Raw genomic sequence first — 202,105 nt, 5'->3', positions numbered from 1 at the left:
ACAAATACTCAGATGTTGTTGATATATTTAGTACATCAATTTCAATATATAAGCATACCCTATTGAAGTTTTTTTTTTCATCGAGTAGTGGAATATTTTAATAAAGGTATTTAATTTGATTTGACTAACATATAATAATTTTGTCAACTGAAACAGAAAAAATATTTTGGATTTTTTATATGTTGTGCCTGCATTCTGTGTAGATCAAGTTGAGTGATATTTTGACTTTATATTTATTTTTCTGCAATTGTATTAATAGTCGTTTCCTGCACTATTTTCATGTATAATTTCGTAAATATTTTTTATATATATATGTATGTAAAAGCCTTAACCGCTTCTGTGCCAAGAGCGAGTTAACTCGCATTCTTGGCCTGCTGTGCACAGCTACACTTCTACCTACTGGCATTTAAAAGGTTAATAGGCGTGAAATAAATAAATAAATATGCCCATAGATGGCAATACGATGCATATTTACAGAATATGCATCGAATATGAATATGCAACGCCTGTCGTCCATAGCCGTCCATACTCCCGGAAAGGTTAATCGTCCAGCTACTCTGAAAGATTGCTAGGACCAATTCCTAATTGGTGGTTGCATCTTGAGTGGCTCCGCTCTTTCCAGAGCCGGCACTGTGCAGTCACAATCGGAGAAATCCGCTCTGGGCGCTGAGGAGCCAAGGCGCTAATAATACCATGCCCCTAGTACAGCGCCGCTTGACTCTTCCCTCAGAGCAATGGATGCGTATGATGCAGCTGCCACTTTAAACCACGCATCCTCAATTAATACACTACACTAATTTGTAATTTTTTCAACTGTTATATTTATGAAAGTATTATTATTTTATGTACTTGTTGTAATATGGCGGATTGGTTTTTGCATCATCCACCCAGTCCTGTTGGTATATTATAATTTATAATAAATATTAAACACACAGTGCTGAGTCGTAGCGCTGATTTCCCTAGAGCAGTATATGTATCGAAAATATGTTAATAAGTATCGGAGAACACTGAAGAATTTAAGATTAGGAGATTTTTGTTGCTGACAAACATTTTTTACTTAACTGATGTTCGGGATGTAGAGGAGCTATTCTGTGTGGCTGAGGACAGAAGATTGAGTAGAAAAGATTGGTAGGTTGGTTGCCAAAAACATCTCGAAGAATGGGGCACCACGAAGGAGGTTTATGTGAGTTACATTATCAATTTGAAGAGCTGCCATTAAAAATATTTATAAAACTGAGACACTAGGCAGTACAAGGAAGACATCCATAAGCCTGCAGGGTGGTAGAGGGTTGAGAGACCTATACATTACCTAAAGATGAAAACTGGAAGTGCATTAGAAAATCAGTATTGGAGGATTTTATTTTTTACATGATAATACATTACAAAATGATTAAAAATTTATAATGTATTATTCCCAGTGAGTTTACAAAACTCATTTCGGGAAAGACAACATTAGATTAACGACAAGACAACATAAATACATTAAAATAAATAAACTCAGAAGTTATTTTGGAGTTCCAAAGAAAGAATGTGTCAGACATTAATAAAACTGCTGAGGTAATACCTTTTAAGAGCTTTTGCCAATATTTTTTTGTTTGTTGCCAGAAGTTTTAGATTACTAGGTAACATTACCAATTCACAGAAATAGTCAGGAATGTACAGGAAACGCCCATGAAATATTATATTTACTATTTACTAGCTGATGTGTACCCAGCGTTGCTCGGAGATTTTTCTCTCCTTTCTGTAAATATAATATGCATGTATTATACGTATACCTTCTGGAAGCAATTCTCTAAATGATAATGAAAACCCTATCAAAATCCGTTGCATAGTTTAGAAGAACTAAGTGCTCAAACAGACAAATGCGGATAGCGACTTTATTTTATACTATTTGGAGATTAATTTTCAGGAAATCAACAGTTTACATTTTATCAATTGGTACATGCTTGGTATATAGAATAAATAAAAACATTTGTGGATTTCCTACTTGTGGTTTTACCTCTAATAAGACAACATATGAAAAAATACTAAAACTAAAAATCGCTCATGACAAGTAAGAAAAACCTCTATTTTATGGAGCTTATTCTGGTGGTAATTGAAGATGTCATATTAGGACGAAATATTATATTATTAAAATAAAATATAACATTTAAAGTTCAATTTAGAATTAAATGAAACAACATTGCAAACAGTATGGAAGATTTACAATCTCTCGTGTCTAGGATGAATGAAGTGTGTATGAAGAATGTGTTAATGATGAATGTAAGTAAGTCTAATGTCAAGGTGTTTGAAAGAGAGAGTACGAAAACAGTGTGCAGTATAGTTGTGAATGAGGAATACTTGGAGCAGGTGGATGAGTTTGTGTATATAAAGCAGGGTACTCACCTAGAGTGTAGCATGTAATGTATCTGATACTGTATCAATCTGCAAGTGGGTACGGCTCGTCCACGGTAACCGCGTATCCAGCTACGACCTCCCGGATCCGCCTTTAGTGCTCGCTATGGTGCTCGCAGTGAAACAGGGTCACTGCGAGCACACTGCGCTCCACCCGCGAGCGGCTCGCAGTAGACTCGTGCCTACGTACTCACTTGATACAGTATCAGATACGTTACAGGTTACACGGTAGGTGAGTACCCTGCTTAATAGGTAACTCCATTAATGGAGGACTGAACGCAGTTGGCGCTAACAAAAAATTGTCCAAATAATTGAAGTTAGCAGTCCACAATGGAGTGCTGGTACCTACCTTGATGTATGGAAGTGAGGCATGGAACTGGCAGAGAAAGGATGAAAGTAGATTGAATGCTGTTGAAATGAGATCCCTGAGACGTATGTGTGGTAAAACCATGAATGATCGTGTGAGAAATGTGGAGATTCGCAAAGAGTGCAAGGCTGATGTAAGCATAGTGAGTAAGATTAAGAAAGCGACGTTTAGATGGTTTAGGCATGTAGAGCGAATGACGGAAGAAAAACGTGTATGGAGAATATATGATGCAAATGCGAATCGTAGCAAAAGTCGGGGACTTTCGAGGAAGACATGGCACGATCAAGTGAATCAGATACTCGAGTCGGGCCATGTCAAGAGTCAGAATAATAGAAGAGTATGTATGAGACGATGTAATAATGTGAATGAGGCAAGAAGTGTGTGCCAAGACCGAGTTGTTTGGCGGTCTGTCCTCTCTGCCTACCCCTGTGGAAACGGTGTGATGGTTAGTTAGTTAGTTACAACAACAAAATCACTCATGACAGCTAATATATGAAAGAGTAACAGTATAACTTCGGTCCTTTGCCTTTTTACCTAATAACATTAAAAAAAATAAAAATTATGAATTTTCACACAGGCAGCGTCCTTAATAAACTTGAAATAAATTCTGTAAATATTTCTTGCTTGCGTGCGAAATAATAGAACCCAGATCCTTCCGACTCCAAATTACCATTACGTTCCAAAGGACTTCATCTGCTTTATTGAGATTTTTTAAATAAACAAAAAGTTTTCACCGTGAGACTACGACATTTGTCTTAGTATTGTACATTGGCAACGTCTTGAATTATGTCCAGATCCAAAGTGGTAGATACTTTTAGTATCGACATGGTGAAAGACCACTATTCAGATTCGAAACGTCGCTTCAAACGACTTTAGCTGTGTTTGGTGACCAGATTTGAATAGTCAATTACATCCCAGTCTTCCTCATTTCCTTCCCCGCCCAAAACCTTCAGCCTCACTACATATCCCAATTGGGAATGACATAGGCTCACTGGCTCTGGTTAGCAGTTATCTGTTGTGGCAAGGGAGAGGCTTAAAGTGACCTGCATTCAGCAGTGGAGCCAGATTAGCTGATAAAATGACTTGCTGATAGGAACTGCTGTTGTAATTGTCCTGACACATACCTCACTATTATGTCCAGAACAATTTCCTCACAATAATAAAGTTGAAGGTGAAGCCTTCAACCAATTGTGAATAGAGATTGGATTATGATATTTATGTTTATTCACAATTCAAGGTTTTCTTTGCTAGAACCAGACCTCTACTGCAGAATAGTAGAAGAATCAAAAAGGAATTTAAGGAAAATCTCTAAAGTTTAAACAGATCTGATGAACAAATTAAAAAATTGACGCTGCTAAACATACATAATAAACAAATTTACCATTTTACTTTTATTCGCCTTCATTAGAATTTCATCAAAGCTTAATATTTTAAAAGTTGAGTATGGAATACGAAACTCCCAGATATTATAATTATTAGAAAATTTAAATTGTTCGTAAAATAGGTGTTCATACAACATGGAACTTTCGACCCACAAAATATCTCTCTCACACTTACAAAGCTCGGTCGGTCCCACGCACACTGGCGCATGTTTATGACTGAGTTCAGAAGCGGATTCAGGGAATGTTTTGTTCTGATTCTAATTTTATTAATTTTTGTGCGGCTCTGAAATAATCATTTAAACTACGTGTTGTGTTTGTAGCATGCCCAGGAAAGAATTTCAAACATTACGTAATTAATCTTGACTATGAAGAAAAATGCTTCTTTATGTGTTCCGGAAAAACTCAAACGGTGACTTAAAAATCTGGCTTTTAAATAGGCAAAGATTTTTCATTCTAGGTGCAACTTTTTTAAGCTTGTGGTGTAATTTTCACCATGATTCTTGAATCTTGAGGTTAAACGCGACGATCTTTATATTCTACGTATTTAATTAACGCCATTTATGAGCACGTATAAAAGATGGCGATTTCAGTTTGGCCGTGCGCCGGACGGATTTCCTGAAAATCTTCATACAAAAAATCGAATTTTCGAGAAAAAATATAAAATCGTTTTCAGCTACAACAACATCAATAATGATTTTTTTAATAATATTAGCACTGTAGTTCATTCAAAATTTACGAGCCGCCACTGTTCAGAACTGGTCTTCAAACATGGCTAAAGCCATTTCAAGAAACGTTCCGAGACGTTGTATCTCCTCATTTATATTTAGCAACAAGTATTTTGTTTTACTCAGTTCTAACATTTAAATCGTTCAATTCGATCTCTCTAATAATATGGTTTTCCTTTCGCAGAAAAAATGTAAATAGGTATCCTGTGTCCATATTTTATATTATACAGTCTGCTTGAATAATTGATAGAAGATAATTCCCGCGGTTAACGGGCTCGACCTTCGTGGAACCTTCTCAGATCTTTTTTAAGTAGAACTCGTTAAATATCGCCAAATCCACTTATTCCTGGATCCATCCCTTTACGTATACGTTCACAGTGTGTCTGTGTGGATTCGCGCGCCTGTGTTGGTGGCCCCGACATAGAACAGAGTATTCTTTCGGTACGAGATTATACCTAACAGGAAAATTTCCCAACCCAACCTACCATGACGTTCTTTATCGTCTCTAAGATAAGACTTTCGCAGTGCGTTGTACATTAAAATATTTATTTAAATTGCATTAAAAAGTTACCTTTATCATTAAAACTATTAGATATATCTTTTTTATACCTTTATAAGAAGAATTTAGCTTGTTTGGTGGTGTTTTTCTATGTTTTGAGCAGTCTTTACGTATGATTTAACGCCAGTATAACGTTGGTCTGCTGGGTTGGAATTATAGCCTGGTTTTATATACCCGTGGTATACGAAACGTGGTATGCGCTGCGCTGTTTTAATTCATTTTGTGCAAGTGCGTCACAAAGCATGGGTATTTTGTGGAAAATATGTGTTTTTACTGAAAAATATTTCCAATTATTTACATTTCGTTAAATATAGTTTTATGCAACACGTAAAATTATTCGGGGTAATTTCATTATGTTATCTTTTTTAATTATTCAATAAACTAATTAAATGCTTACCTTGTGTTTTAGTTTAGATTTGTATTCATTGTTTTTAGAAAAGTATTATCTATTATGGCGTATATTTATAATATAAAACGTTGGACCGTTAACTGTAAAAAATAGATATTATACTTAAGAAGAGTTAGCAGTACTGCACGTTACCAGTTTTGCGAAGTTATTCAAACGATGTCTTCAAAAGTAACAAAATCGCACATGAGTAAGGTGGGTGGGATTTAGAATCGATTGTATTTCAAGTATTTTTGGAATTCTGCTAGTGAACTCTAGAAGTCTATTCAAGATATGGAGAAAACATAATTACGCAAACAGTAATTAACTTGTCGTAACGCCATTCTCCATGGGTATGCAGAAAATTTGGAACACCACACGCTCCTCTTCGGACTCCTAACAAACTATACTTGCTTTAACCACACTCATAAGTCTTCTCTTAATACTGAGCATAATCAGTTGATTACTAGTTACCCGTCACGCAATCACGTCTCAAGTATTTAGATTACTTGATCACATCATATCTTCACGGAACTTCCAGACTTATTCAATAGTTTTCGCTCATCGTTGCCTTCATTGTTGATAACTTAATTACTAAATATGTTATTTCATCCCTGTCGTATTTTCTGAATGCATTCTCTAAATATTTAATTTAATATTTTGTAAACACTGGAAGAGATACTACAGGGAGAAGCTTCACCTCATGGTAATAATCAAAATATTTCGATGATTTGTACAGCGCCGTTATTTTTTTAAATCAATTCAAGGGCGCTGTACAATTACAGTTCCGCTATGTTTTTTTATGGGCTGCAGTCTGTAGAGTTAAGATTGTACTTATTTGGGTACTGGAAGACTAATTTTGAATAAATATTGATAAAAGCGTAAATAACCGTTTTTGTAAAAAAAAAACCGTATCACAGTTTTATTTATTTTGAACTTCGATCACACATTTCTGGTACTGACTTATATTTACAATATTTTACTTGTAAAGTATCTAACTACGACATTCTATCCACAGGTATATCAAGCGATCAGCCATATTTGTTTGCAAATCATCAATTCTTCTTCTTCGAATGATTGAAGAGAATTATTCTGAGAGATCTAAGAGTGATCGCAGACTTGCTTTTGGGAATCTAGAAAAGGGGACATATTTCTACGACGTGTTCTGTAATTTGTTTGTGTCCACGTACACCATTCGAAGTACTTTAGACCCCATTTGGGCATCACATAAACACAGCGACTCGATCATCAATTATTTAATTATGTTGAAAATATTTCCGTTCGCAACAAGCATACCATATATTATTCCTCGGCGAATAGAACAGAGAGCGATTTGAGTGCACAGTCCGTTCGCCAGTCCCCCCTCCCCATCAAGCTGTATGGTTTCCCCTCTCCCCTCGTGAATAATGCCTCCCTTCCCCCCGCCCCATCGCCTAGCCTCCTACATTCGAAGTCCCCTTTCGAACTGTTTTTATGTAGCCGCCCCCCCTCCCCCCGCAACCCGCCCCCTTGCCCGCTCATGGCTCCATAACCCCTGTCATACTCATTCGACGGTGAGCGGTTGCCACAGCGGGGAGATGGTTCTCAAACTTTTTAAACGCCATTCCCTCAATTAATGAATTATTAATTAAATATTTTCAGGAACCTACACAAAAATAATTTGTCCAACTAAGGTTAAAGCAACACAATTTTTTAGGTAACTCTGAAGAAGAGAATTGATATATTACAGATGTACTGTATGTAACTACAGAGTAATAATTACAGGGTGTAACAGTACGTACCTGAAAAACGTGGGTTGTCATTTTGCTGTTCGACGATATATTTTTTTCAATTGAAAAAAAGAATTTTTTCTTTAAATTAAAAAAAAAAATCCATCATACATTGCCACTGGGTCATTCGGTACAGCACCGTAACAGACGAGACAGAGCGCGAATCCGTGATCCGTTGGGATTTGTAGTAGTGTGATGAGTGGCAAAAGTGTGTCATCGGAAAGCAAAATGAAATCAAAAAATTTCAGTCCAAATATGCTCGGGAATCGCTGGTTAAAATCCTTCGGGTATGTGCTGATAAACCCTGATACATGCAGTCGCCGTGCTGTACTATAGATATTGTGATTACCGGAGCAAATATTTTTCTACATAAATAACTTAGAGTGAGGTTGAGGAGATAATTTCCAATTATTATTAAAAAAACGGAATTCAATACTACGTTTGGGCGAAAGCACTATGAAACTTTAAGACGCGTAAGTAATTAGATCAAATTATGGAAAAATTGAAATCTTTATAGTGGCATATGTATTCACACGGTGTTAAGGTTAAACGCAACGCTCGTTGTATTCTACGTGTTCATAGATGGCGTTAATTAATTAATTTTGTTTAAATACGCTTTTGCAAGGTATTGCTTTACAGTATTAAGACAAATTATTTGTTTGCGCCCTCATATACGCAATATGAATATGAATAAATAGTTTTGTCCATATAAAAACTCAATTCTATCGAAAAAGGCATACAAATACAATATTGGATTGAATCATCGGTAAAATATTGTATTTGTGTGCCTTTCTAGAAAGAATTAAGTCTTTAAACGAACAAAACTATTGATTCATATTCATATTGCGTATATACGGGCGCAAACAAATGATTTGTCTTAATATTGTAAAGCAATACCTTGCAAAAGCGTATTTAAACAAAATTAATTAATTAACGCCATCTGTGAACACGTAGAATACAACGAGCGTTGCGTTTAACCTTAATAAACATACCAGTGATTGCTGATATTGTTTTGGGGTAAAATACAAAAGTGAAATATTGATTTCCGGTAATATTTTTAATGTGTTTGTTCAGCTTTAAACAAAAAATCAGTGGGTATTGGACAGTTAGGGTCGGGATAAAGGTTGGTCGGTTACTGGGTTGATCGACCAGTGAAGACTTGTGGAAGAATTTTTCATTTTTTACTCCAAATAATGCAGGAATCAATGGTCAAAGTAAGTCGAATGCATCTCTTAACATCCTGTGTATTCTTTTATTAACTCCACACACGAGGCACCCAGGATATTTATTTCCTTCAGGGCCTGGGTCACCTTTGGAAATGCTTTGTGGAGGGTCTTTTTAATGGAAGGAAGGACTGAACATGGGTCTTGAAGATGTCTATGGGCCTTGAAGAGACCTATGGGTATTAAAGAGGTTAATAAATTAACAAACATGTTCTTTTTTTTAAGAAAATGTCAGCAAAGTAAGGCATAGTATGGCATGGAAAATTTTTGTTTTGGAGTACCTACACGTTTTGACACTCATAAAAATCATCAAAATGACACTCATATAAATTTATCAAAATTATGTTTTTCGCATTAATATATTATTTTCTGTTGACAATTTCGTTCGTTTGCATTGATAGTATCGAGAACACAACTAAAATGCTTTTCTTAAAGAACTGTGCATGAGTCATTAGACAACTTATAGTTTGCCGATACTTCAATTTTTCTTCTTATTATATAAACTAGCTGACATATACCCGGCGTTGCTGGGAGTTATCCTTAGGAGATAGACATATACCGAAGCTGACTTTTCTGTAGGCCTTTTTAAGATATGCAATTCCGTACTACATTATTTTGATGTATCTCATAAGGTTTAGCCAGCATTAGCAATGGAAGCGCCCGGAAATATTTTTTTACGAGTTGATATCAAAATATAGACTTTTCTCTACTTTCTACAAATGTTATATTTATATATAAATAAACCCTCCGGAAGAAATACTCGAAATAATAGTGAAAACCCTATCAAAATCCGTTGCGTAGTTTAGAAGAACTAAGCGCACAAACAGACAGACGCGGAGAGCGACTTTATTTTATACTATTTAGTAATATATTTAACAAGTACGAATTTCATTATAGTTAAAATATTCAGAATCTAGAGTAGACCCCCGCGCCAAACTTTGAGCTTCTCGTACAGAACTGTTTCGTAAGCTGCGCGCGCAGTGAGCGGCCATCGGCGCAACACTAGCGGGACCAAAATAACAGAGAGATACGTCGCTACTTCGCAATCGATATTTTAATCGATTCAATATTATTCAATAAATATGTTCCGCAAAAACAAGTCCTTTTCACTGGACTACACGGTGGTAAAAAGTGTTATTTTTTACCTCATTTTTCGGAATTTATTTACCAGAGAGTATAAGAGTTGTGCCGACTACTTCTCAATCCAAAGTTTTATAACTTGAATATTATTGATCTGTTTTTAATTTATTTGATGATTTAAAAGATTAATTATTGGGATTCTATAAACAAATAATTCTTTTAGTTAATTATTAACTAAAAGGTCAACTAGAAGACTTTACTGTGATTAAAATATTGCAATTATCTGATGATTTCAGTTTTATTTCATTAAATTAACTGAGTAAAAGTGGGGCATTTAAATAGTTTCTTATTAAATAACCAGTAAAATGATTTTTTATCCTCAAAATAAGTAACCATAATGTCAATATAGTTTTTCAAACTTATTTAATGTTAGGTTAACAGTTAAAATTATCAGATTTAAATTATGAGACATAGACACTGGGTTTGTAAATCGTGCAAAAAAACTCTTTTTTGAGTTTCACGGATACAAAATAAGGAAGTTAAGATTTGAACAAAAAAGTTCGTACAAAAAATATCGATAGTGCGTATACTGCACATCCCTAGTGTTTTGCTCACGCTCGCGGCTTGGCACAGTAGAGTCACATCGCAGAAGGACGTTTCTGTTTAAATATCAGCTTTTATCGTTAAATAAATATATTAATATTTACGTAGAAAAGCAGACTCTGTCCAGCGACCGTTTTATCGCAAAATACGTTATATATGTCGATAACTTCTGACACTCTTCGAGCAATTTCTGAATCGACTGAATTCCACGAGAATTCGAATGAATATGAATATTTTTGAAAATATTATATGGAATTTATTGCCCAGTGTTGCCCGCTCAACAAAAATAACATTGGCACATACATTTTTTTCGGTAGGAACTTCCCCGGAAGCGTGAGGGTGAAAAAATACAGCATTATATTTTGAGCGTGTGATTACCTCCACGCCCCTTTTCTGGAAAAGTATAATATTTGTTGGTGTCTTTTGATTAATTAACTAAAGAACGCAATGCTTAATTTAATTTTGCTCATAAATAGTAGGTACATTATTTACATGAGTATGAATCACAGTTCGAATTTGAATATTTTACCAACTGGAACGCAAAGCGTACCAACTGCTGGCAGTGGATTCATAAAATTTTCGTACAACTGAGTTCAGATCTATTTTGTTATTTTTACATCGCTGAATCAATTCAAAAACCGGAGCGGCGTTACGGTTTCATCCGGTAGAATCCTAGCATTATTAAGTATGCAGGCATGAAGTGAAATGACACTAAACTGCGCTATATAAATGCTGTGTTTATGGTTTATCAGCAGGTAAATGAATATGGAGAGGTCTATTCTATCTGCCTTCAAGTTGAAAGTTCATTTTGAGACCGAAGTTACTTTGAGGTCTATTGGTATCAGACGACCTCTGTAGCGTAAGGGTCAAGATTTTAAAGCAAGTGGTTACGGGTTCGAATATTGGCGGCGTGCAAAAAAGAACTTTATTCCTATTTTTCTTAGATTTTATGAGCTCTATTTGTGCAGTTTTTAAAACTGACATAACTACTTATTAATAAATTAAAAATTAAATGCAATTTTAAAAACATTTTTGTTCTGTTTATTAAATGAAAAATGAAAAATACTAATTTGAGTTGTGATTCTGTCTGTAACTTCGGGTCAAATAACCCTGGAAATTGGATTGCGATTAGATTATTCGTATCATTTTGAAAATTAGAACTGAATGTGGGAACAATTCCACATTAAAGTTTTTTTTATTTTAATTATTATTAACATTTTTTTAATTTGTTACCTCGCTGAACTGAAAAGTCATTTTCGTATAAATATTCAAAAATAAAACTTCGTATTTTATTTCTATCAGAAAGATAAGAAAACTGAAAAAGTAATTTTACAAACTGCATAATTTTTTTGGTTACATTTTATTGTTGGGAAATCAGTCAAGTATATGTATAAAAAATAAGAAAAAATCTGTTCGTGTGAAACCGATTACATATTAAATGTTCATGGTAAGAACTAGATATTAGATAAATAGATATTTAGTGTAAATTTCGTCGATATTGCACCGGGCAATGCCGGGCACCAACGACCCGTAGTGTATTAAATATTTAAAAAATATCACCTCTACTTGGCTATAGGGGAAGCTGGGAATTAGAAGCGCACTCAGCCAAGTCGATATTAGCCGTGACGTAGAACACTCGAACGTTTACTACTTGTTGTCTTGGTGGTGACATGCTTCTGGATGTCTTGGATTGGCTGGTGGTTCCAAGTCTTGCTTCTATTGCGATGAATTGTTAGATTGCTTGGTAGTTCCTACTAAGTATATTTTAAATACAAAATATTTTGTTTTAATGTCTCTTTATCGATCTTATCTTAACTCTGGGTAAGTGGTTCTTACTAAGACTTGCTTTTATACATTAGCTCCACATATGAGACCCTGAAGATAAAAAATCCTTCAGAACCAATGTCATCTTTGGGGATCCTGAGTGGAGGATCTTTTTAGGGAAAGGAAGGAGAGGAAAGTTCTGGGAAGGAAAAGGTATGAGGTATGGGTAGGGATCTGGGGGTCAAAGTGTCCAGGAGTGACAGGTGCATGAATCCAGCCCTCCCACTGCATTGCGATGCGATGAGTCGAGAGATTAAGGCTGGAGAAGTCAAAAGGTCTCCCTCAACCAGTCTCTCCCGATCCGGCCCGACAAATGGCAGGGGTGTTGGTTATCCAATAAATGGTTCCCCATACCCGCCTCCCAAATTGAGAACTTGCTTCTGTTACCTTGGATTGTTGGTTGCTTGGTGGTTCTTAGTTATTACTTAAGTCTTGCTTCCGTTGACTTGAACTGTTGGATTATTTGGTGGTTCTTATTAAGTCTTGCTACCTTTGCCTTGGATTGTTGGATTGCTTGATGGTTCTTACTAAGTTTTACTTCTGTTGCCTTGGATTGTTGGAATGCTTTGTGGTTATTACTAATTATTTGTTTCTGTTGCCCGATATGTTGAATTGCTTGGTGATTTGGCTTACTATCTTGCGTTACCTTGGATTGTTGGATGGCTTGTTGGTTCTTGAAGTGATTTTCTCACGAAAACGGAGCTATACAAATAATCCAATCATCATTATTATTCTTACGAAATCTTGTCTCTGTTATCTTTGATTCTTTTTGGTTATTAAGTCTCACTTCGGTTGCCTTGGAGAATTGGATTGCATTATGATTTCTATTCAATCTTGCCTCTGTTGCCTTTAATTGTTGTATTGCTTGGTACTTCTTACTAAACCTTTATTCTCTTGCCTTAGGTTATTAGATTAGATGGAGGTTCTTATAAAGTCTTGCCACCATTGCCTTAGAATATTGAATTGTCTTGGTCTTGCTTCTGTTGCCCTGGACTGTTGGATGGCTTTGTGGTTTTTACTAAGCCTTTTTTCTGTTGCCTGAGTTGTTGGATTGTTTGGTGATTTTTAGAAGGTCTTCTTTGCGTCTGTTGCCTTTTTGGCTTGTTGGTTTTTACTAATTCTGGCCTCTGATGTCTTGAGTTGTTGGATTATTTGGTTATTACTTAGCAGCCTCTCGAATAGCGGAAGTTATCGAAGATCAATACCGATTGCGCCAATAACCTTTTTGTCTCGTGTGTGTATTTATAATGCATTCCAAATGATTTACGAAAATACAAGCGGGCCGCGGAATGCACATATCACAATCATCTTGAATTCATTGTATTTATATAAAAGTTTATAATGCAGGAAATTATAATTACGGGGCAGAAAAAGTGATGTCAGAAAGCAAACCTCGAATATGACTAAGGCTGTAGTTATACTCGTATCCAGCGGATCCGCAACTTTTATCAATCCGGAGCCTAGGAATGTTTTGCAGAACTGGCTAAGTTTTGTCGGAGGGACTGTTGAAAATCCACGGAGAACCGAAAATCGGGCTTTTTTGTTTGCTGAAATTATACAACTTAGATAAAATATTTTTTCTTACAGTTTAGTTTACAGAAATCTTACAGTGTCTTACCCTTTCATAGCAATAATCGAATACCCACTTTTCAGGCGGTGTACCTACTAAGTTTGTAGGTATATTTGTCATAACACATCCAGTCTTATTCCAGGGGCGTGCAGTTTGCAGTCAATAGTAGCTGAAATAAAAACCAAAAAAATAAAAGGTAGGTACTGGAAAAAATTCGTTATTTTTATTTAGGTACTTTTCCATTGAAAAATATTTAAGGTAAACAGTTTTTTGTCTAATGCAAGTTCAGTGACGTCATATGGCCGTTTCGCGCGAACCGTTTTATTACCGATTTTTTGGGGTGTAGGAACTTTTGAATTTATTGGATAAAATTTATTTTTTTAATATTATTTATTGGTAAACCAAACGAATTTTGTTGTTATTATAATGAAGAGAGATTGTATTTTATTTGTAAGTAAATGATTTAGACAATGTCCACTGCTACATTTACTGTTATTAAAAAAAACGACGTATGCGTCGTTGGTATTTTCTTAAATAAAGTACCTACACCAAGATTTTATGCGAGGTATCCGGAAACTTGTAGTAAAAGCTGGAAATTAGTGAATCTTTTGTGGTAGGTATACCTTTTTTTATTTGAACTTTCGTTTTCGCGTAAAATATCCCTTTCAAAGGGGTTAGTATCAGCTGTCTTTTAAAATGCGTCGAACCGTAGTGAAATAGTTTTATTAGACCTATAGTTTCCAAAAAAATGGCAAACGTTTTAAAAAATCTCAACGCTCAGATCGTAAAAAAAGTTTACGTTATGTAGATTCATCAGTTTCCCGCTTGTAGTGCAGTTTCCGGACACAGTGTATAAAATGCATATTGTTCTATAATCGGTTTAAATAATACATTGAAAAGAGGAAAGACTTCAAAGCATAGCACTTTTGTCGGGAAGTTGATAGTTCATTTGGCTTAGCAAAAAAATTACGTTGACATGAATTTAATATCTTTTAATTTTTTTTTGTTATTAGTTGCAATTACAAACTTTGTACATGATGTAGGTATAAAGTACAATATAAGTATAAATTCAATTTTTTTTCGAAGTCCCCCTCACTAGGGTTTCCCGTTCTGAGGCGGCCTATAGTTTTTAAACTTTTGTATTTAGTTTCAAGTTGTCTTTATATCGTCTTCATAATGTTTGTAAGTTGAATATCACTTTGTTCTCTCAGCCATATTTTTATTTTGCTTTAAATATATTCAATTCCGTTATTTTTTCTTTGATTAAACTATTTATTTTGCAAACTATGAAATACATATTTAAAAACAAAAATAAATTCGAAATAAATGAAAACAGAACCAACATTAGAAATAATAATGTATTTTATACTCCCCAAACGAACACAAAACAAATGCAAACACACTGCAGTTTCATTGGACCTCGTACTTTCAATCTTTTACCGAAAAATATTCAAGTGATAACTAAACTTCCTTAATATTTAAAAGAATTAAAATTATGGCTTTTCGATACAGCAGTTGAAACTTTTTTTATTTAATTTGTTTTAATCAATTTATGTTTCTCATAAAATATTCACCATATATTACACTAAACACTTATAACTTCACTATACACTATTATAAACACTTTTTATACAAAACGCTAATACAAAATGTAATCTTGTTTTTATTTTATATACCCACAATTTGTTTATTTCTAGGTACAATAAAATAATAACTTAAATATATTACCCACGCACAGGCTGCGCCTTAGTGGGTTCCCATTATTCTTATTGATTTATATAATATTGTATGTAATTAATGTAAAAATTGGGAAAAATAAAGGAAATAAAAAAAATAAAAATAAATTGGTAGACTAATGTATAATTTCGTAGCAAATAATTTAATATTTCTCTGTCCAAAATATGTATTCAAACTGGGAGTAACCAGTATATTTTGGCTTATTGCTCTGGTTTAGTCTTGAATTTAGATTTTTTTTCAAATTTTAAATACTTTACATATTTTTTAATAAAATTTTTGTACGTTGTAGACTTGGAAGTTTTTTAATTTTCTTCTGTCGTAATTCTAACCGGAAATTTTTGAATTGTCTTTAGTACTGCTTGGTCTCGTGGACTTGAATTATGCACAAAAACATTAATATGTAGACGAAATAATAAGAAAATATTCCTAATTTCCATAGATGTGGGGACTTGTTTATATTTTTTAGTCAACAGTTCAGTGATTGCAAGTTTGTCTGAATTTCAACGCCTATCTTATGAACCTGCTCGAATAGTATTACCGTACGCTCATTGCATGTTACTCTTGTGCAAGTGTGACTGGCTTCCATCATAATATGATAATAAAATTCATACTTGCGCAAACCGTGTGCGCAAAACGACCTCGCATTGTATTTTGTGAGATAACCACCGCCACTGCGCTGTGGGGAAACTGACGCATACACTAGCGACCCTAGCGGCTCTCCGAGAATCATTATATTTCATTAAACGAATAAAAATAATATCTGCGAATGTTTCCTTGCAACTTTGCAGCGGAAAGCGAGTGGTGTGCGTCTCCACTAATCTTATTCTGATCCTTATAATATGGTAGGTACTTATTATTATTATTTTCTATTCTTTTTCAAAGCTTATTTTGAACCTATCGGTAATCGGTAGAGTTACAAAAGAGATGCCACCATAATCTTTAAAGCAGACACAATTTCAAAGCAACACAAACTCACTAGGAATTCTGATCTAAAATTCGACTTCACAATCGGAACACAGGCGCAGCATAAAAAAGTACATTTTCTTTATTACAATTTCAAAAATTGAGTGAAATTAAGCGTTCATTGTTATTATTTGTATGTTAAGACAATTTTTTTTCTTGCACAGGAAAATGTTATCAAATCAAAATCAAGCCCAAATCAAGCAATATACATAACATGTCATTTAACCAGTGATTCCTGACAATATTTGGAGTAAAAAATGCAAATGAAATGTGTCTCTGGTGACTATTTTGACAGTTTTTTTTTTCAAAATGTTTATATTTTTTCAATTTTTTTTTCAAATAATGTTAGGGTTATCTGGTTAGAAGTCAAGTACGTTTATTGTGTTTTTTTTTTCTTTATTTGAAATGACCTACTTTGTAGGTAGTTTTGTAAAATAAAGTGGATTTATGTAAAAAAAATTATATACTTTGCAGTAACAAAGTATCGCAGTTTTCACCCACGGCACGTCATGATTTTTCACGGGTAACGAGGATTCAACTATTATTTATATAAAACTGAAATAGTTTGCTATATTATAAACTATTTCCGTATTCATTACGGCAGTAGAACCTCTCCGTTGAGTGTGGTAAACGGGTTCGGCTTGCTCATAAGCCTAGAATCTCGTCAATAATATTATTTGAATGTTGGCTCCGCTCAGAGAGAAGAAAAGTACCTACGCCGCCGCACAGCTCTGCGTCATATTCGTGGAAAACGGTAAATGACGCCATCTGCCTTTATCTGGTGAACAACCAACAACTCTGAACGTAAAGGAAAAGCAAATAATTATTCAACCCGGAGTTGTTACTTTCTGACTCCTTGGATTCTGCCATTGTATTTTTTAAATGAAAAAGTTTAGTATAACTAACAAGAATAAATAGTTAGATAGGTAAGTGAAAATAATATAATTCACTTGTTACCTCGTTAAAACAATCCGTTATTTTTGCATTCCATTTTTTACCTTTTGATGACAACGCGTGAAGATAATATTTTTAAAACACACGAAAGTGAGCTCTGGCGTAATGAAATTTTAAAATATTATCTACCTGGAATTCAAGGTCAACGCAACTATCTTCTGCTTGTAGCGCAATTTCCATCGTGAGCTATGGAGTTTTAAATGTCTATGAAAATAAGACAAGACGACTTATTTGTTCACAGCTGTTCGAAACGAACATAGAGTATCGTAATTTGTACTTATTCTTACTTAGTAATAGTAATAATGGTTTTTTTTACTAGAGATAATAAAAAAAAACTTAAATAAAAAAAGCATTTTTCAAGCATTTTGATTTCATGTTACAAAAAATATTATATACGAATGTGGGTTAGTACCTATTTTATAATAATCTATAAATACATCCGTTATAACTGGTTTTTAATGTACGACGAGAGACCGTGTGTGATAAATGAGTTGAACAATATTGTTTTATTGAAATCAGAAGTTAAGTTTTGCATAGAAAAAGACTCGCATCAAAGAAAAGCCGCAAAGAAAAGTTCCGGTTGGCGGGAACTTGGCGGGGAATAATGTTCCAATACAAAATTATCTTCTGTATTCTATGGCTCCAATCGCTCCAATACTCATCGAACGATATCTGTGGCGTATGTCGCTATCTATCGGCGGGAAACTTAACAACTTCCATTGCATCTGTCACAGGGTGATATCGCAAGAAGGAGGCCAAAGCTGTGTTCAGACGAATACTTTTAAAACGAAAGTTTATTTTTTTATTATTTTTGACATAATTTAACCATCGAATTGACCTTGCTATTTAGGTGCAATCGGCTATTACGTTGACAGCTTAAATCCATGACAATTTATCTCCACTTTTAGGCGGAATGGGTTATTTTTTCAATTTAGGTAACTAGAATCTACCAAGAACAATCCAATTTGCGTGTGTAAAAATATGGCATTTCGAACACCACCATTTCAAAGCAGCATAAAGTTAATTGATATTACCTACGAAAGGTGAGTTCTGAAGTCATGGAATTTGCAAAATCTCCTTTGTCTGTAATGCTTATTGAAGTATGTTTAATTAAGTAAAAAATAAATCAAGATTTATTATTATTTTTTGGTAAACTAATGTTTAAGACAAGATTTTTTATGCATAGCACAAAGGGTAACAATTATTTTTATAAGCAATAATTATTAGCCTGAAACACTCATCCACATTGAAAAATCTCCTTATAAAAGATACATGACGCCAACGGGACTTGAACCCGTGTCCTTTCGATTTCCGGTCGACAGCTCTGACCACTGAGCTAAGCTATGACAGATCTGACCACTGAGCCATAGCTCAGTGGTCAGACCTGTCGACCGGAAATCGAAAGGACACGGGTTCAAGTCCCGTTGGCGTCATGTATCTTTTATCAGGAGATTTTTCAATGTGGATGAGTGTTTCAGGCTAATAATTATTGCTTATAAAAATAATTACAAGATTTATTGTTTCAATATTTGCTTGCAGGTTTTTAAAATCAATAATTATTAATGAAAAAAATGAAAATTACACATATTTAGTACAATGATCAGAATGACAAAAATAAACTTTAAATTTTTCACATATTTTATTTCACGGTATTCAAAAATTGTGAAAATAACCCAATAATCAATCAAATGGTCAAAATAAAGTTTCTAAAATTAATCGTGACTATAATTGCGTATTCTGGCCAAACCATCAACGTTATTTAAGTATTTATTAGCTAACTAGCTAGTTATTAACTTAATCTTTGGGAGCGGGCCAAGTGCGTTGTGCGGTCCGTCTGGAAGCAACTTTTGAGGTTCGTCGTCAAGTTTTCCAGAACGACCAAAAAGGTGTAAAGTAAAATTAATTTAACTCCAAGAAAGATTTAACAGAATATTGACATATTATATCATTTATAAAAAAAACATTGATTACAGAAAAAATAACTAGCCATAACCACTTTTCTACCACAATTTTGCAGCTTGATCCAACCTTTTATGAAAAAATAATAATTTTTTCTTTATTCTAAAAGAACTGTGCACATGGAAGCCAGCCCAGCTAACATTGTTTTCCAGTGCTTGTGCCGAATCGTTTTGTCTAGGTGGCAACTAAATCCTCTGGAGGTGAAAGTAATCTAGAATGCAACGTAAATCAGCTTTAAGTCATAATTATGATGTTTTATTTGTTGAACCTTCGACTTCTAAGTATAATATTACTTTTTTATTTGATGTTTGATCATCTTGGCACTTCATCCTATCAAAAATCTATAAAACATAGGCTTCGTGTATACTTACCTGAGGTGGAAAAAACGTCGAACTGACGGAATGTGTCACTATATGATTACGAGTTGGTCTTATCAAAACCTTGTGTGACAACCTATCGGAAAGATAACAGTTGCGCAAAACATCAATGTTCATTTTCTGAAACAAGTGATAAATAATAATGATCCTTACATGCGTTACAACAATATTTATTCCCTTGGAACTGGCAAATTTGGAAAGGGAGTAACATCGAGCAGACAAAACAAAATGGCAGTCGCACTTACTTATAGTATTACCGTAATATATTACTTGTAATTTTAAATCATCAATGTAGGGGTTTCGAGAATTAAAAATAATTAGGGTAAAAAACGGGAAGTTTAAATATAACATAAGCCTTAAAAATAATTATAACTTAACCCTCCACTACGGAGGTGTTTTCCTGATACTTTTATCAGTTATTTTTGTGGCGTGCGTGATCTATGAGTAAAAGGGAGAGACACAGCCCACTTGAAATATATTTTTATGATTACGTATAAAATAATATTTCGTAAATATGTAATTATGAAATGGGTAATCAATAAATTAGTAGTTAAAACTTTTGTTTTGGGAATAAATAAAATGATATTTAAAATAAACTTGGTGTTGTCTAGGATGTTTTTAAAGATTCGTGAAGCTAGGTAACGTAAGTTGTCATCTTGGGTACGGAAAGGTTATGCCATCATCGCCGCCATATTGGAATTCATATCCGTCAGCCGTGGCCGTGTGAACTGTGAACGCGGCGCTAGGATTCCAGTTCCAATCCAGCCAGGCCTGGCCGGTTCTTAGCTCAGCAGCAGTCAGAAGAACTAAGAAAATAATGTTCCCGCTTCCTACTCGCGCGCGTCGTTAAATTATTATAGCCGCGATACTGCTAGAGGCTGGTTCTCTAGTAAAAACTAAAAACTCACCGTCAATAATACATACTAGTCCCACTGGTGGCTGTGAGGAGCACTTTTGAGGATAAACTGCAAAGTGCAAACCTCTCACTCGGCGTTACGTCATCCAAGACCTTAGGTTTTTTTCTCCCGCCGGTAGTTGGGCGGTAGGTGATAGGAAAGCACCTAGGTACCTACTGGAGTATATTTTAATTCTCATAATACGTATCTAGTACCTTCCTTTTGGATAGAGTTAGTTGGTGATAGCTGATAGGTAAGCACCAACTGGAGTATATTTGAATTATTTTCGTATCTAGTACAACATTTTGGATAGAGTTGGAGTTAGGTGTTAGCAGATAGGTAAGCACCTACTATAATACATTTTAATTCACTTATCCTGTACATTCCTTTTTATTTGGATAGAGTTGGAGTTAGGTTGCAGCTGATAGGTAAGCTCCTATTGGAGTAAATTTGAATTATTTTCACATCTAGTTGAATTGGAGTTAGGTGGTAGGAAATAAGCAAGCATTTACTAGAAAATATTTTAGTTTAAATAGAAACGTATCTATGATGATCGATACGGCTGCGCCACTTTCTTCATACATAACTTACATTTGGATTTTTGGTCAAAATAGTAAGGCGAAACTAAATAATAATTTTATTAATCAAAAGGTATAGCAAATATCTAGTACGGATGCTGCAATTTTAATAATTTTTTTGTTACTTAATGGTCATTATTTATAAACAAATAAACTTTCCCAACCTACTAATAAAAAAACGCAATAAATTCAAATATGATTTAAGATTTTCACGGCTAAAAGTATTTTTGTTATTTGTTTTTGGGGTGTTATGCCGTGTTGCGCTAACTCGTTCTTTAGCCAACGTTTCGGACAGCATTGCAGTGTCCATCATCAGGGCAGATGTGTCAATGCTGTCCGAAACGTTGGCTAAAGAAGGAGTTAGCGCAACACGGCATAACACCCCAAAAACAAATAACGTAATTAATTCGTTTATTGTGTCGAAATTTAAACGCATGTTCGCAAATTTGTGTTGTAACGTAAATTGGTCGTTTGAAAATTAAATTTAAACCCATCAAAATAGGTTTTTAATCATTAATATTTTTTATTTTAAATTTCATTATATTTGCGCAGTAATTAATGTTTTTAGTAATTAACTTTAAGTGACAAATAATTGCCGAACTTGGCTGTTAAAATTTTTTTTTTGCCCATATTTTATAATTTGAAAGACAAACAAATAAAGCAGCATATATCCATACTAGATTTTTGCTACACCCTTCATAAAAATTTAAATAATGTATAATAAAAACACATAAATTTGTTTTTGACCACGATAGTTTTATTTTCACTCTACCGGTTTCGGAAGATCCCTTCCTTCGTCAGGAGAATATTTCTCCTGACGAAGGAAGGGATCTTCCGAAACCGGTAGAGTGAAAATAAAACTATCGTGGTCAAAAACAAATTTATGTGTTTTATTTCTCCTGACGAAGGAAGGGATCTTCCGAAACCGGTAGAGTGAAAATAAAACTATCGTGGTCAAAAACAAATTTATGTGTTTTTATTATAAATTATGATGAGCCACAAAGTGATGTTTGGTTTGGTTGGGTATTGGTTGGGTAGTTTGGTTGGGTATTTTGGGCTCAAATCCAAATTAAAGTTATTTATTTATTTATTATTATTATAAACGCTCTGTTGGGCTTTTACATACTTAACATGATATACTACATGATACAGAGACACAGGAGTTTTTTTTAATGTTTAGATAAATAAATTTAAATACAAATCTTTAACAAATTAACTCATCACATGGCTATGACATTGTAACTAACAAAGAACTTAACCACTCGGGCTTTTGCTGTTTCCGTAGTTTGTGTGCCTTAGGAATTGTATGAGAATTTTGTATGAAAAAAAACATGCTACCGTTCCCCTTGGGTAGACGTAACATTCGTTATAATCTACGCGTTTATATATGGCGTTAATTTAATTATTTTATGAAAATATACGTTTGGCAAGTTATGTATGCTTTAAATTATTAAGACTAATTATTTGTTTGCGCCCGTACATAAGCAATATGAATGTGAATACATAATTTTGTCCTTAAAAAAATTCGATTCTTTCAAGAAAGACATACAAATACAATATTGCATTGACAAAAATATTTATTCATATTCGTATTGCGTAATAAATAATTCGTCTTAATATTTTAACGCATAACTTGCAGAAGTGTATTTTCATAAAATAATTAAATTAACGCCATCTATGAACGCGTAGATTATGACGTACGTTTTTGCGTAGGATCAGATCCCAGTGACATGCATTTAGGCTGAATGAGGTTTTCAATTTCCTTGGAATGTGTTTTTATTGAAATGTAATCGATGACCGAGTGAATGAATATATTTTTTTAGAAACTAAACACATACTGTTTTTCGATTTCATTTCAAAAGGCTAACATTGAAAAAGGTATAATAACAATAAAACTTTGTGACATAATATGTTATTGTCATTTTTATGTACAAAATGTACGAATTGTCTTGGTATCTATTTAGGTACTTATGTGCTAAGTGGAGAATTGAAGAATTAAAAAAAAGATGGAAAAATTATTATTTTCCTTAACTTTTTATTTATGTAACTTATAAACTAATACACTTTCGTTAACTACACCGTCCGCAGGCTACTGCAATACTTCATGGATCTGCGTTTTTATTATGAAATTCAGTAAAAGCATTAAAATATTCCATCATTTGCAGTGGCGTTATAACTGTCTGTGTCGGACCCGATCTTACTTCTATTTAACCTAAAAAAAATATCACTTTAATATAGTAATTTTTTCAATTGCCACTGTCCCGAGTTGCCCGGTTACTCCTGGCAATTTGTCGCTACGCCACTGTCAGCGAGTTGGATGATTCTCCTAAAGCAGGGCTGAACAATTTTAGGTACAATAAGAGTCACACCCAAATACAGTACAATTAAAATTAGTAAAGTATTTATTTTCAAAATAGCCGTTGTACTTGTCGGCTGAGCGAAATTGTGATGATGTCGTTAGTGCTTACATAAATTAAATTTATTTTTTGGAAATAAGTTTGGTCAAAATCGATGTCTTTCGTTGCCATCATACTAAATTTGAAAGCGATTTGTCTTTCAATGCAATCACCTGTAATCGAGTTTTGTAATTTTTTGGTAAAAGTGCTCTCATAAATAATATATTTACTACCGAGCAAGGATGTCATATTCAATACAAAAAAAAACGGATTCTGCCATTGAGGGGGTGAACAAAAATCATTTAGGCGTACACCAAAAAATTGAAGGTCCTGACTTGAGTTGACATGTCTGGCCATTCTGGACATTGGTGAATGGTATCCATAATTTGTGGAGTGTTGATTGAGGAAAAGTAAATCATTATTTCTGAGTCTACGTGAAGGGATATTGAAATGGATAAATTGCACCAAAATGGGTGAGTCAATCATACTATTAAAAAAATTACTGTTAAATTGAATGACATCACATTTAAAATATACAAATGAACAGCTATTTAATATACGAAATAAATTAATATTGTTTTAATACAGGTATTAATAAAAAAATGATATGATTATTTATGATAATGATTTACTATATGTAATATAGTAAAAAAACTTTGTTTTTACGGGTTGTTTTTTTTGTTGTGAAATCAATTTCTGAACTCATAATTCATTTAATTGCCGACAACTAGTAGCGAAGTCCTGTTTTAACTCGAACTACTCGACCATTTTTGCATTTCGTCTTTCAGTAAATTTATTTGTTACGTTCCGGTTCCGGATAGAGAGTAGCCGTTTTAACGCATTGTGCGCTACAGTAGCTGATATACACGATAAAAAAAAATCGTTTCTCTGCATAAAAGTAGGTATTTTGAGAAAACTGAGACGGCACATTTCACAAAAGTATTATTTTGCAAAAAACAAGTAAGTTATTACGAAGAAAATTTAGAGTTAGCACACGACGGGTAGTGCCTAGTGGTTCATATTCTTTTTTTCAAATGTGAAATGATTTTGTTTATAATTAAGTAGGTAAGTATGTACAAGTCTCAAGTTAAATATCTTGTGAATTTATTTATCTATTCTTGAATACACATTTTACAAATGATTATATTGTAGTACAGAGAAAAAAGGTATAAAAAATAAAGAACATAGATTGATATAGGTAAAACTGTGTGTGGGTGATATTGTATGTTACGTGAACACCTCACTAGGAGAACCTGTGGTGAGGTGTTAACGTGTTTGTGATTAAGTGTGACAGTTTGTAGTAGAAAGTTAATTTTTTTTTCCACAGACATATATTGAAACATGAAAACACACATTTATAAGTGAGTGTATGTATTTTTGGATAATTCTTGAAGAACGTGTATAATATTTAATTTTACTTATTATATTTTGGTTATGTTTGGTTTGGAGTTATAATCTTTTGAATAAAGTGAATATCTTGATTTTTTATCCAGGCTACGATATGTTTTTTGAGAAAGTTCGTAGATGTATTTGTAGTCATTAATTGTTTTAAAGTAATGGGCATACTGTTAAAAAGTTTGGTTGCGTAGTATTGAAAGTGTCTTTGCCCGTGTGTGGTGTGTGTTATCGGAATGTTCAGTGTTTTATTTGTTGATGACCTGGTTTTTATTATGGCTAATACAGAGAAAATTTTGATTTTAATTTAAAATAAGAATAAAATAGACTTATTTTTTCGACGCGAGGTCTACTAACTGTTCACAGACTAATTTTAAGATGATGCACGTACTTTTGTTAGCTGTTGTGACGGGTGATAATGTATTTAAAGATTTTTGTGTTGGTTAAACAAAATGTTCCTTCATACGTCTTTATTGTCAACATAAAATCGTGACACTGGCCGGGTTGTTCAGCCCTGCTCTGAAGTATCGATTATTTCAGTTGGTAGAATTGGTAGTCTAGGCCCAAGGCTGTTGTTTCATTAGACTGCAGACTGGACACTAACCAAGTGTGAGTGTTGGCTGCAGATTTGGCTGCAGGTCGAGTGGGCGGATCTCTTGGAGGAATATAATATTAGTGTGTACGTGAAACGCGTAGAGGCTGAAGAGATTGCCGACATGAGTGTATGGCGCACGCCGCACAGTGGTCAATGACATTTTTTTAACTGGAAATTCTTAATAGTCTTTTTATTTATTTATTTAATATTATTATAATTACTATTAATCGATAATAACACAATACAAAGCACATAATAATAAATAAATAATACGAACTGAAAAACTTTAGAAATGAACGAGGAAAACAGTATGTAGCTACAAACGAGCTACACCTCAATAAATCAATTACTGATTGCACAACAACTTTATTTTAATTAAATGTGTATTAAGTGTTATTATGTAAGGTTGGTATTAGTTTCTAGCCTTACTAGGCAAATTTCCTGTTCTGAGGAACCAAATGCTCGTGAAAAACGCTAGTGATCTTTGCTATTTAAAATGTATTTATTAAAACTATTTTTGAAAAAAATATTTTTTTTTTGACCTAATCATATTTTTTAAATTTATTTTCTCAATAAAAATATTTTATTTTATTTTAAGTGTCCAGAGGGCTTTTACATACATTAGTCCAAAGTCATGGTTTTTGAAACAGAGAGTAGGTATGAAAACAGAGTGCAATATTGTTATGAATGAAGAATACTTGGAGCAAGTGGATGAGTTTGTGTATTTGGGAAGTATGGAAAACTGACAAAGATATTTAAAGAAGGGTAATAATAATAATAACATGGAATTTATATAGCGCAGTTTAGTGTCATTTCACTTCAAGTGCGCTTAACTACTCGTATAACAAACTTTAAAAAAATGGTATTTCAGTATTAGTGGTTCTTAAAATTATTCCTACTGTGTGCCTTACCCAATAAAGATCTAATATTATAACACTAAATACGCTGTTTATACAAAGTGATGAAAAACTTAGAATAACAATAACAGCAGGACAGGACAAAACACGAATATTAAAACTAAAACATAATATAAAACAGGAGGCAGTTTGTGCTCAGAAATGAGAATTAAGACAACCGAAACCAAACAATTACCGGAAGTTTTAAAATATGGCTTATTATAAAATATTGAAAAGAAGTTAAAATTTATAAATGGTAAGATTTTTTAAATAATTTTGTTTTTAAAGCCCGTTTAAATTCAGCCAAATTTTGGAGATTAGTAAGAACTGAGGGAAGTCTATTCCAGATGAGAGGGCCTGTTACACTAAAAGAACGATCATAGTAAATGCAGGTAACTCCATTAATGGAGTACTGAACGTGGTTGGCGCTAGCAAAAAAATGTCAAAAGAAGCGAAGCTAGCAGTCCACAACGGAGTGCTGATACCTACCCTAGTAGTGAGGCATGGAACTGACAGAGGAAGGATGAAAGTAGACTGAATGCCGTAGAAATGAGATCTTTAAGTAAGTTAAGTAATGATGGTAAGTAATAAGTAAGTAATGAGTAAGGAGAATATATTATGCAAATGTGACTGACAGAAGAAGTCGGGGACGTCCGAGGAAGAGATGGCACGATCAAGTAAATCAGATACTTGAGTCGGACCATGTCAAGAATCAGAATAAAAAGAGTATGTATAAGACGATGTGTGAATGTGAATGTGAATGAGGCAAGGAGTGTGTTCAAAGACCGAGTTGTTTGGCGGTCCGTCCTCTCTGCCTACCCCTGCGGAAAACGTTAGTTAGTTATTTGTGTAATGAAAATAGTAATAAAAATGCATAATAGTTAATAAAACACAGGTAACAGAAAAGTAACATAAAAATATAAAAAAACTGCCAATTTCCCCCAAATCAATGATAATATTAATAAAAATTGCTGTTAATAATAATTTATAAGCTAGGTAGAAAATCGTATGCACATACAACATTTGAAGTTTGCCAGTTCAAATTACTGTCAAATATATCCTTATCTTTAAAATATTTGTTACATAGACTGTGTACAGTAACGTCGTACTGGATACATTAGATTGGAATAACATAAGAAAAGTGAATATCACAAATATGAAACAATATCTTCTATAAGAACAAAAGTCAACAAAAACCACCCAGAACATAATAGTACATAAGAATATACAATATTTTTTAAAAACTGGAATACAAAATCGCAGTTTTTCTATACAAATGACATTTTTTCATAATATAGATGTTGTATTATAAACAAATAAAAAAATTTTAATCGTGTTTGAATGAGTTTTAATTTTATTATTATTGTAGAAAGCAATCACTTTGTGGTTTGACATATTTAATAAAATAAAATACTTTTTGTTTTAAAACCACGAGTTTTTAATAATTTTTAGAACCGACCGGTTTCGCTTTACTCAAGCATCGTAAGGGTACAAATTGTTACAATAATTGGCTAACGGTGAAACAGATGTTGACCTTGAACACGATGATATTTGTACACAAAATAGTAAACCCGCTACCCAAATATTTTTCAAATAAAATTGTATACAACAAGGACATACACAAACATAAAACAAGGACGTGCAATTAAATCAGGCAACCAAAAAAGGACAAGGCAAATACTCAGAATAGTATTCTATATAAAGGGATGAAATACTATAATGCGCTGCCGGAAAACCTAAAGTCTGCCCCAATTGGAAACTTCAAGATGTTGTGTAGGAGCCACATCAAGCAAGAAAAAATATAGTATATTTATATGTAACAAATTAATAAGTAATTTGTAAACTTAAAGGTACAAATTACTAAAATAAAATCAATAAACACAAAATTTTTATTTTATTTTATTGTCCACACCTTCAGCATTTTTTATATTGAACAGTTTTCAAAATATGTATTTTATTTTACACAGACTTTCAAAACTATCTTACCGACTGTTGTTATATTTTTTTATATATTAAGGCGATGCTCTATATCGTGTGATATTTTAAATTGAACCGCTATCAATAACAACCCTTTCGAAGATGGCGATAAGGTTTAAATTCCCACTTAACACCATCCGCCTGTTTTGATTTATGCAAGAAAAAAACATGGCCAAAAGTGCCTTTTATTTTATTTTGTGGATGTTCAGGCATAAATATTTAAATTTTTTCTGATCATTTTATAAAAAACTTAATTTGCCACACTATACAATAAAATCATAACCGAAAATGGGTTCTTAAGTAGCAGATTTTGATCTTTAAAGAAGTTTTCTTAGGCCTTATAAATTATTTTTTTCTGGGCTTATAAAAAGACTTAAAAAAATAATCGATTATTTCAAAGGCCAAGATGTATTCTACTCGCAGTATTTAATTAAAGCATCTGAAACATTTCTAGGCGACCAAATTTTCAAACCAAAAACACATGATTTTACATTACTACATATGGCATCGCCTTAACTATGTGCTTTTAAATGCAAATTGTAACAATGGATTCATTATTTCTTCCAAAAGTTGAACTTTTAACTATCTTGATCACTGTGCGCTGATTCTGCGACCTTCCACAATCATAGGACAAATCTTTTTTTAAATTTTATGTTTACGTTTTTTATAGTAAAAATAACAATAACGTTAAAAATAGCGGGTATTATAAGTTTGTAGAATTTGTGAAGCTGGAAGTATTTATAAAATTCTTATGTTTAATCAACCGAAATTCTTATGTTTAATTTATAGTTTTAATACTTTTACTTTCCACGTTTTTTACTTGGTAATTTAAAAAATCTTTTTTTTTCACAATTTATTGCTACATTTAATATTACACTAAGTGATAAGCATGGTAATTATAATTTGGGAGAAGGGTATGGGTACCGCCGCCCTGGGAACCATTTAATGGATATCCAACACCCCTGCCATAGGTCACTCCAAGTGGTTCGCTACGTTTGGTGTCTTAGCATAAGTGTTCGGGTTCATGGGGTGAGGTTTGTATAGGTATTGGCGGCGGATGCGTTTACCCACCGGGCCGGATCGGGAGAGACTTGTTGAGGGAGACCTTTGACCTCTCCAGCCGGACTCTCTCTCGACCCATCGCCTTGCACCGCAGTGGGAGGGATGGCTTCATACGTCCGGCACCCATCCCTCATACCTTTTCCATCCCAGAACTTTCTCTCCTTCCTTTCTCAAAAAAGATTTTAATTCAGAAGGTTCAATCCCCGTCGGCGGCATTTATTTTTACTCTGGAGATATTTTCAATTTGTATGGATATTTCATGCTATATATTAATTATAGCTTATAAGAATTTGTGATTCTTATAACTTCATTGTGAAATTGATTTACAGGGTCTTATTATCGTTTTTCTTCTTTGTCTTAGTCTGTTTCATATTTTTATTGAGGGCTGTTGATATAAGATATTATCTTCTTCGGTGATTAAATAAGTAGGTACCTACCTACTAGTCTAATAGCTAACGAACTACTAGGAACCGATGGGGAAAATTAGCGGAAAAACAACCAATTCGTGCTTCTCTATGATAACATTGTTTTGAAATCACTGCAAGAGTAATATAATAGTTGGCATAGGCTGCTCTCAAAAATATTAGGATCTGGTTTCTGGTGTGCCAACACTTTTTTTAATAAATAAATACTAACAAGTCAACCTACCTGGTATGCATGCTAGTTAGTACCTAGCGGTGTAAAGCTATGTTCAAGAAATCGCAAAGTTGAAAACATTTCTGAATTCACCGTCGAAATCTAGAATCTATCAAACCGGTTTGTGTTATACCATTTTAATTTTAACTAACTGAAGAAGATGGTGTCAAGTGATGTAGTGGCCACCTATTTATATCTCAACTTTCAACTCAAATACCCAATCTTAAATCTTTGACTGTACGTTTTTCCGCAGGATAGAATGCCAAAGATTATTATTTTCACCCTAAACTCTAATTAAAATTTCATAAGTATTTTTTTACCATATTAAATTCTAGCAATTTTAAAGATTTAAAAAAAATCACAATGGGATAAATACATTTTTAAAGTTATTTATTTCCCTTGGGTAGGAAACTTTACCTACTTTGCTTTGATATTACATTTATCGCAAGCACTAAAATAGGGTTTTCCAATAAGAGGTGTTATTTTGATATTCAATCGTAAAAGATCAATGGTTTCGTTGCTTGTGTGGCATGTAGCGCCGTCTTGTCGAAATTAAACGTTGTCCAGATTAATGCCATCCAATTCCGGCCATAAAAATCATTAATAATCTCTCGATAGCGCAATCCATTCACCGGAACTGTTGCTCCAGCCTCATTTTCGAAAAAGTAAGGTCCAATGACTCCGCCGGACCATAATCCGCACCAAACAGTCACACGTTGAGGATCGAGAGACTTTTCAACAATAACTCTTGGGTTTTCCGAGCTCCAGATGCGACAATTTCGCTTGTTGACGAAGCCACCGAGGTGGAAATGGGCCTCATCACTTAAGATGATTTGCATTTGATTCTCTCAAGTGAATTTTAAAAATTTCAATGCGTTGTTGAAGCGTGTATCGTTCCATTTTTATTAATAACGTAGTTTCTATTTGTCAAATGTCAAAAAATGACAACTTCAAAAGTAACATCTACCGAAATAGCGGGCTATTCAAAATAACATCTCTTATTGGAAAAACCTGTACCTAATGCTAGTATCACACGAGCAAACTGTCATAATATCAGTTGTAATTTGGTAAATTACAAAAGGAAAACATTACAGGAGACAGTAAAAAGAATATGTAAAAATTCGTAAAATGAATTAAATATCTTAAGATTTATATGAAAGTAGTTTTAGTATGAAAAATTTGAGAATCGAGTAATTCCATCTACGGTTTTCTCGAAATTTTCATAAATAAAAATTGCATAAATTTAATTTTTAGTATTAAAAATGCCAGGAAATCAGGAAAAATTACTTTGCCATGTACCATTGGACTATTTTATCAGAAAAGTTCCCAGCTTGAAAGGTTTAACTAAAACGCAGTCGATATATTACGTGGGCTTGGTCTATTTCACTACATCGCTCGCCCGAAATATATAGGGTTTTCCAAGAAGAGGTGTTATTTTGATATTCAAAGAAAAATGCCATTTTTTAATATAAATGATCGAATGTTAATTTCATTATAAAGAGGAAGGTATGCCGTTAATAGTGAAAAATAACATCAGTCAAATGACCACCACGACCACGCGTACAGGACCATATCCTTTTCATGAAATTTTCCATAACCAAATCGCAAAGTGGCTGCCTTATGTCCTCGATAGCCTCACGAGGTCTTGAATCGACGCTGGGCTGTTGGCATAGACCTTCTCTTTCACGTGGCCCCAAAGGAAGAAGTCGCAAGCTGTTAAATCACAAGATCTCGGTGGCCAATTGTGATCACCTCTTCGAGAGATAACACGGTCCGGAAACTTTTCCCGTAAAGATCAATGGTTTCGTTGCTTGTGTGGCACGTAGCGCCGTCTTGTTGAATGTAAACGTTGTCCAGATCAATACCATACAATTCCGGCCATAAAAAATCATTAATTCCTTAATTAATATTTGGCGCTCGTGTTAGACTAGTTAGATTCCTATTTTGATTTTTGTGTTGAACATTGTGAAAAGTCTTATATTATGATATTTCAATACATCTGCTTTGGTGATAGGCACAAAATATCTCTCCGAAACGTTCGGAGAGGAAAAGGAGGAGGAGCGCAACACGTACAGGATCCCAAAAAAAACTTTTATTACAGCTTGACAGTAATAACTAAATAGATATTGGGGATGCCAGTGCAAAAAATAAATCCCTAAATGTGGATTCGGCAATCGGCTATGACAATCACAATGAAAAGAATAAAATGGTTATTTTTTTTTATAAAAATTTATATTATATTTGCAACACCATTAAAAATATAAATAAAATAACATAGTGACTAAACAAAAGTAAAAAATATACATAGGTTATTTATTTTCATATTCTGCAAATCCGAGTACGCACCATGACCTGATGGCGACTCACCCAGTACTAGTGGAATCATCAGGGATAATGCATACGAGGAATATAATTTATAATTATTGAAGACAATACTTGCGACTCTCAAACTATTACACCAACAAACTTTTTGGTTTTTACTTTTTTTAATAGTAAATTTATTTTCTTATCACTTTAATCTATGAAGAGGGAGATGTAATGTATCTATGTATATATTTATATAATATTTTATAAATTGTATGTCAACAGAATATTTTCCAATTATAAAAAAATATATACCTATTATTATATTCTAGTTTTGTGGAGGGGAGGTGTGGGGAGGGGAGGTGCGGAATATAAACTTTCCGGAAGAAATTCTCCAACAATTTTTTTCGACATTTGACTATTTTTTTAATAATTAATATTTTAATAGGAATAGACGTTAATTTAATTAGATTTATTCCCATTATAATTAACAAAAAACGATTAAAATCACAATTTGAAGTTTTACTCATTAAGTTGCTGCAGAAAAAATATTTATAAATATTTATGGGTGTGGTCACACAACCCCATACAACTGCCACAGTTATATACGGTGTCCGTAAATTCGTAGTATAAGCGGGATACTGTCGAATCTTCATAACGTTTGGAGTTTCTCTCGTTGCTCTCGTTTTCGAGCAAATCGAGTTGGACTTTTTTAATCGCTCGGTAAGGGATTAATACCAGCTGTTTACTGCCTTAAATGCGTAGTCCCTGTTTCAAAGGTTTTTAAAAATCATTTAGTTGCCAAAAATGGAAAAAAAATTAAATAGTATTTTTGGGTGCTTTTTATGACGTTAAGTTTCTGGACACGGATAAATATATTACCCGTCCGCGACGATTGCATGGGATTGTATGGCGAGCGATGTGGTGAGATATGCCACGCCCACGTATTATATTCTTCGTGTGTCACAATCTTTATTTATTTATTAATCTTGAGTTAGCTCATATCGTCATGTGTGTTAATAATTTTAGAAACATATTTATATAAAAATTAACATTACTTGGCAAACATACTATATCTTTAAATATTTTTAATTTATTAAACATGATGAAAAATTTATTAAACATCAATATTTGAGGTGGGCATTGAAATGAATATCAATAATCAAATGGATTTTGTTGCAAAGTTGGACAGCCTAGTACATCAGAGATTGCTGGGTGTTTGATTTCTTCCTTGTGGGCAATCTATATTTCTTTGCAATTCTCGTCCTGTGTCCGTGTATCTCGTGATTGTATTTTTTTTTTCATTTCCTTAGACATCGTCGTTATATTTATCTTATTAATGCATTCAAATATGTAGCTTCACTGTTATAAAATTTAGCTCCTTTAACACGTCTCTTATCCGTAAGGCGAATCTTAATGCCAAATCACTATTTCGATTAATCTTCATAACGAATTGGTGTACATTATGAATACCAAAAAATATGTTTTAGATAAATTGAAGGTTTTCCTATCGTTTTGCTTGAGTAGAATACAAATAAAATAAAAATTACTCAATACAAAATATAAACGTAAACTTCTAAAAAATATTTTTTTCAATAGAAATGTATGAACGCATAAAAGAAACAACTTTAAAAAATTATATTATTATAGCTAAGATTATCTGTGACAGTTTCACTTGATTAACTTTTTTGCTTTCTTATAAAATTATTTACAAAATAAATAAAAACCAGTTTTGTGCTTGAAATCGAACGTTTCTAAACTCCGTTTGTCAAGCGATCTTAATGCCTATTACCTACGATATAAGGTATACCAAGAATATACACATGTTGGCTTGTAGCTTCCTCTTAAATCTCATTGCTTTAATTTGCAGTATGTATTTGCATTTTCTTAATTTTCTCTTCATTGCGGAGAAAAATAATACATGAACAATAATTCAAGTGTGGTGCAATGATTGTATTATGTATAATTTCTTACATATTTCTATATTTACTATGTTTCTTTTTCTGCGAAAAATTTTTAAATTTTTTTTGAGAAGTTCAGCTTTGAATTATATGATACCTACATATTTAGAGTCACGTGGGGTAACCGTACGCGGAGTGTAAGTGTTCGCAGTGATGTTTCCGACAAGATTGTGCCTGTTAAGCGCCCGCGCGTTCCTTAATTCATTAGCGTTCTGGATCGCTCTGAAGCGGAACATGTTTACAGTGGATGTTGATTTGTCAATAAAAACTGGTAGGTTAATTACTTTTTTTCGTGCTTTTCTTAAATTTTTCATCTCCGTTACCGATGTGTGCAATTGTGTAACCAGCTGTGTCAGAGCGACGTGATCTATGATAATTTTTAGTGAAATATTGTTAGTTAGACGGGTGCAAAGTGATAATTCTAATAAAGATAACCACTAATCTGATTTTTAAAGTTTATTGAATTTTGGTGTGATGGGGTAAGTGTGCTGGGGTAAGCGTTCGCAGTTGGATGAGTGCGAACACTTACCCCGATAGATAAAATTGATTTTATAGCATAATATTTCAATACTCGTTATATTTTTACAGTGAAATATGCCGCGTGTGTACGTGAGAAAGCACCCAGAGAGGTCAGTTTGCACTCAAGAGCAGATTAAAACTGCAAAAAGGCTTATGAAAGAGGGGAAGAGTCAGCGGGCTGCTGCAGATATTGTTGGGATCAGTGAAGCCGCTCTGCATAAACGCCTAAAACTAAAATTAAAAGCAACTTCAATGGAAAGATATCGTCCAACACTTACACCAGATAAAGAGGTAGATTTTTAGATAAATATGTACTCAATTTATCGTGCAGATGTCATTTTTTTGTGAAACTATTGATCTGATAATTATTCATTTATTTTCAGGCCGAAATCGTTGATCATTGTAAAAAAACTGACGAAATTTTCTACGGCCTGACTATGCAGACAATGAGAAAAATTGTTTACGAGTATGCTGAAATCAACAAGATCGAGAACAGATTTGACAACATTACAAAAACGGCTGGCAAGGATTGGGTGTATGGATTTCTAAAACGTAACCCTGTTTTAGCTTTAAGACAGACTACTCCCACAAGTATTGCGGGAGCTATTGGGTTTATCGTTGTTCAAGTTCGGCGGTTTTACGCAAACTAAAAAATGCTTGCAAGTCTGAAATAATTACCTCGAGTCCTTATAAAAAGAAACTTCAGCAGAAGCAGAGAGATGCAGATGCAAAAATTGTCCGAAAACCATTATTTAAAACCATGGAAATCGGACGACCACCTCTTTTCAAGAAAGTCACACCACAAAGCGTAAGGCGGGAGATTCCAGCGTGCATAACTGTTTAAAGAGAGCACAAAAACAGGCTTCTAAGGACTATTTTTGCCCACAATGCAAGGAGAAATATCGAGATCCACCAACAGAAGATTGGATAGAATGTATTGTGTGTAAAGCATGGTGGCATGAGAACTGCACAGACTACGATAAGGGGCAATTTAAGTGTGATAATTGCAATGGGGGGTAACTCTTCGCGGTGCGAACACTTACCCTACGGTATGCGTATACTTACCCCGCACACGGGGTAAGTGTACGCAAACGACATGCATGTAAACTTTTTTATATAACTGTTTGATTTATGGACCATATGAGGTTTTTATGGTTGTTTGAGATGCCTTAATAATCGATCATATTAATAAACAAAAAAAATGAGTAAAATACCTAAAGCTTTTTAATGCAAAAATCCCAATGTAAAAATTGCGCACGGTTACCCCACGTGACTCTAATAATAAACTAATGATACCTAGATGATTAATAATAAATTAATGATACTTAGATGATTAATAATTCATTAATGATAATAATGATACCTAGATATTTAATATTAATTAATGATAATAATGACACCTAGATGTTTAATAATAAATTAATGATACCTAGATGTTTAATAATAAATTAATGATAATAATGACACCTAGATGTTTAATAATAAATTAATGATAATAATGACACCTAGATGTTTAATAATAAATTAATGATAATAATGACACCTAGATGTTTAATAATACATTAATGATAATAATGACACCTAGATGTTTAATAATAAATTAATGATAATAATGACACCTAGATGTTTAATAATAAATTAATGATAATAATGACACCTAGATGTTTAGTAATAAATTAATGATAATAATGACACCTAGATGTTTAGTAATAAATTAATGATAATAATGACACCTAGATGTTTTATAATAAAGCAATGATACCTAGATGTATAATAATAAATTAATGATAATAATGATACCCAGATATTTAATAATAAATTAATGATAATAATGATACCTAGATATTTAATAATAAATTAATGATATCTAGATGTTTAATAATAAATTAATGATAACTAGATATTAAATTTATTTCGCCTTTTTTATGATTTCTCCATTAATATAAACATTTTATCTTATTAATATTTAGTTTTAATTTATTTAGTTAGTGCCATTTTGACACAGCTATGGCTACAATCCGAATTCTTACTAGTCATTTCACATCTATCTATCTATAAAAATAAAAATATAATTGTTCGTTTGTTCAAAATCTTAAATCTCTGAAAGTTCTACACCAATTGCTTTGAATTATTGACACAACGTTGCGTTCGAATACGCGTGTGTCTTTTATACCTATAATATATAAATGTCACATGTGACAGGTATAAACATACTTTTTTTTAAAACAGTGCCATTTGGGACATGGACGCCTGGACGTAAAAGCAATACGTGCTATTTTTTCTCGATCTTCACAGACAGACTGAACCACAGCAATATGTGGCGGGGTAAAGTTGGTTATGATAATAAAAAAATATATATATAACTACAAGTTTGAAGAAACCATAGGGTAATTTTAAGGTTAAGTGCAATGCGAATTATAAGTGGCCCGCGTGAACCATTTTCAAAAAACCCGGAAATCCGCCAATTTGAAAAAGTGTCGTGGGCCCGCGGTAAAACAAACAATGCAGCTTGCGCGCGGTCACCGGTTAGCGGTTATCGCTATTTAGGCTACTCAGAACGAGAATCAGCGACGAAAAAATCTAACCTGCTAAACTTACTTTTTAAACAAAAATACACCGGTTTTTGATATAGCTTGTAGCCACCCCCCCCCCCCCCCCCCATGGAATTCAAATATTTTGTGAGCACTTATTTGAAACAATCCCCCCCCGCCCCCAATGGATTTCAAATATTTTGTGGGGAGCACAAATTTTGAATTATTTTTGTGGGGAATTATGTTTTATAGAAATTCTCTAACAACCCCCCCCATGGAAATAGGAACCGTCAGGTATTCAGTGGCCCGCCAGTGATTCAAAATCGTCAATTTCGCCCAACTGTTAAAAAGGTTGGGCAGCCTTGATCTACGTGTTCGGAAGGCGTTAATTGAATTATTTTAAAAAAATACACTTTTTGAAAATTATTCTTTAAAATATTAATAAGAATTGTTTGTTTGCGCCCTTACATACAATGTATGAATAAGAATAAATAATTTGGTCCCTATAAAAACTCAATTCTTCCAGGAAAGACATACAAATACAATATTGTATAGATGATTTTTTTATTTTATTTTTTTTATTTCCTTTATTTATTTTGTAAATAATTTTATAAGAAAGCAAAAAAGTTAATCAAGTGAAACTGTCACAGATAATCTTAGCTATAATAATGTATTTTTTAAGTTGTTTCTTTTATGTGTTCATACATTTCTATTGAAAAAATATTTTTTAGTAGTTTACGTTTATATTTTTTATTGAGTAATTAATTTTTTTATTTGTATTCTACTCAAGCGAAACGATAGTAAAACCTTCAATTTATCTAAAGCGTATTTTTGGTATTCATAATGTTCACCAATTCGTTATAAAGATTAATCAAAATAGTGATTTGGCATTAAGCTTCTCCTTAAAGAGCATTTTTGATAGGTCTTTTCAAAAACAAAAAAATAAAGTATCGGAACTAAAAAAATGCATTGATGTAATATCTTACTTACCCTTATTAACCCAATTTATAAAAAAAAAAAATTGTATACCTATCGTTCACCCGTGAAAAATCACGGGATATTAGATTTGTTATGTTTAAAAATAAAATATTGCAATTTAATATTTAAAAAATTTGTTATGGCTGAAAATCCAACCCTGACAACTATGGTGACCATATTGTACTATGTAGGAACGGCGGCATAAATTCATAATATCATTATATATTATGTATGTACTGAAAATATAAAAATTACGTATTTTTGAATTTTAGAAGTGCGTAAGTACATCACATCACCATGTTTTTTTGCATGAAATCAAAACAGGCGGCCGATGTTGCGGGAATTAATTTTTTTTTCGCCTTTTGCGTAAAGATTAGTTCCTCTTCTAGCCGCTTGCGTTTTGTCTATCAAGTTTTACTGTGCCATTCAAATCATGTGTGAAAATAATACGCCAATGGTGAAAATTGAACTTTGACATAAAGATTTGAAAATCTTGCGGGAATAGGTAGGTAAGGTACCTAATCAAAACACCGTTTTATGTACTGAGAGTACCGAAAACCTGTTTTAACTCGACCGTTTTGAATTTCGTCTGTCTGTAATTTGTTTTGTACGTTTCGTTTCCGTACCAAGATGGTGGCCATTTTTAATGGTCCAGTGAATCTTTTTTCAATTGCGAAATATGCCTACCAATACCTGCCTACCTACTTGTACCTATTTAAAAATCTCATGATTTTCTAGGAAATTTTTGTTTTGATTTAAATAAAAGAACATCAACTACTAACATAGTTATTTTGTTGTTATTGCTTAGTTCAATAACAACAAAATAACTGAAAAGAATTGGCATTGAAAACAGTGACATTTCTTTGGACAAATTGTATAGTTCCTTATTTGATATTTAACAAATGTTACTTAAAATATAAGGTTTATAATTAAGTAAACTGGTATTTCAGTACCTACTTACAAATCTCATGATTTCATAGGAAATTTTGGTTTTGATTTAAATAAAAGAACAGTAGAAACATATTTATGGAAACGAGGTCTACTACTGTTATTTATAGTTATTTTGTTGTTATTGCTTAGATTTATTATTAAGTAAAATTAAAATTTCAAGTGTTCGAAATGCGCGATCTTCCGGCAGAAGTTGAAACCTCCCGCTTGATGTCATCTGACAGAAGAGTTAATTCCGGCAGTAAAGGCGCCCTTTTCAAATATCTCCCATATCGACATAGCAATATCGGCGGCCGCACTGCGCAGTACGATTTGCGCACGCCCGACGAGGCGCTTTTTTCAAAATGTGGCCGCGGGTTATCTCGCCGATAAGAAATAATTGACGAGACAACAATGTCAGAATCACATTTGTGAACCCAGCTAATCGAATGTGCTGAGACATTATGGTATTCTGATGTGAGGATTTATCAATTAATATTACTTTATTGGATTGTTATAATATTCTGATGAAATTTAATTTTAGGCCGGACTGGGTACAGGGATGTTTTTCATCCAACGCAGGTGGGCATCGGTGAATTGCTATCGAAGCTCTGTGTATTGCGCCTAGATTACACAATACATAGGCTAGAATCTGGTAACAATAGTAAAAAAGCCAACCCATTCAATACTTTTTAAATATTGTTTTCATGCTATGATTTGTTTTTTTTGTTTTTTTCATTTTTACTGTCCTTGCAAATGGCGCCGTGAATCCCGAGCTGAAAATCCGAAGCCAGCCGAACTTTCCCGAGCAAACCGGTCCCGAATGGGCGATACCTTCTCGGCTCCGAATGGTCGTATCTTCCATACATTGGGAACGTACCGCAGTTTAGTATGGCAATCGCATTCAAGTCTATAGGACGTGTGACGCTCGGCAGTGTACGTAACAAATTTGACAGTTCGCGTGTGTCAATTATTGTGCTTCAGTCATGCTTTTATTTAGGAAGGATGCTTCCTCATGGTGATTACTGATAACAATGTGGGGTGATATACAGGTAAGCCATTCCCTTCAGCTCCTGTCGATTACCTGTTCATTTCTCCGTTTATTTCGAGTTTCTGCGAATCTGATGATATCACTGAATATTTTCCTTGAGTCAGAAATGGCTGGTGAATATCCCGAATGCATTTATAGTAAACGGAAGTATCACCAGTGCTTGAATTATATGTTATATCAATAGAAAGTAACCATAATGTAAATGTACAATGAAGTTAGTGTCATATTTTTGTAAATTTCAAAACACTCATCTGACCAACTTAAAAGTGTACTTTTTCTGTACAAAACTTATCGACGTAATTTTTATTTTTTTTCGTAAAAAGTGAAAATGATATTATTTTACGTGAACATCTTTAAACTGACATTTGAAAGCATGTACGTCTAGGTTATCGCATTTTAAAATTTGCTCATTTTTCTATGCGTTAAATATTTAGCACAAAAAAAAAATACAAATCGAAAATTTTGTGTGGAGTAAAATTTTGCGATATATGAAAATAAGAGAGATTTTTCATGTAGCTTTATTTCAGAGGAAGTCATATATATATATAATAAGTAATAATTAATGAGCTTTTCTTTGTTTCCCACAAATATTACGAATTTATCGAAATATTTATATTTTAAATCATTCTTAACGCATGTGAATTAGTTTTCTAAAATGGCATCATCTTATCAATTATTTGAATTTGTAGCGCGAAGTTTTACTTCATAGAAAAAGTAAACGAGTTAAAAGTTTATCCATAGATTATATCCCGCCCCGCGTAAACAATAGTCGATCCAATCAATTCGATTCCGTTCGAAATTTGACAGAAGAAAAGTGTTGCCATGTAGGTGCTTTTTCCGTGGCTTATTTCCCGCTGATATCAGCGATCTGTCAAACGGCCGGCCATGTGATTGGCGGAAGAAGTACCTAATGTCGCACATGATGTTTTGTTTTCTTCTATCGAGTTTTAAATTCTAGCGGGTTTCGCTGTCGCCCCTCTCCCCGCCCGCCCGCTTCTCTCCGGCGTATTATTTCGCCTAGAATAGTTTATTCGACGACATCGGAGTATTGTGGGCGCTCGCTCTTGCCTTGCGCTACACAGCTGCCTGTAGCATGGGATTGTACGAGGAACTAATGTTCGCAGTGCGTCGACGATCATACATTTAATTTTTTTGTAATTTAAAATCATCTAAAATGAAGGCACCTTAGAGCTCCATTGTAACCTCCTCATCTTTCCCATAAATGACATAAACTGAAAAGATGATACAACGGAACTCTCATCGGTAGAATCACAAAATTGTTCTTTGAAGGTTATTATTTATTATATATTTTCTTGTTTTTGCGCTTAGAACGGAACCTTTTTAAATTTGGAAAACTCCACAAAATCGTGGTAGTTTTCAATGTTTGTAATTAAATTATATATTATATTAATTTATTAATTATTACATTTCGTAAAGTAGGTAACTAATTTTGTAGCCCAAGGCATCGTGGTTGAATAATTATTTCGTTGTGTACATTCTATGTATGTATTTTTGTCATTTTGAAAGAATATGATTAAATTCAGGACCTGACGCACGTACAAGGCGATACCGTGGTGGTAGAACCGTCATGGCTGTGGAGGGGGACGGCGCCAACTCACATTTGCCGTGTCTGTAAACGTACGGCCCCATCCATGACGTACGTCCCCCTTCCACGGCATCCGATAAAGCGCGTGCAACAGAGAAAGCTATATAAAAAGCTGTGTGTTACCCCTCCGTGCGAAGTTTGGAAACTCCTTTATTTAATCGAACAAAGACGTACGCCCGTAGTTGCGTCTCCCTCATACATATAGGAAATGCGAAAGAGGCGAGATGGCAGTATTTTTGTTATAGCGCGAGCGATTGGAAACCTGCCAGTCAGCTAGCTTGGTGCTGGTTTTATGTTCCTGCGATATTATATTTATGTTTAGAGATACGAATTTTTGTTGAGGTCCACTATGAGGTAAAAGCCTCGCCGTTTCCATGACAACTTACCAAGCTTCGGGGGCGTTCCCGAGCGTTTCAACTATTTTTCCGGCAGTCTCCCGCGCAATTGAAAGGTGGGAGGTCGTTGGAGCGCCATATCAGATGATTCATATTGTTTACCCTTCACGATGTCTCTACTCCAAAAAAATAGAACATATTATGTACCTACATACTTTCAAATATTATGCAATGCACACAACATACCATAAACCTCCATTGCTTTATCTAAATTACGAGAAACTACCCAGATGAAAGCTAATTTTCTTTTGAACTTGAATTGTATCACCGTAAAATAATAATCACATTTTGCCTCAGTAGGCACTGTAATCCTACGTTAAATTGTTACATTTTTTTGGTCTCCAGCGAATAGGTAGGCACCCACCTGATTCAAACCATTCTATGAAAATAAATTAAAAACTCCTAAAAGTTCACTCGTTCATGATATGACCAGTCTCGTAACGTAGGTACTATTTTCAAACTGAAACACACACCAATATTTTTCATGGCTTTTCTATGAAATTCTAAACATTATTTTGATTTGTGAGTATTAGTACTAATTTAATGATAGTTGCAATAGTGCCCGATCAAAAACTAAATAATCCTTCCCGAGGTACAAGGGTTTCCGAGGGGATTTGAAATTTCTAATAATCCCTTTGTTAGTTGACCCTTGACTTGTTCAGTTCTCAATCCGAGGACCCGAGCACCCTCTTCATCCCGAGTAGTTTCGATCGAAGCCTTCGGCGGAATTCCCAAAAATTCTCTTAATTGGGGAAGAGAAGAGGGAACGAGGAAGGATGGGTACGTACCTGGCTATTCAGATCTGGTCAACAAGCACAGCTAGAGCTGTGTCAAGCAACGTTTGAATTATCTACAACTATTTTGATTTATTAAATTGTATAAATAATAGTCCACAAAACCTTATAAAAATAATTATCTTGAGAAAATTTAATAAAAAATTATTTGCACCAAACTATGATTTCTTGATTAGTACCTATACAAAGTATCAAGTATCTATATGATGTACTAAATGTATTGTAATTTTTAATATATTTTGTATCCTGATTGGTGTTCAAATAAATAAATAATTTTTTAATATTTAAAGTTAGTTATTTTTATTTATTAAAAAAATAATAATAGTCTAAATTCTAGCATCCATCACTTCACGTTGCTGTTTTGCACCACATCGGGAATCGAACCCACAGCATTCTGAATAAATTTAAGACACGTACCACTAAGCCAGTGGGGCCACATCGTTCCTTGGCCGATATCCAATACCTCCGGAACCACATTGAGCAGTATTTACCGCTACATCGCCGCCCGAAATAAAATCTATGTCGTTTCTCTACCTGAACACACTACCTACCTGCTTCTAATTGAACCGAATTCTGCGTTTTCCTTTCTATGGCAAGCCCTTTTGAGGGCCCCCTTTATTTAAATATGGTTATTATTTAAACGTTACACACAAATGACACTATTTAAAACCATAGAAAATTGCTTATCCGCCTTTCGCTCCTATTTTTCTATTGTCTATGAGCTGCCCATTTCCCAACATTAGCTAGTATACAGTTTGACAATAAAATGTAGAAATTTTATTAATAGTTTTCTAAAATTTTTCATTCCTATAGCAACACAGCTGTACATTGCGTTAATTATGTGATGTTGTGCATGATTAAAATTTGACAGTTTGACATGTATGATGGTATATGACAGAAAAAATGGCATAACTCAATTTGTTTTAACGAATTGCATGGCTAGATTATTCTAGATAGTTTTTTTTTAATTGATTTAACATCTAATAAATTGCTTTTTTGACTTGTACATTAAAAATTAGCCGAAAATACTTTTCCATATAATTAAATTCATTATAAAATTTTGAAAAATATCATTTTCTGATATTAAATTACCTTCAAATATGATGTAGAATCATCTCTTATCCGGAAGTACCAAATCCTTATGTTACGTACATTTTCCTTTGAACCATATTGGTGTCGCCATTTAAATCTGTACCTACCATAGCATAAATATATCTTCTTATTCTACGTCTCATATAGATAATTATTAGTGTAGGTACTTCAAATTATTAAAATAATCTTTTCAATTCCAGACAAGCGATAGTGTACTATGTAATATATTTTACCGGGCGATTATTTTTATTCCATATTCATTTCAAATGTTTTTGATTCTATTGAAACAATATTTCTCAGTTTTCATCGTGGCAAAACGGCAAGCCAAGTTACATCCTGTGATTTTTCAGACTTATCAACTAGTTACTGTGATTAGAAAATATAATAAAATCTTTGTACATGAATCATGGATTAAATTCCATCGCTTTAAGTTCTACAATCAAATCACTTTAAGAACTTCAACGACTTTCCTTGGACATATTATTATGAACCCTCATCCCCAGCTAGAAGTCGAGCTTCCCCTATCCTCTAGTATGGTGGGATTCATGCTATATTCGGAGGGGACCAGCATTAGAATGGTGCAGTGTGTTATAGTACGGTAGTACAGTGTGTCAAGAAATAGTAGATAAAAATCATTGAGATATTTTAATTATTTTTTATTTACACACGGTATCATTGTTTACATTTAATTATTAACCTCACTGGGACTAGCCTGTGATGAGGTTAATAATTTTATAAACTAATAAAAATATTACAAAGTAATATACATATATATATATATATATATTGAAAGAACAAGATTGTTGCATGAATGTTTCATTCGAATAATTGGTACATACTAAGCTAAAGGGACCTATTTCAATAATGTAGTAAACAAGTGAAAAAACATATTTTACTATTCATTTAAAAGAAATGAAAAATAGAAAAAATTGCAATGCGATGAATTTACGACAAGGATGAGAAAAAAAATATTCAAAATATTTTAACATAACTACCACAAAAAACTTTCTAAGCGCATTTATAAACATTGTGTTTTGCAGCTGAACTAACATCTTGTGATGTCATGACTGACTGCCATGATTCCTCCTTTAATTTTACCTTGATTGTTATCTATGACGGTTTTTTTTTTAATTTTTTCACTGTCATTGGCTACTTTCTTTCATAAATATCATAAATATCTATCTATCGCACCATGATCTATTATATTAGTAGTGACCTGTGGTTCAAATTTTAAACAGTTTGAAATGGGAGTAACTCTTGTAGGTTTTAAATTATAGACTACGAAATTTATCATAATAATAACTTTTAAAAAGCCAGAATGTGACACCAAGGGCTATCTACCACCTTTTTTTTACATGAATGGTCACAATTTTTTACACGAGTAATGAACAATGTTTGCAAATGATTTAAAATTGCATCAAAAAATATTAAATAATAATTTTAAATTATCGGAAATAATATTTTGACTTCAATTTTGTTATTAATGTTTGTTTTAAACGTCCAATTTGTTATATTAAAAATGTCGATGTCATTTGTATATTCATTTGCTAAACTATATTGCTATCTTGTTAGCACTCTGTTAAATGTTCCTTATAATAATTAATACAACCTTGTGATTTAGTAATATTTAATCATTTTTACTAAACACAAATAAATATTTTTTGTCTAAAAAATACAATGTGGAAGAAGCGCACAATTTTAGCTTTTTGTCATTTTTTCCGTCAAGTCAACCTGTCAGATTCGGAATTCAAACATAACCAATATTTTAATCCTACATAGTTTTTATTTTCAAATCGATGTTGCCAGGTAAATAAAAAAAATTGCTTACATTTTATTAAATTTCTATGTTATGTTGACAGTCTGTACGGCATAGTATGGTGGGATTCATGCTATATTCGAAGGGGACCGGCATTAGAGTGTGGTACAGTAACTGTCGTGGTCGTGGGGCTAGGATATACTTGGTCGATGGTTGGACCCCTATCCGTAATTCCTGCAGTAGGTATATCGACTTCCCTTCCGCCAAGCATAACGCCCTCCGTGGCTCCAGCGCTCGCGATGGTCGCTGGGGCCAGCTGTAAATTGTGTAGAATTTATTTATAATAAAAAATTATAACTTTTCCGCAACAATCGAGATTATTTATTCAATTGACAACAGGCTAAGATTGATACACTTTACGGCGATGCACTACGTCGTGTGATATTTTAAATTGAGCCGCTATCAATAAAAACCCTTACGTAAATGGCGATAAGGTTTAAATTCCCGCTTAACACCATCCGCCTGTTTTGATTTATGCAAGAAAAAAACATGGCCAAAAAGTGCCTTTTATTTTATTTTGTGGATGTTCAGGCATAAATATTTTAATTTTTTCGATCATTTTATAAATAACTTAATTTTCCACAGTATACAATAAAATTATAACCGAAACTGGGCTCGTAAGTAGGAGATTTTGAACTTTAAATCAGTTTTCATAGGCCTTATACATAATTTTTTACTGGGCTTATAAAGATACTTATTTAAAAAATAATCGATTATTTCAAAGGCCAAAATGGATTCTACTCGCAGTATTTAAAAAGCATCTGAAACATTTCTAGGCGATTTTGGCGGAGATTTTGCATTACTACGTATGGAATTGAAACAAGTGAAAAATAGTACCTGATAGATTTTGATCCATGGTAATTCCATCCGTTTTATTAATTGCAATACATCAAATAAATTCGTGAAAAAAGTATTATTATCTTTTGGTTCATTTTATCAAAAGTAAAAAATAGGAAGGTTACTAACTTCTGAATCAATCATGTTTCGGTGATATTAACAGTATTGATGTACAAGTATATTATTATCTCCTGATGCAATGTTTATACATTCAATGGATTATGCGTATAATATTATAAAGCTACAATTTAATAATTACATACATTTATATATTTGTGGATTAATCCATTAGTGAGTTATTAATTGTCCTTCTGTTTCCATATAATTAATATCATCATTTTATCTGCGCCCTTAAAATCTGTTCTCCTGTCCATGATTCAAAAAATGCCGTAATAATTTCCCTTTGCTTACGAGTGCCACATTTTCAAAATTAGAACCGATGTTTAGTGTCAATAAAATGATTAAAATTCTAAATAGAATATTTTTAAATCCATAGAAGCCATAAGGTTTACCTTCCTAGAAAATATTTTACAATGAGATTATTTTTATTCTTTCTTTGCTCCTAAGAACAATTTTTCTCAGTTTTCGTTTTGCAAGTCAAGTTAGGTCCATTATTCATTCGAATTTAACAGATTGCAACAGGTGCCATGCATTTTTGTAGGTTTTATTTGTAATTATTCGTTGTTATTGTTTTTGATAGACCTAAGAACTTGGCTAAAATGTTGTTCATTCTATCATGCAGTATTAATTTCTTTATAAAGTTGCCTGCCTTGAAAACGGCAAGAAAACAAAATGAAGGTCACATTTTTTCACTCTCCATAAAGTCTATGTCTTATTTTTCAGTTCTTTTCGAATGAACTTAAGATTTTTTGGTAGGCTACGTCAATAATTTCAATTAATTCATAAAAATGCATCACTTACTAGGGCAAACCCGGAAAAAAATCACGGGACAATATGATTGTAGGATTTATGAAGGCGAAAGTGTCAGCATCATTGCCTTTCAAAAGCAAATATTATATTTTTTGTTGACAAATTAGAGAGACGTCAGAAATTTACCCTTCGTATGAACACCTTTAGTAAAATTGTGTAAAATAACGATATCTGTTAAAAATTAAACAAAATAAATAGACATTTCAAATGTAGAATTAATTTATCGTTTGTCTGATATGATTTATACATTTCAGTTCAGTTCCAATTTTAAAAATTTAAAGTAAATTTAATGTGAATATATTACATTACGCATGTATTACATATATCACGCACATCATCACAGACAAACGAAAATAGTAAGATTGATTTAAATTCATTATGAAGTGCAACGCATTATCTTGGTAATGCAGCATCCAAATTATTCGTTTTACATTCGGCTTCAGATTTCTTATTTATCTTAGAGAAGACGTGTTGAATTCCAAAACAAACCTTATCGATACGACACAGTTCTCATTTATCATGAAAATTTTGGCTTTCCGAGATGTGTTTTTCTAATGTAATTAATTAAAGGTGATTGTAATTGTAGGGTAGTTAGTGTTGATTATTTAGTCGGCTGCAGTATCGACATTATTGTTGGTAAATAAAATATTGATAAGAGATTTCATATCACTCGCCACATATTCCGTTGCTTCGTGGGCGGCTGCCGCATACGAGTTATGACAAATGTGTAGAAAAAACATGGAGGGTGTTGCAATTGTTTAAATGGTTCAAAGATTAAAAAAATATATCTTTTAAAAAGCTCTATTGTAAGGCTGAATATACAGGGTTTTCCAATAAGAGGTGTTATTTTAAATAGCGCACTATTTCGGTAGATGTTACTTTTGAAGCTGTCATTGTTTGACATTTGACAAGTAGAAACTACGCCATTAATACAAATGGAACGATACACGCTTCAACAACGCGTTGAAATTATTAAAATTCACTTAAGTGAATCAAATGCAAATCATCTTGAGTGATGAGGCCCATTTCCACCTCGGTGGCTTCGTCAACAAGCAAAATTGTCGCATCTGGGGCTCGGAACACCCAAGAGTTATTGTTGAAAATCCTCTCGATCCTCAACGTGTGACTGTTTGGTGCGGTTTATGGTCCGGCGGAGTCATTTGACCTTACTTTTTAGAAAATGAGGCTGGAGCAACAGTTACGGTGAATGGATTGCGCTATCGAGAGATGATTAATAATTTTTTATGACCGGAATTGGATGGTATTGAGCTGGACAACGTTTACTTTCAACAAGACGGCGCTACGTGCCACACAAGCAACGTAACCATTTATCTTTTACGATTGAATATCAAAATAACACCTCTTATTAAAAACCCTGTATTATTTTGCACACTATGTTCACATGGTGTAGAATTGGTTGTTCTTTCCGACAGGAGATGATTATAAATCTAGATCATAATATATGATAATTTCATTTTTTTGTTTTTTTGAAAAGTATATAATACCAAAGATGCCATTTATTAGATGTTGAATTAAAGAGAAAAAAACAGGCGCGCGCTCGTTGAAGAATTTGACTTAGATAATAATTTGCTATTTTTACTGTCAAATTCGGTAGTCAATCATAACCTCACATCTAAATATACTGAAACATTTTCCAACATCGTTTCTCAATGTTGCCATAGTAATGAAAAAAATAATTCAACTTTAATTTCTACGTTTTGACTTACTGTACATTTTGTACCCGATGGCAGTTGAATGCCTCGGCCCGGGTTCCAGACCCGCCCATGGTGATACTGACATTATTGTTACGGCCATGGAGAGATTGGGGAAACGGACGATGACTGGGCTGGTGACGCCGCCATCTTGGTTAGGTAGTTGGCTGTTAGCTGCTGGCTGACGGTGAGTCACAACTTGCGAGAAGCGACAGATTGCTAAATGGCTGCTTTAGTTGGTGGTGACTTAAGTGTCCATATTGGTCTTGGTTCGAAAATTCTCCCAGTTTATGATTCTATAATTGTTGAAGACAGGAAAGCACAATAGAATACAGCGTACATTGAAATTCAAAGATGGCGGCCGGTCAACTTTTAAAATTACTATTAAAATTTGTTTGTTATTATGCTTCTACACAGAAAAGCCGACCGAATTCAAATTGTCAATATAAATTTTAGGTATTTAGGGAATATAAATAAAAATCTAAAATCAAAGCATGAAAATTGATGGGATAAGGTATTTTTTTATGGTCGTTACCGTTGAGAGAAAATTCGGTTGAATCTTGTTATTTTTACGTTATTTTGGCTGCTAGTGTGAATGGAATTTATTGAGTGAGGGGATAACTAGACTTAATACAGACTGGGAGAATTTACCTATAATATGATGCTCTCTAAAATTTCAATTATAAATTACGGTATTTAACTAAGACCTGAAAAAACCTTCTCTCAAGACATGTAAAATGTAGAGTTGGATTCAACGATACTATTATTCTTTTGAAAGCTGATGGCAGTGATGGCATCTGTCGACGATGTATTATCTTCTACAAGTGCATTATCCTGTTCCGAATATCTTGTGTCACGCAGGAACGCGTTCTCTTTAGATATTTCATCATTTTTATTTCAGAATTCATAATATTCCGTGGCAAGTGCTCATTCCGTGGAGTATTTTCTATGTTGCCAATCTAGAGGAGCCATTGTTCTATGAACAGACCAGTCCTTGGTTCAATTCTTTATTACTATTACCCAGCCAAAATACTACCAATACTAACTCAAATAAATGAACACTTAATCACTAACTAACCATAACGCCGTTTCCCCGCAGTGTTAGGCAGAAAGGATTGACCACCAAACAACTCGGTATCGGCACATTCTTTGCTTTATTCACATTCGTACATCGTCTTACACACACCATTCTGCTTTCTGACTCTTGACATGGCCTGACGCAAGTATTTGGTTCACTCCAGTCATGTCTTTTTTGGGCGTCCCCGACCTGTTTTACCATTTACATTTGCGCGATATATTCTCCTTTGTTCGTTCATCCGTTTTACGTCTAAACTCCCAAACCATCAAAGCGTCCCTTTCATAATCTCACTCATTACGCTTACGAGTACACCAGCCTTGCATTCTCCACTGCGAATCTTCACATTTTTCACACGGTCATATACGGTTTAACCACTGACGCCTCAACTTTTCGCATAACCTTGATGTATCCAACGTCAGGGCAGATGTGCCGACGAATTGTGCAAGGTGATACCTACCCCCGTAAATATCTGTAAAATAATGTGACAAAATATGTTTCAACGACCTCAAAATCGGGAGAAAAGTTTAAAAATGGCTTATTTTCTCTTTGCCTTTAGTTTATTGGTTTTAAAAATAACGCAAATAGTCGTTTATTGTTAGTAAAAACTCAAAGAAAACCCCAGTAAGAACGTGGTTGGCATTTAAATATAATGTTTTCTAGTGTTTCTAGGTAGATAGATACTTGATAATACAGCGCCAAGTAATTGTTGTTCTGTAATCGCAGGTATCGGGTAGGTACTGTCCGCGCAGCGTCGCGTAGCTGTCAATCGGGAAATCGACGCTTCGATGATTTTTCTTCTGCCAACACTGTCGTGGTTTGTTTGGCGGGAACTAGCAGTTTCAGTTGGTAGTTTCCCTGCACCGCCTGCAGTCGCATCCCTTTGCGGCGCGGGGCGGACGTCTCGGATTGCTCCCCATTTTTATTCTGACAGTTATGCGCGGCAATATTCTTTGCCGCCCCTCCGCTGTTTACGACGACGTTCTAGTATCTCGCACAGCTAGGTTGCTAGCTCGGAGCCATTCCAGTCCCCCCCTCTCCCGCTCTTTATCGCTTCGCCGAACGGTTTATCTTTCTCTGTAGTTGCGAAAAACAAAAACCCCGCCGCGCTTACGTGCGGGCGCCGCCGATAATTCTGAATTCAAACACGGTGAAGAAATAGAATTCGAATATATGAAATGTTTCTTTGTTCTCTCAGATGGCGTTACTGTCGCGCGGGGTTTGTTTGTAAGCGGAGATCAGAACCTTTTAATTTCCTCCCCATATCTAGTGCTAGAACCTCTGCGCGCAAGAGCGAAACAATTATTGTAATAATATCAAGTAGAAGGCTGTTATAAAAAGGAAAAATACCGAACAGCGCTCGCTCGTTCATAAAGTTCACAATGGAATGCAGAATGTAACGATTGAAATCCGGTGCCGGCGGTACGGCGCATTTTCCCTTGCAGCTCGGCGGCTCCGAGCGCGAGCGCCTGCGAGAACGGCGTAAACATTCCACCCTGCGGCAAGCGACCTTTATCCTTACGGAGCCGGTCTTGCCAGGCGAATATGGCCTCTGCCGACGGACTTCTAGATAAGAGAAAGGCCAGCTAACGCGCTACTCACCGCGGTATGGCAACGAAAGGTAGACCCGAGCGCCAACAGCCAGAAAATACGTCATCGGACTTGTTTATTATGGAAAATAACTAAACAACCGTGTTGTTCAGACGTACGCATTGACTGTGAATTCCTTGAAAGTAACAACATATTATTATTATATGTACCTTATTCAGAATTATGTTTAAAATTATTAAAATAATTTATAAACGGCTGTTTCGCCTTGCGTAGTAACTGAAAAACGTATTTCAGAAAATTTATCTTTTGTGTGGAAAATATGTTTTGTCTTAAACCATAAAATCTCTCGAACGGGGAGCTCTGGCGTCATGAAATTTGCAGTTTTATCTTTGTGATATTTTTAGACCAACGCAATAATTTTTAGCCTGTAATGTCATTTATATCATGAGCTATGGAACTTTTAAAAAATGAAAAAGACTAAATTTAAAAGACTGCGAAAATAATACATGATGTCGTAATATTTTTAGTCCCATTATTTTCAACTCGAAAATAGAATATGTAGAAATCGCTGTGCGAAACCGGGTAATGAAGTGTATCCAGTATCTAGAAGCGTTTAAAAATTTCTAACAAATAAAATAATAATTTTATTATTTGTTATTTTATTGCGGGCCAAAAATGAAATGTTCTACGTTACATTTTATAAAAAAAATGTACCTATTTCTTGATAGCAGAATACCACGGTTGGTATACCATGAACACGTGTGCCGCACCGTTGGAAAGAAGGCCAAGCAACCTATCGGGGTAGGCGGAGAGGGGCAAGTGGTGGGCAGGGGGACGAGGGAGACAGTCGGGTGGGGGGAGGCCGCTGTCTGCCTGTCTCTACCCAACTCACAGCCAACACACACTGGTGCGGATTGTACATACAGGGTTGCGTAAACCGAGGGGAATATAATATATTTAATTAAATTAATTAATTTAATACATTCGTAATGACGGTTTTTTTATAAAAGGCACTTTAAAAGAAGATTCACATTGGGGTAACCCATAGACATTCAAATTGATAGACCAGCCACAGGGAAAGGTTAAAAAAACCATGCTGGGCGTCTCCCTTTCTGTAATTTGTCAATAAATTAATCTGACAGTATACAGGCAACTCGCATCGTAATATTACAATTTATTTATCCAGAATAAACTCTGCTTACGAAATACTGATCCTTTTTGGCGCGCAAATTGATGGCTGTGTAAAAAACTTAGCTACAAATCCCAAATCAGGAACACAAAAGTTCGAGCTTTTTTCCAAAATTTTAACACTATTTGGTTAGACACTTCTCTCAGAAAAGTCCCTCAATGGACTGTGCTGCAAACCGTTGCTTTACTTCAGCGAACCTTACTTTCTGCGCAGGGACTGGTTATTTCACTGTGTTACTGGTTTACTGTGCTCTGCAGCGGTCAGCTTTCGACTGATGTCGCAGTTTATTGAAAGCATTCTCAAACCGTTTTGGTGCCAAAAATATGGTCACGTGATTTGCCTCCAGCTTGTCGAAATGAAACACAGATTTCGTTTTAAGGCAATTCTGTCAATTTTTTTGTCTATGGGCTAACCGAATAAAACAGAAAGTGTCAATACAAAACATGGTAAAAGATTACGTCAATTGTGCTGTTTTGCTAATTTTCTTCAATGTTCTGTTTTTTATGGAACCGTAGAGCGGTTGAGCAAAGAATGGAGTATAATGAGTGTACACGATACGATGGTGAATTGTGAGGAAGATATGAAACGATCAAGTTAAGCAACTTTACAACTGGTAATATCAAGAGTCAGAATAACGGAAGAGTGTGCACGAGACGATGAATAAATGTGAGTGAAGCAATGAGTGTGTTACAAGACAGTGTTGCGCAGTGGTCTAACATATCTGCCTACTCAATAATAGTATTTAGATGATTTATATAGCGCCGTTTTTGTGCAAAATCATCTCAAGGGCGCTGTACAAATACACTTTTACAATGATCAACTAAATATGGAGATAATATACAGTACCATACTTAATCCTGATACTCATTGGAACCAGGCAGGTAGAACCTTTGTGAAGTATAAAATAAATAACTACGTTTTCAACTACCGATAGCTTGATGTTTGAAGTTCATAAGTTGTGCTTTTTCAGGGATCAGGCCTTAAAGTTTAGATTAAACTCCCTGGTATTAAAAAAAAATGTTGCGCTTAGAAAACTGCAGTCTCGAAATATACCCTTTACATTACTAGTTCCAAGACTGAAATGTGATAAAACGAAAACGTTTAATTATTAATTTAATTGTTTGTTTTTATTATTATTTATTGGGACATCCCTGACTGACGCGTTTCGTTGCCGCCGTACTGAGTAGGTACTTCCAACACAAGGAAAATAAACCCATACACCAGCGCGCCCCGCCGTCTGTATACTGTTGCCAACCTAACCGACTCACACCACCAGTTCCCAGTGTTACCAACACAGCGAGACTGGAAATAATCTATAGGCGGGTGGGTACCTACCGCGCGCCGTATTCTGTACAGTCGCTACCATAGATATAATATTATATTATAGACTACTAGTTATACGGGGTAGGTAGAGTGCCTACCTACGTAATATAATATTGTATACGCTATACCGCCTGTGTACGTTCTCCTTTATATAAGTTGATGAAGGAACGAAGGTAGCTGCTGTAATATTATAGCAACATGTACGAGGTGGGATATAGGCTTTATAATACTTAGGTAGGTACTACACCATAGATATATCGCGTAGGTATAAGTTAGTAAGTGCGTGGAAGTAGGTAGGTACCTAGTAGATAATATATATTATCTAGAAGCTGGAGAACTGGGTAGATACTTAGCGGATGAAATCTCTGCCTCGGATAAATATTATTAGGTAGACAGGTTCTTGTGTATTTTGAAAACAAAAAAAACAGTATTGAATCACGAACCCTCAAAGCAGAAAGTTTTGTGAAAATAATGTTTTAGGATGCGAACTTTGCACAAACAAACAAAATTATTATATTTTATAAAGGGATATGAAAACATAATACGGGATTAGCACAGAGTTTGAGCAAAATACAAAAATCGTAGTGGTTTTTGTTTTAGATTTTTGTATTTTTTTAATCCCAGACAGTGGACAAATATTATTCGAATGCGAATGATACACGTAGGTAGGCACCTATTTCATTCATACGTACCCAAATATCACCCCCACGAGGCCGTGGAATGTTTACCTAACGTTCCGAGAAACGTCAAAACACCGGGCGCGGGTACCTAAACACCTACCGTATTCGGTAGGTACCTGGGCACCATAAACAGGTACCCTATGTCATTACGTCGTGAAAAACTTCAGCAGCCATAAAGACGCAAGATGGAAAACGGAGACGTTACGCGTCGGCTCTCGCCGGCCGACTGTCTACCGGCTGACGGGTGTCGCGATAACGCGGCCAGTGCATATCACCCCGACAATAAAAACAATTTGAATGGGGTAACTAGTACCTACCCGGCTAGGAAGACGTTATACGTTTCCCGGAGTGTAACAACTCGCCCCCCCCTTTTGCGTTCTCCCTTTCGAGAGAGCGGGAAAGAACCAAGTCTAGTTTAGCAGTTTTTCTTTCAAAAGTTGCTATGGAGAGCGCTTTCTTTTGTTTCTCTCCCGTCGCTGCGGGAGAAAGAGTTGCTCCCGCGTTGCGTAATGCTGATTTCGTACTTATTTTATTTTGTTCGATGCCTACGTAAAGCTGCGGACGAAGGTCGAAGGAAGTTGTCCAAGGAATGTTGAACTTTTTTTTAAATGTATTTGTTTTGAAAAAAAAACATGATGAAATGATTACGTATTTTTGACGTGGTCTTTTCTTTCTTCTTGTTCAAAATACTAGGTACTTACCTAACTTTTATTACTTAACATCCGGATTTTCGTAATAAAGGGGTTAATTAAATTAAGGTAGGATTGGAAAAGTTTATGCATTGTCATCGTTAAAATCAACACCTTTTGTAATATACAGGGTTTCCGGGGGTAGAGTGCGCTAACTTCGGGAGGTGATTCTACATGATGGTAGAAGTAAAAAAAAAGGTTATTAACTTTTTTTTATATTCCATCTTCATTTTCCCAAACATAAATATTTTGTTCACAGAGGAATATTTATTTTCCCATACAAATATTCTTCTTTTTTACCTAAAAACTACATTAAAACATTCGAATTGTGTTAGTGTACTTTACCCCCGAACATCCTGTATATCTTCTTTTTTTAGTGAGGTGGGTAAAAATAAGTGCATAAGTACATACCTATTTTAGATTATTTAGAATGTTCTTGAACTATTTTAGTATTATTTAAGGTGTATCTCTCTTTTTCTGTGACAACGTTTATAATGCATTAGTGACAATCAAATATTGAACCGTTTGTACTAACAATTCTTGGAAAATTTTTATAGCGCCAGTTATATGAGAAATCACCCCCAAAAGACATAAAATATACTATTCTTTATATGTATAGGTTTTGGTTATTTGTGGTTAGATTGATCTGCCCCACGTTGGGCGCCACTTTATAATATCTATTTCCAGTGGTAAGGTTAACTTAGTCTCTATACAAACATTATACGTCGGTATAGGTATTAGCTATTTACGGGTTAGGTTGATCTGTCCCACGGTGGGCGCCACTTTATAATATCTAGTTCCCGTGGTAAGGTTAACCTAGTCTCTATACAAATGCAAGATATAGGTTAAGTGCGGTTGCAACAGGCTGCTTTTATTAGGTATTCGCGCCGAATTATGTGCAAGGGATCTGGCGGCCTTGCCTCCCACCCTCTGAACCTTCCCCCTACTACTCTCCAACACGCCACACCACACCACATTATGTATTCCCATACTTCCTGGATGATAACAGACATGAACGGTCCTACTGTAGTTTGAACCTACTTCACACTTCGACTCGTTCACGATTAGTTTCGATTCTGAGGCCCGCAGCCTATGTGCAGATGCGGCGATCATTTGGTGAGCGAGCCATAATTACTACACTCAAAATACATGTAGTTAAGATAAACAAATAGGACACGATGAAATTTCTTTTCTTGACAGTTTACCCAACAATTCTAAGGGCGGGTTGTTTCGGAGAATTTGAACAATTCATCAAATTTCAACGTTCATTTTCGGGTGAAAGACTTATTCAAATTCTGTTATTATATCATTGTAGGCTAGTTGCTTGACAAATCTGAAATAAAAACAGAACTTGAAAAAATCTTTCACAGAACTAGAAAATGAACGTTGAAATTTGATGAATTGTTCAATTTCTCCGAAATAACCCGTCCTAAATATTTTCACAAGTTAACAATTTGCGAGATCTTTATGTGAGTAAAAAGTTGAATAATTACACTGATTTTATGATGCCACTTTTTTATGCATAGTAGGTATATCGTAATCTTAAAGATCATTATTGAACTCTTCGTGTGCCGACGGTAAATTTTCATTGTTCACCAGCTGATTCTATTTTCGCAATAACTTAAAATAAATAAATTGTACCGTCTTACCAGGTAATGATTTTTTATGTTTTTAAAAATAGTATATAATCTTCCAAAACTAGTTTCCCTAGAATACTAATAATAATAGACAGATTCCGAAAAATTATTAAAAAACGTAGTCTGAGTTGATTTCTTCGATTTTGTATTTTGTATTTACCTAAAAAATATTTTTTTATTTTTCTTTCTTACATTGATATATTATATTTTTATTTTATATTTTACATGTACCTATCTGGATTTTATTGTTTATTACTGCTAAATTGTATTTTCCTAAAAAAAATATTTTCTTTCTTACATTTATATGTTATATTTTAATTTTATTTTTATATTTTACATGTACCTACCTGGAATTATGTACACTCAACCTGCCAATTTGACTGTCCTAAAACGGGAAACTTCCTAGTTGGACAGTCAAAGCTTCCTTTTATATTTGTATATCTTGTATGTAATAAATGTAAAAATAAATAAAAAAAATAAAAAAATAAAATAATAAATCATTTCTGTCGGCAACGGCGTCGCACAAGAGGTTAAACATGGAATGGTGTTATTTTAAATCAGAGATGTTATAAACCACAACTAATTTAAAACAATTTACTATAATTGCTCTCTTGGAAATTTGGTCATTTGTGATTATACTTACTACAACTGTCATATTTACTACAAGTTGCAGCGAAAAACTAAAGATTTATTTTATTAAAAATATATAAGCCCACGGGCCACAGGTTGTCCATAACTGCTCTAGTACGTCGAACGGGACTTGGCTCGAAACCCAAGTAGTTTCTACGTGCATGCCTTCTCACTTCTCTCCAACATACAAGACCAAATAATAATAATAATGAATCTCGCACTTGATAGTACGTCTTATACATAAATTTCAGGCGAAACAGCTGTCTAGCTTGCAATTTTTTATAACCTTTTTTTTTTCGGATACAATTTTTCGACTTTGAAATCTATGTGACTGGTACTTGCTCAGTTCGGAAGAGTATTTGTTGTGCTTGGCTTACCCACATAATAAAAACTTAGGATTATGTGTATTGGTGCATATTTTTAAAATATATGCAACTTATAATATAATATTTGCAACTTGTTTTGTGCTCATAGCTTTACAATACCCGCACATTCGCATTGATACACGGAGAAAAATGAGTATTGCTGATTTATAGAAATCCTGTTAAAAAGATGATAAGCAGGTCATTTCCCAATAAACTATTGGTACTTTCATAATATACCGGGACACGTGTTCATGGAGCTGCGTTTATTATGTTATTATATAATGACGAAATGCGAAAATATTTGAATTTTCATTAACACGTGTTCCGACATCGCCATGTTTGTTTCGTGTTTTTTTTAAGACAAATATTCCCAGGTTACGAATAACCTGACAATATTTGAAAATCTCCTACTACCACTATAGTAAGCGGAAATGTTGCTTGTGTTGTGATGGAGGACTTAGCCAGCCGAAAAATTGAACACACTGAACACATGCCTGGGTATCACCCAAACGCGATATCAACTCAGCCACCGATCGGTCAAACGTGTTTTACCGATAGCTTATTAGTATTTTATTTTATTTATTTATTTAATACATGTTACATTGTTTTGAAATTTACATAAAGTAGATATAATGAATCACCATACTAGGCGGCTGCCTGTTTCATGGTGACCAATTGAGTGTAATTAATTTGTATGAAATATGAAATCTAGTGTAAACATATGAAATTAGTAACTATAGATGAAGCTAAAATTTTGGAAAAATTGTAATAAAAAGTAGAAGATAGAAATTAGAAAGGAGAAAGAAGTAAATTAGCATTAGATTGTAAAAATGTACATAATTATATATATAATTTTTAATATGTGTGCATGCAAGCACACATGTGTATATAGCAGCAGACATACCTATATACATATAACAACACATGTATACATACACCCATATGACGCATCCTCACGCATATAAACAATATATACACCTCTATCTGAGTACTTGGAATAGGCTACTAACACTATAACAATCACACATCAAAGTAAATCTGTCAATTTATTCGTTAAAGGCCTGCAGTCCCGATTTTAACAGGAATACGAATAATTTGAAGAGATTTTTAATAAATTAACAATATTTTATATCAGAAAGTTTTCTCCGTGTATATTGTCTCAATATGACACTTGACATGGCCCGACTCAATAATTTTGGTTCAATTGATCGTATCATGTCTTCCTAGGGCAACTTCCTTTACCATTATTATCTGGCGTCTAGTTACTAAGTAGTAGCAGTTCACAGTGTAAATACAAGTTAGTATCCAAGTTGCGTGCTTCTCTCTTCGTTTTTTCTCTGATATTTCTTTTTACTCTCGATATAACCTTGTGCAGAAAAATAACTTTCCTATGGGGAGAGTCTAGTATTGCACGAATTGAGGCCGCAGAAGAAAAGCAGCGAGAAAATGAAGAGCTGTTACACACATATTATTGAATACATAATATGTATTACAATAACAACCACACTAGTGATGGGCATGATCGAAATACATATCTCTTTTCGAAACATAAAATATATATGAATCAAATGATGGCAGTAGTAATATTCTTTAATTATTGTATTGCACGAATTGAGGCCGCAGAAGAAAAGCAGCGAGAAAATGAAGAGCTGTTACATACATATATGTATTACAATTACAACCACACTAGTGATGGGCATGATCGAAATACATATCTCTTTTCGAAACATAATATATGTATATAGGAATCAAATGATGGCAGTAGTAATATTCTTGAATTATTGAAGACAATATTAGCGATTTTTAAAAGAACATTTGAAAAAGAAAAATCAGAAAAAGAAGTCCTAGATGCGACCGTTTCTTTGTCTGATTTTTCTGTTTTAAAATTTCATTTAAGAATCGCCAAATAGTTTTCAATAATTAAATATTACAATTTGGGGTTTTATTTATTATGTTTTGTTATTTAATAAATCGGTATGTTATTATGTTATTTAATAAATAGTAGGTTCTATACATAGACATATGAATATTAGTAGACCTGCCCTAAGTGATTAAAAGCGTATTATCCCCACTCCCCATACCGGTTCCATTGGAGCCGGCTGGGCTCGCGTATGGCCTCAAGTGAAATTTGAAAACGTGACGTCATCATTCTTGTGCGAACTATGGTCGAGGCATCATCGGTTCATTTTATGAAATAACACGGCAAAATGTTGACTTGTACTATGAAAACTTTTAAAAATAGATGTGAAAAAGAGAATAAACCCAATTGTCGTATTACATTCCATATATAAGCATTATTTTACTTTATTTTAAGCATATTCACATCGTATAATATGAATCAGTTGTTACTATCACATCGAGAAACGTCTGGACGCGAAACACAAAGCTGGTTGGTTGCTGGGAAGTAAATTATGAACATTTATAAAAGTGTCTTAACTAAATACTTAAACGAAATATTCGACTCTGAAAATAGAACCGAATTTTTTTGCCGAATTTGGACTTCGCAAATTTGTTCATAACGTGGCGAGTAATTTGCGCTCCCATGTAAAAATGTCTATTCATTCAAAAGCAGATTTTACTTTTAAGAAGTAAATGGTGATATTATAATGCGAGATGCCTATTTACTGTCACATTGATTTATTGGCGAATCACAGTCAGCTTCACTCCCTTCGTTCTTCAACAGTTGATTTTACCCCTCACCATTATCTTCTCGTCTATTAATTCCTATGTCTGTGGTTCTACAATATTTATTGAACATTCCGATTTAACAACGATTTAAAATATGCCATTTTCGATTTGCCGCCAAAACGACATGTTCGTTTTTATTCGTGAATATTGCGGCGATGACGACATGCCATCTTTCCAGCCAGTGTCGTTTTCTACGTCATAATGACCTCATAGCCATTCAAACCGTTTCGGAATGTGCAGTTTTAGATAGTTTTTGAAGTCAGTAATTATTATGAATTAAAATATTAAAATTACACATTTTTAGTACAAAGATCAGAATCAGAAAAAGAAACTTTAAATCTTCCACACATTTTGAACAGTATTTATAGTTGGTGAAAATACTCCACAGTCTGGTTGGGACTATAATGTTCCTGCCCTAGAAAGTTACAAACGGTACCTATACCTATACCTACACTTTAAACGGTACCTAGAATCATGTAACCTAAAAGTGTTCCTCCGTGCGTGGCGTACGGGTTAGGAATGTCTTTTGTTCGGTGCATTTGAGCCAAGTTCGTGATGTGATGAGATCTCCCCACGCGGCACGTGACACCGCCACCCCCTGGACGGGTGACGTCACGCCGTCGCTTTCAACGGCGCATTATCTGGCGGGCAGGTCCGTTCTCCATACGTCCATATCCCATACGTCTCACATCTCCCGGCAAGCGCAAGCAACCTGTTCGCCTATTCGCGGTCCCGTTCCGCCTTAAAGTGGGAAAAGCTCCTTAGTGGGAACTTAGCACTTGCTCGCTCGCACGAGGCAGGGTCAAACTATACTGCGTTTTAAACCCCCCATTTCTCGACGTATTATAACAAACTTCCCTTAAACAATTTTAAAGCTCTTAAAAAATATATGTTATTTTTTAAGATCATCTTTACCCAGTTGCCGAGTTGAAACATTATTTACATAAAAACCGCACGATAAAAAAGTTGCAAAATATTCTACGAAAATTATTACAAACACAACATGTAAGAAAAAAATTCTAATTGTCAAAATCAATGCTACTTAACTTGGATGTTGAGAGATTTTTTGGTCCATTTTAAATAAGTCGTATTTTATTAAATAACAGTCGCTTACGCCTATTGTATATATTGTGTTATTATTTTTTTAATATTAGCGCGCTCTCTCTATAATTACACATCTCCCTTTCAAACCATCTGCAGTAATCTTCTTCTTCTTTATGAACGCTTATAACTGATCCTTAATTGATTATCATGATACGGACAAAAGCCTAGTTTGATGGTCGATAGACATCAAGTAATTCTACAACATGTAAAAAGTACAACAAAGCAAACATTTTAAAAAGCTTACATCCTCTTGCATCAAGGCGGATTACTTGTCAAAATATACACTAGGCACGTCAATTTGTATAAAACGAAAAATTACCATTTGTGAAATCCTTCGTTCCTGAATTTTCCATTCGAGAAGTACAAAAAAGTACTGCAGTATTTAAATAAGTTTAAAATAACTGTTTTTTACGTTGATAAATGTTGATTTTGTGAATAGAAAACAATGATGGTATTTGTTACGAGTATAATAATAATTATAGTTTATTTGTTAGTTCTTTCTTTGTCTGCCTGCAAATTATTTTAAAAAATTATGTTTCCAACTAATGAAAAATTTATAAAATAGATCAAATGGTCATATTGGAAAATACATGGGTAGGTACCTACTCTTTTGGGTATTTTTTTATTGATGTATTAGTCAACAGATTACACTCACGAAACAAAAGAAAAATAATGTGGTTTGTTTTCAAAATCAGTTATGTACATGTAATTAAAAATATTACTAATTATAAAGCAAGAATAATGTACATAATAAATAAATAAATGATTGAAAAATGAAAAATTGACTGAGGAGGTATTGATAGCTTATCCATAGAATAACGATATATTCAATTTACGAATTATTTATTTACAAAGTCAGTATTATTATTCGGAAAGGAAGAGGATTAATCTAATCTTAGTTTTATCATTTAGGTACTTTAAGCGATTACTCAGTTATAATTCCACATTTAAATGTGCTTTATTTGAAAATCGTAATATACTCGTACATACAAAAGAATCGATTTCACAAATAACCATAAAAGAGTGGTCTTTTAATGCTAACCGGCAATATTTCATGAAAACGAAAACTACCCCAACGTGATATAATATTTAGTTCGGCCCTGCTTGTACAAGTAAGCAAGCACTCCATGCAGAGTACTTGCTTGGAGCTTTCTTACACCGGCTGTAAACAAGGCGGTATAATTGGTCTGGTAGGTCAGCCACCACGTGGCCGGCGCGTCGCAGATTTACGGCCGCTGTCACTTTTCGCGTGACAGATCGGCCGCGCGAAACGCGCGCGCTTTTCCCAAAATGGACTACTTCCTTTTTTGAAATATTACCCCGGACAAGGTCGCGCTTCGCTCGGAATGCGAGCGGAACTGCCTGGAATCAAAACATCGATGGTTTATGATGGGATTTCATTCATTCGTTCGAGTTTTATTCGACCTATTTCTACTTCGTACTATTGCATTTTATTTTTACAATCTACCGATGTAATTTGAATTGCATTTTCTCGATTCATTTGCATACATCGCGCATAACAATAATTACAAAAATCAAAATGTGTTCGCGACCAAAAAAAAAAAAATTAAGGTTTTTAAATATCAAATATATATTTTAGTATAATCAATAGAGAATTTACGATATTCTAGGAAAATAATTAAATATTATTCTACTTAAAAAAAAGTGTTTTGTTTGCAAGTTGTTGACTTGCTTTGTGCTCGTAACTTTCACATTGCTGACATATTTAAATCCTGTTAAAAAGGGTGACAGCAAGCCATTTCCTAATAAACTATTAGTACTTGTTTGATATTTTGGAACACGTGTTGATGCAGCTGCATTTATCCTGTTATTAAATAATGACGAGATGCAAAAATATATAACGCCATAACAGATTCGTGTTTTACTGATAGTTTATTAGAAAATCCGTCAATTCATTCCTTAAAGGACTGCTGTCCCGAGCGGGAATACGAATAATTTTACTTAAGAGATTTTTAATGAATTAGCAATATTTTATATCAGTTTTCTTCGTGTATGTGCGTAGCCAATCAGTCGTTAGGTTACGTTTGGTCAAACATGTTTCACATGTTATCATCCTAATATTGGAATAATCTAGTCTCTTCGCTCAAACAATGAGGTTTCTTGCATAACTTTCCATAAGTTTCCAATTTAAAAACGAAAAAAAAATGTTTTAAAAACTCAATAATTTTTAACAGTCGAACAACAAAAAACGTGACGTCTTTGATTCCTCTTCTGGCCGCCTACAAAGTTATGTGTGTCAAGTGTGCTATTTGATTTATTGACAGGGACCGGAAGTCGGCGCCCGCCCTTTGGCGCGAGGATGCAGCTTTGGGCGGGAAACGCTCCCGGCACATCCGGCTTGACAAAATCGCGCGGGAATTTATTTCAATTGACTCAATCGGCTTTGGAAAACCTATTTTACTGTGAATGCGTTTAAGCGTATATTATTACATATATTTTCAGTTAAAACTTTATTGCCAGCAAAAACCATTACAATTAACTAACTCCTTCCCTGATTGGGACGCCATTGCGTAGAGTTTGACAACTTTGGTGACGTCATCTGGAGGAAAATCATATTCGCAGCATCCGTTATAAGCGTTCAAAATTAAGCAGAATATTACTAAAGAATAGTTTGGAATGTAAGATATGCAAATACGAATGATAGAGGGTGCCCGCTAATATTCAAAATGATTATAATAAGCGTAAGTGACTGTTGTGAAAAAATGTATCAAATGAACGAATCACTAAAAGAATTGAACGACAGTAACGAAAAGGAATGAATCACTATAACAATTGAGCGACAATAACGAAAAGTGAACGAATCACTAAAAAAATGAGCGAAAATAACTAAAAGGAATGAATGTCTAAAAAAATTAAACGACAATAACGAAAAGTGAATGAATCACTAAATTGAGCGAAAATAACAAAAGTAAATGAATCGTTAAAACAATTGAGCATCAGTAACGAAAAGTAAACGAATCACTAAAACATTTGAACGACTATATCAAAAAGCGAAAGAATCACTAAAACGATTGATTGACAATATCGAAAAGTGAAAGAATCACTAAAACGATTGATCGAGAATATCAAAAACTGAAAGAATCACTAAAACGATTGATTGACAATATCGAAAAGTGAAAGAATCACTAAAACGATTGATCGACAATATCAAAAACTGAAAGAATCACTAAAACGATTGATTGAAAATATCGAAAAGTGAAAGAATCACTAAAACGATTGAGTGACAATATAAACCTGAAAGAATCACTAAAACGATTGATCGACAATATCAAAAACTGAAAAAATCACTAAAACGATTGAGCGACAGTATCAAAAAGCGAATCATTCACTAAATTGAGCGAAAATAACGATAAGAAAATGAATCGTTAAAATAATTGAGCGACAATATCAAACAGTGAATGAATCACCAAAACAATTGAACGACAATAACGAAAAGAGAATGAATCACTAAATTGAGCGAAAATAACGATAAGTAAATGAATCGTTAAAATAATTGAGCGACAATATCAAACAGTGAATGAATCACCAAAACAATTGAACGACAATAACGAAAAGAGAATGAATCACTAAATTGAGCGAAAATAACGATAAGTAAATGAATCGTTAAAATAATTGAGCGACAATATCAAACAATGAATGAATCACCAAAACAATTGAACGACAATAACGAAAAGAGAATGAATCACTAAATTGAGCGAAAATAACGATAAGTAAATGAATCGTTAAAATAATTGAGCGACAATATCAAACAATGAATGAATCACCAAAACAATTGAACGACAATAACGAAAAGAGAATGAATCACTAAATTGAGCGAAAATAACGATAAGTAAATGAATCGTTAAAATAATTGAGCGACAATATCAAACAATGAATGAATCACCAAAACAATTGAACGACAATAACGAAAAGAGAATGAATCACTAAATTGAGCGAAAATAACGATAAGTAAATGAATCGTTAAAATAATTGAGCGACAATATCAAACAATGAATGAATCACCAAAACAATTGAACGACAATAACGAAAAGAGAATGAATCACTAAATTGAGCGAAAATAACGATAAGTAAATGAATCGTTTAAATAATTGAGAAAAATTGTGAGACAATAACGAAAAGTGAACGAATCACAGACACAATTGAACTACAAAAAATCAGTAATTGTTAGCGATGTTCAATTGTTTGTGCATTTTTTTTAAATTGTAAGCAACAGAAGTATTGTAGGACGCATGCGTCGGTATATATCGTCGGTGATATTAATTCGAGCACAAATATTTATTTTTATTACGTGTCTGAATTTATTGGCTGCGGCCGTTCATTCAATCCCGCGCGGGCAGGGGGTGACAACCAGTGAAGGATGATATATTTTTTTTCCTTTAAGTAGAAATTTTTAACTTTAAGAGTACAAGTCTTTCAAAAACGAACTTGACTGATTATTTTATAATTTTCGCTTATTCAACTTGTAAACAGTGGGTAGAAAAGTTGCTTAAAATGGCTTTAGCCACGTTTGGTAACCAGATCTGAATTGCCAGATACTACCCCAACTTCCTCTTCCCCATCTCCTTCCCTTCCCCAAAACCTTCAGCCTCACAACATTGGAACTCTTGTGCGTTATTTATATTTAAAAATGTGTGGAGCCGTGAATATTGTGTTGTTATCACAGACCCGTAAAAATCACGGGATATTATTATTCTTATTTTTAAAATAACAATCATTAAAATCATTTTCTGTTGAAATAATGTATTTAATTTAAGATAAGAAACTTTTTCAAATTAGTACGTGCGAAATGGTATTAAATTAGTACGTGTGATAAGTTACTAAATTAGTATGTTTGATAAGGTACTAAATTGGACAATATAATTTCACATAATATAATATTTGTGAATTTTGATTGTTGTTGAATTATTTTTTTACGAATTATTTAAATCCTATAGGGGTAGTTATCGATATTATCGTAGAATCTTCTCTTCCATGGAAAATTTATTTGGAAGTAATATTTCTAGCTAAAGTCGAATTATTAAAAATGTAGTTAATATGCATTAATTTGTTAAACGTCCTCAAATGGTTAAGGTTTGGTTAAATAACATTAATTTTTCAACTTGAAAAATGAATACACTTAATTAAATATATATTTTTAATGCGTTTTGGTTAGCGACTACTGCCCTGTCAAATATAACGCAGGACCATTCAAATCGCAAGACGGAGGGTAATTGGCCGTTGATTCGCTAATTGCCGATCCACAGTACTCGGTACAGTACAGACTATACACTGTATAGATATAGTCTGTCCGTGGTTCCCCGCCCTTCACCTCCCCTCGCCCCGTGCGGTGTTCCCCCGATCGGCGGTGATTACTCAGGTCCATGCGGAGGGATTCTATACCATTGGAGGTAGCTTGTTATTGTTTAGTTTACTCTAGATTCCCAAGCCTTTTTTACAGTCAATTACATTACAATTTAATATTGTTTTTAAAGTTATTCCTGTCTTCATAATGCTAGTTTCCAAAAATCTTATTTCTTATTGAAAATTTATAAAGAAATTTATGTGTAACTAACTACAGGGGTAAAACCGACTCTTGCTTGGCGTCTTTTTCCGCCCGGTCGCCAAAACTCTGTGCGGTATAATTGCTTCTATTCTCACTAAAATGGCAATGGGTCTTTTCTAATGGATTATGATGTTTTTTATTTAAATTTGAATTATATTTTCTTGTCTATATTTTAATAAAAATAAAATAATTATTTTATTATTAAAAATATATGGACTTGTTTACCTTTCATTTTTACTTCCTGCAATAAAAATGAATTTCGACATTGCGACGGCTATATATTAATATATTTTTTAATTAAATATGTAGGTACTTATTTTAAAAAAAAATTACGTTATTAGCGTTATTTACGAAGACAAAAAAGGCATTTACATTTTTACTCCAAAACAGCTCAGAAGCCTTGCATCTACGCTTACCTACGCCTTGTAATCTTTATAATACGAAAATCAGTTTTTAATATTAATTACTTTGTCAACTACTTGAATGCTGCAGAATATTAGAAGCTATAGTAACATCCTTTCCATCTTAGGTCCCAGCGGGCAGGTAGGTACTAGGTACATGCTACGTGATGTGTAACCAGCTAGGCACACCTACCTAAGCAAGTACCCACCTTTTACGTGCGGCACGTATTCGAGGTCGATACTAAAGTTAGCGATTGTCGTGACAATTTCGCACACTAGATAGGTACCTCACCAATCAAAACTGCCACACAAACTACTTGTCATAATCTGTGCAGTTGATTGACATACTGGCTACGTTCTGACGTATTTTACGTCATGACGTCACGGTACCGATGTATCAGTAAGTGTTGGGGTTATTTAACGACGTATTTTTAAAGTTATTAGTCATTGAGTTGCGGCGACGGTGGGCGGTTGCTTTCACGTATAATTACAGAAATAAATTAGCTCAAGTATTGTGTAATCAATTTGTCACTTTTTATTCACAGTAATTATTATTGATGGGAGTGATGTACTCGTATTGCAACTGAAATGCAATCAATATTTCGATGTTGTTTTCTTATAAATTCTTTTTAAAGAATGCAACAGATAAATATGTAGACGAATCTAATTAGTGTGGGACCTATTCAATCTTTTTTTTTAAATTTATACCACGCAATAATCTAAAACTCCGGTGCTGGTGGGATTATGGCCTCATTGTTATTAGTGGATTGTGCATGGCCACAGTCTGGGAATTCTTATTATCATATAAATCGTATTTTTGATTATAACCAAAGTTAGTTTTTTTTTACAGATGTCTGTGTGCTTCCTATAGTACATATATTTAATGGTATTTATATATTATCCTCAATACTTCTAATATCCTCCAATTATAATGAAAAACAAAAATCCACTTCGCAGGTTTTTGAACTCGTGACCTCTGGACTCGTAGCCAAGGGTCTGAGCCCTCTTCCTAAATATTTACAAGCATAGCTTGCGAACCCAACCTAACCTATCAAAAAAATAGCGGCAAATCGTGCATTAAGCTCCGAAATATATTAGTAAAAGTGCGTCCTAATTGCTTCTTTGTCTCAATATTACTGCCAGATTCCTAATGGCGGGAGCTTTTCCAAATTGCGAACTGGCGACAAAGCTGAACCTTTCCGACTCCGTCCACAGCGCCCCTCTCCACCCCGGGCCACCGCCCCCCTCACCCTGGGGCCCAGGCAGGCCCTACCGCCCCCGGCCTGGCCCCCCGGGCCCTACCTTATTTAAGGGCCCCATACTTTCTCCAAACCTCCGCCCCCGCCGTATAATGAACGCAGCAAAAGCTCGCGCGCTTTCCTCCGAGCTTGCCTAACTTCAGATTGATCCCTACCATACAACACAAAAGAAAAGCGGCAAGCAAAATAAATACCCCTAGTAAAAAACATTTTAAAATACATACAAATTCAACAAATAATTTCTCCCTTTTTGATGAGGTACCTTTATACTTAGATTTGCTTAGCTGTGATTTCGCTTGATTGGGGACCGAGCTTTAAAATAGAAGTTGAAACATTAATTTAAGGAGTTGTTCGTTGGGGTGGTTGAGGGTTGTTCCGTAGAGAAGGGAGGGGTTTCCGTCCCCTTGATATCGAGTGGTCCCCCCCTCCCACCGCCCACCAACAAACATAACCTATATTTTTGACAGGACAGAATGTTTATCAAGTTGGTGTTTTTAACGCATGGTACATGCCCGCTAATCGAACTCCTTTTATTATTCATTACGTGGGTCCGAACACTTTTACCATTACGTAAACTAAATCTTAAATCAAATGTCAATAATAAAACAAATATTGATATACTTTTTAGTTGAACAATGGAAGCGCTCAAAGTTTGTTTAAACTTTAAACCTTCAACTTTGCGGGATAGCAATATCAAAAGAATTGCGAACTGAAGCTATGAAGCAAAAATATGTGCAAAATCTATCGAACCGTGAGCTCTGGTATCATTAAATTTAAAAAAAATTTCCTATCGGAATTTCTAATCCAATTAAACTATTTGCAGCTCGCAAACGTCTTTTCGATTATGAGCTTTGAAATAACGACGTTTCCTTTTATTTTTTTTTTTGGAAAGATTGTCATTTCAAACTTTTTTCATTTTTCATTTTTTATTCAGAAATTGTCTTTATTAGATTAAATGCAGTTTAAAAATACAAAAAAATAGCTGTGTACCTATTTATCACCATGATTTTATCATATTATTATGTTGATATATTTTCTAAGAATATATTATTTCTATCTGCCGAGTAATATAATCTGCAAAGAAAGAATAAAATCTTGGAAGTAGTTTTGTCTCTCTTCAATCCGTCTCACTAAATCTTATCAAAGGGATTCACTTTTCCTACATATTTGTAAAACAAAACTTGGTCGAGCGAGATATTCGACAAATAGACTGAAAAAAGCAGAATGATAAAAATCTCTCTTATACATTATTTGTAAAAAAAATTTCTGGGAAATATAATAATCATTTAAACGGGGTTTCCATAGTTCTACCCGGGCAGTTGACACTAACTATTGAGAAAAATAATAATATTGATTAAAAATTAATCGTATTTGCCATAAGATGATAACTAATGCATGATTATTAATTATTTTTCATGGTTCATTAACTGTGGGTTAATAGCTTTTTTGTGTGGGGCGGTGCTGTAAAAATTAGCCATTTATTATTAGTACCTACTTATTTATGTTTAATAATTAATATATTTTTAGCATTTTATTCTATTTTATTTTTCCCCAATAAAATGCTGGCAATCTTATCAAGAAGTTACTATAATTAATATCTTATCTTGTAGCTACGCGATAAAGTCATTCTCCGTTCAGGAAGAATTGTTATAAATTATACGAATTCATTTACGTATGAAGGTATTCCATTCAAATAAATATCTATAATCTAAACAATAGCATTATTTAATTTGAAAATAGTTTTAAAACGTCTCCAATATCAACTTATTTAATTTAAAATTGCTTGAGTTAGATAGGTACCTTTCTAGGTAGCTACTACTGTGTTTTAAAATAATTACGTAGGCTTACGAATATTAGTGGTAAGGTCCGCAACATCACATCTCGGCGGACAGAATTGAAATGATTGCGCGGGCGTTCGAACAAAGGAGCGCCAGGATATTCGAATTTGGAACGTAAACAAAGGGAGGAGCGGGCGCCGCCCTGCGGACTTTCCCCGAACTGGCGGCGCCCGGGGGTGGCGGCGAAACGGCGAACTACGAACTGAACTACGGCCTAAGGGCTACGAGCTACGAGCTACGAACGCTAGAAGGTTTTTCGCCAAATAACCGTTATTCATTCATGAGCTCTGATACTTATGTGTCAGTTTTGTATGGCTCGCAACTTTTTTAACGTTATTTCTGAGATCACTTAAAATTCGCGCTAAATCATGTTGCTTTCAATAACTTACCTCTTCAGGCATTTATTAAATATAATAATAACATTATTTTTCCGATCCAAACAGTTACGTAAATAAGTTTTTGTTGTTTTAAAGTTTTATAATATGTATTAGCAGGCCTTTAAACATTAGCAGGCACCTACCTACAAAATAAATAATGTTTTTGAACCTAGGTAAAAAAAACCTAGATACTTGCCTGTCGTTCCTTTGCCATTTTTTCATATTACCCAAACTGTCTTAAGTGACTATTTTAAAATATTTGAAAATCGGCTCGATCGTATATTTTGTACATTTAATACACCGTTATAGATTACACCGAGTGAATTTTCCTAAATGTGATTTTGGTGCTGTACGCATCGTGGCTTGACCTATTTCAGCGTATCGCTCGCCACACGCTACCAATGGCAAAGTATGGCGAATGATATGCTGAAATAAGACAAGCCAAGAAAATATAGCGTGGTCTTTCATATGCTTAATCCTCTCAAAGAAATAATGCTTTATTTCAGCTTGCTTTGAACTTATATTCACGCGCTTACTTATTATATAGAGATGGTATTGTGACGTCAGAGCTAGTAGTCCTTGGGAGCAGTTAGAAGGGACAAGGGACACCCACCTACGCGAAGATCCCCAGCAAAGTGATCCTGCCAACATGGCGGGCTACCCTCTTCCCTTCGCCCTCCACCCTATTCCTTGCCCCCGCCCCCGCTCTGCTCGCTGCCCCCGGAGGGTAGGCGGCAGAAAGAGACGAAGCAACGATGATGACTAATGCGCAAAAACAAATCCAATTCCGTAAATGGCGTACGCTAGGATAAAGTAGGTACCTACGTATAAATTATCAAAGTATATTCGCCGGTGTACGCTAGACTGTGTAGCAACACGATTCTGATACGTATTCGATGTAACCTACCTGACAATATATGATTATTATTTTTTCTTACCTTTCACATTTATATAATTTTAACAACAGCATAAATATCATTTCTTAAATATCTGCAACTATACGGCAGGATGAAGGTTCAGTATATTGTCTTTAGCAGGTGTGTGTTTTTTTTTAAATAAATAACTCTACTGCTATTAATTAGAATATAACAATTTATAACAACAATCCTGACAATTTATTTACTAAAAAAAAATTTCTCCGATGCATGCAATATTATTACTTATTTTAAAGATTGATACTTACTAGAAAATATATCGTATTTTAAATTACACAAAGTACGTCGCTTTTTGTGGGTCAAAAAGCGACGTAAACAAACAAAGCCACCCGGCTTTGTTTTTTTTTAGAAATCAACTATTTAATTCCGAGATTGATGAAATTTTTTCACACTTGACTTACAAAACAAGGGAAAGGTGACTGTCTGCACTAGATTTTTAAAATCCCCACCACATCCACTTTTCCCGCCCCTTAAAGCAGAATTTAGATCCTTTTTGATGAAAGAAGACGAAATTTACTCTCTACATTTGATTTTGAAAAACTCTGCGAAAAGACCGGGCAAAGCTGGGGATTTCATCTAGTAAAGGGTCTGCCATCTAACGTTTTTTTTTTTCAAGTAGTGCTTATTTCGTGAATGGTAACACTTAGCTCATGTCTGATTTGACAGATAATTAGTGTTATCCTTCCGCTGAACGAATATGGTTGTGTATACGCTTGAACAACGCTGGGAAATATTGCGACATTACTTTGAAAATCATGGTAATGTTGCAGAATGTGTGCGAAAATTGCGTACGGATTTTGGAAGAAGAGAAGCACCGTCAGCTCCGTATGTTCGTTATCTTGTGAAAAAAATTAAAGAAACTGGCATCCTCATCGATAAACCAAAGCGTGAAAAGCCAAAAACAGTGCGTACACCCAAGAATATTGCTGGTGTGGCAGAAAGTGTGCGTGAAGCGCCATCAACATCAATTCACCGTCGTTCTCAACAACTGAACGAATTTTTGTTCACAAAAATTGAAGAGGAGGATATTGGAAACATTTGGTTTCAACAGGACGGCGCTACGTGCCACACAGCCGAAGCTACACTAGATGTTTTATAGCATTTTCAAAAAAAATAAGTTATTTGACGGACCCTTTATTATATAAAGAACAGTAGGTGCTTTGTTTTTATTCGAATTCACAGTTTTATCCCGAGATTGATGAAATTTTGCACACTTGACCTGCAAAACAATAGGAGGGTGACTGTCTAAACGAGATGTAGAAAAACACGGTTTAAGCAAAATTTTGATACAACTTCAATTATAAAATTATTATCTCCATCGGATTTATAAAAAAACTCTGTGTTAATCTCGGGCAACGCCGGACTGCTAATTTTTAAATAAAAATATAATAATTTGAACTCTTTAAAATAATTCCATACAATATAATCATGTTGGTATGATTAATCCATTATAATTTGATCTGTCGAAATTTGTCCATGAATAGCCTCCCAGTGAGCATCAAAGTAGAGTATACCTAGTACCTACCCAACTCTGCGTATGTATAAGGTATAAGTTGTATAGTTGTATAGGTGTATAGTGTATTCGGTTTTCCTATATAATAATATGGCGGGGGTTCGCTTTCCTTCGTGTAGAATGGTTCGCTCGTTTCAGTGTGGCAGCTCTGCAGTGCTGTTGGTTCTATGTGGCGGGCGGAGGGTGGGGGGGAGAGGCTAGGGGTGGAGGGAGGGAAAATTGCTTTGTTCATAACAGGGCCTGAATTCGTCTCCAGTAGCGCCAGGGTAAAACCACCTAATTATAAGTCAAAGAAAACTCATCCGGTGTTGTGTCAAATGTATTTCAATCCAGTTATGTTCAGATTAGGTGGAATTTTCGATAAGTTTTCGTTGTTGTCTTCCATAAAATTTTATTAATAAATTTATGGAAAATATATTATTGTTCTGATGTAATTTTTATTGTTAATTTCATCCATCTCTTTGTGAGTGATGTCATTATGAAACATGTCTCTCGCACTAACCGCGTTATAATTAAAGCGACATAATTATTTGATATTGCAGTGCGCAGTGTAAAATGACACGGACCGCTTTTATGATCAAAGCTTCGGAGTTTTCGTACATATTTGGAATTTCCCTTTACAGTGGAGTTTTACAAATGAAGCTACGGTGTCGGGTGAAGCGGTCTGCTAACAACGGCCCTGGCGCCGGGCGGGGGCGGGGGCGGGGGCGGTGTTGGGCGGGCGGCGGGTCGGTGAGGGCGGGGGCGGCTCGGGTTGGGGCGGCCGCCATTGCGGCGGCGTCGCCATGGTAACATGTCGCGCGGCCCGGCCGCCCCACCCCCCTCCCGCTCACCGACCCCGCGCTGTGCTCCTGTGAATTAGAGACGTCCTTTGCTGTTTGCTGGAGCGTTTCAAATGAAGAAATTCTTCCCAGCGTCCTTTTTGAACTGGCGTATAATGAAAACTTTCTCGGAATTACTGCCAAACCGTATTTAAAATAAAATATTTCCGTTTCGTACTCCTGACGCTTGGCCCCGTTATATATTTTGTTCGGAGCGCCAGTCAACATTTCAATTAATTTATAAATTCTTCCGAGGGTCCTTTCTGAGCCGCCTTGTCCCTCTACAGAACTTCTAAACAGGTCTGCGCCAACTCGAAATCCTTTAACGGTTCTGCCTTTCAGTCTGTTGGCATCTGATGTCAATAGATGCTTTGAATTTCGTGTTTTGATGTAAAGAGCAAAGGAAGGTCTAATTTTCACTGACTACGAGTCTCTCATTACCCTTTTACAATTCCTTCATTTCTCATTTGAATTGAAAGATTGGCCTCCGACATTTTGGCACAGTTTTTTTAGTAACAATATTAATGAAAAGCCAGATCAATGTAGTATGTAACCAACTAGCAACTAGAGGTGCACATGGAGACATTCACCAAAGCCATGTCCGGCCGGTACGAGGTACGAAGTCGCCTGAGAATAGAGGAAGGCGCTGGCAGTTAGTACTGGCAGAGCCACTGCGATCACGGCTCCACCGCCCGTACCATACCAAGCCGGGATTGCGTGCAAAACGCGAAAAGTAATTTTCTACAAATCTATTCTTAACTTCATTTCCAGCTTTCTCCTTCCCTGTAAAAAAGGAAACGAATGACTGAAGAAATAATGTACGAATTCAACGTTATGCTGTTATTCTATATTGTGCTAAAGCAGATATGGTTCCATGCTAACTCAACACAGTGACTATTCAACACACTTTTAAAAAGTGATATAAAGTCATTAAAAAAGACGAAAAATTTTTTTTTAACCTAACCTAAACTAACCTACTTAACCCAGTTAATAAAAATTTTGTTTCATCACTTTCCATCACTTTATATAACTTTTTAAAGATGTGACGAATTATCATTTTGATGATTTATCCGGTCACCATCAGATGTACTACGATAAAATAAATGCTATGCCAACTCAATAAGCTGAGTTTGTGGCAACGTTTAGCCTGTAAGGTGACCGGATAACTCATCAATATGACAATTCAACACACCTATAAATAGTGCTATAAAGTTATGAAAAGTGATGAAACAAAAACTAGGTTAAATAGGTTGCATATGTAACTATTTAACCTACTTTTTGTTACATGCACTTTAATACCTTAATATTTATTTATTAGTTAAAGAATAAAATGGTAAAAAGTAGGTACAATTCGTGGCTATCCTACGAAAAGCTACAACGATTTTAGGCTTACTTAAACAAATTTATCGGCAACACAAAACAATATTTATTATAAAGGTTTTAAAATGTTCAATGAACTCCATTTAAATGAAGTGAAGCTTAAAGTCTAATTAATAAAGGAAATAGAATTTTATTATAGTAGTCTTAGAATAGTTATACACAAGATATAAAATATTAAAATTTATAACTAAATAAAATATACAACTAATAAATTAATTTAAAAAAAATTCTACTATTGGGTATTTGATTCTGCGACACATAGCTTTTATAACAAATATATCATCGAAAAAGAAGATAATACTAATAAGTCTCAACGAAACATGAAACAGAACAAGTTACAGAAAAATCAAAAGATAACGGTCACAACTAGGAATCGAACCCAGGATATCTTGTCATACCGGGACAGGCGTCTTATATTTAAAATTCAGAATTAATAATATCACCTTCCAATTAATTTTTCTAATATTTTTAGCATCTACCTTTTTAAATGGAAACAAATTTTGTAATAAAATTGGTTTTTTAACCTAGCTAGTGTTTCGGATAAACATACCCGATTTTTTTATTATAAATAAATATCACGATTAAATAATATCATCTCCAATAGCGTGTGTTCCCAATTATGTCATCTGCGTTAATCTCAAGTGACTGCATATTATCTGCATGTACATGATATAAATAAATAATAATACAATATGCACATTTTAACGCAGCATAACTTTTATTAATTAATTGCATTGTACATATAGTTTTGTATTAGTGAACGGCGAACCGGTGGATGCAATCTATTAGACATAAGTTGTTATAATACAGGGTTTTCCAATAAGAGGTGTTATTTTCATAATCAATCGTAAAAGATCAATGGTTTTGTTGCTTGTGTGGCACGTAGCGCCGTTTCATTGAAAGTAAACGTTGTCCAGATCAATACCATCTAATTCCGGCCATAAAAAATCATTAATCATCTCTCGATAGAGCAATCCATTCAGCGTAACTGTTGCTCCAGCCTCATTTTCGAAAAAGTAAGGTCCAATGACTCCGCCGGACCATAAACTGCATCAAACAGTCACACGTTGAGGATAGAGAAGCTTTTCAACAATAACTCTTAGGTTTTCCGAGCCCGAGATGCAACAATTTTGCTTGTTCACGAAGCCACCGAGGTGGAAATGGGCCTCATCACTCAAGATGATTTGAATTTGATTCACTCAAGTGAATTTTAATAATTTCAATGCGTTGTTGAAGCGTGTATCGTTCCATTTTTATTAATGGCGTAGTTTCTACTTGTCAAATGTCAAAAAATGACAGCTCCAAAAGTAACATCTACCGAAATAGCGGGCTATTCAAAATAACACATCGTATTGGAAAACCCTGTAGTTTGTGTAGTCTATAGTTAGTGATAATATAAAGTATTAAGGAAATATATTGAGGTTATTTTTCACTTGAAAGGCTCTACACAAATCATCCAAGTACCTATTATTATTATTATAAATACAGATGTACGAATTACATTTGAAAATCATTTATTTCATTTAATTGCACACACTAGAAAACTTACTGATATGAAATATTGTTAATTTATTAAACTGACTAGAGACTTTTTCAGTCAAACAAACTATCAGTTAAGCTCGAATATGTTATACTCATTTTTCTCCATGCAGCCCTGAATTTAAAACGTTCATTCAACTTTATTATATAATAAATTAACCAACTTCTTTAATTTGTATGTTCCCATCTTTCAAATATTATTGGCAACAAATCAAGAACAGGTTAATTATTCAACAATAATTATTATTCAACATTATTTATCTGAGTCATGTTTGTTGTCATTTCGTATCGTGGATTAGCATTCACGATTCTTGATAAGATCATTGATCTCAATACAATCAATCAACTAATTTGTTTCCCAGTAATAATATTGGAAATTTATGTTAATTTACTAAGCGAACTATTATAAACTAATTGGGTTAAGTCTAGGTGAAGGATGGGTAAAACTGAATAACTTGTTGGAACAGTGGTTTTAGGATGCCTCTGCAATCATTGTGGGCGTAGTTTAGTGTTAGGGGTCTGAAGTAAAAAAAAAGTTATTTTATCAGGATTGCCATGAAAGGGAAAACCTGGAAATTCATATGAAATTTGAATGAAGATGGATTAAAAATATACATATTTTGTAATTCTCGTTAGGTATTCGGTGTCCGTATATGCCTACGTATAATTATTTTTAACAGAAAAAGTACATTCATTATTACGACAGTGAAATGTTGTAAGTTTTGTGATTTCCAAGTTTTCCAATTCAAACTACGTTTATTACCTAATTTCTCTTTTTTTATCAAACTACCTTTAATACCTAAATCCTCTATTCTCTCAAACTACGTTTAGTACCTAATTTCTCTTTTTTTATCAAACTTCGTTTAATACCTAATTCCTCTATTCTCTCCAAGTACGTTAAGTACCTAATTTCTCTATTCTCTCAAACTACGTTTAATACCTACTTTTTCTTTTTCTTAATCTTCGTTTAGTACCTAATTTCTCTATTCTCTAAAAATACGTTTAAAATACCAAATTTCTCTATCCTCTCAAACTATGTTTAGTACCTAATTTCTCTATTCTCTCAAACTATGTTTAGTACCTGATTTCTCTATTCTCTCAAACTACGTTTGGTACCTAATTTTTCTATTCTCTCAAACTACGTTTAGTACCTGATTTCTCTATTCTCTCAACCTACGTTTAATACCTAATTTCTCTATTTTCTTAAACTACGTTTAGTACCTAATTTCTCTATTCTCTCAAACTACGTTTAATACGTAATTACTCTTTTTTCTTAAACTAGGTTTAGTACCTAATTTCTCAATTCTCTCAAACTACGTTTAATACCTAATTTCTATTTTTTCTCAAACTACGTTTAGTACACAATTTCTCATTTTCCTTTCATTTCTAAGTTTCATCTCAATTCGTAGAACAATTTTAAAAAGAGTTATATTTGTATGTGACTAAAATACAATTTTTGTAGGTTATGAACCCACCAGATAAAATTTCAATTTTTTTTTTGAATACTTAGAATTAATTTTCAGCAATTTCTGTTTTCTGTGGCCACCCTGATCTTGAGTCTAGTCCAAATAAACACTGACGATGAAGAGAATAAATAGTTTGCTGGTGAAATTTGGGGCTTAGTTTTGTTGGTGCATTCCTGTGAGGCAAGAGACTCGGGCCAGGGCCTCTGGTTGTGTCTGGTATGTCTGCCGGTTATTATTATTGGAGGCGCGGGGTATTTTTGACCCGACTGGGACTCTGGTCTCGTGACGTCAATCCGGGCAGAGGGCCGCCACACCATTGGCGCACGTACCGAGTATTCATTTTATTGTAATGGTGTCGTAACAACCATGTTATTAGCTTTTTATTGATAGCAAAGAATGCAAATATATCACGTTAAGAAGAACATTAGAAGTGCCTTTCACACAAATATGAATGAAAGCAAATTTCGCCACTGACATATCATTTTCCATGCATTCTTTCTCCCATTTGAATTTCATAATTATGGTGAAACATTGTTTTGTATTGGAAACTTAAGAGGAAGCTACGAGCCAAAAATGTGTACATTCTTGGTAAACCTTATATTGTGGGTAATAGGCATTAAAATCGCTTGACAAACGGATTCTAGAAACGTTCAATTTCACAAAACTGGTTTTTATTTGTTTTGTAAATAATTTTATAAGAAAGCAAAAAAAATATTGTGAAACTGTCACAGATAATCTTATAAAGTTGTTTCTTTTACGCGTTCATACATTTCTATTGAAAAAATATTTTATTTAGTAGTATACATTTATATTTTTCATTGAGTAATTTATTTTTTTATTTGTATTCTACTCAAACGAAACGATAGGAAAACTTTTAATTTATCTAAAGCTTATTTTTTGGTATTAATAATGTACACCAATTCGTTATAAAGATTAATCAAAATAGTGATTTAGCATTAAGCTTCGCTTTAAGGCCCGACTGGCCCATTGATGTATTATATTTAGATGAGACGTGAAGCAAAGAAATAGGTTCCGCTTTTCTACCTCCAACTGACCTCCAACTCTTCCAAGTTTCGAAGAGATATTAGTAGGCAGTGTAGTTCTATGGATTGGCCAGACTTTTGGATCACGAAGCATGTCAACATGGCATGTCTTCGGTCTGCTAATATCCGCTAAGTTTGTCACGGGGACACCAACAGCTTTCAATATATTAATGAGAGAAAAATCGTCAATCCTTTTTTCAGTTGATTGATTTTCCGTACTAATTATATATTTCTTTCTTTCCAGGTAATTCTTCTAAAATTCTTCCGTTGGCCGCTACTGCCTCCGTGTTTGTCTGCCAGGGAGCTTGCTGGCTGACGGGCGGCAGGGCCGGGTCGGTTAGGGCGGGCCGCACAGGGCCGGGCCGGGCAGCTCTGAGGGCGTCGCGACGCCCCGCGCACGCACGCGCCTCCCCCTCCTACCGCCCGGCGCACACTGACGCGAAGCGACGCACGAACTGAGAATATACACGTATATTTGAGTATACTCCACGTACGTGTTCAAATAGCATCCAGCATTGGTGGGAAAAATACTAGATGAGATGTACACGGGGAAGTTAAAATGTATTAAATACTGATTATTTTTTAAATGTAGTTTTGTACAGTCAATCAATTTAGCGATTTTATAGATACTGTCCATGTTAAAGCAACAGTTTGATGTTAAGGCGATGCTTTACGTCGTGTAATATTTTAAATTGAGCCGCTATCAATAACAACCCTTACGTAGATGGCGATAAGGTTTAAATTCCCGCTTAACACCATCCGCCTGTTTTGATTTATGCAAGAAAAAAACATGGCCAAAAAGTGCCTTTTATTTTATTTTGTGGATGTTCAGGCATAAATATTTAATTTTTTTTCGATCATTTTATAAATAACTTAATTTGCCACATTATACAATAAAATCACAACCGAAAATGGGTTCGTAAGTAGGAGATTTTGAACTTTAAAGCATTTTCATAGGCCTTTACATTATTTTTATCTGGGCTTATAAAAAGACTTATCTTAAAAATACTCGATTATTTCAAAGTCCAAGATGTATTCTACTCGCAGTACTTAATTAAAGCATCTGAAACATTTCTAGGCGACCAAATTTTCAAACCAAAAACACATGATTTTGCATTACTACGTATGGCATCGCCTTTAAGTGTCAGTCACAGGCAAACCGCGTTTAGTGATTTGCCATGTCAAATAATGTTGATAATATATTATATAATGGTGTTCTCAATTATCTTAACCGCAATCAATTATAATAATAATCATAGCAATTAATTTATTTATTTATTTATTGGACAATTTGTATAGCGCCGCTTTTGTAAGATATCACCTCAGGGGCGCTTTACAGTTGATTACAAAAAAATATTACAAAAATAATTTAAGTTAAGTAAAATAAGGACAGGAACAGGTGACACGAACACTAGATTTTACTAATATACTGCATTAAATTGGAGCGTTTTGTAAATTTTATAAATATACTGAAAATTTAAAACGTATTCAGGTTTAGTCTAAAAGGACCAATCTTGTTTATTCTCGATCTGTGTTGTGTACTGTCTGCTCTACGCATTTACCACCATCGCAACTAGCTGCGAGTTCCACATCTGAATCGCGCACCTATGTACATTTGCGTAAGGCATAATATGCAATGCCGATCCCATGCGTCAACGTTGTGTGTTGTTCATACTTTCGAGCAGTCAATGTACAATGTAGTTATGATATAAATATATGCGAGTAGGCATCGTACTGTACTACAGCTGTGAAGTACTTAGCCGAAAATCGAACTAGGTTATTCGTGACCCCGCGGGCTCGGCTGTTCCGACGCTGTCGAGGTAAATAACATAGTAGCGAGCCATCATGAGGCAGAGCACATAGCGTAGAACCCACTGTGAGGCATAGCGCATAGTTTGGTTTTAGGCAAACTATGTCAATATTTTAGTGAATTATTGATAATTTCGTGATAGAAGTGGATTTGTCACGTAAAGCACGTTATATGTACCTACATTACGAGGCTCTGAATAGATAATTCATAGAAGTGTGATATGTACCATTTTAAAATAGATCTTTCGACTTCTACGCCCCAACCAGGCCAATGAGACCAAGAATGAATTTCGGTATCGGAAAATGTTTGATCAATTTCATCAGAATTAAGGAAAAATTGGTTCTAGTTCGGGCACATGGACACGCCCAAAATAAACGTTCTATTGATCTACCTCTTCAGTACTACGAAGTTACTGAAATTCTGAAAAATAATGACAAAACTAAGAATGAAATTCCCAAGAGCAAGCACCAAGGCAGTTTGGAGAATATAATAGATAAGGAAGTGTTTAGCTTTTCAGTTCTGGTTACTAAACAAAGCTAAATCCATTTCAAGCTACGTTTTGATTGAAAAGTTGTTTGATGAAAGATAGTCGACTTCCAATGTCACCACTTTGAATTGAAATGTCGTTTTTGAATTGAATATTAAATACTAGATCTGAATATCAAGATACGAACTTCCTACATAAATCTGTTCCTTTCTCCATTCTCTAATTCTTCTACCCACAGCAAAAAAACATATTAAGATTAATCGGTCGAAAAAATCGCACTTAAATAAAATAATCCATGGATGAGCGCCATCGTGTTAGCGCGTCGATAATCGGTCATAAATAAGCCCGATTACAAACGCATTAACAGAAGTATTAATGATAATTATCAATTATTACCACGCGCTTAATAATAGTGTTCCCAAGATCGATCAATTATGATCGACGATCGCGATTTGCGAGGGCAAGTTCACGATGTTATTAATTCGACAACCTGTTCGCGAATTTAATCACCTGACAACTACAGACTGCCGATAAAGCACTTTAACCTACCTGCAGGGGAACAGGTAATTCTTACTTCTTCTCTTTGAAATAGATTACAGAAGATTGTTTTTATGGTACAAATATAATTTAACAAGACTAGAGTAGGTAAGGTTTTATATAAAACATTTTTTAATAGTTCTTACACGGCGAAAACTTACTGATAAGAAATATTCTGGTTAAATTATTCGTTTCCCTATCAAAAACGGGATTGGAGACCTATAACGAAAGAATTGACATATTTCAAAACAAACTGTAGGTAAATCACGAATATTTTATGAAGAAGTCGGAACACGTGTTCTTAAAAATAATAATATTTGACAGTATTTTGATTTAAAAAAAATCGTACTCTTTTTTCTCCATGTGGGCCGGATAAAGGCACTCGAAATTGATTTAGTTGCTTCAATTTTTTTTTGATTTTATAAAAAAACCGGAGTCTATCAATATTTCACCGATTAATCGTAATCATTATTGTAAGAATCGTCTCATCCCTATTCTCAATATGTGGGTACGACTTGTATTCACATCATATAGAAGCATTTTTTGGCAGTCATTATCTAGAAAAAGCTAGCTTTTCTTGTCCCTTATTCTGAAGATGGCTTCAGATACGAATATGCATCAACATTTAAAATCGTAAAATTGATAGTTTTTTCAATTGCGTTTAGCAACCGACAACCTCTTATTAGAAGTTAAAGAAATCGATTCCAAAGTAGCACCATTTTTATAACTGCCGAAATATTTTGTAACCTATATAATGTATGGTATATTTTTTTAAAGCGAAATCCCGCCCTGTATTACGATCATCATAATTAATGGGTTCGGGGAATCCCCGCGATCATCAGACGATAAGGCGCGCTTTATTCTTTATAGACCGTTTGACGTCACGTCGATATTGGTATAGTTTGCAGTCACCCAGTCACCAGTTAGTCGTCTTGCTTCAGTGTTTAGTGGAACTAGCTTCGCTCACCACCGAATAAAGGGGGCGTTGTCTTCTTTTTATTAATGAATTAGGGTCGATGTTTATTACTTGTAAACATCCGTCATTACTCCTTATTGTCTCGGTGGTTCAGCCATTGTGCTAAAAATTCTTCAATCACTTTTCTGAAATAGATCGAATGGAACAATGCGTGGAATGGCTGTCTTAAATTAGCACAAAAACATCTCGGTAATTGTTACTGATAAAACTATCTTAGGGTGGACCCTGGTCACAAACATGAAAAAAAACAGGACATTAGCTTAACCCATTATAATTTAGGGTAGTATTTATCTAATATCTGTAGTGTGTAGGAATAAAGTAATATCAGAGTTAAAAAATAATTTTAAAAAAGTCCAGAGTTGGCACAAAAAACAAACAAGTGATTTTTTTGATAATTCAGATAATTTGTTTGTCCTATCGGAAATCGGAGTTTTTAAACAACTAAGTGGAGAATTGGCCAAAAATATCTCGGTAATTGTAACTAGTGAAACTTTTTTAGGGATGGGCACTCTCCACATGCCTGGCAAAAACAGGAAATATGTTTGACCCATGATAAATTAGGGTAGTATCTGTTTAATGTGTGTAGTATGTAGAAATGTAGTAATTCAGGCTTTTTTTCAATAATGTAAGTGGATAATTTGCACAAAAAATCATCTCGGTAACTGTAACTAATGAAAATTTTTTAGGGTTCACTTGGTATACTGGTCACAAACCTGGAAAAACAGGAAATTTGTTTGACCCAGGAGAAATCTGTGTAGCATCAGCTAACTATCTTATGTGTGTAGTGTTTGTGTATCTAATAATATCAGTTGTTTTTTATTTAACAAGCGTTTTTTTTTAAACGATTTTTAGAAGTTCCCACCTGTAAAAAAACATAGAACGAAACGACATATCAGGGAGAGCAATACTCATTCTAAGGCTATACCTAATAATAATATAAAAACATTTTTTTGTTAAAGTTAAATACTGTAAAACTATTTTCTCGATAGAAAGTATGCCTGCGCTCATTTTCATATCTCGTTAGTGAATTTTGATCCGTAATCTACTCCCTACTATTGACATAACAGACAAACAGTAAAAAAAACTGCTCTTGACACCTGAAACTGTCAGGGGACATGGAAATCTGTTTTTGCGGCCACCCTATTATTCTTGTAAATATCGACTAGCTGTCGTTGTGTTTTTTTTCTAGCTACTCTCCATTATTTGTTTTTATAATGAGTTAAATAATAAAGGCGAGAGCGTGCCAGGCATTTCGCTCTCGTTCTAAAACGTTTTTCAGCGTAATTATTGTATTCATTGATGATAATATCGTTTATCAACACTTGAATGGATACGCGCCCATTATGTCTTGAATTCATTCATAATTTAAAACTCTTTAAACGTGATTAGACTGATTAGCATCATTATTTGCGAACAGCTGATACGTATTTATTCACCGTTTGATAGCACGTGTATTTTAATGCTAATACTAAATGCGAATTCGTGTTATTCGTATCGCATTTAGTTCATATTGCACGTTTAGATTTACTGTCTAGAAACTGATTCATGATACGGCCTTGATAAATAATACAAAATGAGAATCTAAAGCAAAAATGATTCATGATTTAAATACCTTTATTCATTTATTTATTATGTTTTAATTGATAATGTTTTTAGACTTAAGATGAACGTACAAAACTTATATTTGGATTACAGGAATAAATACCCAAATAAACTACTTAATATATATTTTTAATGAAAATTTAAAGCACATAGTACGTATGTGCTACTTTATTTAATTGGGTTTTAAATTATAAAATATAGGCCATTAAATTTTTCGATTATTCGTTTAAGAGGCAACTTTGGAAATTATTTTTTAGTTAATGATAATTATTTGAAAACATATTTTTTGCTCTATTTACAATATAAATATGATGGGATATATATTTTTTTCTTTAAAAGTAGTTAGATAGGCGTAAATGAAAATTACAAACGACCGATTTACGCTTGTACAAAAAAATTGTCAGATATGATTTCAGATTTTCACGACCATTCATGGTATTATGCTGCTTTATTTTTTGGGTATTGTGCCGTGTTGCGAAACGTGGGTTAAATGAGGATGTGGCGAAACACGGCATAATATCCCAAAAATAAATCACCATTGCAAAATTGTCGTATAAAAGAAGTGTCACTCTTAGTGAAAGGGTAGTGACATTGCTATCACCAAATGTACTGAAATGTCATAATAATAATAATAATAATTGGATAATTTTTAGAGCGCCGTTTTTGTGAAAAATCACCTCAAGGGCGCTGTACAATTTATTTCCTATAGCCCAGCTACACTACTCGCGAAGTTGACCGAATACGATAGTGTGGGCACGAACTTCGCTTCGCTTCGGGCATCTTCGCTTCGCTTCGCAAGACTTCCGATTGTTGTCGGTAAATGCGCCCGAGTCAAAGGACTCGAAGCGTCACGGCATAAATAAACCAATCACTGACTGGTTGGACTGAGTTACTCGCGAAGTACACGAGTGTGTGGGCACGCACTTCGAACTTCGTCGAGGACTTCGTCGAAGCGTCGAAGCGAGTAGTGTAGCGGCCGCTTTAGGATCTACATTTGTTATTTAGAAAAGATACCAAAACATACTTACCTGGCAAGTCACTTCCGACAAACACACTTATATTAAAAAGTTTATGCTTATAAAAGATAAAACTGCACGCAGAGGACACTATATCAAAAGACACTGGTCATCGCATAACCTTAAGTCTGCTATAGTTTTTTTTATTTTAATTTAACTGTCTTAAAAAGCCTACAAATTGTTTTTTTTTAACTGTATTAGCCGCCTACCGAAATTTAAGGAATTCTCGGGCACACGCAAAACGCAAACGGACAGAACATTGAAGAAAAGTTATGATAAATGGTGTAGAAACAAACATAACCTATCCTATTGTTGACTGATCATAGCGAGGTCCTGATTTAACTTGATTTACAGTTCTAGACTTCAATCAAGCCTTATATGTCCTGCTAAAAAAATTGTTTATAATATATAAAAGAGGGAGATGTTACAAGTTACAACGGAGCTATCAGTGGTATACCTTTAACTTTTGACGCCCTTCGGCTGGACAGAACCGATTATAGTTACATGGAGTCTGCCGAGTAGTAAAGGAATTTGAACTTTTCCCTTTCATTTAGTTGTTGGAGTTATTGCTTTTGATATTTTGACGTGGTGTGTACCATTTAGCACCTGCAGAGTGGCTGGGAAACGTGTAGATCGTGCCCCGTGCCGTCTGTCAGAGGTCAACAAACATAAATAAATTTGTTGCTTTTCCAATTTTGAATTTTCAACTGTTTAATTCTTTATTAAGTACCTACTGATTTATCAGCATACACGAGAATGTAAATCGCTCAATTGGAAATAAGATGTCTCTCTTATAATGTGATAAATTATATTATAGTATTTTTGCACCTCGTTCTAGAGTGGATAATTGATTCAGTTTCAGAGAAACCACCTTTAAGAATTTCCATCAATGTATACTGATACAACTAGATGCCATAATTTCTATGAGGTATCAATTATTGAAAAAAAGATTTGCCAGTCATTAAGGCGATTCACTACGTGGTGTAGTATTTTTAATTGAGCCGCTATCAATAACAACCCTTACGTAGATGGCGATAAGGTTCAAATTCCCGCTTAACACCATCCGCCTGTTTTGATTTATGCAAGAAAAAAACATGGCCAAAAAGTGCCTTTTATTTTATTTTGTGGATGTTCAGGCATAAATATTAATTTTTTTTTCGATAATTTTATAAATAACTTAATTTGCAACATTATACAATAAAATTATAACCGAAAATGTGTTCGTAAGTAGGAGATTTTGAACTTAAAAGCAGTTTTCATAGTCCTTTACACTATTTTTTCTGGGCTTATGAAAGGACTAATCTAAAAAATACTCGATTATTTCAAAGGTATTAAATGTATTCTACTCGCAGTATTTAATTAAAGCATCTGAAACATTTCTAGGCGACCAAATTTTCAAACCAAAAACACATGATTTTGAATTACTACGTATGGCATCGCCTTAAACAACAATGTCTTCAGACAACGAAAAACTAGTATGCGTTAATATAAACCGAGCAGAACCTTAAAATCGTTTTTTTTTTAAATACGTTTTAAATATGTCTAACTTTTACCTCTAATGATTCTGTGCTCTATCTAGGTGGGTTATTTTTTCGCCTTTTCACAGCATTATACATTCTCGCAACCAAAGATTTTAAACCCCTGCCGGTGCATCTGAATCCACGGCGTTCGCCCGTATAATATACTGGTGCAGTCAGCAGTCAGCCGGTCGGGTATAAATCACCCGCATATTTATAATCTGTCGAACGGGCGGATTCCGCTTTATCATCCGGCACGTGGCCCTCTCACTGCAAACTGCTAGCTTTCCTCCCACTGCATGCAAACTGCAATATCTCTACTACTGGGAGAATTCGTATGAACTTGAACTTTGCAGCAAAGTTCGCCTTTACCCAAATAATGCATTCTAAGGAACGTGTGACTTTATTTCCGACGTTTCATGATTTTGGTAATTTGTTTGTCGTGCTGTCTTTGGATTTCAAAGATTTTAGTATTTTTTGGTGATAGCCGCGATACTTTTTCTTGGTGGTAATTTCTTAACAATAATGCACCATTTACACAGCACTTTTATGAATATATAACATGTGTTTTTGGTTTGAAAATTTTGTCGCCTAGAAATCTTTCAGATGCTTTAATTAAATACTGCGAGTAGAATACATCTTGGCCTTTGAAATAATCGAGTATTTTTTAGATAAGTCTTTTTATAAGCCCAGAAAAAAATAATATATAAGCCTATGAAAACTGCTTTAAAGTTCAAAATCTCCTACTTACGAACCCATTTTCGGATATGATTTTATTTTTTAATGTGGCAAATTAAATTATTTATAAAATGATCGAAAAAAAATTAAATATTTATGCCTGAACATCCACAAAATAAAATAAAAGGCACTTTTTGGCCATGTTTTTTTTCTTGCATAAATCAAAACAGGCGGATGGTGTTAAGAGGGAATTTAAACCTTATCGCCATCTATGTAAGAGTTGTTATTGTACGTAGTGCATCGCCTTAATAGAAAAGTTTTCATATGTGCTAAAAACGCCCTACTCAAGTACTACTTGTATGCATAAATTACAGGAACGCCCTAAACGGAGAGATAAATACTCGTAAATGAGCGTAAATAAACCAAAACTCAACAAGCTACATAATAATGCAAAATAATGCACCGTTCCACGACCTTCCCGGTGAATAATTTCCTTTAGAAAAACACATCATAATAATGAATGACCCACGCGGCAAGTGTCACTCAGCTGTGAGCCGTCGGTGTCGGTCGTCTGGTAAGTTAGGTAGTTAGGTAGTAACCGTGTAGCAGTAGTAAGTTTGTACCGCCGTGGGAACCCCCGTAAATCACCCGCATGTATATTTTTAATCTGTCAAACAACCGGAACCACGGCGCGCCGCCACTTTACGATCTCGGAAGTGATTCGATTTATGACTTTTGGCGCGAGCGGCCGCCATTATTATTGCGGCGCGCGAAAACGTGTTTCGAAAATCAGCTGATGTTATTATTTATTTCATTTCGCGCCGGCACGTCTTGGTGTAGGTACGCTTATTTTTATTGAATTATTATGTTATGATTGTGTGTGGCGATATGATATGTTGCGCAGACTTTTCAGCCATTGACTCATCCTATTGATGTTTATTTATGTAAACGAGTCGTTTATTTGGATTGCCGCGCTTTTGTGGAAATATACGCATGTTTGTAATGTTTACATTACTTATTCATTATTGTCCCATTACATACTACGATACTATATCTCGACCGAAATATACACACGTTTGTAATGTTTCCATTACTTATTCATTATTGTCCCATTATATACTACGATACTATGAAAAATACATATCGCACCTCCGGTGCTAAACTGTCACTTATGCAAATAATGTAATTTTTCAGGAGAAGCGTTTGAAAATTCGACATCCTATTATAATGTATAGTTCTTCTTGTGTAAAAAATGAACTGGTAATTATTTAAACTACAACTTTAAACTTCATATCAAAGTAAAAGCAAACGTCTCACAACTTTGTAATAAAAAAAATATAAACATTTTAAATTTACAACCCTCCCAGAAGTGACATTATGGCACTAGAAAACAATTTACCAGGCAATTATGTCATAACAATCAAAACACGATATCATACTTTTCTAAAGTTTTATTAATTAAAATATCAAAGCAGTATAACAAACTTTCTTAATTCTACATATAGAACTTTACTATTAATCAGACTTTTTAATCTCAGTCTTCTTACCATTTTACGAACGGTTTTCAGCGATGTTTCATATTAAATCAGTCATTGGTCACGTATGGTTCCTATTTAAATACTATAATTACGCAATTAACAACAGTATCAAACAAATACAATTTCATTTACTTATTATTATTATTTTAATTAGCATTAATTTTGTACTAATTGGGTACTCTTAAAAAAACAAAAACCTTAAATTTATTGTCACATTCCCAGGAAAATCAGGGAGTCTTTAACGATGTGGTTTAAATAAACTTGTTTTCCCTGCAAGTGGAAATGTGACTTTATAGAATGTTAGAAGCACAAAAAATTAAATGATATCATTATAGAAACTTTCACAGTATCTTGGTATGATATTTGCCTCCACTAATTGCAATAAATCACGCTTTTTGCGTTCTGTAATTGGTATTTTTGAAGTGTATGCTTGCTTGAAGGGAATGTCATCTATTCTTTGGGCGTTGCCTCTACTTCCACGTAAATTTTTTCCTCTTGGTTGAATTATAGCTTTTGCTTCCTCCCAGTTTTCAGTTTTGTAAGTTGTTCAATTAATTTCACAATTCTTTATGAATTTAATGCATTTAATATCACCAGTTTTGATTACATCTCCGTTTAAATTTTTGCTATATTGAACTTCATGTTTTCCTCAAGTGACTTCAAATCAAAGAAATCATCGTAATTCATTTCTTTTACAACAAATGGTTTACCAGTCTTCTTCGCCCCACGAATCAGGAACACTGTCACAATTGTTAATCGAACGAAAACTTTATACCATAAAACATAAGGGTTGGGGAAACAATGTCACTACGTACACAAGTATCTTTATTATTTCATGTCACAACCAACTTAAGTGTTGTTATTGCTCCAAAATCATAAAAATGAATTGTCATAATTACCTTAGTGGCGTTGTAGCTCCAGGAGACTGCTATTCGTGCGGGGTGCCGCGCGCAACTAACCAATCAAACGTTGTTTCTCCCAGTGGAGGTTAGATTTGCACCAAAACCATAACGACATAACTACCCTCACGCGGAAATTATACGCATTACACAAACGACGATGACACACCAAGTAAAGAGGTACATTAGTTATTTTTTCTCATACTTAGATCAATTTTGACAAAACTTGCATAAGTGACAGTTTAGCACCGGAGGTGCGATATGTATTTAATGTTTCCATTACTTATTCATTATTGTCCCATTACATATTACGATACTATGAAAAATGCACATGTTTGTAATGTTTTCATTACCTATTCATCATTGTCTCATTACATACTTCGATACTATGAAATATACACATGTTTGTAATGTTTCCATTGCTTATTCATTATTGTCTAATTACATACTACGATACTAAGTCTCCACTGAAATTATTCATTCATCTAATAATGTCTCATTATTATTCGGTTATGTAACGATATTTAAAACTTTCCAAGGGCTCTTCGTATACTTATCGCTTAGCCAATACTGATGGGGTTTCACTTTCAAAATTTAACACTCTTAGTGTACCATCACTTCAGAAAGGTTGGCGACAACCCTTTTGATCATCGACTTGCAGTAAAAAGGAAATGTTGATCTAGTTCTTCATCGCCATTGAGGTGATTTTTCAAAAGCGCTTTATAAATAAGCCAAATATTATTATTATTTTATTTAAGAAGAAGACAAAAAATAAATCGAAACGAAACATGAAACATAACAAGACACAGAAAAAAAAAGATAACGATCACAACTAGGAATTGAACCCAGTATCTCTTCTTACCGGGACAGACGTCTTAAATTACTCGACTATTGGGACCTATTGATTAAGAGTCATATTTATTTATTAATAATAATAATTGGATGACTTGTATAGCGCCGTTTTTGTGCAAAATCACCTCGTATTATTCGTATTATCTTCTTCTTCAATGATATATTACATTAACGGGTAACCTTACAATAAGTTTAAAACAATGTTCCTAATTATTATTATTCATTAATCTATTTCTTACAAGTATATAATATTAAAATATTTTTATCATGCCTACAAGGGGATATAGCATTAGTATTACAATATATAACGATATACATATATTTTCTTTTTTCCCCGCGAACCAAGACATGACGACCTCCTTGGTCGAGGAGTACGGCTCTCGATTACCAATCCGGAGGACGCGGGTTCAAATCCCGGAGTGTACAGATAAATTTTATTTGATTAATTTTTTTATTTCACAATTTATTATTTTAAAAATAATAAATAGTATCAGACCACTATTCAGAATTGAAACGTCGCGCATCGCTTGAAATCGACTTATTTTATTTATTTGTGTTATTTCACAATTTATGATATATTGTACATTTGCAGCAAGTTCCTTAGTGGGAGATACTCTCAGTGTCGCCCTGGCGTAAGACCACCAATTAAAATTTAAAAGTTGCTTGAAATGGCTGTAGCTGTGTTTGGTGACCAGATCTGATTAGCCAGTTACTATCCCACCTTTCTCGCCCCCATCTATTTCCCTCCCCGCTAACTTCAGCCTCACAAGATACCCCAATTGGGGTTACCAAAGTCTCACTGGCTTCAAACGGTTGAGAGCAGTTGGGACTCTTGTACGGTATTCAAAAGTTAAATAAGGGATTTTGAAAAGTAATTTCCTTTTACGCTGAACACAAAAAAATACTTCGTCCTTCGTTAAACCATTCGGAATAATTTTATTTTATTTTGTCTTATCTATTGAGGTCAAATTAATAATTCATTCATAATCATATACATATCGACCTTGTAATTGATTATAATTTGAGTTCCTTCCTTCTATGAATTGCAATTTGGTCAGCTCTGCATGGTTGTTATTCCTGTCAGAATAATAATAATAATTTTATTCCAGAATAATAATAATAATAATTTAGGAAATGAAATAAAAAGAATTTGGCATTCTCAGACTATAAAAATATTACCATTCGTTATTTCGGCTACTGGCATTATACCTATCTCTCTAATTAAAAATTTAGACGTATTAGATCTATCAAAAAATTTATATATAAAGATGCAAAAGTCGGTCATTTTGAATACATGTAGGATAACAAAAGATTTTTTAAATATTTATGTTGAGGGATCAGTAGGATTTATAGGCCCTGTTAGAAGTTCTACCGAGCCGAACCCTCTGATATGAAAATATCTGGAGACGGTGAATTTTTTTTCCCATTTGATATCTGGTGATTTGACGTGTTGTTGTTCTTGTATTGTTTTGTATTTATTTTACTTATATAATGCACTTACATAGTGTTGATTGACTAGCTGATCATTTGTGGAAAAGTGAGTGGAAGGGTTAAGTTTTTCCTTTGGGGAAGACTTAACCCGGACAACTAAATCGGAAGTTTAAAAAAAAAAATTGGATAATTTGTAGAGCGCCGTTTTTGTGAAAAATCACCTCAAGGGCGCTGTACAATTTATTTCTTTGTGGTCTAATGTGGGGAGGTTAGTGCAATCCCACACGTCCCATATAGATATACAGTTTTTTTTGTATAATAGATATAATAAATTAACAAATAAGGACAAGTATGCAGAGTGTGGTCTTGAGTGCGCTTGGGCCCAGCGCTCACTCAGGAGTGGCGCTTGGTGCTGGTAGGCTGCGGTCACCAACGTGTTGGCGGAGGCCATTAGCCGCATCCTGGCTCCAGTGACCCGGTGTCTCATCAGGCCGGCAAATCCATTCAGTCCTAGTTCCGTGAACACTGTCGATGCGCTGCTGTATCTTCGGTATCCAAATATGATTCTACAGGCGTCATTATATTGAATTCGGAGTCGTTCCATCGAGCAAGTTCGGTAGTGACACCATGTCTCACAGACGTATACAGGCCAGTACAGAATGCGTTGAACAGTATTTTTTAACGGTATTGCTGCATTTGCAAAATCTGCAGGCAATCATATTAGACATTATGTTTAGGCTTCTCCTTTGTCGGTCGATATCGCCATCGTCCGATAGGTCTTGATTAATAATGATTTAAATATATTTAATAATAATTTCACGTTCGAATATGTATTTATTTGTAATAACTTCCCAACCTTTCCCTTTTCTATCTCCCCCTCCCTTAATCTACTCTCTCCATCCTCGCAACATGCTGTAATTGAAAATTCCATAGTCCCACTGGCTCTGAACTCATAACAAAAATACATTTCAATTTTAGTCGTACGAGTAAGTACCAAAAGTGGGCAACGTTCTAAAACTCGTCTCGGTTAGATTCGGTGTTATCGTGACCGTCTTGTGGCGAGATACTTCCGAAAATATCCACTATATGTGTCACTGGAGCCCACCTGAGCTCTGGGCGGTTTCATCACGGCCTCTCACGGCCTGCAGCCGCTCGGTGCCGCCCGGAGTTGCCCGGAGCGGATCGGATCGGACCAGCGCGCAGCGGCCCCAGTCGGGTTTCCAAATGTTGGTCCGTTCTGTGCCGCATTCTTACTTTCTCTTGCCAATCAACACACACCACACTATCTACCATTTTATATTATAGTTTACTCAGGGCGTACACGCCGCACGGGCAGACTGGGCAGTAGCCTAGGGCCCTGATTCCTCGAGTAATTCATTCTTCTTATGGGGTTCAGCTTTGGACCTATTTTGCCCTATGCTTCGGGGAAATGTGCCCAAATTTATGCCAAATTTGCAGATTCTTTGCGATTTTCTCGCAGACATCATAAGACATCAAACTGGCTAAGTAATATATACTCTATAATGTCCTGTCACTGACTTCTTGGCGTTAGACTTCTAATTTTAATTTTGGTACAATATTTTATATTTCATAGTACAATTCGGTAATGTTGGCTGGGTGACTTACCCGTGCTGAGGCCTCCATTTTATAATATAAAGAAAATATATGTTATGTTGGTGAAGAAAAAAAAACATAAGATGAAGATAAATTTAATCTAAAAATATAGATTTAAAATGAAAGTAAAATAAACATAAATCAAAATGAAATAAGGTTAAAATCGGAATATTTATATTATATGTTGTGTGTTTGTGAGTGATGTGTGTTTGTGAGTGATGTGTGTTTTATATTTGTTTTGTGTGTTACGTTTAGATTTTATTATTTTATGTTATGAAATTTTGGTAATACTGTTTTTTTTGTTCTTTAATCCATTTTTTTAATTTTGTGTCTGAATTTGTTTTTGTTTTCCTCAATTTTATTTTCAAGTGTTATATACAGTTGAATGCTTTTATAGCCTGGTATTGATAGTGTAATAGAAAAATTATGATGTAAATGCTGTTTAGTTTTTTTGGCAACGAATAATTTGATCAAATTTTTAATAAATTAACAGTATTTCATATCATGAAGTTTTCTCCGTGCACAGTTGCTTCTTCTGGTGGCATCTCCTTTCAGAGGTTAGTTATCATCGGGGGAATATTCACCCAGCTTGGAACAAATTGATAGATTTATTGAGGGGCTGTAAATATGTACGCCGCTGCCCCAGTCCAAAGGCAAACTACCTACCCAGATCTAGTATTGCCGCCGACCGTCTGTCCACCGACGAGCTGTGGCGCAACACCAGAAAGCGCTGCACACAAACTAAATCAAAAACACCACTCCGCGACAACAACATTCGAGACAAGAAAAAAACGGCGCCGGCGCAAGTTATTTCGAGTGAGCGGATTTATTTCTGTTTTTGTCCGATAGTTGTTGATGTTGCTTGCGCATTACTTTGTCTATGGAGAACCAGCAATTAGATATTTGAAATAATGGTGGCACCAAATAATAACGAAAGTTTAATAACGGTAGAACTCATCAATAAACTCTCAGTTTAATTGTGCAAACTTCTTTGTCTCCAATTTTTATTTTGTTTTAGGTATACTCTAAGGTAAAAAGCGTGGGTTTAAAAATCAATATATTAAAACATCGAATTTTGTCCGAACAAATCTCCCCTATTCGTTGATATTCTGGTTAAGGCGATGCACTACGTCGTGTAATACCTATTTTAAATTGAGCCGCTATCAATAACAACCCTTACGTAGATGGCGATAAGGTTTAAATTCCCGCTTAACACCATCCGCCTGTTTTGATTTATGCATGAAAAAAACATGGCCAAAAAGTGCCTTTTATTTTATTTAGTGGATGTTCAGGAATAAATATTAAATTTTTTTTCGATTATTTTATAAATAACTTAATTTGCCACATTATACAATAAAATCATAACCGAAAATGGGTTCGTAAGTAGGAGATTTCGAACTTTAAAGCAGTTTTCATAGGCCTTTACATTATTTTTTTTTTCTGGGCTTATAAAAAGACTCATCTAAAAAGTAATCGATTATTTCAAAGGCCAAGATGTATTCTACTCGCAGTATTTCATTAAAGCATCTGAAACATTTCTAGGCGACCAAATTTTCAAACCAAAAACACATGATTTTGCATTACTACGTATGGCATCGCCTTAATCATTTATTTTAATATGAATATCGCATAAAAGTTCGAACTGCTCTCAATCAGTGAAAGCCAGACTATGGCATACCCAATTGGGGTATGTTGTGAGGCTGAGGGTAGAAGCGAGTTAAGGAGATGGGGAGAGGAAGGTTGGGTTAGTTTAGAATCTGGCTATTCAGATGTGGTCACCAAATACGGCTAATAGCCATTTCAAGCAACTTTTCAAATTTAAACGGCGGTCTTTCACGAGGGCGATACTGTAGGCAGACTCTAGGAAGACACGTCACAATCAAATTTATCAAATACTTCAGTCCGGTCATGTCAAGGTTGGTATGACAGAATAGAATCTTTAAGACGATATATGAATGTAAATGAAGCTTGGAGTGTGTGCCAAGACGGAGTCGTGTTGCATTCCAACCCCCGTGGAAGATGGCTGGATGTTTAGTTAGTTATACTGGCAAATATCAATAGTTATGCATACATTGACCGCAATAACCGTAATTTGACATTAATATTGGTCAACTATGTCAATGATCATAACCTTTATAAATATAATTAATAATTTATTTATTTTATTTATTTATTGGATGATTTGTATAGCGCCGCTTTTGTGATATATCACCTCAGGGGCGCTTTACAGTTAATGCAGATATTACAAAAAAAATATAAATATTACAAATTGAAATTGAAATTAAGTTAAATAAAATGAAGTACAGAAACAGGTGACATGAAGATGGAGAATGGAGAATTTTTTATTAACATGTTTTATTAACATTAAAAGAATTCTTACTTTTTATACCTGTTACATAATATTCTATATTTTTTGTACTTATACTTTTTTGTTTTATTTTTTATTATATTTTTTGCACTTTATACTTAATTTTTTGTGCCTAGATTTATACACAATATTTATTATTTTTGTACTTATACTTATTCTTTGTTTAGTTATTTTATATCTTTTAACATTTAATACTTTTTAACCTCTCTTTATATGTGTTATTTGATAATTTGTGTACTTACACTTTTTTAGTTATTTATACTTTATGCTTTACACTTACTTTTACACTTTATATTTATGTTAATGGCACATGTTGTGCCGTTTGTATTAAAATAAATGCATGCTAGTATAATGCACACCGAAGTAAGTCATACAATAATGTGATGAGGTGAATTCAGTGCTATTAAAGCACGCTTTTTAAATCGCATGCTAGTTAAAATAGTGCTAAGCACGGTAATGTATTGAATATTTTCAAAACACTTTATTATTATTTACACGCAAGCGAGTTGGAACATAAAATAGACACTATTTAAGATACTGAGCGTCAGTATGTCGTAACAGCCTTTGTTTTAAAAGTCAAGACCGCAATAAAGTATCGAAGTTGAAAGTTTTCTCTACAAGCGTTGGTTTTTCACGTCGCCGTTGTAGAAACAGACATAACGAAAGCGCGGCGTCCATTGTCTTGTTTTGAAGCAGACACATGATATCAACTTTTCTCTTTCGAATTCGCCGGACCACGTGCGTCCGCATGTAATTATCATCTTATTACGCTGATTTTAATTGATTCATTGCAGCCAATCGGCCATTTATTGATTGGCTGTTGATGAATTGGCGTGCATAATATAAATTGTATGGGCTAAACGTGTGGAAGGGATTAAAAGATACAAGGACACAAAAATTTGACTACATGGATGCCCTAGCAAAAGCGACTTAGAGGCAGACCTATAGAATGTGGATAGATTGTTCTGATTGGAGCAGAACAGAAACAACTTTGAAACCACAGCCAGTTATTACAGTTAGTCAGATAATTAATTCGAGGAAGATGCAAAATCTTAATATTTTCTTTTAAGGCGATGCACTACGTCGTGTAATATTTTGAATCGAGTCGCCATCAATAACACTCCTTACGTAGATGGTGATAAGGCTTAAATTCCCGCTTAACACCATCCAGCTGTTTTAATTTAGACAAGAAAAAAAAACATGGCCAAAAAGTGCCTTTTATTTAATTTTGTGGATGTTCAGACATAAATATTTAAATGTTTTCCGATCATTTTATAAATAACTTAATTTGCCACATTATACAATAAAACCATAACCGAAAATGAGTTCGTAAGTAAGAAATTTTGAACTTTAAAGCAGTTTACATAGGCCTTATAATTTTTTTTTCTGGGCTTATAAAAAGACTTATGTAAAAAATACTAGATTATTTCGAAGGCCAAGATGTATTCTACTCGCAGTATTTATTTAAAGCATCTGAAACATTTCTAGGCGACCAAATTTTCATACCAAACACACATGATTTTGCATTTCTACGTAGTGCATCGCCTTAAAGTTCTCAACCAAATATGGTATATTACCATTCATATCGAAGGAGTGACGGAATGTTCCACTTTGTTTTGTTTTGACGAAAACGCACGCTGTCTCTTTCGGATTCGCCGAACCCCGTGCGACCGCATTTAATTATCATCTTATTACGCTGATCTGAAATTATTCAGTGCAGCCATTGAGCCAGTCGGCCGTTTGTTATTGTTTACATTTTACACACTTGATCTTGTTTACTACGCTCGCGATGACGAGGACTGAGGGAATGAATGTCCAACTTTGCTTGTGTCAAATTGTAAACAAAACACGCCGACATAATCACACAAACATAACACACTAATAGTTTTTTTGGTTTGTAGATGGGACTGTTTTTTAATCGAACGGAGTTTATTGCTTGTTTACGTTTATACTTTGAATGAAAATATTGTGCTTTTAAATCATAATATGTTTGTGTAACATTTAAAAACATCTAGTTTATTAACGGAGGTAGGCAGGTGGATATAACACCACACAACACTCTAAGCATAACCTTCTTTCTTCAGCCACATTATAACCTAAGCTAACCTAACCTAACCTAACCCAACAGAAGTAAATATTCGATTAACTTTCTGCTTTCTTTGTCCCTGGCGTGAAGTACATTTCCCTATCCCTACCACTCCTTCTCAGTCCATCTACTCTACTTGTCCAAACCATCTAAGCGTCCCTTTCTTAATCATATTCATGGCTATTGTACTATCCTGTTAAAAAAGTGAAAACATGTAAATTTCCTGATAAAATATTAGTCATTCAGAATATATCGAGAACACGTGTTCTTTTCCTAATAAATATCATGACGGAATGCCACAATAATGTCGCAAGTATGTCAATATCAATATCAGTAAATGTAAGAACACGTGTTCGACCGTCCTCATAAAACATCCGTCTTTAGTTGATACTGTGTTAGGAGCTTTGTCAAATCATTCGTTGAAGGCCTGCAGTCCCGTTTTTAACAGGAAACGAATAATTTGACCAGATTTTTAATAAATTAATGGTATTTTATATCAGTAAGTTTCTCCGCATCTATGTTTAGATCAACTCATTCTTAATATTCACCTAACAAAATTTATATCAGTTTTTTAAATACCTCAATGGTTTTATCACAAAAGTGCATAATTTAAAAAACAGATGAAACTATTATTTTTAAATGTAAAGCTTGCTTCTTAGAACGCTGACTGTTGTCTCCGTCAGGGTAAGCAGTATTCGGTGTGAATCACCTTCGAGCGAGGTTTACCAATCGATAGCGTTCATTCTCGAGACGCGACCTCTGCCACTAAAAATTGATCTAACAAAAATGTGACAACCTATTTTCGCCAATGTGTTTGGCAACGGCTACAAGAAACTGTCAAATTCTACGTTTAAATACTTGGTTATTTTTTTACCCGTAGTTGTCCACGCTTTATTCTGGTCTAAGAGGTGGGAAAAAGGAAACGGGTGGTTTTTAGAAATCTCATGTAATCTCTGAAATAAACTGCATATTTTTATAAAAAAACACAACCAGACACTGATATTAATAGATATAAAATGTTTTCGAATGATAGGTAGGTACACCCATCTTTCGACCATATCATACTTACTGGCTACGACATTCTGGAGCGTACCTAATCCAAAAAAAATTAAAACTTCTAGTCAATGAATATTATTAAAAATTATATTTATAATTCGCATACAATCTGACTTCAAGTCAGCCAGTGATAAAGTGCGCTGACTACAGTCGATAACAGAAATAACATCGATAACATGTTGTTATCATCAAGTCATCTGTTATCAGAAACGTATGTACGTTTCAACATTCTGAATCATTGGCTATTATAAACTTTGTGCTCTTTGCCTGAGATACTATGGTCCTGAACAATATTGAAAGGAAATCACAATTGAATATCGAATAAAAAAAATATTTTTCACAATCAGGCAAGCGATAAAGTGCCTACCTTACGTATAGTAATATTTGAATCAGACGATTATTTTTATTATTTATTTGAAATGTGCGTTCATATGGATTACTTTTGCAGGCCATTTTCAAAAGTGGAACTCGATGTACGCTTGGAATAAAATTTTAAGAAAAGTTGCGTAGGTAGGTACCTACATCCCTGATTTTTCTCGAGTAACAACAAATTAATTACTAGTGCCACAAATAATGACGTTTTATGCTTATATTTTTGGCCGTACTGAATATTTCTTGATAAAAAATAATAAGAATAATAACCGAGCGTTCGTGTCTGTAGTCTGTGGTCTCTGAATACACCGTTGCTCGACAATGTCAGTTCGCTGTAGAAAGCGACGGTACCCGTTCCCACACAAGGCGACTGCGCGCGGCAACAGCGCACTGGCGTCATTACTAAAATTAAAGTCTCATCCGCTAAAATCAACACAATCTTGCAAGGAAAATAAGACCGTCAAGTAAAAAGGTACATTTAATTCATTAGACTAGCGATTTCATAAGCTTTTTGGTTTATTTTTTTTATAAAGTGTCTCAGCGCTTGGTGGGTTTATCGAAGAAAGGGAACGAGGCTTGTGCGGCCGGTGGCAACCTCGCAGACGATGCTCTGGAAATCGGCGGGAATCGGTCTATTTGAAAATGGAAAATGCGTGCGCATCTGTAAATTTGAGGAAAATGTTGCACGCATTGTATTTCCAATTTAGTAAGCAAATATTTATTTAATTCTATCATTTTGTGATTTGTGATTATATTATTAGTTTGAGTGTTACGCGTAAAATGAAATTAGGATACCTACTAGGCCCTTGAGGTGATTTTGCACAAACACGGCTTTATTCAAATCATCCAAATATTATTATTATTATATCTTATTATTTATTAAAATTTGAACCATTACGCAACACGTATTGAAATTAAATTGATATATATTATGTAGATATAATTATACCGGTATTGACTTTTGGTTACTGACGTCCTGCTAAATTTAAATGCGTTTCGATATTATCGATTTATGTATAAATATCAAGCGCAAATGAGGGATGGACGCTAAATTGAATCTAATATGGTATGTAACGCGTTCAAAATAAAAATTAAATTGGTTTTTTGTTTTTAAAGATTCCATTTCGGTGACTAGGTAGGTAGGTAGGTACGTACTCACCGTATCCTTGACATTTTAAAACGCTATCGTGTTTGTTTTTTTTTACTTTTTTGTTTTTAGTTAGTTAGTTATGTACGAAAAAAAAACTAATTTTAAAAACTTTTCTGGGTTTTTATCACGCATTTTATTAAAAATATACAAATGTGAATCAGTTGTCTGTGTATTGTATCAAACAACCATGGATAATATAGCTAAAATGGGTACCTACCCACAGTACCCACACACAGAAGTCTATGTGCGTAGGCAACACTGACGATTTAATTGAAAAACCATCCCTAGAAAAAAACTCCACGCTCCTCGAACAAACCCTCGTAGCACACAAACGTCGGATGGTACGGAAAATGTTTCGAACTGTTCTGTGATTCCGCCGAGCGTGGGTATCAGCACGGAACGCCGTAATATCCTCCACAGTCAAGTAATTAGAGTCGAAATTCCCCTGGCAAGGCAAGTCTCTAGAATTAGAATAGAACCCTACTTTTTATGTCATATTATTCTATACCACTACCGATTTATTATTCTTTTGGCTGAAGCTAAATTTCAACGCGCGGTAAAGCAGATCTGTGAAGTGCAGCGGATTCATGCCAGCAAAAACAATGTTCAGATTCAGAACAGTTTTGTTGCCAATTCGAAGAGATTCCTTGCCACAAATAATATAGGTGCTGATGTATAGACCCTGGTGTATATCTGATTAGATTTAATTGTTCAGCTTGACACAGATAACTTTACAGTCGATGGTGTCGCTATTGTAGTGGATATGAACAATCACAGTCAAATCACAAATCTCAGGATAGGTTAGGAACTTATGCTTTCAGACCAGAGGTTGCGTGTTCAAAACCCGGCAACTAACTAAACATCACGCAATTTCTCCACATGGGTGGGCAGAGAGGATAGAACTCCATCCTACTCTGACTTAGCACACACTCCTCGTTCCATTCATATGCATACACCGTCTCATACATAGTCTTGAGATGATCCGACTCAAAGACTCGGTTCACTTGATACACAATGTCTTCAAAACCTGGCGAAGTACAAATAAAACATTGCAAAACAATAAGTACACGTCAGACTTTAATAATAATAATTATTATTATTTATTAAAGAAGGTATGCAGGGTAGAGCAGTGCAATACATTCCACAATCCAGAGTAAAACGAAATAACAATATATAAAAATAAATACCGAAAAGAATTAAAAAATATTTATTAGAAATCATGCAAATGCTAGTTTAGCTTTTTGTTAAGTCCCCAGTGCAGAGTTTTTTGAAATCAGACATAGACAGTAATTATTTATCTTATTTTGAAAACGTCAAGTGTGTAAAATTTCATCAAGAAGTATCAAAATTCTGGTGGTAGGAATTTTGAACAGGGGTAGTTTTTCGAAATTTTGTGTATTTTTGTAGTATCCTTCCTCTCGTTTTGAAGGTCATGTGTGCAAAATTTCATCAATTTCTGAATGAATTTGTATGAAAATCCAATTTAAGTCGCCCGCCACAGACGTTCTTGTTTATAGACAGGTTTAATTATAAAATTATGTTATAATTTTATTTTGTTTTATTTCTATTAACTGCAACTTGTGACGAATTTAGTTAGCAACCATCATCTTCCCCTCCCCATTCGTGGAAAAAGTCCCGACAATTCCGATCCCTCCCAAACGTGGCCGGCGACTGTGAGTCGGGGTTTCCCCCTCGCAAAAGAGGAAAGAACCGCGTTCTATTATAATATAACGATTCGAATTTGGAACTGCACCTCACATCTGGCGGGCAACTGCTCCATAGCTCTCTCTTTTCCTTCTCGCTAACCTGCAGGGGGATAATATTATGTTCTGGGAATCTTAGACCAGGCGCGCATCGATGACTTTTGCCACGACACAGTTTCAAAATGCAATGAAATCCATTAAAAGTCACCCTAATGCCACGTCGCTACGTGCACGTACCTACATATTATACTGCAACAATGGTTTTGAAAAACCGTAAAGAAACTGTTGCCGTGACAAGTCACCGGTCTGCGGGAAGTTTTCTGCAACACTATCTAGAATTCAGTTCTTTTTTCTTACAAATAAACTCATCGTTCATAATTTTCCATTGCGTAATAATTAACCCCTTCCCCTGGCCATATTATAATACTGTCAAAGGGGGACTATCAAATTAAAAATAATAAAAAACTTAATAAAAGACGTAACTACTATAAACTGACTAATCTTATCTTTGAACTATTTCGCAGGCTGACAAAGGAAGAGCGGATCAATAGATTTAAAAATAAATTAAAAATCATATATTCTAACGACATACCGAATGCAAAGTGAAGTAGGTATGTCGATCTTATTTCCGTTTTGATGTACTTCTTATTAATTATTTCCCACAGCAGGGGCTCAAAATATCAATTTCTTTCATAAGAGTTCTTGCTTTACGGGAGAAGATGTTAAAGAGACATGGCTACGTATGAACTTCCACATTCGAATGTCCCCGATCCAGCTGGTGTTGCCAGCGGCCGGAGTCCAGTTGTCCAGGCCTTTGGCCGGGTAGGTATCCGCTCCGGCCGGGTGCGGCAGCGGCCGGTGCACTGGCCACACCTGCCTCCCCCTTCCACCCTCCCCCTACCGCGTGGCTATATCCGCAGTCAGGTGTCGTCTCCGAACTTGCCGATGGTAATGTATGCGGACGCACACGGGACGCGTTCGGATCATATTATTTCATATTGCGCTGGGTGTGGAAGTACCCAGGTACCTACCTAATTTTTTAATCAGTAGTACCTACCTACTAGCTTGTACAACTTCTCACGATTATCGTTTCAAGCGGCCAAAGGAGGAACTAACGAAAAAAGAACATAACTACTTTTTAATCCATAATTTTTTTTTGGTTATCACGAAACCGACTGAAAATTTAAGTGTATCAAACTGTATCTGCCTATGCATATGCAAGAAGTTATCATTTTTTAGTTATCCATCGGCCCTTCGATGCTGAATTCTTTCTTATGACTTATAGCTGTTTTTAAACAATAATAACTAAGTAAAATCAAAGTTGGGAAGTATCTACTTACACAGTCACTAAATATAGCTATATAAAGTAGTGTTTCGTCTCTAAATGGTGATCTTACCAATTTGTTATTTGTGCTTACCCCGCGCCGCACCTCTTAAACGCAACCGCTTCCAACTTCAAGTTGGTCTAAGTCTTTTCTCTCTCGTAATCTTTATGAGCACGGAGAAAAATTATCGTGTGAAAAAAAATGATAGCATGCCAATTTCCTGATAAAATATTAGTCATTCAGAATATATCGGAAACACGTGTTCTTTTCCTAGAAGTTATCATGACGTAAAGCAACAATATCAGTATCAACATCAGTATCTGTATGTACACTTGTTCCGCCGTCCTCATAATACACTCGCTTTTTACTGATACTTTGTTAGAAACTCTTTCAATTCATTCGTTAAAGGCCTGCAGTCCCGTTTTCAAAAGGAAAACAAATAGTTTGACCAGATTTTCACTAAATTAACAGTATTTTATATGAGTTTTCTCCGTGAAGATGATGGTTCCCTTGATAACAGCACCCTTTCTAGTTTTCTCTAGCACCTTTTGGAAAGTTCTGTTTACTATATTTTACAAACATAACACATATTATAAACACTAACAACAATAACTTCCCATTACACCATGCTGAAACCACAACTCCTGAAGAATCTAACAAAAAAACCTTGTCTTTATTTTTGAAAAATCACTATAAAAGTCTGCATGTTTGACTTTATTTTTAACAAATCATTATAAAATACTTCATGTTTGACTTTATTTTTGACAATTCACTATAAAAAACTTCATGTTTGACTTTATTATTGACAAATCACTATCAAAGACTTCATGTTTGACTTTATTTTTGCAACAAATTGCTTTATAAGGGATTCACATGTCTTGATAAACGGATAGGGTATGCCGAAAATATATGCATTTTCCCTCTCTTCGGATGAAATTGAAGTAACTTTTTCAAATATTAAAATGATTAGATTTCTTCAATAGTTTATCGATAATTTTGATGACCTGTCTGGGATTGTCTGGAACTGTGGTGATAAAATCCGTAAAAAAACTGTAAGATAATTTTTGGTAGTTTAATTTCCTTCCAATTCGTCTCTGATATAAATTCCCGGCGTTGCTAATTCCTGTTTCGCCCCTGTACTCAGTATAATATGAGTTTTCCAGTGCCGTACTTATACATAGTACCTACCTAACTATGTAGCCTTGCCTGTGTGTGTACTGCGAGTGGATTGCTGTGCATGTGATGGTGAACCGTGGGTGTGTGTATTTCTCTCTGACTAAACTGGCTCTACATGGTTATACCGGCATACTGGTTGTTCACAAATTAATTAACAATTTCAAATATTTGAATTCAAAAACATAAAATAGATTTTTGGAAGATTTAGAAATTTCACGGCCAAAAGTATTTCGGTGATTTTATTTTTTGGGTTGTTATCCCGTTTTGAGCTTTCTCCATCTTTAGCCCTGCACTTTACATTTGCCGTGATAATAGACACTGTAACGCTGCCTGAAACATCGGCTAAAGATGGAGGAAACGCAACACGGCATAACAACCCAAAAATAAATCGCGATAGATGAAATATTTTTATGAGAAAATATGTGATTTATTATTTTTTTTCTTTTTACGGAGGTAAACAATTAATTTGTCTTTTGAAGTGAAACTTCTTTACGCGCGTCATGCAATTTCGAGGACCGGAGTAAAACCGACTCATGACCGAAACGAAAATGCGGGTACCCCCACCACCGATTAAAGTTCATTTGATCTAGTCAAAGTTTTGAAGTAACATATAAATGCTTCTTAGCTCATCCCGACAACTGGCGTTGGTGGTGTAATGGTCAGCATAGTTGCCTTCCAAGCAGTTGATCCGAGTTCGATTCTCGGCCATCGCACATTATTTTTTTGTTTTTAACGCCTTTTTCATTCAATATCTTATTTTTTAGTAGGTCAGAACATTTTTTAAAAGAAAATAATATTGCAAAATAATAAAAACACTTATCTCACTGTGATAAAACATTACTCCGCTAGAGCGCGCTTTGCGTTATTGTGTTGGATTAAAATTATTATCTAATCCGTATATTATGATAATTGTATTACATTTATTTAATTAATTTATTTATTTTGATAATATGTAATAATTTACAGAAAAAAAAAATAAAACTATCTCCCTCTGATAAAATATCCGTTCGCTAGAGCGCACTACGCGATCTTGTGTGGGATTCTATTTCTGTACATTGTACATTATTTTTAAAAATATATTATATTTTGGGTGTGATGTAGGTAACATTATAAAACATAACAAGCTCTCATATTTTCAGAACCTACATAATATAATCAATTTATGCGGCTTTGCTTACAGTTGGTGCTCAGCGTGGTTGGCTTTCAATCAGTTAAGCGAGGTTCGATTCTCGGCTGTGGCATTTTTGAAGTGAAACCTTGTTGAGGTGGGGGAGCCGCTCACGAACGTTCTCTCTCTTCTCTTCTTTCCTCTCTCTCAGACACCAGCGAACTGCGCCACGCCAAGCATCAGCTGAAACTAGAAGTTTCACTTCTGTCTTGCGTAGGCTTGACACACCCACTTTTTTTTATGATTTTTACAGTTTGATTTTGAATGGCTTCCATCATCAAAAAGTTTCTCATACATCATCTTCGAAATCTTTCTTATACCGAGGGACGAATGACATTTAGGAAAGAGAATTCTGTTCAAAACCTTGTACTGTAGTACCGCCAGCATTAATATTGCTTTTCCTTTCCTAAACTCGCTCATTAAAGAACATAAATATATATTTTTAAAAAATTGCGATAAGTCCAATTATGTCCTAAATCCTATATCTAAATTTCGCTAATAATCAATTAGTTAATGTTAATTAAGTGTCAATCTAAAGTGACCTATCAGGTAAGTATGGCACTGTATATTATCTCCATATAAAAGTATTTATAATATAGATCATTGTAGAAATGCATTATATATTTGTACAGCGCCCTTGAGGTGGTTGTGCACAAAAACGGCACTATACAAATGATCCAAATATTATTATTATTATGTGAGTAAATTATTTTTTAGATTCATAAACGATTCGGATTTCTACAACTGTAAAAGCGGTTTTTCAGTCAAAAAGTTCTTCGTCTACCTGTATTTTTTCGTAGTTTATCGGTACTTTTTTCCCCTTTCAATATGGTATTTTCATCTTTTTTTTTCTCGAAAAAATTACGATAGTGAAAGTATTTTTATGTTCACGAATACATTTTCTATAACGATTAAATATGTTTTAACGATTAAATAAGTTGTAGCCAGTTGGAATCACTTCGGAATATGCGGTTTTAGATTTTTAAATTACAAATTTATAGTATAATGTTTGTGAAAAATGTTTTTTTCTCCATAATCTGCGTTAATTTTTTTTTCTTTTTTTTTTCCCTTTCCAGGAGATTTTCCTAAATACATTTTCATTTATATATAACGCCTTTAGCGCCCTAGATGTGAAATTTCACAAAGTTTAAGTAATAAAACTAATTATTAATATACTAGCGCCGACCCGTAAAAAATCACGGGAAATTATAATTATTGTGGGCTATGTAAACCTGAAAGTATTTATAAAATATTTGCCTCTGAATGATTTCTTATCAAAAACAATTTTTTTGATGCCAATTAATTAGACAAACGATCAGAAGTATGTGTTGAAAATTTAAACAAAATAAATAGAAATTTTAAATTAATTCAAATAAAATATTTTTGACACCTTAAAATTATCAGTTTAAATTTTGAAAATCATTACAGTAATATTTTACATCACACACTTACAACCGAAATTAGTGATTTTTACTATCGCATTAGTTAGAAGATGAAACAAAACGGCCTTTTAGCTGGAGATAAAACTTTATAAATATAGCGTTTCGGTTATTTCTTTAATTATGTTATATTTTTTTTACATTTAATTTTTCTTATATGAAAGGAATTTCTATGTCTAGAATATTAAAAGTAAGCAGAATTTTCGTTAGAACTTGTTTATTTCATTGATAAAAGAATTAAAAATACAAGTGTGTATTTTTCTGATAATTCTGTACGTAATACGTAACGAGAGACGAGGACGGGCTGTATACTCGTTTGTAACAAACAGCACGAGTGCGAGAGCGACGGCGCTATACAGAGAGAGCTTTCAAGCGGGATCGGGCACATAACGACCGAGAGAGACGGAGGATAAACTGGATATAAATTTTATACGTAATGAGTGAGATAGACATATATGCTGTACGTTTGTATAGCCTCGGATTGTACGGATAACATTATGAGAATATAGCGGAGATGAAAAAACTGAAACAAGTTTTTATTAATTGTGTTGGAACATTTTTAATTTTTCTGTCTTGTGTTAGTTTCACTATTGAAAAATGACACGTGATAGAACACCCTAATAAGTAAATATTATTTAATCCTTTTTAATGTTTTGTTTTCAATTCTTATGTAAATATCGCTTAGCTTTTAGGACTTGCCAAACAAACTCTATTTTATTTTGTCACTTAAAAACTAAACTTCTAACTTTGATTGTATATTTAATAATCGCAATTAATTGAATAATCGTAATAAGTAAGATTGAAAATCGTTTTTATAATGGGTTGAATAATCTTAAATAATTTAGTAATCGTTAATGATTTAATAAGCACAAATTATTCAATAATCGTAAGTGATTTATTTATTAATCGTAAATGATTTAGATAATAATTGAAAATCAATTAATAATCCTAAATGATTTAATAATCGTACATTATTTAATAATCGTGGATGATTAAGATAATAATTGTAAATGATTTTACTATGGTAAGAGTTTTTATTATCGTAAATGAATAAATAATCTAAAATAATGTAATAATCGTAAATGATTTAGATATTAATTGTAAATAAATGAATAGTCGTAAATGATTTAATAAGCGCAAATGATTCAATAATCGTAAATGGTTTAATAATCGTAAATGATTTATTAATCGTAAATTTTTGTAAAATCGTAATTGTTTGAAAAGTCGTAAATGATTGAAAAATGTATAAAGTTATTGATGTGCCTTTCTAATAATGTTTTTTTCTTTCTTTTCAGGTAAACAAACTACTTCAACATACGAGCTGAGAATGAAAGAAAATGCGTTCACACGGGAAGACTTTCCCTTTGGGCAGGTAAAAATATCATTGATGATGCATCGCTACAAGCTACAGCGCAGCGGGTGAAATAATCTTTGAAAATCTATGCGATTAAATCATATGTTTAACTTCGTCGAAGGCAATACGATTAAATCAAATGTTTAACTTCGTCGAAGGCAAACTTTAAAAATATTGAATTTCAATTAATTATCTTTTTAGATTATTGATAGAATAGTCGCGAAAAAATCGATTAAATAATTGATAATGGTAAAACTATTCTGTGAATAGTAGACTTCGCGTACTGTTGCTCTGGCGGAACAAAATATACTATCAAGCACGGCTACCATCTTGGCAGGATTGACCGAACCCAGATCATACAAACAAATTTACAGACAAGCGAAATGCAATGTGGTCAAGTTGAAACAGGACTTCGCTTCGCTAAATGATTGAATAGTTTTAATTGATTGAGCCGTTATTATGTATGTATATTCGTTAAAGTAAAAATTGTCAAAACCAGTGGGAATAACTGATGACTCTTTTCACGTAAAATAATACCCACCGTATCAAAGAACTTTCTTCCTGTTATTGAAAATTGATTGTATTTATTTTAATCAATCTCAATTTTGTTCAATATCGCAGATCATAGAAATCTGTCTCCAGGTCGCTGTCATTCCTGATGCTGGCTGGAGTTCCACCTCCCAATGTGGCCCTCCCGTGCTAGCTCTTAACAAAATCGGCTTCATTATTTATTAAATCCTTTGCCGCTGGAAATAAACTACGGCTGCCTAATTCCTCCCTCACCTCCCCTCTCCTCATTGATCAACCCCCTTCCCCCGACATGATTCCTCCCCCAAACATGATTCAACCCCCCACCCCTACACAACCGCCCCCCTTTGCTCCCCTCATTCCTCTCCACCCCTGGCCACGGCTTAAACACAGTGGTGGAAATTGATAAAACTTTTTACGCGCCATCCATGCCATCGAGCATTCCAACTTTGCTTTCATAATTAGCGCTGATTAATAAATAAATAATTAATTCGGCATTCGATTGTTCTCGCCGTGATTTCATATATTGTTATTGATGCTATACACTTCTCTTTGTGTCGTTTCGATTTTTAATACACACACTCTGATAAAAATCGCATTATTAATTTGCAATAAATTTCTAATAATAAAATGTATTTGTGCAACAGGAAAGTGTAATTACAAAAATATCCGGAAACTCTTAGTAAAAGCGGGAAACTGGTGTATCTACATCAAATTTAGAGTCGAGTTTTTTTTAATTTGAGCTTTTGTTTTGGAGTAAATCGAGTCCGAAATGTTAAGGATTAGTTTTTAAATCGGAAGCTAGGCGGGTTAATACGAGCTGTATGATATCTTTTAAATGAGTTTAAGCGTAGACCGGGCTAGAAAATTTATTTCCAAATCCTTTGACTGTCGAAAAAAAAATCGATTTGCTTAGGTGCCATAATTTGTTTTTTGGTTCTGTTGGTTCTGTCTGTGATGTAATTTGTAAGTATTTGTGTTTAGCCAAGGTTTCAAAAAATTAAAGTATAAAAACTTGACAACGCTTTGGTTCAATTTTGTTTTTAACGCTTTCTCGAGTAAATTTAAACACCTGATATCCTTTCAGAAAATAAATAGTGTTTATAAAACATACCTACCAATAATCACAATTCCCAGGATTATTTGTTTTTAAATCTTGTTTACTATTAAAGAATAAGGTAACTATAGAACTGTACCACATATTATAATGTTAGATTAGTTTATTATTTCTTACCAGAACATCTGAGATATAAAGAGAATAATAACCCGCAAGTGCTGGAATCAACCTACAACCTACATAGCCTACATGGTTGGCTTCCATTCCCAGTTCGCACACACAACGTGCTATCTCTAGCCATCTCCACACAACGTATCACATGTGTCTCTAATGTATCTTATCGTACCTATATCCTTGCATACAACAAATTTCCTTACATTCGCAACTGTCTGCCTAAGACCAGGATCACATAATGCCTAGGAATATAATATACCCCCGTAGGTATAGTTACAGACCCTTTCACTGTTTACTATTACGCCCGTCGAATTTTCAAGGGCGCTACACACATTTCTAGTCCCTGGCACTGTTCCACTCAACCCAGTACTCGGGGGGGCGATGTTGGGGGAGGGGGGTGGAGAAACCCTCCCCCGCTTTCTCAACCCCCTACGTTCGTTTGGAGTCGGGTTTTTCTTTCCTCTATGAAGCCCCGCTCCAATATACTCTGCCGACCTCCCCTCCGGAAGGGCTGGTTTTTCTTTGGCGGCAACAGATTTTAATTATTAAATTTCTAACATATTGATGTTATATTGTAACGGTGCAAATCAGAAGTCATGCGCTTTTATACAAGGACGGTTGTCCTTGTATAAAAGTCAATATTTAACGAAGATTATCTAGTATCCATAATTTACTTACAAATTGTTTTTGTTTCTGAGGTACAGAATCACTATAATTTGTAACATCACGCCAAACCGGTTTCGGCACTACGGTGGCTTCTTCAAGGTAGGCGTTAGTTTATGTCTGCACCGACAGAGACACAGTAAAATGGTGCTGAAACCTATTATATATATATTTTTTTTATAAATAATGGTCTAAAGACGAAGGAAGATACAAAAAAATAAAATTAAATGCCAATCAAGTATTTTTACCCACTTTAAAACAACGCACAAGTATTAGATAATAATGATTAGTATTATTACCTACAACTGGCTTCTTTTTATAGCACCTGTTTTAGGATAAAGTTTGGACAAAGCTTGACAATTAATTAATAACCCTAAAAGAAATGCAACTCACAAAGGAAACAAAGGTAAACTGTAATTTATATAACCAAAGATATCGCCAAATATGAAAAAGGTTCCAATTTACAACTACATCAAGAGATCTTAGGATTTTCAACAGTCGTTGAACACCGATATAAATACACGATGATAATAAATTTACCACAATGACAAGCAATCGTAACTAAACATTTATTATCCAATTCTTCAAACGTGAAAGACAGGTCGGCCGCTGCACTTCCTAGCCAATCAGTAAGTAAACAATATTATTGATTGATTGGGGATTCCAACACTAATTTGACAGCTGCTCCTATTTATTTATTAGTGCGTTTTGGAACACTAAACCAGATTCTTACTACGTCCTAATCAAGTCATATATTTTTACGATGTTGTTTATGTTTACATAATTTTGCTTTCGTTAATGATAACGGATTTATTAACTGATATGATAAAATCTGATTTATTCGTGTTATTGATCTTTATCGTGGCGTTTGTTTTGATGCAAGTAATGATAATTTATTGTGAAGTTCTGATTTATAGACTATTAAATAAATTTAATGATATGAACTCGACAGATTTTATTTCTCATTCCGGCATTATTTTAAAAGTTTCGATTTAATTGATATCATTAATACGGTGTAATTTGCACACTTGATGTTTAAAATAAGAGGAAATTTACTGTCTATTAGGGCAATGGGCAATGCCATCGACTTGCATTATCAATTTTATTTAATAACTAGCTGTACCCCGCCACGCGTTGTTGTTGCTCAGTCTGTCTGTGCAGATATATAAACAATATCGCGTGTTGCTTTTACGTCCAACAGATAGCGCTGTTTTTCTAAAAGCATGTTCTTTGCTGTAACAGGTGACGTCAATATAATATAGGTGTATAAAAATACAGTATTCGAATGCAACGGTGTGTAAAAATTTGAAAGCAATCTGTAAAGAACTTTCGGAGATTAAAGATTTTAAACAGACGAACACTTACTTATTTATTTATATAGATTAAAAACTGCTTACGGATTGTCGATATTTCGTAAAAATTAACAGCGAATTCGTATGAATTTGAGAAATATTGTGAATATACTAGTTTTATAGTTTTTTTTGGTGTTCATTAAAAAACCTGCCCTTTGAAACTCTGAGAGATCCTCACCCTCAGCACTCCCCCTTGAGGCCCCCCCACCCCCTCCCCCTTTCCCCAGTGACGGGGGGCAGACAACAACTTTTCTCCCCGCCCCGCAGGCGACCCGTTTTCCACTTTTGTTTTCTACGCCGGGACGCGGCACAGTGGAGCGAGCGCGTATTCCCTTCTCTTCCCTATTTACTAATACATATTGTTAACTCGTCGATTTATAAAAATAATAATAATTGAATCTTTTCTATAGCGCCGTTTTCATGAGAAAATCATACATGGTTTTACCACAAATAAGCCTCAGGGACCTCTTTACTACTTCCCCTTTCATTAATTTTTGCGAAATTTATCTTAAAATGATTACAAAATCTGATATAAATAAAAAATTTAAATTTATTTCTATCGAAGGAAGTGAAAATTAAAGTAAACAAGTTATACACTTTTGATAACAAAGCAATTAAATTATTGATTATTTATCATGAAGCGTCGTTCCGTCTTGCCATAACGACAGTTTAACATACCTTTAAAAGTGATATAAAGTCATTTAAAGTGTTTAAAAAAACTTATTTATAAACCTAACCTATTTGACCTAATTGTCAACCAATGGGAATAATGGCGTGATGATGTAACCGTGCTATACCAACATCAATAATAGTTTATTTAAAAAAATTACAATATATATTTATTACTATTTTTTAAATCTAGTTTCAATTGAAATTCATTGAAAGCAACGAACAGATAATTCTTAGGCGTTGGATCTACACTGATTTGAAAGAAAACTGATGACACAATTTATGCATGTGATATTTCGACTCCTAGGCCTCAGATAGGTCACAGAATTTGATTATATATTCATATTGTTTTGTGCGTAGAAAATGTACGCAGCTACGTGTTTATTTCTACGTTAAATGCGCTTTCTATTTTGGTATTTATGACACTTTTCCTATAATTAAATTAACGCACTGCGTACGGTATTACTTTTGTGTGCGATATAATTAGTTTGTGGTTTGAACTCTGAATAAATTACTTTAAAACGGCAATATAAGTATAAGGTTCGCGTTAATAATTATTTTCTCTTCACCTCTAAAATTGGCTGAAAATATAAATATACATAAATCATTGGCGTATCGTATAACGCATGTCTATTATTTTGCGTCAATAAACCGATCGCTAGGGAAATCTCAAATCAATCGAAATACAACATGATTATTTGTTCGTATGATTGCAATCATTGGTGATTTTCACAAATGTTCCTGCGTTATTTTCAGAAGGCAATGAAATCCAATACAAAATAAGTATGTATATTACACACGATGTCCGGACACTCGCAGCATAACCCAAATAATAATAAATTTTTATCTGAGCATTTTTTTTTTTTTTACTTTTTTGGCAACTTAAGGGTTAAAAAAACTTTTATAACCGGCTCCACGCTTCGGCGTACTTTTAAAGACATTAAAAAGCTGTTATTAACTCGCTAACGACCGATTTTGTCAAATTTTACCTAAACATTTCCAACATAGAACTCACGAAAATAAAAGCTAAAATCAAAAAGACTTATACCACATAATGGACTCGAAATATGGTGAAGATTTTTTTTTTCAACAGTCTCCCGCTTGTACTTTGAGTTTTCAGATACCGTGTATAATAGGACATATTTCTGAAATATATATCTACAGAATTATCGCAAGAAGAAGCCGGAAGACATTGCACGATCAACTAAACCAAATATGTACTTGAGTCGGGCCTTGTCAAGAGTAACTGAAGTAAGAAGTGTGTTCCAAGACCGAGTTGTTTGGCGTTTTCTCTGCATACCCCAGCCGGTAAACGTCGTAATAGTTAGTTAGTTACACTACATTTTTATTTTGTTTAATTAACACTTTGACATCCATTCGAACATTAAATATCATTATTATTTGAAAAAAAAAGTTCTTTACATTAAGTCCTTTTCTCAACGATACGATTTCAAAAGCCTAAATTATTACGCATTTCAGGTAGGCATAGAACCTACGAAATATTTTCCAAAAATTTATGACCTATTTATTGAGTAATAATTCGTTTTTCTCATAACTTATATTATTTAAATTTCTAAACAAAAATTTCTTGTTGAAATCGTGCCAAAAAAGGAGAAGAGAAAACGAGAGTTTTTCGAATATGGAATTAACCGCTATCTGGAATTCTGTTTCGTTCAATTAGTTTTTTTTACTTCTTAAAGCCTCCACGATATTATTTTGTACCTGTGCAGACCCTTGGAAAAAAATTAATTTTAATTTTAGAATTTTGCGTATGCACACGAAAATTATAGTGTTTAATTATTATGTCTACCTATTCATCTGTACATAATTTCTCTCAGGAGTTAAATTAATAGACTCGATTTTGACAAAGTTCTTAAAGTTGAAATTTTCGGTGAATTTCAATATTTTTTTTGAACACTCTCTGCACATGTACTAATGTTGTGTTTCAACAGTGAAAACAAAATGCAAAGCCTCAAGAAAATTTAATCCGGGGATTCCCCTTCCACGCGTGTGTTAGTGTTTGAATCAATCAAGTAGGTATTCATATGTATGTGTGTGTGTCTAAACTGAGGAATGTATATATTTATACCTAAGTGCTAGACGTAGCGGTGTCCGTCTAGAAAACTTTTCGAGGTTATACGTATTCCGTGACAGCCTTTCTATGTGCCTACATAACGTTGCCAGACGAGCCTATACGGTATACCGACTGGGTATATAGGCAAGTATATATATATATATATAGGAAAACCCGCTACGTGGTGGGGTTTGGGTGTGGGTGTGTGCGGGAGGCCTTGCTACGTTATGAGCTGGGTTCTGGCGAGAAAGATTTTTTGGAAAATTGGAGCAATTATTTCAGATAATTAAATTTTGGTTATTTTTCGGACAATTAACGCTACGTGAAGGGAATACGTTTCATTTCTGGTGATTACTTCAATAAAAAACATATATTCATTTGATTTATTTTAGAAAAATATCTTCAAGACAAACTAACTAACCATCAATCCGTTTCCCGGAGGGGTAGGCAGATAGGATAGACCGCCACTGAACTCTGTCTTAGACACTTACCTAATGATTAAATTGTTTTAATATATATATCAATATAATGGAATTCCACCATAAATTGTCATTATTTAAAATATAAATATTTAAAACCTTACATACTTAATTCACACTCATAAATGATTTTCTTTTATTCTGACTCTTTCATTGATCATGCCGTTCTTTAAAACTGTAGTTATTTTCTTATTTATGGGTTTACATACAGATCGACACAATTACCTATGTAATCAAGGGCGTCGCTACTGTAGATATTCATCGTTTGTTAGTTATTATTTTGACAGCTTGTAGATGTGTGCAGATTTACAAACTTTACTTTGCTGGCAGCCAAAAAAGGTGCTTCACACTGTTTGGTTTATTACAACAGACTGCAAATAACTTGAAATTATTAAAGTTACCGATTTAATTTTTATCACATTTTATTGTTTCACCTCTTACGCAGATAAAATATTACTGAATTATTTTTGTTCTGGTCAACATATTGTGGAAAATGAACCTGAGATTATAGGTCGGCACATCGCGTGCCGGTAGAATTCCGTACTCTGTCATAAATTATATTCCCAGAAAAAAATCTTGAATTATATTCGTACGTAATTATTTAGTTCGGCAAAGGTTCTAAAATTGTTATTCCATGTTACCTAACTACTTGTTCTTTCGGATGAGATATTTGTGCACACGTAAATACTTAAATATACAAGGATCACATTTAGTAGAGTGTTTTAAGGCTGCAGGAAAAGAGGTACGGCAAGAAGAAAGGGAAGATGAATGTTTGTGAGTACCTGGGTATTCAGAATTGAACACTGAATTAAGCTCCTTCACTAAGTTTTTTTAAACTATTCAAATGGGTGAAATTGACAGTATGTTCCACTCTGGGTTTCTTCCTGAAGTTTGCTAATCGAAGCCATCGAATGGGTTGGCAAATGAAAGAAGAATGCGATTGGTGTCTACCCTGTTTTCTGCCTACCTTCTTAAAAATGCATTTAATTTTTCCGCTTAAGAATTAGGAAAACACCCCTCTCAGATTTGTAGAAGTGATTTGATTAGACTGGTACCACCTACAGCTATCTGGTAACTGTTAACCAGCATGAAGACTATGCCTCTGGTATTGTGTTACTATCTGTACGGCCTTGGTGTGTGATTTAGGACCGACCGCTGTGCGTAGCTACGTTATGCGTGGGACCTATATTCCGCCCACCCGGCTGGGCGGGGAGAGGCGGGGGCGGCAGCAGCCACCAGCGCCCCCCGGCAGCCACCGCCACCAGCCCCCAGGTGGGCGGGAGCCAGGGCGGGGGCGGGGGGTACCAGGACAGAATGAGGCCAGACGGGGAAGGGGCTGCGCACGATTAGGACTCCGGGAGACAAATGAAAGCGTAGGCTATCCCGCCCCCGCCCTCTGGAGTTGGATATATTGAGTCCAAAGGATATTGTTGAAATAAAGTTTTAATCGAAACAAAAGTGCCAGGTTTCAATGCATGGACAGACTTGTCGTTTTTAGGTCCATGACAAATTATTGATTTTGTCCGTACTTTTGAATCTATCAAAATACAAATGCTGCGAACTAGCTCCTACACCTGTACGTTATCTATCAACGTTTCTTACGACAGCTATAAGGCATTTTCTAACACTGTTACACTGATAATATAGCGTTGATAAAAACTATATATTTAACCCTTCGATGGAAATTTAACCTGCAGCCTCGTCAATCAAAATCAATTAAAGTTTCATGAAAAAGTCCTACAAAACTGAGTACTTAGTGAGTTTGATTGTGCTTTATTTATTATATATAGGCAGCTTATTTCTATATATTATTTTACACATTTTTAACGGTATTCATAGTTTATGAAAATACCGTATTGCTTTCATATTATGAGACTAGAACTCTATGCGCGTTGAGATTCGAAGCTCCTTGCGTGTTTTCTAGCGAATGGTGACATAAGCAAGGGCAAAATGCCTGAACTACAAATTGATAATTTTTTTTCTTTTTAATTCACATTAATTACTGAATATGGTACACAATGTTTCTAATTTTGAAACAGTTAACTTATAGTGGAATTCCATTTAATTATTTAAAAACATAATTTTGCACTTGTTTATTTTTGACCGGTTTGGTTTCATCTTCCAAATGGCATCTTCAGACTAATGGTTGTAAGGTGAAACCGTTCCGGTTGAAAAATAAGAAAACAGAAAAAGTTATAAAGGTTTTAGATAAAATAAAAAAGTCATATTGATAAAGCACTGATTTTGATATCTATATATAATCCACGCAAATGACTGAAATGTATGAGTACCACTGTGTGATAATTCTCTCAGCCTAGTTTTTGATACCGATATTGTGCATTTGACACAAATTTGAACATAGCGGTCGCTGAGTTCCATTAATATGTAATAAGTCATTAACAACGCATCAGATTGACAATAATGGGCAATAAATTGCTTCACTTGTCGTTTATCCCACGTCACAAGTATCGCATTTTACAGAATTGACGTACAGCCAGATAAGACTACGGTTATGAGTCCGAGCTACGAGCTACGCCTCTACGAGCTACGATCCACTTCTAGGTCCCCACGTCCCAGACAGTCGTGTAAACTTTCCCTTTCTTTGCTGAAAACATATCAACAAGTTTGAGCGGATTCTGATGGAATTGACAATGGGGGGGAAACTTTAAAACTTCAACGGAGGAAAAGCTGCCGAACTTTCGGCCCACCTCTATCTCTGTCTTTCTATCTCTCTGTCTCTCGTCGGGCCGTCCTTCTTTGTTTTATCTTTATCATCTTCATTTATTATATTACGAACTATTATGTTCGTAAGACTAATTATTTAAGATACCTCTACAATTCAGTATTACTTAAAAATAAATATTTTAATGCAACTATGGCATCCCCAATCTGTGTATATCGTGCAACAGAATGTGTTAGGGAGAAGGGATGGGGGATGCAAGGCTGGAAAGTACCTGGATATTCAGGTCCGGTCACTAAACGCGTCTGAATTCGTTTCAAGTAATGTTTAGTTTTCATGTCCTTATAAGATTAACCATAGCTTGTGTTAAAATTGGCAAAATATAGATCTTTGCGATATGTAATACTATGTTTAACTCTTGGTGTAACCATACCGCATAACAAGGGTTTTCAGCTTATTCTTTGTGTATTTTTTTTAATATTTTAGTTTACTAGGGGAATTCCCCTGCGCTGCTCGCGCTTTATGCAGAGTGTTTATAAAACAGATGTCGATAGTGTCGAACTTCATCTTGTTTTGAAGGTAAAGTTTTAAAATTTCATCTATCTTGAAAAAAATTGTAGAATTGTTAAAAAGAAATCCATTCCACCCGACCGCGTGCCAGCCACAGACTTATTTATATAAATATACATATAGACAAGCTGAAATCCCCGGCGTTGCACGGTTTTGAAATCAGATGTAGCTAGTCATTCCTCTTCCTCTAGTTTTGAAAGTCGAGTGTGCAAAATTTCATCAGTCGGAATATAACTGTAGATTTAAAAAAAAAATCAAAGCCACGCGTAAAGCTCACCCCCCGCCATATACACTCCTCGTTATATAAATAGATAGATATGTAAATATATTAGTTTATGTGATGAGTAAAAATAATTCAAGTGGTTTCCTGAAACTATTATGTCAGTCAGTAGATTTAAAAACAGGCACCAAACACCGAAATCCTATTAAGAAAAAAATATTATTTAACCCTTAGACATTTTATAAGTGCTGTAATATGTAACCAAAATATTATTGTCCATAATTATTCGTTATTGAGAAAGGGCCGATGATTGGTGATGATGATGATTGCCGCCATCGTCATCTCCAAACAAATGTGACATCTTTATAGTAAACAAAATTTATACATCTCCACCACTTGACAGCTTTATGAATATAATTTATCGCTCTGTTCGAGGAAGGGTTAGAAAAGTTTATCCGACACTCTTTTGTTTTCGCTCGCGGGTAAATAATATCCTATTGCCAGTGTTACCAATAGATTTTATTTTATGTACTTTTTATCTTATCTGCTATTTTCTTTATATTAGATACTAGCTTACGTGTACCCGGCGTTGCTAGGGGTTATCCTTAGGAGATAGATATATATCATATTGGACTTTTCTGTAGGCCTTATTAAGATATACAATTCCATAGAACATTATTTCGATGTATCTCACAAGGTTTAGACAGTGTTAGCAATGTAAGCGCCCGAAAATATTTCTTTTACGACTTGATTACAAAACATCGACTTTTCTCTACTTTCTAAAAATATATTACGCATTCATATTCCATCTTCTATCTTCGTCGAACGTCACAGCGGTGCTGCCAAGGTCTGTTATCTATAATAATAATAATAATTGGATAATTTGTAGAGCGCCGTTTTTGTGAAAAATCACCTCAAGGGCGCTGTACAATTTATTTCCTAGGATCTAAATTTGTTATTTAGAAAAGATACCAAAACATACTTACCTGGCAAGTCACTTCCGACAAACACACTTATATTAAAAAGTTTATGCTTATAAAAGATAAAACTGCACGCAGAGGACACTATATCAAAAAAACACTGGTCATCGCATGACCTTAAGTCTGCTATAGTTTTTATTTTAATTTAACTGTATTTTAACTGTCTTAAAAAGCCTACAAATTGTTAGTGAGGATATTGTGTCAGCGCTTTATTAGCAGCAGACACATGCCTGGATGGATGACGAACCTCGTGTTGGCACTGTTGGTGGACTCTCTCGCTGCAGCAGCTGGTCCAGTTTCTTCATCACCTAGGATTCTTGCTGCAGAGTCACCATCTTCTACATTCATGTCACCTGTTCCTGTTCTTCATTTTACTTTACTTAACTTCACTTTATTTTGGTAATATTTATATTTTTTGTAACACCTGCATCAACTGTAAAGCAACCCTGAGGTGATAACTCACAAAAGCGGCGCTATAAAAATTGTCCAATATTATTATTATTATTATTATAAACCTTCCGGAAGAAATTCTCCAAATGAATCCTAGGTGATGAAGACCCTATCAAAATCAGTTGCGTAGTTTAGAAGAACTAAGCTGACAAACAGACGCGAATAGCGATTTCTTTTTATACTATTTAGAAAAGAATTGGGCATCTTGTGGTATTTATTTTACAATTGAGAATATCAAAATTTCGTAATAATAAAAATTATTGCATAACCCTAAAAATGTGTTAGAATGTATTTCATACCACCAGAGTTCGTATATTGCGAATGTTTGCTGCATCAGAAAACGTTATTCTGCTTTATAGTTAAGATTTAATTCTAAACATCAAAACGTATCTTTAAATATTAAAGTTTGAAAGTAATCCCTAATGACAACATAATTTATAAAACCGCCATCCAAACTCTACTGACCTAGTCTGGAAATGTGACCCCCAAATATAAAAGAAGTGGCTATAGGCATAGGCCATGACTACGTATAATATTCGGAGCGTACAGAAAACAGTCGGGAGTCGAGTTATAATAATTTTTATCCTGGCCACCCTTAGAAGTGGGGCTTTTTGTCCCGACATTTCTGTAGATATTTTCGCATTCCTCAGGACTTATATTCCAAAGAACAGACCGTGTTACGCCGGGGGTCCTTCCCTAAGCCATCCCCAAAAGACGGGAACAAAAAATGGTTAAAATTGTATGGAGCGAGGGTTGGGTGTTCGTATCCTATTTTGGCGCGGGTACGGCTGTACATTACAGTCGCAGGGGGGTGGGGGGGACGGGATGGTTAGGTTACCCCTCCTAATGCCTTCCCCTCCGCACCCCTCTCCACCAACTCCTTTATATTGTATCCTGCGACCTCGACTTGAGAATGTATAGCGGGACATTTGCTTTATATTTTTAATCAAACTAATGTGTACATTTTTTCGAATATATCTGCCCTGACGAAGACACGGTTGTGTCGAAACCGATTGGCATGCAGGAGTAATGTTACAAAATCGTTATTTTAAACTTATTATAGTAAAACGAACTTGAATTGAAATATCACAAAACTGGGCTGCACAAATGTTATGTTACAAATTCATCTATCCGGTGACATTATAAAAATAACAAGACCCATTAGATTCATTCTAACAGAACAAAAAATGTAGCACCGCTTTTGAAAAGGATAGCCATTTAAAGAATATGTAAATGAACGGTCTGATAAAGTATTTCCACTGGACTTAGTTCAGTGAAACCACGCGCATTGTCTCAGTAACGTATCTTCACCATAACAAATTAGACCTAAAAACCATAGATATGCCAATATATAGACAGTAAAATTCTCATTCGGAACCTACCTATTATACTCTACACCAATGAAAAACTTTGAAAGTTTATTCCATAGATTTTCAGAGTTTTTCATTGGTGGATATAGTTAGGCAATCATATGACGTCACAATATTACGGTTCCAATTTTCGATCGGAGTTATACCCCCTGATCTTCACTATTAATTCATCTAAGCATCTGTCAAGCATTTAAAGTAAACAAATACGCATTTCGAATGAAAACTTATTATTACAATTTTAAAAATTAAAAATTTAGCTCTGCTTACTTGCCCATTAATCAATAACCAAAATTAGTATGTTCAATATTACCTTGTATTTTTCTAGCCAATGACACCTATGTCGAACTCGATGAAACGAGAAGTAAAAAATAACGACTTAGATTTCACGAAAGAAAATATCTTTTGCACAGACATTATGAGATATAAGATTTTCCTAGCGTTATTATTATTAATTTATATTTGGTCCCAGTAATCTTAGCTCGCTGCCTGGACACCCCATTAATGCCTCATTCTACTTCCAACAATATTCTACCAACACAAGATACCCTACTGGGTAGTGGGTAGGATGGTAGGTGGGTAGATGGGTAGATCGGTCGGATGGTTGTATGTATAGTATAGAAGTACAGGAGGGTACCTACCTACTAGCTAGGTCTGTTGGCGTAGGTAGGTTTTGCGGGTAGGTACTGGGTACTGTGTAGACTGGAGAGTAGGTAGGTACTGTATTTCGGGTTAGCTAAAGGTATGGCCACACCGATATACTCCTTAGTGTTTTTTTGGAATTTGAACCCCTAAAACCTCTGACATTTTACAATGTACTGCTCTTAGGAGAGTTGTCAGAATACAAATTCAGCGGAAAATATTTATGCATTACGTTTGATTCCAAATAAATTTGCTGATTTTGAACGATAAAATTAAAATACTTTACTTTAAAAAGCATATGAAAGATTCTTTCAGATTTCTTCAATTTTTTTCCTTTTTCTTCCATAATTTTCACTGAAATCACAAGATTTGTAATTAGGTACTTATATTTAAGTGAAATAATAAATAAAAAAAATTGATGTAATTCAAATTAGGAATTATAAAGTTTGTTCAAAGAAAAGTCGCTATCTCAATGATTTTTTTTTCAAACATCTTCATGCAGGTAGGTACCATCATATTGGCAAAGTTCTTAGAATAATAATTGACTGATTTGTATAGCGCCGTTTTTGTTAAAAATCATATAAGGGTGCTGTATATTTTAAGAACCTTAGGTTCATCGTATCGTATATCACACGCTCATGAGACCTCTGGCGGTATAATAATGGACTATCCAATACGGCTACCATCTTGGACCAGAAATGGAACGTAACAAACAAATCTATATATATATATATATATATATATATATGAATTGGCAAATAATCGAGTTAAAACAGAACTTCGATTCGCTAAGTCAAAAGAACAAGCTGTGGTTGTTGATAAGAAAAAAAGTGATACTTCACACACTGTTCCATGACAAATGAGAACCTAACCTAGTTTTTAAATCACTTTTAACGTCTTTATAGATAACTTTTCATGTCTTTACATATCACTTTTAATGTCTTTATAAATCACTTTTCATGTCTTTACATATCACCGCCCTTGAGGTGATTTTTCACAAAAACGGCGCTCTAAAAATTATCCAATTATTATTATTATCACTTTTAATTTCTTTATAAATCTCTTTTCATGTTTAATAAAATAAAATACTTTTTTGTTTTAAAACCACGATATTTATTAATTTAAGAACCGACCGGTTTCGCTTTACTTAAGCATCATCAGGGTACAAATTAATACTAAACAAGAAGTACATAATGTGTGTATATATATAACAAAATATAGAGGGAGACAACATGATACAAATATAAGCAACACAAAGACGGTCATAAAATACATTAACATAAGTGCACAAGTAATGGAAAAACCGCTAGATAATTATGTAGACTAATGGGTTATATCAATAAATCGGGAGAAACAAAGCATCAACTGGCATGGTGGTAAGGAGGTAAGGAGAACTGGGATTTTTTTATGGGTTTATTGGAAACAGACCTAATATTGGACTACTTGATATGTCTAATTGATTATTAAGTATCTGACTTTTGGTTTTTACAGCTTTTTTAATTTCTAGTGCCTCTAAGTTGTTTAGTCTGTTACCATGCCCGTTTTTATGTAAGATGTTAGCACCGGTGCTATGACAGAATGTATGATCTTTATCGATCAAATGATTTGCGAATTCGGAAAACCCGTTATTATTGAGGCAACGAAGATGCTCCTTTATCCTAATATTAACATTACGTGATGTCTTACCGATATAGAAAGCCGAACAATTATTGCAATTTAATTTATAAATCCCCGAATGACTTAATTTATCGTCCTTATCTTTAGAATTAGTTAGAAATTTACCTATATTGTTATTAGTATAAAAGGCCGGTTTGACTTCAGAAGGAAGGTTTTTTACACTTAAGGTAGAAAAGTGATTAATAAATAAAATTCGCCGCCATTGATAATTAATATTATTATCATTTATTTGAGGACAAGGACTAGCAAAGAGGAAGCGATTAATGGCTATTTGTTTTAGCTTTTTATTTAAGATTAAATCTATAAAATTTGATTCATAGCCATTATTTACTGCTATGTTTTTAATTAGTTTTAGTTCACTATCAAAATTACTATCGGACATTGGAATTGTGACTAAACGATGGACCATTGAATGGAATGCGGAGTGCTTATGTGAAATAGGGTGATTGGAGGTGCTGTGTATGACAACGTCAGTATAGGAGGGTTTACGAAAAATGTTAAAATTAATTCTGTTATTAACGATCGATAAGGTAAGGTCTAAAAAATTTAAGGTTGAATTTATGCCTATTTCTAATGTGAATTTAATCTTATTATGAAAAGAGTTTATAAGTTTGAGGAAGGAATTCAGTTGACGCTTAGTCCCTGTCCATATACACAAAACATCATCAACGTATCTTTTCCAGTACAATGCTTTGTGCTTTGTTTTGATGCTTTGTTTCTCCCGATTTCTTGATATAACCCATTAGTCTACATAATTATCTAGCGGTTTTTCCATTACTTGTGCACTTATGTTAATGTATTTTATGACCGTCTTTGTGTTGCTTATATTTGTATCATGTTGTCTCCCTCTATATTTTGTTATATATATACACACATTATGTACTTCTTGTTTAGTATTAATTTGTACCCTGATGATGCTTAAGTAAAGCGAAACCGGTCGGTTCTTAAATTAATAAATATCGTGGTTTTAAAACAAAAAAGTATTTTATTTTATTAAATATGTCAAACCACAAAGTGATTGCTTTCTACAATAATACTCTTTTCATGTCTTTACATATCACTTTTAATGTCTTTATAAATCACTTTTCATGTCTTTACATATCACTTTTTAATATCTTTATACATCACTTTTAATGTCTTTATAAATCACTTTTAATGTCCTTACAAATCACTTTTAAAAACGAATATAACTATTGTTTTCAGCTATTTTTTAGCTTTGTAACTTAACCTCAAAATGTTCGCTAAAAAGGTAGTAATTTTTTTAACGAATGCCTCCTTATTTGACTGTCCACTTTACCTACGTTTCCATCGGATGTAAACATTCTCCTTTTATTTACTTATAATTCGACATTGGACAGTTATCATTCGAATATTATAGAAATCGTGAATTTCATTAATATTAATTTTTTAAAAAGTACCTACGTGATATAATATTATAAGCAAGTAGTTGTGTGCCCCGGCCTTAGGGAGCTTTATCCTGAGTAGGCGGTGGAGGGGAGTGGTGGCGAGGCGGGTAAAGGAGGGTTCCCAGAAATGGTTTCTCCGGAGGGCCCTGGCTGTTGGGAATAAACAGGAAAATGGGCCCCACCAGCCAACCCCACGAATATTACACTTACAATATCTCTGGGACTTTTGGTTCGGCGCGTTTAGGGTTCGCTTCAACGTTTCTACATGCTACTCCCCACAGTCCCCACCCCTACAAACACCCTTCCATTCTACTAAAGGGACCTACTGGCATTACTGTAGGGGAGAACAGACCCTTTTTATCAAACTGCAATACCGATTATAAACGTTGCTAGGTACTGCATATTTAAATTAAACAAATATTACCTTCATTCTCTCTATCTTATCTGCAGACCCATTCAGCGAATTTCCTTATAGTTTATTTCTATTATTTTATATATTATATTTGATGTTAGTGTCTTTGTGTTGGAACGTCCTAACTTTTTCATATCACCTTATTTTAAACAATGTAATGATGTAGGTAGGTACTCATTGTTTCAGTATTTCAGTACCTTGAAACAATAATATATTTGAATAACTGAAAGCACTAAGTACCAAATAGGTTAAACTGAGCTATACGGTTTTAACCACGGATGAATAATATATATTAACTAAACAAAAACGTCTAAAAGTCTTGCGTTAGAAAATATTTTATAAATAAACCGTGATGTCATATGGCCAATTTTTTGTCAAAGATATAGCTAATTTGGTTTTGAATTTACTAATTTTACACAAAAAAAAGAAAAATTGTAAAAAAATGTCACATGATTTGTTTTTTAAAAACATTACTTGTGATAAAATTAAAAGCAATAATGATTAATAATTGAAATACCCTAAAATATTTGTAAAGCTACAAATAATTGTATATACGTAATAATAATAATAATATTAGGATGATTTGTATAGCGCCGTTTTCTTTCTAAATCACCTCAAGGACGCTGTACAAATATATAGTACATTTCTACAATGATCTATGTGATTACTTACTATATACGGAGATGATATACAGTGCCATACTTACCTGGTAGGTAACTTGAGATTAACACTTAGGACGGGTTGTTTCGGAGAATCTGAACAATTCATCAAATTTCAACGTTCATTTTCAAGTTCTGTGAAAGACTTATTCAAGTTCTGTTTTTATATCATTGTAGGCTAGTTGCTTGACAAAACTGAAATAAAAACAGAACTTGAAAAAGTCTTTCACAGAACTTGAAAATGAACGTTGAAATTTGATGAATTGTTCAGATTCTCCGAAACAACCCTTCCGTAATTAACATTAACTAATTGTTTATTAGCGAAATTTTGATACAGGATTTAGGAAATAGTTGGAAAATTAGACTTTCCGATATTTATTTTAATAATATATACCTATGTTCTTTAATGAGCGTGTTCAGTAAACGAAAAGCAAATGTTATGCTGGCGGTAATAACTTTAAAATATACAGATTGACATACTTATCTTCGCAGTCGGGTCGTCGCCAAATATATTAGATGCAAAGAAATCTATGGATTTTAGAAATAGTACATTCGTTCCGACCGCAAAGTTGTGTGACAAACAGTACACTATTTCATTTTAATTTAATTAATTTGACCCCGACGTGACTGACTTTATCTTTAACCTATACAAAAAATGAGTACAAAATGTTACAAGTTAGGTAGGTACCCAATAACCCTGTTAATAAGGATTAAATTTTATTCTGAGGCATGGAACTGGCAAAGAAAGGATGAAAGTAGATTGAATGCTGTTGAAATGAGATCCCTGAGGCGTATGTGTGGTAAAACCATGTATGATCGTGTGAGGAATGTGGATATCCGCAAAGAGTGCAAGGCTGATGTAAGCGTAATGAGTAAGATCAAGAAAGGGACGCTTAGATGGTTTGGGCATGTAGAGCGAATGAGCGAAGAAAGGAGTGTAAGGAGAATATACGATGCAATTGTGAATGGTAGCAGAAGTCGGGGGCGCCCGAGGAAGACATGGCACGACCAAGTGAATCAGATACTTGAGTCGGGCCATGTCAAGAGTCAGAACAATAGAAGAGTATGTATGAGACGATGTATGAATGTGAATGAGGCAAGGAGTGTGTGCCAAGACCGAGTTGTTTGGCGGTCCGTCCTCTCTGCCTACCCCTGCGGGGAAACGGCGTGATGGTTAGTTAGTTAGTTAGTTAGTTAGTTAAATTTTATTCTTATACTTATCATATCTGCTTTGTAAAATTCGATATTTAAAATTTGAAAAGAAACTAAAATCCCAATTTTTCCAAGTTTAAAATCGCTCCAACACTTTAAAAAAAAGAGTTTGTGACCTTTCGCAGCCGGCCTACGATATTTCGAATTTGGAACATAAAATTGTGGCTCAGAAATGTACAAAAGGTACCCACGAGATAAACGACTAGAGTTCCTTGTCCCATTGAGAACCTCGAGATAAAGTTAACCTCTAAGATCTTCAAAGAAACTAGGTAGATACGTACAAAGTATACTCGTACAGACCTACCGCGAGATATCCTTGAACCGAGTGCGCCGTATTGAGGTTAATGTTACGAAAACTTTTTGCCGTATCGCTCCTCATTCTTCGGCCAAACAAACATTCAATTAACTTCAAAGTCGCAACTTTTACGTGTCCCTTCTTGGCGTCGAGTTGAGTGTGCCTTTCTTACCTTCAACCGTTGTATAGCGCTCCAATTTTACCATAATAATAGTTGATTGATTTTTTAATTTATCGGTTTAATACGGATGAGTTGTCAACCTATCGGCTGGCTAAGTCTTCCGTCACGACACAATAAAACAAAAAGTGTAGGTAGGTATATACGTATAATTAATTTATTTTTTGTTAGGTTACGATTTATGTATATTATTATGTATCCTTAGAGGCGCTTAAAAAAGCTAGTGAATTTATGAAAACCTCGTCGCTGAAGTAGATTTGTTTATTACAAATAAAGGAAAATGTGTAACCTGTAAGTAAGTATATTACAGAGCATTATCTGAAGTTTCGAAGTCAAATGTAGACAGTGACCTTTCTCTTGTATTAATGGTCAAGTGTGCAAAATTTTATCAATCTCGGAATAAAACTGTGAATTTGTATACAAATCAAATTTCGCCGCCCGCCTCCAGCCCGCCACGAACAGACACTCTCCTTTATATATTACATATAGATATTTGTACAGCGCCCTTGGGGTGATTTTACACAAAAACGGCGCTATAAAAAATCATATAAATATTATTATTATATGATGAATAAATCGGGGTGTTCTAGAAAGACATGGTATAATAAATTATATCAAATACTTCAACATGTCAGGTCGTGTCAAGAGATGAATATTAGAAACGGATTTATGAAATTGAAGGAATGCAAGTATCACTAGAGTCTTATTCTTGTTACGTTTTTATCGTAGGTTGGATATCATTATTTGTGCTTTCCGAATCTAACCTAATCTGCTAGAAATCACATTTACCCTCACCCGGGTATCAAACTTACGAACTTTCACCATTTGACGTTTGCTTTACTCAGCCTAGCATTATTTCTAATGTGTAATTTCTTCGTAGTATTTTTGACCTAGGTTAATACGACATAACCTACCATATTTTATGCAAAAACTAAAGCATAATGTCCCAGTGATAATTATATTTATGACCTATAAATCAATGTAGCGATAATGATGATAATTATATCAATACACCGATCAACTCACTAATCAAAAATATATAAATGATGTCATTAATTGGGTTGTAGTAGCAGCATTATACGATTATTTAACGACGCCAAAACACTTTTTAATAATGTTAATCGACGGGCGCTTTATGATACGCGCAGGTAACTGACCTTCCCCAGGACGCCATATTTACTCCCAAATATTATACACGTTTTCGTTAAATTATTGAGATTTTTATTCGGAATTCCGCCAACGCCCCCGTTACGACTTTCGTGGGACCATGGACCCGAATAAACAAGGTGGGCCCTTTCGGTAATAGTAACATTGCATGTGTCCAGCACAAGTTATGTACTAATATCTGACGCACGCAATTGATATGCCTAATTTGACAACAATTTATGGTTAAATTTTTGTTAAATATCACTTCAAGAGCTTAGTACAAAGATAGATAGTAATTATATGTAGAATAAACAAATTAAACCAACATTTATAATAATACAGGGTTTTCCAATAAGAGGTGTTATTTTGATATTCAATCGTAAAAGATCAATGGTTTCGTTGCTTGTGTGGCACGCCGTCTTGTTGAAAGTAAACGCTGTCCAGATCAATACCATCCAATTCCGGCCATAAAAAATCATTAATCATCTTTCGATAGCGCAATCCCTTCACCGTAACTGTTGCTCCAGCCTCATTTTCTAAAAAGTAAGGTCCAATGACTCCGCCGGACCATAAACCTCACCAAACAGTCACACGTTGAGGATAGAAAGGCTTTTCAACAATAATTCTTGGGTTTTCCCAAGAGTTATTGTTGAAGTTATTTCCGAGCCCCAGATGTGACAATTTTGCTTGTTAACGAAGCCACCGAGGTGGAAATGGGCCTCATCACTCAAGATGATTTGCGTTTGATTCACTCAAGTGAATTTTAATAATTTCAATTCGTTGTTGAAGCGTATATCGTTCCATTTTTATTAATGGCGTAGTTTCTACTTGTCAAATGTCAAAAAATGACAGCTTCAAAAGTAACATCTACAGAAATAGCGGGTTATTCAAAATAACACCTCTTATTGGAAAACCCTGTAGTTCAACATCATAATTCAAACAAGCGGGTTCACCTAGCATTTTTTAAGTCAGTGTATGACTGTATTTTGCCTTACAAATTATTTGATGAAAGCGCACGTGTTAAATAAAGCGACTATGGGGAATATTACGTAAATTCCAATGGCCAATGTCAACAAAGATTTATTTTTTGTCTGTGGTTCTGACGTGGGCTAGAGATGGGGTTTTGTGACATTTCATTCACCATAACACAACATTCTACTAACTTGTACTTCTTATTTTTTTGCTGTACATAATGGAAGCAAGGAACCTAGAAAAATGTTATGAAGAGTTGAAATGTAGGTAGTTTAAATTACTTAATATTTACTTTACAGCTTTTATTGTCGTTTTTTTTTACCTTTTACAATAATAATAATGTTTTGGGTACAGTTGCATCACTCCGCTGCACGCTTAATACGCATAAATGTATAAAATAACACTGGATTTCACGAGAAACGACTTTATGTATGTCGGGGGAAATGGTAAAATATGTTCCATCTCTAAGTCCTAAATCCTGTATCTAAATTTCGCTAATAAACAATTAGATAATGTTAATTAAGTGTTAATCTCAAGTAACCTACCAGGTAACTATTGTACTGTATATTTTCTCCATAAATAGTTAAGTAATAACATAGATCACTGTAGAAATGTATTATAAGTTTGTACAGCGCCCTTGAGGCGTTTTTGCACAAAAACGGCGCTATACAAGTCATCCAAGTATTATTATTATTATTATTTATCTCCCCTGATATAAATCGTTAATTCTTTATAGTAGTTATTGAAAGTTAAAAGTTGAAACTATGTTTTTTTTTTAATCGAGTTTTGAATAGAGTGTACAATGCTACTATCCATTATAAAATGGAAATAATACGAAAACAGTATGCTGTTCAATATTGATAAATGTCTCAGTTTATGGGTCAGTTTGTTTTGCCAATGTGACAGTGACAGCATGTGACATTGGATCGTAACACCGTAACGTAAATATCCCTTCTCCCACGTGTTTTGGCGCGGTATCTCATGCACGTGTGTATTCAGGAAAGGAGCTTTTGTATTATTGTACATGTGCCTAAAGTCGTTGAGCTGTGCGCGTGCGTGGTGCATCAGGAAGTTTCCCCATTCTAAGATGCCATTGAGACGGAAGTAGTTAAACCTCCGCGGCCAGCCACCTCCCCCTGGCCTGCTCCTGCCGCCGCCGCGCCACTGCTCAACAAGTGGGTGGTGCCCTCTGCCACCCACCCGATGCACCCCTCACCCCTACAGCCACCCACTATTAAAGCCTCCAGCGTCCTATGACTGCAGACAACGTAGAATGACAGACGACCGCACTCCATTGACTCTCCTTAATGGGTTCTTGTCATGCAATATAATACTGGCATACAAGGTGTGGTTCATTTCTAATGCATTGCTTTATTCAATATTATGTTTCCACCATGCTTCTTAGTTTCAGCAAATTTGCTTCAACGGGGTGGCTACGCAACCGAGAAACATCCATGTATTTCTTTAAACTGTCAAAAGACATCAGGAAATTTTAAATTTGATCCAGTTTCGTGATTTCGTCCTATTTGGTAAAGTAGAAATTAGTTCTTCAATAATCGCAAATTCACTTTGTGGCGTCATTTTAATTTAACGAAGATAAATCACTTTGTATACATGGACATTATTCGATACCAATATGATCTTCGTCAGGATAAACGTATAAATAGACAAACAAGTAAAGACAAATAAGTACAGAGAAAAATATTACAATGAGTGGTGATTAATTAATTATTATTATAAATAAATAAAGAATTATTGTATTAATGTTAAATATCAAAAACTTCTATAAATTAACACGACGAAATCAAGGAGTAACTCAGATGTCTAAATAGCAAAATATGAATTATTCTGATCAAAGGTATTAATGTGAAAATAAATTTAACAGATTGTTTTTTTTTAATATTTAATTGACACTTAATTTGGAACCCATTGTATTTGTAAAAAAGTAAAAAAATATTTACATCAAAATAATGATTTGTTTCCAAAATGTGGTTGGCAATTTAAATTAGAAGTTAATTATTTATAAATACAATAAGTCGTATTGTTTTCATCTGAACAAAATTTATCCCTTACGTTGAATACCCAAATCAGGATTATGATTAAATTATTAAAACAATTCATTAGTGCGATATTTGCAGCGTATCGTAGACAAATTGATTGAATTAGTTAAAAAGCAATAAAACTACTTAAATTCATGCTACGATGCAGTGACAACCAAAAATTAAACAAAGTTATTAAAATTAAAAAGTCTATGTTTACAATGAATTGCTTCAGTTTTATAATCCTGTTTGATCTAATTCTATTATTACCGTTACTAGAATCCTACAATGAACAACAAGTATTCTGTTGTCTTCTCAAAGTGCAGAACAATATTCAAGTGAAACTGATTTAAGTAAAGTTATGATGAACTTCGTTAACCCTGACCCTCGCCTCTCCAGCCGGCCTCACCGACTTACCTGCTGAACGGAAGCAGGGAAACTTTCTAAACTGTTCACCCCCTCTGTAAGTCTTCGCACCTTGGAATATTAGGGCTGCCAAACACAAGATTAAATACTTACGAAGTTAAATAATATAACATTAACACGGATTTGACTAACTATCTAACTAACCATCACGCCATTCCTCCGTAGGGGTAGACCACCAAACAACTCGGTCTTGACACACACTCCTTGCCTCATTCATACTGTTATTCTGACTTTTGACATGGCCAGACTCAAGTATTTGATTCAATCGATCGTGTCATGTCTTTCTCTTTACTTCTTCAACCATATATTATATTATCCTTACACTCCTTTCTTCGTTCATTCGCTCTACATGCCCAAACCATCTAAGCGTCTCTTTTTTAATCTTACTCATTGCGTTTACATTTTGCTTTTACTTTTCTAATTATTTCTCACACGATCATACGTGGTTTTACTACACATACGCCTCAGAGAACTAATTTCTACATCATTCGGTGTACTTTCATCCTTCCTATGCCAGTTCCATGCGCCACTCCCATACATCAGGGTAGATACCAGCACTCCATTGTGGACTGCTAGCTTTACTTCTTTGGAATTTTTTTGTTAAATTAATTAAAAAGTTCTAAATACGGAAAAAATCACTACCCCGCTTTCATGTGACCTGTCAGTTAATTTTCTTCTTCTGGTGCGCTGTCCTTTACGAGTTGGGTTATCATCAAAGAAATTTTCACCTTGCGGAATGCATATTGTGTTAACATATAAATGGACCTGAAATCACAACGCTTTTATTACGGTTAACTTCTGATTGAGAGGCGTGAAATTGTTTTGAAAAGTCGAATAATAACACATATATTTTTCACTTCGAAAAAAGAACATGAGTTCTGGTTTTTAAAACCGTTGAATCCAAGCACTGTATGTTGTGAATATTTTATTTTCACAAAGATTCTTCATTCTACGTTAAACCGAGATCTCACCTGATCTATTATTTGATCTATTGCGTAGAATCTAACAGATAGATCCGCGACAGCAGGCTTTTCTACGGAAAGTTGAATGGACCTCAACTTTATTTCTATGAATTGACTATAGAGATTAATAGAATAGATCAGTTGAGAACGCGCCATCAGTCTATAAGTCCGACTTTTCTAGTCTGTACAGCAAAACACGAACAAGGAGTCTGTTAACTGGGAAACTAGTAACGTAGTTGATGTTGTCTGATTGTATTAGAAAGCATTTTTGTATTTTACTGCTTTTTTTTCTTACAATATACACAATCTACAAACAAGAAAGAGTTACGGAAATGATAGGAGTTAGCTTCGGTTTTCTCGTCGATACAACTAGCCGGTGATGTAATCTGTTATTATTGCATTCTGGAATGTTCGCTCTATGGGACTGACCAAATCTATGTACAATTGGTTAAAAAAATTAACTCGCTTCTCTCTGTCAAAATAAATAAGATTTCTAAGAAGGAGGAGTGAACGACCTATTGTTTATTGCATTTGAAAAAAGGTTAGATACAGAAAGTAAAGTTAGTACAATCTGTAAAACAATAATACAGTCATATTATCATCACTTATAAACACGATTAACCCTTTCAATATCAGTGTTCTTCGTCAGGAACAAGAAGAAAAAATAAATATCTCTTGATTTTGTGAAACAAATAACCCCTTAATATGCGTATTTGAATGTGAATGATATTACTCATGGCGACTATTTTTTTTTTGTTACTAGGTTGCAATCTTTATTCCAGTAAAAAATCCGTAAATGTAATGACAGATTCCGTTTAGGCTGTTTTGTATGGAAACGGTCCATTATTATTATTATTTTATGTTATATTTGTATGTATACAACTGTATTTAAAAAAAATTAAACAATTGTTTGTGTGATATTTATTTTCCTTACTGATAGAAAATAACCCTTTGAGGCCTAAAAATGAAAAAAAAATTATATAAATTACTAGGTAAGCAACAATTTTGTTATCAACAATAAAATATGATCTATATGTGGAAGCAAAAGTGCTGTACTGAAAGGGTTAAGTACAATGTACAATACATATTACTTGTCGTATAGTATCACAAGTAAAATAACGAATCCAATTCGATTACATTCGAAAATTATAAATATAGAAGTTTATCTGTGTGTAAAAATGTACACGAGCAATAAGTGAGCTTAAAGAGAAGTGTGCGACCTTCTACCCCTAATAGTTAATAACAATGATTTAAAAATATAAAATCAGGTTGAGTTACGTTAGGTTAGTTACGGTTTTACTGACCTTTAAATTCTCGCTAGAAAAAACTCCAGTCAAAACAATTCGCCTACAGAAATCATCAATTCCAATGACATGTAAATGACATGGTAATCCCATCTCGCTGTCACATTGTGAGAGTGAAGGCAACCGCGGGAGCAGCGTGGGCCGTTCTTTCTCTACCGCATCCCTCGTCAAGTAGCAAAGCAGCAAGTAAGCGTTGTCCCCGTTTCCGTGACCTTTAGCGGCTCCGTGGGCAGCCACCCGCTCTGCCCTCTAAACCCATCCCTAGCGGATCCCACCCCCCAGGCCGTACCTACTGCCACAACGCGCAGAGGCACCTACCCCGGCCGTAATTTACGGATGGTGTAGCACGTGGTCTACAGCGTAGGGCTCTCTGCTCGTTAGCATTCTACCCAGACACACACCCTTCTCGTAGAGCGTTCTCTCGCGCCCCGGGGAGACTAAATTACGCCCCGTCCAGACGAGGTCAGACGCTTTGCGGGCTGTTTTATGCTAATTGAATCGATGCCCGATCACTTTTGCGTAGCGGGACTCGCACTTCGCTCTCCGCTCGAGTAAACAAAACGGAGAACAATGCAGCGTGCTGTCAAGACGTTGTTGCACACCTGTGTTCAATTAATTGATACGTGTGTACCCAAATTCGACAGTATTTCAAATGATTTCAAATGCTTGAGAACAATAGAAGTACTAGACCTGTGTGTAGTAGTTTCGAATCGTTATTTCAATTTACTCATACGAGACGTGGACGCTAATTAAGTAGGCACCTGAATTATCCCAACTCTATCGATATTGTTGCTCCTGAGGTAGATGAATATTTAGCCTAATATGACACTTGACTTCTAAATATTATGGCTTAAAAAATATATATTCATGTAAATCAACAAACGCCGATTCTGGATATATTAGTTTTATATACGTAGAATGGACAAATCTTATTTCAAAAACCATTAAAACCGTAAGAGACTTAAACGCCCTGTGATTGGTCGGCGAATTCAGACAGAACTACTGCTACACGAGTCGGTCGGCCGTGTGCAATAAATGCGGACAATTTTGCTCGACAATTAGACTCGCACACGGGTTACCACTGCCGTATGTAAGCTATTTCAAAAGAATTCATGTTTTTTTGAAATCTAGCAAAATATTTAAAATGAGATTTGTTGATTTCATACCGACCTGAGTGGAATTGTCTTTACTGTTAGACGACAAAACCGAGGTACGTATGACGTCACGCGTACCCCGTCAGATTTCGATCATTTATAAAAAATAAATAAAATACTGGGATGTATTTAAGTTAGGATGTGAACATTCATAATAAAAATTGGCTGCAATTCCTTGTAGAAGACATTTTATTATTTATAGTTATTGGCTTAAGACTGTGCCTGTTTCAGCACGTAGCCATTATTGTATTCAGAAGGCTGACTACGCAACCTCCATACACCTTCCTCTTTCCCTCTCTGCCGACCAATTCATACTTGCTAGTTGCTGATCTCACGTCGGGCCCACGCCGCTCCACACTTGGTTAAATGCTTCGTACTTTTTTCCTTCAACTCGTTGACTTTTACTTTTTCCATCAAATGCCTTGCAATACAACTTTGAGATTCTGGTAGCCATCAAAGCCGGATTGATGTTTTTGTGCCTCTTTAACTGGGAGAATTCTTAATCTATAATTTCTACGTATTACAAAAAATGTACGTTACACGTGTTCGAGCTCATTATTAATTAATTTTGTACTAACTTTTTCTAAAAAGGGAGTGAGTCGATGTGCACTGTGTTTGCACTGTAGACGTAAGAAAGGCGTAAGTTACTTATACTCATAAGCATGAATTACTTGTAAAGTTTTATTTTCATCTTGTATAATTTTTTGGTAGTCGATTTTTACGTCCTTCAGATAATATGTCTCTTGTTTCGGCTCTGGTGACCGCAACCGCAGTCACAATCTACGAAACCTTCTGTGACCAATGCGGCTATTTGAGTTGAATGGTTATCTTTTCCTCATTCATAAAACCCGTGCACTTGTTCAACGGTGGGTGCCGAATCCAGAACACCAGGAAACGGTGAGATGTCCCAAATCAGACCAAAAAGTGTTGAAATCGTCATATAAAGAATGCAGTTTATTATATGTAGAGAGTAAATCTTTTTGACTAACGTAAGCCACCTTGGTTCCAGTGTTAGACGTTAGCCGTCAGTCTTCATCTTTAGTCACTGATCTCTAATCTATGATCCTGGATTCTGATCTGTCGTCTTTCGACTTTCGTCTTTGACCTTTTGCCTTTCGTTCTTGGCAGAGTTGAAAGCCTAAGAATAGTAACCTTATTTGAACCCTCTTATCTCTGCATCTTAAATGTTTACCTCAATAAATAAATCAATTATCCCCCAGGGTGCGCTTCCATTACGGAATAGTGCATTTTCCTGGCGTAATGGAGCGTGCATGATGGAGGGACTGTACGCTGCATTATACAGTCTGCCCACTCAACCCCAGAAGGGTTGCAATCGGCCGAACCACGTGACGTACTCCTACTTTATCCATAACCGGGTTAAGTTCAACTGGTAGTTGTTTGAGATAATAATAGAAAAGTGAGAAATCGAAGCATTGCAGAGATTCGCACTGAGCTTTTTCTTGAGAGGTTTTTCTGAAAAATTATATCTCACGGATTTAGTACTTGTCTGACAACAGCTTTCTTGGGTGAATATAAAAGCTTTTTCCGTATAATAATTATAACGAATACATTTAACTAACGATCCGATTTACGAGCTACGTCTTTTTTAGACGTCTGAAAAATAACCTACCAATGAAATTTATTTCATAACTTTATTTTTTAACCACTATTTTAAATACTTTGACAATGTTTGCCTTTGCTCGAGCAAACGAAAACATTAACAAGTAGTTGGCGTTATACAACGGTATCTATTATGCTATACTTCATAAATAAAGTCCGAGACAATAAATTACATTATTGAAGCAGTGTTTATTAATTCAAATTATTAACTTAAAACGACCTAATTTACTGTTTAAAAAAACTATGTGCAATGAAAGATCGCACAAAAAACAATGTGCTATGTTGTTTGTTTTTGGGGTGTTATGCCGTGTTGCGCTAACTCCTTCTTTAGCCGACGTTTCGGACAGCGTTGCAGTGTCCATCATCAGGGCAGATCCGGTAGATCCGAAGATCTGCCCTGATGATGGACACTGCAACGCTGTCCGAAACGTCGGCTAAAGAAGGAGTTAGCGCAACACGGCATAACACCCCAAAAACAAACAACAAAAAATGTGCTATGGTTTATTTGAGTAGTATAAATCTGCATTTCTATATTTAGAATCTTTAAATAAGTAATAAATCGAAACCAGACTAGATTCGGTAAATTGGCGACTACATCAAATTAATCTTTGGAAAAGCAAACTAGATAAAAATCAGATCATATTATTAATAAGATCGATGTGTTCGATTCGGTTTTACCGCAAGTTGCATTGGTATTTGAACGCCAACAATGGCTCTCTACAAGGCCAAAAAATAACTTAAAACTTTATTATAAATATAAATATTTTTATAAACTGAGCTATATCAGGCCAATATAATTTGGGGTAGTATCAACCAAATTAACTGAGCATTAGAGTTGCCTGGTAAACACTGATATTTGCAGTTTTTTCGTACATTAAGGACGGGTTGTTTCAGAGAATTTGAACAATTCATAAAATTTCACAGTTAATTTTCAAGGACTGTGAACTTTCTATTCAAGTTCTATTACTATTTTAATTCTGTGAAGCAACTGGCCCATGTTGATATAATAACAGAACTTCAATAGGATTTTCACCGAACTTGGAAATTAACTTTGAAATTTGATGATTTTTTTGTCCCTGGGTCATAGAGCATTACAATTAGAGGCGCTGTTGCGCACTAATATCACGTCGAAATGTGTTCCACTATTATAATGCAATAAGCGGTGCGCATAGACCGGATTCGGTAGTTTTTGTTAAGAGACTTGGAAGCGTTGGAGGTCAGTTGGAGGTAAAAAAGTAGAACCTATTTTTTCGCTACATGTATCATCTAAATACAATACATCGTTGCTCCAGGCATCATATATGCGGAGGGTATTTTTAGTGAAAGGAAGGAGAAGAAGTTCTCCCGAACCGGCCCGACACACAGCTGGTCAAACCTGGACAAGCCTCACCCCATGAACCCGTGGCCCCCTACTAAGTTTTAAAACGTAGCGAACCGCTTGGGGTTATCTACGGCAAAGGTGTTGATTATCCAATGAATGCATTGATAATGTGTCCTGCTGTGATGAGAGTTGGCATACATAAGAATATTTGTTTGTAATTATTTCAAACGACTGTTGTTGTTGTTTGGCTAGCAATGAAGCTGGCTGTGCTCCGGTGTATAACAGTGTGTATAGCGATTGTATCGGTTCTGGGTGCTGCCGCTTCACTTTCGCAGCCAACAGAAGAAAGTTAATGGGGAAAAATTCCACCCAAACTTTCGATAGTGCAGTAATTGCCATTGTCAAATAATAGATTGGTGCATATTTCATACAGCGAGTACGATGATCCCAAATGCATTCTAACAGAAAACCGTAAAGTACGTATATTTTGTAAAATGACACTGAAGCCCCCGTATACCCAATTTCTAACGATTTTTAACAAGTTTCTCGTTAACAAGTTTTTAAGTTCCAAAAAAAAAATATATATTTGAAGATAATATCTACACATTTGTTATGAAGAAACGTTAATCATATGAAATTACCTCGATAGAAAAAAAATCCCAAAGTAAGCTCTAAAAATTATTAAAAACACGTTTGTTCTGTCATTTAATATGTTATAGGCATGAAAAATTCACAATGTATCTTTAAATGCAACTAAAACATTTGTCGAAAGATTTTTGCTGTATTTCAAACTAGTCGTGTTTTATTAAATATTTTCACAATTTTCGCTTAATTATTATTATCGTTTTTTTATATTAGCGCGCTCCCTCTAACATTCGTATTTATATATCTCACTTACCGTCTTTGAACGCTTACTAGGGGGCCTTAAAGACTCCCACAAAACTTAATAATTGGGTAATCAATATATAATATAATTATTGTAGCTATCCTTTAATTTCCGATTTTATGTCCGGGTTAAATCTTCCCCATAGGAAAAACTAAACCCTTCCACACAATTTTCCACAAATGATCATCTAGTCAATCAACATTATGCAAGTGCATTATATAAGGAAAATAAATACAAAACAATATCTACAAGAACAACACGTCAACTAACCAGAGATCAAATGGGAAAATAATTCATTGACTCCAGATATTTTCATATCAGAGGGTTCGGCTCGGTAGAACTCCTAACAGGGCCTATAAATCCTACTGATCCCTCAACATAAATATTAAAAAAATCTTTCGTTATCCTACATGTAAATATATAAATAAATAAATATTGGACAATTTTTATAGCGCCGCTTTTGTGAGTTATCACCTCAGGGGCGCTTTACAGTTGAATTTAAAATGACCGACTTTTGCATCTTTATATATAATTTTTTTTTGTAGTTATGCAGTTATTAGTATTATTATTATTATTAAATTCAAAGCAGACCCGAGTTCTTTGAATCACAGTTTCACAGAGACCTACAACCGAAATGAGTATTTCTGATGTTTAATAATAATTGTATTATTGTATATGACTGTTGGTGTACGCGTGCTCCCACTTTAACAATATTTAGCGCAGTGCAGAATATAGAACTGGCGCATTCCTTGTGCCTTCACTCCTAACTATATAGCCAAATAACCAATAGCACTAGCAAGGCGGATATATCGTCCCAAAACTTGTTTCGTCACAACGTCGCTTGCAAGCTCAAATTAGTTTCTTCTGCATATTTGCACTGAACATCTCTACGGCTATCTTATGTTAAGACATGCATTGTACGCAGATATGTACCGTGGCCTTCACTTTATCATTTTTTAATCAATTAATTAAATTAAATTAAGAACACCAGTCACTAGATCGATATCTTCGGGCTTTTTGTATGAAACATATTAGTCCTAAAAATCCATAGATATGTCAATATGTAGATAGTAAAATTCTCATTCGGACCCTACTCATTATAGTATACACCAATGAAAAACACTGAAAGTTTATTCCACAGACTTTCCGAGTTTTTCATTGGTGGATATAGTTAGGCAATCATATGACGTCACAATATTTCGGTTGCAATTTTCGAACGGAGCTAGGTATACCTCACTGATCCAGGGTGGTAGATCCCTCTGGTGAAAGACCAACTTTCAAAATCGAGATGTTGCACAAAATGGCATAAACCAGGTACCCCGTAAACCTACTCTTTGACTCTAAAACCCACGCCCTGCAAAAATCGCTGAATGTTTATTAGTTAGCAACATTTTATATGTTATGTGGTATTCATTTCTCTCAGTTTATTTACCACAGAAAATATTATTGCAAGCTACCCCTAATACCCTTACCTACATATTATATTTTCCGCACTTTATAGGGTGCCCACTTTTCAGCCATGAAATGGTAGGTGGGTACCTACTTATCGGCACAAAAATCATAACATCACTATTATCACAGTGTTGGGGTATTTTCGGTATGGCACTATTATAAATCTACTCGGCTGGCACTATTATAAATATAGGTAGTTCTACTCGGTACTAGAGACGGTCGATACTCCTGTCCCGGTCCTTTAATGTCACTGGAACCGTCGATATAATTACTCTAAGGAAACGGATTTTTTTGAAACCGGTTCCTTTTAGAAATAAAGAAAATGGAAAAAATTGCAATAACGCGAATGTAAATATTGAGATTTTTTTTAGGAACCGGTCCTAACACCCCAAAAAGTTTCAAAAGTAACTGGATAAAAAAACCACTTCGGTCTTCGATAATTGGAACCGCAGTGACATAACAAACCATTTCAGGTAACAACCATCTCTACCCGGTACCTGGTACCTGGTGCCTGGTGCTACACCTACGGTGTTTCCAAATATTTACCGCTATTTGTGCGCGCCTCTAGCGGTGGGTTATGGAAGCGCTACATTCTTCAAGCATCGCTCATACCGACCATTCCTTACCGACAATTCCACACTAATACCCCTGCTACCCTACACATAAGCCGAAATGTCAAACTATTTAGTAGTTATCGAATTCGTAGTCCATTGATTGCCACGTTGCTTTTGATGGCTTGGCTCAGCTTTGCCTGGAAAAGATGGCTGCGGGTTTGGTTGTGTCAGTCCCTATTTTATGCCGGATGTACCATGTGCCGACATTGCTTGGATCTTCAGAACTGATGACTGTTTTCGCAGTGCCTCGGAGTCAACATAAAACAGCGACGAGCTGAACGAAAACATTTGAATTGTCCTTCTTTTGGGTAATATTCGTTAAATATAATCAGTAATCACTTTGAATAGTTTTACTGTTTTTCACTAGAATTTTGAAGATTGAAGAAACATTATGTTTTAGAGATTTTCTGGATCAATTAGGTACTAAAATATCGACTCTTTTTGACTTGTAATTAATTGTCTTTGACTAGCGGGGTCAACACTGTGAACAAGGAATTTTTATACCTAGAGATGTAATGGCACGACTAAGTGAATCTAATACTCGGGTTGAATCATGTTAGGAGTCAGAATAACATATACATATTATGACAGGAATGTGAATCAAATAAAGGTGCGCGAGGCATCTCGCTTATTCCGGGTGCAAAAATTGAGGTTATATATGATTTTTTTTTATTATTATGCATTGCAAGGATTTGAAACATGTTCAAGTAAGAACTATATATACCCAGAACTATGGTGTATGTCTTTTTCCTAATTTATTTTTTGCGAATAGCAACAGCACGTTTATAATGGTACGTACACGTTTGTGAACCGAAACGCGAGCCAAGCTACGAATTACGGAAAAGGAACGAATCAACTGCAACGTTTCGCGCCATTTGCGGTTGCTTCGTTCCTTTCCCATGAGTTGAAGTTCAGCTCGGCAGTTCGGCTCGCGTATGTATACGTAACATAAGAGGTGTGCAAGTACTTTCTAGGAAATCATTACAAGTTTCTACTTCTAGGCGTAGGCCAAACAGTCTTGCGGTAATTTACCTACCGGGTTTTTCAGTAATGGCGAGCCACAGTCTCTCCACCTAAATGTTTAACTTTATAAGTTAAGTATATTATTTGTTAGCATTGGTTTTTCCCTAGTCCAGCGAGTCGATGAAGCTGACACAACAGTACCTACCTAGTATGCTTAACTATCTACTTACCTATCTAAATAACTCTCTGACCTTGTAGTTTGCGTCACGCCCGTCACCTCGGGGTAGCAAATAATATCTACTAAATTAATATTCTCTGTTCTGCTCACCTATTGGCGAGAAATCTGGAAAAAAGGTCAAAACAACAACACGTCGAAGCTAATAATGTGTAGTGGTTCCCTTCTAGTGGACTGACTGCAGGTGTTAAGTTAAACGTAAACATGCTGATCACATACATAACCTAGAATTATAGATGCAAGTTTGCAGTTTAATAATTATATAATACATCTATGATTGAACTGCAGATTTACAGCATCTATGGTTTTGCCGTGGAGAGCGATGTCGTAGGATCTTTTCTGTTATTTACATGCGTGTTTATGCAAAAAAGTGAGGTTACGGTGGAGCTGTCAGCGATGTTTCTGCTTTAGCTATTGGAAAACGCCAACATACAAACATTGCAGGATGCGAAGGCTCGAAAGGCTGATATAACCTCAACGCAAAGCAAACTTGCGGAATTAGCCATAGCTTTGATGGAAAACGTGAAACTTGGCGAGACTGCAATGCAACTTGCAGTATTGGCTATTAGATTTGTTGGATAACGTCAATATGCAGAAGATGAAAACTGTCAAAACTGGAACACACGCGTTGACCATTAGCTTTGTCAAAACCTCAAAATATTTGTAGATTTTGATCCAAATTTAAATGAGATTGTTGGATAGGTGTCGTCATAAACATGATTGGTACAGGTAAAAGTAGCATTATATCCTCTCCAATTGGCCCCTTATAAGAGAGTTTGACGCTTACTTGTGTTTCGACTTGCCATTACATTCCAAGAAATCTAATTTTGAAATATATCTCAATGCTGCGCGGCATTTTTGAGCAGTTTACACTTCCGGTATTTTCTATCAGTTGGTCTTCTGCCTATCCCCCCTCCCCCGCACCTGACCTCCCACTTCCCCCTCTCCAAACCCACCGGCCGCAGCCGCTAACTGGAAATAGCTATCGTAAACCCAAAACGCGCTATTCTGGTTTTACTCTGTTTAGATTCGCTGATTTTTGACTCCGAGCCAGTCCGCCTTTACTTCACAAAATAATATTATACCAACTTATTATTCTTCGTCGTAACTATTAAAGCTCCGTTCGTAATCAGCCACTTGATGAAAATTCCAAACTCTTTGACCGCTTAGGACATCTCGTGTTTAATATATCAGACTCAATAATGTAAACATTGCTACATCGGAATCAGTAGGTACCTAAATAATGACCATTACTGGTCGACGGTTGTGCGTCGACTCATAATAATTAATGGAACCTAATAAAAAATCACACACAAAATTTTAAATTCTTCCATCCATTACATATCTGGGTTCAAGTCCCAGATGTGACCGTATTTTTTCTGTTTCATTTTTTATTTAAAAAATCGCTAATTTTATCTTAAATATTTAAATAATAACCATAGACATATGAGTAATATTCATATGTCTGTGATAATAACGAATTCTATAGCTCACAAGTTTGCAGGAAAACTTTCAGGCCGAAAGAAAATGCCATGATCTACCAATCATTCATGATTCTAACACGAAAATCATGTTTAAAAATTAAAAGTCTTCAATCGAATAATATTTGAATTTGACAACTCACAAGTTTGCGGGAAATCTTTAAGGCCGAAAGAAAATGCATTAATCTAAGACCAATCATTCATGTTTAAAATGTAGAAGTCTTCAATCGAATAATATTTGAATTTGACAACTCACAAGTTTGCGGGAAATCTGTCCGAAAGAAAATGCATTAATCTATGACCAATCATTCATGTTTAAAATTTAGAAGTCTTCAATCGAATAATATTTGAATTTGAAAGCTTTCTCTTTTGCGGGAAAACTTTCAGGCAGAAAGAAAATGCCTTCTCTATGGATCTATGGCTGAAGTTTGACGTATGCGGCCAGCTATTTCAAGTAGGTACCTAGTATGTGTACGTACTGGTTAGGCAGGCGGTAGGCACCATCTGTAAGGCTGTTGGCTGTTTATCACTGTATAGTACTGTATGTCGTATGGTGAATATACGTCGTACGTTGGATGGCGTTGGTTGGTTGAATAGTGTGGCAACTCCACTGGCAGCCGCCGAAGGCCGCGCACCGGTTCACCTATGCCGGCAGCCTTCTGCGCCGCGGCGGGTCGACCTTGCGGCCGATCCACTCGCTGCTGGGAATAAAAACTATTATTATTATACTGCTGCCTCCCGCCCCAAGGTTGATCGCTGAGGCTTTCGGATCCCAAATGCTCACAGCTCGACTCTCTGGTGGCGCATTTGCAAACAATCCACATACTTTTATTCCTTCGTACAACGGAACCGAATAAAAATTGTCGGTGAAATTGTTAAGTTAGGTTGTTGAGCTAGCAGATAGGTACCTACCCCCCCGGAAATGAAATTTTTAAAACATCTACAATAAATAGTTTTAAATCGGTATATAATTGAATCAATAATTGATATTTCCTTAAAAAAAACAGTAATCATACTTATGACTTAATTTATTTTATCTTAACTTCTGAAATATTATATTTTTACGATAAAATATGAAAGAAGTTTAAAAAGCTTGTCGTGTTCAAATTTCAGGCGGGGACAGTTACCTAATTTGATGTTTTTCGCACCGAGTGCTGCCATCTAGCGGCCGAGTCGCAAAATAGATACCGACAAATAAATAAAAAAAGCTTTGTTCACTCAGCGTAAAGTCCCGCCTTTAGTATGAAACGGCTTAGGTGTTTTTAATTTCGTAGATGTTTCAGATAGAAGGCGAACGTTGGAAATATTTTTGTGGCTAGCGATTTGAAAGCATTATTTCTCAAAAGAAATGTGAACGTCGCGCGTCGGTTGTAGAGCTCGTGTAGCGTCGATACTTTCTCCCGCGATCTAAATTATTATATGCGGCGAACTAAACTTCAGTGAAAACGTCGACAAGCCACTAGCCAGTGCCAGTATCATTCGCCCGTCATACAACCGACTCCATACAATCTTTATTTCGTGTATAATCTCCCGATATAGCGACAATCTAATCGGGCTCCGCAGTCCGTTAGCCTCGGCCGTCAGCTCAAACGTCTGAATCAATGGAACTATTATGTATATCGATAAATTATTGCGCACTGATCGAAGGTACGCATAAACTGTACTTTGCTGCATCTTGTGTGAAAACTGCACCGAAACATTCTGAAATTGCCGTTAGACATAATTTAAAATGCCTAAGCAATAATTTGAGAAATTTATGATACTAATAAGTGTGTATTTTGTTGTTTGCAGAACTCTGGTATGATGGGTGCTGGCGGTAAGAGGAAGATGTGCGGAGGACCGGGGACCGCGGGGGGCCCGGGCGCCAAGGCGGCGCGATGGGAGGAGAGCAGCCTGGCGCGACTGCAGGCCGTGGCCGTGCCCGGGGAGCCGTGGCCCGCGTGGGGCGCCGCCTGGGGGCCCGAGGAGCGACCCGACTGCGGCTGCAGAGGCCCGCGCGCCACGCCGCCCTACCAGGAGACCATCCGCTGCGCGGAGAACGGCAAGTCGTACCTAGAGCTGGGCAGCGGCGGCTGGCCGCGCCGGCGCTGCTGCGCGCGACAGTGCTACCGAGAGCGGCGCCTCAAGATCATGAACCTGTGCGTGTACAAGCTGAGCCGCTTCCGGCAGTCCGCCGACCCCTCGCTGCGGCGCTCCGTGCTGGTGTGCAACACGCTGCGGCGCATGGAGCGCGAAGCCGAGCGCGACGCGGCCGAGGAGGCGACGCGCGAGGGGCGGCCGCCCGCGCCACCGCCCCGCGAGCCCGCCCACGCGCACCCGCCGCCGCCCGCCGGCCGCCTCACGCCCTTCCCCTTCCCCGCCCCCGCGCCCCACAGCTCCGACTCGGACTCGGGCTACGGCGAAGAGGAGTGCGCGCGCCCCATCGACTGGGGCTCCGTGCTGAGCCTGAGCAGCCAGTCGGCGCTGGACCCGCTCAACAACAACGAGCCGTGCGGGGGCGGCGGCTGGGAGTTGGAGGGGGTCGGGGGCAGCCCTGCGCGGCCCCTGGACGTCGACCTGAGCCTGGCGGGCAGCTGGGCGGGCAGCTGGGCGGGCCCCGAGGAGCGCGCCGAGGGTGAGCTGGACAGCTTCATGCACATCCTGGTGGGCTCCAGTTAGTGGGTGGAGCGCGGGTCCGCCACCCACCCACAGTCTCCGGTTGTGAGCCAGACCGAGTCCCGCAGACAGTGATACTCCTCGCGTGGAACTCTCCTTGAATCCGGTCAAGAAGCTATTACAAATAAACTAATGCAGGAATTGCGAGTGATGTACTTTTGTGCTATACTTGTTAGGGAATTAATATAATTAAAGAATAGATAAAGATTGATATAGAAGGAATATACAAACAAATGGATTACTTAAGGGGTTCCCCCGCTGCTCCCAGTGTCCAGGGGGGCCCTTCTCCGTCTCCGTCTCAACAAACACAAACATATTACAAATGCTCATTTATTGAATTTTATTTGATTATGACCCAAACTTATTGTATGATAATTATTGTTAAGCGGCAATGATAAATATAGATCATTTGTAAATAATATTGTAAATAACTAACTTTTACAAATTTTATTCTAATGTAAATTTATTTCCATCGGTAATTAATTAACTTAAATTATGTAAATGAACTGGTTTGGAAAACTGTTTCGAAGAGCGCCCAATGCTGGTTGAGATCTCTATTGAATTTTAAATTGTTACTAAACGAAAACGTATTCCGTGCCCTGTCCTAAAGTGAATTGTTATAATATTATTAATGACTAGCATTCCCGTTCCTTTCGAAACAGTTCAACTACCCGAGATATATTATATATATATTATAAAACTACGAATTAGATTAAACAAGATATATTTTAAATGATGTATTACACGGCGATATTTTGGTAAAATGGATTAAAAATGTTATAAAGAATGAAAATAATATAACAAAGAGTCTAGTCTTTTCCATTTCATAAAATAACAGTGGGAAATGAACTGCGGGTGGAAGATGTGCTTAGCTGAAGATTCGAGCTAGAGAGCTAAGAGCTAAGAGCTAAAGCGCCCCCTCCCAAACGGTAGACAGTTCTTGCACCTCAAGTCATTTTACCTCAAAGATATTCATTATTTCCTTTATTGTTGTTAATCATTGAAAAAGAAGAACACATCAACGAGAACCATGTGGGGGTGTTCCAGAAGTTTGACCATTCTTTGTTTAAATTTCACTGTCATTATGGGACATACAATGTCAGGCAAAAGGTACTAAGTCAGTGGTTTGTTTCCCTGTCCACATAGAAGGCATTTGCAGTGTTCTTCTTTAAACTGTGTTGTTAATGTTGGTTGATTGGTTGGTTGGTTGATTGTGAGCAAAGCGCAGAATGGAGAGGATAGAAGTGGAGTTGATAGAAAATGCAATAATAATCTGAATACGTAATGCTAAAGATGCTCCGCTGTTGTGTAGTTGGGTGCGGTCTCACTGTGAATTGTAACAGAATATTCTATTTGTTATTGAGCATAATATTTATTATACTATAAAAGTAAAATGGCAGACTTGCGGAAGGCGTCGCTTGCAGACAGCTGTGATTTTAACTTATTTTAACGAATAGCCTATTTTAATGCATAGTTTAACGTTACGCATATTTTTAAAGATGATTGTCAATTGATTAACGTAAAGCTATTGTTTATTGATTGTAAAATAATATAAAGTTAGCTTCAGGACGGTGCTCCGCAGGTCTGCTGCCCAACTTTGCGACCAATATTCTCAATTTACTAAATTTAATATTAATATGTAATTATTATTGTAACGCTCCCATGTTTTTAGATGTTCAAACTTTGTACAATCATTACCAGTAATATACATTATTGTTATTTGAATGGAATAAACGTTAGGAGTATACAAATCTTTGCAACATGTTTTTGAGATGTTAAATAAATTTACGCTATAATCATTGCAAGAAATGAGTGTGTAGTGTTTTATGTAATAGATTATTTAGAAGCGAACATAACTGTGTCATCTCTTATTACTTGCCCTTTAAATTTACTTCTCTGAATGTTGAATTTTAAAATTTTCTAGACATTGTGAATACGTTTGGTCACAAATCCATCATCGAATGGTGTGGGAATATTATAAAAATAATTGTAAAATAAAAAAATAATGTTTTTGAACAAGTAATTTCTTGCCACTTTTCTAGTTTGTTTGTATTTTAACAGACTCGACTGTAGCGGCCCCCAATAACGGGTCGGCTAACAATTTATCGCAATAACTTACTTTACTTACGAGATGTTTGGACCCAACGCGAGGTATTAATAAGGAGCAATCATTCCAATGTGTGCTCGTGCTCACACAATACACTTGTTAAGTATTCAGCGAATCTTATTGTAAAATATTCTTTACCGTAGATTAAATTGTAATGTAAATTGTCAAATCAACGAAGCTATGCAACAAATAAACAATACTGGGACTGGGAACATATTCTGTTTGACACTCTTGTACTGGAATTGTGAGGGTATATTCATTCATTTCTGCCTTTTGCCCATCTGGACAAGTCAGTTTCACTTATCTTATAATTTTGTGTTTTTCGATGGTGCTGCATCATGATGATCTTATTTACGACTTATTCTGAACATTGAAGAATTCAATATTCCTTACATTTTCCTTCCTTGAGCAGATTTGGTAGTTTTTCTTTGAGAATATCCACTGCTAAAGAAGTCCTAAATCCTTCACCTCCAGAGCAAAGTGAACACCACAGTAACAGTTAATAGCACACTATTTTACACTTATGCCTTCATTTCTTCCCCTGTCAAAACCCAACTAGATAATTTTAAATACTTAATTACAACAAAGTTTAGTGAATTGAATTGTTTGTAATTTTGAAAGAGGTTGTTATTACTTAATGAATATGACGAGACTTAATATATTTAGTACCTGTAACATGCAATACGACAGGTTCTTGACAACATTGTTACCTCGATGTAATAAAGGGCCACAAAAATTATAACACAACTTCCTAATTTTATACCATGCAGAAAATTTGCTATTGTATTGAGATTATAATGTGTGTTGTTATTGTATACACATATATTTGTGAAACAAATATCAGATTACCAGAACAATGATTTATTGATGGAAGACAAACTAATATGTCGCATTCGATGGCAATTTTTTTACAATACATTAAAATTACTGTTGAAGTATACATATTATATATAAAAATAATCATTTTATTTATCAACCTTCTTTCCCAAAACGTCCAAATTACAAGGATTTACCGGTTTCACCTTTTATAGCCATCTCTAGACTGATTCCTTAATCTACAATTGCAGCCTGTGATAACCACCCTATAAGCGCGCTATATTCTCATGGTTTGGCTTATTTCAGCATATCACTCACCATACATTCCCATTGGTAGTGTGTGGCGAGTAGTAGAAGTAGGCTAAACCATGATGCATATACATAGTGTAATGTGTCTCCACCCTTAAGTACATAACATTTGGGTGTGGGGGTGGTTAACAGGAGAGGTATACAATGATTTTATCACAATTATATGAATTTTACCATCTCTATTAATAAAATCGTTATCCTCCCCTGATAAACCCTTTACCCAAATTTTGTGTATACGTATAAACCATAGTTTAAGGAATAATTGTACCAGTCTGAAGATGGCTATATGCGGTAATGGAATTCCACCATGAATTGTCAGGATCAATAATAGGAATATTAAAAACACAAATTACCTCAGAAAATGCCTACGGAGGGCTGAAAAGAACAAGTGCAGCAAGAGAGGCGAGGCCATCATCATCACTACAAGAGTTTACCCTTACTTCTCCCCCTCGAGTCACTAAGTGTTGACTCGAGGAGTACCCGACTCACATCACTTCAGCAAACTTATAATATATAAAGAAAGCTTCTTCCCCGAAGACAGATGAGGTGGCGAAGTCAAATGGGGGGGACCCAAACCTGATAAAGACTGATTAGATGAAATTAGCATAATATACATTTTACTTAAAAGCACATTGTTTATAAAACTTTTTGCAAAGCTTTATTTGAGTTTACAGTAAGCTAAGAAATATCATCTAACAAGTGTTTCCAATTGGTAAGGGCGTAGATAATGACCATGAACCTAAGAAGCCCTGGACGAAGGAATTCTAGAACAATTTGAAGCCACGGGGCGAGGGAGAAGATGTATGGAAAATGCCAAAATCTACATTAATTTTTTAATGAGGTATCACATTTCTTGTCTATCAAATACCCCAAAAAAATCATCACGCCGTTATGACTACATTTACAACACAAAAATAAAATAATATTAGTTCATTATGCACCACATTGCATACAAATCAGTTCAAAAGTTAGTCATACAAGATGGCTGCCAGGCAGTTTTCCCTTACCCTAGATTTGGCTTCAATGCCATTCATACAAAATTGCAATTTTGCTTTTTAGGTCCATGCAATAAACAAAAAAATGAACAAACCTTAACCTACCTGTCCTAGATGAAGGATTATTTGCTCAATGAAAACCTATAAGATTAAGATCCTTTCAGGTGGATTAGGGAACAGTACAACATGATATTAATAAGTAATTGGCATATTATTATGTTTAGTCCTTCGTAACATTGTCAATCTAAGAATGACATCCTTTACGGTGATTTTTCACGTAAAACACCACTTTTAAATTATATATTCTTTTATTATATTCAACATCTTTTTAGTTAGGTACATTATTTGATAATGTGGGCCTTACCGGGTGCTTTACCCATGCTGAGGCCTTCAGCTTTTTGAACATAATGTAGTTAGTACCTACCTTTCACATAATAATGGGTGCGAAATAAATAAAAGAAGTTTTATTCACAATAATAACGACATTTCAAAAAAATATATAGTATATTACAAAATTATAATGTAACTAAAATATTATCTTCACTGACTTAGTTGGCCAGAACAAACTACATCGGCTATACTAGTGACATCTACGAATTAACGTGTGAACTATGTTAACCATGGAAACAACACTGCAATGTTAAAATATATAAAATGTTCACAGATGGCAGTAGTGCAAAGATAAAATTTTTCTCGTATAAAAATAATTTGCTTTGGCGCGTATAAAGGGTATTTTCACCTTCTATAAACTATTATTTTCGGTATTCTCGAAAATAAAGGCCGAATTACCGAGCCTATGAATAATGACCATAATTACATTGAAAAAATTCAATATGCAGGAAACTTGTAATTAGATTATTACATTGATTGTCGAAATAAAATAATGTAGATACGAAATTAAAAAAAAAAAGGTAAAGCCGTTAAGAAAATACAAAAAGAGAATATAATACATCAATGGGAAAATGTAATAACAAAGGTCCGGTACATCAGTAACTTTTAGAGTAATGGCACTAGGCTTACCTAGCCAGGGCTCCTACCAGAGAGCAACTTGACGGATGTAAATATCTCTCAAAGCGAGCATAAATACCAACTGATATACCGGCACCAGAGATGTGCTTTATTTCAAATAAATCCATTTCAAATGGAAATGCAAAATGGGTATTTTCCATTTTGCATTTTAAATGCTTTTCTAAAAACCATTTTGCATTTTAAATGCATTTTCCATTTTAAATGCTTTTTTGCAACATTCTTCCTACTATCTCCACTCATCTTTTTTTCATAAGCCCCAAATATCAGTCGGTCGTCAACCTCGCTATGAGAGATAATTTAAATTTGTCAAATTGCTCCCTGGTAGGAGCCTTAGCAATTTAGTGATACCATTACAAAAAATACTGATTCAAAATGATGTTAGATAGCAGTTTCTATGTTTTTACGTTGGCAACATTAGTCCCGCGCAATTTTTTGTGGTTTCATAATCTGTAGTGGTGTTTTTGGATTTACCATCATGTAATATGTTTGTTCTACATTGATGTCCATTATTAAATGACAAAATTGTTTAAAAATTCTATAATTATTTTGATTGTTTGACCTGAGAAACCATTTTGCATTTTCAATGCATTTTGAAAATAGGTATTTTGCATTTTGCATTTGAAATGCTTTTCTAAAAACCATTTTGCATTTTCAAATGGAAAAGTTTTGACCCATTTCCATTTCACGCATGACATATTAGTAACACACCTTTTTTCTTACAACTATACAAATTTGACAACTGACCCCGGGCGCTCTTCCTCAATTGGCAACAGAAATATTTGGCGGGTGGCAGCATTGGACAGTTTGTTTCTCGCGGTCAGTTTGTTTCGCACTCATTAAAGAACATAAATATATATTATTGAAATAAATACTGGAATTAATAATGGCTTTCCCATTACGTGTGTTCCGATTCCAAAAAGAGGAAAGGCAAATTTTATATTGAGCGGTACAGCAGTACAAGGGTTTGATTAGAATTTATCTTCCTAAATGTGCTTCGTCCCTTGGTATGCGACAGATTGAGGAGTAAGGCTTCGAATAATGTAAATCCAATAAAAAAAGTGAGATTAGGATTATGTATAATAGGTAATACAAAAATGCTACTATCAGGCAGATATATTTAATTTAAGGGTATGAGAGACTAAAAAGGGGAGTTTATTTCAAGCCTTCGGCCCAGATACTCCGAAAGCGCAATTTCCAAATTTAGTATTTGGCTTGCACTTAGGTTCCATCAGTCTGCCTGTAGCTGATCTAAAAGTTGACTGCCTCAGACCAGTTTTTTTCCGGGATGCACTATTCAGAGATGTAAAGTGGGCCCATTTCATTAAATGAACTAGAGTAAAATCACTTTTTCATCTCCATAAATGTTCTACTAATATAAGACAAAATGCGTTTATATTCAGAGCCTGTAGTATATTTAATAAGAATTTTAATGATATGGACATATTCTCAAGTAATTTAGGAACCTTTAAAAGATATGTAATAACTAACATTAAATAATTTTAAATATTCTACTTGAAGTTATCATGTTATTGCTTTGAATCCTTTCCAGTTACTTACCTTCCAATTTATACTCATGTGTTCAATTTAGTTGTAGGTATACATTTATTATATTGTTATTATTGCTATTGTGTAGTGCTTTTATTGATTGCTGCTGTGTTGAAATTTTACAATACATTTTGTTTTGAATTTTAGTTGGTTATTAGTATATCAGTTAAATTTAAATTTTTGAAATTTATCTGGTTATTAGTATATTAGTATATCAGTTAACTTTAAATTTTAATTTATTTGTGTTCCTAGATCTGTTATTATTTTTTATTTATTATTTACAATTTTGTATTTTTTGTAAATTTCTCAGGCCACGGGTACAGAACCCTTAGTTTCTTGTTTTAATATTTTTTATTATTATTATAATTTTAAGTGAAAATCTGTTATTGGATTTTATCTTTATTATTTAGTTTATTCTTATATATGTAAATAATCTGTTGATTTTCCCAAATAAATAAAAAAAAAATAAAATAATAAAATCCAGCACAATTTGTATTGAATTCTTTCAGGGCACTTGAGCCAGTGAAGGTTACGAAGGTGTTCTGAAATGTGTGAATATTTAGAGACCCCGGTTATGAGCCGTGCTGCTGCGTTAACCACGGATTAATGTTTGTCAGTTTGATATTTTTACCCGATAAAAACCATCGATAAACGACTTTAACCGTTTGGGTGCCAATCGTCGATTTTCGTCGATTCGTGTTTTAACGAAGATTGCCGATCGTCGATTTCCGTCGATTGCGTCAGTCGTGTTCTGATTCGCGCGTACGTCTGTACGTAAAATTCTCATTTTTTCGAAACGCCTGGACTTCGGGATCCTTCTCCGCGTGATTCTAAACCAATATTCTTTAATAAAACACCGAAAAAATCATCGAAATCCTTGAAAATTCAAAGAATTTATGGGGTTTTAAAAAAATATATAGTTTCATAAAAAATAATGTTTTTTTGGTGGCATTTTACAAGCAACTGGATGAATTTTTTTGGCATTCAAACGGTTAAAAACTTTATCATTGTTTGCGTTCAAAATTTTTATATTTTTAAATGCTTATGTCAACTTGTAATACTAAAATCTAAAAAAAATATTAATTTACATGGAAATTTAGGTGGTAGAGGTATAGTCAAAATAACTTCTTTGAAACACAATCAGGTAGAAATGCTAAGAACTTTTTTTCCATAGTAAAGCTAATAACTCAGAAATGCACAAAATAATTTGCAAGGCAGATAGAAACATTACACCTTTAAATTTATACGACGAGAAAGGTAACATTTTTATAAATCGGAATTATTAGATTCCTGGTCAAATAAAATTATTCACCCAAAACAATTCAATTATCTCAACCAAACGTTTGTAGACAAATTTGCGTCAAACAAATGGTTGAGCATTGGAGAGTTGAGCGCAGAAATAGAAGGATTTATGCTTGCCATTCAGGATAGAGTCATCAATACAAAAAAATTATAGGAAGAATATAATCAAAGATACAAATCAAATTGATGATTTATGTAGAAAATGTTTGGGTTTTCCGGAAACTATAGAACATATTTTTTTTTATTTGTTAATTATTTGTGTTTTTTACAATAAATATACAATGTTTACAAGTCATACTGTTTTAATTTATACTACACTTCCATTAAAAGCATTTGCTTGTGGATGGAAGAGGAGTGTAAATTTGCGAAAAAATAATATAACTAGGTTTCAAAGTAAAATAAAATACAAAATTAAAATCCATACAAATTACTGTATTTGGGAGGAAGAAAAAATATATATTAAAGAGGATAAATGGAGTATAGTGGGATAATTTCTGAGATTTTCAAGTGAAACTAGGGGAATCAGTTATTTTGTTAACGATTTCCCTAAAATATTTTTTTATATGGTTCAATATTTGTTTTTTATCATTAATGCTTCTAATTTCTTCTGGTAATTTATTAAAGAAATGTTTCCTTGTTTTAAATATTATATCGGGATGTTCTGTATTGGCGCCGTCCGAGTATACATTTAGGCACAATCAAGTTTTAAAAATAATTCACCAAAGTTTGGTAATTAAACATAACTTGATTGACTGCCGTAATATACCATATTATGAATATGAACCAAATTCATTTTTAGAAAATGAATTTTATAAAATATATTATGATAAAACTATACTAACAGACCGAACGATTAGTCATAATAGACCGGATATAGTTTTCCATGACAAAATTAAAAAAATAACTTATATCATTGATGTCGCTATTCCAAATTCCTGTAATATTTAAAAATCTGTTTCTGAAAAAATAAGAAAATACACAGATTTAGGAAATGAGATTAAAAGAATTTGGCATTCTCAGACTATAAAAATATTACCATTTGTTTTTTCGGCTACTGGCATTATACCTAGCTCTTTCATTCAAAATTTAGGTGTATTAGACCTGTCAAAGAATTTTTATATAAATTTTTTTTTAAATACATGTAGAATTATGAAAGATTTTTTAAATATTTATGTTGAGGGATCAGTAGGATTTATAGGCCCTGTTAGAAGTTCTACCGAGCCGAACCCTCTGATATGAAAATATTTCGAGTCAATGAATTATTTTCCCATTTGATCTCTGGTGGGTTGACGTGTTGTTCTTGTATTGTTTTGTATTTATTATGCTTATATAATGCACTTGCATAATTCGGATTGACTAGATGATCATTTGTGGAAAAGCGTGTAAAAGGGTTTAGATTTTCCTGTGGGGAAGATTTAACCCGGACATAAAGTCGAAAAAATCATTTATATAGCACAGTTTAGTGTCATTTCACTTCAACTGCGCTTAACTATAACAAACTTAAAAACGGTAATTTAGTATTAGTGGTAATGTTCTTAAAATTATTCCTACAGCGTGCCTTACCCAATTCAGATCTAATATTATAACACCAAATATACAGTTTATACAAAGTGATGACAAAATCTAGAATAACAGTAACAGCAGGACAGGACAAAACAAGAATATTATAAACTAAAACATAATATAAAACAGGAGGCAGTTTGTGCTCAGAAATGAGAATCTTCTGAGCAGACATTTTAAAAAGGTACAATAAGGAGGCAACCGAAACCAAACAATTAACGGAAGTTTTAGAATATGGCTTATTATAAAATTTTGAAAAGAAGTTAAGATTTATAAATGGTAAGATTTTTTAAATAATTTCGTTTTTAAAGCCCGTTTAAATTCAGCCAAATTCTGGAGATTAGTAAGAGCTGAGGGAAGTCTATTCCAGATGAGCGGGCCTGTTACACGAAAAGAGCGATCATAGTAAACGGCTCGATTTGACCTAGAAAGTTCGATTACACAATTACTAACATCTAGATCTGCTGACCTTAGAGTAAACTGTCTATTGCTTAAGTTTTGTCGGACACATAGTTCCGATATATAGGCTGGCGCCATTCCTTGCAATGCTTTGAAGGTCATTAAGCAGATCTTAAACTCTGATTGGATTCTATTGATTTGTTTCCGAGGTAGGCCGGAATATGCACTATTGCAATAGTCCATACGTGAGACGACAAACGAATTTATGAGTGACTCTGCTCCATCAGAGGGAAGGCATCTCCTGATTGATTTTATCTGTCTTAGATGGAGAAAGCCAGAACTCACAGCTTTTGCAAGCTCACAGAAATTTGCGATTCAAGAGAAAGACCATAGTGAAACCCAAAAATTTTCTTTAGCGTCCACAACATGGCAGATAAGTGTTTGTTTATATACAGGGTGTCTGGGGATAAAGTGCACTAACTTCGGGAGGTGACTCTACATGATGGTAGAAGTAAAAAAGATTAATAACTTTTTTAGAAATTCTATTTTTTTCCCATACAAGCAATTCAACTTTTTTTACCTAAAAACTACCTTAATCACCCACCGAAGTTAGTGCACTTTACCCTCGGTTACCATATTGCGCGCTCCAATATACATTATTCCAGTATAATTCGTGAAATTAATATGGTTTTCAGCATTTAGTTTCAATGTTATACCTACTTACCTAACATAGTAAGTACTGAACTCAAAACATCTGATTTTTTACTAGTATATAGTTATAGAAATATTGATTAAAACCTCAGATCTAAAATCGACAGAACTAGTCATCAATCATGAAGTTTTGTTGTGTATCACAGTAAATTGATCAGGGTGGTGGAAATAAATAGGCAATTTCAGCATTTTAAGGTATATTTATTAATGATAACTTGCAAAATTATCTTATTACATAATGCATATAAATCATTCCACTTTATCAAACTGTCATAAGTACTTTCCGAAAATACATGAATAAATGGCTGACCTACACATGTTGGTTGGAAGTGACCATTCGGTAAAAAAATCTTTTTGGGTGGTTCAATTCAGAAATGGGAGCAAGCTAAAACATCACTGGGAGAAATTACAGTTCAGATTGCTTTCATTGGCCTTTTAGGCAATATCAGTTTATGCCGGGCAAACAAACAGACACATTAGTAAATCCTGTATTACATATCCATTTTATTATTTCATAAAATTAATCATACGAGGATTTGCCGTGCTGCAAAAAAGCAAAAGATATTTCACATTTAAAGGGACAACTCAATAAAACAAAGAATTACTGGTCATGAAATTAAAGCAAAAAATAGAAAAATATAGACTAAGGACAAAAGAATGAATGTAACAACACAAGAGTTTGGTGTGTTATGTACATGTTATGTTTGTGTCCATTACGCTCACTATTGAAGCTTTCATAAATAAACAACACATAATAATACAACAAAACGAATTTAATCTTTTCAGATGTCAAGTTTCTTTTATTTAGAGTGGCGGCCCTAAAGCTTACAATAAACTCCATTCTTAACATCACAAATAATGATTGAAACATTAAATTCAAATTCTTGAACCTTTTCAATGCAATCTATCCCATCACGCAGTGCCTTGAAGTAAAACTTCATGTATCACGTGTGAGTCATCCCCATGCAGAGAAACCCTCTGATGGAACACATATGCGACAGCCATATAGGTAAGATTAAAAAAAAAAACAAAGTTATGTCATATTTAGAGAGAATATTCATAATTTTAGAATCAAACAGTAAAATGCAAAATACAAACAGACACAAAATATTTCAAATTCGGAACAAACGAAATACAAATAACGCCTCTCCCGGGCTGACAACGAGTGAACGACATTCTTGATGTAATTTTTCACAATATCAGCACTATGGAAATGACTGTTCTCTGATCATTCTTCAAATTGACAGAAAACCTTAGAATGGTTCAGTAGGTTCCAGGGCATCCAGTTGGAGATCACCACGGCGATACCCCCAAAACCCCCGGTGGAGATGGCACCAGAAGAAAAAGTAACAATACTAATCACTATTTAGTTGGAATGTAGCTAAACAATTACTTAAATTAAATATTCAACAGAATAAATCGCAGAACATTTATCAGATCCATAAAAAAATCACAAAGAAAAGTACTTTCAAATATCATCCAAATCTTCTCAGTCAAAATGATACAACACTTCAAGTGATACAAGGACTCAAGAGCGGACATCCTCTTGCGACAGTTGGACCACTAGTGATCTAGGAACCAAGGGTTATAAGTCTTATTGAAAATAAATGCATTGTTTTCAGTTAAATTAAAGAATTCAATTTCGCAACAAGTGATTAAGTTATCCATGCGACAAGTTTAAATCAATGGTAATAGCTTACGGTATGACCATACATTATGTTCAGATTTTCAAACACACTACCCATCAAACATTATTTTTATCGCAAAAATATAAAAAAAAAAAACATCAACCCCTCTTCAGTATTCATAAAATTGTTGCTTCAAAGCGAATAAAAAAAGAATGAAACTAAAGTGTACTTATTTACTGAGACTAAATTCAGTGAATCGTATACAAGTTAAAATTTTAAAGTTGAGAGAAAAGAACACAACCTAAACAGAATATGTTATACATAGATATATTATCTAGCACTATTTACAACATTCAAAGAAAATAATTTTAGATCATATTTGATATTTCAAAGGTAATAGAATGCTGCAAAAGTAAAACCAAAAATAGGAACGTGAAAACACAAGTACAAGCGGGACTAAAAACATCAATTTATTGAAAATTAAATCTCAATTGCCAAATAATATTCCTTCAACAAGCACATGTTCATATTTGCATCACATCAACTCCCGCCCACAAATTTAAAACCCACAGAAATATTATAACTACTGTTGCAAGGAAGACCTCAAAGAAATCATAACAATTTAAAGTTACACATTCTTCCACCTGTTTTGAATTCAGTTTTGGCACCCAAAAAGGTGAAGTATGTAATCAGTATGTTGACTGTCCACATCCACATTTATATATAGTACCTTACCAGACTTACAGATACAAGTTTGCAGTCTAGGAACTAGATATTTGACTTATCTTAGCCTTATGTTACATTATGTCTATATCATAGATATAGAATAGATAAGATTGGCTTTTGCCCAAAATGACCACGAAGGAAAGTGCGGAAAGTGGTCTACCATTATGCCGGCAATCCTTACAGTCGAGTGGAACCAGTTTACTGGCAGAGAGATCATCTCATGTATTCTATATGAATGGCCTATGTAGAATACTTATATATTAAAAACACCATGATTCTGACTTCTGAAAGTGGGAAGCCACCATCGTTCTCTTCTATTCCCCGGTGAGATTCCATTGGGCTGTTAGGGTCTCCTAACAGAACATTATCTTCCTGCTAAGCTCAGAGACAGATTTCAGAAACTATAATCCACTTTAAAGGAATGCTGCTTTCATCTACAAGAAGTTTTACATTAGGATATAATTTATAATGGTGAATGGATGTAAAACTACAAAAAACATATTAAAAATGAATGAAGCACGAATCCACCACCTTTTGCAATTGCATTATTATGTCAAAACGAAAAGTGTTTATTTCATACAATAATTAAAACCAAATAAGAAATGTAAAACTATTAAATGCTCACTGGAAGAAATACCTCAGTCAATTATGAAATGCACTGAAAAGGAAAATATGTATTATAAAAATAATGTGACTTTGAAAAGAGTTTTTAAAGTCCGAGTGAAAACTGTAATTCTTAAATGGACAAATTATACATCACGTCTTAAATAGTCCTCCTAATTTTAAACATATCTAATGCTACAACAAGTTTAGTGTCACCACCAGGAACCACCGAGGCAACAACTAATTGTATCTTAAAAGGTTTACTCCTGCACTGGTATCTTTGTTACATTTACGTTTCTGCCACTTGCCCGATGACTTGTTCCGTGATGGTTTCTTCAGTTTTATTTTTTAATTTGATTTGTTCAGCAGTGGGTTCGGCAGGTTTTACTTCTTCAGGGGCGGCCCCATTAGTACTCTTAAGCCGTTCTTCAGCTTCTGGGCTCTTCTCCTTATCTCCATCATCCTGTGCCTGTGTGTTGCCATTTTGTGTCTTCTGTTCCGCAGCCGGGCTTTCGTCTACGGATTGACCATTCACTTCTGCATTCTTTCCATTTACACATTCCTGGGAACCATTAGTCTTTTTTTCTGTTGCAGGACTGATTACATCCTTGGGTTCGGCGGGGGCTTCAGATTTCTTTTCTTCGACAGCGGGTACTTTTGCAGAATCGCTTTCATTGCTCTCACTTGATTTTACTTCTGTTGGCGTTGGCACACTGTCGGACTTATCTTCAACTTGTGATGGTACGTCTGGTGCTGTTTCCTCTTTCTTTGAATTACCATTGTTTAGTTTGTCGTTACCATCACCCGTAGAAATAGAAGGTTCTGAATCAACGTTGCTTTTGCCAGATTCCACTTCCATACTGACCACAGCGCTGGAAGCTTGTTTTTCGGCTATTGCCTTTTCAATAAAAGCTTTAGTGGATTTGAAACTCTTGTTAGTCATTTCGTCAACTTTGGATAGTATATCGTCGCATTCCCTTTCAAGGGCGACACCCTTTTCTCCGAGGAGTTTGTTCAATTTCTCATTGAAGTCGGGGTCCGGATTTTCTATCCCCACACGCACAATTTCAAACTCTTCTCCAGCGCAAACAATTTTCTCAACTGAGACATTTTTACACAAAGCGAGTTCATCGGTATCCATTTTGGAGCCAAGAATTTCTTGAGCTGAATTCTCTTTTTTTTCAGTATTTTTGACTTCTTCATCTTGGGCCTCCATAGCTTCAACGGCTACTTCTACTGGTTTCTCAGTCGGTGCTACCTCCTTGGCTTCCTCTGCCATTTCTATAACATTCTCCTGTTTTCCATTTTCAGTCTTTGCGCAAACTACACTTTCTTCTTTATCGGCAACTTCAGTCAAGGTAGGTGTGTTTTCCACGTTTGGTTTCTCTGCTGTTACGCTATCATCTTTGCTCTCACATTTCTTAACAACAATCACTTCTTCTTCAGTCTCCATTGTTTCTGGCACTTGCTCCTTATCTTTACATATTTGATCAGTTTCAGTCTTTTGGTTGCAATCATCGGCCACTACGGCTTCAGTCTCTACAATTTTAGGTTGGTCTACTTCGCACAATTCGGATTCCTTTACAGGCGCTACTTTGGATGCTTCAACTAGGGGCTTATCGGCAGATTTACTTTCTATGACTTCCTCTGTAGGTTTTTCCTCCGGTTTAGATTCCTGCACCAGTTTTACTTCAGCCACTGGATCTAGCTTGACCTCTACAAGTTTATCTTCTGCCACAGGACTTTCTTCAGCTATGGCCTCTGCTACAGGATTGTCCTCTGCCTTGACTTCTGCAACAGGGGTTTCTTCTGGTTTGGACTCCTCTATCACTGGTTTGGTCTCCTCTTCAACTGGTTTGGTGGTCTCCTCTACCACTGGTTTGGTCTCCTCTATCACTGGTTTTGTCTCTGTCACTGGTTTGGTCCCTGTTTCAGGTTTTTCTTCTACAGACTTTGACTCTGCCACAAGTGTGGTCTCTGCCACAGGTGTGGTCTCTGCCACAGGTGTGGTCTCTGCCGCAGGTGTGGTCTCTGCCGCAGGTGTGGTCTCTGCCGCAGGTGTGGTCTCTGCTGCAGGTGTGGTCTCTGCTACAGGTTTATCCTCTGGCTTTACTTCTGCAACAGGGGTTTCTTCTGGGTTGGACTCCTCAACAACTGGTTTGGTTACAGCCTCTACCACCGGTGTGTCAACTGCCTTGACTTCGACAGCGGGAGTTTCGTCCATTTTAGATTCTGTGACAGCAGCCTCCTCAGCTTTGATTTCTTTAGCTGGTAGGCTATTAGCTTCAACTTCAAGTTTCTCCTCGACAGCATCTACCTCCATGGCTTCATCATCACTTGGTTTTTTCTCGCTAGAAGCCCCATTCTCAATTGTCTCAGCCTTTGAAAGTTCCTCTTCATCAGTTTTGGCAACTTTTGTTGGAGGTAGTTCCTGAAAATATTCATACAATTAAAATCAAATAAAAAAAAAACTAAAATCCTAAGCAGACAGTTAGTAAATTAGTTTTTTGATTTTTCGTTAGATGGAGCTAGTAATGCCATCAACTAGTAACATAAATAAATCTGTTGAAGTAAGAATCATTATTGTTTACATGACAGACTTGTTATCTGACTTCACAGCTACATTCATTATATTTATATAATATGTGCTTTTCAACAGGCTAGAGCTGGAAGGTATCAAGTTCAATACTCTCAGCCGACTATTTTTTTTTTCTGGTTTTACCAACCACATAATTGATAACTTGATATGTAGTTGGGTTACAAATAAATATATGTAAAATATTTTTAAAACTTTTGTCTTTATTTTGATTGAAATAACTTATAGAGATAACTAAAACTTATCATGAGAGCCAAAACATAATACTTAAATTTTTACCCAATCTAGCGTGGCTTAGAGTAAAAGATAAGTCCTCATTGAGATTTCAACAAAGTTAAGAGGATAAGAAGTGAACATGTAGTCTAAAGCACCTCCTCGTGAACCGGCGCCTGCTTCCTCTTGGCAGAAGAGGACTGGAGCTTCAGCTCTTCAAAGGAGCTCACAGAGCAGAAGGTCTTCAAGTCTTCCTCGCTGAGGGGTGCATTGCCCTCCCTGACCAGCAGCACAGTGTTGAGACCAGCCCCCTTTGCTGCGGCAGCCTCTATGGATTCAAAACGAGAACAAGGTAAAATATACTGTTTTAACATAATACTATTACGGAGCACATGATAAGTTGTGACAGAAGCAAATAAGATTGTGTTTGGAATGAATGTGATATTGAAAATTATAATGTGACTGGACAATTAAGTCATCATGATCCATCTCTTATCGGGGGTTGAATATCATTTGTAATCATCAGCCTGCAGATTGCTTCTAGAACTTGAGGAAATGCAAGGGCGGCTCCAAAACAAATTTTTTATTTTCTGTTTACAAGATAATGTATCATATTAATCATATATACATATTTGGTGTTTATATCGTAAGATGTTTTGCCAGAATAGCTATAACTATATATATATTTACATGAATATTGTCACGAGGCAGATCTCTCAAACGCATTTTAAAAACCCCGCGAAAGTAACTTGGCAGCACAGAGCGACGCCCACATTCTACTGCGCACCAACGCCAAAGCCCCAACGGTTTCTGTGACCAGCGGCGACCGCGATTCCAATCTAGCCTTGGTCTCAACAACATGTACGGTTTGCTACTCAAAAACCGGTCTTGGATGCTGAGTGCCAGACCCCGTTCTCGCAACATTACTAAAGTCTAGCACGCGCCCGTTTTGCGCGTGTAGACGATCACAACCTTGGTTACCTCTCCACAATGACTGTGAGTAGCACTTCGATGGCCTCGCAACTCCTGCATCCCCCGGGACAACTCATGTAAGCGTATACTAAACCTTTGCCCCATTATGTGCCTTCTTTAAATGTCTGTTAAACACGTCTGCCAGTCAGAGCAAATACGAGAAAGAGATTGTTAAATTCAATCAGCCAGGAAATAATTTAGGATGTATACTGTGTCCCCATTTTGTGTTATACAATGTTCCTGTTGACTGTAAATACACTCATTTATCATTTCCATAGGAGTTTCATTTGACGAGGGAAGTGGAGTCTATATTGTTGAATGTCCCCCGTATAAAGGCATTTGCCGACCCTAACCTGAGCTGAATAATTAGATTCTCATGATTCTACCAATGACAATGCCAAAGCCGGCACTAGCGCTCTACGCGATTCTCAACACTGGCGCATAACATGGGGAGCTCCAAACTCAACACTGGCGCCCCACGCCAATTCTCAACACTGGCGCCCTATGTAATTCTCAACTATATATATATAGTGAATTATTTATTATTGGATAATTTGTATAGCGCCGCTTTTGTGAGATATCACCTCAGGGGCGCTTTACAGTTGATGCAGGTATTACAGAAAATATAAATATTACAAAAATAGAGTGAAGTTAAGTAAAATGAAGTATAGGAACAGGTGACACGAAGATAGAAGATGGAGACTCTGCAGCAAGAATCCTAGGTGGTGAGGAAACTGGGCCAGCTGCTGCAGCGAGAGAGTCCACCGCGTCCACCAACAGTGCCAGCACGAGGTTCGTCATCCGTCCAGGTATGTGTCTGCTGCTAATAAAGCGCTGACACACTATCCTCTCACAGATACTAGACCTTGGCAGCACCGCTGTGACGTTCTATGAAGATAGAAGATGGAGGTTCTGCAGCAAGAATCCTAAGTGGTGAAGGAACTGGACCAGCTGCTGCAGTAAGAGAGTCCACCGCGTCCAACAACAGCGTCCAGGTATGTATCTGCTGCTAATAAAGCGCTGACACCTCACATAGATAAGAGACCCTGGCAGCACCGCTGTGACGTTAGGCAAGTCCATCATTTATCTCCATGTAATCCTGTTCCTGGTAATTGTTGAAGTGGTGCATTCTGTCCGCAATAAAAAGCAACGGTTGGGGTAATAAACCCTGGGCTTAGTAAAAAAACTTGCACGGTCCAAACTTGTCCAGTTTCCGAGAATTTTGTTGAAAACATCTGGAGTGCATTTACCGATCGCCGTTCGTTTCGAATGTCCAATATTTTTGAGCAAATTTCAGAATATTCACTTTAAAAAAAAACACTGCACTCAAATCACATATTATAAAGTTCTAATAATTATTAAGTTTATTTTTATTTAAGTTCAAATGTTGATTGATTGATTTTAAAAATAATTTCAAAGGGATGTTGCCTCATTTCATTTGAAAATACTAAAAAAACACAAAGCTGTTGGAGGAAGCGTTAGGACGCGTCCTGCTGCCACGAAGGGCGCAATACAATAATGAGGAATACATGGAGCAGGTGGATGAGTTTTTATATTTAGGAAGTATATTTGTTTACGAAAGATGGGAAGGCTGACAGAGATATTGAAAGAAGGGTAAATGTAGGTTACTCCATTAATGGAGGACTGAACACAGTTGGCGCTAATAAAAAAATGTCCAAAGAAGTGAAGCTAGCAGTCCACAATGAAGTACTGGTACCTACCCTGATGTATGGAAGTGAGGCATGGAACTGGCAGAGAAAGGATGAAAGTAGAAAAGAAAGTAAAGTAGAAAGTAGTGCTGTAGAAATGAGATCCCTGAGACATATGTGTGGTAAAACCATGTATGATCGTGTGAGAAATGTGAAGATCCACAAAGAGTGCAAGGCTGATGTAAGCGTAATGAGTTAGATTAAGAAAGGGACGATTTGATGGTTTGAGCATGTAGAGCGAAGGAGTGGTCGGTGGCCTAGTTGAGATCGCGTTAGGGGTCCCACCCAGGCGTAGTGTGTTCAATTCCTCGGCTGGCTAAGTCCTCCATCACAACACAAGCAACATTTTCAGCTTACTGTGGTGGTAGTAGGAGATTTTCAAATATTGTCAGGTTATTTGTAACCTGGGAATGTTGTCTTTCTTTTAAAAAAAAAAAATATATATATATATATATATATGATGCGAATGCAAATGGTAGCAGAAGTCGGGGACTCCCGAGGGAGACATGGCATGATCAAGTCAATCAGATGCTTGAGTCGGGCCATGTCAAGAGTCAGAATAATAGAAGAGTATGTATGAATGTGAATGAGGCAAGGAGGTGTGATGGTTGGTTAGTTAGTTTTATTATTTCTACATTAACCTTAATATACAGGGTGTATCGGCACGTACCCGACAAACTTTAACCAGCTATTCCTTAGCATATTTGGAGTAAAAAATCTTATGTGCACTTCACTTTGCTGTCCGGTAACGTTTTTTTTTAATAAAAAATTAATTATTCATATTTTCACCACATGTCACCACTGTTTTATCCTTTGTCAAAGTTTGAAAACCCATCTGGCAAATATTTTATTCGAATTCCGTTGAATAATGCACGTGTGTACCTATATTGGCGCACACTTACAATCACAACGAAATGGCACGGCACCATTCGTCTCATTTTTAACTATTATTATTTAGTGTGTGCGAAAGAGCGAAGACGCTTTTTGACATACTTGCTTATAACAGCTGTTGAACACGAAACGCTATGCCAATGACAGATGTAGTGTGGAAATTTTAAATTTTAATGTTTTTAATTGAAAAAAAAATGCTACCGGACAGCAAAGTGCCCATAACATTTTTTACTCCAAATGTGCTAAGGAATAGCTGGTTAAAGTTTGTCGGGTTAGTGCCGATACACCCTGTATACCCAATATGAAAAAATAAGCAATAGGTGTTTTCAAAGAAATAATAACCTTTGTACTACTTTAGAAACTAAAATATTTTCGTTTTTGTGACGCAGTTTTACGTAAATGAATTTTGACTTTAGGAGAGGTAACATTCATGAAATAAACCTTAGAGCCTACGATGACATCAATGCAAGTGATTCTGATTTTGTCCTCTATATAGTTTACAAAACATAACAGTTAAAATTGCATGGGAAATAATTGCAACATGGATGGAATTAGATCTAACGCTTGTGCGCGAGTGCTGAGCACATAAACATCATATGTAGGTTGCTATCGTTACAAAGAAGGGGATACTAAGCTACATGCGGTTGCAATTATCGTGTATTTTGAATTTTTGTTGACTATATTATTAATTTACTATTTCTATTTTATTTGTTTGTGTTGATTTGATTTTTTATTATTAATATTATTTCATTGTTCATTATTATACCTAAATATGTATATATTATTATATTGGAGGCACTGCTGAAAACCAGCTGCATTCCCGGAGAGATCCGGAATGCATAGCTGAACAGTGACCTTTTTGTCAATAGAATTATGTTAAAAAATATGTAAAATTCATCTATTGGGGCAAATAAATGTTTTATTATTATATCATAAAAATTGACACGCACATGTGTTCGAAAAACTAGGTACACTGAAATAAAACTATATATTATGTAATAACCTTTATAATAATGCATTACATACATTATTATAATGTCATGTTATTTAATTATAATGTAATTAACAATAAAATGATTAAATTTTCAGTAATATTATTTTTTAACCTCGTTTTTTTTTTACTTCTTTTTAAATTTAAAAAATTACGACACTTTGTCAAGGTACAGTATAAACAACGAGCGCAAACTACGCATTGTTAATATAAAAATGACTGAATTTCAAAAATCAATGAGAAATACAATTAATTGTCTACAAATAAACGATTGGCAAAAAAATAATTAACTGTAGTACGGCAACCACAAACTATTTAAAATGTTTTGAAAAACTCTCGACAAAAAAGATGTGTCAGACGCCTATCATAGATAAGGATAGATAGGAAACGTCGGAGGTAAAGGCATACCAGAGTAACCGGCATTCTGTGCATTCTGGCAGACGAGAACAGTACCATTATCACAGGAATATTTTGACTTATTTAGTACTGTAATTTTTATATTCAATGAATAAATATTTTTTGATCGATGAAATATTATTAAAAATTTTTATAAAAAAAATATAATTTCACTATAATTTCAAGTAGCCAAAGAGCCGCAGTTTGCGACCACTGGTCTAGACCAGGGGTCTCCAAACTTTTCAGCCGGAGGGCCACATTGACTACTCCAGTGAGTTCGGAGGGCCAAAACCGTTTTAATTTCTAGACACCCATATTTTCTGTCCTAGGGAGGGGGGGGGGGGGGGTAGACAATAGAATTTTCAGGGATGAAAATATAGCTTTAGATAACGTAGCTTTGAAGATAATTTTTGATACTCGTTTCTCAGACCTTGATATCATTGCGAATCAAATAAAGATTTTTCAAAAAAATCCTCTTGATATATTCGCGCGATACTTGTGGACGCAATGTATTGGTGCCAAGTACCTCGCCAACGAGCATATTTATTTATTCGCACGAAAAAATTCGCGGAGTTTTCGCCCCTTCTGAGCAAGGTCTTAGCCATTAGCTGTCGCGGGTCCTTGATGACACTGGTCATAAGATGTCGCGGACCGGATGGAAGACACTGGCGGGCCGGATACGGCCCGCGGGCCGTAGTTTGGAGACCCCTGGTCTAGACAGTCGACACAATGGTCAACACACATTCCTGACTAGCAGATAAATAAGTCCTTAAAAGTTTGATTCCTGTTCGCTCTTTCTAGCTCATGCATTGCACGCCTCTAGAGTCTGGACGATGTTAATGATGAACCTCTACATTAGTTAGCTGTCTATTTACATCTATAACCAAACTGCTCCCAACCAACAAAAAAAAAAGAAATTAGTAAATTGGGTTAACAATGAATACAAAGTAATAACAAACCTTTGACAATATCAGTCAGGAACAGTGCCTCCTCAGCCTGGCATCCGATCTCCTTGACGATGTTGGCGTAGCTCTGGACTTCCTGCTTGTTTCCTACGGCCGTGTCGAAGTTGCCGTCGAAGAGAGCGGAGACGTCTCCGACCTCTGAGTGCTTCATGAGCAGCTGCTGGGCATGCACGGAGCCTGAGGAGTAAACGTACACACGCTTGCCCAGCGAGCGCCACGACTCCAGGCAGGGCTGGACGTCTTTGTAGAGACTGAAAAAGAGCTCGATTATTATTTTTTGTTTATATGAATACCATAACAAGAGTCTGAAAGTGGTGGAGGGAAAGAAGGTGATGATAATAATAATAATGAATTGCATAGTGCCGTTTTTGTGAAGAATCCCCTCAAGGGCACTGTACAAATATTACTTGCTAGGATTTATCTTATTATACAAACAGAAGATACGGAGACTACATTATCTTCCATGGGAAACCCAAGTCAAGGACATCTATCTAGTTTCCGGTCCTTCCAATCACAATCCTTCGAAACATGAAATCACAAGCACCATCCTATAAAATACTCAACAGTCAACCCACATTAACTTCAAGCCACTTTACAGTCAAAACATACACAATACTCGTAATCTATCTATCTATATGTATAAATAAAAATGTCAATGATCAAAATCTTAAATCTCCGAAAGTTCTTCACCTTCGTCTTCATCTTCACTTTGAAATTTTGACACAATGTTGCATTCGAATATGCGTGTGTTTTTATATACCTATATTATATATCTTTAAAAAGTTAAAAGGTAAAAAGATGCTATTTTAAAAACAGCGCCATCCGTTGGACAAACAATGCTTTTTAAAAAAACAGTATCATCTGTTGGACGTAAAAGCAACACAAGCTATTGTTGCTCTATCTGCACAGACAGACTGAGCCACAGCAACGCGTGGTGGGGTACAGCTAGTAATTATAATAAAATGCACATTTATCTAACACACACCTCAAAACATGGGATGAAATCTCTGAACTGTGGGCATTATTGCCTACACACTCTATAACTCTCTTTCGGATATGTATAAAATCAGCCAGCATAAAGGGGGTGACAGATTAGGCTATAAGTTCAAAGCGTTTTATATAGCTCCATATTGCTCGCCATACAATCCCATACAGACCTGTCACACCTAAAAAGATGTGTTATAAGTGTTGGCGTTGCGACAATATGCGCTATGATTTGCTAGCCAGGCGATATTTGAAAATTATGCACCCCTTCTTTCTCTAGGGGTGAGAACAATTTACGGAGCACAGTAATTACGCGGCTGTCATCTGACAGATCCCATACAAAAAATTGATATTCCGCCGCAGTACCCCAATTGATATGGCCCCCTCTCCTGAGGAAGATTATAGCGTAGTGTATCATCCCAACATATAATATGTATATGCCACGCCCAAATTATGTGCTCACAATATAGCGTAATGTGTTTAAGGCTTAATAATAAAATTCAAAGTAATGCTTTAAGAATATTTTTAAGTAATTTAAAAAATGAAAATACGTGATTTTCTTGTCATGTTTTGTTTCTCTTTTGCCTGATTTGTAATCATTCACAATTTATTTTCACCTATGTGTGACTGGTTAAGCACTTTTCTGTAATATAATGCACCTTGGGTTTGTGCGTATATCATTGTTTTCTCTTGTTGTTTGTTCTACTAAACCTCTCTTTTTTTAAATTTTGTACTGTATATTTACATGAAACATATAACTTTAATATCAAAGTACCTGTAAAATTGTACCTATTACCTCCCTCTTATATATCGTAAGTTTCTTCCATCCTAAAATGAGTTTTGTAACTGATTGGGATTGCTCTAGCAAGAAATTAAAAAAAAACTTGACGTAGAGAAAGGTGGGAAAGTACCTGGCTATTTACATGGTCAAAAAACACAGCTCAAGCCATTTCAAACAATGTTTCGATTCTGAAAGGCGATACTGAGAGTATCTCTGACTCTGGAACGAAGTGCAACACGCTACATATTGTTTTATTTAAATCTACATCTGGAATAGCCACACAAGGAGCTTACTGCTCTGCCACGGAGGGCCATGATGGAATGATGAATTATGTGCATAGACTGGAAATAAGATTAAATCTGGAGACTAATGTAAGTACCAGAGCATTTACAAATCCTTCATCGCACAACTGTGTATAATATAAAGATGGGTTAACTCGGAAACTTACTGTCCCTTGATGTCACCGGCGGTGTAGCCCTCTTCCCATATGAGGCCAGACAGTTTCTTCATGAAGGAGCCCTTGTTATCTACGGAGATCAGCCACTTCAGGTTGGCAGCCACTCCGGAAATCTGCTCCTCCTTGGTAGCTTCCTACAAATTGAAGATATGCAATGAAATAAAAATAATACTTATTTATATCTTCAGTACACTAATTTATGACAGGCGGTAAATTGAACCAAATCTATGTAGCATATCAAATGTCGTCTCTTAAATACTGATAAAAAAATATATAGCTAAAACTGTTACTTGATTCATAATTTTCACAATAGCACTAGTTTCAAACACCGAGATCGAGCAGCTTGGGAATCAAATGTATACGGGAAAAAGGACAGCGCGGTACTCTTTGTAACATTCATACATTTTCTAAGAAATTAACTCATACTTATTCGTATATATATAATATTACAACATTATCTAATTTGTTGTCTAAAAACCTTGTAAGCTGTAGGTTTACAGATTTGAACGGTCAATACAACTTATGGCAACGTCCCCGAGTATGAGACTCCATCACAAATAGATTGATTTGCGCCATGCTGTTGGATACGTGGACATGTCTGTGGTGCTGTGGAAACGGTGTATTCACAAATCCGCACAGTGGCTTTTACAGGTTAATGAGGTCAGAATTTGGTCTGAACACACTTGCATAAATTAGGCTGAAGTTTCCATTGTTCAATTTGATTTTTTTTTTTAATGATACTTGTCATAACTTTGTTGTTGAACACTTGTCCTCACACCATTGAGGCCAGCATTGACCTACATGATTTATTTACACAGTGAATAACCTGATGCAGAATTATTGGGTGACAGTTGGAGGTTGATAAAATAAAAAAAAAACAAAAAAATTCGATGAGAGATTTTTTTAATGCAAGATAGTGATTAGACAGTAGATAGGAGTGTTTTTTTGTAATAAATGACATTTGCAGTGATTGAATTAGGAGAACGGTTTAACTTTTTATCCATGGCTGACGTACGAGTATGTGATTTGAAAAGTCAAGCCCACGGCGCAGCTGACACACCACACGTCATGTGATTGAGCGGCACACAATATTCAATCAAAATTTCACAGAGTGTATATATCAAATGGTACTCAACCCGGGTTTAAAATGTAGCTCATTCTTGATCCCATTGATAAGTTAAAAAATTGAAAAGAAATATCTTTACTTCATTCAGATACATGAAACAAGAAAGTCCCTAATCCTTGACAGCCGGGAGGCGATCTCCCGCCTTATAGTCCATAAGTTTATCTTCAGATACATGAAACAACAAAGTCCCTAATCCTTGACAGCCGGTAGGCGATCTCCCGCCTTATAGTCCATAAGTTTATCTTCAGATACATGAAACAACAAAGTCCCTAATCCTTGACAGCCGGGAGGCGATCTCCCGCCTTATAGTCCATAAGTTTATCTTCAGATACATGAAACAACAAAGTCCCTAATCCTTGACAGCCGGGAGGCGATCTCCCGCCTTATAGTCCATAAGTTTATCTTCAGATACATGAAACAACAAAGTCCCTAATCCTTGACAGCCGGGAGGCGATCTCCCGCCTTATAGTACATAAGTTTATCTTCAGATACATGAAACAACAAAGTCCCTAATCCTTGACAGCCGGGAGGCGATCTCCAGCCTTATAGTCCATAAGTTTATCTTCAGATACATGAAACAACAAAGTCCCTAATCCTTGACAGCCGGTAGGCGATCTCCCGCCTTATAGTCCATAAGTTTATCTTCAGATACATGAAACAACAAAGTCCCTAATCCTTGACAGCCGGGAGGCGATCTCCCGCCTTATAGTCCATAAGTTTATCTTCAGATACATGAAACAACAAAGTCCCTAATCCTTGACAGCCGGGAGGCGATCTCCCGCCTTATAGTCCATAAGTTTATCTTCAGATACATGAAACAACAAAGTCCCTAATCCTTGACAGCCGGGAGGCGATCTCCCGCCTTATAGTACATAAGTTTATCTTCAGATACATGAAACAACAAAGTCCCTAATCCTTGACAGCCGGGAGGCGATCTCCAGCCTTATAGTCCATAAGTTTATCATCAGTTTTATTCGTATTTAGTCTGCATCATCTGCAGGATACATGTTTGTGTTATTGTAATAAGAAATTAAAGGTTTCAAAACAAGAGTTTTAAAAGATAAACAAAAAATATCAAAACTAAGCCACGTACGGTGGCCACCATTCTGAAGTGAAAAGTTGCTTGAAATGGCTTTAACCGTGTGACGTGACCAGAACGGAATAGCCAGGTAGGTACTTTCCAACTTTCCTCTTCCATTAGATACACTGGTGACCGGGTATGTCATCAAAATGACAATTCAACACACCTCCAAAAAGTGATATAAAGTCATGAAAAGTGATGAAAAAAAAACTAGGTTAAGGCTAAGTTATGTTACATAGGTAACTATTAAACCTAGTTTTTGTTTCATTACTTTTAATGATTCTATATCACTTTTTAAAGGTGTGTTGAATTTTCATTTTGATATAATATTATGGAACCGAAAAACATATTAGAAATAATTGACAGGCATCTAAAATGTCAACGTTAAGAATTTTCATGGACAATATTGAAATGCGTTAAAAACTTCTAAAACCTCGCTTTATACACTGCACATTGCAGTGCACCTGAAGGTAGTCATGATTTCACCGAACTGCTATTGTAGTTGGTCATATCCTAAAGGTTAATAGAAAACTGATTCGTAAGACCTTTCTACCAGTGGCGGCTGGTTGCATAGTGCATTCGTGTGCAGCACTATCTAAATTGTAATGGCTAAAATTAATTTATAATATCTTACTGAAGACTATAAAGTCTATAAAAATCATTTAAAAATATTACTTACCAATACAATGCAATTAATATTATCAGGGAGAGCGATTTTAATCTCTCCAAGTATAAAGTATGGCCGCTGCGCGGCGCTCGAATCCGCCGTGTGCACAGATTTGCAAACGGACGAAAATACGTTTTTGTATGTATTTTTTAAAACACTGCAAGCTCGTCAATCTAGCCATTTGTACCAGGAATTAGCTGATATTCGTGTGACACACGCCGCCGACATAACCCGATCATTGCCGAAGATTACCGATCGATGAACCTTGACCCGAGGTTATCCGAATACATCCGAAGTTCGTCGAACTTCGAACTTCATCGATAGTGGACAACTGGACAATAGATCACAAATCGGCTAGCGTCGTTATCGCGAGCAGTGACGTAATTATTGTCATTGTTTTGGTATTGATTTATCGAGTAATTTGATCAAGCTTAATACTAAACTTAATCCTTTTAATTAGTAACTTTATAAGAAATAAAAATGAGTGTAATCAATGTCGAATATATAAGAAATAATAACAGTTTATTAACGCCGATGGTGCAGTGGCAATCTTGCAACTTTTTTATAAAAATAAATTAGTCGAGTCGTTTTCGGAGTGTGTGAAGCTTTTAAAAATAATATGTACAATACCTATGACATCTGTGGAAAGCGAAAGGTGTTTTTCTATCCTAAAACGAATTAAATCATTCTTGCGAAACACGACGAGTCAAGACCGTTTGAATGCTTTATCTGTACTTAGTATTGAAAGTTTTTGCTCTGCACAAACAACGTAGAATAGACCTTATCTACAAATAAGGTAGGTGGAATAATTATTTTTACCCATAATCTTTTTGTCATATTGTTTTTATTTTGGATTGTCAGTGAACCACCACCTTTTTAGGGCAGCGGCCGCCACTGCTTTCTACCCCCAGAGCAGTCAAGTACCTTATCGGGGATGGGGACGGCCCCCTCTACAGCGTCCTTAACATCCTGCAGGGCCTGCTGCCTCATGCCCTCCACGGCCTCCTGCACACCCTCGGCTTCCCACTTGGCATCCAGGAAGGTGGACACCTTCTCCGTTGCGTAGGGGAACAGTACATCCTGAAAACAAAAAAAAACAAATCATCAGGACGATGTAGAAAACTATGAGGGTGGGTATAAATAAGAAGCTTTAAGTACAATTTCATTGCCAGGCAACCCAAATGTAAACACGATTTCTTAAAGACTTGCCTCTAAAAGAGATCTAACCAAGCATTTTTGAGGAAATTTAAGAAAATTATTAATAGGAATGGCTGCACGGTCTTTTTCATATAAAACTTAGATTTGGATTTGAGGCCAAAATGACCAAACTGAATAACATTAGCTCCACACAGGAGGCCCTGAGGAAAATAATTCCCTTCACGGCCCATGTCATCTTTGGCGATGCTGTGTGGAGGGTCTTTTTAGTAAACGACGGATGGGAAGTTCTGGGAAGGAAGAAGGTGCGAGGGGTGGGTAGGAATCTGGGGGTCAGTGAGTCCAGAAGGGACAGACGTATGATGTTCAGCAAGGCAATGTTCTGAGAGTCCTGTTGGAGAGGTCAAAAGGTCTCACTCAACCAGTCTCTCCCTATCCAGCATGCCACGCACTCGGTGGACAGAGCCGCCAAGATTCGCATAAACCTCAACCCATGAACCCCTGCTAAGTCACCAAAAGTGGCAAACCTCCTGGGGTGACTTATGGCAGGTTTTGGTTATCCAGTAAATGGTTCCCGGGGGGGGGGGGGGGTTACCCATACCTGCCTCCCAAATTGTTTTAATGAAAAGGTTTAGCAACTACATAGTGCGTATATGTGCAACTGTATTTATCTGTTTTAAATTATGACATATATGTCATTAAAGAATTCAATATTGCAATAGTTTAGAGGCAACTTTGACATTTTTTTCGAGTTAATTTTAATTATTTAAAAAAATCAACCTGTAAGAAACAAAAAAAAAATTTACTATAAGACATCTATTTTCTATCTATTAGTTAAAAAAAATTGGAATGACTGAGGATTGAACCTTCTTCCCCAGGGACTGGAGTCAACTGCGAAAAATCGCCGACATTTATTTCGTACATTAATTGCTGTAATGTAATCCCAATAGAAAGTTGATAGAATGTATTGTCATCGAAAACGAGTCCATCTGCCGAGTTTCAGTTAGATCGGATGTCTTCAAGTGGGTTCATTTCCAAGATTTTCATTGATACATTCACGAAAACAAAATTGAAATTCAAATAAATGTATTTAAAAATTATCTTGCTCTATCCTCTGTATTAATATAATCTTCTGTCTATTTATCTATCTATGTATATAAAACTGTAAATGTTCGTTTGTTCAAAATCTTACATCTCACAAAGTTCTTCAACGATTGCTTTGAAATTTAAACACATCGTTGCATTCAAATACGCGTGTTTTAATATACCTATATTATATGGATATCACCTGTGATAGGTAAAAACTTTTTTTTCAAATAGCGCCATCTGTTGGACGTAAAAGAAACACGCGCTATCTATCTGCACAGATAAACTGAGCCACAGCGCGTGACGGGGTGCAAGCTAGTGAAAAATAAAATTAAAAATCGTAAAAGATTTCTTTTTTGGGCAGAAATTTTAATTTATACTCGACTTATTTGTGCTCCAACGTAAGTCATTTTTAATTTAAATTTAAGCCCATCAACTTGCCTTTTTATCATATTTTTACAGTAAACAGGGAAAAAATACATTTACTCAAATTTTTATTTTATTTTTTATTCATACCCCAAACTAAGCAAATGCCCGTATTATGGTGGTAACATAAATAAGAAATAAAAAGGAAATATAAAAACACATAAAAGAAAAATAAAAACAATAATACAATGTTGTACATATATTATGTACACCTACGCATCTTGCCATTCATTAATAGCACTTTGAACTCTAAAATAAGATGAAATTATTTGATCTATTTCCGTTGTATAGCAATGCATATGTACACAACACGATGTCAACATTATATTGCAATAATCTATTTTCAGTCAACTTTGTTATAACTGAGAACTATCTAGTTAATATCAGTTGGAGTAACATTACGCTTCTGGTGTGGACACTATTCTGTTAAACTAAAATAAATTAAGAACAAGTCAATAACAGTGTTTTATTTGAAAGAATCCATAACAAGATAATCATCATTAACTCACAAAATCTACATCTAAAATATAATCTTACATCTAAAATCATGAAAAATTGGTATCTTTAATGACCTATATTTTAAATAACAAATAAATAAGGTAGCACGTATCCGTAAAACATTGGCTATATCTTTTGATTTAAAATAATCAGTTTGTTTGTGTATTTTGGTCTCAAATCAAAAATTAAGTTTTGTATGAAAAAGGCGTGCAGCCATACCTCAGTGTGTAATTGGATAAATAATCGATTAGCATGTTTCTTAATTTTATCAAAGCATTTTGTATGGCTGTAGAATGCATTGAAGTCCGTATTCAAAAAAATGATTTAGTTTATTATTATTACTATTCGATTCAAAGTTTCAATTATTATTTTTTTACGAGATACTGCAGCGTTACGAAAATGTTCCTGCAGGGACGAATGCAATTTTGCTTCTCCACCACCACATGGGAAAGCTTATAGCGCAGCAGACTACGCCAATCAAATAACACAATCATCACTGCCATGGTTGCCTGGATGGAGTCCCCCCTTATGGCCCTCGAAATAAAGTTTTCGAAAAAATAGAAAAAAAACTGTTTTTATTGTTTTTCTAATCAAAAAAAAAGTAACTAGTTATTATAAAAAGTGGTATATTTTCGTTAGATAATTCGCAAAATTGCAAAAATATATCGCACAATTTGTTTACGTTCAAGAAATACTTCAAACCATCTCTCAAATCATCAATTGTAAATAGCACAGCAGATAATATGAATCACTACTGCGAAGAAAGACATGTTTTTTCCGACCATCAGCTGTGTAAACAACAAGTCAAATAAATTATCTAAAATTTGCACAGCCATGCTCAATGCGCCCGCAGCCAACAAGTTCAAAGTAAACACGTTCAAGGCCGCTGGGGCGTCCCTACTGAACATTCAAAAAATAATACATCCTACTGAGGCCGACCTATCTACGATATAGCGCCGCCAGCGATTGTCAAACTGTGGCTCGAGAAATCAAATAATTTAAATCCCGAGTGCAAATATTTTTTCTTTTACATGATATAATGAGTTCACTCACATGTTAACATTTTTCTTTGCCTCTTTTGCAATGTATTGGTTTTTATATTGTTTTCGCAAAGCCTGTAAATGCTGGGGACTTTAAAAATATTTGTAAATTATACGTCAAATAAAAAATATTGAACGAAAATTTTGAAAAAAATAAGGTTTAGTAAATTTTGTTTTATAATTTGTCGAGTTATTATTTGAAATAGACAAGAAAAGACGAAAAATACTTATAGTTTTGTTTATACTAACTAATAAAAGATAATCTGTTTATCTGAAGCAGAAAAAATCTCGAATTGTGAGCTATGGCGTCATGATAATTGAACATTTTTTCTGGCTGAAATATCTACATCAATTGCAGTCCACTATATGCCGGTGGAGGTTTGAAATACACATTTAACCCGCCGAAAAATATCTAGATCAATTGCAGTCCACTATATGCCTGTGGAGGTTTGAAATACATATTTAACCCGCCGAAAAATATTTTTTTATTATAATATGATAATTGTGTATTTTATTATAATTATTATTTAGGAGCATCGCGTAGGAGCGATTACATTTGTTTTTTTTTCTTCTTCATATTCTATTTATTGCAAATTACTTGTTCACTTGTAATTTGCGTATTATGAACCTGTACTATTTATTTATTCAAAAAACATTTTTTAACATAAAACATACTCTGCACATCTCACTAGGGCATTCCTGTGCAGATGTGCAGCTTTACAATTACATCATTTAAAAAAATACATATATGTAAACTTAATATAATAATAACACAATTATTATTATGCCATCAGCACTTTTAAAACTGGTTTTTCTGTTTTCTTATATGTATTACTAGCTGCTGTGGCTCAGTATGCCTATGCAGATAAACAATAGTGCAAGTTGCTTTTACGTCCAACAGATGGCGCTGTTTAAAAAACATATTTTTACCTGTCACAGGTGACATCTATATAATATAGGCATATATAAACACACGCGTATTCGAATGCAACGTTGTATCAAAATTTCAAAGCAATCGGTGAAGAACTTTTGGAGATTTAAGATTTTGAACAAACGAACAACATTTTTATTTATGTAGATATAAAATACATAGATGATGTACATTTAAATGCAAAATTATATGTACCATGTATTATGTTCATTTTACAAGTTTTTCGTTATTTTTTGTTGGTTTTATTAAAAAAATATTAAAAAAACTCCTGTTGTGACAGTATTATGCAGTAAATCTTTTAAAATATATGTCATGTGAAGCGTATGGATAAATATGTTAAATGTTTGTAAACAAGGTCAAAGTCAATGTTTTGTAAACGAGGTAAAGTTTGAGAGTTTGCGTGTTGTCGGCCATGTTGTGGGCGTGTGCTGAAAGTGGATGGTAAAAAATCTGAGATAACTCGTGTGGCTATTTATAGATACTAATGCTATTTTTACTACAGGCGGTAAACCATTATGGTGGGCGTAAGTGGCAGCGGTAGAATTTAGCTATAAAAAAAGCACCGAACAAAATAATCAGTGCTTACAATATATACTTTCACTGTTCATTCTAGATCAGAGATTAAGTACTGGTAGTTCTGTGAACAGTTAGTAGACCTCGCACAATGTTGACCATTCCGATTTGACAGCTCGTAACGCTAATGCGATCTCTGGCGAAGTAAAAAGGTACTATCCAACACGACAACAGGAACGCAACAAATTACAGACAGACGAAATGACCGAGTCGGATTTTCTTACAAGAGAGCAACTTGACGAACGTATCAAAGTATCAAATCGACAACTTTCCTGGTTGTAGTGACATTTTATTTAAGGACAAGGGGCTATGTGACGGAGTGATGTGGCAGAACGGTAAGATTCTAGGCTCTAGATCCAGTGGTCGAAGGTTCAAAACCCAAGTTACGCGAGTGAACAATATATATGTATATTAAATTCAGATGTTTTTTTTAAATTAATTAAATTTTGATACACTATTAAGGGGATGTTTATATGGTTAAGATGTGTAAAGCATTCAGATAGAAAACATAGGAAATACAAGTGGATAAAAAAAAAGAATGAAGGGTTGGTTCTAATAATAATGTTTGAGAAGAAGTGGATGAAGTTAAGGGTAGCGTGGCATTCCGTCATCTCAGCTACTTCTGTGGGAATTGGCGTCAGGGTTAGTTTAGGCACATTGTTGTATTACAATCGATTAGAAATGCATTTAGATGGAAGGTGTTTGATATAATTCAACCGGCTGTGTATCGTGTACGGCCAACTCAAAACGGGTTCGTAGTACCTAATTATATTATGTAGTACCTGCCTGCCGAGTGCACACCTCTCATAGTGCCGACTGCAGAGTAACGTGCACACTGCACAGTCTGCACATTGCACAGGGCGGGCATCGCGGCGTATTGATCGCTATAACTGGCCGAGACATGCGTACTACTTGCAAACCAATTCAAAAGGAAACACTCAATTGCATTACTAAATGCGTTTCTTACACGAATAACAGCGTTATTTTATTTCAAATAAAACGTAAAAAGACGAAACCAGCAAAGATTAAGACAACAGCAAAGGATGCCTATTAAAAATTGTATGCGTGACTCACGAATAAATGCCGCTTGTCAATAAAGGGTAGATTATTGTAAGTAGTTCGAGATGATTCTTGTTCCATACACCCCTACGGCATCTTCCTGGGACGTCCCCGACTTCTACTGACACTTCATGCTTCGTCCACCCTCTCTACTGTCTAAAAACCATCGAAGCGTACTTTTCTTATCCATTATCCGGTCCTGAATTATTTTCGGAACTCATTCGTGATTCGATCGTACGTGGTTTTAACTCACATAGAGGAGACCCCATTTCGACTGCATTCGGTCTACTTTCCTTTTTTTCTCTACCATATAAATTTCGAAAGATTCCTAGTTTTGGTTTGCGCATCACACCTCACAATCCACGTAATGCTCCATTCGGAAATAGTTTTTTAATACGTTGTTAATAACGTTTGAGAATCCATGATTAAACCGTCGTGCCTTTTATTCAAAATGTAAACGTCAAACTGACAGGTCTGTCTGTGGATGTGTGCAAGACAAAGCCCCGCTGACCAGAGGCGGTTCCTCGGTACGTGCATTTGTGCATTGCACTGCTTGTCTTCAATCTCCACATAACAAATATAGGCCAGTGCAATTAGCGCCAAAAAGGGGGTCGCGATCGAAGTAATTCCGGTAGTCCCAATTTTTTTATATGTTATATAAACTGATCCCCTGGTGTAAAATCTGAGTTTCCGACCTTGGCGCACCTGTGCTCGCGCCGCCATTTTGAAAAAACTGGCCGAAATCGGGCCAAAATCTAGTTTTTCACAAATATCTCATTTCCAATGCAAATTTCGGCTAAAGTACGTTTACAAGTATAATAGAACATAAAATAACCTACAACTTTTGAAATTTCAAATTTATTCTATCTCTAATAGTTACCGAGGTAGAATGTCGTAAAGGTGTGTATATTTTTGAAAAAACAAGTTTTTTGCGCGACTAGGTTTGGTTTTTTATAAATACCTCGTTTCCAGTGGAATTTCATGAAAATTTTATTGAAACCAATTATGTAGAACATAAAATTTAAAAAAAAACTGTGTTTTATGTTTATATAGTTTTTTTTACCGATATAAAGAATAAACAAATCTAGGTATGTACGCACAGAAAATCTATCACGGTTTATTATCACGTTATTAGATTTTTGTTTGCATTTTTAAATACATAAATCTATAAATTTAATAAAGAGAACTTCGGTATGGGGGGGACTACCCCCCCCCCCACCCTTTTACTTCTCCGCTCCGGTTCCCTTCACAGACAGTTCCATCCTTCGTTGGACTGCTGGATTCGTTTATCTGCATAACATTTGTGAGGGTATCGAGTCATTCTGTAGGATTGAATCAGGAAAGTCAGAGCAACATGTAGAGATGAGGCTTACAAGAATTAAGAGGGATGATCGAGACGTTCAAACTCTCACTGATTGGTTTGCTTACTTCCTAAAACAAACGTGATTATGTCTATTAGCAGTGGCACAATCGGGGATAGCAAAGTCACTTGTCACATGGCTGAAAAGATGGGGAAATTAGCTATGTCTAAAGTTATCAACCAGAACTTGGAAACCTACACTTAAAAGTAATGATGCGATAGTTTCTCTTGCGGCGGTGACCAGCAGTGTCAAAAATCAGGGTGTGACTATAGCAATAGATCCATTAATGCTATTCAATATGAACTCTCTCCTGTACCATTGTCTCTTTTCTCAGAGGAATGCGCAAAGGAACGAAGTCTATATTTTATTCATCATTCAACCCTCTACCAAATAATACAGAACTGGGAAGCAGTAAAATACACGTAATTGATGGAGGATATTTACTGCACAAAGTTGTATGGGGGTCGTGCTCAACCTTTTTCAGTAATTTTCCAGCAATATGTCAGGTATGTACAAAATCATTATGGATCCAATGCAGTAGTGGTATTCGATGGATACCCAGATTCTATGGAAAAAAAAAGCACTTAAGGGGTGGAAAGAGCACGGCGTGCCAGAGTTACAACTTCTGCTGAAGTTTTGTTTTTTGAAAGCATGCACCCACAAGTGCCACAGGAAAAGTTTCTGGGAAATGAGAAGAAAAGTCTCGTTTTATTTCCCTACTCAGAACCTCATTTGCACGATCCCACATAACGACAGTACAAGCTGAAGAGGATGCTGACGTTCTCATAGTGAACACGGCAAATTCGTTGTCATCTCAACACGATGTAGTCATAATCGTTGGTCAGGATATTGATCTGCTGGTACTCCTCACAGCTCTCTCACCTCCCAACGTATATAACCAAAAAGTTGGAAAAGGTAAATCACCTAACGCGTTGTACTCGAACAAATGTTTTAAACACATTGAAATAGTTGAAAACATTTTATTCCTTCGTGCCATAAGTGGTTGCGATACAACTGGAGCTCCGTTCGGTCAAGGCAAACACAAATTTTGTAATATTCTTCTCAAGAACCACTCAGTGAATGAACTTGTTCGTGTATTTCAAGACCCAAAAGCAAAGACAGAAACTATCACTTTGGCTGCCGAACAACTATTTGCACTTTTGTATGGCGGCAACGAGAAATCAAATTTGGAAAATTTAAGGTACATCATTTTTGTCAAAGGAGTAAAAAAGAACAAATTCTATTTATCCAGGCTACCACCCACCAAAGATGCAGTCCAGCAACACGCTTCAAGAACATACTTGAAAGTGCAGACTTGGCTTGGTCACGATAAAGATCCGACTGAATGGGGGTGGAAAAAGAATGCTGTTGGGTTACTTACTACAGTAACAATGTTGAAGAAAGCTGCACCTCAGGCCTTGCTGAACTTCATATCATGTCAATGCAAAAAAGGTTGCGCTGGAAAGTGCACCTGCAGAAAGTCGGGTTTGAAATGTTCCCTACTCTGCATTCATTGCAATGGCAACTCCTGCGAGAATGCTGTAGAAGCCTTCGTTGATGACGATGACGAGAAATATGATAACCCAGTCGCCACAAATTTGGGTGATAAGACAGATGAAGAAGCTATTCAGGGACAGAAGTAAGAAACTATAGTCAAGGGCTCGTACTTCTGTCTAAACTGATCTACCATTAATTTTATTTGTTGTTATGCTGACAACTTAACTAATAAAGAAAAGAATGTCAATAAATGTTAATTTTACGAAAATACCAATTTTTTATCTTTTTTATGTACCTTATCATCTTAATTGTATTAATAATCTTAAATGTATGTTGTGATTACGTTAATAGGCATGTCAGACCAAGCTGCGAGCACAAATGTAGTGGCTTGGCCAATTTTAGTGGTCTTCCCATTGGGAATGTATGGCGACCGATATGCTGAAATAGTCTATCTACTATATTTATAGCTAGGTCTGACACAGGCATGACGATTGTTGTCAACGTATATGTTCTTAGAACAATAATTGTTAAAGAAAAATAAAATCAAGGAATGCCAAGTTTAAAACACCTAACCTCTGTTTCAATTTTTGGCTTGGTTTTGGTGGATTAGAGTTTAGATACGTAATAGAGATAAAACATACAAATTATATACCTATTTCTTTAACGAAATTTTATTTTCTATAAAATTATTATCAATAAATTTTTAACAAAATTGTACTGGAAACGAGGTATTTATAAAAAACCAAACCTAGTCGCGCAAAAAACTTGTTTTTTCAAAAATATACGCACCTTTACGACTTTCTACCTCGGTACCTATTAGAGATAGAAGATATTTATTTTTACAAAGTTGTAGGTTATTTTATGTTCTATTATATTTGTAAATATACTTTAGCCAAAATTTGCATTGAAAATGAGATATTTGGGAAAAACTAGATTTTGGCCTGATTTCGGCCAGTTTTTTCAAAATGGCGGCGCGAGCACAGGTGCGCCAAGGTCGGAAACTCAGATTTTACATCAGGGGATCAGTTAATATAACATATAAAAAAATTGGGACTACCGGAATTACTTCGATCGCGAATCGCTAATTGCACTGGCCTAATAAACGACATCTATGCCCCAGTGATCGATGTAAGAAATTCGTAATTCCCGTCAGGTCATTATTTGAGCTATCTTCTAGTAAAAAAATCCCGCGCAAGAGCAAGCGGTCGTGCATACCCCGATATGCACAGAACCAACTTTTACCATACTACTAAAACAGCGTCGGGCGGTGTCGAGACAGCCCGAAGTAGCCGAAACGGTGACATAAGCGAGACAGATTACACTCTTAACGTCAAATTACGTGTTAGAGCAGTGCAGATACATAACCCATCCGTGCATTATCGAAGTGCTTTGACGGCGAGTGAATTTTGCATCACTTTGATCATGCGTAATCCAATGCGTTTGGAATGGATTCGCTTAGAAATACTTATGTTCAGTGTTAACGCAACAACATTAACACATTGGAACTCGTTCGCGGTGAAATCAAACGGTTTCGCTATATTTTCAACGATGAATTGAGTGTCCTTTATTTTCAAGATAATTTTGTATTATTTAATCAGTTATTTTACAAATACATATAACTTAGAAGATAGAATGAATTGCAGTAGGTGTTCCCATTTATTAATTTGCTCTACCTAAATTACAGACTAGGTACATTTAAAAAGTGAAATGCACTGCTGGTAATTACAGTCACGGGCCGCGTCTGCCGCTGACCCCACGCCTCAAAGCCCGGCGTCGTATCTTTTTACTCCGTTCTGAATATGGCCTAATTTTGGTTTTATGCATAAACATGTATATGAGCAATTCTAAATAAAGGGTGTCCGGGGGTTACTTGCGCTAACTTCGAGAAATGATTCTACATAATGGTAGCAGTAAAAAATATTAATAACTTTTTTCAAAATTACGATGTTGATTTTCCATACAAAAATATTTTCCCATGGACGAATATTTATTTTCCCATGCAAACAATTCAACTTTTTAACCTAAAAACTACCTTAAAACGTTGGAATTTCGAAGTCAACCTGTATTATGCAGCTCTTCTCTGACGATTGAATATAAAATTTGTGCATAATATTTTTTCCCAACATTCGTCGAACGCTAACACCAGTGTAACATTTATGGTAATTCGGTTATTAGAACTCGATAATTTGAAATTAGATACGAATGGTTTCAAATACACGCGTGTCGTTTGATCGCAAACATAATTTATGTACACATTGACATGCAAACAACACACGAGATATATTCATATTTCACACGATATTGACATTGGACCAAAGCAGCTCGCTTTTAGTAATATAATATGTAGGTACCTGACTACGTGCGTGATACTCGTAGCCGCATGGCAACAGCGAGGCAGACATGCCTGACCTTCATAATGATCATTCCCTTCTCCCTCCCACAGGGGAGGGCGCCTAGGCCGGCGAGGGGTTCGATGACCTCCTGTCTGGAGGTGCATTCCGCTACCCGTAGAGATGGGAATACCATCATCGACATTTAACCGATATTTTACAATACACCACTGTGCTTCATGCTCCTACTGCAAAACTTGAGAGGTGATTGATTTCATTCGTAATTAATACTCGGACAGAAACTCTGAATATATTTTTCCGCTGGCCCAAAAAATACGATTGGCAGTTCTTATAAACCTGAGTACTTTTGCTGTGTGAAATGAATTAATTAGATGACTGAACGCAGTTGGCGCTAACAAAAAATTGTCCAAAGAAGCGAAGTTAGCAGTCCACAATGGAGTGCTGGTACCTACCCTGATGTATGGAAGTGAGGCATGGAACTGGCAAAGAAAGGATGAAAGTAGATTGAATGCTGTTGAAATGAGATCTCTGAGGCGTATGTGTGGTAAAACCATGTATGATCGTGTGAGGAATGTGGATATCCGCAAAGAGTGCAAGGCTGATGTAAGCGTAATGAGTAAGATCAAGAAAGGGACGCTTAGATGGTTTGGGCATGTAGAGCGAATGAGCGAAGAAAGGAGTGTAAGGAGAATATACGATGCAAATGTGAATGGTAGCAGAAGTCGGGGACGCCCGAGGAAGACATGGCATGACCAAGTGAATCAGATACTTGAGTCGGGCCCTGTCAAGAGTCAGAACAATAGAAGAGTATGTATGAGACGATGTATGAATGTGAATGAGGCAAGGAGTGTGTGCCAAGACCGAGTTGTTTGGCGGTCCGTCCTCTCTGCCTACCCCTGCGGGGAAACGGCGTGATGGTTAGTTAGTTAGTTATTATAAGTAAACGATAATTGAACAAACTACTTCATATAACGTACAGTTACGATGCATTGGAATCGTTGCATTGCTAAGGGCTAATCTATTGTTATTATATATCAATGTTGACAAGTAATCACAGTTTGATCATAAGCTGAAACGGACTGAAAATAAGCGTGAACTGTCGATTCGACGATCACCAAATGTGATGCAGTTTGAATCCCCCTCACCTAAGTATATTTCTGTCAAGTTACTTTTACTGAATTTTATTAGAATTACAAATAAAACGTTTTTGTGTGAGATCGATTCAAAGTTACCATCACTACTACGAAGCGAGGCGCCCAGCGCCAAACCGGTCCGCACATAACCGAAACAAGTCAGCAAATAGGAAGTAACGATACGGCGAGTAAAAAAGTTTCACAGATTCAAAGCACGTATATCACCTCGCCACGCGGGACGGAGGGAACCGTTTTACAAATAATCTTCTTCCCCACTGTAAAAACACACGTATTATCGTCTACCGCATGACGTGAATGAACTTCTATTTCCAATGCGAGCCGGTAATGATAAGTATGATTATTATTATTTTACTGAATTCATTCATGATTTTATTTAAAAATAGGTTTGCGTGTCACCTGGTTTGGCTAGCCGGTAATAGTCGTCGGCTTATGGTTTTGTGACGATGTGTAGAGCTGTGGCATTATGGATAATATATTATGACGTGTCATTGAACCAGAGAAACAGCTGATCATAATAATATTGTGCTGCCTTGTTATCGATGTTGCTGATTAAAGTCGTATCGCGCATAAGTGTTATACAAATACAGACCTTGTGTCAATAGTGGCGACCTTTTTAGCGGCAAGAAACATAGCAGAGTCGAACTTTAATTGCTACATTTGAAAAATCCGTGTTTTGAAAATGTTTTTTTTATGGGGGAGAACCAGAATTCCTCATCAGATCCTGAATTTTACAATCCAATTATTCGGTAACCAGCCACTTCATAACCGAGATAATGCATATTATTCTAGTTTGAACGTTTCGTTGCTTGCGGATCTTTGTAAAACTTGAGGATTGGTATTCAAATTTATACGATATAATATTGTTTTATTGGTTACCTATAAGCCAAAGGCCAGGTGAACACGAGCAACTTAAGTTGCAGGCAACAGTTTCATGCATCAAAATCCATCACAATCTAGGTACATCGGGATGCGCCCACGAGGGAGAATTTATTTGAATTTGTATGGTTTTAAATAGTTGCAAACTATCGCCACAACCAAAGTTGCTCGTGTGCCAGGGGCCCAAGTGATAGATAGATTACACTAATTGTCGCAAACTTCGTTGAATAAGTAAATCAAGACACCTCGTCGTATAAGGAAAATATCTTCACTTCTTTTCTCCTGGTGCCGTCTTCTATCGGAGGTTTTCATATCGTCGAGACAATCTTCACCCTCTACACTGCAGTCCGGAACAACTCTGAGCTGCACACGTACCAGTCACGTAAGTTTCAAAGAGAAACCTTGATATCAATGAATTAATCAAGTACATTGGTCTAAACTTAGCCACGTAATGAGAATATAAGGAATGCGAGTCAAACATATTCTAAAACCTTTTGTTCTAAAAAGCAGTTCTCGGCTTCGTGAGGAGGAAAGGGTAATATCCCCGGTGCAGCGGCGCTCCCTAAACTGGTTTCGAGTGCATAATGTATTCCGTACATACACTATACACAGGGCAAACAACACATACGGATAATAGGTACCTACACATTTAATGGAAGTCGCGTTCGCCTCAACATTCGCCATTTCTCCTCTCACATTATAAATTGACGCCGCACTTAATTCAGATAAGCAGTATTTTGTGTAAGTTTTTCCAACCATCAATAATATGTCAATGAAAACGAGAAATTACGCATAGATAAATTTGAATTAAATTAGAATTTAAATACAATATTTTGCATCTCCGCCGACGAAAATATGTAGTTGTTCCTTATTTCTTATTATTAATTGAAACGAAATGTTATTTGTGGTAATTGTGCGTATTGAATGTTAGTTATAGTTTAGTATAATTGCTCAGAAATTTCACGTTGCCCATTAAAAAGTACTCTAGATCTGCTCACAATTTCACGATATGCGTAAACACGTCGTGTATACTCAACAATAATAATTATAAAGTGACATTGTAATTTATTATGGCAGCAAATTCCCACGCAATAAAATTTTCAGCGTCGAAAACACTAACCCCCTTCTGAATGGGCTTTAACGGCGGAACTCCTCTTGCTCAATTATTATTGTCTTTCACCACCCTAAATAATTAATGTTTGCCGATCTTCAGTGATCCGGAAGAACTTAACACCATTAATAAATAAAAAAATATCTCTCGGAGGCCACCGAGGTTGAATTTAAGATTCAATAAACGTTTCAGTATTCATTACAATCAAAACAGGTTGTGCGTTGTGCCCATTTTAAAAAGATGATCGAGGGATGCGGAAGCATTTCAGCAACTAATTATAATTACCATGCAACAAAATGTATTACCGAGAAACGAGAGCCTGTGAAAGTTGTGCATTTAGGTATATGAAATAACATATAAGATCGCAAAATTCAACTTAGGTAGTGTCTTGGATAAATAAATCCTATTTTTAATGCACGACATCTATTGACTTTTTCTGCAAGTCTAGGCGATCATACATAAAGATAGTAAATGTGCGGTGAGAAAATGTTAAGAAGTGTTATGTACCTGCGCATCTTGCCATTAATAAATAGCACTCTAAAATAAGATTACATTATTTTATCTATTTCCGTTGTATAACAAGTGAATATAATGTTTCGTTTGAAATAATCCATAACAGAAGTATGATACCTAAGAGCAATGAGTTAAAAATGACCGAAGGGAATAGGGTCCCATTAACTCAGTTGGTAGAGCACCGCCACGGCAAGCCGAAGGTCCTGGGTTAAGTCTTAGATGTGACCCATCTTTTTCTGTTTACAATTTTCGTTTAAAAATCGCTAACAATGTCTTCAATAATGAAATAACTTTATCTACCTTTAATTACGTATACTTTTTCACGTTGACCGGGTTTCGCTATGAATCATAACTTCATTAGACTTTAATTATCGAAAGAAGTACATACATATTTTTGTTCGTGCCTCTAAATTCTGGGTGCATCTTATTGCCCATGGCGTGTTACAGTTACAAACGGTAAGATAAATAATGTGCTTCACATCCGCCATTATGTATTTGAGGTGTAGATCTTGTAGAGCGGCTCAACGAAAACAAAGACAAGAGCCATAAAGTGTACTTTTAGAGTAGAAAACTTTGCATTTCTCCAATAACCTCCTCGGAGCCTGGACTTGAACAAGTCGTGCACTTTATGCGACATGATTTATTGTCAATTGTCCTACATTGGAGCACGTTCCTTGTCAGATTGTCCGATCAGAGCCGCTTTCTATCATTATTTGTAGAAATTTAACTATTTATACCTCACCTACTAGACAGTTGAGATATAGCAACACTGACGTGTTTATTATTGTTCGACCCTATATAAAAAAAAAACTACGAATATTTGTTTAAGTTATTACAAGTCAAGGTTTAGCACTCTTAAATGGACCTGAACATCAATCACTTTGTAGTCTGCTAACACAAGCAATACTGCAAAACTGTTAATTCCAGTTACAACATTTCTCAAACAATATTGATTCTATGTAATACATACCAAAATGTCCGTAAAAGGTGCATTTACATTTAGAACCAATAAATTTTCAAAGGTTTCACCTTTATTTCCAGTACGCATTTCCGAACTTCCGAAGCTTACGGTCCAAAACTATTTCATTGGAAAAGTTTTAGATTTCCTAACTACCCTAAATATAATGTACAGATTGGCACACTACAACGTGTCTATTTTTGAGTGCTAATTAAGTTCGATAATATATATTTTTAAAACATCGTTGCAATCATTGAAGAGAGAGCAGCTTTCATGCATTTCTCTATAATTTTGTTTCATCTAGCAGGGGGTCATCCTGCAAAAAAAGTTTTTTTTCAAATCTCGCTTACAAATCCGATAATTCAAATTGGAGTCTGTAGGCTGTAAGTTACAATTGTTGGAGTTGTTTGTAACTTACAACCTACAGAAACTTCGATTTGAATGGTCGGAAGTTTACCGTTGTGTTATATTTATAATAATTATTATTAACTGTATAATGTATGTTTTGTTAAATTGTTCAGACAGTTTGTATAGTATATAGGATTTGCATAAATTTCACAAAACCAGGAGCCGGCCGATGAATGGAGGAATTGTAAGAAATTTCTATTTATGCCACCAACGGATAGTAAAATAAATTACATTTTTTAATAAACTTTGAAAATAACTTGTTATTCGGATGATATTAGGCTAACAGGGCTTGTATACGGTTTTTAAATGTATTTGGCACATTTATACAAGAATAAAAGGTGAAAATTATGGTGAAAATGTATAATGCTGGGTATAAAGAGAATAAGTCATCAAAAATTGGATTATTTTTTTTTTCAATCTCTAGGGCATTATCTGCACGTTGTATAAAAAAATGTATTTGTTACTTAATCACTCAATAAAAGTAATCAACAGTTTAAAAAATTGAAAACGGCTATCCTAAAAAGTGGTTGTTTTTGACATATCAACTTTATTCTGAGCATGATAAATATGCGTCGGGAATCGAACCGGCAGAGATTGTTACATATTATCAGATTATTACATGTGCCAGCTGAGACACGAAACAAATAACCCGATCATTAGACCACGGAGTCACCTGTCGGGGTAAGTACCTGCTCCCAGGTAAGCCTTAAGATCATCAGTTCAGTGGGAGAAAGAATTTAACAAAAAAATGGTTATAACAGAACGAAAATGCACTGATAGAATGCTTCGTTGAATCAATGAGAAAATATGTAAGAAAGAATTGATATTTTTTCATCAAATATGTTTGTGTGTTTCGTAACAATGAACAACAATTAAATGAAATTTGCAATTGCATGGCATTATTTTCCAACTAAATGTTCAATGTCAACGGTAACTACTGCCTTCAGCTCAAAGTAATTTCGATCATGATATCAAAAAATACTATTCCATTGCTAAAAAAATATTTAGAAAAAAGTGTTTTTAAATCTGAGAGAGAGAAAAGCCGGAGAGATGAGAAAATCAACGAATGGATAAGAGAGCAATATTATTTAGGATACGAATAAATTATTACACAAAAATGACAGAACTGGGCAGGACACGTGGCTTGAAGATGAATAAAAACACCTGGATAGTCAAGATAAACTGGGTAGATAAATAAATAAACAGTAATACAACTTAATTAAAATATTATGCATTAACTACTTTTCATCAGTGAGAAATAATTTATTATTTGGGACCTAAAATGAATCCTTGGGGAAAGCCACGTGGTGTGGAACATGGAAGAAAGATATTTTACGAAGATGTACAGCTGGCTCGAAAGTACGAAAAACACAATATTTGTACATCGAGAGCAAACCATTGTCCAATTTTAGGTATCGGCAGATATCCATTGTTACGCTTCTCGTCGCATTTAATGAAATCTTAACAATGGCTTTTATGTTCGTAAACCCTCATAGTATTTTTTTTAAATTTAGGTACCCTACTGCAGGTAAAAGCGTTTTTGTCGTACAGTAAAAACATGATTTATTTCGCTAGTATAAGAATACGTTGGAATATTTTACCGACTTTAGAGAAAAATGCAAAAAGGTAGATTCCTAATTCAAGCAAAGATGCAATTGTTGAGTGCAGGCTGATAATCTCCGAGCACAAAAATCCACATTAAGAAATCCAAGCACAAGTCGGTCAACGGAATAATAATTGCACCGTCGATGGATGATGGATGCGTGCTGCACCGAGATGTTCCTATGGTATAGATTACATTCAGAGTCCCGGGACTGTTAACTGTCATTTCCCCTGTCCCTTTCCAATATACTCAATTGATTCTGTCTGTACGTCCCTTTCGTCTATATTTTAAATTAAACACAACATCCGTGGATGAATACAATATTGAAAGATAGGGGACGGAAATGGACCAAAAGGCAAGCGGCAGAGCCGAAACCATTAAATATTAGCATGATAGCTGTTTCGCCTCTAGGAGATGGGGTTGTCACAATGTCAAAACATTTGAAAATTACCTAAAATCTTACTAACTACGTAGTAACACATTGAAGACCCTGTCTTGGATTATAATATCGGATCTTTATATTGTTTTAATCACCTAATCGTGCCACGCAATCTTGTGACGCCTCCGACCCGAACCTATCATCCTACTTGCGTATTACATCATCCTTCTAGTAAGTAGGCCTTAGGCTAGCATTACACTTGTAAGTTTTTTCGTAAATTTACGACTTCTAGCCAATGGGCATATTGCATTTTTAAAATCCAATACGCCCATTGGCTGGAAGTCGTAAATTTACGAAAAAACTTACAAGTGTAATGCTAGCCTTACGAAATATAATGTAATAAAATAAATTACAATGACATACTTTTTCATGGGCAATTAACAGAAGTACTTATTTAAGATGTAAACATTAAAACATTAAAATTCATTCTGGCTTACGTGCAACCGCGCACGTGAACAAAGCACTTCGTTAGAAAAAAGAAGGGCTGCCATAAATCCGGACAAAAGGCGGAACGATCCATAATATGACAGCCATGACTAGGCCCTAGGACTAGCTTTCACAGGTGTTGGAAATAGCAGCCGGGTCTGTGGGATCTACATTGGGTCACAGCTGTAGTACGAAGTGTGTACTCGTCTGTACCGGCACGGCGCAGTAATAATGATTATTATTGTTGTTTAGCTGTGAACAGCTGACTGGGTTAGGTCTAGTCTGTAAATAAGTTTCTTTTGCGTCTGTTCGTCTTTGAGAGTATCCCGCTTGTCTGGCAGGGGTCGACAAACTTCACTATGTATCAATATGTACTCTAAATATATATACAGTTTTAAGTACGTGGGTCCTATTGTTAACTGCTTTTAAAATTGCATGGACCGGTAAATGTTTAATAAATTAAAAGTTATTTGAACTTAGTTTCGAGTGGAAAAAAACTCGCCTCGCGTCCGAGAAAAGACCACCACTTGAGTTGAAATAATGTAGCAATGTGTGGAAACTAGATATTTCACATCTCCCCCTTCCATTTATCTTCGTCTCCAGCCTCCTCAAAAAGAACCTCCACACAGCATTCCCGAAGATGACAGGCCCCCCCTGAGAGAAATAATTTTCATCAATTTGCCTCCCGTGTAGAGTTAATAATAATACTTGTATAGCGGCGTTTTTATGAAAAATCACCTCATGAGCGCGTAAAAAAGGCACTCCCAATTAACAGGATTCCGTAGCAAGTGGAACTCTCGAATTAAAACAAACAAAAAAACATTGAAATAGTCTCCTGCAACTGTGCGCTCCATTTGTAACTATTTTATAAGTTTCAGCGGTATGCATATAATACAAGGCTAATGAAAATGTTTTTTTAAAAAGTCGGTGACCCATTCCAAAGGAGCTCCCAATGATAACAGTGGTCACTGGTTAGATACCCCTGCCGATGTTCGGAATGATCGTAAACCGGCTTCGGCAATCTCCGCCGCTCCAGCTGTTCGCCCCCCTCGGGATAGCCCTCCTACTCCTGCAGCCCGAGCAAAAGGGTCCAAATAGCAGGGTATTATGACGTGGCACGTAGACCCCCTCCCCACCGAGCACTATTTGATCCTGACTGGGGCTAAATTTTCCAATTATTTTTAAATACATCTTGGGTATTATTATTACTATATATTGAATAGCGGTCTCGCTGATAACCAATGTTCGATATTTTTTTTAATGCTCTAGGCTGGATAGGTATTGTTATTTATTGTGGCCATACAGGGCAGTCACGTGCTCGCTGGTCCCATGTGCAGGTAAGCACCCCCACCCGAGGAACGTAGGAACTGAACAGCGGACAGCTGTTGTGCAAAAACGAGTTTTTCGATAAAAGAACGGGCAACGTCAGGTAAGGGGAACGATTGTAACATTTCTGATTTGACGCACAATGAATTATCGAAAACGCAATTTCGGAAAATAGCAATCTTCATCCCTAAATTGTCTTCTACGTACATTTAATTTCCCGGGTTGGAAGTCACAAGGGCCTATCTCTAATTTTAATTATCATATCCTTGTAAATGTTGAATAAAATCCTGTTATCAAGTTTGGTCTCGGCAAAAGCTGGACAGGCCCAGTAGGCCTATATATATATTTAAATAAGATACACAAAGCATGTAAATAAAACAAAAATGGTACTTTTCCTAATGCGTATTATTTAAATGAACACAGGTGCTGCGAAGATTTTAATTAGTGGGCCATTTGACACGACAGACATGTGTAATGCCTACTGCCTACCTCTATGGTGAAAAAAAGGTGTGAATATTTGTGTGAAAAACCAGAAAATGTGCAATTTGATCTGTTCGGAATAGGAACTCCAGAAAAAATATTCAAATAATGGGTAGCTACAGGCAAACAGTTTTAAGAGTGCACGTTTGACTGTATTATGCACACCAATAGTTTGGAACACCCGCCGGCAGTGCAGTAGTCCTATGTTGCAGTACACCACTACAAACGCAAGAATCTCTTTAAAATGAACTGACTGTACCTACCTATCGAAAAATAATAAAATTACAAACCAGGAAAAATATCAATTTCGCGTTAGTCTATTTTGCTCTCAAGCATGGCGTAGAATTAGTATCCTTGTGCTGAAAGTTCTGCGTGTAATTTCTGAATAGGCTAAAGTACAGAATGTGCCAGAAGAAAAGCAATGCACAAGCTGCAACAAAAGACGAGATCGGCCGACATTTTGTTTCCATGCAACAAGGCAATAACCCGGACAGCCTGAATACGATCTCCTATCACATCTCACGGCCAAATTACAAAGGTGGGTCCAGGAATTAAAATATCAGATTAAAAACCACGCAATGAAATGACCAATCTCGCGCCAGTCCAACGGTTCATCCCAATAACTGTCGAGTCGGGCATATTTTCAGAATTTAAAATTTAAATTCTTATGCAAATTACGTTCGATAAAGTTGAAACGCAAAACGAAAAATTTAAGCGTCCTCAAATCTGCGAGCTAGGAGTGACGCAAATCAGCTGATTACTAAGCATGTGCGTACCTATGGTATTTTATTAAAAAAATGTAGTCATTTTTACTGTATGTTACGATGGATCGTGCGGGGAATTCATCTCTTCCAGTCTTCGTGATACGAATTACGAAAATGGCCGGTGACCGAGACCCCATCTTGAAATCGCCCTCCATGTTGCTAAAACGTGAACCATTTGCAATTCAGAACTTTTCACCCGGAATTCGGAGAAAACGCCGAGCGATACCTTACTAATAGAACGGAAAATTTAAAAAAATCAATTCATGCGTAAATACCTATGTATTATTGTGTTAATCGGCCTTTCAAAAATGCCGGCCGGCATAATGCATCGGTAGACCTACCTTAACAAAGCTAATGGATGTGGTCGTCCCTTCGACGTCAACAACTATTACGCTAGACTTCAGTATCTTTTCGTCGATTTCCTTTACACTTTTCTCCATTATTACACTCGGATAGCACGCTGCCTTTGCAAGGGAAACTTACGACAAGTTAAGCCGATAGAAATCACAAACTTATCGATCAAAATTTGACTAGATGTAAACCGCGATATCTAAAACAAGACGCGCGTACAACACAACCACCAAGCGGTTCGTCTCGCCAGGCCTGTCTGAGCGAGTCACTGCCATCTAGATAGCTTCTAGCTTCCCGTCTCCAGCCATCCAGACTCCGAGGGGAATGTGGAGAACTTTCCCTGAAAAGTCATTTTAACCCCTCGCTTATTTCAACACGCGAAGTATATTCCCTGATACTTTTTACTGACTCGCGAAAAGTACATACTTCACTTCATCTAGTTAACAGCTGTGTATATTTCAGGGGCGTAGCTTGGTTTACGTTCAAAACAGCTGTTCATTTTTAATTGAACTTTTCAAACTTTTCAAACATACCCGCGATTTGACGAGGTATTGATGATACAAACTCGTTGCCTTATAAATTTCAATTAAAATACTGAAATTGTGATGGCTAACACTAAGATAAGATTACTGGGTATACCAAACAATATAAAACAAGCTGAAAGTCCATTCAAGGACATGTGAACACGACTACTAAATACTTGTTATATCAACTAATCCTGCAAACTTGCCATTATATCAGTGATAAATATGCAGAACTCTTTATCATTCATGAACATATGTTAATTCAATTTGAAAACACCGCAGTCTTAGGAAAAACTTGAAACGATAATAATTGTAGATAAACTTCTGTGTGAGTTTAACAAGTTTCGATAATGATGAACATAAAAAATATTTAATGTAGGTACTTAATGATTAAGAAAAACAATGGTGAAAAAAGGATATTATTTACTGCTTACTTTAAGAATTTTCATCAATTATCACAAACATAAACCATAATTTAATTTTTCGTTATAAAAATGGCTTCATCAGGTAAAATTATTGCATATGACGAAGGGTTAATAGTATGTCATGTAACATAATGAAACATTTTATGTAATTTTGTTGTTATTTATTTACAGAATAAATACAATATTTTATTATTACTTACATGACTTCATATAATTGAGCTAAAATTCCCTCGCCAAACACAAGAGCCTTGGTTCTTTATGGTGCGGAAGGGCTATTTTTATTTTCCTTTAAAATACTGTGTAACATGTAAAAAATGTAGATTTATTGTAAAAATGAAAATACGAATATTTTTAACTACACACACACACTAACATATATATAGCCCATGGGGCTTTAACATCGGTTAAGTATGGTTACATTTTTTTAGAAAAGTAAAAAAAAAAGTATTAAACAATAGTTTCATATGGTTTAAGATTGGATCAAATTAAAAAAAAATAATAATCTAAAAATATCAGAAATAATATTTTGACATGAAAGATTTGCTTGTAGGTATATGTTAAAATATGTATGTTTAGTTAATTATTCTGTTGGTCTCATAGACTATGCGAAGGGATGAACATGTTAAAATAATGCTTGCTGAGAGGATATCAATAATTATGACCTAGTTGGTTCCCCGGTGAAACCGACCCAAAGGCACACAGATCGAGAAGGGTGATGGATGAGACTGTGTCATGTGGAAAAGGATTGAAGCAGGATTGGAGGCTTAACGAATGGCCACTGTGGAGAGAATTTTCGGAGGAGACTGAATCCCACCCTGAGATGTAGCACCGCGATGAGAGGAAAAACTAGTAGAATATCGTCTTTCATTTGTGAAACAGGATAGGACCTCAAAATGTCAAAACTGTAAGTTGCGTCATTTGAGTGAATGCACCCCTGGCCACAGCCTTCTATATCCTATTTCGATCAGGTTTGTGACAAAAATATTGGCGGGTACGTTCAAATACGATAACTTCTTTTCCGTAATTACTTTCCACGTGGGTAGGCAGAAATTATAGCACAGTTGACTTTACCACTGGAGCAGAAGACATCGACAGTTTGCGTGTCAGTGAAATTAGTTCACCATTATCATTATTAAAATTTTATTGACATTTCTTGCTTACTGAGTACTACCTTACTTCAGAAGTAGAATTTCTGAAGATTATTACAGATTTACAGAGTTTCTGTGGCTTGTCAGCATGCTGTATATTTTTTATGTGAATAC

General features: G+C 35.2%; 3 protein-coding genes across 3 annotated transcripts; 2 read left to right on the top strand and 1 right to left on the bottom strand.

Annotated features, from left to right (window-relative positions):
- The first annotated feature begins 40,430 nt into the window (after window positions 1–40,430).
- tara (SERTA domain-containing protein 2 taranis) lies at window positions 40,431–152,986 on the top strand. The gene is made up of 2 exons (XM_089640621.1): window positions 40,431–40,574; window positions 149,086–152,986. Exons 1-2 carry the CDS (start codon window positions 40,557–40,559, stop codon window positions 149,950–149,952), a joined length of 885 nt encoding a protein of 294 aa, XP_089496747.1. The 5' UTR covers window positions 40,431–40,556; the 3' UTR covers window positions 149,953–152,986.
- LOC149416722 (uncharacterized) lies at window positions 53,090–81,356 on the top strand. Its single transcript, XM_089641254.1, has 2 exons — window positions 53,090–53,288; window positions 81,066–81,356. The coding sequence occupies exons 1-2, from the start codon at window positions 53,090–53,092 to the stop codon at window positions 81,278–81,280; spliced, it is 414 nt and encodes a 137-aa protein (XP_089497380.1). The 3' UTR covers window positions 81,281–81,356.
- Window positions 152,987–160,910: 7,924 nt separating the features above from the next.
- On the bottom strand, window positions 160,911–200,242 carry LOC149416720 (uncharacterized). Its single transcript, XM_089640908.1, has 6 exons — window positions 199,885–200,242; window positions 178,433–178,588; window positions 174,626–174,768; window positions 172,407–172,663; window positions 166,647–166,816; window positions 160,911–166,110 (listed from the first exon to the last, which is right to left on the bottom strand). The coding sequence occupies exons 1-6, from the start codon at window positions 199,981–199,983 to the stop codon at window positions 163,969–163,971; spliced, it is 2,967 nt and encodes a 988-aa protein (XP_089497034.1). The 5' UTR covers window positions 199,984–200,242; the 3' UTR covers window positions 160,911–163,968.
- Window positions 200,243–202,105: the final 1,863 nt, after the last annotated feature.

Source organism: Hesperophylax consimilis, chromosome 16 (genome assembly GCF_061612785.1).
Source record: "Hesperophylax consimilis isolate HC1 chromosome 16, BYU_Hcon_1.0, whole genome shotgun sequence".
Classification (NCBI taxonomy): domain Eukaryota; kingdom Metazoa; phylum Arthropoda; class Insecta; order Trichoptera; family Limnephilidae; genus Hesperophylax; species Hesperophylax consimilis.
Note: the sequence above shows the minus strand (reverse complement) of the source record. Positions and strands in the feature narration are given on the sequence as shown.

Excerpts from the sequence above, each read along its gene's own strand:
- LOC149416722 (XM_089641254.1), top strand. The coding sequence starts at position 53,090 with ATGTACCTATTTCTTGATAGCAGAATACCACGGTTGGTATACCATGAA. Across the intron at positions 53,289-81,065 it reads CTCACAGCCAACACACACTG|GTAATTCTTCTAAAATTCTT; the intron begins GTGCGGATTGTA and ends CTTTCTTTCCAG.
- LOC149416720 (XM_089640908.1), bottom strand. The coding sequence starts at position 199,983 with ATGGAGAAAAGTGTAAAGGAAATCGACGAAAAGATACTGAAGTCTAGC. Across the intron at positions 166,817-172,406 it reads CCTGACTGATATTGTCAAAG|AGGCTGCCGCAGCAAAGGGG; the intron begins GTTTGTTATTAC and ends TTGAATCCATAG. Across the intron at positions 166,111-166,646 it reads AGGCGCCGGTTCACGAGGAG|GAACTACCTCCAACAAAAGT; the intron begins GTGCTTTAGACT and ends GAATATTTTCAG.